The sequence below is a fragment of the Erithacus rubecula genome (assembly GCF_903797595.1).
Source record: "Erithacus rubecula genome assembly, chromosome: 22".
NCBI lineage: Eukaryota > Metazoa > Chordata > Aves > Passeriformes > Muscicapidae > Erithacus > Erithacus rubecula.
In genome coordinates, this window is record NC_136674.1 from 1,261,313 (window position 1) to 1,522,056 (window position 260,744).

Sequence of the window (260,744 nt, forward strand, 5' to 3'; positions counted from 1 at the left end):
GGGTGTCCCCCTGGGGCTGGGGTCCCTGGCTGGGGGGCTCGCAGCCCTGGCACTGCAAGCCTGGGGTGGCTTTTATTGGGCACAGGCAGCGTAGGGAGAGATGGGGATGGGTTTTGAGTGGCAGCCTGTGGGATTCCCTCCGCAAGCATCTAAACCCCTCATTCCTCCTCACCTCCACTGAATGGGAAAAAGGCTCTTGACAACTCCAGTTGCTCATCCTGGGCAGTTTTTAACTACTCACACAACCTTCACTCTGCCAGGAGCTTTATATGTATTTGGTGTGGGACAGGGGATGCAAAGAGGGACAGCAGCAGCTCTCCTCTAAGGCAGACATGGTGTTGTGGTATTCTTCCCATAGGAACTGTGCATCTCTTGGAAAAGTTCTGAAGACTGTGTAGGGACAAAATGCTCCAAGTGGTGACCGGTGACACCCAGCGGTGCCTTTGTGGGTGATGGCTTCGGAAAGGTCAGGACTTCGGAAAGGTCTGATCCTTGTGGGTCGGGATATTCCCTGATTCCGTGAACCCACCTTCCAGCCCAGCCTGGCCGATGCCCGCCGGCTGTGCCGGGGTGAGCACGGCGCGGTGGGTCCGGGGCACATTCCCGAAGGGTGCGCCTGACCACGGGCCATTAGTTGTTCATTAGGGCTATTATCTTAATCATGGGTCTTCCCCTGCCCTGGGTCAGGGTGTGCCCAGGGTCACGAAGGTCTGCTGAGAGGGGTGCAGCCTTCTGCATCCATCCATCCATCCATCCATCCATCCATCCATCCATCCATCCATCCATCCATCCATCCATCCATCCATCCATCCCTCCATGTTTTTTGGGAGCAACAACTGCATCCAGGGTGGTCGGAGCGCAGAGTGACAGGCGCTGTGACCCACAGCCCAGCCGGAGGGAGCTGTGGAGGGGCTGCTTTGAGGGGCTGCCCTCCCCTCCTCACCTCCCTGCGGGCAGCAGGAACCCAGGGGAGGCAGAGAATGATCTCCTGGGGATAAATCCCGGCCCGGAGCCATCGGCTGCCTGGCGCTCGATGCGAGGTGACAGGCGGAGCAGAGATCCCCGAGCAGCCGCTGGGGCTGCGGCTCCTTAATAGGCGAGAACAAAACCCGAGCCTGGGTCACCACGTGGGGCTTCGGTGGCCGAATGTGGGTCAGAGGAGGAGGCAGGAATGTCACAGCTCCACAGGGATGTCCAGCACTGCCAGGCAGTCACAGCACGGCAGGGTTTGTTCGCTTTCCAGCGGCACAAGGAGCAGAAGGGGAGTGAATTCCAGCCCAAGCTCCCTGGGCAGGAGGATTTTGGCTGAGAGGCTCCCAGGATGTGGCCATTTCCAAATCCACAGGGTGCTCTGGTCCCTGGGGCCTGTGGGTGAAATGGGAAGTGTTTCCACAACCGGGTGTGTTGGGCTGTGTGGAGCCACACATGAGCCACAAGCTTAGTCAGCACTGGGGCAATCCCTGTGCCCTGCCCTGCGTGCCAGGATCCCTGCCTGCTCTGGCCACCCAGCTGCCTCATGGAGGAAGCTGCTGTCCCCCAAGCCCAGTTTCCCCTCTGACGGGCTCTAGAGGGTCAGGAGGAGCAGCTCTGTTTGTGTTTGTTACATTTGGGGTCCCCTTATTGCATTGACTGGCCCCTCATTAGGCAGAGGATGCAGGGATGCTGTGTAGTTCAGGGACCCCACAGCTGGGATGTGTGGCCTGGCCGTGGTTCCCCTGTTTCACCTCCCTGGGCAGCAGCCAGGAGGGAAGAGGCCCAGTGGGCTGGGGGCTACAGGAATTTGTGTGCCTGGTGCTGCTGATGGGCTCACTCCCAGCACACATCAGCTCCACTCACAGGGAGAACTATGAGATGTGCTTTGCCTGTGCTCCTGCGTGTGCTTTCTCCACAGTCACTAATAAATCCATGCTGGCTTTTCCTGGAAGGTCACTGAGCCAGTTTGCTGGGAGGCCAGAGATCACTATGGGGCCTCACCACATGGTTTGGATTTTTCCCCTTTCCCTTCTCACCGGGATGGCAGCTTGGGGTTTGTCCAACCACAGCTCAAAAGCTGCTGCTCCAGTGTGGTGTTTTCTCCCAAGGAGATGGTTTAGGTTTCACAGGCCCCTCCTGATGGGAATTTGAGCAGGCACTAGAACTAGGGCTCCTTATCAGCGTTATCTGCTCGAGGGGAGCAGGAGCCGGTGCTGGGGCGGCAGGAGCAGCCCCCGGGATCTGCTCCAGGCAGCCCCCCACCTCCCGGGCTGAGTCACCAGCGGGCCCAGCGCTTTGCTGCTGAGGTGACGGCAGCTGTGAGTCCCAAAAAAAGCCCCCAGCAATGATGCTTTAATGACAGGCGCTAACAGCCCCGGGAAGGCTCGTTCCGCGCATTCCTCAGCGCTGTGACTAAACCCGTGCCGGGCTGGAGCAGCGGCAGCGCCACCCCGGCCCTGGTGTCACCAATCCTGCAGGTCCCAGCACCCCAAAGTGCCCATCTCCCTCCTGGCTCTTGTTCCATATTTAATGTTCCATGTTCACCCGAGTCGTTAATCCAGGATCTGCATCCCCCAGCCACAGGCAGCAGCCCCCAAAGGCAACCCCAGCTGATCCAGGCACGGTTCCAGTGCTCCTCCACTGCCTCTGGGTGCAGGGAGGGCAGAAGAAAGGCCCTTTGGCTGTTTAATGCTAAAAGACAACAGGGGAAAACATTCCCAAGGTTTTAGAGCTTTACTGTGCCCTTTCCCTTGGCATTCCCAATTTCTAGACTTTAATCTTGAACACATAGTTTATTACTGCTGCTTTTCTTTAAATAGTAATATTTGCTAGGAAATGCAGTGGCTGCATCCCTCTGGCTGCTGCTGGGCCTTTATCTCCTCTCTCCTGGTGAGGAGCTGATGGATATAGATCCAGGCAGCTCTGTGACCTTTACAGTCTCACTCGAGTCCAGGGACGTGGATGTAAGATTGTTTCAAGTCATTTTGATTTTATTACCAACCAAAATACTTCACATTCAATGGCACCTCAGGTCCACAGGATAATTACTCTTGGGGAACAAACAACTCAAAGCCTTAGATAGGTATTGGTGCAGCTGTAGCTCAGTCAGGCTCTTCCATGAGATCCCCAAATTTGGGAACATCCAACACTTGACCTGCTTTGGCTCCTGGGTTTCCTGTGAGACATTATTCCAGCATTACACCTTAGCAGGAAACTCTGACAATTTACTGTTCAATAAACACAAGGTGCATCTGCAGAGAACCATCTTCATCCTCCAGCTGATTGCCAAATCCAAATCCAGTTTGGTGCTGAAGCTCACAGATCAGCAGATGTGCTGGGGGCTGTGCCTGAGCAGTTCCTTGTGGCACCTCCTCAGGCTGAGGGAATAAAACCCCACAAACAGGAGCTTCGTGCTCTTCACTCCTTTTTTGTGGGAGAACATCAGGGTCCTGAGAACCTTTTTATTCCAAAAGCTGCAGTGGCTGTAGCCTGCAGCCTTGCCAATGAGCATGAGGCTGAATCTGAGGATTATAAATAACCTGACACCCCCAAACCACGGGGGGAGCAGCTGAAGCTCCTTGGTTTGTGCAGAGCCCTCCTGCTGGGATATGTGCTAATACCACATAAAAGTAACACCTGTTGAGGAGCTTCCCTGCCATGTCCTCTCCCATCCTTTATCACAATTAACTTAAAAAGACTGGACCACTGCAAGCTCTATTTTTACACCCTCAGACACGTGCTGTCGCCTCTGAAAGCTGCTGCTGATTTAGGAAGGAACACAAAGAGGGAGGAAATGCATTTCTGTCCCCTGTACTGCACAAAGTGTGACTCTGTCCTCATTCTGTGCCACATCAGCAGAAGAGTACCGTGGTGCTCTCTGCAGTCACAGGAGGTGTGAGCAATGAATGCCCATTCACGTTTCAGAGCAGCTTATATGGCACATGATCCTTCCCAGGAATCCTGACAACAGCAGAGTCAAAAGGAGCCCAGACAAATGTCAGCATTCATACAATTTAACAAAGCTCCCTCCTTGTTTTTACAAAAAAAAAAAAAAAAAGAAAAGAAAAAAAAACCCAACAACCAAAAAAAAAAAAAAAAGCCCCAAAAGGGTTTAAACAAAAGGAAATGTCCTTCATTCAACACTGGTAAAATCTTTCAGTGCTGTCAAAGCAACTTCAAAGCTTCTCCACATCTGCCTGCTCCAGCCAAGCACTGCTGCCTGTCCTCAGGCCTTTGTGATGTACCCTTCTCTGATCAGGAAGTCATAGATTTTCCTGGTTTTGTTCACATCAATCTTGATGAGGGCTCGAGCCTGAGCCAGTCTCAGGCCTCCCTGTTTGTTGCACTCATTCACTAAAGCAGCTTTATATTCCAAATAGGCTCCAGGGACCAGCCTCACCATCTGACAGAGCTGCAAGACAAAAGGTGAAGTTAATAAACACCAAGACTTGTCATGTTCTTCCATTCCCAGAGCCCTGCTGGGGGAGGAACACGGGGAATATTTTCCTGAGAACTCTTCCAGTGTTTCTTTGCACAGGGGAGGCACAGGGGAATGCCAGGAGCTGTTTGGATCCACAGGTAGGGAGGGGAGGAGCCTGCTGCATTCAGAACCATTCCTGGTGGAAAAATAAAGGAGGAGGATGAAAGCAAGCCCTGGGCTGGCAGGAGCACAGCTCTGAGTGTGTCCTGTGTGGGTGTTGCTCCTTCCAAAGGAGAAGCACACATGCCAGACTTGGAAGCAGCACTGGGCTGGCTGGCCAGGAGCCAGGGAGGGCATCTGGCTGCTAATCCCCTGCAGACTCAGGCTCCAATGCCTTCTACAAAAGCAGCTCTGCTGGGCCCCTCCAGGAGTCTGGCATGGGAGCTGTGCAGGGAAGGCATTCTGTGGTTGGAAGTTGGGTAAGGAATGGCTCTGCACAGCCCCTGAGCTGTTTGGCTGCACAGCTCCTGCTCAGCTCCCAAATTCCAGCTGCCTTCCAGGAGCTGCACAAACTGTCTGTCTCCTCCCTTTAATAAGGAAATGCTTCATGCTCATTCCTCACGGATAGGAAATTGCAGAATTCCTCAGACCTCAGACTTTCTGTCTCAGCTGACCAGGAAATCAGATTCCACACACACACAGACACTGATGCCCTGCCATTACTGCCATGCTGAATGGAGCCAGAAATGCCAGTTCCACACAGAGCAGTGAGCTGATTCCCAATGCTGCCAGCTGCAGCCAAGGGAAACACACTGAGGGCAGGCTGAGATACAGCTGTGCTTCCTGGGCACTGCAACCTGCCTGGGGCAGTCTAAGAACACCTCAGCACTTCTATTAATAAATAATAATCTCTTATTTCAACAGTTTTTCACTGAGTTAGAGGACAGGCCTGCACTGGGCTGAAAAACAAGCAGTGCTCATTAAGGAAAATGAACCCCTCTGCTCAGCCCAGCCTCACAGTGCAGGCAGGGAGATGCATGGTGTAACAGCACCAAAACCACCCTGGTGCTCTGCTCCTCTCTTTGCTAAATAAGCCACTTTGTGCTGTATGTGTAACCCAGGGAATTAAGAAGCCAACTGGAAAAGCTGAATGATTTCTGTGAGGAAGGAAGAGCAGTCAGGGCCTGTGAGTGAGGTGATATTCACAGCTCCCCAGCCGTGGTGTGGGCAGCCCTGTGCTGGGAGACACAGCTGACAGAGATGATCCTTGCATCCTTTCCTCACCTCCTTCTCCTTCTCGTTGAGTTTCTCAGTGCCTGGCAGGCCTGTGAGGTTCAGTGGTGGGGCACTCCGTCTGCCTGTGGAATGAGAAAGGAAATGCTGCAGAGCTGGAGCACTTTGGAGGTGGCTGCTGCTCCTGGGCTGTGTTAGGGAAGCAATTCAACCCAGCTGGAGCCAAGTGTTTACAGGCAGGGTTATTTAGGGCTTAGCATAAAGCTCTGCTGATGCCACAAAAGGTTTGGTTTTGCAATTTTAAGCACTGTGAATGTTGCATGAGACTTGTGAGCTGTTGATTTTTGGGAGGAACTGCAAGACAAAAGCTTTGTGTCAGACTGGCATCAGGCATGGCTCAGCTGGGCTGAGCCTCCTGACTATCCCAGCTGCAGGGAGGGTGTGCCAGGTGTGCTGAAAGCAGCACCTTGTAAGGATGCTGAGACTGTTTAGTGGTGTGATTAAGCAGCCAATTTCTCTCTGGCATTACTGATGACTTCATGAGGCAGAGTTTTCTTTAAATGCCTTTAAGTATGATGTAGGTATTGCAAGGCAAATGCACTTTGGGGATTTATTTTTGTGTCTCTTATGATAAACAGTTCTGAAGGAATATTTATCACAAGGTCATCTGGTATTTCCCACTTGCACTATTGTTTATAACTTTGCTGGACATTACCAGACACAGCCTAAACCTTCACAAGAGCTGTCTGCTTGCAGGTTGGGCTTTTTTTCCTAATAGTTTGTTGGTTTTTTTTGTAACTTGCAGAGCTCAGGACAAAGTTTGGGTTATTTATTCACATTGAAAAAAATCTCTCACCCCTGAGTTGTGGGCTGCATATTTAGCACTGTTAGAGATAAGAGTCTATCCCAAATTTGGCAAGGTGATGAGACCTTGGGCATTGTGCCATTGCTTGTCCCAAGGAGCCTGCCCTGCCCCTGGCACTGGGGAGTCTCTCTGTCCCCTGGGCATCTGCAGGAACAGCCAGGATCTGGCAGGGTGTGAGGAGCCTGAGCAGAGAGAGCTGAGGCACTGGGAGAAGCTGGAGTGTGAGTCTGTGGGAGGTGTAAAGGAAGTTATTTCCCAGCACTGCTCCCTCTCCCCATGGCATGGGGCGACTGTGCAGGGAGAAGACATGACAGAATTCAGTTTTACTCTTTTATAAACCCCAAAATACCACACACACACACAAACTACACTAAAGGAAACATATCAAGGCTGCAAAGTCAAGAGCTTAGAATCTGGAAGTGAAGCATTAATTTGCCCTCTTGTATATTCAGAGTGATGCAGCCTTTAATTAGAGCCACGTGGCAGCTCTTCCCCAGCATCCCTAGGCAGGATGTTTGCTTAATTAGCAACTCTATGGTATTTTGTTTGGGTTTTGTTCCACATGTGATGCTGCTTGTAAACACTGTGAGCTATCACAGCTCCACAGGCAACACAGTCCCCTTCATAGGACACTGGGTCCTTGACAAAAAAGGAAGTTCATCCCTCATTCCAGACCTTCAGTGGGAGACACTGTCCTCCCTTCTGATGTCCTGAGATACACAAAGCTGTTTTTTCTCCAAAATACCAGATCTCAGCAATCACCAAATAGGTTTAGAGCAGTCTGTAGTGCCCTGACTCACTGCTTGGGATCCTGACCCAAATTTCTGAGGCTCCTGGAAGAAATGAGGAAGAACATACAGACCCAGTGTCCACCTCTGAGAGGTTTGATTCAAGTGGTTTAACAGCATCCCCATAAAAATGGGTGTAGGGACAGAGCAAAGCCATTTTCCCTGGCAACATTTAACACCCCTGCAGTAAAACTTTATCCCAGTCTCAGTCACCCCATGACCTCAACAAATGGGATGGGAATTTATTTAAGTCTTGCTCATGAGGACCTTGACTGACCCCTGAATTTGTCCTTACTGGGCACTGAAAGAAGATGGGGTCCTGGTCCTAATCTGTGTGAAAAGTCTTTTGTTTCCTGCCTTGCTAATGTAGCTTTAGGATGGGTTTTGACCTCTAGTCAGAAAAATGTAGAAATTCAGCAAAAAATCCTGCAGGATATGTGAGTGGAATGACTTGCAGATTGATGGAATGTTGATTTAAGCAGTGCTTAACCATGAGGATTGAGGACTGACACCTGGGCACTCAAGAAAAAGAGTCAGAAAAAGCTGTTACAGATATTACTGGTTTTTAGCAGACACAATCTAACACTCACCTGTAGTTGAAGGAACTGGTACCGTGGGAGTTAGGCCAGAATCACTGAAAAGAAAGGAAATTTTCAAATTGCCTTCATGTTTTTAAAGAATAACTGCATGTGTTGGCCCTGAAAGAGCTTCTTCCACAACTTGTAGTAATTATACAATTCAACTTGCATAACCCAAGCCCTGACTAGGAGTCAACAGGATTTATAAATATTTAGTGTTCCCACATTGAAAAAAATATCTGAAACCTGTTTAAAAAACCCAACAAAGAAATGTGGAGGGGCACAATTAAAATCCAGTGGAGACTGAGTGGGGAAATTCCAAACCATCCCCTGCACACAGGATGCACTTCCTTTACATTGCAGCTTGCTCCTTAAATCCAAGTGCTCGTGCAGGGTGATGACACATTAATAATGCTGCTACATCTAAAATAATCTGAAATATTTCAGGCATCAGCTGTGCCCTCATTAATATCCATAAAGAGCTCATTTCCCTCCGTGACTTTATGAACAGCAGTTCAGTTCCTGAAATATAAATTTGGGAAAACTGAGGGGTTTGAGTCCCTCCTTTGCCTGCACTCAACCAGCACTACTGCTGTCACTTTTCTACCCTTCTCAATTTTGCAGGCTGTTCCTACTTTGATAAACTGGGAATGGATTTGTTACTGCCAGAGAGGAAAACGTGTTTGCTGCACACTGAACCACAGAATCCCAGCAAGGTTTGGGTTTGGTTGGAAGGGTTGGCTGATGGAAAGCTCATCGTGTCCCACGGGCAGGGCCATGTTTCCCTGCTCCAAAGGCCATCCAGGCTGGCAGAGGGCACTGCCAGGTGTGGCAGGGTTCCCTGGCAGGTGGGGCAGGGCTCCCTGGCAGGTGGGGCAGGGTTCTCTGGCAGGTGTGGCAGGGTTCCCTGGCAGGTGGGGCAGGGTTCCCTGGCAGGTGGGGCAGGGCTCCCTGGCAGGTGGGGCAGGGTTCTCTGGCAGGTGGGGCAGTGCTCCCTGCCAGGTGGGGCAGGGTTCCCTGGCAGGTGGGGCAGGGCTCCCTGGCAGGTGGGGCAGGGTTCCCTGGCAGGTGGGGCAGGGTTCCCTGGCAGGTGGGGCAGGGTTCTCTGGCAGGTGTGGCAGTGCTCTCTGGCAGGTGTGGCAGTGCTCTCTGGCAGGTGGGGCAGTGCTCTCTGGCAGGTGGGGCAGTGCTCCCTGGCAGCTGGGGCAGTGCTCTCTGGCAGGTGGGGCAGTGCTCCCTGGCAGGTGTGGCAGTGCTCTCTGGCAGGTGGGGCAGTGCTCCCTGGCAGGGTGGGCAGTGCTCTCTGGCAGGTGGGGCAGTGCTCCCTGGCAGCTTGGGCAGTGCTCTCTGGCAGGTGGGGCAGTGCTCCCTGGCAGGTGTGGCAGTGCTCTCTGCCAGGTGGGGCAGTGCTCTCTGGCAGCTGGGGCAGTGCTCTCTGGCAGGTGGGGCAGTGCTCCCTGGCAGCTGGGGCAGTGCTCTCTGGCAGGTGGGGCAGTGCTCCCTGGCAGGTGGGGCAGTGCTCTCTGGCAGGTGGGGCAGTGCTCCCTGGCAGCTGGGGCAGTGCTCTCTGGCAGGTGGGGCAGTGCTCCCTGGCAGGTGTGGCAGTGCTCTCTGCCAGGTGGGGCAGTGCTCTCTGGCAGCTGGGGCAGTGCTCTCTGGCAGGTGGGGCAGTGCTCCCTGGCAGGTGTGGCAGTGCTCTCTGGCAGGTGGGGCAGTGCTCCCTGGCAGATGGGGCAGGGTTCTCTGGCAGCTGGGGCAGGGTTCTCTGGCAGATGGGGCAGGGTTCTCTGGCAGATGGGGCAGGGCTCCCTGGCAGCTGGGGCAGTGCTCCCTGGCAGGTGGGGCAGTGCTCTCTGGCAGCTGGGGCAGGGTTCCCTGGCAGGTGGGGCAGTGCTCCCTGGCAGCTGGGGCAGTGCTCCCTGGCAGGTGGGGCAGTGCTCTCTGGCAGGTGGGGCAGTGCTCCCTGGCAGGTGGGGCAGTGCTCTCTGGCAGGTGGGGCAGGGTTCTCTGGCAGGTGGGGCAGTGCTCCCTGGCAGGTGGGGCAGGGTTCTCTGGCAGGTGGGGCAGTGCTCCCTGGCAGGTGGGGCAGGGTTCTCTGGCAGCTGGGGCAGGGTTCTCTGGCAGGTGGGGCAGGGTTCCCTGGCAGCTGGGGCAGGGTTCTCTGGCAGATGGGGCAGGGTTCTCTGGCAGATGGGGCAGTGCTCCCTGGCAGGTGGGGCAGGGTTCTCTGGCAGGTGGGGCAGTGCTCTCTGGCAGATGGGGCAGTGCTCCCTGGCAGGTGGGGCAGGGTTCTCTGGCAGGTGTGGCAGTGCTCTCTGGCAGGTGGGGCAGTGCTCTCTGGCAGGTGGGGCAGGGTTCTCTGGCAGGTGGGGCAGTGCTCCCTGGCAGGTGGGGCAGTGCTCCCTGGCAGGTGGGGCAGGGTTCCCTGGCAGGTGGGGCAGTGCTCTCTGGCAGATGGGGCAGTGCTCTCTGGCAGGTGGGGCAGGGCTCCCTGGCAGCTGGGGCAGGGTTCTCTGGCAGGTGGGGCAGTGCTCTCTGGCAGATGGGGCAGTGCTCTCTGGCAGGTGGGGCAGGGCTCCCTGGCAGCTGGGGCAGTGCTCCCTGGCAGCTGGGGCAGTGCTCCCTGGCAGGTGGGGCAGGGTTCCCTGGCAGGTGGGGCAGTGCTCTCTGGCAGATGGGGCAGTGCTCTCTGGCAGGTGGGGCAGTGCTCTCTGGCAGGTGGGGCAGTGCTCCCTGGCAGGTGGGGCAGGGTTCCCTGGCAGCTGGGGCAGTGCTCCCTGGCAGCTGGGGCAGTGCTCACATGTCTGCCTGGCGGCTCAGCCACTGCTGGCAGGCACTGCTGTCCTGGATGTACTGCAGCACCTCCGACAGCATCGTGCGCTTCAGCCGCTCCTCGTCACGGCTCTTCTTCAGCTGGTCGTAGGTCCTGGCACCTGTGGCACACACACACACCCTGCCCTCACCACACAGCCCACACTGCCTCTTCCCTGCTTCAGGAAATACTGGGAAGATCTCTGCCTCTGGCCCAACCTCTGCTGGGCTCCCTCTTGGCACCACAAGGGATTAGATCCCACCCTGCACCCTTCCCCCTGTTAATTTCAGGGCAAAAATGAACAAAAAAAAAGGCTCCCATGATGTAATTCCAGGATAAAAGAGGCCATTTCATTGATGTGGAGGTCTTAGGCCTCTCTCCAGATATCACATGTGTGACAGGCAGTGAAAGTATCCCAAGATAAAGCCCTGAGACCACTGTGCCATGACATCAATCATTTTATAATGAAGCTTTTACAAAGTGGTGCCCAGTGTTGAGCTGTGTTAGACACTGTGATCTCTGAGCTGATGGCTCCAATCATCTCCAAACCAGCCCGCTGGACTGTGCATCATTGCTGAAGCCTTGCTCAGTCCCAGAGCCTCCCTGACTAAGTGTCTTTTATTCAACACATCCTGAATGTTGTAAAATCATCCTTCCCTTCCTTGATGGATGGCAATGGGCTGAATAATGCATCAGGTACTTACTGCAGAAATTGGTGATTCCTGCTGCTCTGTATTCCTGGAGTCTCTTTATCTCCCTGCGCAGCTCAAATTCCACTGTTGGACCCCACGAGGTGGCAGGAGGGCAAACCAAGAAAACAAAAGTGGGTCAGTGGGGTGGACTGGGAATGTGGCTCTCTGTTATTTGCCAGGTCAGTTCTGAACACACAACCACAGCCAGGCTTAACCTCCCTCCACAAGACCTCAATCTCTCTGTGTCCCCAAGCTCCTTGGTCACAGATTTCAGCTGCTTTCTGGCATTTGTGTACTCAGAAAAAGCATTTCTCTTCATGCTTTGATAGTCCCTTTGCCATACCTAGACAAGGCAAATAATAATCATGTGGGATTTCTGGAAGCATTTCAACAGGTCTGAGGAACAACTCCAGCCAGGCTCCTTATGCATCCAATATTCTCTTGGAACTATGATTTTCCTAGCTGGACTTTCCAAAATTTTTCCTTGCAGACAATTTTTTTCCTGCAGTCAGTAAGATGAAATTATGAAATGTTTCTTTTGCTCAGAGATATTTCCTGTCTGCTGCTTTCATCAGCTGCCTTCCAGCACTGCTCAGTTTTACAGGCAGCAAGTTTCCTTGTCCATTTATTTCCTGCTGCTGCTCAGGAGACCTGTGCAGTGCCTGTACCTGACTGTCAGGTTCACCTGAGGATCTGCAGCCACTACAACAACAAAACCAGGTTCCAGGAGCAGCACTCCCATGTGGGACTCATGATTTTGCAGGGTCATGCTTTTGGAATTTCACACAGGGTGTCCTGAAAACACGGGCACAGCTGCGTAAATGCTTTGTTTCTTTCTAATGAGCAACAACTCTCCCAGTTTAAGGCACAGAATGGAGCAGGATGTGGTGACTGGGACTGGAATCTGCCTAAATGCAGGCTGTGGGATGATTCAGGGATGGAACAATGCCTCTCCCCTAAGGTAAGGACATAATGACCACTGCACTATGTAATTATGTGACATATAATAGTTTAACGTGTGCCTTTCAAAGAATTCAGCTTGCTGCCAGCTCCCAATCTCTCCACACAGCCATAACATAGGGATTTTATTCTTCCCCTGATACAGAGTCCCAGTAAATAAACAGTGGTCTTTAGATAAAAAAATATTACCTTCAACACGTGACCTGCATGTTCAGTCAGCCGTGAACTCAAACAAAGAGCTCGGACACAGTTTAGTGGAAAAAACCCACTCAACATATCAAACCACAAATGGGCTTGTTTTCCTGAGGTAGTGAGATGGGGAGGAGGAGGAAAAGCAGCTCCTGCCCTGCAGGAGAGGGATCATTCAGGACAGGCAGGGGGGCAGGCAGGCAGTGAGCAGGGCTGCACTCACACGCGTGGCTCTCGATGAACTTGTCGTGCTCCAGCGGGCCCAGGATCCGCGCGAACCTCCTCATGCTGTCGTAGAGCTCCTGCACCTCCCTGGGGTAACGCCTCTCCAGCACTGCAGGGACAGGAGGCACTCAGCAGCACTGCTGGGCCACACACAGCCCCTAAACATCCTGAAACACACACATCCTGGCCCTTCTGCTGTCACCAGCACAAACTGCTGCGTAAAAAGCAGCAAGAATTACAGCCCTTAAATCCTGAAGGCATTAAGGGTGATATCGAAATGTTGTTCAGTCATTTCTCAGAGTGAGGTGCACTGGGTTTCACCTTCCCCCTCTTCCCTACTCAGCAGAGCCCAAAATGCTTCTGAAGAGCAATTTTGAGGTGATAACTAAAACACTGAGCTGGGAGCAGTTAGAACCAGACAGCTGGAAACAGCTGGGGCAGGAAATCTGCTGGAATTTAGAACATCTGAATATGTTCCAATATGAACAAACCACACTGGTGACCTGGAAATGGTGAATGTGTGAAGTTGTGCCACTTTGAAGTGAAGCAGTTACACCTGATACTCACTCTGAAATTTTCTGAGGTTATCAGGCCATGATCTCTTATAATTCTGGAAATGAAAGAAAATTATATTAATAAAGGTCATTACTCCTGCACTGCCTCAAAAACACAAAGGCTTCAGAAGAAACTTTGATTTAGACCATCAGAGGAGCCTAAAACTAAACATGAATGAAATTTCCATAAGCCCTGGGCTGACTGGAATGGAAACATGAAGCAGTGTGTCTTTAATCAGGGTAAATTTTGGACAGTGGTGTGCATTAGCCCTGAACACAAAGGGAGCTGCAATCACTTTAAAGGTTGGAAATTGCTTCTTTAGGCACAGATTTCACATCTACAGCATCTTATAACTTGTCCTTCCAAAATCAGAGCTAATGAATGTCTCATGAACATGATTTCCAGCTTCAGAGAGAGACAAACATCCCTCTGCTAAAGCACAGGGTAGGGCTGCACTGTAAATGCCACTGGGAACAGGAGAAAGGGCATTTTTCCATGGCAGCTTGGGTTTAAAGAGGTGATGGAGGTAACTCTGGTTTGAACAGCTCCTGATGGGATCAGGGCAAGGAGCAGAGGGAAAAGCAGGTGCCTGATAAATCCCTCTGGCACCAGTGTGAGCAGTGCCACGTGCTCATTGCTCTGTGGTGACTCCATTTGGCAAACAAGATACCACAGAGCTGGGCTGTCAAGGTCAGGTCTGAACTTGCTCTATAAAATCCATTACATTTCCTCTGCTGGGCACAAAACCTTCCTGTCCCGTGCACAGTCACCTTTCTGAGAGTGACATCAGCACTTCTGTGTCATTTTCCAGATTTTTGTCCCATCCTGCTGTTGGAACTTCACAAAACCTGACACTGATGAAAGCACAAGAGTTCTGTAGCATTTTCCTTCAGTATGACAAGACTGATCATCATGGAAATGACACCACATAAATACTTTTTATTTATGAATTATAAAGAACCAGGTCAATCCTTCCTGTCACTCAGCAGAACTGTGTAGTTTTATGAGAAGGACTGGAGCAGACTCACTTCAAATCACTAATTCTTCCAGCAGGGAGTCATCCAGCAAGACATAATTTTAAATATTGAACAAAGTATTTCAAAGTTATAATAAAACTTAATTTAATTAATAGATTGAGTCATTCTAGAATGCTGACAAATGAGCTGGATAAATTATTCAAGCCCACGTCAGCAGTAGAGTTATCTTCAGTGTGGAAAACTAACTTAGGGACCACTAGGATTTAAAAATAATGATGCAAATATTTCTGGGGAAAAAAGTGGGGGTCCAGCAATCAGTCACAGTCTGTCAGGAATTTTTTTTTCCTGAAGCAGGAATCCAATGATGTGTAATCCATAAACAGTGCAAAGGGCAGGAAAAAACAGAGTTACTGCTTCAAAACTCACTTTTTCCGTCTCTGTCTTTCCTTTAACCTGGAATGATAGATATCAACTACTGCAATCTTCAGAGCTGCAAAACACAAAGATTAAAGAATCCATAAGCAATCACTGCAGGAGGCTGAATTTCAAGCTTTTATGTTCACATTAGGCTGAAATGGTCACTTCTTTGCTGGTTTAAAAATCCTGAGGCAATTTCACAGGAGCATCAAGTCATTAGAGACAAAGCTGCAGTTCTTGCTACCTGGGGAAGGTTTCTTTTGCTTCCTCCTGCCAAATTCATCACTGGAAATACACTCATGTAAACATGAACCTGGGCACATCCTGAGAACTCTCCTCTTCCTTCTTGGGACTGTTTTGCTATCAGCATTTATTTGTTCATTCATTCACACAATTGCCAAATATTCCTTCTCCTGAGAAAGACTGCAGGATCTGAGGTGTCACCTTTGGCAAAGGTCTCTTTACCCAGAACCAAGAACTCCAAAAAGCAGACACAGTTCTGACAAAGCAGCCTTTGCTACAGTTGTTAAAAACATCTGGAAGATTCCAGCTTGTTACCTTTCAAACTTATCTGTCTGCCAGGAGAACAAAGAATAGTTCGGACAATGTGAAGAAGCCCAGGAAAAGATCCATGCTCATTAGAAATCACATCCTTCCCAAAAATCAAACCTGTCTGCAGCCTGCCTGAGCCACTCTCAGAGCCTGCAGCTCCTTTTCCCTGCAGGCCATTAGCTTAATAAACTTTTTTGGGGTAAATTCTTGAAAGACAAGATAAAGAGACACCTATCACCTTCCATTCCTCACTCTGTTAGATAATACACAAATTCTAGGTCATTAAGTGACTGTAGAGGTGGCTGATTTTTAGTGATTTTTAAAAAAAAATTATGTTAAGAATTTCCATGTGCTTTTGGAAGGAAGAGACTCAAGGCTTGGCAGTGGTTTACAGGCTGTGGACACAAAAAATCAGTTTTTGGAACAAGGGGAGCTGGGGTGGCCCAAGGGGGACAGAGCCCAGGATCCATTTCCTCTCTTAGTTACACAAAAAACTGATAGTGGCAGTTTATTGATTCTACTCTCAGATTAATAATTAATAATGGAATTAAAAAGTGTGGTTATGTGTCTATTTTAAATATGTATGGAAGTGTAAACACCAGGAAGCCCCAGCCCCTGGGAATTCATCCCTGCATCCCTCTGGGTAATCAAATTTCATACAAACAGGGACAGCTGAAGCCCAAAGGCTGTGGGGATTTGCTCAGGATCCCAAGGAAAAAAACCTTTCAGTTTGTCCCAAATTGATCTGACATCCCTCTAAGAGTAGAGGCTTCTGTAAGGGGAGGGTGTGCTGCAATATTTCCTACTTATTTTTTCCAAATTTCTTGCATTTTCCAGCATCATTGTGTATTTTCACAGCCAGGGATTCAAGTTTCCTATTTAAGAACAAGCAGAGATGGCAAATTCCCTTTGTGCTAAATGTGGGGATGAGAAATTGGGAATGCAGCAAGTTAAACATGAATGAAATCCATTAGGAAGGGGTTGGAATGGTGCCAATTTACAGAAAATATTTTTGTAGTTTTGAAACCCTCTGCAAGCTCAGCCAACTTGTTATTTTCTGGGTTTGTGTGGGGCAGAACTTAATAAGTACATGCAGAAACTGCACTGGAGAACCTCTATAATATCACAAGTAATTATGCACCTCTAACCATGGAGTTTTCATGCTTTCACCTGAGTGCACAGATTCTAAAGAAATGATGATCAGCTGGGGAGAGGAAGGAACAAATGAAGAGAGGAAAAAAAGGAGCTTCTTCTTCCAGTGAAATTAGTATTTGGTGCCACAAGCCCTTTTGGAGGGACTTTTGTTTTTACCAGCCATATTCACCCAGGAGCAGGCCATTAGCAAATCTGGAATGCATGAATAACTCTGACTACTACACAGCTCCACATGGAATGAGAGGGAGATGCTGGGGAATGAGAATGATCTGCCTGTGCTTTCCCCATGGATTCTGCTGGGAGGCAGTTGTTTTGTGCTGCTAATGGCGATAATCCAAGCTCAGGGTGTCCACTTCTGGGCTCTGATAAAGCTCAGCTCACTGCACTCTGAAGGCCCCACTGATAGGCAACAATTCAAGGCTCCTTCCTCCATTCAAATAAAAGAAAAAACAACAACCCAATATTTTGGTTTCTCCAGAGTGTGTCCAAACCAGTTTCTTTGCTTTCATTTCCTCTTCAGCCTCACTTGGTGTGCAGGAACTTTGCAGAGCACTAATGAGTGAGAGCTTTGTTCCATGGGAGCAAACCTGCCTTGGCAGGCCAGGCCCAGATAATGGGAAGAATGCAAATGAATCCCAGTAAACAGCCTGTGGGACCAGTGTGTGCTGGGCTGGGGACAAACTGAAGGGCTGCAGTCCAAATTCACCCAGCCTGGAGGAAAGCAGGAGCTGTGGCAAACAGTTATCTGCCTTTGGAGCATGGCAGGAACCTCCACAGCACAATAACACCATGTTCTGCCAGGAAGGACACGACTGCCTTGCAGCTTAAAATCAAATTTCCCTGCCAGTTGCAGCCTATTTCCACTCACTTCTAAATCTGTGGTTTCAGCAATTACTTTGCAGTGTTAGAAGTGAAAAATCATTTACATGAGAAGGGGGGAAAAAAAAGCTGGGAAAAAGATAATTACCACGTTCTAATCAGCCTGATGAAAACTTGTAGTTCATGAAATATTCAAGCACTGTGGGCTGAATTAGGGTTGTAACTGGTTGGTGCTTTTGATCTGTCCATTATGTTTTTGTGTAACTGCAATATATATTTGCATGCTCTTACTGTACTGCCAGCACTGAACAAAAGAGAACAATTCCAGGATTTAATTGAAATGTGAGAGATTTCATACAAATTCTGGCCATCTCACTAATACCAAGAATTGACTGGGTGATGTCTGTGACCTCCTGTGAGGTGGGGAGAGCAGACACAGGTTCTGTTTCCCTCATAAAAGCTGCCTGGGAGTCTCCCCACCTTGTATTAAATTGCATTTTCTTGTGGGAACACCAAGAATTTGCTTTGAGTGAAACAGGGAAATCTAACAGGTAAAATACATGAAATAAAACTATAAATATAAAACCATATAAAAGATATAATACATCAGAAAACAGAGATCAAGCAACTCAGTTCTAGAACTTCTTAAAAAATAATTTTTACAAAATATTACAAAAAGCAATGAGGGAGAAAGGGAACAAGGGGAATTCCACTCCAATGGAAGCACAAATATTCCTGTGGGATGTGCAGCACTGAGCACAGGAGAAGGAAAGAGAGACCACAGAAATTAGAATTTTTGGTATTAAATTGCAGGAGTGAAAGATCTCATTCCAAACTCTTTAGAAAAGAATTCCTTCTCTCTCCAAGATGCCTCATGTGAAAGGGAAAAGCTGGCAGGACCCTGGCACTTCATTTTTGGCAAAGTTTTCTCTCTCACGTGGGCAGCTCTGGGACAGCTGTGGGAAGGCAGATGCCAGAGTTCCTGGGCTAGGAAATCCAAAATGCAGCTGGTCACACTCCAGCACCTCTGCCAAGCAGTTTGCACACAGCACATGCCTGACATCTCTGCCCAAACACTGACAACTGAAGGATGGAGCAGAGAACAGCCAATGAAATTATCAGGCAAAAAGATTGGACAGAAGGGGGGGAAGTATTTTCTCACACAACATAAAATTCAATTGTGAACTCCTAATTTGATTGTGGAAGTCCCTGTTGCAGGATGTGCAGGAGCACAAGCAGATCCAGCTCCAGCAGGAGTTAGCAGAGCTCCTGGAGGACAGGACCTGGCAGGAGAGACCTCAAATGGCAGAGCTGTGCCAGGGAGGAAGGCAGGAGTGAGGGCAGAGCTGCAAAACCTGCCTGACTGAACATCATCTATCAATTAACAGGCAGAAGAAGAGATTATTCTGCTTTTTTCAGTTCACCAGGACCCAGAATGGGATGAAACAGCAGAGCTGCCATGAGGAATCCCTGCCATGGCCTCAAGGCAGTGCCCCTCTCTATAAATGCTGAAAGGGGAGAGGCTGACAGACCCTTCCCTGAGCCAGGGGAGTTTGCATTCCTAAAGCTCCTGCATACACTGCTCAGCTCCCAACTGGTTTCTTAACTTTGCCAAGACTGTCTGTATGTAACAGGATTTGTCTGTCTCCAAGGGATGCAAAGGCTTTAGCTCAGAACTGCCTGACACAGATGGCAGAATTCTGAGGCATAAACACAGGACTTTGAAACCCTGTGTGTACTTACAACCATGGGGAAAAGCAGGATCTTCTCCTCTCTCTGATTAAAATGTCACCTCAGTAATTCCTGTTATTTCATGTTATTAAGGCAGCCATGTTCACAGAAACTCAGAGGAGGAACTGGGCTCATCTTCACAAAAGAAGAAAGTCACACACAGCTGATGCTACTCTAACTCAGGGCATGTTGAACATATGAAATATCACACAGCTTTAAGTGCAACAATTCCAATGTGTTTCACATAAACTACCCACCTCCTTGCTGCCTGCATTAATACCTACCCTGACAGATTTAATGCATTAAAACCCAAACATTAAACCCCATACATTAAAAGTGTATGTTCCCTTTTAAAGTGTGTGGAGAAAGAGACCCAATGAAAATCTGCTCAGGCATCTGAAACAGTTTTCAGACTGGGTACAAAAATATGGCACTTACCATGCAAAATGTCTGAATCATCTTCTACAAAATCAATATCTCTCAAATCCCACTCAGCATAGTTGTCAAACTCCTGTTCAGAGGGGATTAATACATTGTCACTAACCAGCACTAAAATATTGGCCTCAGGTTTCAGAACATGCACAAGGACTGGGAACAGAGAGATTTACTCAGACACAAATGTACAAGGCTCCAACCCTGAGCAACAAACAGCACAGGGGAGCTTTACCTGGGGAAAATGTGTGTAAATGCACCCCCATGGCTGCAGCTGCAGCAGGATGCTGTGACAGGACAGTGGAATCAATCAGGTCATGACTCCTGACTGTGATGGAGATCAGTCCCAGAGTGTCCTGAGCTGGAAAGGATTCACAAAGGTCACCAAGCCCAGCTCCTGGCCTGGCTCAGGACACCCCCAGGTGTCCCCACTGTGTGCCTGGGAGCCTTGGCTGTGATTGTTGGGTGCTGATTCTGCTCAGAGGTACAAAACCAAGCCCCAGTATGGCTGCACTCATTCCCCCAAGGACAGGAGCAGGAACTGGGCAGGGAGAGCAGTGCAGGTGTCCCCAGTGCTGTCTGGAGCAGGGCTGTGTCACCTCAGGCAGGTGACAGTGCTGGAGCTGATCCTCTGGCAGAGCAGCCAATGCCAGCACTCAGCAGGGCCACCCCCAGCTGGCCAGAGGGACAGCTGGACATTTGGACATCTGGTGGCAGCAGCAGCTCCTGCAGCCTCGGTGCCTCCCCTGCTCTGCAGGCCACCAGCGCCACCTCTGGCAGCAAAATCTTAATTAATCCAGAGCTTTAATCAACTGTCTCAGCTAGGAAGGGATCAGAGCCCCTGCTCCTCGTGGGATAACCTTAAATTAAACCACAGGATTGAAAGCATCCCTCAGTCCTGTGCCCTCCTGAGATGGTTTTAAATGAAGAGCAAAGACAGGTGGGGCAAACGGGGAGTGTGAGCTGAGCTTGCACCCAGCAGCAAATTTAAAATAATGGGAGAGTCATTCTTACCTCAACAAAGTCAGCTCTGGCTGGCATGTACCCTGCCATGTCCCTGGAGAGCAGGGAGTCAAAGGTGGGCCTTGGGGGATCATCAGCAGCTGAAAAAAAAACAAAGGTTTTCACTAGTTAAGCAGGGCTTGGGATCTTTTTATAAGGATCTGTAAATAAGTGTTTATTTTTGCAGGAAAAGTGGGAATAATTAGCTGAAGAAAAATACCCTGATTGGGCTTTTATCCAGTGTTATAGTCAGAATAGACAGAGTTCATCCAGAGAAAAAATGGAACAATCTGAGATCTTCGTAGTATTCTCAGGAGGTCAAACACAATTCAAGGTAATAAACAAGTAATAAAATGTAAACTTTACATTTTGGAGCTCAGCATCCCCCTCTAAACCTCTGCAGATCCCTGGGGGCTCAGCATGCAGGTTCTTTTAGTTAATAGCAACAGGAGTGCTAAATCTGCCTTCTTCTGGGGGCCATTGACAGAGCTGCAATTAAAGGCAGAGAACTCCCAGTTTTTACAGCCCTTCCCAGCTGAGGAGCTTGGTGTTTTACAGACAATAATAGTCTGAGGCTCACCATGCACTTGTGCAGGAGCTGAGCACTGTGTCCCACAGCACAGACAAAGCAGGCTGAGGCACTGAGAGCTTGTCTTGGCTCAGGGCACATAAAAATATCAATAACAGCCAGGGACAGAACCAAAATTGCCCAGTTCCTACTGTTTAGCTCTAACCACTCTAGTGGGAAATGTAAACCTCCAGCCAGACAGCAACTGCCTCACCCAGAGAGGCTGGGGAGCTCTGGAATGAACAGCTGCCAGACTGGGGGAATGCTAAAGATGTGAAATGCAAGGAAAACTGAGAATTTGTTAACTTGCTGCAGATTTTTTTAACAGGCAGCTTTCAAGAGAGAGGTGTGAAATCAGCATAGTGCAAAGGAGTGATTTTGTGACAAATTACACCAGCAGTGAGGCCTGGGACACAGTGTGTACACAGGGATGTGCACATGATCAGAGGCAATGCTTGCAGGCTGAAATCCTCCTGAGCTCCCTTTGCTGTGCAGGCTGGGCAGGGTGAGAACCACACTGCTATCTGTCTCAGGAAGGAGTTTTGGGGTGAACTGTAATCCAATAAACCAGCCAGATTTCTGTGTGCTCTGGCTGTGGAGGAACTTCTGCTTTTGAGACCCTGATGTTTGTGTCAGACCTTGGTGCTTCCTGCCTTTCCCCATGGAACTGGCAGCCTTGTCTATCTGACACACCCTGCAATGAATCCAGTGTGAGCAGAACCCTGCTCCTGACATTCTCCAAGCCAGTTATCAGAACAGGTTATCCCTTTGGGAATGAAAGCAATCAGGATGTGTGCTGCCTGTCCTTCTCAGAGCTGCTGATTCCAGCCCTGGCAGGGCAGGGATACTCACACTGGAAGGGAATGGCTGTCTCCTGGTGCTGAGCCTCCTCTGCCTGCTTCAGGTTCAGCAGGGTGGAGGCAAACAGGGGGTTGTTGATGAAATGTTTCATGTAGTGCTTCTCACACTCCTCCTTGGATTTGGTGCACATCTGGTTGGCCACGTCCTGCCTGGAGTGGGGAGAGGGGGAGGCTTCATGTCAGCAACACAGAAATGTTGGGGGTTTTTAAAAATTTCTCCAGTGGGGAAAGATAATTTTGGACAGATTGTTTGTGTGCCTGTGATGGTGTCTGAACTCATGTTCTCAGCACCAACACACATGTTTGTGCCAGGGATCATTTTTGGGTGCCCATGAACAATAAAATTCACTGTTTTCATATGGGAAAGTCTCTGGCTGATGGAAGGTACCACATCTAACAGGACTGAAATTAAGTGATGTTATTTGAGAGCTTTTTCCACATTTTACTGACTCCAGGTAAGGGTAAATAACCAGTTACCAATCTTACTTACTTACTTACAAGGTGCACCTAAGAACTCTCAGTTCTGCTTCTGTGAATTCTGGGGTTCTGTACTTTTAACACAACTATTTTTAATAAAGGAGAAGACAGGTAACTCATGAAAACAGGATCTGATACTCCAGCCTTCCACTCTGGCTGCTGAATTAGTGTCTCACTCACAATGAGTCATTGAACAGCCAATGTGCACTGATAAATTCAACATTGAGATCCAGGGAAAAGGAAGGAAAAACTGCCCATCATTGACTGAAATTGGCTGAACCCTGAATTCTCACCAGTTCCCAAAGCCACAGTCCATCACAGCTTCCAGGAGAGACATTTCCTCCTGAGCTGTCCAGTTGGGATCCAGGACAGGGAAGTCAGATGTCTGGAGAAGGAAAAAGCAGAACAAACTGTGACCCTCTGATCCAACCCACCTCAGAAAAGGCAAAGAAGTTCTGAACCATGAGGTGATACAGAAGATAATTCTGGTAGTTTGAAACTTCCACAAAACCTGATTGATTAATTACTGGTTTACTTAGGGCACTGGGCCATCAACCACAGCAAACACTGGTACATGTTGTGTCTCCCAATTGTAATTCCACAATGTTATACTATGAAACACAGTAAAATTACTGGAGATTTAAGAACTATGAATTTTGAGGAAGGAGAAGCAAGCCTAGAGAAACAGAAGTCATTGCACTTGGTTCAAGGACTGTGAGTCTAGTGAGGTGCATTGTGCTATCCAGGCACAACAAAAAGATGCAGCTGTAAAGGACTCCACTACTCCATCCTGTTCCAGGTGGATATTTTTCTTTTTAAAATAGTTTTAAACCTCTGAATCAAAGACTTGCATCACTTAACCTTTCAATGTAATATGAGTAAGCAAGGCTCCCTGACTCCTGGGAAGCTGTGAGAGCCCAGGACTGAGCAGGTGTTATCCAAAAGGAATATTTACCATTATCTCATAAGTGTGATCACTTTGATGCTTCTTGTACTCAAATCCTCGGGTGAAACACTGCAGAACAGAAGATCAGAATAGAGTTACTTCTGCCCTGAAAAGCTTTTCACTGTTCCCTTTTTTAACCTTCCTTCTTTGACACCTGCCCACGTGTCAATCCCTCACCCCCCAAACCCTGTTTGTGATTTCCCTGTCCCAGAGCAAACACATGTGCTGGTGCATGTGTGGAGGGAGCAGTTATCAATGTGTCCTGGACAGCCTGGAGCTGTCCCAGAGCAGTGAGAGGCTCTCACCTGCAGGCACAGCAGGAAGGGAGGGGGTCCACACTCAGCACATTTCACATAGGGCTCTGTCAGGTACGAGGAGCAGCCTCGGCACGGGGGTTTGTCAAAAGGGTCACCTGGAAAACAAAAAGGAATCTGTCCTGTGACACAAGCACAGCATTGCTTTGGCAGCCCCTAAATTCAGCTGTGCCCAGCCCCAGCAGTCCATGGTGCTTGTGGGTCCAGCTCAGGATGTTTGTGATTATGTGGGTTGTAAGTGAACTCAACTGTGCAACAAAATAAATAATACTGCCAGGTAATAATGGCTTCAAATTTAAAGAGAGCAGGGTTAGATTGGAGTATTGGGATGCAATCCTTCCCTGTGAGGGTGGGGAGGCACAGGGTGCCCAGAGAAGCTGTGGCTGCCCCTGGATCCCTGGCAGTGTCCAAAGCCAGGCTGGAGCACAGTGGAAGGTGTCCCTGGCCCTGGCAGGGCATGCAATGGGATGGCCTTTAAGGTTTCTTCCAACCCAAACAAGTCTGGTATTCTATGATTCTGGTTTTTTCCCAGAAAATGGATTTGAACCAACTCAATTATAAGTAGAGAGAAATAAAACAAAACTCACACTGAATCATTTGTGTGACCACTAAGCCACATCCCCAAAGTGCCACATTCACACATTTTTTTGAACACTTTCAGGGATGGTGCCTCCAAAATCCCACTGCTGCAAGAAATCCTGGTAGCATGCAGGTTTTTCCTGCCAGATGTGGGAGCTGCATTCTCTGATGGCACTTACTGCTGAAGGAGGCCAGGCGCTCCATCCTCCCCTGCTCCTTGCAGTAAAACTCCCCAGAGCCTTGTCCTTGTCCCAAACTGGGAATCCCAAAGGGAATCCTCTCCCTGCAGCCACCTCCTCCCCAGCCCTGGTGGGTGTGATCCTCCCAGGAGTCCTGAGCAGGAAGCAGAAGGGCTGGCAGCAGCTGGCAGACCCACTGCACACAGACCTGAGTCTGATCTCTGGCTGTGGGGAGAAATCAAACAGGGGCTGTGACCCCAAAGTGAGGATTCAATGGGGTGTGCTGAGCAGAGACTTGTGAGCAGCTCTTGTGCAGGGAGTGCTCTGCACTCCCCATATCCCATTCCCTACATCCCACTCCTCAATCTCCATTCCCCATAGCCCAATCCCCTGTATCCCAATTTCCATTCCCCATTCCCCATATCCCACCACCTCATCCCAATCCCTTCTCCCCACTTCCCAATTCCCACTCCCTCATACCTCAATCCCCACTCTCCATATCCCAGTTGCCATTCCCCATATCCCACCCCCCATATCCCAGTTCCTGCTCCCCCATATCCCATTCTATATATCCCAATTCCCATTCCTATTTCCAGTTCTTGTCCCGCATATCCCAGTTCCTATTCCCCAATTACCACTCCCCATATCCTAGTCCCCACCTCACCATATCCTAGTTCCCACTCCCAAAATCCCCACTGCCCAATCCCATTCCCATTCTCATCCTAATTCCATTCCCACTCCCCAATCCCATATCCTAGATTCCATATCTCATATCCATATCCCATTACCCCATACCCCATACCCCATATCCCATATCCCATAACCCATACCCCAATCCCATACCCTATTACCCCATATCCCATATCCCATATCCCATAACCCCATATCCCATACCCCATACCCCCATATCCCATATCCATACCCATACCCCATATCCCATACCCCATATCCCAATCCCATATCCCAATCCCATATCCCATATCCCATATCCCATATCCCATACCCCATATCCCATATCCCACATCCCAATGCCATATCCCATATCCCATATCCCATACCCCATATCCCAATCCCATACCCCATATCCCAATCCCATATCCCATATCCCAATCCCATATCCCAATCCCATATCCCATATCCCATATCCCATACCCCATATCCCAATCCCATACCCCATATCCCAATCCCATATCCCATATCCCATATCCCATATCCCATATCCCAATCCCATATCCCATATCCCAATCCCATATCCCATATCCCAATCCCATATCCCATATCCCATATCCCATATCCCATATCCCAATCCCATATCCCATATCCCAATCCCCTCTCCACCCCTGTTCCTCTCTCTCCCAGGCCCCGCCCCCGCCAGGCCCCGACCCCCCCCGGGTCCCGCCGCGGCCCGCGAGGCTCCGTGAGGGGCGCGCGCGCTCCCGTTGCCCCCGCGCCCCGCTCCGCCCGCGCCCCGCTCTCCGCGCTGCCCCCGCCGCGGCCCGGCCCCGCCGGGAGCTCCGGGGGTGCGGGTGGCTGCGGGTGGCTGCGGGTGGCTGCGGGTGGCTGCGGGTGGGTGCTATGGGTGCCAGGGTCGCCTCTCACCTCGCTCGGGGCGGCGGGTCGGGCCCGCGCGCGCCCCGCCGTGCGCACGCGCCGGGGAGAACCGCGCGCCCCCTGGCGGGCCGGGTGCGCGCCGCAGCGCCCGCCCCGCCCCTCGCTGCCCCGCCCCGCCCCTCACGGCCCCGCCCCTCGCTGCCCCGCCCCGCCCTCACGGCCCTGAGGGCTCCGCGCCCGGCCGGGGGTCCCGGGGGGGTCCCGGGGGGGTCCCGGGGCTGTCCCGCTGTCACACGGGGCAGCCGCAGCGGTACCGGCCGTGTGCCAGCCGGGTGTGCTGAGGGGGAGAGCTCTCGCCGGTGCCAGAGCCCCTCTGACCGCCCCGCAGTCACCGGAGCCGCTTTCCCCCGGCTCCTGGCCTTCAGGGGCTCCTGCCAGCTCCTGAGGGGGCAGGGGATGGTTTTCATGGGGAATGGGCTCTCCAGTGCCGTCTCCCTTGGCCCTTGGAGCAGGTACGAGAGGAACTGGCCATGTGGGGAATTAGAACAACGAGAGACAATGCCGGAGTGGTTTGGGTGGGAAGGAGCCTTAAGGATCATCACACACCCTGCTGTGGACAGGGCACACCTTCCACTGCTCCAGGTTGTCCAGCCTGGCCTTGGACACTTCCAGGGGTGTGGGACCTGCTCCAGAGCCTCCTCACCCTCACAGGGCAGAATTCCTTCCAAATATTCCATCTAACCCTGCCCTCTGGCAGTCTGAAGCCATTCCTCCTTGTCCATCTCTTACTAACAAGATTAAAAATATTGGCAGTTATTTCCTTTTCCTTTTGCCCAGGCTGCCAGCGCATGTGAAAAATGATGGGAAAAAAGTAAGAATTTGGGAGAGGCAAAGTCTGGAATGTCAATGAAATATTTATTGCTTCTGCTAACAGGTTTTTCCTGCATCTGGAATTAGGACTCTGGGTGGTTAATGGAAGGAATCAGCATATGGGAATATTCTCAGCAGCTGGTTCCTGCTGTTCCCAGGAAAGGTGATGCATCTGCAAGGTAAAAATGCTGTCCTGGAGCCTACAGCTTTCTGTGGACTTTAGATGTTTCACTGTTGAGGGTCTTCTTGTTATACCTCTAGCATGGGAATGAAAAAACACTCTTGAGGAACATTAAAAGTACCTTACAGGTTTTTCAGAGTGTTATTTTAGTGTCACAGCATCTCCTGGCTGACCTGAGCTGAAGCCACAGAGCCCTGATGGCTCCTGGAGGGAGCAGTGACAGGAAAATCTTTTTTTTTTCTGAAGTCCCAGGCAGATCCACGTGGCTACTTTGGAATGAATTAAGTGCTCACACACTGCTACTCAGAGATTTTAATGTATGGGGTAATTTTCATTTGCTGTTTGACATTATTTGCTGATAATTTCTGCTTCCCTGTGCTCACCTGCAGCCCCCAGGTGAAACACAAGAGTTTTGGGGTAGCAAACCCAGAGGCCACACACACAGAGAAATCAGTGGCAGCATTGTCAGGCCTCTCCCTGCAGGTGAATCACAGAGTCCTGCTGCGATTTCTCCAGCGTTGGGAGGAGTTTTTTGTGGCGTCGTTGTTTTCTGCCACGGACACACGGTGGCGATGGAAATCACCTTTTCCTCCAGAGCTTCGGGCTTTGCAGTGCTCAGTAACCACACGTGGGTGCCCCGAGCATGGAAAGATGAAATATTTCTGTTCAATCCCAAATAACTGCTGACATTTCAAGTGGCCGAGACCCCAGAGAATCCACAAAACTTTCTGATAAGCACTGATATTATTCAAATTAAGATGTTTATGTTTAAAACGAGAGCAAAGGGAGCCTCGAGGGCTGGTGTTTTGCTTTGAAAAGTGATCTGACCTTTCTGTTCCTTGGCTGCCAGGGCGTGAGTGGTGCCAGGCTGGCAGTGTCACCGACCCCCTCACCCGGGTTGATCTGTCCTGTGTTTGCCCTGGGGGTGTCATCAGAGCCTGGTCAGGAGAGGTGGAACCAGCCCTTGGCGTCACAAAAGGTAAAAACATTTCCTCTGTATTATTTGGAGTTTATTTATTAAGGCTAAACTTCCTTTTTTATGTTGTTGTTTTTTGGTTTTTGTTTTTTTTTTTTTTTGAGAAAAGAGAGTGGCATGAGTTTGCAGTGCACATGCTTGGAAGTTGTGGAATGAGAGTAAATAACTGTGTCCAGTTTTGGAGCAGGACAGGAAAAGGGTGTGCATTTACCACCCCTCCTCCAAAGCAGACTGTGGTTGTGATTCAAAAATTTTAAAATTTTGCAAACTGTTGGAAAATATGTCTGAACCCTGTGAAACAATTAAAACACTGATTACTCCTGCCCTGACTTGAATCCCAGAATCATTTAGGTTGGAAAAGACCTCCCAGATCATCGAGTCCAACCTGGAATAAGGATCAACCCTCACTTTCCTCCAGTTGATTGTTCCAAGTGATTCCTCAGCCTCTCCTCACACACCTTCTCCTCCAGACCCTTCACCATCTTTACAGCCCCCCAAAAAAGCTCCTCCAAATCCTGGATTTTTCAGATAGATGTGTCTAACTTGCTCTTTTCCACGTGTTCATGCCTCTCTTTGCCCTTGAGAGGAAGAGTTGCTGCAGGATTTCAGTGTATGAAGCAATCCCTCCCCCAGCAGTGTTTGGACAGTGTTTGTACCTGGATGGATGCTGGGCTGGGCAGACAGGCAGAGTGCAGGTGCAGGTTTTAGCAGGCCTGGAGCTCTGGGAACAGCAGCCAGGATGAACTCAGCACCTGTCGTAATCTCCTGGTTTTGTAAGTTCTGTATATAGTTATTATCAGTGATTTGGGACCAGCCCCTCAAGCACTCCCCCTCATTTCTACAGGAGTTGGGATTTGGCACTGGAGATGATTAACTGACACCAAAAAACTTCTCTTTAGCTCTTTCATGAAATACTTGATTAGAGGAAGATTCTTTATGTAAAAGACACATCTATATCTATGCAATTATGGCTACAGAGGTATAAGTAAAAGTGTCCATGCCCAAATTTCCCAGATCTAGACCAAGTGGATCTGAGAATAGGATCTGTTCCCCCAATAATTTTATTAACTACAAAGCCCCAAATTGTATTTTCTGTGTGGACAATTCTAGCCTGCAGTGGGCACCATCCCACCACGTGCTCCCAGGTCAGTGTTGTTTCCTGCAGAGTCTCACACCTTCTAACCACTGCCTTGGGGGAAATTATCTGTAGTTTGGAACAGGGGCAGCTCACTGTCCCCACTTCTGTGCAGATCCTTGGGACACCTCCAGCAGGACCAGCCTGCACAGGTCACCAGATCCAGCAGCACCAGGATTTAAACTTGTGTTACACGTTCCACTTGAACTTCAGCAACCCTGTAACGCTGCAGAGTTTTATTTGAACACAAAATGTGAAAAAAAGGAATAAGGGTAGTTCTTTAAGCCATTGTCCATGGACAGAACAAGCAGCTGAAGGTCAAAGACAAGCAGGAGAGGCACTGGCAGTGCCTGGCCCAGCCTCGCCGTGTCCTCAGCACCTGTTATCAGCTCTGTCCTCCCTGCCCGTGCCAAGCAGGGCCAGGGCAGCGTCCCCGAGCCCTGCGGGGACCTCGTGACAGGGATCGGGCTGGGGTCTCTGCCCCCGCACACGGGAGTCCCCTGCTCACACCTCCCTGCTGCAGGGGGGACATGGCACAGCACAGGCAGAGACCATTCTGGAATATCTCCAGTGAGGTCACTCCACATCCTGCCTGGTCTCACCACCACCTGCGCAGGAACTGTTCAAGGTGTGTGCATCAATTCTTGCTTGTTTTCTCCTGTGCTGTTGCTGGGCACACTGACAAGGACCTGCCCAGCCTGGCAGTCGCACCATGGACAGCGATGGGCATTGACGAAGTCCGTTCGCTCGCCTCTTGTGGCGCTGAGCAGGCCCAGCTCTCTCGGCCTTCCCTCCCAGGAGCGATGCTCCGGGGGTCGCGGGTTCGAGCCCGGCCTCGGCCCCGCCCGGCTCTCAGACCACGGGCATCGCCTCACGGGTCCCGCCCCCAGCGCGCCCCCCCATTGGTCACGCCCCCCGCGGCGGCGCGGGCGGCAGCCAATGGGAGCGGCGCGGGGCGGGGCGCTGGCGGGGCGGGGCGCGCGCGGGCTGACCCGAGGTAACCCCGATCACACCACCGGGGGGCGGGCCCGGGGCGGGGCCGCGCGGGGCGGGGCGGGGCCGGGGCGGGGCCGCGCGGGGAGCGCCAGGCCGGGGGCCCGCGGCGCCTCCGCTGCACCGGCACCGTGAGGTGAGGGCGGGGCCGCGCCGAGGGGCGCGCCGGGAGCGCGCGGGGCAGCGCGGGGGGCTCGCGGCAGCGGCGGGGCCGGGCTGGGCGGGGCCGTGCCGCGCCGCGGGAGATGGCCGGGCCATGCCGTGCCGGGCGGGCGGGACCTGGCCGGGCGCCGCGCCGGCGGGAGGTGACCGGGCCGTGCCGTGCCGGTGGGAGATGGCGGCGTGCCGAGCCGAGCAGCGCTGGGCCGAGCTGAGCCGGGCACGGGCGGGGGTCTCCCGGCCCGGAGCCGCCGCCCGGTTCCCTCCCTGTTCCCTCCCGGTACCACGCGCTCCGTCCTGCCCAGCGCGGGCCGTGCCGCCCCCGGTCCCATCGCTCGCGTGGCCTCGCCGGTCACCCCGGACCCTGAAACAAACGGCACGTGGGCGGCGGCGAGTCCGGCACCGAGCACCCCGGGGGCTGGAGCACCGGGACGTCCCTTCTCCATCTCATCCTCCTGCTGGCCCTGGCGGGATTTCAGGATCCTGGGCATCGGTTTGCGTCTGGTTCTGCCCAGGGGCTGAGAGCAGCTCTGAGATGCTCAAAACCAGTGAAGTTTTAAAAGCAGATTGACAGAGGGAACCAAATTGTTGTTATTGCTCCAGCCTTCTCCTAAATGTTCTTGAAAAAGTTTAAAATGAGAGGTACTGCGTTAGAAAGTATCCAAAGCGTGTGTGGAGTCTGTTCCAGTTTAGCAGGCAGGAAATATTCAGCAAACTGTTTAAGTGATGCCAAAATCTGTCAAAGACAGTGGGATTCACACAGTCTCGAGTGTTTTAGCAAACTGGGATAGCTGTAAATACAGGCTCTTATTCTGGTCTCTATAGAGGTTTTGGCTGGATAATAGGAAGCAGCTCTTCCCCTGGAGGGTGCTGGGCACTCCCCAGAGGCTGCCAGAGCTCCAGGAGGGTTTGGACACCATGGATGCTCAGGGTGGGATTGTTGGGGAGTCTGTGCAGGGCTGGGAGTTGGACTGGATAATCCTTGTGTGTCCCTTCCAACTCAGAACTTTCCATGATTCTGTGATTCTACGTCCACAGGTGGAAAGTTCTAGGTAGTTGTTTTTCTCCTAATATCCAGCCTAACCCTGCCCTGGCCCAGCTCCAGTCCTTCCTTCGGGTCCCGTCCCTGTCACAGGGAGCAGAGCTCAGAGCTGCAGCCCCCGGTGAGTGTCCCCTGAGCCCCTCCAGACCCTTCCCCATCCTCTGCACACTCTCCATCCCCTCTGGCTCTTTCCCTGGAGCCCGGGCCTCCCTCAGCAGTGTGCCGTGCAGCTGCTGAGGAGCCGTTCCTGCGAGTGCCAGGCTGCTTTGGGCGGCAGTGGAGCAATGCCCAATGATGAACCGGGGGCAGGCTCAGCTGGGGCCGCCTCAGCTGCCCTGGGGGGTTAAAACAGCACGGCCAGGGAGCCACCGAGGCTCTTCAGAGCTGGGGACCCTCTGCTGCAGGAGCCATCCCTTCTCCCGACCTGGAACTCCCCCCCCAGCCCTGCTATAGGTGAGCATGCTGCTGATTTTTCTGTGGCTGGGAGAAGCGACTCTGTTTGCATTTGGTTTTAGATTTTTTGCTCTGTTGTTTTCTGTGTTTCTCCAGGTAGAGCACAAATCCACCTCGTCACTTTAAAGTGATTCACGTTGATCAGTGATGCCACAGCTCCCTGGGCTTTAATCAGGAGACATTTGAATACAGCTAGTTTTATTAATTTCCTTTTTGTATGCCTTATCAGTATGGTAGAAGTGTTTCTCTGGTCCTTTGAAAGAGCCCACTGAAATACTGATGCTCTCTTCAGTTGTGGATTTGTCTTCAGAATGGGATGGTTTAAAGGAAAATAGGAAACTTTAATTTCCACCTGTCATTGCCCAAGTTTCATGCCTGGGCGTATTTTACAATATTGAAAGTGATTTTAAAGTGAAGCTGTTATAAAACTTCTGAAGTCTGGTATTCTTACAAGTACATTTCAGTGTCATGCCAGAGATGTGACTAATAGTAGCAGCAGAACTGTGGAGGAGTGGAGTGGGGCTTGTTTCACCTCAGGTTTGACCAGACCTGGCACTTTCTGAGTTTGGGTTGCAGTTTTCATTGCTGGTAGCACGGACACGATCTGGGTGTTCAATTCCTGAACACCTGTAGAGCTGGAGCTGATTTCCCTGGGACAAGGGAGCACAGCAAGGCTCAGTCTGTGCAGATCCAGCTGTGCCTAAATGTGTTTCTGCATCTGAGCAGGCTCAGTGCTGTTACCTGTTCTTACATCATCACAGGATTGAGCTCTCAATCTTCATTCTTCCATAAACTGCAGGTTTTTCTCAGTCTCTGCAGAAGTTACCTGTTGGACAGGCTGTTGGCACCTGCAGAAGGGATTGTAGGGCCTGAGGATCTGCATAATTTTGGATAATTGTAGGGTCTAATTCAGCATTATTGAGACAAACAGTGTGTGTGCAGTGTTTGTGGCACACAGATTTATCTTGGTGCTCAGCTGAATTCAAGGTGCTTGTGTAAAAATGGAACTGTGGCAGTTGCATTTCAGAGACACAATATGCAGAAGTGCATAAATATACCCTTTTATTTGTAAATATGTGATACACTCCTTTATTTGTAGATATATATAACACACCCCTTTACTTGTATACATGTAACATACCTCTGTGTTTGTATATATAAAATATACTTCCATATGTGTATAGATAATGCAAGTGTATTTATAAACTATATCTCTATATGTGTATAGGTAACATAAGTATATTTTTTGTATATGTAATACATCTCTATATGTAATTCATCTCTCTAGTTACATATATAGAAAATTTACCTTTATATTTCTATGTATGTAATATACCAGTGGACAGTGAACAGCCTTGTGCTTTGCATTCACAGCACTGAATCCAGAGGCTTCAGTGAGGAGATCTTTGAGAAAAGTTCTGTGTAATTTAGCCCCAGACAATGCTGAAATTAATTCAAATATGAACGAGGACTCTCGGTGTGCTGAGAACAAGCCAAGCTTATCACTCCAGCACAAAGCTGATTGCACAACCCCAGCAGAACTCCTGGCTCTGGGACTGGGCTCCCAGGGCTTGGAAGTGCCTTGGGAAATGGACCTGAGTGGGGTTTCATGGATAATAACTGAATTTTTTGGAGCTGAGTTGGACAGACAAGGTGTTGCAGTGAAGTTGTGTGAGCATGGCAGAGCCTGGCCTTGGGTGGATGGTTTCTCATGGAATATTGAGTGCAACATTTCACTTCCTGTTCCTTTCCTTAAAAAAAAAAATCCTTGAAACTTGCTTATTAATGTAATAGTTATTGAAATTAGAAAAGGTTTTTCTTCAATGAAGTAAGGTTGAAGTTAGTTTGGCTGCATCCCAACCTCTTTGGTGCTGGTGATTGTGCCAACAGTAAATCTGTCTGGATGAAAATCTTTAGGAGTGATCTGATGCCAGGATAAATACCCACATAAATACTCTCTGCATCTTTGTATGCACAAACAAAATGGGATTTGTGCTGTCTGAGCAGCTCAGGTAAAGAAATCTCCCTGCATGGTTTGACTTGCACATCACAGGTGGACAGGGAAACTTTGTGGTCATGCCCCCCCTTCTTCTTGTCTCTTCCCCCTAAAAGAGGGTTTTTTAATGCTTTTAATATCCATGTCAGACAGATATTTGTGGCTTTTCAGTTACAAAATGGTTAATGATGCCTCTGTCAAATGAAGTGCCTGTGGCCCCAGGGCAACTGGAGTTTGTGGGAGGAGTGATGTCAACACAGGATTTGATCTAAATAATTCAGCCAAGTACATTCATGGCAAAAGTGCATGAGCCAGTTGGATGAGTTTTTAGTTCTCAGTTACTGAGGGAAAGCAGAGTGTGATGTTTAGGGATTGCTCTGGCTATGAATGCTTGTCTGAGCCCTCATTAAAGGTCCCATCATGTCCCATTTGTGTGGCACCACGGGCCAGGTTTTTGGAGAGCTGATTGTGCTCCATCCTTGTGCTCAGCATAACGTGGCTGTGATTAGCAGGGCTGAGGAGGTTCTCACTGGGATTGACTCCTTGGGATTCAGCTGGGAACTGCCACCAGCTGCAGAAGGTGACAGGGAAGGTTTGATAGGAGCAGATAGTGCTGGCACAACCCGTTGTTCCTTTTAGAAACAAAACTGGCAGGTCTCTTAGAAGATTCCAGAAGGATGGACCAGCAGGAGGTGCCACAGTTGGACTTGGGCACTGCAGGTTTAGCTCCTGGGTTAATCTGTACCTGGAGCAAGCAAGGCAGTCCCTGTGGTGTCCCTGTGGTTTTTTCAGGATGGTTTTGATGCTATAAACAGGAAAACACACATGGAATATGCTTCATTTTAACCCTAGTGTTTACTTCCTAATTCTTTTCTTTTCCAGTTCGTTTTGGAAGTGGCTCACTGCTCAGTTTGCACGGATATCCAGAGGTCAGTGCATTCCTCATTTCCTAATGATGTGTTTCCACATGTGTAGTTGTCATGTAAGTGCAGCAAAGTCAGGCAGAGCAGGGGGTATCAAATGTTTATTCCCCTTTGTGCTCTGGGGTGTTCCTTTGTTTTCCACATCTCTCATGGCTCTTTCTCAGTTGAAATTATTTTTTTTTATTTTTAAGAAAATGCTTGAATTCCCTGCTGGAATAGTGTAACAGACCCATCCCTGGAAATGTCCAAGGCCAGAAGCAGCCTGGACTGGTGGAGGGTGTCCCTGCCCATAGCAGGGCATGGGATGAGATGAGATTTGAGCTCCCTTCCGACCCAAACCAGTCAGGGATTCTCTGATCCTGTGATTTGTGATACTCTATAGGTTTAGGGTCTGGTGTGTGGGGTTTTTTTGGTGTTTTTTTTTTCCTTTAAATGACTCCTGCACCTTTGTCTGAGGTGGGAAGTTCTGCAGCTTGTGAATCTCAGAATCTTTGTGCAAACAGAGAAATCAGTGCTTAGTGCAGAACTGTGTTTGATCCCAGACTCAGCATTCATCTCCAACCTTTTAACATTACCTTTCCCATCAGTGAACCTTGCCTTGCCCTCCTCTTTGTCCTCCAAGAGCAGCTATTCACCTCAGGTTTGATTTCCCCCTTTCTTTTTCCCCTCCCAGTGTTGAGGGGCCAGTTTTGGGGAGCCATGGAGGAATCCTCTGAAGCCAGCAAAGGCGCGGACGCGAGCGCTCACTCGCGCTTCATCATCGGCTCCGTGTCGGAGGACAACTCCGAGGATGAGACCAGCTCCCTGGTGAAGATTGATCTGCTGGAGGAGAAGGAGAGGTCTCTGTCACCTGCTTCTGTCTGCTCTGATTCCCTCTCAGACCTGGGGCTTCCAAACACTCAGGATGGCCCAGCCAGCCATATGAGGTATGGATAATTCTTTACCCTGTCAATTCCGAAGGTTCAGCTTTATACCCGTGTTTGGCTTCAAATGCTCCAGCATTCTGTTTTTAAATGTCCTCTTGTATGTTTATCTGTGTCAAATCCTTCCATTTTCCTTTGGTTTTAGTGAAATACTTGTGCCTAAGCTCCTTAAGCACCTTGGCTGTCTTCTCCTGGCTTTCAGAAAATGGAAATGTCTTCACTGAGATATTTAAAGTTTTTGCTTGTGTGTGGTTTTTTTTGGGCCCTCTTTGTTGAGAGCAAGAACAATATTTGCTTATTTTGTCTTCACATGGAATTTGTTGCTTTAAATATAGCCAAAGAATTGCCAGTGGGTAGGATCATTCCATACTGGATTTTTTTGGTTTGGATAGGGAAAATTGTGGTGGTTATAGTAAAGCCTGGAGTCCTGCAATGTGGTAATAAACCAAGATTTAATGTGGTCACTGCTGCCTGAGCTCAGGGTTGGTCTCAGGGCTGCCCCACTCCTGATTCTTTGTGAAGGAGCCATGACCTGGAATTTTGAGCTCATGGTGATGGTGTTTCCTTGTCCAAAGGCCCCTTTGTTTTTAGGTGTTGCTGATTTGCATTCCTGTTGGATTTCCCTGTTGTTCTCTGAGCACTTTCCATGTACAGATCAGTTTCTCAGTGCTTGGTCAGTCTTGCTTCACTCTCCCACGTATCCTTCATTTGTTTGCCATGTTCCAGGAGATCTGCTCTTTCTGCCTGAGCCATCCCATTCCAGGAACACCCAGAACAGTGTGAATCCCACTCCAGTTTTTACTGGACAATCCCTCACTGCCTTCTCTTTGTTGTTTTTGAAGGAATGCTTGATTCTAGAAAGCTTTACTGACCATTGGTAGATATTTACACAACCAGCTAATCCTTATTCTCATGTTTTACTGGTTTCTTTGCTTGTGCAAGTTAAGGAATTGTAATCTCTGCTGGTTTTTAGTGGTTCCCTTCAGGGAGAAGCCTCTGGGAACACAGAGTCCCAGGATGGAGCAGGAGGGGGACATTGGTGTGTGCTTGACAGAGCTTGGTGCTCAGGCTGGGCACCTTCAGCCAGCTGCCACTTGCACAACTGATGCAAAACCTTAAAGCAAATTTACAGAGGGTTACCTTTCCACAGCCTGCCAGTTGCAATGATTTGGCAGCACAAAAGGTGATTTTGAAGCAGGAAACTGTGACTATAGATATCTTAGGAGCAGAAGGAATTGGATGAGCACCTAACCACAAGTGTGCAAATGGACAATCTCAGAGCAGGAAGCTCCCAGGACAGTGCCTGGCAGCAGAGCCTCAGTGCAATAGGAGTGCAACCTTGGGCACCTCTGTTGTAACCTGCTTACTTTGGCAGTCCCTTTGGGGAGCTCTTGACTTTTGAGTTAAATTGGAGAGAAATGCCAATTCAAATAAAAAAAGTTACAGCATTATGGGCTGTTTTTCTAAGATAAACTCAGATGAGCTGAAATACTTTTCAGGATGGTTGTCCTTTTCATCAGGACATTTCTAAATCATGTTTACAGATGGAGAAACTGAGACAAAGACAACAGCAAAGACAAGTTCAACAACTTGCCTGGAGTCACTCTGTGACAATCAGTTAATGGAACAGAGGTGCTCTTGCTTCCAGCTTCCTTTTGGTGATCACACTTTACAAAGTGATAAAGGTAAATTCATAGGTGGTTCTGTACACTTTGACACAAGGTGCAGGTCCAAGGGAGCATATCTCTTGGAAGAAGCTGACAAAAGAACTTTGCATTTGCTGGTGATTTTCCCACAAGATTAAATTAGAGATGGCTCATGTGTGAGGTGAGGAGGGGCTTTGCTGCAGAGCAGTTCTCAGGGAACTTTTAATTGTGATTAAAATGTAGGATTTACTCAGCTGCCAGAGGGTTTGTGAGGGATCTTGTGAAGTGTTCTTGCTGTTGCTAAAGACTCTTGGTGGGACAGGTTGTGCACTGGGGGCTCTCCTGCCCCTGGAGATCCATGGAGCTCTGCAGGGCTGAGAGAGCCACACTGAGAATGAACTTTAAATTGCAGCCCCTCCAATTGGTGTGTGGGGACAGTAACCACCCAGCCTGAGTGTTCAGAGGGTCTTTGTTGCACGTTGCACCTTTAAATAGTAAATCCAAGCCTGCCATTTTTTCCCCTTTTTTCTGCCTGTGTTGTCTCTGAGTTTGAAAGTTTCCATCAACATTTCCAGCCAGTCCTGCTGGGATACAGTTCTCCTTGGAGTGAGCTGTTACAGAGTTGCTATGCTCTTTTTTGAAGTTTTAGTGGCAGATTAAATAACCCCTCCATAAATGCCTCTTGGAAAGTACTTTGAGCCCCTCTGTTTTGTTTAATAAACTGTTGTTGATTATTGCTAAATTTAATTTCTAGCTTCTGAGATGGTATCTTGTATCAAATTCTTGTTTAAAATAGAACAAAACCTGGATGTCTTCTGGTATTTGCACATCAGGGCTCTGATTTCATAAGCAGTGACATGGGTGCACAGAGTCACCTGACAATCCACTTGTATCAGCTGAAAGCCAAATTTTTGGATGGGGTTCAGCTCTTACCTCATATGAAGCCCACAGAATTTAGCTCATTGCTCCTAACCCTGGTTGGACTTCTCAGTGTATTGTCTCAATAAATTGTGGAGATGCTTAAGCAGAACTAATCATCTGCTAAAGGAAATTTGGACAAATGCCTCAATTTTAGCCTGGACAGTAGTGGTTGAGCGTGCCCAGCCTGGCACTGGGACAGGGTGCCTGCCTAGAAACCAACCCTGGAGTGACTGCACAGAGTCCTGGATGTAATGAAAGATCCTTTTGAGCTTCATCTGAATCTAAAAAAATTCCTTTCCAGCCCAGCAGTTTGTGGTTGGGAGGCTGCACTGTGGATGCTGTGAGGTTGTTGCTGCTGCTGTGGTTTTTGTACAAATGTGCTGGGGGCTCTGTGGGGCTGCTGCTGCCTCTGGAGCTGCTCCACCAAGGATTTCTCTGCTGCATGGAGTCCCTGCTGCTGCAGGGTCCTGCTGTGGGGTCTGATCCCCCTCTGGCTCTGCCTGTGCTGGAGGTTCTGTCTAGGGTGACCTGTGTGGAAGGAACAACCTCCTCTATCCCAGCCTGGCCTTGGACACTTCCAGGGATGGAGCAGCCACAGCTTCTGTGCCAAACCCTCACCACCCTCACAGGGAAGAATTTCTGCCTAATTTCTAATCTTAACCTGCCCTCATTCAGCTTAAGGCCATGAACTTCATTCACCAGGAGTGGAAAGTTGATTTCCTCCTCTCTCTTTTGAAGGAAAAGGAGGTGGTTGGACTCGTGGCTGTGCCTGGTTGTACTGATAACGTGGGAATTACAGCTTTCCTTCCCTGAACACACACACTGTGTACCTCTGCATGCCTCCCTGAAGTTGTATACTTATTTTGGTGTTATTTTACACTCTTTAACCTCAGTTAACAGAGGAAATGTCCCTTCTAAAGTCAGTCATTTGTTGGGAGATTTTGCAGATCCCCTGGCTGAGATAGCACAGTGTGACAGCATCTCCCACGTGCTCCCTTACCTGATCCTTCTAACTGGAAGATAACAAATCTCTTACTTTGGGTAAATCTCATGTGAGACTCTCCCACCTGCCCCCTAAGTCTGGTTTTAAAAGGTCCATTCTCATGTTCCTGCAGATCAGATCTGTTCAGCACCTGAACTTTGCCAAAGAGCACAGGGAGGGCTCCCTGCCAGGGACTCCAATTCCACTCCACTGTCTGGTGCAGAACTATCCTGTGCTGTTGTTGTTGTTCACTTTTATCTTGGTGCCAGGGCTTGACCTGGAGAGTGTTGGGCTGTTTGCTGCTCCAGGAACATGTGGGATTTTACCATGAGGATGTAAAAGTAAAGCTCTTTTGGTACTTTGTAGGTTTAGGAACTGAGTGTGGATATTAATTGGATTTAAACATGACTGTTTATTTGGATTGATGTTTGGATTCAGTGGATATTTTGAGTGTCAGGGTGTTGCTTTTGGACTTGCAAGGAAGCTCAGTGATTTGGGCTGTGTGTCCTGGGAATGGTCCAGTTCCCAATGCATCTGGCATGGCAGATAAGCAGCCAGGTGTGTGGTTAGGAAAAGGAACTTCTGGCAAACTATTGGCACCTGGCAATTTGGAAGGAATTGCCAGCTTGTACCCATCTGGGCTCTGTAAAAATTCCAGCTTTAGGCTAAAGACCTGCCTGGACTGATGCTGGCACTCTGTCTTAGTGTGGAAAGGAAGTTATTTACCAGGCAGTGCAGAGAGGCCTGGCTTTGTTCTGTGCTGCATCCTTTATTTAATTTCCTGAAATCCTGAAGGCTCAATTCATTGTCAGAGCTGAGTCAAGTTGCATTTGTTTGACCTCTGGGTGAAGCCCTGGTTTTGACAGTGTCTGTGTTTGAGCCAGTTCTGGCACTTTGAAGCATGGGCAGAGCTGTCTTGGCCAGAGTGCAGATTGCTGCCTGCAGTGCCTGTGGCCTGAGGCACAGGGAACCATTTATTCCAGCTGTGCAATTCTGCATCCCTTGCTGGGCTGCATTTCTGCTGGCTCCTTCCCTCTGCCTTCCTGTGAAATGGGATGCAAGGGCAGAGCTAAAACTGGAGCAGATCTTAGGGAGGCTTCAGCTGCCTGAGTCTTATCACCCAGATGGAATATGTGTTCTCATCATATTTACAAAAGCACAGAGCCCAAAGGATGGGGAGAGCTGCCCTTTCCACCCCTTCCCAGAGGGAAACAATCTCCAGTCCTTTCTCTGGGAGGCTCTGTGTGTGTGTGTGTGCTGCAGTCTGCTCCAGGCTGCCTTCCTCACGAGGCAGCTCATGCATCCCTGCTCTGGAACACACAGAACATCACCCTGGCATGTGGCAGTGCTGGGACCAGTGCTGGCTCCTGGCTGGGATGTGCCTCAGGTACGTGTCCCTAAGCAATGGCTTTTCCTTGGAGGCTGCAGGAGAGCAGCAGCTGCTCCTTTGTCTGAGGAGGGGGTGGATTCTGGGGGGTAGCAGGGTTTGGGGAGCACTGTGTGCAGGAAATCAGCTCTGTGCAGCCTTTGTGTGCTGAATGGGCAGCCCTGGATCAGTGGCACCTCCTTGTGCAGCTTGTTTTTGTAGGGATGCTGCAGCAAACCGTGGCCATTGATTTCTCAGCAGTGAATTCAGCTAGCAGTGTATTTTTAACCAATGCTGGAGCTGCTCCTCTGGGTGTGCTCCTCCAGCAGCAAATCGTGGCCATTTCTCTGCCAGCAGTGGATTCAGCTGCTGGAAGGCACAGGGAATGTTTCTAACAGTGCCACATTAAGCTCTGTGTAGATTTGTTTCCTTGCAGCTACAACAGGCAGAGCCTGTTTGGATTGGGGACTGCAGGTGGGATTTTTGGGAATGAATTAAATGGAGAATTTGTGGGGTACCTGATGACTGGGCAGCTTGAGATGCTTTTCCAAGAGGAGTAAAGGCTGGCAAGTGAAAGGCTTTGAGTTCTGGGGGAGATCCATCATGTTGGGGGGTTCCTGTTGGTTAAACTCTGCTCTCTCAGGTCCCTTGGCTCTGGTGAGGTTTGTGTGCAGACTGAGCTGCTCCACAGCACAGTGTCCCTGTTCTGCTGCTCCCTGGATGTGCCTGGAACAGCACATGGCACTGCTGCTGCCCCTCACTGTGCCACCATGTCACTGTGTCACCTCTCCTGGCCTCAGCCCCCAGGCCCTGAGGGGAGGTTACTCCTGTCACCAGGTTAATGTGCATTTTGGTATTCTCTCCCCCAGATCAAAGCTGTGCTGCCTGGCTCTCCACCAGGACAGATCCAAATATCCCCAAATTAAAATTTACCAGCTGCTGTGTCTAGTTCCAGTTCAGGTTTTACCATCAAGGCACTGCTACAGTCACTGCCCTTCCTTATCCTGCCTCTACCTCCAAATTTGCAATTTATGTCTTTGTGTGTGCAGGGCCAGGAGTTGCACTCTGATGATCCTCCCTTCCATCTCAGGATATTCCAAGATTGTGGCACTGATTAAACATTCTTCCTTCCTCCAGTGATGTTACTGGACCTTGGCATGCTGTAACACTTTGCTTGTGAGGATATTTATTCTTCCAGTATTCTTCCACATGAGAGTAGACCTTTTTTAAACCAGCTTGTGAGGATATTTGTTCTGCAGTGCTTCCAGCACATGGAGGCACCTCATCTCCATCTTATAGGTGGGAAACAGGCACAGAAAACTGAAGTGATGTGTCCAGGGTCTCCCAGCTCCCAGTTTGATCTGCCAGCTCTGTCCCACTGGAAACGCTGTCCCTGTCCCCTCCCACCCCTCCTGAAAAGCCCACATTAAATCCTACAAGTGGGCAGCATTCCTGGGGTGGCAGAGCCCAGGCTGGGCTGTCTCTCCTGGAGCAGAATCCCTGTGGGTGCTGGTGGAGGATGAGGGGAGCTGTGCTGCCATTCCCAGTGTGCCCAGTTTGCCCAGTTTGGGAGCTGTCCCGGCTCGGAGCAGCCGCGTTGGAGCTCATTACGTAACCTGTGGCTGTTGTGTGCCTGTGCTGCTCAGCTGAGTGACAGAGGGAGGGAGGGAAGGAGGGAGGGAGGGAGGGAGGGAGGGAGGGAGGGAGGGAGAGGGAGGCTGGTCCCCTCTGCTGCGTCACTGCCAGGGTGACACGGCCTGGGGGGAGCCAGGACAAAGGTTGGGAGATCTGGAGCAGCCAGAGCAGGGAGGTGTCGCTGCTTGCAGCAGAAACAGCAGGAGGCTCTTTGCAGCTTCTCCTTCAGCTGCAGAGCTGGCAAATGCAAGAGCTGCAGCTGCAGAGAGGAGCCGTGAGCAAGCCTGAAATCCCTTGATTGCTGCCCCCAGCCAGCATGGAGGATTCTGCAGAGCAGAGTCAGGAGATGAGGTACCACATGCTGCAAAGGTAAGAATCCCACATCTGCCTGTGTCCCCTGCTGGGCTCTGTGCTGGAGATGCTCACTGAGCTTTTGGTGTTTGTTTTATCCTCTGGGAGCTCTCTGTGCATGCAGCCCATGACAAAGATGCCAGGGTGCAGCTCAGCTGGGGGATCAGGGTTGTTCAACTTGGAGGTTCTGCACAACTTCTATCCCCTGTGAGCTCTGAAGGATTAAAAAATATTTTGAAAATTCCTCCATCACAAAACATGGCAGTTGTGAGCAGGTGATTAATAGGGATGACAATCACTAACTCAGCATTTATTCTGTTTTGTTTAGAGTTCTGTGCTTCCTTCCTGTTGAACTTCTACCTCATCTTATCCTGCAAAAAAAAAAGGAAAACACAAAACCAAACCCAACTCTTCTGTTTTGATTACAATGTGCAGCCTGTGATTACTGATAAAGAAATTTAATATTCTTGGCATGCTCACCAATCAAGCTGTAGTTGTTTATGTCCACGTGTTTGTTGCATCCTGGAGGATGAACCTCAGCCTCTATTGACATTTTGCCTGTAGAGTATCTTTGTGTGTAGTAATTTCTTGGTGGGACAGTTCATATTTACACATGTTCACAGATTCTCACCTTGAGATTTTTATCTCTTCTTATTTTAAACCTGTAGTGCATGAACCTCTCTCACTCCTTGGACTGTGTTCGTTTCTTGCCAGGAAGACTCTGACCCCCTAAGTGCACAGATTTAGTAGAAATTCCACCTTAATACACATTTTCTCTCTCTCTTGCCTGTTGGCTCCTGCCCTTGTATTCCCAGGCTGAGTTCACAGGAGTGTCAGACTTTTGCTACCAGGGAGACATTCTAAGTTTGGTGACAATGTCTGGAAGTGCAGCTGCCTGGGAGAAGGGAAAGTATGAGGGAATGAACCTGTGCACACAGAGTGCTTTGCCTTTCCCTGGCTGGCAGCTTCTGCTCTACTCTGAGATAAGATACTCTGCAATTGGTGTGACCCAGCACAGCCATTTCTGTGTCCCAGACTGTCACTGGGAGTGACAGGGGTGGTGTTGCTGTGCTCCTGGGGAGGTGTTGAGGAGGGTCTCAGGGTGCAGCTCCTGGGCTCCCTGCCTTTGCTGGCTGTGAAGAGGAAATCTGTAGACCTGCCTTGGCTTCTCCTGGTGTTGTTCTTCCCTTTGTGCCCTCTCCCAGCAGTTCCAGTTGCTCTTTGCTGCATCCCATCCCATTCTCAGTGGAATTACTCAATGGAGCAACCCTTCAGCAGCTGATTAGGCCAGAGGTTCCATCCAGAGCACAGATCTGCCCAGCACCAACCCCTTGGTGCTCTCAGTTCTTCCCAAAGCTCTGATCTGAGCTTCCCAATCTTTATTCCTGCAGAAGGGTTCTGTGATGCTGCCAGAGGCAGGGCAAGGGTTTCCTTGTGTTCCTGGGAAGGAAAAGCACAGTAAAAACAAGTAAACTGTGGAGTGAGCAGAGAGGTGAAGCTTCAGTGCCTGTGGAATAAACAGTGTCTCATTAATTCCCAGTCCTCACTCAGTGTGAGGAGCAGCTCTGTGCTTTTCTCTGGAATTTCCTCTCACAGACTCAGCTTTGTAAACTTTAGCAAATCAAGAAATGGGTGATGCATCCCTGAGTTGTTGCTGTGGAAGCTGAAGCAGAAGGAGGGGAAGTGGCTGTGCCATTGCCACACAGAAGGGCTGTGGCAGGGCACGGGGTTGGTCTTGGCAGGCACAAAATTGGCTTTCTGTGTTTGTAGTAGGAGTAACGTGATTAATTTATCCTCTGGCTCTCAGAGCTTTTCAGGAAGGTATTAAAGACTGGGCAGTGGAAAACTCTTGGAGAATGATTTCCATAGCCAGTCTGAGTCTGTCATTTGCACCTGGAGATAAATTAGCTGTGCTTCCCAGGAGGATTTCCTTACAGAATCTGATCTTTGCAGCTTGTTTTGCCAAATCACTGTTGTTTCCAGTTTTCTCTAGATGGATTGAAAGCAATCTGGTGGAACTTTGTTGTTCTGTGTTAGGCAACAACACACAGCAAACATAATGTTACCTATTTATATTTTGGCATAGCTGTAATTCTTCCAGATAACCTGAAACTTTTGCTGGGAAATAACTGAAAAGTAATTTAAAATTAGTCATCCCTGTAAAACTGAGGACCAGGCCATGAGGGTCTGGAGGCAAGGAGAGATTTTGCCTGTCTGATTGGTGAATGTGATCCAAGAGAACTTTCACATCATTCACACACTATTTTTTGCTGGTGTCCAGCTGCTCTGAGGTTGGTTGTGTCTGCCCCTGTTTCCTCAGGCCCAGCATGTCTGGTTTGCACCTTGTCAAGCAAGGCCGGGACAGGAAGAAGGTGGATGTGCAGCGAGATTTCACCGTGGCTTCTCCAGCAGAATTTGTTACTCGTTTTGGAGGGAATAAAGTCATTGAAAAGGTAACTCCCTACCCTTTTTGGCATATTTCAGCTCCTCTCTGAAGCTCTGACTTGTCTCTCTCTAAGGCTGTATGTTGCAGGTATAAAATTACTAATATTTCTGAGCTTGGAAGTTGTGCTTCTGCCTGGAATCATTGTGTTTCCTTATTCTGTATGATAAGCTAAAATAATGAGATGTTTGTTTAACATAATAAGAAAAAAATAGTAAGTCAGAGCACCTCTGCTGATACAGAAGAATTCATAGATAAAACAAAAGTAGACTAGATAGACACTATAAAATGTATTTAAAAATGCATGATAATTTGATTTGAGTCCTTCTATTCTTTAATCCAACCAAGGCATAACACACAGAAATTTTATGATGAAACAAGAGCTGCTCTCTGAATTGACAGATGGGCCACGAGCTGGGTGCTGGCTAAGGAAACTGCACAGCCCCAAACTGGGCAAAGAGTCTGCAGGGGAAAAAAACTCCTTTCATGATTGTTAATGGTTTTGTGCTATTTAGACTCTATTTCATCCCAGCTTCTAATGCACCCAGGTCCTGATAGCAAATAATGGCATTGCAGCAGTGAAGTGCATGAGGTCCATCCGGCGCTGGTCCTACGAGATGTTCAGGAATGAGAGGGCCATCAGGTTTGTGGTCATGGTCACTCCTGAGGACCTGAAAGCCAATGCAGGTGAGCTGGGGAGCTGGGGGAGGGCCACAGCCTTGTGGGGAGGCAGGGGGTGGGATGTCCCTCTGATCTGTCAGGGTGGGATGTCCCCCTGATCTCTTGGGGTGGGATGTTCTGGAGCAGGTTGGTGTTTCCTAGAGAGTCAGCTCAGGGAGCTGGGAGGGCTCAGCCTGGGGAAAAGGAGAATTTTAGAGCAAGTCATGTTGTTAGATTTGCAGCCTAAATGGGAGCTCCTCTGTTTGCAGAGTACATTAAAATGGCAGATCACTACGTGCCCGTCCCAGGAGGACCCAACAACAACAACTATGCAAACGTGGAGCTCATCCTTGATATTGCCAAGAGGATTCCAGTGCAGGTGAGAAGTGCCACAGGCCCTGAGCAATCTGCTCTCCTTCAGTGAGGAGTTGTGCCTGGGGAGCAAAGCAGGACAGAGAAACTGGAATTCTAAATTAGCACCCAAAGGCAACCCATGTGACAGTGCAGTGGCTATCCCAGTGTGAATATCTGCAGGAGAGGGAGGTTTGCAGCCTTGCACTTCCCTACACCATGCTCCTCCTCAGCTGGTTGCTTGCACTTGTCTGTGAGGTGAAAGTCATCCTTTAAATTCAGCACACTCTGTAGCTCAGCTCTGGCTCCTGGGTGTTCTGAGGCTTTTTTCCATGAGGAAAAGAAAGACTTGAAGTGTTTGCATGTGTCTGTCTCTGCTTACTTGGTTGTTTTATTCAAATAAAGAGCAAATTGTTTCTTTCCTCCTGCAGGCTGTGTGGGCTGGCTGGGGCCATGCATCAGAGAACCCCAAACTGCCAGAACTTCTCCACAAAAACGGGATTGCTTTCATGGGTGAGGAGATGGACTGCTCATCTGATGTGTTTGAACTGGGGAGGTTTAGGGGGATAGAAAATCCTGAGTCCAAGAGAGAGCCATGAGGAGTGGGCTGCAGTGCAAGATGGATGATCTGTTCTTTACAGTAGTTCTTATATGGAAGAAGGGGAAAGTTTTCCAAAATAGCCTTTAATGTTGAGATGAAAAATCAAAAAAGATTCCTGTTAAATCAGATTGTCCCTGTTCTCATTTTAAAGAAGGCTCAGTTTTATGGGAAGAATGGAGTTGTTCCTAAATCAGACTTCTGGACATTTCCCTAATGTCTGACACCCCTTGTGTCTGTCTCATGCATTGCTTTTGCTCTTTGCAGGTCCTCCCAGCCAAGCCATGTGGGCCTTAGGAGATAAAATTGCTTCTTCCATCGTGGCTCAGACTGCTGGAATTCCAACTCTTCCTTGGAGTGGCAGTGGTAAGAAGGAAATTTTCCTGTGTTTGTCAGGATCATCCTGATGTTTTTGTTCCTTCAATGTGTCTAATTTTTAAGAAGCTCCATGATCAAAAGTGTGTTCCAGGAGATTTTCCATGTATTCAGAGTTTCCCATTTGTGCTGTTTGCCCAGCACACCAGTGAGATGCCTTGGAAGCAATGACTTTAGGGATGGAATGAGCCTGGAGATGGTGGGAGAAGCTGGCAGTGTGCAGAGGAGGGATGAGGAAACATGGAAGAAGTTTCCTGGAGTTCAGCTGATGCTCACAGGCTCACCTGGTACACCAGGGCTTGGAGACACCTGCTCTAATGGAAGCTGTCCCTGCCCATGGCAGGGGTTTGGAGCAAGCTGATTTTTATAGTCTCTTCCAACCCAAACCATCCCATAATTCTGTGTAGTTTTGGAGCCCATACTCTGCTTCCATGGAAGTTCCTGTGCAGTTTCAAAACACTGTAAATAACAGCCTACTTCTCACAGATCAGTGGATGAGGATAGAATGGATTGGATACAAACTCTTGCACCCCAGAAATCAGAAATGTCTGTTTACATTCTGCACACTCCTTTTCTAAGAGCTCCCAGCCTGATTCCTCAGGCTGCTGTGGCTGTCCCTTGTGTCACCCACCTCCTGCAGCTGCCTTTACCCAGCCTGGCAGCAGGAGGAGCTCAGAGGGTGCTGTTTGTGTCCCAGGCCTTCGAGTGGACTGGCAGGAGAACGACCTGCAGAAGCGCATCCTGAACGTGCCGCAGGAGCTCTACGAGAAGGGCTACGTGAAGGACGCGGATGATGGCCTCAGGGTGGGTCTGGGGGGCTCACACAGCTCACCAAAACTGGCCTGGAGCCTCCTCATGGCACCACAAACTGCAGCCCCAGAGCTGGCTCTTGGGAGCTGATCATTCACAAACCTTGGGTCTGGACAGCTGGGTGAGGATTGGCAGGGAGAGCGAAATGCGGGACCGAGGTTGAATTAAAAGCTGTCACCTAATTTTTGTTCAGTGCAGGAAGAAGGTGTTTTTAGGAAAAACCCACAACCACACACTTGATTTCATCTTTGGAGTTTCTCCTTGAGGAAGAGTTTTAGAATGAGAGATATTCCTGGCATAATATAGGATTTGGAGTTTTCCTTTGTGAAGAGCAGAGGTGGAGTGTGTGATTTTCCATGTTACCCAGCCTCTGTATTATACAGAAGCTTTTCTGTGAATTTGTAAATTTAATGGCATTGAAGCACTAACAAAAGATTTTGTGGTCACTTGGAGAGGTCAGAATTCTCTGTAATCACAAAATCCCTGCTGATTTTTCTAGCTACAGGCACTCTCTTCAATGGGATATTTGTTTCTATCCCATTAGTTGCTAAATAGTCAAGATATCGAAGCCTGGATGTAAATCAATAGGGAAATAATGATTTTTTCACTGGATTCTGCTGCCTTTTTGTACTCACCCTGTTGTTCTGTCCATCTTGCCAGGCTGCTGAGGAGGTTGGCTACCCTGTCATGATCAAGGCTTCTGAAGGAGGAGGAGGAAAAGGAATCAGGAAAGTGAACAATGCAGATGACTTCCCCAATCTGTTCAGACAGGTGACTTTCCCCACTGCACTGTGGTCTTGTTCTAAATGTTCAGGCTGGCTGTGAGACCTCAGCACTGAAGCTCCATCTTAACCAAGATGTTCTGCCTGTTCCTTCTGTCCCTGCTGTAGGTTCAAACTGAAGTGCCAGGCTCTCCCATCTTTGTGATGAGGCTGGCCAAGCAGTCCAGGCACCTGGAGGTGCAGATCCTGGCAGACCAGTATGGCAATGCCATCTCCCTCTTTGGCCGGGACTGCTCCGTGCAGCGCCGGCACCAGAAAATCATCGAGGAGGCTCCAGCCTCTATTGCAACCTCAACAGTGTTTGAGCACATGGAACAGGTGAGAGTGGCTCTGCAGCCTCCCCTGCCCTGGCCAGGCTCCAGAAACAAGCAGGACTTTGTATTTTTAGTTTATGTCAGAGTTTTGTGTTGTTGAATGTTTTAAAGGAGCAGTAGAGGGTTGTGTGTGTCTTGAGCTGCTTCCTGTGATTTCCACACTAAATCCCACCAGCAGCTCCTTTCAAAGATATATGCCCCCCAAAAGGGAGAGAAATGTGTTTTAAATGTGTGTTACCATAATAAAAGCAGGAGTTGCAGGAGTTGCCTAATGTTGGGTGTTGCAAATCTTTGCTTTAAACTCTGCCTTCTGTAAATTGTAGATGAAACAAGTTGGAAATCAAAACTCCTGTGCCACAGGCTTTTCTCTGAGCAGGTCCTGTGCCTGTTACAAGTTTTGGGGTGTTTCAGAGTGCCAGCAACAGTCTGAAGTGGGTGTGGTGGATGAAGAGAGAGAGCACAGGTAACTGGCAGTGCAATATTCTCTTTTCCTGTGTCCCAGTGTGCAGTGAAGCTTGCCAAAATGGTGGGGTACGTGAGTGCAGGCACTGTGGAGTACCTGTACAGCCAGGATGGCAGCTTCTACTTCCTGGAGCTGAACCCACGGCTGCAGGTGGAGCATCCCTGCACAGAGATGGTGGCAGATGTCAACCTGCCAGCAGCACAGCTCCAGGTGAGCACAGCAAATTGGCTTTCTCATCTTTCAGCAAGTTCAGCAGTTGTTTGAAGTTCCCCAAAGCCATGAGGGGATTCCTCAGAGATCCTGTAGAGAGCAGCTGTCAATATGCTGTGGCTTGTCAGTTGCTTGTGTATCCCCCCAAGCTCCTGGCCCCCAATTTTCCAGCTGTGGGTGGATGCCACAGTCCCCTCACACCTCATTAAGGCTCTTTGTGATTTTATACTTCTTTTTTGAGCTGTATCTGTAATAAAGACCCAACTAATGAATGGGGCAGGTGAAATTTTTTTCCATAAGGATGCAGCCAGCAGCTGGTTCTGCAGGTTAATCTCCCCACAGTTTATAATTGCAAAATTCCAGTTTCCTATAACCAATTAGGGCCCTTCTGTCTCACTGGAACCTCAGTATATTTTTAACAGGCCTAATGCCTGCCCATCCTCAGCTGACCTGGCACTGTCAGCTTTCCCTGGAGCCTTTTAATCAGTCAATGGAAAATACTGGCTGAAGGGCTTAAGGTGGATATTACACTGAGCTGAGTTGTCTTGGGGACTGTCAATGTTTGACTCTGTGAGGAGAGAAGCAGTGGAGGGGTTTTTTTATCATTTTTTTGTTCCTCCTTAGATTGCCATGGGGATCCCCCTCCACAGGATCAAGGACATCAGGATGATGTATGGAGTTTCTCCCTGGGGAGACACAACCATTGATTTTGAGAACTCAGCCCACGTCCCCAGTCCCCGTGGCCACGTCATCGCTGCCCGGATCACCAGTGAGAATCCTGATGAGGTGAGGCTTCAACTTCTGTGCTTGGTGCTCCCTGTGGGCTTTACAGGGCCAGTCCTGCTGCTGCTGCAACTTTTGGCAGCAAATACAAAAGATTCTTACCTCACTTGTACTCAGGTTAGACACAGCCTGAACTTGTTACACCGTGCTGCAGCACAAGGAGGTGTTCTCAGAGCCTCCAGGGCCCTAATTCTGGATTATTCACCTTTTCTTTAGGGCCTAGAGCAGTGTCTGTCTGTCTTTGCAGGGGTTTAAGCCCAGTTCTGGCACAGTTCAGGAGCTGAATTTCCGGAGCAATAAGAATGTCTGGGGCTATTTCAGTGTGGCTGCTGCAGGAGGGCTCCATGAATTTGCTGATTCCCAGTTTGGTCACTGCTTCTCCTGGGGAGAGAACCGTGAAGAAGCCATCTCGTAAGTCAGGAACGTGGGAGAGCCTGGGAATTGCTTGGGTTTGTCCCCTTTGATCCAAAGTGCCATGGGAAAACAAGGCTCCTCACTTCTAGGAGTTTCCAGAGAAATCTCCCTGTCTTTATTTTGTTCTCCATGTCATGGTCAGGTGTCTCATCCTGTCTTGCTTTACAATTCCACTATATTGCACCTACATTTCTACACTTCTTGCTAGATTTTCTTTCTTTTTCTTCCTTTCTGTTTCATCCCTGCCTTGTATACCTGCTGCTGGGCTGTGACACAGCTACCCAAGTGTGGAAGTCCCTCTTTAAAGCTTCTAACAGGAAAAACATTGCTAACCTGACTTACCAATGCTTCAGGATGGTTTGTGAGCCACAGAGTGTCCTCTGTGGTGTGGGGTTTTAAAGACCTGTCTGACCTGTTATCCATGTTTTTCATCCAAAGCCTTTCCAGTTCCACTCTGGGTGGGGTGGACACCACATCTGTCTGTCTGTCTGTCTGTTGTATGCCCCTGACATGTGGTAGGGCTCTGGGTGATGCTAACAGGGGGAACTCCTGATCCCACTGAGCTGCTCTTCACACCAGCAGCAGGGAAATCAACATTCTCCAATTCCTAAACATTCCTGGAGGATCCTGCTCCAGTGCCTGTTCTCTTCTGCTCTGACCTTTTCTGCCTGGAGCTGCCAACTTACCTGCTACCATTAGGATGGTACAGATAACAGGGCTTCTTTCCCCTTTCAGAAACATGGTGGTGGCTCTGAAGGAGCTGTCCATCCGAGGGGACTTCAGGACCACTGTGGAATACTTGATCAAGCTGCTGGAGACAGAGAGCTTCCAGCAGAACCGCATCGACACGGGCTGGCTGGACCGGCTCATCGCCGAGAAAGTGCAGGTGCAGCTCTTCCCCTTGTGCAGCACACTTGGGAATGAGCAGGGGTGCTGCCTGCTGCTGTGAAAGGGTTTAGGAGTGGTGAATGGCCACTTGATAAAGAAACATTTTGAGTGGCATTGCTTCTTACATATATTGAAATCCTAGGTCGACCCTGTAGGGGAAAGTGGGTCTTAGAGCTGTCCAGAAAAGCATTGAGACCAGTGTTATGTTTGGGGTCTGGGATAGGTGACAGTGGAAGTGTTGTTGGAACCTTGAGATTTGATCCAGGCAGAAGAAAACGTAGTTTTAAGGAGTTACAGAAATAATTGCTTCCATAATAATGTAGAGTTCACATGGCTGCTGCACTGACTTGATTTTGAAGAGAGTTGTCCATGAACCAAAAATAGAGCTAAGACTGCTGATTCTTCTGGCTGGGTGTTGAGATTGGGCTGGAGCTGGAGGAGGTGTGACTGTGTCTGTCCCTTTTTTAGGCTGAGAGGCCTGACACCATGCTGGGGGTGGTGTGTGGGGCTCTGCACGTGGCTGACGTCAGCTTCCGAAACAGCGTCTCCAACTTCCTGCACTCCCTGGAGAGGTAAAAGTGCAAGCTGCTCTCTAGTAATTACTCCTGGTGCACTAGTTCTGTTCAAGGAATGCTCTGGGCTTGTTATCTGCTGTTCCCTGACCTCAGGGAGCTCTTTATCTACTGAGAAAACTAGCAGGTATCTGCATCTCCTCAAAATATCCCCTGCTATCTGCACAGATTGCTTTGGTTTCCAGCAGGAGCTCCAGTAAATGGCTCAGAAACAATGGAGCTCTATCTCTGTGTGCTGCTAGGACAGCATCTGGGGGTCTTGAATCACCCAGAAGTGAATGGAAAGGAGAGCAAAGCTGGCCTGTGTGGCTGGAGGGACTTTGACTTGGTCAAACTGGTTAGTGTCTCTCTTAAAAAGAGACTCTATAACAGCCTATCCCATCTCTCTGCTAGTGTTTCCTAAAGCCTTGCACGCATCTCTGAAGCTCTTTAGACCCTTGGTAGTCATTTGGTGGCTTGTGAAGGATCAGTTTTGTTTTGTACTTGCCTTTGCAGGGGCCAAGTCCTCCCTGCTCACACCCTGCTCAACACGGTGGACGTGGAGCTCATCTACGAGGGCCGGAAGTACGTGCTGAAGGTACATGTGGGACCCCCCAGAGCTGCCCTGGCCTCATCCTTGCACACATCTCTGCAGGCAGCTCTACCTCAGCAGGGCTTATTTTCTCTGCTTTAGTGAGTGAAGAAATCAGCATGGCCTTCTTTTCAATAACACCCCTCCATTGCAGTGTCTCTGTAAACATTTCAGCCTCTTGCTCTGAGTAGGATGAAAACTGCTTTGTTACAGGCAAAGCCTACTACAGGTTGACCAAAACTTCCAGCTGATTTTTCTGACCATGTAGGTCCCTCTGTTGGGGTTTTGACACACCATTGTGACAGAACTGGCAGCAATTTTTCCCTGAGGTGTTGCTTTTTTGCTGCATGCAAAGCCCCATGTTGCAAAAACAAACATAAGAAAGTTAGGAAATATTAGACTTAAGGTTGCCTGTGTAATCTTCATTAGCTTCCTTGGGCAAATTTGTGCTGGTGGAGTTTTTAATGACAAGACCATAGGCTGGTTTTTGCAGCAGTGAGAATTCTGCACCTCTGCACCTCCCTGGGTTTATCTTTGATGAGGAACAGAGGCATTGAGCAGCAGCTGAAGTGTTCTTTAAAGGATTTACCCAGCTTCAAATAGGAGCTCTGAGGCAGAGACTGGGCTAGGATCCCTCTCTCCAGGGAGAGCACTTGTTGCTTTCCTTGTGGGACAATCTGGTTTTTTTCCCCCTGAATTATCTCCTCCATTGTGCAGTTTTAGTGCATGACTGTGACCTGTGACTTGTGAATAGATGAGGGTGAGAAGATGGTCTGTGATTGCACAATCAAACCTCAACCATCAGTGCAAAAGTGTGAGAGGATTAAATCAGCATTCATGGGCAGCACAAGTTCTGGCATCTCTTGGCTGCTGTGTCACAGAATCCCACACTGATTGGGGTTGGCCATTGTAAAGTGTCTCTCTGTCTTTCTTGTGGGCTCCCTTCAGGGCCTGGAAGGCCACAGTTAAATCACCCCAGAATTTCTCTTCTGCAGGCAGAACAATCCCAATTCTCCCAGCCTTTCCTTATAGGAGAAGTGCTCCATCCCTCTGAGCAGCTTCCTTGCTTACCTTTGTAACTCCAATTTTATTACACGACATCAAACACCTCCGTTCCTCTTCATTAATTCCCACTTAGCAAGCTGTGTTGTGGCAACTGAAACACCCAATGCTGTGTTCAATTCACTGGACAATTCCCTCCCTTGTGGGTTTGCAGGTGACCAGGCAGTCTCCCAATTCCTACGTGGTGATCATGAACAGCTCCTGTGTGGAGGTCGACGTGCATCGCCTGAGCGACGGGGGGCTGCTCCTCTCCTATGATGGCAGCAGCTACACCACCTACATGAAAGAAGAAGTGGACAGGTAGAACCTGTGCAGCTTCATGTTTAGCATTTGCACAGCCCAAATGAGGTGTGTTTGTAAGTTCATGCTTCCCAAAGATCAGCTGGCAATGGAATTCTCTCCTGGAAAGGGTTTGCTAGGTGTACGGTGGGTGAGTTTTAAGACAACAGATCTTGGCTACTGTTAGCTGGCTGTGCACCACAAAGAAAACCCCAGAACCTGAAAACCTTTAAAATTCTTGAAATTCCACAGCTGCTTTAGAAATAAAGACAAGTTTCAGTGCTTCCCCTCAAAATTCCCTGCAAGGATCATAGCAGTGAGGGCAGTAAAGGGTATCCCCAGGTCTGGAATGTGAACTCTGCCCCCTCTGCTGTGTTACCTTCTGGGAAAAGTAATGGATCAGCTCAGGAGCACAAAGAATTTGGGTAACTTTCTGGATTTGACCCTCCACCTCTGAGCTGGTTGAGGCGTTTTCCCTTAGTTTTATTTCCAAGTAGAACAGGGAAAGGGAGACTGGATTTTCCCTCTCCCATGCCTTCCCCAAGGAACTGTGTTGCCCTGATGTGTCCTGTCCTTGCCCAGGTACCGCATCACCATTGGGAACAAGACCTGTGTGTTTGAGAAGGAGAACGATCCCTCCATCCTGCGCTCACCTTCTGCTGGCAAGCTGATCCAGTATGTGGTGGAGGATGGGGGACACGTGTTTGCAGGCCAGTGCTTTGCAGAAATTGAGGTAAAAGTCTCAAGGAATTGGTTTGGCTGCCCAGGAAAAAGCTCAGGGGGAGGGATGTTGGATGCTTTGGGACTAGGAGTATTTAATTTACAAATTTTAACCTGAACTACAGCAGGAATTACCAGTGAGAGTGATGGGGTGGGGAAGAAATTACTTAGCAGATGAAATTTGAGTGTTAATCACTCAGATTTATCACACCAAGTGATAAAATTTCTCAGCAGTGAAACCATGGTTTTACCTTCCTGAGATTCCAAGGGAAGGTGAGATCCACGTGTTACCCAGCTGTGGTGAAGGCTTCTCCTGGTAGTACTGACACAGACTCAGACTTACAGGCCAGGATGAAGTAACAAACTTCATCCTGGTTAGCTGATCATTTATCAGCTCAATCCCAGGAGTTAATAAGTGTCACTCCTCCCTTCTCCCTGGGAAGTTACTTAACTCTTACCGAGGAGGAGGATGAGCAATTTCTGCGTCACAGTGAGGAAAGCACAAGGGGTTGTGTAGGAGTGTGTGGCTCAAAACAGATTTGAGGGAGGGGAAGGTGTGTGATGACAGAGGGGCAATTAAACCAGTTGGGGACAATGTGTAGGAGAAAAATATCAAGACAGAGATCCAGCTATTTTATGTAAGTGCTTTTGCACTGCAACAGGTCATGGCTAAGAAGGCACCACCCACACAATCCCTGTGGCTCCCAGTGGTGTTGAGCAGAGCAGGGGTACAAGCAAACTGGCTCCCCCATACCCAACCCTTCTGCTCCAAAGCAGCAGCTCTTGATCTAAGGAAGCATTTCTGTCTGAGAGCTCTACAAAGTGATCCTGGTTCCCTCTGCTTGAAGTGAAGGTGTGGCTGTAGCCTTTGAGAGGAGCCTTTGGATTGCAGCAGAAAATTGTCTGCTTTGTTCACTGTGCTGAGTGTGGGACCTTCCTGAGTCCCCTGTTGGCTCAGGCAGTGGGAGCAGTGACATCCCTGCGTTCCTGCTGTGCTCTTTTGTGGCCAATTCTTTTTTCTCTCATTCCCTTTAGTGTCTGGGTTTTGTTCCCAACATCTGTGCTTGTAAGTTTTGGGAGCACCTGAATGCCAGAGGTGCTCATGCAGGTCTGTCTGTAGTGGGACAATGCCTGCTGGCTCCCAAAACTAGAACCATTTTGGGGCACATGGAGCTGAGTGTGTAACCTGTTTTCCTTGCTACAGGTGATGAAAATGGTGATGACAATAACAGCAGGAGAATCAGGCTGCATCCACTATGTCAAACGGCCAGGGGCAGTCCTGGATCCAGGCTGTGTGATTGCCAAGCTCCAGCTGGATGATCCCAGCAGGGTTCAGCAGGTGAGGAGTTGCAGCAGGCACAGATTTTGTGGGGTTTTCGTGTGGGAGTGATGTCCAGAGTGGTACAAATGGTGCAGTGAACCAGTTTCCTATTTGTACTGGAATTATTACTTCACTGTTCATTTGTCTCAGATGAGGATTGGGACTGAGATTTTTCTCTCTCTCTGATTCAGGCTAACCTTACCTACCATTCCTGCTCTCTGCTTACCTGAGTACTTGTTGTGGGGCTGTGTCTCTCAACCCATTTCCCACTCTTGCAAATTAAACCTTGGCTGCAGCTGAGGGTGGCTAGCTGTTGCCCATGGCTGGAGCCCCCAGGGGCTCAGTGGGGCTGTTGCCCATGGCTGGTGCCCCCAGGGGCTCAGTGAGGCTCTTGCCCATGGCTGGTGCCCCCAGGGGCTCAGTGAGGCTGTTGCCCCCAGGGGCTCAGTGAGGCTCTTGCCCATGGCTGGTGCCCCCAGGGGCTCAGTGAGGCTGTTGCCCCCAGGGGCTCAGTGGGGCTGTTGTCCATGGCTGGTGCCCCCAGGGGCTCAGTGAGGCTGTTGCCCCCAGGGGCTCAGTGGGGCTGTTGCCCATGGCTGGTGCCCCCAGGGGCTCAGTGGGGCTGTTGCCCATGGCTGTTGCCCCCAGGGGCTCAGTGGGGATGGTGCCCCCAGGGGCTCAGTGAGGCTGTTGCCCCCAGGGGCTCAGTGAGGCTGTTGCCCCCAGGGGCTCAGTGAGGCTGGTGCCCCCAGGGGCTCAGTGAGGCTCTTGCCCATGGCTGGTGCCCCCAGGGGCTCAGTGAGGCTCTTGCCCATGGCTGGTGCCCCCAGGGGCTCAGTGGGGCTGTTGCCCATGTCTGGAGCCCCCAGTGAGGCTGTTGTTGTTGCAGGCTGAGCTGCACACAGGAGCCCTGCCCCAGATCCAGAGCACAGCTCTGCGGGGTGAGAAGCTCCACCGCATCTTCCACTACGTGCTGGACAACCTGGTCAATGTGATGAATGGCTACTGCCTGCCAGAGCCCTTCTTCAGCAGCAAGGTACTGGGGGCTTCTCCTTCCAGAGCCAGAGCACAATGTTCTTGCAGCTCAGGGAAGGGTTGGGCAATTTTTCTGCCACCGGGCAGCACCTGTTACATGGGTTGGACATTGTGTCTCTCCTTTTTCCCCTTTTTGTTGTTTGTTCTCTTCTTCACTCTTGCCTTCACACTGCCTTGTCTCTCTCCAGGTGAAGGGCTGGGTTGAGAGATTAATGAAGACCCTGAGGGATCCATCTCTGCCCCTGCTGGAACTGCAGGACATTATGACCAGTGTTTCTGGAAGGATACCACCCAATGTGGAGAAGTCCATCAAGAAGGAGATGGCCCAGTATGCCAGCAACATCACCTCAGTCCTCTGCCAGTTTCCCAGCCAACAGGTGACCAACCACACTTCATGAAGGGATAAAAATTGATTTGTGCTGGGGCAGAGAGAGAGAAAGTTCCTCTAAATGACATGGAGGGTAATTGAACCTGGAAGGTGTGTTTGAACATGGGGTCCTCATGGTGAGAGGAACTTGCCTGTGTCACTTCAAGGCTTGTCTCTTTACCTGTGCTGAAGAGTGTGTGTTCCCTGCTCACTATAGCTTTAACCAGGCACTTTGGAAACACTTCAGTCTTATCAGTGGCCCTGTGAGCATATATTTGCTTTCTGCATGGTTTGTAGTGCCAGTGCAACCTCAAAAAAAGAGTGATTGCAGCCCAGGGAGGCCTGGTAGGGTAGGGAGGTGCTGGAAGCTGATTTCTCCATGTATGATACAGTGCAGTGATTTTTGTTCTTGGACTTCCTTTGCTGGAGTCTGCTGAGGCTCTGGTGTGTCTCTGCTGCTTGTCCTGTGCTTTTTTTCCCATGTGCTTTTCCCTTTCAGATTGCCAACATCCTGGACAGCCACGCGGCCACGCTGAACCGCAAATCAGAGCGCGAGGTTTTCTTCATGAACACGCAGAGCATCGTGCAGCTGGTGCAGAGGTCAGCCTTTGCCAGGGGTGTCCTGCACAGCAGCAGCTCCCCCAGCAGGCAGGGCAGGGCTGTGTGTGTGCTCAGCTCACTCAGGGCTGGGTTTGGGGTGTCTGTGCCTCTGCAGGTACCGCAGTGGCATCCGGGGCCACATGAAGGCCGTGGTGATGGATCTGCTCCGGCAGTACCTGAAGGTGGAGACTCAGTTCCAGCACGGTCAGTTCCTGGGCACATCAAGGATTTCATTTCTGAAAGAGTCATGTTTAGTCCTGGAAAGGCCATGTGGGCCCTTTGGAGGAGGTTTGCCCTCATTTCTGCTGTGGGTGAGGTGCACAGGGTTGTTTTTAAGGCTCTACAGTCAGATCCTGGGTTTTGTGCAGGAGATTCTGTCCCCAAAGCTCAGCTGAAGCTGAGGTGAAGTCAATGCCTTGCACTGCTCTATCCAGGCACAAGATGGCAATGAAGCCCTGGCTGATTCTGAGGCTGGGGCTCTTACAGGTAGTTCAGATTCCACTCTTTTGTCCTGCTCCATTACCTGCCCTGGCCTAATGGTACTGCAGATTCATTTCCACTTCAATTTGCTGGCAGCTGAGGATGGTGCAAGGCTTTTTGCTGTTATTTCATTTTGGTTGTCATTTGAATGAAAGTCTGAGCTCCCTATTCCTTTCTCAGTATTGCTCACAGAGGAGGCATTTGGTGTTGGAGCTGTTTATTAAGAGTGGGATGTTAAAATTAAAGTTTGCAGTAGGTAATGGTGGGAATGATTCCTTCCCAAATTGATTGTGTGGACCACAGGGAAACACAGAATGGCCTGGGCTGGAAGGGACTTTAAAGCACATCTCATTCCACCCCTGCCATGAGCAGGGACATGTTCCACTATCCCAGGCTGCTCCCAGCCCTGTCCAGCCTGGCCTTGGACACTTCAGGGATCCAGGGGCAGCCACAGCTGCTCTGGACATCCTGTGCCACAGCCTCCCCACCCTCACAGGAGGAATTTTTTTCTAATACCCAACCTAACCCTGCTCCCTGTCAGTGTGAGGCCATTCCCCCTTGTCCTGTCACTCTGCTCCTTGTAAATAATCTCTCTCCATCTTCCTTCAGCTCTCTTCAAGGAGATTCTCAAAAAATACACCTAGAAAAATAAAGACACATCTAATAACTTGTAATCCTTTGCACAGAGGTGTGAAGACTGGAAAAGAAATGTGCATTTCTGCCTGCAGGTCACTATGACAAGTGTGTCTTCACCCTTCGTGAGGAGAACAAGAGTGACATGAATGCAGTGCTGAACTACATCTTCTCCCATGCCCAGGTCACCAAGAAGAACCTGCTGGTTACAATGCTCATTGTAAGTGTCTGCTGCTTTCTCTCTCTCTTTTTCTCTTTCTCTTTCTCTCTCCTTTTATTTTACAAGCATCATGTGGTCTGTTACTGCCAAAAATACATCCAAAGTAGCCATCCACGAAATAACTCTCCAAAGCAAAAGAAGTGTCATAATTTTCCTAGACTGAGGCTGAGTTTCTTAAATTCTCATTTGTAAGATGGAAGGATGCTGGCATTCTTTCTTCCTGCCTCTCCCTTTTCCCCTTTCTCTTTCCCCCTTTCCCTTTTTGGTGTGTGCTGTGATTGTAAGTAACGCTTGCCTTAAGAATCTCATTATTTGAACACGGAGCCATATTTCCTCTGAGAATTCTGGAGTAGCTTTGAGCTGGGGCTGTTCATTTCTCAAGTAATCACGCTGGCGTGATGGAGAGAGAAAATGGCAGCTGTTCACAGCTCAGGCCTTCAATTTTCTTCAGAGTCCAGTCACTCAAGTGTGTAATTACACGGGGGTGCTGGTGAGGCGTTAGCCCTTGTCAGGGAGCTGGGCTGAGGCTTTGCTGCTGCCTTTGCCAATCAGAGCAGCCAGAGCCAGCACCTGCCTTTGGGTTCTTGTTGTTGTCATCCTGATTATTCCTTGCTAAAATGGGACTGGAACTTTTGCTCTGGTTTGTCACCTGCAGTGGGCTGTGCCTCGCTGGCTCTTGGTGTTGGCTGTGCCAGGGGAGTGTGGGGAGACCTCAGAGAGCCTCCCTTGTCCCTTCTTCTTGGGCCATTCTTGCCACCATCACTGCCATCAGTTCTGCTCAAGAAAAGGCAACACCCCAGGCTGCCAGAACTTGAAACACCAGGAGACCATGGTGGAAAAGCCTCCCCTGGTTATCTGAGTGCCATGGTGCTGCCTCATGGGGACACAGGGATTTCTCCTCTGGAGTGGGAACAGGGCACAGGGATTTCTCCTCTGGAGTGGGAACAGGAGCTCCAACATGCCTATGGTCACCCTTGGCACAGCTGGGCTCCCAGGCACTCCATGAACCATCATCACTCCTCTCCCTTCCAGCTCATGGCTCTTCACGTCCCTGTGACACTTTTGCTGTCACCACAGTGGCAGCTGTGGTGTTTTAGGGTGCCAAGCTGTTTGTGTGGGGTGGGGTAAGGGCAGCCTCTCTGTCTGTGTGGCTGTTATTGATGTGTCCCAGGAACCCATTATTAACCAGGGGCTCTGAGGATGGCTTTAGTAATGGTGTTATGCTGCCATCACTCACCTTTTTTAGCCAGCAGGCACTGAAGGCAGGGTGGGAACTGCTTCATCCTTCATACATCTGTTGAAATATGGTGTGATTTGTTGTTGTATGTTCATTTTCTGTGCTTAACTTATGCACATCCTGACCTGAGCAGGATGGAGTAGCTGCTGGCATGGCAGGTCCCATGTCCTATCAGATTTCTGTTCCCTGGAGCAGCAACATAACAACAGCCAGGAATTTGTGTTTCAAATCCTGCAGCTCTTGAATTACCCACTGTGAATCCCCACAGTGTCCTGGAGTAGATCAATGCACAGACCTTTCTTTGGGGTCAATCACACTCGTGTTTGGTGGCCCAGGACTGGTCAGGAGGGGACAGCAGTGTGCTCAGTTAGGAGCTCAGATGTTTTCTCAGTGGTTTAGTGTGGTCTGTCTCCCTGGGAGATCTGTGTCATCATTCCTAGAGGTGCATCAGGCCTGAGTGAGGTTGGAGAGGAATAGATCAACAGCAGTGTGAGGAAAGAGCTGTTGAGCTCTGGAATCTCATGGAGTGTGAGCTGTTGTGTAATTATTCACTCAATGGGACTTTTGTATTGTTTGGCTTTGGTTTTTACTTTATTTTCTTTGGCAGCTTTGTCAATCCCACCTGCTCCACAGAGGTTTCCCCTTATCCTTTCCTATTTCTTGGATCTTCAGATGGCCTATTCTGGTCTGTAAAAGTTTAAGATCTTAAACTTTTAGGCAGCAGCTCTTTCCCATGGCAAATCCCTGTTTCATCTCACATTTCCCTCTATGATTAATTTATCAAGACAAGCTGTTAAGTGCTGTGTGGAAGAATCATGTTAGAGGCTCCTAGAAGGTTTCCAGCTTTGGGGTGGGAGGGAGGAGGCTCACAAGAAGTGTTGAAGACTCTGGGATTATTCATGGGAATTGAAACTATTTTTGGAAGAAAGTTTTTACTGTTGGCATTTTTTTGAATGGAGGAATTCAGAAGAGTTTTGTAGCAGCATTAACACTGGAAGTTCATGCTCTTCAGTTCTCTTGTTTTATCCAGCCAATTCAGGCAGTAAGGTAAGCTTGTGGATTTCCTCAGATCCAGGATTCTCTGGTTAGAAAAAATTTTATGGAGTCAGTCCTGTAATGTGGCAGGAAATACAGTACATTATTCATGGGTTTAGTTAGCTTTGCTTAGCCTTGTCACAGGAATGACAGATCTTTTTTCTGGTGCTGGCTGAAGCTGCACAAAGCTTGGGTGGTTTGTGGTTGTGGAGTTGTGGGGACTTCTGAGGTTTGAGGTGTTTTTTAAGTGGATGACAGGAGGTTCTCTGGCAGTGTAACTCTGGTCACCCTTCATGGGGAAGGTTTGCTGTCCTCTACATGCTCCACAAGGTGTCTGGCTACAATTTAACCTCTTTGAATTTTTCATTGGTGCTAGGAGAAACTTCTGGTACAAACCTGAAACTGGGTAATGGGAAGAGGTTTTCTGAGTCTCTCTGACAAATCAGCATTTCTCACGTGTTTGGGTGCTGAAACATATGCCACAAGTAGGAGAATGGGAGATGGTGCCTGTCCATTCTTTCACCTTTTATTTATATGTGTAAAATTGTTGAGTTCTGCATATTTGTGTCCTTGTCAGCACAGAATTCCAGGATAATTTAGGTCAGGATAATTTAGGTCAGGACTTGTGGGGATGCTGTGGTCCAGCCCTGAGTGTGTGTTCATATTCCAGTTCAGACTCCTCTGGGGGAGCACAGATGATGTTTTCCCTGTGTGCTAAGCTTCTCCTGCTCTCTCTGTTGCCAGGACCAGCTGTGTGGCCGTGACCCCACCCTGACAGATGAGCTGATCAACATCCTGACAGAGCTGACCCAGCTCAGCAAGACGACCAACGCCAAGGTGGCCCTGCGAGCGCGGCAGGTGAGCCATCCCTGCCCGGGCTGCCCTGCTGCAGCTCAGCCTCTGGGAGATCCACACCTCCTGCTGTTTATTCTGATCTCTGTGCAAATGGGCAGAGTGGATCACTGTCAGCAGCACTTGGACACTGCAGCTAATTAGCAGTGATTAACTGGTGAAGATTGTGGTGCATTCCCAATCACGGTAATATTGAAATTTAACGTGCATTCCTTTGTCCATGCTCCTCCAAAAAGTTTTGTCTGGCTGACACAGGAGTAGCCCATGGTTTGTGTGATGGAGGAAGTGGAAATGCATGGTTACTGTGGTTTTTGGTGGTTTTGTCATCTGCAAATCTGACCAGCACAGGCTGCCTGGATTGTGTAGGAATAACATGGACAGGCTCTCCAGGTTCCTCAGCTGCCTTGCAGTTATGGATCCATGTGTGCAGAGAACAGGGATTTGCACAAGAACCAGATGTTCTTTGCAGCTGCTAAGGAATTACCACAAAGAATTGTGCTGGCCTTTTGCAGAGTTTCTTCCATCTTTGAGCAGCACTATGTCTATTTTGTTTTAACCTGGAAATAACTGGAAAAACTCTTGATACTGTGAATTCCAAGAGTCTGCTGCAGAACTAATGTCACACAGGCACCCAGATATTGTTGTGAGCTTCCCCTCCAGCAGTTCAGTTTAACCCTCCCTCTGTTGCCAGGAAGGGGTCAGAGGGTGCAGTGTTTTCCTGATAACGCTGACCCTGGAATCTCATCGCTCCTCTCACTGCACAGTCCCTGTCTCCAGCCTAAAGCAGGAAAGCTCACACTTAGGAGGGTCTCTCCTTTCATTTCAAAGCTTGACTATTGAAGATGAGCAGGGTGTTTGAAGCTGCTCAGTGACCTTCTGTTTCCTTCAGGATTGTGTTTGTGTCCTTGAGCCGTTCCGCTATTGAACCTCCCTGCATCAGCTGGGGATGGTGCTGCAGCCCTTGTGTTGCTCTTCCACTTCATTTTCCCTGCAAGCTGCTTTCATTTCCTACCTCTGCATCCTTCATGTTGGGCATTTAATGCCTGGCCCTGGTGTGTGTTGCCTGCCCTGCCCAGGAGCAGAGTGTGGCTGCAGCATGGGGCTCCCCACTGCTGCTCCCTGCCAGCTCTGCTTCCCAATTAACAGCTGGGCAGGCAATCCCCAGCACCAGCAGCTCTGCCCTGCTGAATCACATGCACTGATGGAACTTGATTGAAGCTGTTCCCTTTCTCCATGGGGAATTGCCAATAATACAAACAGAGCAGCCACACAAATGAGGCCGGGGAAGGGAGAGGCTTTGCAGCATCATGGGACAATCTGGCTGCCTCTTCAGGGATGGAGCAGGCTGCTGCTGCCTGCAGGTGACAGCCCCCTGCTGCTTGCTCTGACACTGCCTGTGTTTCCCCAGGTTCTCATTGCTTCCCACCTGCCCTCCTACGAGCTGCGCCACAACCAGGTGGAGTCCATCTTCCTGTCGGCCATCGACATGTACGGCCACCAGTTCTGCATTGAGAACCTGCAGGTACCACCAGCCTCCCCTCCCTGGCCCCCTGCTTCCTTCTCACTGACCTGCATGTCCCAAACCCCTCGTGGCTTTCAGGTGTGTTGTTGTGTGTCCAGCTTTGCCCTGGTTTTTGTTTTTGTCCCTGTGCTGAGGTGGGAATCGCCTCGTGCCAGTTCTGCACCTTCATCAGGAACAGCAGAGGAGAGGGGCTGGTTCCTCCCTCTGCTCACCAGACACGAGGAAAAGGTGTGGAGCTGTGCCAGGGGAAGCTCAGATTGAGCAGGTTCTTCTTTCACAGGGCACTAAACAGGCTCCCCAGGGAATGGGCACAGCCCCAAGGCCACAGAGCTCCAGGAGCTCCTCTCCTGTGGTTTTAGTTGTAGTCCTGTGAGGAGCAGGGAATTTGGCTTAGTAATCCCTTCCAACTTCAGCTTTTCTATGGTTTAATGTAAAAAAGTCATAATCCTTGATGAACAACAGGAAAAGCTTAGAAATCAGATCTAGCCAGGCTTGATTTGGGGTTTTTCCTTTGTTGCCTGATTTTGGTTGCGAGGCAGAGTTCTCTTTTAAACCTCTGCTTGATGTGATCTCTCCTAGAAACTCATTTTATCCGAGACATCCATCTTTGATGTGCTTCCCAACTTCTTCTACCACAGTAACCAGGTGGTAAGAATGGCAGCTTTGGAGGTGAGTTTATTCCCATTGAAACAAACAAACAAAAATCAGTATTTTTAATTTTCCTGTGGATTTGATTTATTTTGAGCACTGTCACCCTGCAATATCCAAGAGATCTGTAGGTTATGTGGGACTGGGCATGCTCAGAATCTGGTGAGGTCCCTGTGGTGTTGTTCCCTCAGCCCTGATGCAGTTTCTGTGCCCCAGGTCTATGTTCGGAGAGCCTACATTGCCTATGAGCTGAACAGTGTCCAGCACCGCCAGCTGAAGGACAACACCTGCGTGGTGGAGTTCCAGTTCATGCTGCCCACCTCCCATCCCAACAGGTCAGACCTCCTGCCTCTGCAGCTGCAGCTTGGGGAGGGGCTCATCCTGAAAAAAATAGAGAACTGGGGCTAGGACTGGTAGAGAAAAGGGGTTTGTTTAAGCCTGATATAATTTTACATGTATTTTCTGGATTTTAAATTCAGCTCGGGTAGTAAATTATCTTTAGAATGTCAGTTCTAGCTGAATGCTGAGCCTTCTAAAAGGTACAATTCCAGAATAATCAGTTAATGGGAATTTTAATACAGAACAGTCCAACAGTCTCTGTCCCCTTCCTGCCAGCCCTTTCTGACTTTCTGTGGCTCTTCTCCTCCCTGGCTTTGCTGGATAAGGTGACATCTTTTGTAGCACACCATTTATTCTGGAGCAGACCAAGATCAGAGTTTTATACAAAACACTGGAATTGACACACTTTGATTTTCAGTTTTGCATTTCTTGTGACTACAACCAAAAGCATCAACTCTTGCTGCCCTCCTCCTGGAGGAGTTCATTGTGAAAAACCAAAACCTGATTATCAGAACTTCCATGAGCATTGCATCAGGGTGGTTTGGGGTGGGAAGCTCATCTCCTTCCAGCCCCTGCCAGGGGCAGGGAGCTGCACTGGACCAGGTTGTTTCTGTGGCCTGTTTCCCCAGGAGGGGTCTGAGCTGTCCCTGCCTGTCCCTGCTGCTCTGGGCTCGCAGTGAGTCCCTGCAGCCACCGGGGGCCACTGTTGGTCTGTGCCGGCCTTTCCTCCCTCCTTTGTTTCCAAACATCTTTTCCCTGATTCTGTTTTTGGTGGGGTCTGGTCTCGCTTCATTGAGAATCCATCAGCACCTTTTATGAAATGGTTTTCAGGGTCTGGTTTGCTGGAAATGAATGGCTGTCCCCAGCCAGCCCCCAAACCACTCCTGCTACAAATGGGACACGTGTTTGGGCTCATCTGTTCCCTGCATTGCTAGAATATTTGTAAATAATTGCATACTATTTTTAGTACCCCTTTTTAATGCTCTCTTCTCCCCTTTATTATTCCTCCATTGCTTCTCTGCTGGCCTCACTTGCCTTTGTTGCTCAGGGATTTTTGGCCTGCCAGTGCTGGCCACTGCTCTGCTGTGTGCACAGGCTTAATCAGACAAGGTCAGTGGAAAGGAGGGATGTTCCCTGCTGGCCTGAAATCCCCTCTCCCCTTAGCCAGGGACAGTGTTGTGAGCTCAGTTCTGCTCCTCAGGCTGCTGGCTGGTGGAAAAAGCAAGTTCAGCCCTGCAGGGGCAGCTTCAGCTCCTTGGAGGTGCCAGTGATGGATTTGGCTCCTGGTGCTTGGGGCAGCTTCCTGCTCTCCCTCTGGGGTGCCTGGAGGGTGCCACAGGGTTTAAGGAGCTCTGAAGCCACATCTGGTGTTAAACCCAGGAAATTTCAAAACTCTGGCATTGTCCTGCTTCAGTCTTCTTTGTTGTTCTTGGTCTATGTTCATCATGTGCTTTTCTGTATCTTTTGTAGCACAAATTCTTAAGCTGAAAAGCTAAAAATACATTCCAAGGGCAAACCCCAAAAGCCAAAATATCCCAAAATGTCCCTGGAGGCTCTGCAGGGCTGGTGACCCAGGAGCAGATGCCAGAGAGCCCTTAGGGGAGCTTTCCCTTTGGGAGCTGCTGGTAGATGATGCCACACATTTTCCACCACTGCCTCAGGTATTTTTAAACCCTGGTCCCTTTACGTCTGTGAACCTTTGAGAGCCCAAGCAAATATTCATGTAGAGAAAACAGCAAACTGATAATGGTTTAAATTCTAATTAGGTTTTTAAATTTCTATTTAAATTCTTTATTATTGGTATTTAAGCCTGCTCTGCCTTTACTTAATTGTGGCAGAAACAATCCCAGTCACTCCTCCTGAGCTGCCTGATCACAGCTCAGGCTCAGACTTTGTGTTTTTGGCCATGGAAAGATTGCCATCAGCTGCCCACAGGGAAGCAGAGAGGACAGAAAAGCTGTTAAATCTGCTGACAAAGTCACAGAAGTGCAACCTGCTCCTGGTGGGTTTTGTGGGCAGAAACTGCTTGGGGAATTATTTGTTTAAATTAACAGAAAACATCCTAATGTGAGAATCCCCACTGAAGGGAAAGTCATTGGGAGAAAAAATTAGCTTCTAATGGGAATCACAGAGGGTTTGATGGATCCATCAGCATTCCCTGTGCCCAGTGCAGGGCAGATGAGGAGTGCAGTGTCACCATCTGGCAGCAAAGGCAGCTGGGGACCCTCCCTGAGCAGAAAGCCAGGCTGGGGGCATGGATCCAAGGGGATCTCTGGGATGTGCCCAGGGGGCTGCAGAGCCCCTGCCTGGGGATGGCTGGAGCTGGGGAGAGGAGCTGGAGGAGGCAGTGAGCCCTGCTCTGGGCTCAGTATTGACTGCTGCTCACACAGTTCAGCTGCCTTTGTCAGCATGGCAGCCCAGGTGACACACACTGAAAGGCCTTTCTGAGGTGCTCAGGGAACAGGCCTTGCCTAATCTTAGCTGAAAATCTTCTGTTCAAAGAAACATTGTGTGTTGAGGAGAGGGAATTATAGTGCTTTTTCAACAAAAGTGTTTCTTTCTAATCCCCTCTCCTCTCCTGCTTTCCAGCAGCCTTTCTCATGTCTGAAGCTGTGAGGTTTAAATTAAACTGGGACATTGTCTGCTGTAGCCAGCTCTTGGAGCCTGCTGCTGCCCTGCTCCTCCCAGAGCATCCCCTTCTCTCCAGCTCCCCCAGCCAGGCTGTTCAGCTGCTTCATGATCCCCCTTCCCCAGGAACAGATGTGCTGGAGGATCAGGAGGGGAGAACTGAGATAAATGTGCTCCCACAAAACAGATCCCTGTTTTCCCCAGAGCTGGATGTGCCCCCTGGAGCAGATGCTGAGGCAGGTGCTGACAAGGAGACTTGGAGGTGCTCTGCTCTCCTGATTTTGGGATGTGGCAGGGATAGCCCAGGGCTCTGCCTTCTGCTCTGTTGAGTCCCAGAGGAAAGTGAAATACAACCCAGGCTGGTTTTGGTCCCTGCTGCCTCAGCCATCCCTTCCAGCCCCTCTGAGCTGAGCCCACCCCTTCCCTCTGCCCCAGGGAGCACCCCCAGCTGCCACACTCAGCCTTGGCCTGTCCTGAGGGATCCTGGCTCAGGGTTCCTCCTTCATTGGAAGCTGAAGGTGAGCAAGGCTTTAGCACTGCAGATGGAGTTCTGAAAATGAGCCTGCTTAGCTTTAAGGCAGCTGTGGGGACTGGACAAAGGAGAGGTTTGATAGCAGCACACCCTGGGTGCCTCTGGAGCCAGGAATGCACCCTCAACACACATAGATGCAGAGGGAAATGCCTTGTCTGGCTTGAATTCATTCCTGGGGCTGCATCCTGTTTGCCATGGTGCTTCCAAGGGTGGGATTCAAGCCTAGGCATGAGTTGCTCTCATTTTATCAAGACCATCAAACCATAGGATGGCCTGGGGTGGAAGGACCTTAAAGCTCATCTTGTTCCACCTGCTGCATGGAACTTCCCAATTGAGCCCATCCAAGGGTGTTCCCATCAGCATAAATGTCCCAACTATCTTGTGCTTGGTTTTCCTCCTCTCTCTGTGCTTGTGGATGTTTGTTCTTGCCCCACCTTGGACTTTGGTGTTGCTGATTTCAAGGCCTCAGAGTGGTGCATCATCTCCCCTTTGCTGTCTCCTGTTGTTTTATCATCTATGGGATATTCTGCTTGTTCCTTTTTGCCAGCCTCTTCCTTAGCTCACAGCTAGGAGCCATTTGGAAGGCTGAAAACCAGCTGAAATATCCCTGGTCCCAAACAGGGTATTTTTTAAGAACCCCACACTCACATTTAGAGCAGCATGCAGAGGTTTTTTCCCTGTTATCACTTTACAACAATCTGCTCATAAAATGTGAATTTCTGACAAAATGAAAGCATTTTCTAGACTAGTTGCATCAGTCTTTGGATGCCAGGAGTGACCCAGCTGTGCTGCTGTGGGCTCTGACCCCACCTGGAGCCCCAAAGGAATAACTCCTGGGCTGTCAGGTAGCCTGAGGTCCCCCCCTTGTTGTGAGAGTGGTTTGAAGGGGGAGGGAGGAGGGGAAAATGATTCCAGGACACCTGTAAATCCCTGCAGCTCCTTGCTGAGGTTTGATGTTAATTAGGCAGCAGGCAGCAGTAATGTGCTGCTGTTCCCTTGGCTTGCCTGCCTCAGAAAGGGCAAAATCTTCCAGCAGAGCAGAGAAGGGGCTGTGGAAGGGGCAGCAAACTGAATGGAACAGTGATAATTTTATGCAAATTGGACTTCTGTAGCAGATTCAGCTTGGCTGAATCACAGAGGGAGCAGAAGAATAAGGGAAGAAAGAGGGAGAGGAAAAACCCAATCAGAATGTATGGTTTGAGGCATGTTTCACAGCCTTCTGCTTAGATTCTTCTACAGAAATGAAGAAACATAAGAGGAATGGCACTGGTCAGAGCCAGTGGAATTGCTCTTTCTCCTGTGGTACTGCTGTTAATAACTACAAGTGGGTTATTGAGCCAACCTCTGCTGATTCTGCTTTGCTGCCTCATTTCCAAAGCTTTGCCCTGTGCTGGCACTCACTCACAGCTGCAGCTTTGCACAGCCTTGGTGTGGGAAGAGCTCCTGTTCCCACAGAAAGAGGGAAAGAAAAGCAGGAGGGGGTGAGGGGAACTGAATTCAGAGTCCCCAGGAGGTGCAGGAGCAATGGGCACAGAGCTGATCCATGCTGGGATCAGTTCCTGGTCAGGAAGGGCCATTCTGGGAGCTGAGGAGGGGTCAGAGGAGGGGTCAGAGGAGGGCTGGGGCTGCTGTGGAGGGCAGGGTGTGAGGCTGTGGGTGCCAGCACTGCCCCATGGCTGTGCCTGTGTCACCCCTGGTGCTGCCAGGGGCCCTGACCAGAACCAGGGATGGTTTGGGCTGGAAAGAACCTTCAAGATCTTATTAGGGAAGGCAGGGACACCTGCCCCATCCAACCTGGAGCATTTCCAGGGATCCTGGGGCAGCCAGAGCTGCTCTGGGCACCCTGTACCAGGGTCTCCCCTCCCTCAGAGGGAGGAATTTCTCCCTGACATCCCATTTGAACCTGCTCTCTCTGTTTCCATCCACTCCTCCTTGTTTCCCTCCTTGCTGCTCCTGCCTGAGCCTCTCCAGCTCTGTGTGGAGTGGCAGGAGAAGCTCCCAGAGCTCAGCACCAGGGTGCCCTTCTTGAGGCTGAACTGAACATTTGTTGTGCTGTTTTTTTGTCCCTCTCTGTTCTGAAAGCCTTCCAGGGATGGCTACAGGAGTGTTCCTGCTGGGGGTAGGAACTGCCAGTCCTCTCCAGACTATTTTTTCCAACTGAAGTAGATCACATGCAGCTTTCCCACTCTTTGCCAAGCTCACAAAATAGTCCCAACCCCCTGAGGGCTTGTTCTGTCCTGACCACAAGCTCTGCAGCACAGGGGCTGTCCCCACCATCCCCCCAAAAATGAAATACTTGTGTTACTTACACCATAACATACATGTTTTTAGGTATTTTTTTCCCCATATGGTTTAAGGATATTATGGGAATTTTTTGTGCCCCCAGTAATGCACCCAACACATCATCTCTGCTGTGACCAACCCAGTTTGGGACAGAGCAGGGCAGGCAGGCTGGGCAGTGTCACCATGGAGCACACTGGTCATTGAACACTGAGACTCTGTGCTCAGTAACTTGGGGTCTTGCCTATGGTCTGGGATGTCAAAAAAATGTGTTTTGATCTCCTGAAGGGAAGGGGGGTGAATGTCCACTCACATGTTCCTCAAAGCTCTCCTCTCCATCTTTTAATTCTTGCTCATCCCTTTGCACAATCCTCCTGTGTGCAAGGACTTGTTAAAAAAATTTAATCTGTGCTATTTTGCATGTCAGATCCCAGCAATGTTTGCATCTTGCATGGAGAACTCTCCTGGCTGTTCCAGCAGTGGGCTGGGCTGTGCTGCTGTGAAAATGTGCCCCTCACTCCTCTCTGCCCTGTGTGCATCACCAAGCCCTGGGCTGCATGCAAATATGGGGAGAGCTGAGTTGATATTATAATAGAATTAGTAAAGTTTTCCTCAAATTAGCCTTAAGTTTGTTCTTTTTTAGCCTTAAATTTGTTCTTTTTAGCCTTAAGGTTGTTCTTTTCAGTGAGTGCTGGAAATGCAGAGTGTTCCCTGGTGCTGTGTGTGCTCTGTTCCTGCATGGTGGGAGCCTGTGCGTGGGCTGCTGCTCAGCCTGGAGCTTTGGCACTGAGGATTTGGCTTCTTTTCCTCAACCTGTTGCAATTTTCCTGTGTGAGATGGTGATTTTTTTTATTTTCTTTTTTGCATCTCTGCTGTTTGCTGCTCTGTCAGGGAGTGCAAGCTGCCCTCTGGTCTTGCTTGGTGTGTGCAAAGGGGGCAGCAATGGGAGGTGAGCAGGTGTTCTGGGATATTCCAGTTTTCCTCTGCCCCTGGCAGGTGAAGGCAGGTGCTGGGAGCTCTCCCAAATTTGGGAGAGTCAGTTGTAAAGGTGTTGCTGATTGTGTGCATCAGTTTGATGATGGTTCTTTCACTAACCAGTCTGTGACTAACTGTGGTTGTTTGATTACAGAGGGAACATCCCCACACTGAACAGGTATGGTACTCCTCATCTTCTCAAATTTCAAAAGCCACACTAGAAAGAAATAGCCTAATCCTGAATGTTTTAACATGTTTTGTTGTAGTGCCCTTCTCTTTACTTGGGAAACTCCCAACCATAACTCTTTTACCTTCCCTTTTCCTCTCACTTTGTCTAAAACATGTTTTCAGCTTTTCTTTAGGAAAAAACAAAATAAAATCTTTGCATGCAACAAAATTTGCTGGGTGACTCAGCTCATCTGCAGTGTGTTACACAGCAAGGTGCTGTCCTAGGGTCTTTTTTGGATTTCCAGGGTGTCACAGTGATCCAAGGCAGTTCCTCCCAGCCCAGCTTAGAATTTGTCAGGGCTGTTTCACCTCCCTCACACCATAGATGGATCTACATCTCAAACAGCTGACAGCATGTTTTGTTGTGGTTTGGATGCTAATTTTTCCTCCTGTGTCTCAGTTGAAAAGTATTTCTTGTTTTAAATAATACATGAAAAATGTCTCCTGTCTTTTTGTTCAGTTCCTGTTCTGTGATAGTTTTTGTATTAGTTGTAAGAAATGTACACCAAGGCATGTCCTGAAAAATTCCTCTTTCAAAACCTGAATACCTATTATTTATTACTGCTTACAAGCCTATTTAGGGAAAAATAGTAAAAATGGGCTTGGAAGTCTCACGGCTCTTAATCAGAGATAAATTGAGGAAACAGAGAGTGACTTTAAGCATGGAGAGCTATTAATCACACTGATGATACTTTAGACTTGTTAACACTGTACTCAGGGCTGGATCACAGTGGCTTTGGTGTGTGGGAAGGAGGAAATCTCAGCAAAGCTGGGAGGGGCTGTGGCAGGAGTGCTCAGCCACAGTGGCTGCTCCTGCTTTCCCCACTGAGCTGAGCACCTTGGACTTCACAGCTCTGAGGCACTCTGAGTGGTGGGGAATCAATTCCCTGACCTTCTTCCCCATCTCCTCCTGCTGTGGCAGCACTTGGGAGGAGCAAAATTAATGTGTCCCCAAGTGCAGGGAGAGTGAGTGAGGAGAATGTGGTCCCTGGGCCAGCTCCCTGCTTGTGTCTCTGCAGAAGTGTCACCACATCACAGGCAGCTCTTGAAATAACTCTGGATGAAGATGAGTCTGTCATACAGCTCAGAAATTGGTGATAATTACTGCAGAGAAGCCAAACCCCAGCTGTGGTCACCAGAGAAAGGTCCAAGCTAGTTGTGTGCTTTTTGCTCACTATGTGAGAAGATTCCTCTGCTAGTCTTGACCATGGCATTTTGTGTCTTTAAAAAAACATAAAAATCACAGGTTCAGTTAGGTTAGAAAAGACCTTCAAGACCATGGAGTCCAACCTGTGACTGATCCCCACCTTGTCAACCAGCCCAGAGCACTGAGTGCCACCTCCAGTTGTTTGTTGAACAGAAAGGGTAGGAATATGAGTGTAAGACTCAGTAAAGAATATTGAAATCACTGTACCACACTGCATTTGAGGAGTGCAAATTACAATATGATCAGAAAAATCATGGAATCAATAAGATAATACAGCATGGTGTGCTTCAACCTAATTTGTAAAAATGTACTGAATCCTTCAAGTGTCAAATCTTAAAATTGCTGCTGTTTGAATCACGTTCCACCCACAAAGCAAAACATAAAGACAGGAAGAAAAATAAGTTTGGCTTTGCATAGCCAGAATTCTCCTGTCATCTCAAGAAATACCTGTTTTAAGGGGTTATTGCATTGTTTGCCAACTCTGAGTGCTGCTGTCACTGGGCAGCATCCAGGTAAGGGTGGCACCAGAGGCAGGGCAGGGGAATCCAGCGGGGATTGCACAGCCACACTCCAGCTGTGCCCAAACCTGCTCCCAGTGCTGTCCCCTGGCCCTGCTGACTGTGCTCTCATTCCTTGCTGTTCAGAATGTCCTTCTCTTCCAACCTCAACCACTATGGGATGGTGCACGTGGCCAGTGTCAGCGATGTGCTGCTGGACAATTCCTTCACGCCCCCGTGCCAGAGGATGGGGGGCATGGTCTCCTTCCGCACCTTCGAGGACTTTGTCAGGTGTGTGGGGCTTCTTTCTGTGGCCACCTGCCCACCTGGGCCCCCACAGAGCTGGGGGAAAGCTTTGCCAGCTCTAGAGCTGGGGTTAGGCTGGTTCTGAGTGTGTTTCCCTGTTTGGATCCCTCTGTGTGTGTCCCCTTTGCAGTCAGGGATCAGCATCCCGGGTTCCTGCTGCTTGGAGATCATTTGGGAACGTGCTGATGTCTCCTGATGCTCTGGGATGGGTGTGTGTGGGGGGGGTTATTTGTGCTTCCAACCTTTTGGGAAAGGCAAACCCCAAACAGAGCCCTCAGCCTGCACCCAGAGTCTCTGACAAATGTAGGACAATCCAGACTGGTTTGAGGAATTACCCCCACATCTTTGAGGGAAGGAGAAGGACCCTTTCCTGCCAGCACTGCTGGGTTCAGTGCTGGCTGTGCTGGCAGTGCTCTGGTGGTGACAGCCCCTTCCTGCTGCATTCCAGGATCTTTGATGAAGTCATGGGATGCTTCTGCGACTCTCCCCCGCAGAGCCCCACGTTCCCCGAGGCCGGCCACGCTTCCCTCTATGATGAAGACAAGGTAGGGTGGGTTTTTTTCTGGAAGGTGCTCTCAGGCTGGCAGCAGGCTGAGGCTGGCTGCCCCTCCCCAGCTGCACTTAGCTTTGTGTCTTTATGGCTGTGATTTGCTTGCCTGTTCCACAGCGGGTGACTCGGCGTAGGCGGCCGCTTTCCAGCTCTGTTCTCAAACTATGGCTCAGCCTCTTGCTCTCCATGTAAATTTAGTTTATGGCTTTTAGCATCAGCAGAATTCCTGGATCCACAGCAGCATAACAGAGTTTAAAGCCACCATTAAGTCTCCAGACCCTCTCTCTGCACAGGATGTTGAACTGCATCTTCAGCCCTCTTTGTCCTGTGTCTGACTCGCCGTGTTTCCTGTCTTACACCCTTCACAGTCACCTTAAACCCTGATTCTTCCCTCTGCTCCACCTCTTGGAACTGTTTTTGGGAGGAAAAGCTGGTGGAGCTGCTGAGTTTTTGCAGTGCTGTGGAGAACAGGTGCAGAGGAGGCAGGTGGTCCCTAATCCATAGGGATAGAAGTGCATTTCCCTCAGGACACAGGAGTGGGAAGCTCTGCTGGAATACAGCCTGTGTCCAGAACAGGGCTTTGTTTTCCACCCATCCACTGATCCTGATGGGTGTAAGCACTGTAGCCTTTTCCAGAATATTATTGTCAACCTTAATATCCTCAGATCCCTCTCTTTACGTCCCCTCACCTCACCAAGGTCATTTCCTGTCCAGACTCACTTTTTCCTAGTTAATCACAGGCTCCTGGAGACTGAATCTGTAATTTCTTGGAACCCTAATGGAACTGATGTTTCCACATTATTCTGTGTTGTTGTGGATATGAAAACTCATATTGCTTTGCCCCTACACTTTGATTAATTTAATTACTTTCCTTGATGCAAAATCCTGTAAGGAGAGGGCACAGGGTCAAGGCCTATCTCATCCTCAGACTTGGATTCTCCAAAGGAGGCTCCTGTTTGATGTTTGTGGACATTGACTTCTGTGAAATTGCAGATTTATGAGGCTCTTTGCTCAAGGATTTCCCTCCAGAGTTTTCCCTGGTGGGGTCACTTCCCCCAGAGCATCTCTGCTTTAAGGCTGGGTTTAGTGAGCCTGTAGTGAGGGCTGGCAGGTGTTAAATGACTGATGATTCCCCATGGGGGATGTTCCCTTGTCCTGCAGAGTGCCCGGGAGGAGCCCATCCACATCCTCAACGTGGCCATCAAAACCGACAGCGACGTGGACGACGACAGCCTGGCTGCCATGTTCAGGGAGTTCACCCAGAGCAAGGTGAGGCCCTGCTCCCTCTGCTCCCCTCTGCCTCTCTGGCCTTCTGCAGGATGGGGAAAGTCTCTGTGTTCCCAGGTTTGGGGGGTTTTGTTTGATTTCAGAACAGCTACATCCTTGATTTGTCCCATCTAAAGCATTCCCATTGCTTTGGCTGGATGGAGCTGAACCTTCCTGAAGCTACCAGGTCTTTGTTTCTCCTTTTAATCTATCAAGTCAGGACTTCTTCCCTTGAATTTTTGGTGGGATGAAAAACTTGGAAGGTTTTAAACACATCAGGTCCATCCACATACTTTGAAAAGTGTTCTGTCCCTTTGCCTGGTGATAACGTTGTTGCATGAGCAACAGAACATGTCAAATGACATTAAGATGTCCTGTATTTGTGAATCACCATAGTCTTAATGCAATTAAAATTTATTGCCCTTGTTAGCATGCTGGAGCATCATCCTTATACAATATTTCTGGCATGAGGAGCAATTATTTGGCATGTTCTGTTGCCCCTTCCCAAGTGTGGGAGACACTTCAGAGTCCCAGGTGTGAGTGCTGGGACAGCCTGAGTTGGGAAAAGCCTCCTTGTGTCCATTCTGGTCTCTGCCTGCACCTGCTTTTCTGGTGTGAAGAATTCCACCAGCTTGTGGAGCTGAATATCCCAGCAGGAGCTGGAATTCCTGATGCTGCACTGGTTTGGGGAGCACTGAAAGGGCTCCACAACTTCTCAGTGTGGGAGGTGGGAACATATCCTGCAAAAATCAGGGATTCCAAAGTGGGACTGACATCTACATGTCTTCAGTAGCTTCCTGTCCCTTTAAACAAGGAAAACAATCAAATCTAAGAATTAAAACTACTTCTGCTTTTCATCTGCTTGATCATGCTCCAGGCGTTTTATGGGAGGGGAGAAAAGCAAAGAAATAAAATATATCTATAAATAAAAAAAAAATCCAAAACCACATTAAACTATCAAATAGGTTGATCCAAATTGTCCAAATAATCTTCTAGTCCCAGCATGTTGTGTGTGGTTTTTTTAATAGAAATTAGGATCATATACTTGTAAATGACTTGTGGAGGAGATTGAGGCAGTCAGTGGAAATGGAGTTTCTCCAGGTGCTGATGGCTAATCACTCTGTAATAGCTGTGGCCTTGCTGGGAGACCCACATTATTACCATGTAATCAGAATCCTGTTGCTCTGCTGTTATTGTCTGCCACTTGTGGAATTTTAAAAGCAATAACAATTTTTGCTTTTTAAATCATGGCATTATTAAAGTTATTTTCTTCCTCTTGCCATGAATATAGTCACTGCTGCTCATTTCCAAAGGGCTTAACCTTAGTAAAACATCACAGGCTGTGCAGAGAGGGGCTGGTTTGTTCCTGCTTGAGCTGAGTTGTTGTTCCTTTTTGTGTTCTTTGCTTTTAAATTGGAAGAGGAGAGCAGGAAGGAGAAAAGTTTGAAAAAATAGGACAATTATGAGACCTTAGCACTTCAGAGGATCAGTGGTGTGGCAAATTTTGATGGCAGAGAGGGGGCTGAGGGAACACGAGGGAGAAGCAGCCAGAATGGATATTCAAATATATCTGTTTGAAAAAAAAAAAATAACTGACATCTGACTTGTATCACCTTAGCAATGGGGAATCTTGGAATCTCAGGATGGTTTGGGTTGGAAGGGACCTTCCTGACATCCCATCTGACCATTGTCCATCTGATTCTTGTCATGTTCCTCTCTGCCCATGCAAAAAGTGTCTCTCCCTTCTACTTTAAAGTACTGGGAGGTCACAGTGAGACCCCCCCAAACCTTCTCCAGGCTGAGCCTGGATCTGTGCTCTGGAGCTTACTGTGCCAAAAGCAAGTGTGAGCTACATTCTTCCATGGGTTACCTCCTCTAAAACTCATTTTCCATCATTTCCCATGACCTTACCACATCTCCACCATTCTCCCTTCAAAAACAATCTTGGCAAATGACCAAGGGTATTTCCTACAAGATTTGGGTGTGACTTTGCTGCACTCCTGCTTGGCCAGGCTGAGCTGGAATTCTCTGTTCCTGGGGTTTAGTTATTCACCTGCTCAGGTGGAAGGGATTTGGGGATTTATGCTGCACTAGGGAAGCTGAAGGGAAGCAGGAGCTCAGAAGGATGTGCAGAGCTTTTTCACTTCACAGAGGATTTCAGATCTCAGTCTGTTCTTTCCCTGCCAGTGCAATCAGCTGTTTCCACCCTTGTTTTTGCAGAAATCAGTGCTGATTGAACATGGCATTCGGAGGCTGACTTTCCTTGTGGCACAAAAGGTATTTCTACATCTCTCCTGATGCTCAGGACTCCTTGGTTTCTAGCTCATGATACCATTGGCATCTGACATGTTTTTTCTTCAAATTAAATGCTGTATTTAGTTCTCTCTTTGCTGTTTTTGTCCTCTAAAACTTGAGATGGTTTTCATGAATTCGCTTAAGAAAATTAATTTACAATTGTAAACAATCTTGATGCCTCTTGTATTCTTGAATTAATTAATTTTTGATTTTAATCCTAATTGCTAGCTGTCTTCTGCTTTTGTTTTTTTCTTCCTATGTGTGTATGTTTCGTTTGTAAGGACTTCAGGAAACAGGTCAACTATGAGGTGGATCAGAGATTCCATGTAAGTAAAAAGGGCCTGGAGCACGGTGCCATTCCTGAGTGAGGCCAGGAGACACTCAGGGGGCTCTGGGCTTCCCATTTGGATCTCATTCCATGCCCACACTGAACTGTTGGAGTGTTTATTTGGACACCTGGCTGCAAACCCACTCTGGGCATTCAGAGGGGCCACTGAGCCTCTGAGTCTCCCTCGTTACCTGGCTGAGCTCAGGAAGCCACTCTGAGCAAAATCTCCTTGTGTTGTCTTCTGTTCTCAAGTGCAATTATCAGTGAAATCTTATTTCCTAGCTAGTCTGGTGATTTCTTTTGGCTTCTTACTGATTTTAAAATAACTTAGAGCAGTCGCTGAAGGGACTTGTTAAATTTTGCAGAGTGGTTTTGTGGTGTGGGAAATGTTGGATGCTCTTACTGCTGAGAATTACTTCTCTCCCCAGGGCCTGGGCATCAGTGAGGCCTGGCTAGGTGGAAATATAAGGCATAAACCAGATTTTTAGCTCCTGGGTATCTACTTCTCAATTCTGGAAGTTGTCAGAAGCCCTTCAAGTGCAAGAAATTCACCCTGTGCTGGTCTAGAAAAGGGAAAACAAGTTCACAAAGCAGCAGAAATAGTGTTGGAACCTCTGTGGGAGTCACCACGTGGGAATTGTTGCTCCCAGTGCAGGCACAGAAGTGTCAGCCCATGGCTTAGGAATCTGGATTTTGTGGAGAGATTTTTTGGGAAATTTAGCAAGAAAATCTAGGCTTTAGGTTTGAAAAAAGGAAGTTTTAGAGAACAGAACGGGTGTTGGGGGGATGAAAAATCAGAGTTGCTGAGTAAATGCTGTGGGATGTGTCAGAGGTCAGGAAGGAGGCACAGAACAGAAGGAACCAGCCCCAAGCTCTCCCTGGATCCTCAGTTTGGTGTCAGCTGGCTGCAAAGTTTGAGGAGCACCTCTGGGAGCTGCTCTGTCAGTCTTTATTACTGCCTGCTCTCCCAGCCCCTTCATTACTGGACCAACTATTAACTTAGCCAGGGCCTGGGCTTGGGTTTGTTTTTGTTTTAATTACAGTCTATATAATTAGTTCCCAGCATGTTGAGGTAATAGAGAGTTGCTCCAGCAAGCTTCCAATTTCCTCATCTCATTAGGTTTTTAACGTGATTATTAGTATAATAATCAACTCTGATGATTTCTGGTGTAGCTTCTTGCATTCTGCAGTTTGCAGGGTGTCTTGATTGGCTAATTTAGGCAAATTATTTTGATTGTCTTGATGATGGTTGGTTGATTAGAACACAGCAGGGGTATAATTCTTCTGCCTAGGAAATGGAGCACTCTTTTGGATTTTGGTACCAGGGCACTGAGGATTTTTTTGTGTGTGTGCACATCTAATGATGATATTTGCCCAGCACACCAGTGAGGTGCCTTGGAAGCAATTCCATTAGTGGTGGAATGAGGCTGGAGATGGTGGGAGAAGCTGGCAGCATGCAGAGGAGAGCAGGTAGGAGGGGTTGGGAGAAGTCAGGAATCATGGAAGAGGCTCACAGACAATGGAAATATTGAATTTTTAGGCAGCATTTCTTGTACCACTGTTTATTTTGGAAGACAAAACACAAGTTGTTTTGCTCAGCTGAGAGTCACCAAGTGATGTTTGGGGTTTTTTTTACCTAGGAGGGAAGGAAAATGACTGACCAGAACAGTATTTCCAGCCTTAAAATCTGTGTTGCTCAGTGGTGGCTTGCACAGTGTCACTGGTTGTCACACTCCCTCCAGCTGGGCTTGTTCATCTCTCATGGATAATGGAATGTGAGCCAGAAATTCAGTGGCCCCAGGTCAGGTTCCCTGTGTTTTGCTTAGTAAGACAGTCCTGGCAAGTTGTGTGTGTCCCTCCAGGTCACCTTCAGCACAGGCAGCAATGTTCTCATGTGGTGCAAAGCTCTGCCCAGTGAAAGTGCAGTTCCAGAGCAGGGCATGGATTTGCCTGGATGGAACTGGAGGCACAGGATGCTGTCTAAGATTTGTACAATATTTCAAAAAACTCTCAAGGCTCTGCCAGGGTTTTATCTCTGCAACAGAAAACCCGAGAAACTGAGTGGTGTGTGTGGGATTTTTGTAATTTTTTACTGTTCCACAGAGAAGAATAAAGTTATTTGATTCCAACTCCCAGTTTTCCTTGGGAGGAGAGTATTTCTGGCAGTAATGGTGTGAAGAGAGCTCTAGAATAAAATCATTGTTCTGTGTACATCTGCATCCATAACAGAGTGTTCATATCACTCCAGACATTTCCACAGGAATCTTAATCATAACAGAACTAGAAAAAGTTTCCCACTTCTGTGTTGTTATCTGTTAATAACTGGCAGTAATAATCTCAAGCCAATCAAGTATCCTCTTTTGCATTAGTGAGGGCAGGTTTAAGCTTCCTCTGCTGTCTGGAAGGGGACTTGATTTTCCCCCCACCTTTGTGATGTTAAAAAAGTAGCTGGGAACAACTTGTGTCACCTCCTGTGCTGTGGGGCTGCCCCAGGAGTGGCCTGAGAGCACTCTGGGGACATCAGTGCTTGCTTTGGGAGGGCTGACACTGTTGTTTTTATTTTCAAACAGAGGGAATTCCCAAAGTTCTTCACCTTCCGTGCCCGGGATAAGGTGAGTTGGATATTCTTAATACTTTTCTTCAAGTGGTTGCTTTAATTTTCTTTCACAACTCAGAATCAGGACAAAACTTTCTGGTTCTATGGAAAAGAAGGTTTTTTGAGGGGGTTGAACTTGAGAACTTGCTGTTCTGCAATTTGTGTTATGCTCTCAGTGCTTCAACAATTTCACAGCTCCCAGTGACTCCCAGCTAGAAAAGTCTGGGTTGGATTTGTTTGAATTTTTAGTGTTTGAGTTAAATATGAAATTTCATTAGTGTCTCACCTTTGCAATGCACTCTTCCCCACCCTCTGCTGTGTCCATGGGCCCTGCAGTTTGAGGAGGACAGGATTTACAGGCACCTGGAGCCAGCCCTGGCCTTCCAGCTGGAGCTGAACCGCATGAGGAACTTCGACCTCACAGCCATCCCCTGTGCCAACCACAAAATGCACCTGTACCTGGGGGCTGCCAAGGTGGAGGTGGGCACAGAGGTCACAGACTACAGGTTCTTCGTCAGGGCCATCATCAGGCACTCAGACCTGGTGACCAAGGTGAGTTTGTCCCTTTCCATGATGCTGGAAGGAGTTAAAGGAATGAAGTAGGGATTTGTTAAAAGGCTTTCAAAGGATTCACCTTGGGCAGTGCAAAAGCACAACTGCAGTTCCATCTAATATCCTGGGTCACAAGTTTTCACATTTTTATAAGTTTTGATCCATTTCCATATTGGGGTTAATTGCCCAATTCCAGCTGCAGGTTCTGCAGTCCCATCCTCCTAGATTCTCTCCTCAATTTGCTGCTGTTTGCACTTTTTGGGGCTGAAGCTGCAGCAGTGTCCTTGGTTCTGGGGCTGGAAAAGGATTGTTTTGTGTGACTGAGCTGTGAGAACTTGCTGACACTTTATATGAAGTTCAGGGTCACACACTAAGGCAGTACAGAATCTGGAAAAAATGAAAGCTAAAACTTAAGGTATCATCCAAGGTGCTGAGTGAAACCCAGGGTCATCCTGGGGAGCTGCAGGATCCAAAACTGACAATTCCCAGGATGGAGGGCTGGGGGCTGTGCCCTGTCCTTGCTCTTTGAAATCCTGGTATCCCTGTGCTCCAGGGAGGTTTTTCAGGGGCTCAAGAAGAGAGTCATAAGTCCTTAGATCTTGAGGCAGCAGTGGCTTGTCCTGTCTGGTTTCAGATTTGCTCTGAGCTAAAGGAGAGCACGGGGCAGCCAGGTGTGGGATGCAGGCACTGGGAACACTGGGGGTGGATCTGCTGCAGGGCTGTTCTCTCCACCAAACCCTCCTGCATTCTCAGGCAGTGATTTGGGAGTAAAAAGCCCCTTCTCTGTTGGCAGGAAGCCTCCTTTGAGTACCTGCAGAACGAGGGGGAGCGTTTGCTGCTGGAGGCCATGGACGAGCTGGAGGTCGCCTTCAACAACACCAACGTGCGCACGGACTGCAACCACATCTTCCTCAACTTCGTGCCCACTGTCATCATGGACCCCTCCAAGGTGGGAGCTCCTGCCCAGACCAGCCTGCTGCTCCTTCCAGGCTTCTCCTAAGAGCAGTGTTAGTCACAGAGCCACAGGATCATGGAATGGTTTGGTTAAAGTTCATCCTGTTCCAACCCCGACACCTTCCACTGCCCCAGGTTGATCCAAGCTTGGCCTTGGACACTTCCAGAGAAGGAACAGCCTTTTCCAGGGCCTCCCCACCCTCCCAGGCAGGAATTTCTTCCCAATATCCCATCCAGCCCTGCCCTCTGGCAGTCTAAAGCTGGTTGGTTGTGCAGCTCAACTCCTCTGTGTAAACTGAGGGACAATTATTAGAAATGTGTTTTGTGTTTGAAACTAAACCTATTTTTTCATTGTGTGTTTGAGGTAAACACTTTTAATAAGGAAGCAGATGTAAATGCTCTTCTGTTTGTTACAAAATTCAGATTCCATCCAAATAATACATGAGCTAAATTAGGAACTTAAAAAGAATCTGTAAATTCAGCTACAGAAGTGCCTCATTTTCAATCTCTGATACAAAACCACAGAGATGAATGTTATAAATAAATGAACATTAAGCTTTGTAGATGCACAGATGAAAGTGTTCAGTCATAAAGGATGTTTGTGGCAGGCAGAATCACCACAAAGCAAGTCCCAAGTCCTGGCTGAATCTATCTGGAAATCAGCATTCAGTTCATGGGTACCCAAAGATGAGAGCTGACCTTTCCTGAGGAGAACAGCTGAAAGTTTAAAAAGATGGATTGGGTATCAAAGTAACTCTCTTGCTTGCTGACTTTTAAATCATGATTAAAAATTGGTGGCTTAAATCCCTTTTGAATGAACCTTTCCTGGTGTGTCCAGAGCTGTTGGTTCCCAGGAAGTTCAGAAGAAGCTGGGATCTTCACCCCTTGAAGTTGGGCTGCCCTCAGATCCAAACCATGAGTTTTCCTTGAGCTGCTGTGCAAAAGAGACTTTTTTGGGAAAAATGTTTAACCCAGCCTATAAATTGCCTTCTTTTAATATGCACTTTGCCCACAGTGGTATTTTATAAAGTTTAATAGAAGAGCAGAAGGCCCAGCTCCAAGTGGTAATTGCTTTGTTGATTTAAAGCTCCATGCAGGCAGTGAAATGTGATTATTGTGCATGCAAGGGCTACAGAACTGCTTGCCAAGGATTTGGCTCCCCTGAATTCTGTAGTTCCCAGGTGTGAGTGGTGCTGTGCAGGGGAGGCAGGGGGTCCCTGTGCTGGGGAAGGTGGGTGTGGTGGTTGAGGTCTTTTTCAACTTAACCATTCTGTGGTTCTGTGTGCCATGAGGAGACAGGGACGTGGATGGAGGGAACAGGGATGTGAATCCAGCACTGTCCCACTACATCAGTAGTCCCCAGGAGCAGTTCCTGCCTGTCTCAAGGTTTAGGATGAGGTCACCAAGGTGATGTAACTGCACTGGCCCATGTGCTGGTGTGTGATGCTTGTTCATCACCTTGGAGCAGTGGGATGGGAGGACAGAGCAGCGATAGATCCAGGAATGGTTTGGCTGGGAAAGGACCTTCCAGCCCGTGTCCCCAGGCTCAGGCAGGGCTGTGTCCCCAGGCAGGGCTGTGTCCCCAGGCAGGGCTGTGTCCCCAGGCTCAGGCAGGGCTGTGTCCCCAGGCAGGGCTGTGTCCCCAGCCCCAGGCAGGGCTGTGTCCCCGGGCAGGGCTGTGTCCCCAGGCAGGGCTGTGTCCCCAGGCTCAGGCAGGGCTGTCCCCAGGCAGGGCTGTGTCCCCAGGCTCAGGCAGGGCTGTCCCCAGGCAGGGCTGTGTCCCCAGGCTCAGGCAGGGCTGTCCCCAGGCAGGGCTGTGTCCCCAGGCAGGGTGCTGAGGCAGGCTGTGTTTCAGATCGAGGAGTCGGTGCGCTCCATGGTGATGCGCTATGGCAGCCGCCTCTGGAAGCTGCGGGTGCTGCAGGCTGAGCTGAAGATCAACATCCGCCTGACCCCCACGGGCAGGGCCATCCCCATCCGCCTCTTCCTCACCAACGAGTCGGGCTATTACCTGGACATCAGCCTCTACAAGGAGGTGACAGACTCCAGGACAGGACAGGTACAGAGCTGGGGCTGGTGGGGGCGTTGGGAAGGGATACTGACATCTGGTGGGTTGTTGGAAAAGATAACGATTTCCACATCTCTGGATATATTCAGGTCTTTGAATGTAGAATCTGAAATAGAAATAATAGCAACTTCTGATGTAGAAAACAATTGCTGAGCCGGTCTTGCTGGGTAACTAAGAAGGCAAAGGGTAAAATGAGTGAAAAGAGGTTTTTATGACTCAAAGCAAAGGATAAAACCACCTCAAACAAAAGATGTTTTTACCAAACAGAAGGATTTTCACAGGCAAACAAGAAAGCCAATGTTGCAAGTGGAAAGAAAGATCTCAGAATTTTCCACTGAAAGAAAACTGAAAAACAACTTCTGGCTGACTTTTGTGCTTGGAAAATAGTACCATGAATATGGTAATGTTAGTGGTTATTATAGGCTCTAGGTAATAGTAAAGGTATTGATGGGTTGTCATGTTATTAAGATGCTCTACAATGAAAAGTATTTCATGCATTGTGACCAGAGCTAGAGTGGCTTCAGACAAACCCACAGCTGTGGCTGACAGGCTGTGGGCTGGGCTCTGTCACCCAGGACCCCTGAATTGCTGAATCATCTGGATACAATAATCAGCATTTTAAAGAGCAGCCTGAAGCCCCTGTTTAGGCTCTTACTGTAGGTTGTGGTGGCTCAGGTAATCTCAGAGTATTTTGGGTTTAAAGCCCATCCCATTCCTGCCCTGCCATGGGCTGGACACTTCCACTAGAGCATCTTGTTTCCAGCCTTGTAATACATTGTAATGCAGCACAACATTGCCATTCAACTTAGCCAGAGGAAGGGGAGTGTAAAGGTAAGCTGACAGCAGCAGATGTGAAAATGTGATCAGTTAAGTCAGTCTGATTGTTTTGTACAATCATTTGGGCAGCTGTTTTCCCAAAGAGTTTTCATCAGAGTGCTCAGTAAAGTATAGAAAAGGAATCACTGCTGATGCTCATCCTGTAGGTTGTAATAAAAAATATTATTAATTATACATTTTCCTGAGTAGATAGGAGAAAATCTGTGAATGTGTCCTTTAAATTCTAAAGATATAAAGAATAAGCTGGGTAGGAGGATGTAAAATTATGGAAGGTGCTTTTATATCATTTTTATGAAGTGTAATGGGCTTCTTTGTAATGGTTGTGGCTGGTGTGGTATTTCTGTTTTCCATGGTGCAGGAGCAGTGTGGTTAACTGAAATACCTACATATGCTAAAATCCATGGAGCATGGGATGCATGGAAAATATTTAAATAGAGAAATGTTTACATCTCCCTGTGTAATCATCTCTCTGCCAGGCAGGAGAAGCAGCAAAATAAATCACTTGGGCACTGTGAATGTAGAACACAAAGTGCTGAGTCACCTTTCTCCCCCTTTTTCCATTTAATTTTTCCAGTGAGCTGCTGGCTGTGGAGTCCATCCAGCTCTGAGATCCCAGCACAGATAGTGTCAGTGTGTTTTACCTCACTCCTGCCTTTGAGGGGAGATGAGGAAAGAAAAGAACATTTTAATAACCTCCAGCAGCTCAGCTTAACCCTTGAGTTGGGTCAGTCACTTGTGAAGGTCACAAGTGAACTCTGAACTGATGAGCTTCAGTATTGAAAACTTGGGGAATGGGCTCATGTGGGGCTGTGTGAACTTAAAATTAAATTTAATTTGTTTTCCAGAATATTAAACCAGGTTCTAGTAAAACAATATACTGATGTTTTTAGGAAACTTCCCCCTCATGCTGGAGGTTTATAGGGTGAGTTCAGATTTGTGGATTTTCCCCTGTATTTTCAGAGGGGTCTTCTAAACTTAGAGAAATCTTTTAAAAAATTCAGATATTACTGATGTGCTGGGTACTTTCATGACTTCTGAAGAATGGTGAATTTGATTCTGAATGCTGATCTCTGGTTTCTCAGTAGTGGTGATGCTCAGCACAGACTTCTCCAGTTGCCTACAGAGCTTTCCAAAGATTTAAGGAGAATTTCCACGTGCAGATCCTGACAGATCCCCAGACAGGCATTGTCACACTCACTCATTACCCTGAACAAATGCATCTCCCATTAAAGGAGCTGCCTCCCAAGTTAATGTTTGTGCAGGCTGGAGAGAGCATAAACTGCTGGTTTTATCTAAAAATAAAACCAGGCTTTACAGAATTTTGTGTAATTCTCCAATTAGCTCAGTTCTGTTAACCACATCCTGACCAGGTGTGTCCCTGTTAAGCAGCATTTGGGCCATTTAAGGTGTTTTTGTCCCATTTTAATCTCCTATTTCTCCATTGAAAAGCTTCCCTTCCAAACCCTGCCTGCCTGGAATATATAGTGCCATGAAGCACAGCACTTGGTAATTCATGTTGCTACTCTGGGAAAATCTTTTAAACTTACAATATCAAAACTTCAAGCCCAGTGACATATGCAAGTCCTGACCCAGCTGGCAGCTCCTGCTCCATAAATAACTGAGTTCTGCTGGTTGCTCCCAGCTCCCACCATCCATGGCACAGCCAGGGGCTCAGGGGAGCTGCTCTCAGCCTGGGTTTGTGCTGGGGTGTGCCTCTGTGTCCCAGGGGTGCTCTCTGTGTCCCAGGGGTGCTCTGTGTGTCCCAGGGATGCTCTGGGTGTGGCTCTGTGTGTCCCAGGGGTGCTCTGTGTGTCCCAGGTATGCTCTGGGTGTGGCTCTGTGTGTCCCAGGGATGCTCTGTGTGTCCCAGGGGTGCTCTGTGTGTCCCAGGTGTGCTCTGGGTGTGGCTCTGTGTGTCCCAGGTATGCTCTGGGTGTGGCTCTGGGTGTCCCAGGGGTGCTCTGGGTGTCCCAGGGGTGCTCTGTGTGTCCCAGGGGTGCTCTGGGTGTGGCTCTGGGTGTCCCAGGGATGCTCTGTGTGTCCCAGGGGTGCTCTGTGTGTCCCAGGGGTGCTCTGTGTGTCCCAGGGATGCTCTGGGTGTGTCCCTGTCTCCTCAGGGATGCAGCTGTCAGTGCTGGATGCTGGGGTTGTGCAGGGAGGTGTCTCCAAGGGGTACCAAGGTGTGGTGGAGCACGGGGTGCCTCAGCATGAGCAGCCTTGCAGAAGGCAGGAGCAGCCTGGGGGTTTTTGGTAAGAGCTGGACCAGCTCAGGTGCAGAAGTGTGGATTAAGCAGGGCTTGGCTGTGGTTTGTCCTGCAGATCATGTTCCAGGCCTATGGAGATAAGCAGGGACCACTCCATGGGATGCTGATCAACACTCCCTACGTGACCAAAGACCTGCTGCAGTCCAAGAGGTTCCAGGCACAGACTTTAGGGACATCATATGTCTATGACATTCCTGAGATGTTCAGGCAGGTGAGTGCTCTTTGAGCTCTTCTTGTTCTTTTTGCTATTCTGATTGTAGGGGAGCCAGGGGCCTGGAGTGGCTGCCAGGGATTATCAACTATAGATTGAATCTACTTTGAATGAAATTAGGATAAAGTGCTGCTGGAATTTAATTAATGAGTCAAGCAGCAGAAGCTGAAACATAAACCATCTCCCCTTTCTTCTTGCCATTTCTTTGTTTTCCCACCTTCTCATCTGCCCTCCCTAGATGGTGTTTCTAGTTTGCTGGGTTCTATCCTGAACCACCTCATTCAAATTTCACTTGGGGGAAACTTTCATGAATCAAATCCCAGAGCAGGTGATATCCCTGAAATACTGTCAGGAGGGAGATTTCAGGGTGTCCTGTTGGGAATAATCCCAAACTCTTGGGAATACCCACTGGGATGGATTGAACACAAACACCTGCAGGTGACATTCTTAAAGAGAATTTCTCTTCTAGTCTTTGATCAAGATGTGGAATTCCAAGAACAAGCTGGGAGTAGTCCCAAACTCTGTTGGGAATAGTCCCAGATTCTGTTGAGAATAATCCCAAACTCTGTTGGGAATACCATACTGGGGTGGATTGAACACAAACACCTGCAGGTGACATTGCTAAGGAGGGTTTCTCTTGCAGTCCCTGATCAAGCTCTGGAATTCCATGAATGAGCTGGTAATAATCCCAAATTCTCTTAGGAATATCATACTGGGGCGGATTGAACACAAACACCTGCAGGTGACATTCTTAAAGAGAATTTCTCTTCCAGTCTTTGATCAAGCTGTGGAATTGCATGAACAAGCTGGGAATAATCCCAGATTCTGTTGGGAATAGTCCCAGATTCTGTTGAGAATAATCCCAAACTCTTTTGGGAATACCACACTGGGTTGGATTGAACACAAAAACACCTGCAGGTGACATTATTAAGGAGAGTTTCTCTTGCAGTCCCTGATCAAGCTGTGGAATTCCATGAATGACCACGCCTTCCTGCCGCCGGCGCCGCTGCCCTCGGACATCCTGACCTACACTGAGCTGGTGCTGGATGACCAGGGCCAGCTGGTGCACATGAACAGGCTGCCAGGGGGAAATGAGGCAAGTGCCACTCCTTTCCATGCTGCTCCTCCCTCCTTGCCCCCCTCCAGGGTTGGGTTTGGATGATGGGAATGAAAATTTTCCAGCCAGGCACAAAATCTATTCGCTCAGCTTCTCGCAGAGGAAATCTCACTGGTGAAAATGAGGGTTTTTTTTTGTTTCATTAAAAATTAATACCTTCCCTACAATGGGTATTTTAACTTCCATAGTAAATTATGGTTCCATTTCAAACCTGTGCCTATGCTGGGCTTCATAATTAAAAAATGCTCATTCAGCTGTTCCAGGTAACTGGGGTTTGTATTTGAGCAAAATGTGTTTTACAAGACTAAACAGAAATATTTTCATTTGCTAAAAAAAAAAAAAACCCAACCCAAAGCACAAAAGAATTTATTTTATACTTCCATTTCCATCTTCCCCACGTATTGTATCAAGGTGTGTGGAACCTCCCCCTCTGGAGCAGGATTTACTCCAGAGTTACAAGGAGCTGGTGCTGGGAATGGCAGAGCCACTCCTGCAGCTCGAGCAGGAAGAGGCTTTGCTGTTGTGATGGGGTTTTGCTGGGATGCCTTCCCATTAGCAAGGCAAAAATTGCAGCTTTGGGATGACTGCAGAGTAAAGAGAACCACTGGAAGATGTGGTGGTTATTTTTGTGGGAATTAGTAAATGACTGTTCTGAAGTAATTTGAATTTGAACAATTCTAAGTGATGGAATAATTTATTTTTTCATGGTGGTGTTGAACCATATTTTCCTAAGTACCCAGCTTCAGCTTTGCAGAGACTGTTCCAAACCATCAGGGCAAGGAAACAGGAGTTTTCCTCACCATTTCCTACATGGATCTTTTCAGGGGAAGGTTTGGAACAGGATTTTTGCAAATTGCCCTGATGGTGACTGTGGCTTTGCTGCTGCCTTATCTTCTGCTGGACTTGAGGAGAAGTGTTTAAACTGGTGTAATTAAAGCTGGAATGAGCTATTCCCTGCACTGGCAGTGCAGGCTGAGGCTGCTGGGAGCCTGGTGCCATCATCTTTCTCTCTTTGCCTGCTCTCACTCAGCCTTTGAGTGGATGGTGGCTGGGGAAATAGCAAAGTCCCTCAGGGACATCTCTCTGTTCTTGCTGAAATTACAAGCACAGAGCTGCCTGGGCATGAACATGTAGTGTTTACTCTGCCAGTATGAATACAAATAGTCTTATTATAAGAGATTCTGTACCCAAAGACCACCAAAAAAAAAAAAAATTAGGAGATTTTTTTTTTAACCCTTGGTAGACTTCAGTCTGTAAAGAAATTACGTGGTTGTTGTGGTGTGTGGAGTGTTGGTATTTAAATTAATCTGATCTGATGTGATCTATCAAATGTCTTCTTGCCCAGAGGGGCTGTAGAGGTTGTGGGTTCCCTTGGAAGTGTCCAAGGCCAGGTTGGATGGGCTTGGAGCAGCCTGGGACAGTGGGAGTGTCCCTGCCCTAGCTGCTTCCAGTGAGCTGAGTGACAGGTGAAATAGGAACTTCTCAGGTAATTGTAAGATTTTTGTTATTATTTTTCTTTCTTGCCAGCAAAAAAAAGGGGCTGATTCTCTGAATTCAAAGTCTTTGGAGGGATTGCCCACTGTGTTTTTTAGTGAAGAGTAAAATCTCTTGGGAATTGTTTGGTGGTGTTGTTGTGGTATGTGAATGTTGTTGTTGTTGTTGGGCACATTTAGGTTCCTGTTCTCCTTGTTTTGGACCAGAGCTCAGAGCCATTCCCACCCTTCCAGTGGGAGCCCCAGCACTGGGGCTTGGCCTTCCTGACAGTTCCATTTCCTCCTGTGGAAAAGGGTCAAGCCACTCTTGCTCTTACAGCATTCAGCTGAGCTGAGTGCCCTGAGTGTTGGAGCTGATGGCAGGAGTTGAGAAACCAGCATAAAACGCAGATTTGTGGGCAGAGTGTTCAGCCAGAGCTGCAATTCCTGCTCTGACACAGGGCAGGAGCTCCAGGCTGGGGTTCCCCCTGTCCTCACAGAGGGTGCAAGCAGCAATTTGGGCAAAAATCTGTGTTTTCAGGAAAATCTTGATGTCCCAAGGCTTCTCTCAACCCAAGAGGTTTTTCTCTGTGTGATTCATGACCCCTCCCCTTGCCCACCACCCACTGCAGTAATTAGCTCTTTGCTGTGGTCTCAACAAAGAAGCCAAGGAATTAATGGACTGTGAAAATACAAGTTGCTCTTTATTCCTAGGCTGCTCTGGTTGCTCCAGAGCAGAGGGTCCCAGTCCTTGTGCTGCTGGCCCTGCCCTTGGGCACAGCACCATCACTCAGGGTGATTTCCCAGCCCCTGACCATCCACCTCTTTTTCCACTTGGTCACAGAATCCCAGACTGGGATTGGAAGGACCTTAAACCTCATCCTGTTCCACCCCTGCTGTGGGCTGTGCTAAAATGGGGAAATCTCTGAAAGAGTCAGGAATTGGGTGAGCACAGAGCAGTTCAGGAGTGTGTCCACCCCTGTTTAATCACCGTGCTGGAGACAAAACCTGGAGCACAGTGACACCCCTGCAAAGCCCAGGGCTTTGTTCCCAAGATTAGCATATTAGCAGAAATCTCAGTGTGAAAAGGTAATTCCCTCAGCCCCTTGCAGAAGTCAATGTATTCCTTGTCAGTCCTGAGCCAGGCATTTGGATGCTTTTCTATAGCACTTTATGTATTTTGACTACAATTTCCCCTGATCCTCTGGCACCAGGAGAGCACCAGCTGCTGATAAGACCCAACTAATCTTCAAGGACAAGGAGAAAGTGGTGTAAGGAGGGCCTGCAGCAACACCCCACATCCCCCTTCATCCTTCTCCTTGTGCCCATGAAAAATGTGTCATTTTCCCCACTGGCACTAGATGTCACAGTTTTTCCTCCTCAGTAGCACGAGCATCAGAAATAATCCACAATCACTGCTGTTTGCTGGAGCTTTGGCTGCAGCACCTTTCCTGGGTAGCTGGGAAGGTTTGGCCAGGGGAAATTCAGGATGGCAGAGGGTTCCTGGAATGCTGCTCTGGTGGCTTTCCACATTGCCAGAGGCAGAAAGGTGTAGCTAATGCATTTTATACAAGCACAGCTTAATCGTTGAGCTGCATGTTCTGCTTTGTCACCCCCTGTTCCTGCATTTTATGGCAGGCACAGGGAATTAAAACAGCAGTGAGAGCTGCAGACTTCTTGGAGGGTTTTAAAATGCCCAAATCCAAGCCTTCCAGGAACAGAGATGGAAGAGCTTTATAATGGAGAGTTTTATTCTCTGTTCTCATAGAGATGTTTGAACAGGTGGATGCTGTGGACAGGAATGTTCTTGCCCACAGGAAAGCTCCTGGTGAAGGGTGTCTTTTGCTCTCTGTGATGTGTCTGTATCCATCTGTAACTTCAGCAGGAATTTCTCCATGGAAAGGGTGGTGAGGGACTGGAAGGGGCTGCCCAGGGAGGTGCTGGAGGTGCCCAAGGAATGACTGGATGTGACACTCTGCTCTGGGTGGCAAGGTGGGGTTGGCTCACAGGTTGGACTTTATGATCTTGGAGGTCTTTCCCAACCTGGGTGGTTCTGGGATTCTGGGACACCTTTCCCTGAGTCCCTGGCACCTTTCTCAGGCTGGAGCTGCTCCCTCCCATCACTCAGCTCGTGCCAGTGTGCTTGGCTGGGCTGCCACACCACGCTTGGGCTGCTGAGGGACACCTTTCCCAGAGCCAAGAAGGAATCCTGGCTTTTGGCACTCCACCCTTGTCAAGGCACAGAGCTGGAATGCCTCTGTGTGCACTCTGTCCTTTTCCTGGTTCATGCTCCAGATAGAAATTGGAAAACTCTGCACAGTGTGAGTGCAGAGAGTTGCTCTTCTAGATCTGAAGTTCCAGGCAACAGATTCAAATGATGAAATGCCAAAATTGCTGCATGTGCACCAAATAAATACCCACGTTCAGCTTTGCAAATATGGATGTAAATGGATGAAATGAAGCCTGGTCTCAACACCATCCTGTACTGAGGGCAGTGGAATAAACCAACACTGATCTCTTCTCTCTTGTGCACAGTGACAGGACCCAAGGGAACAGCTGGAGCTGTGCCAGGGGAGGGTTTAGGTTGGATATCAGGAAAAGGTTCTTCCCCCAGAGGGTGGTGGAGCACTGGACAGGCTCCCCAGGGAATGGGCACAGCTGCCAGAGCTCCAGGAGTGTTTGGACAATGCTCAGGGATGCTCAGGGTGGGGTTTTTGAGGTGTCTGTGCAGTGCTGTTGAGTTGGATTGGGTGATCCCTTCCAGCTCAGGATATTCTGTGTTTCTGTTGGCTGTGCTTCTCCAGGAATTGCAGAATCTGCCAGAAAGAGCCTGCAGAGCTCCCTCTCCCCAGCAGCAGCTGCCCTGGCATTGGCTCCCCCTGCTCAGAGCCTGGATCAGCTCCTTCCCTGTTCCCCTTGTGCCTGTTGTCAACAGCTCTGGCTGCCACTGGCAGTCAATTTGGAACTGCATCAGCGTGTGTATTACTGTTCCCATCGATAGTGCAATTAATGTTGAAGTCAATTTTGGTGTTAATTTTAGGCCATGATTAGTGTTGACACTGGGTGTCAAACGAGCGCCGTTCGTCAGCGCGCCCGTTCCAGCCTCTCAGTGCTTCCATTAAGGCCAGCATGGAGTGGGAGAAGGTGTGTGTAAAATTACACATCTGAAACTTGGGTGTCATCTCCTGTGTCGTGCAATTCTGCAGGGCTGGGGCTGTTCAGGGAGCAAATGACAGCTGAGCGCTGAATCCTAATCACAGTTTGGAGCATCAGAAATAATGATCACTTCTGATCGGGGCTTGTGAATTATTCATCCCCTTTGATTTTTTCACGTGCTGCCCACTGATACTTTTCAAACCAAATGTGTTCCTACAGGAGAATAATGGTCCCACTTCTTATGGAAATACCGTGGCACAAATCATTTTGCCAACATAAAAACAGTTAAATAAGACGGTTCCTGCTTTTATTTTTTCCTCCGCCTCTTCTTCACCCCTGGGTGTGCTGGGAATGGAGCTGTGGCAGAAGCAGCACTTCCAAACTGTGCTGCCTCTTCAAAAGAGCCTGCTCACCATCACCTGTGTTGCCTGCCAGTGCTCTTAGTGATTAGCTCAGCCTGGTTAATTAACCTGGGAACTCTCCGGTTTTTGGAGTGCTGCCGTTAACTTAAAAATCTCATTATTCCTTTTTTTTTTTTTTTTTCTGGGATAGAAAGCCATTCTCCACTGCCCATAAATCTCAACCAAACCTAGCAAATTCACAGCAAAAAAAATTCCTTACTTGTGCAGATCCCTGTGGTTTAATTTTATTACTGGATAAATGGCACAAAACATGTGATGAACTGGGGGGGCAAAAGACACCCAAGTTAATCGAGGTGCATTTCTAATTTTCCTTTTCTTAAGCTGTATGGAACTGCTCCATATTTTTCAACTGTAAACTATTTTCAGGAGTTTGTGCCCTGGCTTAAATTGTTTTCTGTTCTACTGGTGAACACTGGCAAAAGGGACTTTACTGGTGTAGAGGACACACAATCTTAGGTTAGGAAACTATTCCAGCACTCCTGTTACAATCTGAATTTTCTGAATAAGAAATGCCTTAAATTGGCTTGTTTCCTGTGCTGTCAAAAATCATTAATCTGTTGACAGTGAGGAAAATCTCTTCCATCCTGGTGGATGGGATGGACTGTGTGACCAGTCTGGGACTCCCTGGTCCCTTGGCTCTGGCTGATGGGATCAGTGTGGCTGTAAGGAAACAACTTGGAGGGATTTTTGTTCCCTTCTTTGAAGCAGCTGCAGCATCCCTCTGTTCCAAACCCTGCAGGTGGATGCTGAGGTGGAATTGTAAGTCTGCAAATATTCAGAGGCAAACAGATTATTCCCTTTCAACTTTGTCAGTGTAGGAGTGGAGGAATCCAAGGAGAAGGTGAACTGAAACACTCTGTTAACTTGCAATCTCAGCTCTTGGAAGGGGAGGTGTAAGGAAGGATCTGCCAGTAGCTGGCTGTAATATTTTTGGATTGCTGCCTGCTTTACTTCCAATGACCCTTTGATTAATTCCTCTGCCTCTTTATTTTTTTTAATGAGCCTATTATGGCATATCTTATTGCAGATGCTGATTGGATCTGGGCTGTGTATTGTGCCATTTGGATGTGGATTAAATGGCACAGATCTATCTGCTGCCTCTCCCCCTCCTGCTTTAGTTCATCATGCTCAGAATTCCGAGGCTCCACAATGAGAGTCTCAGCCCTGCTGATTGCAGAGGATGTGCAATTGGCTTGAGGAATGTGTACTCAGAGCTTATGATCCTTGGGCAAGCAGGGACTGGGTGATGCATGTGGCTTTCAAGGGACACTGCTGTTCCCATCTGTTAATGGCATTCTGAGCTGGCTGGCTCCTGGAGTGCTGCCTGAGGGATGGGGCAGCCAGGGGAGGAGATGGGCCAGGAGACATCATCCCCTGGTTTTTGGAAAAGAGAAACATGCAGCAAAAAGAGTTGCTTACCCAGGCAGGTTTGGGATGGAGCTGCTGTAAAATTGGGGAAGGGAAAAGGGAAGAGAAGAAGAAATGAATGGAGGGATGGGGGGAGTTTTGAGATAGCAATGAAATAAAAAGTGTTTAAAATGAGGGTTGGGTGAGGGTGTGGGATGATAGCTGGGAAGGAGGAGCAGGTGAGCAGGAATCCTGTGCAGCAGCACATCCCACCTGGGAGCACAGGGAATGCACAGCTCCCTGCCAGAGGGAGGGCAGAATGTGTTGGACTGAGCAGGGAGAGGGAAAAACCAGTGTAAGTGTCCTGGTGGGGTGGGAGCAGAGGAGAACGTGCTCCAGGGAATGTGGGAAGGATCTGTGCTGTGCCCTGGCAGAGCCCATCAGAGCTGCTGTTACCCAAATTCCCCAGGAAAACAGCCAAGCCCAAGAGAATCCAATAGAACTGATCCCTGTGTCACTCCCTTCCTTCACCCCCTGAAGACACAACATGAATTCTGTGCTGCTTTGCAGGTTGGCATGGTGGCCTGGAAGATGACCCTGAAGACACCAGAGTACCCAGAGGGCAGGGATATCATAGTGATTGGCAATGACATCACCTACAAGATTGGCTCCTTTGGGCCCCAGGAGGATGTGCTGTTCCTCAGGGCCTCCGAGCTGGCCCGGGCTCAGGGCATCCCCAGGATCTACGTGGCTGCCAACAGCGGGGCCAGGATCGGGCTGGCCGAGGAGATCCGCCACATGTTCCACGTGGCCTGGGAGGACCCAGACAACCCCTACAAGGTGAGGCCAGCAGGAGCTGCAGCACTGCAGCAGCCCACAGCTGTCTTGTTTTGACACCTGCTCTTCTAATAGAGATGAGAGTAAATTTCTCTGAGTGCCACATCCAAAATTCTGCTTGGTGTCGGATCTGGAATACTGGGAACGTCCAAGACTAAGCTAGTGCTAAATACTGCACCATTCCCAGCTTTCACTGGCCTCAGCTGCATCTCCACTGTTGAGAGAATATTCCTATCACTCAATGGAATTTAATTCTGCCCCTGTGAAAATTTGTTTTTGGAAGGGGTTACAGGGCATCAGGAAAGGATTACAGGTGGGATTGGGATCAATGAACTGTTTTTCCCTGCAGGGATACAAATACTTGTACCTGACTCCTCAAGACTATAAGAAAGTCAGTGCCCTGAACTCTGTCCACTGTGAACACGTGGAGGAAAATGGAGAGTCCAGGTAGGAATGAAGAGCTTTCTGTTCATCCTTGGCTGATGCATGGCATGTCCTGAACTGGGGCATTCCTTGGGGTCAGGGGAGGCATGGAAGGAGGAATGAAGGAAAGGTGAGAGCCTTGCTGTAATCCTTGTTTTTCTTTTTCCTTTTGTCTGCATTCCCTTCCTTTCTTGCCCTTTTTCTTACAATCAGCCTGCTCCTCACATCCTGTGGGAATGACAGGACACTTCTCCTGTCCCTTGGCACTTCCCCTTGCAGTGCTGCTGCTGTGGGATTGTTCCCTGGTGCTGCAGGATGGGCCCTGCACAGCTCCTGCCTGGGCTTTATGCACATTTCTCCTTGGAGCCTTAATGATATTTAGTCACTTTTCATTTTCTTTGTAGCAAACTGATTCAGCAAATCAGTGGACCTTGTGACTCAAAGGCTGTGTGTGTCTCCCTCAGGTACAAGATAACAGATATTATCGGCAAGGAGGACGGGCTTGGAGTAGAGAACCTCAGAGGATCTGGCATGATTGCTGGAGAATCATCTTTAGCCTATGATAGTGTTATCACCATCAGCTTGGTAATCCCCCACTGCCTTCTATTCTTCAAATGCATTGTCTGTTTCAGCTAAAAATCCTGTGATGATATCCCAGCCATCCTTCTGGGATCAGCCCTGTGGCTGATGGAAATGGGCTCCTGTAGGATTTGAGCAATTCTCCTGGCACAGTGCAGGGCTGGTCCCTTCCACACTCAATTTAAAACACTTCAAGCATTTGGCCTCATATTTGCTCAGTCTGAACGTTGCTGCTTTTTTGTTTTTACAAATAAAACACATTAATGTTCACACCCTGTGCTTTACAAAGTAACAGATTCTGGAATTTTCCAGTGGGAGTAGATTTTATGGCCTTGTACTACAAACACACGTGGTTTTATCTCAATGTTTGACTCAATAGGTTGAGACTGTGTGGAGAGACAGAAATCAATTGGTTTTTTTCTCCCTTTTCCCCTTCCTTTTTCCTTTTTTCCTTTCCCCAGGTGACGTGTCGGGCAATCGGCATCGGCGCCTACATCGTGCGGCTGGGCCAGAGAACCATCCAGGTGGAGAACTCCCACATCATCCTGACAGGCTGTGGGGCCCTCAACAAGGTCAGTCCTGGGATGTCAGACCTCATACCTGGGGCTTGTCCTGGAATGCTTTGGGTTGGAAGGATGTTGAAGCAGCTTTTAGCAGAAATTGTGGCCATGGATTAAATACCAGGAGTACCCAGGTGGTATCTTCTGCCACCCACTGGGTGCTGTGAGGGCTGTTTTCCCAGTGTCTGGAAGTTCCTGCTCCAAAATATCTGAAGAATCAACTGAGTTTCCAGTCACCCCCAGCCCTGTGTTAGTTCTGGGGAGCACTGACCCTGAGGAGCTTGCATGCTGATTTTCCAGGCTGGCAATGAGATTTCCTGCTGCAAATCTTGGCTGTGGGGTCAGCAGGAATAACTGGGGCTGTTACAAAGATAACTTACAGCTTCACTACTAAAGTGGCTCTTTTTTTTTTTTTTTTTCCCCCACTCCAGAGGCAGATTTTGTCCCTTGCTGCCCCAAGCCCATTAATCCCACAGGCTGCAGCTCCTTGCCTGGTGCAGACACAGCTCCCAGCCCTCTCTGCTCCCATCCCTGTCCCTGAGCCTTTGTTTCCCTGGAGTTGGGGCTGTGTGCTGTGAGTGCCCTTCCCCATTGAGCAGCTTTGTTCTCAGGCACTCTCAGCACCTGGGGTGCCTGTGCTCCATGGCAAGCTGTGTTTCCAGGAGTGCCTGCCTGACAATGGGAGATAAAGGAAAACAGGCTCTTGTTGAATTATTCCCCTGAATAAAGGGGGCTCTGCAGAAAATGAAGCATTGATCCTATCAACTCCAGGCTGCAGCACCCTCAGTTAGATCTCTTACACACATCACACACACCTGCATCAATGGGAGGAAAAGAGGCATTTGAAGATCCAGCCTTTAAAGAGGAATTGAGTCAGTTTAGTGCTTGCTGGAGTGCAGTGAGTTGCCTGGTTCCAGCTGTCACTTGCTGGGGATCCTGCAGAGTTTCCCAGATGGCAGGGCCAGGCTGTTCAGTTCTCCCCCTCTTCCCAGGTTCAGCTGCACTCCCTGCCTCTGGAGTCAGTGCCTGTTTTCACAGGACTGGATTAATCTCACTAAATTTTAGGCACTTAAAAATTAAGCATATGGGCAGAATTAAGCACCTGACATGTGTCAGCAGGCACAGGCAGAAGGAGCTGCTTTCTGGTGGGATTTATCCCATCCTGAGAATCCTGTGTGTCCTTTTCCCTCCACTCTGCTCTGTTGAGATGTTTGTGTCAGCTCTGAACCTCTACCTGCCTAAAGGTGAGGGAAGAACCTGTTGTGTCCTATCCAGCACTCCCAGCAAAAACCAGCAATATTCACCTGCCCTTGAGCAGTGGGAGCCTGGGATTCCCCCCACTCCTGGGTGTGTGTGATGTGTTTGTTGCTTCCTGTGATCCTCAGTCCCTGCAGGGCTTCTTGAAGGCATCTAGCTGCAGTTGTGTCCCAGAAGTGTTTGAAGTAGGGAACTGATGTCCAGGGAATGTCCAAGCTCAGTCTGGCTGCTCCTCTGGAGGATCTGAAACAAGCAGTGAATGCTGATCCATTGGCATCCTCCTGTCATGGAGTGACTTCAGACTCACCCTGAAACCATTAAACCCTTGTCCCTGGGGTTTAGAGGCCACTTTGGATTTTTTGGGGCCAGAGATCATGTCAGTGATCAGGGGCCAGTTCTGCAGAGTGTCCTTGCAGGGGTGCAGAGGCTGTTTGGGTGTGGGATGTGATGTGTTCCTGCTCCATCCCAGGAGTGAGGCTGGGAAGGGAAACCTGTTGTATCTGTTCTGTGTGGGGTGAGTCAGGCTGGGTGCTGCTCATTCCCTTGGAGGAGCTGGGCTGGCAGGGGCTTCAGGAGAGAGAGAGATGATGCAGAAACAAAGGGGAATCATGAAGACTTCAGCTTTTCCCAGTTAGACATCTGGGACAGGTTTCCCATTGCTGACTTTCACATACTTGTGTTCCTAGAGGATGCAGGACAAAGCAGCCACTTCTTGTGTCTGCAAACACATCCTCAAAATGTCTCCTCTCTGCCAGCAGAACGTGCAGCACAAAACTGTTTCTGCAGCAGTGGAGACAATTGGGCTCTCAGAGAGCAGGCAGGGCTTTCTGGGAAGTTGTTTAATTTTATTTTTTTTTTTTCCCTGTGAAATGCTGGATTCTTTCTAATTTACAAAGGGAGCAGGAGGGAATGGTGACAAACATTCTGTGCAGCCAGAGCCATTGCTGGTCTTGTTCATGATCATTATGTAGAAGCAGCCTGAGGGTTTAGGTGTAGAGGGAAAGGTCCAGCTGCCAGAGCCAGAGGGTGACCTCTAACTCAGATGATGAGCTCAAGGTCAGTGTCATTGCAGCTGCAGCTCCTGGTGGGCTCTGGGCTTGGCTCCTCACTCCCTGCCAGTGAGCAGAGGCACATCCTGGGGAGACAGCAGGGTTAAAGCATCCTGCAGCCCCATTCCTGGCAGGGGATGCACCAGGGCTGGGCAGGGTTTCCCTGAGCTGCTGCTGGAGCTGCCTTTGTCTGTTCTGGGCAGGCAGAGGTGCTCTGGGGCCCTGCCAGCACAGGGGACAGGGGGCTGTGTTTCTGCTGCCCCCCTTTTGTCTCCCCAGTGCATTTCAGCAGGGGGTGGAGAGGTGCAAATGCCATTTCCTTGCAGTGGGTGAGCGTGTGCCGCTGACCCCCCTGCAAATTGAAATAATGATAATGCTCGTCTCCTGACTGCATCAAAGTATCAGCACATCAAAAGCCAGGAGGCATGAAATGCAAATGATAAAGTGAAAGCAGATGGATTGTGCATGATCGCCTGATGCCCAATGAATTTTAAAAGATGCTGGTTCACATGGGGAGAGGGGCTGAAATAAACACGTTATCCCTGCAATTTTTTTCTTTTTTTCTCTCCCTTTTTTTTTTTTTTTTTTTTTTTTTGTTCTTGCTGCTCACTCCTGACAATATTTTTTCACACTCCAGCAAGCAGCCACTCCATCTCCCTCCCTCCCTTCCCTCTCTTTCTCTCCCTCTCTCTCTGTGCCTGTCTCTACCTCACACACGTCTCGGGTCATGTCGCCGCAGCTCCGGTGGAAATAATAAGATATAAACCACGAGGTTGTTATTTGCATAGAAATAGCATGGAGCCCCAGGCAGCATGGGAGAAGGACACAGAGATCATTTGTCTAAAATTTTAATGAAAACTTTTGCTGAGGCAGAGATTTTTATTTTTTTTTAAACTTCCCCTGCCTCCCCCTTTTTTCTACCCCCAAACCTTCCTCCTCCTCCCTTCCCTCGTCACAGCTGAGCAGGGGGTGGTTTCAGATGTGACATGCTGTGCCCTGCACCAGCACCTTCATTCCATGGGTTTTCTTGCTGATGGAGGTAAGACCAAAGAGCCTGCCATTCCCAATTCCTGCAGTGCTTCCAGGGCTAAGTTCCATTTCAGTCCTCCCAAGGATGTTCCAGACTCTGCTGCTGACCTATTTTTAATCAGTTTGCTCCTCCCTTGTCTTTTGTGTTTAAAAGAAATCCCATCTTGGAGATTGTTGTTTTAATGGAAACAAATAGTGGCTTTCAGTCCCATTTTCCCTGCAGGTCTGTGTTCTAGGCTTTTCCTAAAGGAAACCAGGTTCAGCTGGGACTTTCAGGAGCTGCTCCAAGCAGCATTCCCATCAGTTTATGTAGATGTTCAGCCAGACTCTCAGTTTGTTTTTTGATGGTGATGAAGAGCTGCCCCAAAGCTGTCATCCCTTCTGCAGGTGACAGAATTCTGACCAGCACTGGTTTGTTTCCCTCCTGCTTTAGCTTTATTTTCCCCCAAACTCTCTGGTCTTGACTTGCCTGAATCATCAGCTCCTGTGCTCCCCCATGGTTTGCTCAGAGCATCCAAGAGTCCCAAGGGTGAGCTGGACAAACCCCACCTGCCAGGAGTCTGCAGGGAAGATGAGGGGTCAGAAAGTAAAACCTGAAATATTCAAAGCACAGTTCAGCACTTTGGGCTTCATTTCCCTGCCTGGTTGTAGGGTGGCATTTTTGACCAGAATGGGTGAAAAAAAAAAAAAAAAAAAAAAGAAATGTTGTTTGGTCTTGTTGGATAGAGAATATCTTTGTATTTTTGATTCAGTGCTGAATTGTGCTGCAGAATCTTTTGGATGCTCTGGGATTCACATAACAGGATGAGACAATAGGTCAGGGCTGCTCAGGGAGCTGTGCCCATGTGAGAGAGGTCTGGGCAGCTCTGAGGCTCCCTGGAGGAGCCCAGGGAGGAACAGGAGGCTCCCACAGGCTGGGCAGTGATTGCCAACAGTACTATTTACCCTTCAATTCCACAATCTGCAAAAATAAATAAAAGCCCTGTGAGCCTGATGCTGTTTGGGGTTTGTACTGTGGAAAGCTCTTTTTTTTTTGTGTGTGTGTGATTCAAGGCAGGGATAGCTCAGTATCTGCTCAAGATGACTCCAGTCTTGGGATTAGATCAAAGCAATCATGTGAGAGCAATCATGTGGGTTAGAACAGCAAGTGCCAGCCCTGTCATTCAGAGAAGCATTATAATTATTAATGCATGATATGAATCTCTCTGTAGTGGCACAGCAGGACTGTTGGGAAGATCTGTTGGGTGCAGGGTGCTGGGGAATGCTAAGCAAGGAGGGCTGGGAAGTGTCAACCTGAAATCAACACCCAGCAGCACCAAGTGCTGGTTCCTGGGGTGGAGGTTGGAGCTGCCCAAGGTTATCCCAGTCTTGGGAAGCAGGACAGGACACAGCTCTGCAGTGGGCTGCTGGGCTCAGGGTGGGTTCTCCAGCTCCCAGAGGTGCCCAGATCCACCACCAGGCCTGTGGGGCTGTTGGAGGTGTCCCTGCTGTGGCTCAGAGCCAGCAGAGCCAGGCTCATCCACAGCTCTGGCTGCTGCAGGGGTGGCACTGCTGGTGGCACACAGGTCCTTGCTCTGTGTGGAGCAGGCAGGATGGATGCCTGAACTCAGTGCAGATAAACAACCACCACCCTCTGTTGCTGCATTTTGGTTTTAATTGCCTTTCTTTAAGTGGTGATATTTGTGTATTGTTCCCATTAGAGACAATTTACATTCCAGCCCTGCCATTATCAGTCCCTTGGTGTTTGCTTAGGGAAGAAAGTCTAATAGATTCCTGTTGACTTTTTTTATTCTCCCTCCTTCTATCATTTTTAATACAGATCTTGCTCAGTTTATCTGTGTGTGGGTGGGGGCTCTCTGTGTTTAATTCTGCTAAACAGGAGTTTACTCATGGCTCATATTCTACCTGTCCAAATCTCTTGTTGTCCCAGCTCCTGGAATCCTGCAGGGGATGGAGCATTAACTCTGCTCCCTGATGTTCCACAGCAGCTGAACTTTTCAAACATATCCCAGAATTATTGGTCCTCACCATCCCTCTTGGGATGTGCCCAGGAGAACATTGGGGTGACCAGCCTGGTGTCTTTTCCATAGAAATTCCCTGTGATTCTGAGCACATGGTGGGAATTATAGGAACAGCACTGGAGAATTGCAGCATTTCTTATGACTAAAGCTAAACTCACACTGGAAAGTGAACAGAGTTTCACTGTCCTGGTCAAGAGGTCCCTGCACTGCAGCCCTGGGGTCTCTGAGTAACCTCTGGGGTGCAGAAGGTGACAAAGGAAATGACCAAGATCTTTAGGCTGGAGACAACCATTAATATTGTTTATGGGGTTCATATCCAGATGAGGGAACCCCTGGCTGAGACAGGTGAGATTTATGGATGTTGGCACCATGTAGAATAGGGGCTGTAATTTTAGTTTGCAAAGTGTATTGAGTCCTTTTGATTTACCACTGACTGAGGGAGTGACCTTGAGCAAAACACAGGCAGGGAGAGGAGAGAGGGGCACGAGGGTTTTGACAAGACATTTTTCATTTGGAAATGCCACTTCACTGCAACTGGAGCTCTTCAGGAAAAAGTATCAGTATGGATGAGCTTCCTCTCTGGAATTTTTTGGGTAGAACGAAAAGTTGTTTGGTTTTTATTTCCAAATTGATTTTCTTTTTAATATGTACAACAAATATTTTAAAGGTCATTTGAAGCCTGTCTGATCTCTAGTTTGTAGTTCAGCTCTCAAGATTATTAAACTTGATTTTTCTGCTGCAAGCCAGAAATTTTCCAAAATCTTCCTCAATAACTGCAAGGTGGAAAATCCTTTTTTTTTTCCCACCTTCCCACCAAAAATGTGTGGTGCTGCAAACAGAGGATCTGTGGTGTGTGTGCCCAGCTCTCTGTGTCTCTGAGGAGTGTTGGGATCTCCAGGATCCTTGTGCACCTGGCTGCACCTTGCCCTGCTCCCTGCAGGTGAAGTAAAATTGCTTTTTTTTTTTTTTTTTTTTTTTGCCCCTTCCCCCTCTGATCTCACCAAATGAGAGCAGGGAAAGGCTCCAGCAGCAGGACCTGCCTGTGGATTTGCAGTCAGGAGCCATCCCCAATAACCATCAGGCTGTCAGCTCCCCACCTCCCCCCAGCTCCCACCTCCCCCATCACTCACCAAGGGGAAAAAAGAGCCAGAGCTGCAGCTTGAAATATATCATGCAATAGTGTATCATGAATTTCTTGTGAATCACATTGGAGAAGCAGGTTTATTTATTTCCAAGACTCTAAATCAATACAAAGTAGGTCTCTTAGTTCTGAAGCTGGGATGGAGTGGGAAAAAATGAGCCCATTGTACTCTTAAAACTTTGGGGAAAGGAGATGACAGCTATATAATTCCATTTACCAGGCACTAGGGGCTTTAATGTGAAGGTGACAGGGAGCTCTTTGTGCATTTAGAGCACCATATCTTCTAAATAAAAGATCTGTAGACTTGATAGTGGAGTATAGCTCTGCCTTTAATAATCTCCAAGCATTAGACTGAGCCAATCTGTTCCCAAGTCAGAAGGGTCCCCCACTGAATGCTCGTAAATTAGGAGTGCAGGAGCTGCCTGGATGCAGGGATTAGGGATGCAGGGAGGGCAGGGAGGAGCTGGCTGTGCTCCCATGGCCAGGCACAGGGGCTCTGCACTCAGGAAGGGCTCTGTGCTCTTCCCTCTTGCTGCTTTTCCCCCCTTCACACATGATCCATGTGGGGGAAGAGCTGGAAATGAGCACTGAGCTCTGTTGAGGCTTGACTGCCCATAATAGCAGTCAGGTCTGAAGTTCCTGCATTGTGTTCCTACATTTTTTCTGATGAGACATTCATTCCCATCATTTCTGCCTGTTTATGAAAAATAGGCTATTTATAGGATGTGCATATGCCTCTTCTGCTTCGTGTTTCTGGCAGACAGTATGAATTGTGGGATGGGAATTGCAATTATTGAAATTATTTGGGTAAAAATCTGGCACTTATATTTGATATAAACACATGATATGCTTGGAATAATAACAGCACTTATGTAACATAATGATTCCCATTCAAGCCCTCCAAGCTGTCATGTTTTCAGATCTTTCATCCTGGGTGAAACAGATGAGCCACCCCAGCCCAGCTTTGCAGGGAAAGTCCCAACTCTGCAGCAGCTCAGGCTGTGAGAGGAGAAAGCAGCTGCTCAGCATGGGTTGGAGTGCTGGAAAATTAATAACATGCACATGATGGGCCTGTGAAGCTGTTGAGGACCATCCTTTAGAGGCTGTTAGAATCCTGGCTCTGCTTGGGATTGCCAGAAGATCCTCTGAAATAACAAGAAATGTGGATTCCTAGTGGGGTTTTGGAAGATCAGATGAACTCAGTGCTGGCAACTGTGCCCAAGTATTTTGGAATGTTTTAGAAATCTTCTCTGAGGTAAGAAATGACAGGACAGGAGGAAGAAGCTCTGCCAGGGGAGGTTCAGGCTGGAAAGGAGGAAGAATTCCTTCATGGGAAGAATTTAAGGTCCTTTCTCACCCAGACCCTTCAGGGATCCTCCTGACCCCCCTGGGTGCCCAGTGCCAGTCTGGGGATGGAGCAGCTCAGGTGGGGCTGCTTCAGAGCTCTCCTGTCCCCTCTCACCTGGGCACATCCAGCTCATCCAAATCCCAGACCAAACTCTCCCCAGAGCAGCTTTTCCTGCAGCTGGGCACCCTCTGCCCCTGGCTCCATCCTGCTCTGGCTCTCCCTCTGCCCCAGGCTCTGCTGCAAGGGCTGGAGCACTTGGAGAAGGAGCTGTGTGTTTATCTTGATCTCCAAAAAGGGATTTAAGGCTGAGAGCTGTGGTATATTAGGCTGTTTCATTGCCTGTCAGCAGTGCTAAACCTGAGCTGTCTGCAGTGTCTCCAGATAAGCAGGAGCAGGAGCCCATTTTGCATCTACATGAGTTTGCATCACTTCAGAGAGGGGAGTTTAAATCCTCTTTATTTTTATTTTCCCCCCTGGGAAGTGTTTATCTAGGCTTGTGGCCTGGGCTTTTCTTATCCTTGAACCTAAATCTGTGCTACTGTCTTCTCTACCATGGCTTTGCTTGTTGTTAGAGGAGGAGGAGGAGGTGTTTGAGCTCAGAAGGGAGACCCAGGAACATCCCTGTGCTAAAACACTCCCTGAATTCTGTGTTTGGGGGTTGATTTTGTAACATCAGTGCCTTCTTTCTTCTGTACATAAACCTTGGCTGGCATCTGGCAGCTCCTCTGTGCCCAGAAGGAGCTGTGCTGGGTGTTTGGGGGAGGCCAGGCTGTTTGTGTGCATTTCAGGGGGTTTTTAAGATCCAAATGAAGCAGGTGTGTAATGTCCTCTGTCTGTTAGAAAGACTCAACCCATAAAAATAACAAACGGCGTGTATTTGCAGGAATGTCAAAGTTATGAGTTTATTTTGTAATGATGTGCTCCTGCCTTCATGAGGTAAACTGGCCGTGGCAGAGGTGTTATTAGTAATATGGAGTCAGTGGAGCAGAAAGGCAAGTGACCGAGAGATCAGTGTATCAGTCAGGGAGAGGGCAAATGGGAAGAGACAGCAGGAGAATGAGAAAAGAGCTGCTGTGCCCAGGCTCAGATTAGAGATGGAGCTGTGCAAGAGAATGAGGAGCCCCAGCCTCTCAGAGGAGCTGCTGGGCCTTTGTCTGGGCTTGTTTTTTTTTGGTTTTTTTTTTTTTCCCAGTACTACATTTAAATGTATCCACCCTACAGTTTTCTTGGAGCAGTTTGGGATTAGTGAGCTGAGCTGGGCTCAGCACTCCAGAGCTTTGGTCCCACTGCTGCTAGGGGAGGGCAGGTGGGAGAGCTGCCTCAGTTTCCCCTCTGATATCATTGCCCTTGGGGATTGTAGAATCCAGAATGGTTTGGGCTGAGAGAAACCTTAAAGATCCAATTCTACCTCCTGCCTCCTTCCCCTATCCCAGATTGTTCCAGTCCCATCCAGCCTGGCCTTGGGCACTCCCAGGGCTCCAGGGGCTGCTCTAGGCACCCCGTGCCCACCCTCCCAGGGAACAATTCCTGCCCAATATCCCACCCAGCCCTGCCCTCTGTTCACTGGGGTCACTGTTCAGCAGCTCTTCCCTGCACACAGGGCTTGGGAGGCTGTGTTTGCTCCATCCTCCTCATTTCCAAGTGCTCCTGATGTCCTGCAGGGCTGGTGTTGTGTCCCTGCTCAGCCAGCACCTCCTGCTCACATCCCAGCCCTGATGGCTCTCCCATTTTTCTTTCCCCAGGTGCTTGGACGGGAAGTTTACACCTCCAACAACCAGCTGGGAGGGATCCAGATCATGCACAACAACGGGGTGACACATGACACTGTCTGTGATGACTTTGAGGGAGTCTACACCATCCTGCAGTGGCTTTCCTACATGCCAAAGGTAACTGGGCCTGCAGAGGAGCCACTGTGTGCTTTGCTTGCAGGTTTTTTGGGAAAGGGAGCTCTCACTTCCTTCAATATTTTCCTTTTTCCCTTAGAATATCCACAGCCCTGTGCCCATGCTGAAATCCAAGGATCCCATAGACAGAACCATTGACTTTGTTCCCACCAAGACCCCCTACGACCCTCGCTGGATGCTGGCTGGACGCCCCAACCCAAGTATGGCCAGGGGATGCAGCAACTCCTCTTGTTTCAGAGCTGTCTGCAACCCAAAGATATTTCAGATTCTGTGAAATAATTACTTCCAAGCCATTTAGATATAATATATAAATAGTTATATATTAGTATATTCACCTATAATAATAGTTATAGGCAATATCTAAAAATAGCATGTAAATCCTGAGTGCTCAAGAACACCATACTTGTATAGATGATATATTTACTTAGAATAGTTACCTTTATGGATTTTTTTTTTTAATGATTTAGGGAAAAGTCCATCCACAGGGAGTCTGCATGTTAAAGGAATCCCAATATTCCTGCAGATCTTGGGGAGTTGTGTTGGCACCTCTGGGGTTGTGCAGCCTTGTGTAGTTACAAGCTGCAAACTGGGTGACCATTACTCCTGCTGTTATTAATGAGTTTGGGGGGCTAAAATGAGATTTGTGATAAACTAAGTTTTCTGCTTTTGGATAATATTTTTTCATCATCTCTCAAGCCATTCATCCAGCTGTCCGGGCGCCGCAATCGCCGCCTTCCAAATCGAGTGACTTCAGATTTTAATTTAGTGGAAGCGTTAAGGAAAGCAGATGATTCCCTGTGATAAGTTAAAGCAGATATCTCCTAGGTGAAAAGTTAAAGCCATTTATTAGAGGAGATATTGCTGTGATATTCTTCAAACTGACGCCCGACACGAGGCCAGAATCTAAACGATCAGCTTTGGGCTCGCGATAAAGAGATAATTCTGAAATGGATGGTCACATTTTACAGTGGGGCCACAGAGGCAAGGAATGTAGAACACAGTAATTACAAGTTTGGGCTTGATAAAACACTCTCCATCCTGTTTAAGTCAGCAGAGGTTAGCCTGCTTGGATCTCCACTTTTTAATTGGTTTTGGACTTGGGTTTGCAGGAGCTGAGGTGCTTGTTCAGAGAAAAGAGTTCCTGTGCCAGGGGGTGAAGCTTGGAGGGATTTGGGCTTTTGGGGGGATTTTTTTGTGGGTTGTTTTTATGCAGAGTTTCCCAAAACCCCAGTGCAAAGCAGGTGTCCTCAGAGAGGGGTGATTTCTGTGACTGGCTCTAAAATCTCATTAGAATTTTTGTATTTATTTCCTGGGTTTCTTCAGCATTCCTTCTTTCAAGGAAAGATTAGGCAGGATCAAGAGAAGAATATGAGATAAGTTTTAAAATAGAAATTGATGTGTTGAAAACCATCTTTAATGACTTTACTGCCTTTTGACAAATGTTTGTAGTGCTGAAAAAAGCAGAGTTATTTATTTAAAGCACGGGAAGTCCCTCTGCTCTCCGAACCCCATCGTTTAACAATAAATGATGCTTTTGCTGATGAATTGCTGTCTTTATGCAGACTAGGAAATGAAATAAGACATGATGGCTGAAGGCAGACAAATGCTCAGCTGTCTAATGCTGCCTTGTATTGTCATCTATTTAAAATTAAATAAATAAAAAGGCAGTGCCATGTTCTCCAGTTGGCATTTTTAAGCAAGTTGGAGTTGCTGCTTTGATATTCTGTTTTCTTTCTTCCCTCTCTCCTTCCTCCTTTGATATTTCCTTTTTTTCCCTTCCTTTTAGATCAGAAAGGGCAGTGGCTGAGTGGGTTCTTTGACCATGGCTCATTCATGGAGATCATGCAGCCCTGGGCACAGACAGTCGTGGTGGGGAGAGCAAGGTAAGTTCTTCAATTGCAGAAATCAAGTTTGGGTTCTGCTTTGCATTTCCCTAGAACACAACATTCCTGTGATTATTTCTTTCTCTTTCTATGTGTATATATATCTATTTAATAGAAAGAGTTGGAAAGAAAGGGATGAGATGACCTTTAAGGTCCCTTCTGACCCATTCCATGGCTCTGTAATTCTGTAATTTAAAGGCTTCCAGGCTAAGCAGTGCCAGGGGTAGAAATCAATGATTTGGCAAAGCCAGAAGCTCTCTGTCCATGCTCAGCTTCACTTGCAGTTCTTTTCTTCTGACAAATTCCAAGTGGCTTTGGACTCACACAGCAGGGATATATAACACAAATGAAACAGACTCCTTTCAAAAGCAGTGGCACTTTGAAAAAAACAAATATGAATGTATTCTTCTGGGATTGTTACTGTAAGTGCTGCCAAAACTCATCTCTTGTATGTATGTTTGGAATATGTGTGCTGTTGGCTGTAAATTGTCTTTTATTATTCTATGGCAACTTGTCCAGGGACACACTATAAAACAAGATGTAGCATCTTCATGTGCTAGCCTGATAAAATTTATATGAAGTATTATGGAAAACAGAAGTTGTTTTGAGCTGTTTTCAAGTTCAATAAATAACTGTAATACTTGGATAAAGATGTTCTTTATTAGGTCACATGGGCCCTAATACAGAAGTTATAAGTTACCGATTTAGGACGGCTCCTGCAATTACAGGGTTCCAGCAGACCCTTCATCACAGGCAATGGGAATATTTCCAGCCCCTCAGTGCTCAGGGGCCCTGTCTCTTCCCTGCCTGTTCCTGTGTCATCAGCTTGGGGTGGCTGGGAGGGACAGGGGGCTCTGCTGGGACTGTCCTGGCAGCGTGGCTTCGATGGCTTTGTGTGCAGGAGAGCCTGGATCCCCTGACAGGCAGAGCTGGGCATCCTCCCTGTCCCTGCACCCTGCCCATCCCTGTCCCTGTGTCCCTGCACCCTGCCCATCCCTGTGTCCCTGTCCCTGCTCAACCCTGTCCCTGTGTCCCTGCACCCTGCCCATCCCTGTCCCTGTGTCCCTGTCCCTGCTCAACCCTGTCCCTGTGTCCCTGCACCCTGCCCATCCCTGTCCCTGTGTCCCTGCACCCTGCCCATCCCTGTGTCCCTGTCCCTGCTCAACCCTGTCCCTGTGTCCCTGCACCCTCCCCATCCCTGTGTCCCTGCACCCTCCCCATCCCTGTGTCCCTGCACCCTGCCCATCCCTGTCCCTGTCCCTGCTCAACCCTGTCCCTGTGTCCCTGCACCCTGCCCATCCCTGTCCCTGTCCCTGCCCATCCCTGTCCCTGCCCATCCCTGTGTCCCTGTCCCTGCCTATCCCTGTCCCTGTCCCTGCTCAACCCTGTCCCTGTGTCCTTGCACCCTGCCCATCTCTGTTCCTCTGTCCCTGCACCCTGCCCATCCCTGTCCCTGCACCCTGCCCATCCCTGTCCCTGTGTCCCTGTCCCTGCCCATCCCTGTGTCCCTGTCCCTGCCCATCCCTGTCCCTGTGTCCCTGCACCCTGCCCATCCCTGTGTCCCTGTCCCTGCCCATCCCTGTCCCTGTGTCCCTGCACCCTGCCCATCCCTGTGTCCCTGTCCCTGCCCATCCCTGTGTCCCTGTCCCTGCCCATCCCTGTCCCTGTGTCCCTGCACCCTGCCCATCCCTGTGTCCCTGTCCCTGCCCATCCCTGTCCCTGTGTCCCTGCACCCTGCCCATCCCTGTGTCCCTGTCCCTGCCCATCCCTGTGTCCCTGTCCCTGCCCATCCCTGTGCCCCTGCCCATCCCTATCCCTGCTCACCTTGCAGCAGCAGATCTGGGGGAAACCCAGCAAATGGTTAAAATCTCTCTAAAATTCTGGAATTCTGATTTTTCATTGTCAAGGCCATCAGTACCAAAATCTGGGCGATGGCAGGCAAAAGGTGGATTTGCTGTTCAAAATCTAGGTTGTGTTTATTCTGTTCAATTTTTAGAGAGGAATGTGCTCATTTTTGGAATAGATTTTGCTTTGAGAGCTGTGACCTCTCTGGAGCTCTCCAGCCTCAGCTCTGCTAAAGGCCACAGGGCTGCTGCTGTTCTTTGTCTCTCCTGGCTGTTGGGATGTGCAGGAGTAGGAATTTTCTGTGTCTCACCTGTTTGCAGGCTGGGAGGAATACCTGTAGGAGTGGTTGCTGTGGAAACAAGGACAGTGGAGCTCAGCATTCCTGCTGATCCTGCAAACCTGGACTCGGAGGCCAAGGTGGGTGGGTTGTCTGCTGCTGTCCCTGCTTGGCCCCTCCCATGTCCCATGTCCCTGTCCAGGGGGATTCCTTCCTTTCCCCAAGGTGCAGCCATTCCTGCAGAGCTGGGGCTGCTGTGCCCATTCCTGTGTGACACATCCCCAGCCTCCCTTGGGATTGGCAGGAATCACTTCCCTGCTTCTTGCTGTGACTGGAGTGTTCCATGACCTTCCTGCTCTGACATTTTGCTGTTCCCCTGCCTGATTTCACAGCCCTGGCTCTGCTTCATCTCTTCATGTCCTTTCTTTCTCCTCTCCATGTCCTTTTCTTTCTCTTCTCCTTCCCCTCCTTGCAGCATCACAGTGTCAGGCTGCCCATACTCTCTTTTCTTAGCTGAATTAATGGGAATGCTGCAAAAGGATTGTCCCAGTTTTTCCATGGCCAAGCAGATCCCTCACATTGCACATTCCTCATTCTTTATCCCACAGCTCCTGATGATTTCTCTGTGTTTTAACTCTCACATTAATGAACTCCAAGGCCTGACAGTGAATTTTTCTTCCCACCAGATAATCCAGCAGGCTGGGCAGGTGTGGTTCCCTGACTCTGCCTTCAAAACAGCCCAGGCAATCAAGGACTTCAACAGAGAAGGGCTGCCCCTGATGGTCTTTGCAAACTGGAGAGGCTTCTCTGGGGGGATGAAAGGTAAGCAGCACTTTGGAGCTCTGTCTTGGCTGCTCAGGGCACCACAGAGTGCTGCTTGAAATGTTGTGAAGTGCCAAGGATGTGAGATTGATACTATAAAATTGGAAGTAAAAGATTAGATCAGGGCCTCTCAGCTGTGTGAGAGAAGTCCCAGAGGCTGCTGGGCTCTGCTGCCTCCTCAGCAAACCCTTGGAGTTTGCAGATGCAAAGGTGGGAGGTGGCAAAAGGGAGCAAAATTCTTCCCTCTGGAAAATACCTGCTCCATGTGCTGCTGCTGCACTCCCTGCATGACTTGCTTTCCCAGCCACACAACTCGCTGGGAAGTTGTTTTTGTAATTTTAGCTTATTTATTTACTTTATTTCATCCTTAAAATGTCAACTCTGGTCTTGCTGGGTTCCTCAGAAATGGAGTTTTAGCTTTGGAGTTGGGTGGAACAGGCAGCACCAGGATGTTAATATTTATTTTGCATATCCCAAGTTATTCCAGGCAGGAGGAGGAGGAGGAGGAGGAAGGACAGAGCCATTGCAGTTTGCTCCTTGCATTTTCCAGCCTCCTGCTTGCTGCTGGGGTCTCCTGACACTCTCAGTGTCCCTTGGGGAGTTGTTTGCAGTTTTGGTTTCAGTGCTGGCTGGGGATTATGCAGGGAGGGAAAATAAACAATTATGCCACCCCTCAGTGCACACAAACACACTGCCAGGAGCCGACTGCACTGTGGGTAAAATGACTCCAAAATTGTGTGTAATGAGTAGGAAAAGATTAGAGACAGCTCTTGCTATGCTGAAAATTGACATTAGTGAAGGGGGAGGGAAGAAAAAAAAAAAAAAAGAGGGAAAAAATTAAACCCCCTCTTTCCTAGTCAGCCTGGGAGGTCTGATTCCTGCTGTAAATAAATAAATAACGCCCTGAATAAAGGCAGCTCCTGGTGGTGCCTTCCCCAACGAGCCAGAAGGCTCCTGAGCATAATGCAAAATTAAATTATGAAAAACTGGCTGGAATATTCCAATGGAGCAGCCATTTGGCAGGGGGTGGTTTGGGAGAAGCAGCAGTGACCCACGACGGGGAGACATCAGGCGTGAAATTCCCTGGAAATGAGCACTGGGGTCCTGGGCTCTGCAGGGAGGGCTGAGCACATGCAAATCCCCTGACACCCACCCTGCTCCCCACGGGGCGTCCTGGGCTCTGCTTCTCCTTTTTGCCCTGGACAGATTATGAGTAACAATAAAAAATGACCAGATAATTCAGTGGAGTGCAGAGGGGGGTGCTGGTGCTGGGGTGTGATGGATTTGTGGGGTGTCTTTGGTGTCCTGGGGTGGCTTCTGTTTGTGTTGGGTATTGAGTTCTGCAGCTTTAACACTGGTTCCAAGAGTGAAGAGGGAGCCAAGAGGTGCAGAGTTTATTTTTTTGTTTGTTTAGTTTATTATAAATTTGCCCTAAACCAGGAGCACTTGTCTGCAGCTCCCATCTGATGTTCCAGCCAGGCTGGTGGGATCTGCTGCAGAGGGGCAGGGGGGGCTCTGAGTGCCAGGATTTACACCCCCCCAGGGGGATGGGGACAGGCTCTGTGTCCCTGTGGGGTGGGCACTGGGCTCTGTGTGCCCACATTAGGCTGAGGTTTAAATTAACACAGGAATTTTGGCCTGGAGCTGCCTTTGGTAGTGGCAGTCAGGGAGGAGAATGCTCCTCAGCAGTTTCCAGCCCCAGCAGCTTCTCTGACCTTGATTGTGCAAAGGAAGCCAGCACTTGGTTTTATTGAATACCAAATATTTGGGTTTAATCAGTTATTTCATCAGGATCCCAGTTAGTGCTGCACTGCAGGTCCCTGCCCTGTGCAGAACCAGCAGGGTGAGCTTCCTCCTCCTAGAGCTGATCCCAAAAAATCCACAGGCACAGAAATCCTTCCCTGACCACCTGGGGAATAAAATCCTTTCCTGGTGACACCTGGGAAACCTGAGGGAGGTTTGGAGAAAGCACCAAATTCCCCCAATTTCTCTGCTCCTGTTCAAACAATTAGTGCTGCTCTTCTCTGCACTTCACCTGAGTAAAATATACACCCGTGGCAGGAGTGAGAAATGGATTGCTAATTACACAATTATTTTATTATGTAGCACTAGTAAAAAATGTCTAGTAAAGAATTAATTCAGTTAAAATAATTTGAATCAAGCAATTATTTTCTTAACACTAGAATTAGCTGAAAGTACTTCAAGTGGTTTATTACTAGCACTACATAATAAAATAATTGTATAATTAGTAATAAATTTGTCACCCCTTTTGAGTCTTTTTCTTTGCTCAGGACAAAGGGAAGGGTTGGAGTTTTGTTTGTTTCTCAGTCTTCACTGTCTCTTCTGGGATTTATGTTTATTCCCAATTAGAGGAAATAAATTGTTCTTCCTTTTGTCAGCATTTGATACCTCTTAAATAATATGAAATTCCTTTTCTTGAGTGTTTGGGCAATGACCTTGGAAATGAAATTGAGAGATCCTATCAGTACCTAATATATATTTAGATATATTTGTTTGTGTATATATATTTAAAATATAAAGGAGTGTAGTTTCCTAAGGAGTTAATTGCTTAATTATGTTAATGCTTGACACTAAAATGAGGGTTAAATGACAAAGGGACCTTGGCTGGTGTTTCTTTCTTCCCCAGAAATGAAGCTTTTCTCAAGGGATAGAAGGATTTTAGATGAATAAAAGTGTCTCAGTGTCTCAGACAGTTCCTGTTGCTGCAGGTGTGAGGTTCATTAATGCAGCTCCTTAATTTTCTCTGCACTGATATTTTAATGACCACAGAAAAAAAAAAAAAAAAAAGAGGCAAACTGGGAGGGTCCAAGCAAAAACCCCAAATGATGAAGGGGGTTGGAGGAGAGATGAGGGATGGATTCCTGTGGTGGCTGAGGACAAACCCCACTGAAAATCCAGCTGCTGGTTGTGAGCCTGAAGGGTGCAGACATTCTGCAGGGAGGTACAAAGAGTGGTGACATGAAATTAATGGGAAGGAAGGGGAACTTTGGCTGAGTTCTGAGGGAAATCTCATCTGCTTGGCTCTGGAAATGCCCCTAAAGAAGTGGATGTATTGTTTGGGGTTTCTAAATGGGAGCTTTCAAAAGCACTGTGGAAGAGAGACCTGTGTGAACAAAGAGGTGGGCTAGATGAGCCTAATGACTGTTTTTCATTCCTTGTATTTTGATTTAATACTTCTAGATATAATTATATGTAACAAAATATATATATATATATTCAAGAGTTGTAATTTCCATTACAAACTGTATCCATTAGAAACTATATCATCTCATAGAAATTCTTCTGCCTTCCCTTTTTCTCTTTTATTTAAATCACCTTTGGGGCTGATATTTTCAATGTACTGTCTTTACACAGTGGAGTTTGTCTTATTAATTTTGAGCAAAATGCCTTAAACAAATTTTAATGGAGGAAGAGCTGAGTGCTGTTCCCCATCCCTCCCCACACACATTTTTATGAAGATCTGGAAAAGCTCTGCTGCCCTTAGGTGCATTTTATTCACATTACATGAGTTGTGGGAGAGGTCTGGGTTAGTAAGTCTGAAATTGGGCAGTACAGATGTACCCAGCCTGATTTCCCAAACTGGGGGAATGCTGGGAATTCAGGGATGGATCATCCCCAGGGCTCCTGGTGTGAACTGAGGACCTGGCACAGATGTGGTTCCATGGAAAGTCTCCAGACTGGGTTTCCAGAGAGGAGTTTCCATGTCTGGGCTGATGTGGGAGCATCCTGCAGGCTGGAGAGGGACTTTTCCCTGGGGCATGGAGTGATAGGCAGGGCATTCTGGAGGAGAGGAGATTCAGATGGGATATCAGGAGGAAATTCCTGCCCATGAGGCTGCTGAGACCCTGGAAATGTCCAGGCTTGGGGCAGTGATGAGCTGGGACTCCAGGCTGACATCTGTGTGTCCTTCCCAGCCACTTGACCATTTTTCTGTCCCTCCCCAGCCACGTGTGACATATCTACCCATGTCCCCAGCCGTGCCTGACCCCTCTGTGTCCCCAGCCATGCCTGACCTCTCTGTGTCCCCCAGACATGTACGACCAGGTGCTGAAGTTCGGCGCGTACATCGTGGACGGGCTGCGCGAGTACCGGCAGCCGGTGCTGATCTACATCCCGCCGCAGGGCGAGCTGCGCGGCGGCTCCTGGGTGGTCATCGACCCCACCATCAACCCCCGCCACATGGAGATGTATGCAGACAGGGACAGCAGGTACAGCACAGCCCCCTGGCATGACACTGCCTGCAGCTCCCTGGCACCTCTCTGCCTTCAAAACCCTCCCTTTGTTTCGTCCACCTCTGTGAGAGTTACTGCCGGGGATGGACGTCAGGGCAAACTGTATTCTGGTCTTGAAGTTTGTGGTTTATTGTTAGGGTGTGGGTACACAGGGTCCTGCTAAGAGCTGCTCAGAGCAGGACAGAGAGTATGAGAGGGATAGACAGAGAGAATAAGAGAAATTTCCCATTTACAATACAGTAAGTCTCCTTCTATGTTGAATATTCTAACTACCACTAACCAATCTACTACAAGATACGCATTTCCTAATATTTGCATGCATCCTATAGGAATTGCTGTATTACCATGTTTTATTGCTTTCTTATCTCTAAACCTTACCTCTAAACCTTTCCTGCCACGCTTGGAACAAGATGTCTGCTGGCTCTTCGGTATTTGTGGCATTTGGCATTACCTAAACATAGGAAGAGGCCTCAAACCTTCACTTTGTTGCTCTCAGCCCCACAGTCAAAAACTGCTGTCATTTCTATTTCACTTATGGTTTCCAAATCTTTCACTAAGCACTTATATTTCCAAGGTTTTCCTATTTCCTCATCCCAACATCCCTCTCCATTCCCTTTCCACGCTCTTCCCAGCTGGTGCTGAACCCTTCAGCTTTGTGTCTGATGCAAGGTCAGGTGCAAGAAGTGCCTTTGTGTTCTGCTTTGCAGAGGAGGGATCCTGGAGCCCGAGGGGACGGTGGAGATCCGGTTCCGCAGGAAGGACCTGGTGAAGACCATGCGCAGGGTGGACCCCGTGTACATCAGCCTGGCCGAGCGCCTGGGTAAGAGAGGCAGCAGCTTCTCCTTGGAGTGCAGAGTGTCAACCCCCCTCCCTCCAAATTAGTGTCATAAGGGGCTCTCAGGCAAAGATAGGGGAATAGGAATAACAGTTCTTTGCTAGGGAAATTAAAATAGAAATGCAGTGTTACAAAGAAAAATCCCAAACACTGCCAGAGTCAGAATCCAAGCTGACACAGTCAGTCAGTCAGGGTGGTGGCACAGTCCCATTCCATGGTGCTGCATCCTCCTGCAGGGGCAGATGTGGTTCAGCTGGAGCAGTGCTCCTGGAGAAGGTGCAGTTTCCTCTGAAGGTCCAGGGATGATGTGGAAGGGTCTGGTTTCCTCTGGAATCCAGTGGAAAGAAGGTGCCTTGCTGTCCAAAAGTAGGAAAGGCTTGGCTCCTCCCCTGGCTGGAGCATGTCCCAGTGGGATGATGGAATTTTATCAGTCATGCACTGGGACTCAATGGCCATGAACAGGAGATATCTCCTGTAGGGAGGATGGGCTGTGAGAAGATAAAGATGATTGCCCAGCTGGTTTAAAGATGGCCCATTAGCAGATAATATGAGCCAGGAGATCAGGGTCACTGCCCCACCCAGTTTGTAACAATGACCCATTAACAGGATATATCTCCCACAGGGATAACAGTCACTGCCACACCCAGTTTTAAACAATGACCCATTAACAGGAGATCTCCTGGAGAGAGGATGGGCTGTGGAAAGATAAAGATGATTGCCCCAGCTGGTTTAAAGATGCCCATTAGCAGATAATGTGTGCCAGGAGATCAGGGTCACTGCTACACCCAGTTTGTAATAATGGCCCATTAACAGGAGATATCTCCCACAGGGATAAGAATCACTGCCAAACCCAGTTTTAAACAATGACCCATTAACAGGAGATGTCTCCTGGAGGGAGGATGGGCTGAGGGAAGATAAAAATAATTGCCCCAGATGGTTTAAAGATGGCCCATTAGCAGGTAATATGTACCATTGAAATAAGGAATCACTTCAACAGATGGTGACAGAATACACATTTCTGGCCACATCCTGTATTGCAACCCAAGATGAAGGGTAAGGATTTGACAGGAAGGTCTCACACATCTGTATGTGTAAAAGAAAGATCTTTGAATGTAGAATCTGAAGAAGGTATAGAGATGATAGCAAGTTTTGATGTAGAGGAAAAGAATTGCTGAGTGAGTTTTATTAGCTGACTAAGAAGGCAAAGAGCAAGTGAGTTGGAAGGGGCTTTTATGACTTAGAGCAAAGGATAAACCCACCTCAAACAAAAGATGCTTTTTACCAAGCAAAAAGATTTTCACAGACAAACAAAAACGCCGCGTTGCAAGTAGAGAAAAGATCTCAGAATTTTCCACTGCAAGAAAACTGCAAAACAACTTCTGGCTTAAACTGTAACCTACTAACTTTTTGTCATTGGAAAATCATATCATGAATATGGTGATGTTAGTGGTTGTGATAGGCTCTAGGTAATAGTAAAGGTGTTGATTGGTTGTCATGTTTTAAAATGCTGTGTGATTAAAAGTATTTAATGCACTGTGACCAGAGCTAGAGGAAGCTTTCAGACAAACCCACAGTGGGACACCCTCACAGGGCACCTGGGGCACCCCTCAGCCATTGATCAGAGTCATTTCCATTTTAATTTACTGCTCTCTGCCTTGGGAAGAAAAGCAGATGAGCCCACTGCAGGTGTGTACATGTGAGGTGACACTCATACCCTGGGTGTGGAACACAATGGGGTTTTGAGTTGGTTTCTCTTTTTTATTGTATTTTATTGACTGGTTCTCACAACTGACCCTCACTGCAGATGCCTGGGTGTGATTTTCAGCTCAGCAATTGCTCAGCTCACTGAAGATTTGTGGGCCAAACGTTTCACATAACAAAGGGTTTGATCAAAGACATTTTGGGCTGCTGGACTGTCACTGAGTGTTGGTAGTTTGCAGTGATGATATCCATGATCTCCTCAGTTCCAAGGGAATGAGGAATGTTGTCCATGTCTCTGTGAACAGGGGCTGTGCAGAGCTCAGTGCTGGCACAGCCAGGGTTGTGCTGTTACCACTCTGAGTGATCCCAGTGCCTGCTGTACACTCACCATCCCAAAATACAGAGTGTTCAGCAAAATGCATTTAATATCAGATATGTTCTCTCTCAGGGGAATAGGCTCTTTAAATAGTTCTTTACTGGCTCTTACTATAAGAGTATAATCTTACAGAGCCTCCTTTTACCTCCAAAATTGACTACATTTCAGTGGAGGGAGAAGCATGCCATGTGGGTATGGCTTGAATTTATAAAGCCTTTTGGGATCCTTCAGGAGGAAAAGTGTTCTGCAAATGACTGATAAATCCTGGCTATTGCTGCAGTTACATTTTATTATTTGGCTTTTTTAAAAATTTATGGCAGGACAACAATTTATATACAAAACAACCCTCCTGATATGCCTTGGGAAGAGAATTATAACAGGTGAAGGGTGAGGGGGTGCCCTGGGATAGTGGAAGGTGTCCCTGCCCGTGGAATGAAATGATCTCTGAAGTCCTTTTCAACTTAAACCATTCTATTATTCTGTGTCTTAAATCCCAGTTTTAAAGTTTGGCCTCTGTCAGCCTTGACAGTGTCCCTTTAGGAGCAAAGGGACAGTGACTACTCTAAATGATGGGAACCCAAAAAAACCTCTCTGGAGGTGTTCAGTGGAGTTCCTCAGGCAGGCAGGACCCCCAGCCCCCCTCTCATGGGTGTCTGTCAGCCAGGGAGGTGCAGGACACCCTCAAACCCTGTGGAACACTGGAAAAAAAAAAAAACCCACAAGAGGAAATATGGGTTAGAATTTTCTGCCAACAGCCTCAAAAACCCAGAGCCAGGAGAGGAGGCAGGAGCCTGGTCGGGTTTTTTTCCCCCCTCTTCCTCTACAGGGTAATTACTCCCAGCAAACTCCATAGACTTTAATTAAAATGACTGCAACACAAGAGCAAGTCACTTACAACTGTACACAGGGAGAGCTCTAAAAGCTTCAGTCACTGATAAGCATCTCCCTGAGATGGATCGTAATTGCTCCAGCATCGGCTGATCATTGCTGTTGTTTTGCCACTAATTCCACACCAGAGCAGGAAAGCCAAGATTGCAGGACACACTGAATTGCATAATTTTTTTCCCTTTTCCCCCTTTTTTTTTTTTTTTTTTTTTTTTGCTGGTTTTCTTTCTGGCCAATTTAAAATTTGTCAAAGTCGGTCTTCTTCTGGATCACTGCCCTTTGATATTTGGCGCACTCCATTTGCCACAAACAAGCCGCAGGGCCGCAGTTCATGCTGACTCCAGCAGAAGCAGAGAAAGCTCCATTTATCTTACACTGCCTGCTGAATTCTTACTCATTAGCTGGGGGTTCACTGCCTCTCTTTAACCCCTGAGTGGCTGCCATCCCTCTGGGGATGCAGCACAGGGTGATGCTGTCCCACCAGCCCACACCAGGGCTGGACGTGGCAGCCAGGGGTGGGAGAGCAGGGGGGGCTGGCAGATATTGAATCATTTGACATAAATCTGTTCATTATCAATTCTCCAACACCATTGCTGCAGTGTTGATTAGCCCTGTGGTTTATTAAAGTGTCACTCAGGAGAGTTGGGCTGTTCCAGCAAAGGGCAGGGGGAGAGAGGGTGGCCCTGCCCCTGCCCCAGAGCACATTCCCACCTGGAATTGGGGCAGCAGGGAGCACTCAGGAATGGGGGAATGGTGCAGCCTGCAAGCTTTGGGCCAGGGTTTAAACTCCAGAGATTCCATTGTATTTGTTTATTGCAATTAGATCAAAACATGGAGGGAAAATAAGCCTCATCCAACTTGTGTGCCTTGTGCCAGAGGTGCAGGGAAAAGGTGCAGAAATGGGGTGGGATGTGAGTGAGAGGAGTGGCAGAATGGCTCCAGTTACAGCAGCACTGGTTATTGCAATTCCATGTTTCTTGTAGGAAAAAGGCAGCATCCAGTCATCACTGATGGGTGGTGATAGTGGGAATGTGCTCCTCACTGATCCTGGGAGCTGTGTTGGAATGCACCTCCAATTTCATTTATTTCATTTCCTTCATTTATTTCATTTCCTAGGGCAGCCAGTCTGTGCTGCTGAGGCTTGGTTCACACCCCACTTGGCTAAAGAACATCCAAAATTCTCTTTAAATTTAGAAATAACCAGTGAACACTCAAGTGTTCATCACTCAGCTCCACTTCAGCACAGCAGTTCTTCTCTGAAAAGAAACATTTTGAGGTGCAGGACCAGAACTGACCCCCACTGCCAGTTTTTCAAGAAAACCTGGGAGAAACACAACTCTTGATTCCATCTCTCATGGGGTGCTGGATAAACACGGGTTTGTAACTTTGTTCTTTGTAGCTGTGTGCAGCTTCAGTGTGCAGGTGCTGCTGCATTTAAATTGGTGTTAATTCACCACCACAGGGCTCCAGGAGCAAATCCTGCTTTTTCTCAGCTCCCCTGTGGCACTTGGCACCTGGGATATCCTCCCAGGAGGGCTGGGGGCAGGAATTGTTTGGAATTATGTCCCTGCCACACTCGACCTGTTTGGAAATGGGAAGGGCCAGGGTGGAATCTCAGGATTCTGCACAAGGATATTTGCAGCCTGTGCCACGAGCATGTGTGACCTTCACTGGCTGTTCAAGCTGCACCTTTCTGACATAAATCCTGCTGAATATTTAGTGAAGCAATTACAGCCTGTCTCATTTAAAGAAACAAGAGACAATCCAAAAATGCCTGTGTCTCCAGGGACGTGAGTGGCTCCCTGTGACCTTCCCTCTCCCCTCTGGAGCTGCTGGGCAGCCTGGACACCTTTGCTGCCTTGGCTGAATTTCATGGAATCCCAGGGTGGGTGGGATTAGAAGGAACCAAAAAGCTCATCAGGGACATGTTCCATTATCCCAGGCTGCTCCCAGCCCTGTCCAGCCTGGCCTTGGACATTCCAGGGATGCAGGGGCAGCCTGGGCACCTGTGCCAGCTCTGCCACCCTCACAGGAGAGAAAAAAATTCTGTCTGGCAACTTTTGCTCAAGGCAGAAGAAGAGAAGGTGAGATTCAGGTGAGAGGCTGTTGCTGCAGGGGTGGAAATGAGGTGGGACCCCAAAGCAGCATCTTTTCAACTTGGTTAAGGCAGTTTTGCTACTGATTGAAAAAGAAAAGAGTGCAGAGCCAAGAGGTGTTGGGTGTTCCCTGCCAGCTGGAGGTACTGGAACAGAATTAAGATGTTTTCCTGGCTCTTCCCACCCTGGCACTCCTGGAGCCACAGTCCCAGAGGCTGCAGGGGAAGCTGCAGTCCAAGACAGAAGTGACATTTGTGGCACTCAGGAGCTGCCCTGTGCTCCTGCCAGCTCAGGAAGGTCACACAGGTTCCTGGTGTTCCCAGCTGTGTGTGCCAGGCTCTCTCCTCATGGACTGGGGCTGTCTCTGCTCCTTTTGTTTCCCTATTGATCAGCAGCCAATCCATACCTACAGGTCTATAATGTTCCTATGATTTAAACTTTAACAGTTTCATTAACTGTCAAGTACCTCTGGAGCAAAGGAATCCCATATTTTAACTCCCCTCTCCTTGCCAGCATAAGATTTGTGGAAGGAGACTTCTTTTTTTTTTTTTTTTTTTTTTTTTTCCTTGAAAAAATAAATAAATAAAGCCCAGGCTTTCTGAAAAACCCTGAGGCCTCAAGATCTGACTAGGAAAGAAAGAAAACCATTCCAAGATATTTAATTGTACAGGGGGCTTACAGGATTGATCGAGAGCTTAGCTTTTTACAATAGTCCAGTGAATAAGAAATGCTCCTGACAAACGATCGATGATGGGATAATCACTCTTCATCCCCCCTCCTCATTGTTACCTCCTTTCTTCCAGGAGAACAGGGTTCAGAAGTCAAAAATCTTTATAGACGCTGCTTTTAAATTAAGCAGAAAATAGACATTGACATATTTGTTAATCTCACCTAAATCATTACTGGGCCTGGCTGGGTGGACTCGGTGGCCAGGGCTGGAATTCTCCAGCAGGGCTGCCTGAAGTGCTTGTGTTGCCATTGGAACCTGGGAGTTCAGTGTGGATAAATATAGATAATTTTTTATTCTGAAGGTTATAAGGGGAGCTTCTCTTAATTAAAACCTTCTTACTCACATCTGAAGGGTTAGGTAACATTTATATTGGTAGGAAAAAAACAATTCTTTCCCTGGGAAGGATCTTTGTGTGGAGGGGTCTGTGCCTTGGAAAAATCCAAATGTTGGGGTGTGTGAGCTCAGAGCCCTGGGGAGCTCTTCCCTTTGGAGCAGTCCTGGATTGTCTGAATGTGGGAATGAGCTGCAGCATCCTGCAGGTGCTGTGGGGTGCTGCCCCAGGATGCTGCCTCAGCTTCCAGCTGTGCTTCAGAGCCTTCAGAGAGCAGATTCAGATCTGATCCTCATGCTCAGGAGCCTGGGCTGCAATTCCCTTGCATGAATTATCTGCTCCCCTCCTGTGAGCCCAGTGAATTCCAGCCTTGGGTTCTGCACTGGGTGAATTTGGCCCCTCTTGGGGCTGCTGTAAAGATTGAGCCCAGTGGCTTAAGCTGGGTTTGTTGGCTTGAGGGTGGTGTGCCATGGCTGGTGTTTCCTGCTAAATGAACACACTGGGACATTATTGTTGGGACATTATTCTCTTTTAGGAGTAAGTCCCATAAATGTCAATTGATGGTTTAGATCGTTGGCATTTAAATGGAACAGAGTTTCCATGGTGAAAACACCCTCAGAGCTCTTGCCTGAGTCTCTGTGGCACAAAACCTGGGCTGGACACACACAGATGTGCTGGGCACTGATGCTCTGGGGTCTGTCCTTTGGCTTTTTTAAATCCCTCTGGGAATGGGGGCTCAGCAGTGCCCTGGGCAGCTGTGCCAGGGGCAAATTGTCCTTTCCAGGGGGGAATTACCCCTTCCAGGGGGGAATTATCCTTTCCAGGGGGGAATTGTCCTTTCCAGGGGGGAATTGCCCTTTCCAGGGAGGAATTGTCCTTTCCAGGGGGGAATTTCCCTTTCCAGGGGGGAATTACCCCTTCCAGGGGGGAATTGTCCTTTCCCTGGGGGAATTACCCCTTCCAGGGGGGAATTGCCCTTTCCAGGGGGGAATAGCCCTTTCCAGGGGGGAATTACCCCTTCCAGGGGGGAATTGCCTTTTCCATGGGGGAATTGTCCTTTCCATGGGGGGACTGCCCTTTCCAGGGGGGAATTGCCCTTTCCATGGGGGAATTGCCCTTTCCATGGGGGAATTGCCCCTTCCAGGGGGGAATTATCCTTTCCAGGGGGGAATTACCCCTTCCAGGGGGGAATTGCCCTTTCCAGGGGGGAATAGCCCTTTCCAGGGGGGAATTACCCCTTCCAGGGGGGAATTGCCTTTTCCATGGGGGAATTGTCCTTTCCATGGGGGAACTGCCCTTTCCAGGGGGGAATTGCCCTTTCCATGGGGGAATTGCCCTTTCCATGGGGGAATTGCCCCTTCCAGGGGGGAATTGCCCCTTCCAGGGAGGAATTGTCCTTTCCAGGGAGGAATTGTCCTTTCCATGGGGGAATAGCCCTTTCCATGGGGGAATTGTCCCTTCCAGGGGGGAACTGCCCCTTCCAGGGGGGAATTCTCTGCAGCCCTGAGTTTCCCCAGGCCCTGAGCTGTTTGTGCTTTCAGGCACCCCCGAGCTGAGCCCAGCTGAGAGGAAGGAGCTGGAGGCCAAGCTGAAGGAGAGGGAGGAGTTCCTGCTGCCCATGTACCAGCAGGTGGCCATGCAGTTTGCTGACCTGCACGACACCCCTGGCAGGATGCAGGAGAAAGGAGCCATCACTGTGAGTGTCCCTGCCCTGGGGTCCCTGCTCTGAGCTGGGACAGCCCCCCTGGCATCCCCATCCTGTGCCAGGCTGTGGGAATAGAACTGTCAGAAAAGATACACAACTGTGAGATCATGGAGAGCTGCAGCAGTGCTGAGGGTGCAAGGACAAGAAACACAAGGGCTGTGAGCTGTGTAGAGACAGACCTCAGGAAAATATGTCAAGCAAGAGAGTAGAAATTAAGTTAATAATGAAGATTTACCCATTGTTTTAATTACAGCAGGCATTGTTCAAAGCAAAATGTGTAGCTTTGTTGGCCTGAGCAAATGCTTGTCAGCTTTTAATATTCTGCTGTTGGCTGGAAAGTTGTTAGAAAACTTTGGAACAAAGAGAACTTTGCTGCTGTGAAGCAGCTGAAGCTGTTGCAGCTCCCTTGCTTGGCTCTGGAAAATGAGACTGATGGAAAAAAGCCTCGAGACAGCTGCTCCAGCAGTCCCCTCCCATTTCTTGTGTACATAAAAATATACACATGTAAATATATAAATAGACATGTAAATACATAAATAGACATGTAAATATATAAGTATACACATGTAAATATATAAATAGATATGTAAGTATGTAAGTATACACATGTAAATATATAAGTATATACATGTAAATATATAAGTATATACAAGTAAATATCTAAATATACACATGTAAATATATAAGTATATACATGTGAATATCTGAATGTACATATGAATATCTGAATATACATATAAATATATAAGTATACACAAGTAAATATCTAACTATACACATGTAAATATATAAGTATATACATGTAAATATATAAGTATATACAAGTAAATATCTAAATATACACATGTAAATATATAAGTATATACATGTGAATATCTGAATGTACATATGAATATCTGAATATACATATAAATATATAAGTATACACAAGTAAATATCTAACTATACACATGTAAATATATAAGTATATACATGTAAATATATAAGTATATACAAGTAAATATCTAAATATACACAGGTAAATATATAAGTATATACATGTGAATATCTGAATATACATGTGAATATTTGAATATACATGTGAATATTTGAATGTACATGTGAATATCTGAATATACATATAAATATATAAGTATATACAAGTAAATATCTAAATATACACATGTAAATATATAAGTATATACAAGTAAATATGTGAATGTACATGTGAATATGTGAATGTACATGTGAATATGTGAATGTACATGTGAGTATAAGAGAAAGCAGAAGCAGCCCAGGGGAGGCAGCAGCAGGACAGGAGGAGCCCAGGCCGTGTCCCTGTGTGTGTCTGTGTCCCTCACTGTGTCCCCCCTGCTGTCCCTGCAGGATGTGCTGGAGTGGAAAAGCTCCAGGACGTTTTTCTACTGGCGGCTGCGGCGGCTGCTGCTGGAAGAGGCCGTGAAGAGCAAAATCCACGGGGCCAACCCCGAGCTGACGGACGGGCAGAGCCAGGCCATGCTGCGCCGCTGGTTCGTGGAGGCCGAGGGCACTGTCAAGGTGGGGCTGGGATCTGCCAGGACCTGCAGGGGGCTCTGCCAGGACCTGCAGGGGGCTCTGCCAGGACCTGCAGGGGGCTGGGCTGGGATCTGCCAGGACCTGCAGGGGGCTCTGCCAGGACCTGCAGGGGGCTGGGCTGGGATCTGCCAGGACCTGCAGGGGGCTCTGCCAGGACCTGCAGGGGGCTGGGCTGGGCTCTGCCAGGACCTGCAGGGGGCTGGGATCTGCCAGGACCTGCAGGGGGCTCTGCCAGGACCTGCAGGGGGCTGGGCTCTGCCAGGACCTGCAGGGGGGCTCTGCCAGGACCTGCAGGGGGATCTGCCAGGACCTGCAGGGGGCTCTGCCAGGACCTGCAGGGGGCTGGGCTGGGCTCTGCCAGGACCTGCAGGGGGCTGGGGCTGGGCTGGGCTCTGCCCTGCCAGGACCCAGGGTGGGGCTGGGGCTGGGGCTGCACCCCTGCCCTGCCAGGACCCAGGGTGGGCTCTGATCCCAGCCCTGCCCTGCTGCCCCAGGGCTGCACCTTCCCTTCCACCCTGTGGGATGGAGCACAGACCTGGGCATTGCTCAATCTGCAGCTCTGCAGCTGCTCTTGGTTTTGTCACAAGCCTTCAATCTCAGTATTTTATTCCATTCTATTTTATTTTATTCTATTTTATTCTATTCTATTTTATTTTATTCTAATCTATTTTTATTCTATTTTATTTTATTTTTATTCCATTTTATTTTATTCCATTCTATTCCATTCCATTCCATTCCAGTCCATTCCATTCCAGTCTAGTCTCGTCTATTCTAGTCTAGTCTATTCTATTTCTATTGTATCTAATTTTGTTTATTTTACTTAATTTTAGGTATTTATTTTTTTTTATTTTACTTTGTTACTATGTTATTTAATTTTCTTTATTTATATTTCATTTTATTTGTTACTTTATTTTACATTATTTTGTTTATGTTACTTTATTTTATTTTACTTTATTTTACTCTCATTTCTTTTAATTTATTTATTTTGCTTGATTTTTTCTTTAATTCTATTCTATTTCATTGTTTTATTTTTGAATTCTGTTTTTATTTTTGTTTTTTTTTTTTGTCATTCCATTTTTAAATTCCCCAAACCCCAGGGGTTCCAGGGAATGGGGGAATGTTCTCTGGAGGGCAGCAGCCTTTCCAAGGTAGAGCCTGAGCTCTCCAAAAGCAGCCAGCTCGTTAGCTAATACATTACACCAATCAAGGAGAGTTATCTTAAGCCACAATTAATCTGCTCCCTGGCATATGTTGATAGGGAAGCATCATGCTGTTTCTTAATTAAAAGCAAACGGATTAAAAATGATTAATAAGAGTATTAAATATTCTCCTAAACTAAAAGCTTTGGGATTCTTGGGTAAATGGAGCTTTGCTCAGGTCTGGGGCTGGGCTTTCCCCCCTTCCTGGAACCTTCCTTTGTATGCAGGGAGTGTTTGTGCATGGCAGGGAGCAAAACCAGACCAGAAAAATCAGAATAAGGAGAAAAAACAATGAAAGAAGCAAAATCCTGAAGTGACATCAGCGGGCTGAGACAAGCAGAGACATGGTGTGAAAGGAAATCAAATAATCCTGGGGTTTCTGCAGAGTGCCAGGGCTGGGTGGGCTCTGAACCAAAATTCCTCCCAGCTGTGGCTGCCCCTGGATCCTGGGAGTGACCTGGGACAGGGGGAGGTGTCACCTCTGCAGGTCCTGGCAGGAGGGGACAGGGACAGGGGACAGGGACAGCAGGAGAGGGGGCAGGCTCAGGGTGGATTCTGGGGAAATTCCTTCCTGGAAAGGGAAATTCCTGTCTGGAAAGGGAAATTCCTGTCTGGAAAGGGAAATTCCTTCCTGGAAAGGGAAATTCCTGCCTGGAAATGGAAATTCCTGCCTGGAAAGGGAAATTCCTGCCTGGAAAGGGAAATTCCTGCCTGCAATTGGAAATTCCTGTCTGGAAATGGAAATTCCTTCCTGGAAAGGGAAATTCCTGCCTGCAATTGGAAATTCCTGTCTGGAAATGGAAATTCCTGCCTGGAAAGGGAAATTCCTGTCTGGAAATGGAAATTCCTGTCTGGAAAGGGAAATTCCTGTCTGAAAATGGAAATTCCTGTCTGGAAAGGGAAATTCCTGTCTGGAAAGGGAAATTCCTGTCTGGAAATGGAAATTCCTACCTGGAAATGGAAATTCCTGCCTGGAGAGGGAAATTCCTGCCTGCAATTGGAAATTCCTGTCTGTAAATGGAAATTCCTGTCTGGAAATGGAAATTCCTGTCTGGAAAGGGAAATTCCTGCCTGGAATTCCCAGCCCTGGCACAGCTGCCCGGGCAGTGCTGCCCCATCCCTGCAGGGGTTTCAGAGCTGGGGGAGGTGGCACTTGGGGACATGGCAGTGCTGGCCCGGGCACTGATGAGCAGGTTTGTGCAGCCTTGGTGACTCTGTCAGTCCCAGGTTCTGTGTGCCAGAGGTGAGGCAGGCTCTGGCTGCTCCGGGGGTGTCACCACGGTGCCACCAGGGTGTCACCGCCCCCAGCTCATTGTCATTCTGCCTTTGACTCGGTTAGTGATAACAGAGAAGGATAGTGCACCTTTAAATGAGGAGCTTTGTGTTTAATTACCCAAATAAAATGACATAAATATGAATGAGTGCTAATGGCAGTACTTGCTTTTCCGGAAACCATTAACAAAACGATTCTTAAATGATTTGTAAAGAAAATGAGAGGAGAGGAGAGAAGGCTGTTAGGGGCTCACACACTCCTGAGTTATTACACAGCCAACTATCTAGCAAATATCAGGTGAAATGATCTTGTGAAAGGCACAAAGGGGGTTGTGGCTGAGGGTTCCAGACACCCTGAGCTGTGCCCAAGGAGCTGCTTTGGCTCCCAGGATTGCTGGGGACAGCTCAGGGCAGGCTGGAGCTGATGGGGACTCAGGTCCCCTGGGGATTTTAGCACTGGGAGAGTCCCCAGAGCAGCTGCAGCTCAGCTCAGCCACATTCCACCAGAATTTGGGCAGGGAAACTGGGATTTACGTGGGGCAGCTCCTGGGGTGGATGCAGCTCCTTGGTCCTTCCATCCCATTTATGGCAGGATGCAGAAGAAATAAATCATCTCTGAGCCTTGCTGGCTGTCAGGGTGTGTGGGATGCAGATGTGTGACCCACACAGGGCAGGGCTGCAGGCTGAGCTGTGGTTTTGGCAGGCTTACCTGTGGGACAGCAACAAGGACCTGGTGGAGTGGCTGGAGAAGCAGCTGACGGAGGAGGAGGGCGTGCGCTCGGTGGTGGAGGAGAACATCAAATACATCTCCAGGGACTACGTGCTGAAGCAGATCCGGGGGTGAGTGCAGGAGGGGCTGGACGGGGGGTGGCCCCAGAGGATTCCAGTGCCACCAGCAGCGTCCTGAGGGTCCCGGCTGCTCCCAGGGCTGTTCACTCAGCCCCCATCCCACCCCCTGGAATTCTGCTGGGAGCTGCCTCGCTCACCTCTGTCCCCTCTGCAGCCTGGTCCAGGCCAATCCCGAGGTCGCCATGGATTCCATCGTGCACATGACCCAGCACATCTCCCCGACGCAGCGAGCCGAGGTGGTTCGGATCCTCTCCACAATGGACTCGCCCAATTCCACGTAAAGGAGCCGCCCTCGGTCTGCTCGGCCCCGCCCGGAGCCTCCGGGCGCCGCTGCTGTGACAGTTTTATCTCTTCTAATCAGGCTGAGCAGAGCCGGGTGCTCTGGCCGGGACACGAGGGAAATGTATAAACACAAGCGCCTGCGGAACTGAGTCCCCTCCTGTACCTTATTTATTGCCCAGAGCGGGGCTGGGTGCTCCGGTACCGAGAGGCCTTGGCAGGCAGGGCCCTGCAGGGACACCCTGTGCTTGTAGGGACACCCTGTCCTTATAGGGACACCCCTGTCCTTTCCAGGGATACCCCTATTCTTATAGGGACACCCTGTCCTTTGCAGGGACAACCCTGTCCTTGCAGGAACACCCTGTCCTTGTAGGGACACCCCTGTCCTTGTAGGGACACCCCTGTCCTTTTAAGGACACCCCTGTCCTTTGCAGGGACACCCCTGTCCTTGTAGGGACACCCTGTCCTTTTAGGGACACCCTGTCCTTGTAGGGACACCCCTGTCCTTATAGGGACACCCCTGTCCTTTACAGAGACACCCCTGTCCTTGTAGGGACACCCCTGTCCTTATAGGGACATCCCTGTCCTTTTAAGGACACCCTGTCCTTGTAGGGACACCCCTGTCCTGCAGAGACACCCCTGTCCTTGTAGGGACACCCTGTCCTTTTAGGGACACCCTGTCCTTGTAGGGACACCCCTGTCCTGCAGAGACACCCCTGTCCTTATAGGGACACCCCTGTCCTTGTAGGGACACCCTGTCCTTTTAGGGACACCCCTGTCCTTTACAGGGACACCCCTGTCCTTGTAGGGACACCCCTGTCCTGCAGAGACACCCTGCCCTCCTCTCCTGCCCCGTGCTGACAAGTGCCAATGTCCCCTTGTCCCCTCTCCAGCCCCTGGCTCTGTCAGTGGTGATTTCTGTGTCACCCTCTGTCAGTGGTGATTTGATTTGTGTGTCCCACGTCTGTCCTGTCTTGTAGAGCAAAACCAGCCTTGAGCTGCTGTGGCTGGGCTGTCCCTGTGCCCCCAGGAGGCTCCCCAGGGCTGGGAAGGGTTTTGGGGCAGGATTTTGGGGGCTGAACCCCCCCTTGTTTGCCTTTGTGCCCAGTTCCCTTAGAACAGGCTGTGAACTGTGTGAAAGGCCCTTCTGGGAGGAGGGACAAGAGACCAAAGTGCAGCTGCTCAGCATTTGTGCTCTCCCTTCCCTGATGTTTGCAGGGATGAAGGATGGGGATGCACACCTGCTGTGGATCCTTGGTGGATCCTTGGTGGAAGTGCTCATCCCTGTCCTTGGGCAGCAGGAGGCAGCTGAGGTGAGGAAGGACAGAGCCAAAACCCCAGTGGGGCTGGAAGTGCAGGAGGAGATGTCAGTCTGAGACCTGAGGAGAGCTTTTCCCCATCACCCTGCCCTCCCCAGAGCTGCCTCTGCTTGGCTGGGGAGGGGCCACTCTCACCTGGCAATGGGAAAAAATGGGTTTGGTGTCTCATTGCCATGGTCAGGAATTATGGGGTGCCAGGTAAGTGCAGCTGCCCAGGTCCCCAACTCCTTTCTACACGTTTTTTATGTAACAAAAGCTCAGGGGAGCTGCAGTGCTGGAGGGAAGCACAGCCCCCTCCTCTCCACAGCTCTGGGCAGTCCCGGGCTCACCAATGATGGTCTGGGAAGAATTTCAGATTTTACAGCCCCTCCTTTACAGCAGAAGGGCTGTTTGGATGAGGGAATTCATCAATGAAGCTGCCAGTGCCTCTCACCTCCCCTTGTTTCCTCCTGAAGTGCAATGCAGCCCTTCTGCCTGTGCTGCCAGGCTGGAGGTGCAGCCCAGGGTCACTGCTCCCTGCCCAGCAGAGCTTGGCCCCTGCAGGACTTGCTTTTTCTTAATAGTTAAGAACCCTAAGTTGATTTCAGAGATTTTTTTTTTTCCACTAGAGCCCCCTGAACAAGCCCCAAAGATGCTTTTGCTTATGCCAGGGTGGGCTGCAGCAGGACACACAGACAGAGAATGTGTCAGCCAGGCAGGACTGGGACTTGTGGGGCTCCCCCCTGTCCCCAGGGTCCCTTTCCCAGGTGCACTGAAGTGTCCCCACTGTGCCACAGCCCCCTGCAGAGCAGCCCCCCCATTTCAGTGTTACAGCACCAGCTCCACCTGGGCTGAAACAGCTCCAGAATCTCTGCTGGGTGACTTTGGGGTCTGGGCTGTGGGGCCTGTGGCAGCAGCACCTGTGATGTCCCCAGGGTGTCCCCAGGGGTGTGGGGGGGACACTGGCTGGGGGAACCCCCTGGGTACCAACGGTTCTTGCTGGTGCTGAAGTTTTTCACTTACCTCAATTTCTTTTAATAAAAAGAATGAATTACAGCTCTGGTGGCTGTCAGTGGAATCTGTCACCCCTGCCCTGGATGTGCTGAGCTCTGCCTGAGGCCAGCACAGGGTCCCCTCAGGTCACTTGTGCCCCATCCCAGGTCCCCACTGCCCCCAGGTGTCTCCAAGCCTGAGGGTGCCCACTCCCCATCCCCATCCTCCAGGAATTATTTCTTGTCACCTTTAACATCACAGTGAATGGGACAAACAGGGAAACCCCCCCCAAACTGCAGGGAATTTTGGGATCCTCTTCCCAGGGCTGTTCTGGGGGCAGGGATGGTTGGGCTGGGAGATCCTGGAGACTTTTCCAGCTCTGGGCAGTAGGAGCCTGCAGGGAAGGGCCCACCAGGCCTTGGGCTAAGGGATGTCCCTGGGAGCTGATCCACAAACACCCTTTGGGGCTTCCACACCAAAGCTGAGATTTAAATTAGCCACAACAACTCCAGCAGTTCATTTTTCACAAATCAGAGTCCTGACAGTTAAAATCTGGGGGGTGCTGAGGGGACAGACCCTACTGAACTCCAGCATCACATTTAAAACTCTTTAGCCTAAAATATCTCCACATTAAAATGCCAAGAAAAGACATAGCAAAGCTGTAAGCTCTCCAAAGCCCAAGATCAAAGTGCCATCATCTTTTAATGTAAACCTTTTGTTGCATCAACAGTCTTAAGAGGGATGAGAGACATCAAAATAAAAACTGAGACAAACTGGGGCTTTGTAGCTGTTTTTTGTTTTAGTCTCTTCTCTCACTTTGGGCCATGAAATAGGTCAGCTCCATTACTGATCAGCCTTCCCACAAATATTTAAAACAAATTGAATTGCACACCCAATACCCATCACAATTACAGCAGGCACAATAACTAAATTAGCAATTCAACAAAATAATTGGAAATGCGATTCTCTCCATTCCAGAGCCTCCCCCGGGGCTCTGGCCGATCTATGGGGGGAAAACTCTGCTTTACTAATTCTGCAGCTAATTAGAGACACACTTGTAAATGAAGTTGTTTGTCTGAAAGTTGAAATTCTTGGCGGTGGCAGGGTGGGGGGAGAGGATTAACACAACCCTGTGTCCCTCCCTCTGAGCCCCCGGTCCCCAAAACACCTCTGAGTGTTTTGCTAAGGTGTAGTGCCCATTTGTGGAGGTACTAATTAGCAGCTGTATCATGAATTAATAAAGAATTAATATTCTGGAGAGGGGGGGTGGAGGATCTCACTTGCTGTTAATTGGCAGCATTAGGAAAACTTGGTGGAGATGAGGCTGGTTGTTCCTGTGTGTCCATGGACACTCAGCTGTGCCTGTCCTGCCACCATCACAGAGCTGGTGTGACACTGGGGACACAGGGGGGACACAGGGGACACAGGGGACACAGGGGGGACACAGAGGGGACACAGAGGGGACACAGGGGGGACACAGAGGGGACACAGGGGAACATAGAGGGGACACGGGGGACACAGAGGGGACACAGGGGGGACACGGGGGATACAGAGGGGACACAGAGGGGACACAGGGGACACAGGGGGGACACAGGGAGGACACAGGGGACACAGGGGGGACACAGAGGGGACACAGGGGACACAGGGGGGATACACAGGGGACACAGGGGGGACACAGGGGGGACACAGAGGGGACAGAGGGGACACAGAGGGGACACAGGGGGGACACAGGGGGGACACAGGGGGGACACAGGGGGGACATAGAGGGGACACAGGGGACACAGGGGGGACACAGAGGGGACACAGGGGACACAGGGGGGATACAGAGGGGACACAGGGGGGACACAGGGGGGACACAGGGGGGACACAGGGGACACAGGGGGGACACAGGGGGGACACAGGGGACACAGGGGACACGGGGGACACAGAGGGGACACAGGGGACACAGAGGACACAGGGGGGACACAGGGGACACAGGGGACACGGGGGACACAGAGGGGACACAGGGGACACAGAGGACACAGGGGGGACACAGGGGGGACACAGAGGGGACACAGGGGACACAGAGGGGACACAGGGGGGACACAGGGGGGACACAGAGGGGACACAGGGGACACAGAGGGGACACAGGGGGGACACAGAGGGGACACAGGGGACACAGAGGGGACACAGGGGACACAGGGGGGACACAGAGGGGACACAGAGGGGACACAGAGGGGACACAGGGGGGACACAGAGGGGACACAGGGGGGACACAGGGGGGACACAGCCCCCTGTCCCTGCTGTCCCAGGCTCTGCCAGGGCCCCTCAGCGTTTCTCCCGGGGGATTTCTGCATTTCCCTGCCCCTCCAGGCACCTTCTGCTGCCCTTGCTGTAGGTCAGAGCTGTCCCCGTGTCCCCCGGCCCAGGTGGTGGCAGGGGTGGGGACAGCAGCGCCTGCTCAAACACTGATAAGTGAATTCAAAAGCCGTGCTTAGCTCGGCTCGGGCTCTTATCTCCTCCAACAATACCGGCGAGGAGTTATCACATTTAAAGTGGTTCCTATTACCCTTTTAACATCACAGCCGGGAAGGGAACGGGAAAGAAAAAAACCCCGAGAGCTGCAGAGGACACAGGAGAGACAGGGGAGGGGTGGCAGAGCCCCAGCACCCCAAAATCACAGCCCAGAGCTCTGGGGGTCAGAGAATCTCCCAGGGGACCCTGCCTGTGCTGGGGACAGGATTTCCCTCGGGAATTGTCACCCCAAGGGATGGGGAGCAGCCTGAGCTGAGCCAAACCAGGGCTGCTCACCTGGCACAGGTGACAAAAATCAGCTTTTCCCTGCTCCCCAGGGCTCCTGGCTGTGCTGGGGCTGTGCTGGGTGGGGGGGTTCATTGAAATCCCATCAGTGCATCCCAAAATCTGGGTGCTGTTCTGCCTGGATCAGAGAGCTGGGGAGGCAGGGAAGGAGCAGAGATGGACTCACCCCTGAAGCTCTGTTCCACCAAAGCCTCCCCTGGTCCTTGCTCTGCTTTCTGGGGAACCCTGGGGCCCCTCCTGCACCATCACACCGGGACAAGCAGCTCACAAACCTTTTAATGGAGAGCCCAAACCCCAGGTGGGATGGATCAGTGACACCAGAGAAACCCCAATTTTGATCAAGGCAGCTCCCAAATTCCCTCCTGGGATTTTACAAACCCCTCAGTCCTGTCACAGCAGTGCAAGAGCTGAGTGTGCAGGCTCCAGGATTTTCCTGCAGCAGCACCTGGCACATCCCTGTGTCAGGGGCAGCAAAGGTCCTGTGAGTGTTCAGCAGCCAGGATGTGAACTGGGAGCTCTGGAGCCTGGCCAGGAGCACCTTTCCTCTGTTTTAAGGCCATGTTAATTATGGAAATGACATTTAAATCCTCCTGACTGGTGAAAAATGAAGCCACACACTCCCAATGTGCAGCCAAGCACCAGAACAGGGCAATGACCCCCCCCAGCCCCCAAATCTCTAAGGTTTTAACAAAAAAACCCATGGGGGACCCAGCTGCAGGGGGCTGGGTTGTTTCCCTCCCCCCACACTGTGCCCAGGCTGCACAATCAAGGTCAGGAATTTTCAGGGAATATTTAAAAATGGATTGTCTTTGGCAGGAAGCATTCCAGGCTGGACAGGGCTCACTCTCCCCTCTGATTTAGCAGAGTTTGCTGCTCCTTCTGGATTTCAGGGACAAACCAGAGGCTGGCTCAGCTGAGGGCAGAAGCAGCTGGGAGAGCACCAGGAGCTGAATCCAGATCCTAATTCTGCTCTGGTTCTTCTCCATTTGTGACTTTTCCAAACAGTGACCGATAAAGCTCCGTCCTGGGGGAAAAAGGTGCAAAAGTTACTGTGCAAGGTCAAAAATGGAAACAAAAAGCTGCACAAAACCTCCCCTCCTTCAGCAGGAAAGGCCTTGTGCAATTAAAAATAATTTCAAGAATCTTTATTAATAAATAGAGGCAGAGGGGGGGATGTGTGTGAGCCCAATCCCAGGCAGGACAGAAATAGGGAAATATTCCAGAGTGGTTGGATTGGATCTCCAGAGAATGAGGGGATCTGTAAGTTTGCCCTTTACAGAAAGGCTCTTCAAGTAAGAAAACAAGATTGGATATTTTAATAGGATGTACAGGGCTGTGAGGAGGATTCAATCACACTGCCAACGTGGGGCTGTAATTTGGTTTTCATACATTTTCTTGGACAGTACTTGAAAAAACAATGAAAATGACCCAGCAACAAGATTGCAATTAATATCCCATGTGCAGCAATTCTGATAACAGGAGCAAATTTCCCTTAAAAAAAAAAAAAAAAAAGAAAGAAAGAAAGAAAAAAGTGGGCTGATGTTATTATCTTTAATTTTAGAGGATGTGAGCTGGGGAAAGGAGGGATCCTTGCAATGCCAGGAATTTCTGGGCATGGAGGGAAAAGCAGGGCAAGAGCTGGATTTTCTCCAAGTGCAGCTCCTAAATCCTCTTGGAGGGGAGGGTTGGGTACACAGATGGATTTTCCCCTCCAAGCACAACAATATTTGGGTTTGAGCCAAATGTTTTTGGGCTTGTACACTGCCAGCCTCCAAAGGAGGAATTCCATGTTCAGCAGGGATGGCACAAAAACTTCCCCAGGAGCTGAAGGGATGAAATCTCTGGCAGCAGAGCAGGATGGACAAAGTTCTGGACAAAGCCCCAAACTTCCTCAAAACCCTTCCCAGAGGATTTGGGGAAATCCAGAGGGGTCTTGCTGCCCCCTCCAGGCTCTCTGGGCCCTTCTCCCTTTCACTTTCATTTGTTTTTTCCATCCCCAGGAACGTGGGGCAGCTCAAACCCATTTGGGGGAAATGTGCAAAGCTCCTGTGTCTGCCTGAGGGGCAGCTGAACCCCAAAAGTGCTGCCCTGCAGAAACCCCAAAAGTGCTGCCCTGCAGAAACCCCAAATTGCTGCTCTGCAGAAACCCCAAATTGCTGCTCTGCAGAACCCCAAAAATGCTGATCTGCAGAAACCCCAAAAGTGCTGCCCTGCAGAAACCCCAAAAGTGCTGCCCTGCAGAAACCCCAAAAGTGCTGCCCTGCAGAAACCCCAAAATTCTGCTCTGCAGAAACCCCAAAAATGCTGATCAGCAGAAACCCCAAAAATTCTGCTCTGCAGAAACCCCAAAAATGCTGCTTTGCAGAAACCCCAAAATTCTGCTCTGCAGAAACCCCAAAAATTCTGCTCTGCAGAACCCCAAATTGCTGCTCTGCAGAAACCCCAAAAATGCAGCTCTGCAGAAACCCCAAAAATTCTGCTCTGCAGAAACCCCAAAAATGCTGCCCTGCAGAAACCCCAAAATGCTGCTCTGCAGCCCTTCCCACTGAGGGAGAACCCAGGAGAATTCTGTGGATTTTTGGCTTTCTTTCTGGGGGTTTGATGCTCTCCTGTGGGTGCAGCAGTTCAGGGATTGATGCTGAATTTGCTCCAATCCCACAGATTTTAAATAAAAAGCCATTTTTCAAGCAAGCAGGGCCCAGGGAGATTCCCCCCAGGAATGGCACTGGCAAAAGGAGTGGGGTGAAGCCAAACCCCAGTGGATTTGTCTGGATTTTGACAGCAGGGACAAGAGAAGGAGAGAAATCAGCACCCCCAAAACAGGGCAAATATTTCACCCTGAAAATCAAATATAAACCAACCCAACCCTTTTTTTCCCCCCCCTCTCCTCATCAGCCAGGCTCCCTCTCCTTCCTCAGCAGGATTTAACCATGCAGAGAGTAAAACTCATCAATCCTCCAGGTTTAACCTTGTCTGTGTTTCAATTCACCAGGGTAAGTGCAGATTTTAATACTTTCAGCCCCCTTAAGGCTATGCATAATGAACTTGGATTTTGGTTAAAAAAATATAAAAATTTCTCTCCTCCACCCACAGATATTAAAGATCAGACTTGAGCCAGTGGGCTGAAACTGCCAGAGCTACCTGGAGCTGGGGGAAAGGTGACTTTAGCACAAGGTCTGGGCTGAGGAAAAGCCTGGGCAGGTAATTAAAACAATTAAAACAATTAAAACAACTCCCAGGTACAGCCAGAGCAGGTCCATACAGGGTCTTCCCTGAATTCAAATTTAACTCACCCTTTATTGCAACCCACAAAAGCAAGTAATGAGCACTAACATTTTTATTTCTTTTAAACTGTCATTTAGGCTGTAGAGGGGATAATTACCTATTTCCACTGTAGTAAGGTTTTATCACCCTTAGTGAGGCATTTTCTAATTTAATATTTTTACTGTATTATCATAAAACCCTGTTTCTGGAAAAAATGATCAGGAAGCACAGAGCCATTTGCCATCAAACATGTGTGTGTGAGTACCTTGGCTTAATTATTGATGCATCTCCTGCAGAGGGAATGGCACCTGGACACTGCTGCTTCCAGGTCAACAAGTTTTGAATTTAAAAATGAAATAAAAGCCAGAGCTGGGGTGCTGAGTGGTTCTTCCCCCTCCAAACCCCAGGTTTTGTTGCTACAGATATTTTCCAGGCACACCAGAGAGGAAGGAGTGCCCTGGATGGATATTAATAGCTGCAGCACATTTTATAAATGTCTGTGAAGAATCAAAACAGGAATCACAAGAAGTCCCCTGGATCCCCAGGAATCTCCTCTGCCAAACCTGGCAGTGCTGGGCTGTTCTGTGCAATTACAGACATGTTATTTCCTTTTTTTTTTTTTAAATATAGTTCTGTAAACTAGTAGAAGAACAATATTCAGTGGGAAAATTCAGTTTATAGGGGGTGGGTTTTTTTATTAAAATAGAAACAGTGCTCCAGTCACTGCTGTGCTCTTTAGTAAAAATACCCTCCAAGCAATTTCTCTGCCTTTTCCCAAGTACCTTTTACTTCTTCTTTTCCCCAAAAACAGGAGATAATTTAGAATATGCCACAAGCAGTACTGAAATGAGTAAATCCCCCATTCCTGCTGCCATCCTCCACTGGGAACTATGAATTTTTAATTCCCAAAAACTGGAAAAGAAGATGGAACACAAACACCTGTGGATGATGGAAAGTGATGGTTTCCTTGGAAAACTTTCTGTGGGTGCCAGGCTCAGCTGCTCAGGGTGCCCCAATTTGGGGGTTCAAGCCCCGGATGGATCATCCACTGAAGAATTGGACTTGATGATCCATGTGGGTCTCTCCCAGCCTGGAATTTTCTGTGAAATGTTTTGTCCAGTGGTGTGAAATTCAGATTAAAGTGCCCAGCAAGCACAGCAGGTACCAGGAAGACAAAACAAAGCTGAAGCCTTAAATTTCTCAATAAAAATGAGTATTTATCTTAAAAAACAAAGTGAGAGTAACAGGAATTCCAGGTGTGCATGCCACACCTCCCAGCACACATTCCCAGCTGGGATCACTGGGATCCAGGGGCTGTGGGGCTGCTGCAGCCCCAGGAGTGGCAAAATTCTCCAAATTCTGGCCATAAATCCCTGGCCAGAGGGCCCTGGAGGCTCCCAAAGGGCTCCTGCCATTCCCTCCCTCCCTCCCCAGGTCCTTGCTGCCCCTGCAGATGCTTTTACCCCACAGCTTTAAATTACTGCAGGTGATTTGTGGCCTCTGGCTTGTCCCCTGAGAGCAGCCACAGGTTGATAAGTATTTCAGAAAGTTGGTTGTGCCCTGAACAAAGGCTCAGTGCACATCTGGAGGGGCTGGGTGAGGAGAGGGGACAGCAGAGATGGGGCTCAAGGCCCTGTCCCTGCCACAATTCCAACACCCCCCTCCAGCAGCACCCAGCCCTGAGCTGGGGACACACACCCAGAGCTTCTCTCATCCTGCTTTTGCTGCCAGCCCCATTTTCACAGGAGCTGGTGCAGCTCAAAGCACAGAAGATGCAGAGGGGATGTGCAGACACCCCCAGGCTGCTCCTGGTGTCCCAGCTCTGATCTCAGGCTGGGCTGGGATGCTTTGAGCAGGGCAGGCTCTGGGTGCTGCTGGGAACCATTCTGTGTGCTCCTCATACTCTGAGGACAATTTCCCTCTTTCACAGCTTGCCTGTTTTGTAACAGATTTGATGCAGGAGAAGACAAATTGTCTCACCAAGGAAAAACGACAAATCATCTCACAGCCCTTAACAGGTTATTTTTTTTTTTTTTCCCTTTAAGAAGGAAATTTCCATACCAGAGGCTCCTGTCTCCTTGCCAGGGATGTCACACATCAGCTCTGGGACACAATGATTCCAGCCCAGTGCCAGCAGCTGGGTCAGAGCCCTCCAACAGCCCTGGGGCTGCCTGCCTCTCCAGGGGCTCACCAGCCTGGGCTTTTCAAATAAAACAAAATCAGGCACAAAGAGAAGAAGTTCCAAGGCCAGTTTGGACATTGGGACAGTGGGATGGGATGGCACTGGATGGGATTTAAGTTCTCTCCCAGGCAAACCAGCCTGGGGTGCCTCAGGATCAATCTAAGCAGGTTTAGATTCACAGGATATCATTTTCCCCTCCATGCTCCTGCTCCTCCCTTTGTTCCCCAAAGCAGGACATCCTCTTCTCCAGGCTGAGCCTGAACAAACTTGGAGGCATTTTCCTGGTTCAGTTCTTCCAGCAGGAACTGCTTTTCTCCCTCCCAGGAGTTCTGTGGTGCTGAACACCCTGGATTGACAATCACCAAGCCCAAATTCCTCCATTAATCTGCTCTCATGGTGTTTTAATACCCCAAGTACGAAGTGAGCCACGTTAAAGGCTGCTATCTCACCAACCTTTTTTTTTTTAATATTTTTTTATTAAACTCTTATGTCATATAAGTAAATTAATCTTTTAATACCAGGATTTCCTGCTATGTACCCCCCTCTGCTTAGAGCAAGACACTCAGTGACAAAGCTGAAGGGAGAATGCTGAAGGGAGAATGCACAGGGCCTGGCTGGCTGCAAGGGGAAGGCTCCAACCCAAACCTGGCTGGATAATCTGGGGGGTGATTCTGGCTGAGTTCCTGAGCCAGGGATTCATGTCCTGCTCCTGGATTGACCCCCAGCCCAGCCTGGTGCCACTGCTGGTTTGACAGTCCCACCAGAGCCATCTCCCTCCCTGGCTGGGCTCATAGAGGATGCAAATTCCTCCTCCTAATGAGGATCCATTTGTTGGGGCATAAACCAACCTATACAAACCAGGATCTATTTCCCCACCTTCCCCAGCTGTAAATCCCCATCTGGAATTGCAGTGTGTCCCTTGTGCCCTGCCTGCCTCTCCTGGGTGCCTGTTTAATGATGATCTATGGGTGCCCTTCCCTGGGGGTGGGGAGGGGTCACACTGTGACACCTCTACAGCAAATTACAAACCATGTCAATCCCAGCTAATGCAAAGCTGTAATCCTCTTTAACAAGAGATCAAATCAGTGCCATGAGTTATGTTCATTCTGTAATCTGATAAGAAATAGAGTGAGCCTCTAATAAAAGAGTAATGAGAGCCCTTAATGATGCTGTTAAAAGGTAGTGCCAGTTAAAATACTGCTGTTGTTCCAGCTGATTAGATCACTGTTGCATATTTGCACAATCTTGTTTCACCTGTCAGAATAACCTGAGGTGTCTTGGGAGATAAAGGTGTTAGGACCAAACATCTGTGTCCTCAGAGGATGTCTCTCCCTGCAAGTCACTGTCCTCCAGAGTGAAATTAGGATGTTCACCAGACTTGGCAGGGTCTGTGCCCAGTCTCTGCTCCCCTCCCAGGGGCAGATCTGAGGGTTTGTGTGTCACAGCTGAGACACACACAGAGGACAAACCCCAAAAACACACCCAGCTCTTCCAGGAATACAGACTTCACCTGGGCTGGCAACTGGATCCATCCCAGCACTGCCCACAGCCTGCAGGTGTCCAGGGACAATCCAGGGACAATCTGAGCCTCAGCTTGCCCATGAATAAACACACACATGTACCTGGCACAGCAGCTCTCTGCAGCTCACCTCCTACAAGAGCCTTTGGGGGCAATGACTGCACAGAAGGTCTGGGCTCAGCCTCAGCTCCTGTGGGACATCTTTAGGAACTCCCTGAGCTCTTTCCTGGAGGATCACTGGACTGTGGGGATGGGGCTGTCACCTCTCTCTGCCCATCTCCCAAAGCAGAGCCTGCTCCCAGCTCTGCTCTACTGAAGGATGTCATGTCCTGATGAGGGGAAAACCCATTTTGAGGCAAGTCCAAGAATGATGCCACCCTCCAACCCAGGAGAAACCACAACCAACCCTGTCCTGGCCCAGGCAGCTCCTCCCTGCTCTGCACAGCCCCCAGAGCACTGCCAGCTTTGCCTTTGGGCTCCTTGTCCCATTCTCACAGCAATGACCTTGGACTGATCAGAAAAACCTTGGCCCAAGAGGACAATAAATGTGTTAGTCTATAAACACAGACCCCAAGGTAACCATAAAAATCACTTCCCAGTGTGTGTTTTAAAATACTACCAGAGAGGGGTTAAAAAGGAGGAGGGCTGGAGGCCACCAGTGCCCCACACATGACAACATAAAACATGTGAGCACGAGGTTAAAGAGCCCTGCCCATGCCTGGAAAATGGGCCAGGGGAAAATGAATTGCCTCCAGCAATGCTCTCATCCCCCCCAGCAGCAGCAGTGAGGCAGAAAGTGGCAGGGATGTTGACAAAGGCAGTTATTGACTCTTCCTGAATTGAGGCTGTAAGATCTGGAGTGATCCCCCTCTCCTGGCAGAGCTCAGGCTGCTGCTCCTCACAGGGATTTCCCTTCTCTGTTTGCACAGCCAAGGAAGAACCAGACCACAGCACCCCCACCTGCAGACACATATTTATTTATTTACTGGCATTTTCCTGCTGTCTTCCTGCCCCTGTGGCCACTGGCAGAACTCAGGGAAAGCTCTGCCAGCTGTTCCCACATCATTTTTTACCCAGCTCACTGGCACTGGGAAATCTCTTCCCCTACAGCACAGTGCCCTGTTGATCAGACATGTAGCAATTTTGGGGCCATGCTTTTCAAGTGCCTGACCAGATAAAAAACCAAATAAACTGGCTCAGAGCACAGTCAAATCTTTATGAAGTGTACATGTGCATTTTCAATCCAGCAATTCACACTTGCAAACAATAAAATTACCTGTTTCTGCCACAAAGGGAAGCTGTTATTGCTGCTTCCCTCTCCAGATTCTGTTTAACCCCCCTGCAGATGTTGAATTCCTCCTGCCCTGTGTAGCCCAGCTGTGAGCTCCTGGGGCTCATGCCAAGGCCAGGGGCTTTTTAAACACAGAGGTGAGCTGAGAGTGACTCTGATTTTCAAACACATGAGAGCAGCAGATCTCTTCATTTGGGGAGAGCTCAACCAAAACTCCAACAAAGGGGCTGATTTTCAGACACTCACTGCAGTATTTGGGATGTGCTTGGTGAATGGACACAACAGAAATTATGGTCAGAGGGAAATTTAAGCTAAATATTAGGACTGCATGGCTGCAGGAACAGCTTGGAGCCACCACATTTCTTTTTGTGCTGAGAGGATCCAAACAATACTGAAAAATCAGAGAGGCTGGGCTTTGCTCTTACTTGGAAAAAAAAAAAAGGAGAGAAAAAAAGCAGAGTGAAGGAACTGTGAGAAAGATGCACTGATGAAACAAAGAGCACAGGTTGTATGGACACAAACCTCTGATCCATAAGTCCCTGCAATCCCCCAAAAGGCAGCAGCAAAAGAGCAGCAGGTATTTGGTTTCCATTTCACAAACAGACAAATGACACCTCTCCCTCACAAAGCACAAACATGTTCCACAACCCAGGGGAAAGATGTTTCTCAAGCTTTCTCCATCCATTCACTGGAAAAATTATTCCACCTCCTTCCCACTAACAGCTCAGTTTTGGAGATTTGGGTTTAAAGAAGGAATATGGGTGGGTATGTGGGAGCTGTCTGGTAACTGTGCACAAAGCTTCACTGGTGTTTTCATCACTAATTACCACATTAAAACATTATAGTCTCCCAATAAAATTCTTTACTCTATTTAAATAGAGATAAACACAAGCAACATAAAAGTCTTGAGTGAATCTTGAGAGAACTATTTCAGTTATTAACTGAGCTAAGAAAATGCACATTTACCAGAATATAGGAGCTGCCATTTCTGTTAGAAGCTCTTTAAAGTTCTAATTGTACCTGAAGACTCCAGGTAGATCAACTCTGTATTTCCAAACTAATTCCACAAAACAGGGATATTTCAAAATGGGAGGAGCTTCAAGCAGGAATCAAAATGTAGGTGCTGAGATTTATGACAATTTCTCCTTTGTTGTCACAGTAATTAGAGAGTGAAAGCTCAGCCAGGCTGCCAGGACAGATGTGACCAAGACACCCAGGCTGTGATGCCAGTGACAAATGGGGAACTGATAAGAAGGACTGGAGAGGGTGACAGGCTGAAGAACAGGTCAATACCACGCTGTCATGGAGCCATTTGAGAAACATAATTAATCTCTCACTCACCTGGCATCATCATTCATGGTGCAGAGGTCAATAGGTGCCATGAAGCTCACCAGCTTGCTGTGGACGTGGAACCTGGGGAGAGCAGCACGTCAGGAACTGCTCAGGAGGAGCAAATCTGCCCCTGGCCAGAGCAGCTCCCACAGGAGAAGCAGGGATTTCCTGGGGATGGTCCCTAAGGAGCTGGAAATCCCCTCTCAGAACAGGAATAATCAGAGTTTGTTCCTAATATATGGGAATAATGAACTGAGAAACTGCAAATCCTTTTTCATCTCAGCTGAGGAGAGAACAACACCCATGACCTGTGAGCCCCAGACAGACAGACAGGCAGACAGACAGACAGACAGACAGCCCCTCCTGCCCAGCCCTCCCTCAGCTGCTGAAACCTGTGCCCAGTGCAGGCAGCAGGAGATCAGACCCCTCCTGCCCTGCTCTGTGCTCTGCAGGGCCCTGAAGGATGACAAAATCCCACTCTGGAGCCATTGCAGAGCTGGGAAATCCTACCCTGAGGAACCTGCCAAAGGAGCATGGAAAAACAAAGGAAGGAGACAGGAGATGGGATGGGACAGACTCTCATCACCAAGACATTGCTGCAAGCCCCACAGAGAGGATCTCCCTCCCATCTGCCACCCTGGGCCTGCAGGGATTTCATGGTTTGTATTCCAAGACCTGACATTAAATTTAACAGGGCACTGAGAACCTCTGCATGAGGTGGTTTTAAACCCTGTGCCCAAGGGCAGGGCACTCCAAACCCAGGCATTTGTGTGCTCTGCCTGCCTGCCCCAGCCTGAGGTGCTCCATCCAGGCTGCTGCTATTTTTAGAGCTTGACAAATAGCAGGATTCACGAGCACTTGCCCAGAATCACCTTTCCACTCTGTCACCTCTGCAGTCCCTTTTGTTTGCCTGTGCTCCCTGGGGGATGCTGAGCTCACAGCCAGGCTCAGAGGCTCCTCAGGCACAGCCTGGCACTCAGACACAGCCCTGCCACCAGCTGAGTGTCCACAGCTGCTGAAATCCCACTCTTGGAAAATCCCAGCCCAGCAGATGGAAAATATTTCACTTAAGGGACAGAAAGACACCCCAGGCTGCAGCAGCACAGATCAGAAAGCCCTGACATGTGAAAGGTGTGCAAACATTCCACAGCCACCTCCACCAGCTTTCTTAAGTTTGATTTTTGGATGAATTTATTTCCCCTCTTAATGCTCAAATTTCCCTCTGACTGCTTCTGGAAGCACCTGCAGATCCTGAGCCCCAACAATCAACCTGCACATTGCATCCAAACAAGCTGTGATGTTGAAGCTTTGCTAAAAAGGAAGAATTAAGGAAACTTGGTATTAAATACTTGGCTCTCCAGGATCTCAAAGTCATGATTTAAGGCAAATTCAAGAACTGCTGTCCCAATTTTAGAGAACAGAGAAGAACAGAGGGTCAGGGATCTGCCTGAGGTGCCAAGTCTCTCAGTGGAATCACCAACTATTTAAAAACACCCACTTGGGCTCTACTGGCCTATTCTGAAAAATGCAGAATTTTACCTGCATCTTAATCCCAAGCACAGACAATGAGACTTTATTTCATTATTTTCCCTGCAGGGTCAGTAGCAGAAAGAGGCAGAAAGAGGCACTAAGATGGAAGAGGCAGTGACTGGGGCAGAGCTGCTCTCCCAGCACTGCTGGAGGCACAGACTGCACACAGGGAGAGATCTGCCCATCATTCCTGGAGCTTTATGAGGCTGCCTCAGTTGTGTGATGTTGTCAGGAGTTTTGACTGAATCCTGAATATATCCAATTATGTGTGATGCTGACAGAAAAGAATATTGATAGTCAATAATTATAGGCTTTTCAGGCCAACAAAGTAGCTCTTCCCTCTTCCAATAAATTATCTTATGACATCTATCTTAAAAATTGCTATGCCAGGCCAGACCTAGACTGACTCCACTGACTTTCTATCAGATGCCATCTAAAGTCAGGATTTATAGTTTACTCACAAAGGATGGTTAATGTGGTGGATTTTTCAGGGAGCAGAGCAGCTTTTCAGCATCCTCCCTCCTCCACCACAAATCATGCTGATCCCAGGGAGGCTCAGGGAGCTGCTGTGCAAAGGGGAAGCACCTCCTGCTCTCCAGGCTGCTTCCCTTCCACTGAGCTCAACCCCAGTGAGTGATCCAGGAGGGAAATGATGCAGACATGAAGGAAGCTGTGGTGTCAGATACCAGCTGAGAGAGAGCTGACACTGAATTCCAGCTGGCACTCAGTGAGAAATAAAGATTTACCTGAGGTATTCTGCACATCTTCCTGCCCATGTCTCAGTCAGGAAATAGAAATTGCACAGGAGGGGTTTATTGGCTCTCTCTGGAAATTACAGCCCCAAATGGCTCAGGGATATGTGAGCACCTTCCTCTGGTGTTTCCTCAGACCTGCTGTTATTCCAGGCTCAGGAACACCACAATTCCCCACTGGCTGCCCCAGAGCAAGAAATGCCCTCAGAGCCAAAATCAACCAACACCCCCAGACCAGCTGGGGTAAAACACACCCAGACCTGTCACTGTTTTTTTTTTTTTTTGCAAAACCAGGACTTGTGTGTGCTGGCAGAAGGTGTCACCCACCTGATTCTCCTTCCTTTGCTGGCTTTTCTGTCCACTTTCTTCTTGATTTTGCTGCGTAGCTTCTGGATGGCCAACCACTGCCTGGGGAAAGCAGAACAGGAACCACTGAACACTCCCAGAAAAACTCTCTGATCCCCAGCTCTGTTAAAAGCTCCACTTCTCAACCAAAACTTCCTGAAGTTAAAGAAGTTTCCAGCAGGAAAAAACTTCTCTTGGTTATAAATATTTTTTTTTAACTGAAACGAGCGTCATCTCACCTGATTTATACAATGAAAACTCAGCATCAGGGAAAAAATCTAACAAATCCAATTACTGCAATCTTAATATAATCTTAATTACTGTAATCTATTTTATTGTAAAGTCAGATAAATGTACAATGCAATCACCACTTAAATGTAATTTTGTCTATATCGTGTTAAATCATAGTGAATAGCTTTCCATAATATTCCAGACGTACACAAAATAAATTTGACACACTGCACTAAAATCTGGGTGATATTTTATGAGGAGAAAAGTTGGTTCACCATCACAAAATTTCCTGATTCATTTTCTTCCCCTCCCTATAGACAAGCCCCCCAAAATTGTTTCAGGGAAGAGCTTTTCCAGCTTTCCTTGGCTTTGACACTTTTCTGAATTAGAGAAATTCTGTGGCTATTTCAATGTACACTGTTCATGAAGTGGCATTTGGATGATTCTTTACTTTCCAGCTCTAGAATTAAACAGAGAAATATGAGCTTCCCTGCATGGAATCATATTTTACTTCATGCAGGGAACATTCCCTGATATTGTTCTAATTGTACAGAATCTTTTCTTACAGGAGGGATACACAGGAATAACTGATGTCAGAAGGTTTATTCTTCTAAAGCAACACCAAAGCAGAGTTAACAAACAGACAAAGCCAAATTCCAGCAGTGGGCAGCCAGGATTTTTGACATTAGTGCTGCAGAGAGAGACAGAAATACCTGAACCAAACCTTTCCAATGGGGAAACATCTGCAGATATCACACACAACCAGCTGAAAATCAGGCTGGGTGATGTGATGCACAACAGGAGAGGATGAGCTTCCTGACCAATGCCAAATGCCTTTTTCCAGGCAACTCAGTGCTTTTCCCCCTGCAAGGAGCTGGAAGGGCCCAGCCCTGTGCTGGGCTGGCACAGCCACCCCCTGTCACCTCTCCATGGCCCCTCTCCCCTGCCCATGGCCCCCTCTCACCTGCCCATGGCCCCCTCTCCCCTGCCCATGGCCCCTCTCTCACCTGCCCATGGCCCCTCTCTCACCTGCCCATGGCCCCTCTCTCACCTGCCCATGGCCCCCCTCTCCCCTGCCCATGGCCCCTCTCTCACCTGTCCATGGCCCCTCTCCCCTGCCCATGGCCCCTCTCTCACCTGTCCATGGCCCCCTCTCCCCTGCCCATGGCCCCTCTCACCTGCCCATGGCCCCTCTCTCCCCTGCCCATGGCCCCTCTCTCACCTGTCCATGGCCCCCTCTCACCTGCCCATGGCCCCTCTCACCTGCCCATGGCCCCCTCTCTCCCCTGCCCATGGCCCCTCTCTCACCTGTCCATGGCCCCCTCTCCCCTGCCCATGGCCCCTCTCTCACCTGCCCATGGCCCCTCTCTCACCTGCCCATGGCCCCTCTCTCACCTGCCCATGGCCCCCCTGCCCCTGGCCCCTCTCTCACCTGCCCATGGCCCCTCTCTCACCTGCCCATGGCCCCCTCTCTCCCCTGCCCATGGCCCCTCTCTCACCTGCCCATGGCCCCCTCTCTCCCCTGCCCATGGCCCCTCTCTCCCCTGCCCATGGCCCCCTCTCTCCCCTGCCCATGGCCCCTCTCTCCCCTGCCCATGGCCCCTCTCTCCCCTGCCCATGGCCCCCTCTCTCACCTGCCCATGGCCCCCCTGCCCATGGCCCCCTCTCTCACCTGCCCATGGCCCCTCTCAGCTGCCCATGGCCCCCTCTCTCCCCTGCCCATGGCCCCTCTCACCTGCCCATGGCCCCTCTCAGCTGCCCATGGCCCCCTCTCTCCCCTGCCCATGGCCCCTCTCACCTGCCCATGGCCCCTCTCTCACCTGCCCATGGCCCCTCTCTCACCTGCCCATGGCCCCTCTCACCTGCCCATGGCCCCTCTCACCTGCCCATGCCCCCCCTGCCCATGCCCCCTCTCTCCCCTGCCCATGGCCCCTCTCACCTGCCCATGGCCCCTCTCTCACCTGCCCATGCCCCCCCTGCCCATGCCCCCTCTCTCACCTGCCCATGGCCCCTCTCTCACCTGCCCATGGCCCCTCTCTCACCTGCCCATGGCCCCCTCTCTCACCTGCCCATGGCCCCTCTCTCACCTGCCCATGGCCCCCCTGCCCATGGCCCCTCTCTCCCCTGCCCATGGCCCCTCTCTCACCTGCCCATGGCCCCCCTGCCCATGGCCCCTCTCTCCCCTGCCCATGGCCCCCTCTCTCACCTGCCCATGGCCCCCCTCTCACCTGCCCATGGCCCCCCTCTCTCACCTGCCCAATGGCCCCCTCTCTCATCGGCCCCCTCTCTCACCTGCCCATGGCCCCCTCTCTCACCTGCCCATGGCCCCCCTGTCCATGGCCCCTCTCTCACCTGCCCATGGCCCCTCTCTCACCTGCCCATGGCCCCCTCTCTCACCTGCCCATGGCCCCTCTCTCACCTGCCCATGGCCCCTCTCTCACCTGCCCATGGCCCCTCTCTCACCTGTCCATGGCCCCTCTCTCACCTGCCCATGGCCCCTCTCTCACCTGCCCATGGCCCCCCTGCCCCTGGCCCCTCTCTCACCTGCCCATGGCCCCTCTCTCCCCTGTCCATGGCCCCTCTCTCACCTGCCCCTGGCCCCTCTCTCACCTGCCCATGGCCTCTCTCACCTGCCCATGGCCACCTGGTCGTTGGGGTCCAGGGATGTCGTTTTCCGCTCGATCAGTTCTCGCAGGAGCTGCAGGAGACACAAGAAGCCCCTGGGAATGAGCACAGCTGCTGTGCAGCCACTCCCACAGCTGGGACAGCCCCACACTCCTGGGGAAGGGCAGGGGAACTGAAACAATTCCCCAAGAGCTTGGGCAGCCCAGAACAGCTCAGTAAAATCCTTTCTATAGCTGCAGCAGGGATGCTCAGGCAGCCTTTGCTATTCCTTTCCATGTGCTGAGGGCTGGGGTTTGTCCCCTTGCAGCCTCTGTGCATCCTTGGATGGTGCTGCAAACCCTGCTGTGCCTTGTGGCCAAAATATCAACACAAGGAACAGAAATAAACCCTCCAAAACTGAGGGAACAAACTGCTTTATGGACACCTGCATCCCACCAAGCAGTGAAGTTACTGCCTCAGCTCAGAAACACCTGGACCAGAATCCAGGCAATTCCAGGGTGCAGGATGCTTTTCCTCCACCCTGTACTTTCCTCTCCTTTGAGGTACACATCACATTATCAGAAAAAAAAAAAAAAAAAGAGTGATTCAAACACAATTAAAAACCTGCCACTACTTTTTTTTTTTTTTTTTCCTACTTATTTATTTTTGGAGATTATTACTGCAGCAATTAAATTTAGAAACTCCAGGAGCCAGACCACTGGTTTATTATCACTAGAAAACAGCAAGCTACTTTCTCTGCCCTGTTTATCTGATTGATTCCCAGCATCTTTCTGGCACACAATCTATCAGTTTATCTCTGCCACTTCATCACAGTCACTTCTGGCAGCTAAATACAAGATCCAAATCCAGTGTTACACAGACATACGACACAGTAAACCTGTGTAGCACTGCCACTCTGCAAACAGCTGCCCTCAAGGCTCAGCAGAAATGGGATCTTGCTTCCCAGTCAATATTCTGTCAAAAGCAAGGAGGGAGGGAGGCTTGGAGCAGCAGCCACAAGTGGTGCAGAGCTGAGAGAGGTTTGCTGTCCCCTCTGATCCTGCTCCTGCACAGGCACAGAGGAGCTGGGATGTCACATACACCCCCTGTGCTCCCAGGGAATCAGCAGCAGGATATCCCTGACAATCCACACTGAAACACCCCAAGATCTCAGAGCTGTGCCCACACTGGTGAGAACAGTGCACTGGGCAGGGCTGGATATTGGGAAGGAATTCCTGGCTGTGAGGTGGGGATGCCCTGGGAGAGTGGAAGGTGTCCCTGACTGTGATGGAACAAGATGAGCTTTAAGCTTCCTTCCAACCCAAACCATTCCACAATTCCAAGATGCATTTTTGGGGCAGGCTTCTAACCCTGAACCAGTTCTGGTGCTCCAGATGTTCTCCCAGTGCAGTGCCAGCTGTGGGACTGGGGGCACTGCCTGGGAGAGCAGAACAAGGCAAAGATGAGGGAGAAGTAAAACAAAATAATAAAAAAAGCAGGAGCAAGAGGGAAATTAGGAAATGGAAATAAAAGCTGTGAAGCATCTTGTTACATCTAAATATGTCTCCAAACTGGGGTTATAAATCATGCTAACAATGGTTACTAAAATAAAAGTGGATGTAGCCAGAGGCTACCACTGAAAAAGTCAGCCCAGGCCTGCCTGGCTGCCTTTGGTCTTTAAGGATTTGATTAGTTTTCTGCTTTCTGGTTCAGAGTCTTGCATCCAGCCCGTGCTCCAGAGCCAGCCAGGGCTTGGGATACAGAGTGAATGATAAATTCATTTACTGAATAAAGCAACACTGTTTTCCCAGCACAAGACTTAAACCACTTCCCAAATGGTAATATTTCATTAAGCCTGGCCATTCTGCTTAGAATTTATTAGTCAAAACAGAAAACTCTCATCAGAGCCCATATATTCCATTAGGAGTGATATATGGTGTCTCCCAATGTCTAATTATTAACTAGGAAGTGTGAGTAAATCACCATCAGCGTTAAGCCCTGATGTGTGAAGACAGAATTAGGCAATTCCAGCATCAAAAGGCTTTGATTTGAAACAGATCCTGTTTTGCTCTCCCTCCTTCACCTCTTCCCTGAACTTGCAGGATCTCACAAGTGCAGGGATGCCCAGCCCCATCGCAGAGCTCAGCTCCCAAAAGCTGTGCCCAGGAGGACAGACCTGGCAGCAGAGGGGAGCTGTCCATGCCAGCTGGCTGTTCCTGGGCAGGAATTGCTGCTGCAGAACCCAAACCCTGTCCTGACAGCCAAGCCAAGGGCCCTGCTGGCACCACTGAAGTGATTCCTCTGGAATTCCCTGCAGGAGCTCCCCAGTGCCAGCCAGGAGATGCACAGCAGGTGCAGGGGGCAGGACCAGAGGGGCTTGGAAATGGCACCAGGGTGATGTTCAAGGGCAACAGAGACTCACTGCTCACTTGAGAGGTCAATTTTCATTTCAGGGGTTAGGTCTCATTTTCATGCACTATCTATCAGTGCTTCTAATCCTACACTGACCTTTCTGATTTGCAGATCCCTAAGAATTTCCAGTTGAGACAAAGAGCTAAGGAGAGCTGAAATCAGCCTTGTGACAAAAGGCTCACTTGTCTTGGACCTTACAGAGCAAATCAAATTTTAAAAAAAAGTCCATCTATAGATCCCCTTTCAAGCTCCCACTCAGTAGCCATGTAACACTTGGATTTCTACCAACACCAGAGAAAATTTAAGTTTGCAGCTCAAACATTATTTTAAGCCCCCTTGAAATGCTTTTCAAAAACTTGATTTTGATATTTAATTAAATGCAAGCTGAAATCGCTGGACAGCCTCTTTTTAAAACCTGTTTTATTCAAATCCAAGTTTGTGTAAGATGCACAGATTTGCCTATTCTCAAAGAACCCATTAGGAGAAGCTCCAAATCAAGCTTTAAAATGTGTTATTAACCATCTACCCAGCCATTTGAAAGATACATGCCTGTGATAAGAGTATTGTATTGCCATTAACCTGTGGGATGGCTCGAGACATCTCTTATTCACACAAAACTCTAAATGCATCTCATTAAAGCCACAAGATCAGCTGTCCATATTAATCACTCACCAGTTTAATTAAGGTAAACCAGCTTGTCACCAAGCCAGGCTTCTCTATTCTTCACCATTATTGACTTTTAATGGTTCTCTGCATTGGTAACTCCCTGTTCATGGCATTATCAAATTTCTGGGACACTGTGGGCCCAGGAAGCTGCTGGGGACAGCAGGGGAAATTCAGCCCAGCAGTGAAGTTTCCCAGAGTCCCACAGTGGGGTTTAAGGATGCTGACCTTGGGGTAAATCCCAAATGGGGGGATGAGACCCCCTCCTGGAAGGTTTTGGAGTTTCCTTGGATGTTCCCCCTCCACTCTGGCTCCTCTCTGGTGCCCAGAGCCAGGGCTGCTGTCACAAAATGCACACCACCACCAAAACCAGGGGAGGAGGGAGCAGGAGAGCAGAGGAAAAAAGGGATTATGGATATTCCCAATTCTCCTTAGGCATACCTGCTGCCAGCAGTGATGAACATTTGTTCTGGGAAGAGCTGCTACCAGTGGAACACTCAGCATATGAACACTAACCTAATTCCTGTTGGAAATAAACCAATTTCCACTCTCTCCTTTACCAGAGGAGTATTTCAACCTAACAATAAAATCTCCACTGTAGCATGTCAGAGCAGCAGCTCCCTGGTAGCAGGCTGGAATTTTAAGTCTTAATGCTGCAATATCAGCTGTAATGAATTCTACGTAAATACGACTTCTAAAAATAAAAAGCCTTTTTCTTCCCTAAAAACCAACTATGGAGGAGAATTTAAAGGAACAGGAAATGGGCTCCAGCCTCTCACTGCTGCCTTCTGAAACATTTTAACTATTCCTACCCAAATAAAAATATTTCACTGCATTATTCAGCTCCAGCTTTCCATCACCATCCAATATGGGTCATCACAATAAAACAAGAATAGGAGAACAGGCAAAGTGGGATGAACAGGCAGAGAAGAGTTAAATCCTGAATCATCACAAAATTCCAACAGACCCACCTGCTGAATTCTACTGAATATTAAGACCTGGACAAGAGAATTGTTTTTCTAGAAGAAAAACCGATTAATTAAAGAGCTTTTTATTATAATCTATAATAAAGCAGTATAACTACTTGTTCTGTTGTCACCAACTTGTGCACATTCATCAAATCTGGTTCATTTTTACTTGCCTAATTTCACACTGACACATAGAGGAAGCTGCTGCTTTCCAGTGCTTTTCTTTATCTGAATGTTTACCTTTTAAGCAGCAAACTAACAACTATAAAATGTTATTTAGAAGAGTGCACAAGGAGAGGCTGGAGGTAATTCCAAAGGGAAGGAAGAGGCAGGTGCTGCAATGCAATCAGTGTTATGCACAGGGGTCAGAGGCTGTGAGCACCCTCAGCCTGTGCTGCTGATCACTCCAGGAGGAGCAGCTCCCTCCCAGGTTTTATTTCCATGCCCACATGCAATCACACACACACACAAAGCCCTGCTCAGCTGTGACCCAGGGGCAGCAGAGCCATTCAGGGCCCTGGCAGCTCCATTGTGCTGTGCTCTCCCCGCTCTCAATGCAATGTTCAGCTCCAGCTCTGTGCCCTGACAAATAAAGGAAAGCACTTTATGAATCCAATTTAATTGGGAGGTGACAGGAAACACAGAAAACAGAAAACACAGAAAACACAGAGCCATTTGCCTCAGCTTATCCCTGAGCTGGCCTCAGCTCCAACCTGTGCCAAACCCCACTGAGCATGGGACATGAACCAGTGTCCTAGTGTCCCCAGAACACTGGGGAGCTGCATGGATCCTCTCTGCCAGGAAACATTTTGGGGATGGAAGGGTGGAAAGGAGGGAGGGGAGGAGGGAGAGAGATCAGAAAAAGCCCAGCAAGAGAGGAAAATGGATGTGCAGCTGCCCGTGGGCTCAGCAGATGTCTGTGTGTGATGTACGAGGCCGGGAGAAGCTGCCAAGGGCTGGGAAGTGATTAAAGCCTCAGCACCATATTTCCAGCCCATGGGGTTCCCAAAGTGGCACCCATGCCTGCCTGTGCTGCCAGATGTTGCTGGCTGGTGCTGCCCCTGCAGCTGGAGCAGCAGGGAAGGCAATCTGGAGCTCTGCCTTGCAGAGGGGCCCCTGGCACCCATCCTTCACCTCTGGCCCAGCCTCAAACTGCTCCAATTTGCTGCCACTTCCCTCTTGGGAAATGGCCAAGATACAGTTGTGCCTGGCAGACCCATTTGTTTTACTCAGGTGATTCTCTTCCCTCAATGACCTCTATTAGTTTAAGTTTTAATTTAGATTAACCCCAGCACCCCAATTAACCAGTGAGGGGAGAAGCTAAGCTGGGCTTGCTCATATTTCTGCAACCACCATTTAACAGTTACAGTTATTAGAGGGAAAGATGGGGACACTCATCCATTGCTGCTTTCTTTGAAAAAATTTAACATTTCAGAAGAAGCATCTCCTCTGCACAGGTCCTTGGTCTGTCAATCTCAGCTGTTTCTCCACACCAGGAATTTGTTATACCAACTTCACTTCCATGTTCTTAGGCTCCAATTGCCCCCCAAAGCTGAGCTTCTGCACCATCTGGACCCCAAATTCCACCTCAACAGATCTGGCCCCTCCAATTCCTGCTGCCAACAGGACAGGTTCTCTTCCACCACCATTTGGCATCCTCACATGGCAGCAGCTCTCTCCTACTCCCCTAGCACCTTCCTGGCCACTCTAATAACTATTCAGATTAAAAACAATCTGTCTTTCCAGTGATACAATGGTATTTGTTTAGTCCTGAAGTTCAGGCTCTGTGTGGATCATCAAAGCAGGCAGAGCTTTGCACACACTGGGGATGGACTCACAGTGACATGTTCCTCAATATGTGACAGTTCCAGTTTTCACAAAGCTGGCACTGTCTTTATTAAATAAACTACAAGCACAGTGTTTCCGTGCACTGGGTGCAGATTCTTTGCTTCTAAGAATTTTGCAAATAAAAGGAACAACTGGCCTGGATCCAAGCTGGCCCAATTCCAAGAGAAGTGCTGGAGCAGCCCAGGAGCTCTCCCATTCAGCAGGTAAATGAGATGATTTAGGCAGAGACAAAAACAACTTTCAGTGCTCCTGAGGATCTCCTGGAACTGATTTTCCTAAGGGGGCTCTGCCCACAGAGAGGAACCAGAGTTTTTCCTCTGATTTTCCCCAGGGAGAACAACAGGCACAGCTCCTGCAGCCCTGACACACCCACAGAGCAAAAACTGAGAGCAGAGTGCCCTGAGAGACCTGCAGAGATTTTGGGTGCTAAAACAGGTAATTGAGTTTTACAGGTAAAGAGAAATGTGGAGCACAGAACCAACTGCATTTTCTCTGTAAGTGTTGAAACCCACCTGGAGCCATAATTCCAACATACATTTACCATCACCTACCTGGTGATAAAAGTCATCATCATCAAAGATCTCCTCATCTATATCCTTCAGGTGCCTGTTGGAATCTGAGGCAGGCAGGACTTCCTGGAAGCACCAAGGAAATAGTGAGAGCTCAGATCTGCACATTTCTGTCCCAAACTCCAGAGACAGCACATGCAGCAGCTTGTAAACACACTTGATATGAAGGAATGGGGAAAAACTCCCAACATAACCAGCTTTTAAAGACCAGGAATACATTTAAAGGCAAGGCAGAAATGCTGTCAATGCCAAAATAGATTTATGATGCCTTTACTGGGAAATAAATAGGACTGTGCAAAGTATTTCTGGCAAAGTACTACAGATATTTTTAATGTAATGGCAAAAATACATCTTGCAAGTCCAGTAATTCTACCTGATCTCTCAGAATTGAGTATTTATTCATTCTTAAATATGAAATTAATAAAGGGCCTACTACTAACATATTCTGTAGGTTATATGCAGTATGACTTCTAAAGGGACTTTCTGGGTTAAAGACTATGAACTGCAGAGTGAACACCAAGTTTTGCTGCAAGAATCAGATTTAGTGGTGGCACAGGAGGGGCACAATCCCAGCTCAAACCTTGTTTCCCCTGTCAGAACTGGGACAGGAGATAACGACAAAACTGGAATTTAGATGTTTTTGCTTAGCTGTTACACTGCAGGAACCAACATCCAGACACATCCTCCTCCCCAAAAAAAGCACAGCACCTGCTAAGGGTGATCTCTGTAACCTCCCCAGGACAATCAGAGAATTAACCCCTCCTTACCTGTGTGCCAGGCGGGATGATATAGAGAATTAACCCCTCCTTACCTGTGTGCCAGGCAGGATGATATAGAGAATTAACCCCTCCTTACCTGTGTGCCAGGCAGGATGATATAGAGAATTAACCCCTCCTTACCTGTGTGCCAGGCAGGATGATATAGAGAATTAACCCCTCCTTACCTGTGCGCCAGGCAGGATGATATAGAGAATTAACCCCTCCTTACCTGTGTGCCAGGCAGGATGATATAGAGAATTAACCCCTCCTCACCTGTGTGCCAGGCAGGATGAATCTGAGAATTAACCCTTCTTTACCTGTGTGTCAGGCAGGATGAATTAACCCCTCCTTACCTGTGTGCCAGGCAGGATGAGTCAGGATGACCCCTCACCTGTGTGCCAGGGAGAATGATATAGAGAATTACCCCCTCCTCACCTGTGTGTCAGGCAGGATGATATAAAGAATTAACCCCTCCTCACCTGTGTGCCAGGCAGGATGATATAGAGAATTAACCCCTCCTTACCTGTGTGCCAGGCAGGATGATATAGAGAATTAACCCCTCCTTACCTGTGTGCCAGGCAGGATGATATAGAGAATTAACCCCTCCTCACCTGTGTGCCAGGCAGGATGAATTAACCCCTCCTTACCTGTGTGCCAGGCAGGATGAATTAATCCCTCCTTACCTGTGTGCCAGGCGGGATGATATAGAGAATTAACCCCTCCTTACCTGTGTGCCAGGCAGGATGATATAGAGAATTAACCCCTCCTTACCTGTGTGTCAGGCAGGATGAATTAACCCCTCCTTACCTGTGTGCCAGGCAGGATGAGTCAGAATGACCCCTCACCTGTGTGCCAGGCAGGATGATATAGAGAATTACCCCCTCCTCACCTGTGTGCCAGGTGGGATGAGTCAGAATGACCTCTCACCTGTGTGCCAGGCAGGATGATATAGAGAATTACCCCCTCCTCACCTGTGTGCCAGGTGGGATGAGTCAGGATGACCCCTCACCTGTGTGCCAGGCAGGATGATATAGAGAATTACCCCCTCCTCACCTGTGTGCCAGGCGGGATGAGTCAGGATGACCCCTCACCTGTGTGCCAGGCAGGCTGATATAGAGAATTACCCCCTCCTCACCTGTGTGCCAGGCCCAGGCTCAGGCCCCAGGGCTGGCCCTGGCTGCTGCTCCTTGCCCAGCACAGTGTAGAGCGAGCGCCGGGTCTGCGTGCGGCGCAGCAGCCGCTCCCTGTCCAGCAGCACGTGCTCCATCTGCGCCAGCACCGAGCGCTCCAGGGCTCCAAACCCCTGCAGGCAGCAGCAGAGTCACAGCTCACACACAGCTCACACACAGCCCCTGCTCAGGGCACCAAGAAAAGGGGCTGGGGGATTCCTGGGAGCGTTTTTTATTTGTTTCTCCCTTCCCGACTCTCCAGGCAAGTTGACGCCTGGCTTAATAAAATGCCTTTGCTGTTCTGGTTCAGATTAACTTCCTGATGATGAATACCAACTCAGAGAGGTGAGGAGAGCCTGGATCTCTGGCTGGAATGATCACTCATTGTATTAAAGCCTACACTTCATGGAGGAGAGCCTCAGAGGGCCCCCACAAACAGCTCTTGCAGCAGCACGAGTGACATTTTCTGGAGATTATTTGCTGCTGGAGATTGGCTGTGATGGGATGTCTGGTTGAGAGAACACAGGAACTACACCAAGAGACACCTCACACCATCCCAGGCTGCTCCAAGCCCCTTCCAACCTGTTCTTGGACACCTGCAGGGATGGGGCAGGCACAGCTGCTCTGAGCACCCTGTGCCAGGGCCACCCCACACTCACAGGGAAGAATTTATTCCATGTGTCCAACCCAAATTTCCCCTTTTTCAGTCTGAACTTGTTCCCCAGACCCCTGCTCCATGAGAGCCACATCAAGCAGGCCTTGCCTTCCCCATTTTGCCAGTTGCCAGCTTTGTCCTGTCATGCCACTTCTGCATGGTGCTGTTCCTGTAGGTCCTGAAGTCCCTGTAGCGCTTGGCTATGAACTCAGGGTACTCCTCAAACTTCAGCTTCCTCTTGGGGAGCCTCCTCCTCTTCTCCTGAGCCTTCTCCACTGGCTCCTCATCACTGCTGCTCGGGATTTCATCCTCACTGCAACAAAACCACTCAGGATAAACACCCTGTGCCTCCCTCAGGCAATGTCTGAGTCCTTGGTGGCCCCTCCACCACCAGCCCACACCACACTGATAATTTTATTAAAAGCCCCATGGTCTAGTCCCTCCTCCACTATCAGAAATACTAGAAACCAGACTTCCCACAAGGCAGAAAGAATTCAAATAACAGTGTCTGTCATCCAGAAAGCAGCAACTGAGAGAGCAGCAGGGTGAGGGTGGTTCAGGAGGGCTGGGCTTTGTCCTGTTTGCTGGAGACAAAAGGTTCAGAAAGATCTTCTCTCTCTGTGCATTTACCTCTCAGTTTTTGCTTGCTTTCCATCCACCAGATGCCTCGTGCCTGGGTACTGATAAAGCAGCTCATCCTGAAGCTCCACCAGCACTTTCAGCAAGGCCTCCAGGGCTTTACAACCTGCAGAGCAAGAGACACAAATGACAAGATCTGATCTATGGGGAAAACTTTAAACCATGACCTGGTGAGTTTAATGAGAAGATTCTGATCAGAAAAGCAGAACTGCAGGCCCAGAGATCCTCAGGAAGAGAGAAAGGGAAGAAAAGATGGGGTGGAGGGGTGTAAATTGATCAAGACATGGTGTGTGAATGTGATTTTTCTTGGGATGAGCAGGGTGTTGACACATACAAATCCTGAAGGCAGATGTGGTGCAGCTGGTTCCCTGTATCCATGCCTGTTCCAATGGCTGTGGCTTCTCCAAGGACACACAGCTCCAGCTGACTGTGGGACAGGTTAACTGCCCATCTGCTCTTCAAAACAGTTCTTCTGTGGCAACCAACAAGCCTCCCTGCAGGACTCTCTGATAGAAAACAAGTGTCTGCCCAGGCCTACACAAACTGTCCCTCTGCACACCCAGCACAGGGTCAGCTCTGCCAGGTGAAACACCTGGCACACCCCTACCCAAAAACCTGAGCTGCACTCTGGCTGGCAGAGCAGGTGGGTTTGTGTGGAGAGCAGGAGCTGGGAGCTTCCCCAGAGCCTCCCCAACCTCCCTCTGCACGTGGCACAAAAAGAACAGGGAGAATCTTTCCCCACTCCATTTTTTTCTTCATTTCTGCTTTTCAGTAGGGGACACAGAGATCATGGGTAGAGTAAACAGCAAATCTTCCTCAGGCAGACAGAGGCAGAAATCAGCCCAGACACTCAGAGGTCTCAATCTCCACGTGTTCCCACTGTGATATTGCTCAGCTGTCACCACCTCCAGATAAATTATGGCCTGACCTCAGTAACAGCAATGTCAAGGAGAAGATGCTTTAAGATTTTTGTTGCAGATCAGCTGTTGGGCTCACCCTCCCTGAGCCCATGGCTCATTGTAGATACACTCTGACAACTGCTCTCTATAAACCTATTAACGGATTAGGTTTGCTGCACTTGTAAATCAGACGTGTGTGAGCATCAAAACAATTCCACCAGACAAACAGACAAAAGCCCAGAAAAATGCATTTGTTGTAGGTGTCTGCAGCTAAAGCATCACTTGCAGGAGCCAAGTGCCCCCACCCTTGCCTGAGTGCACAGCTTACACCAGCAAAATCCTTCCTGCTGCCTGCAACACAGCCAAATGTCCCCAGAGCTTCCCAAACTGTTTATTTTCTCCCTGCTGCCTCTCCTCCAGCAGCAGTGCTAATGCACCCCAGGCAGCTTTGATCCTGGCAATTACAACTGGAGTAGCACTCCAGCCCTTCTGGGGTATAGCAGGGCCATGTTGAGCAGGCAAAGAGATAAAGCCAGGCTCAAGCTGCCCCAGGCTCTGATACAGCCCCCAGCAGAAGTGGGGCTGGGGAGCAATTTTATTTGGAGTGAAGGGGCTGGAGAGGGCAGGGAAGACAATGACCATGTGATTATTGCAGGCAGTGGCTTCATCAGGAGCCTCTTCCAGCAGGGTGATTTCCCTGTTCCCAGCCCTTGGGTATTTAACAGCATTCCTGCATGGCATTCTCACCTCTACTGCTGGCTGCTTAACTGTGCTGTAAACTCAACTCCAGCAGCCAAGTGTCACCCTCCTCTGCTCTCCTCCCACCTAGCCCTGCCCTGTCCATCTCACATTTAATTCCACAAGGGGCTGTTTTCTTCCCAGCCTCCCCTTCATCTCCTCTTCACTCTGGAGCCCTTGTCTGCCATTACAGTGCCTGCTTTGGGCCAGAGTCTGGCCCCATTTGTGAATGAAGGCAGCACAAACCAAACTGTTCCATGGATGCAAACTGGGTCATTTTGAAAGGAGCCTGGACACTGACTGACCCTCCTACCCCAGCAGCATTTTTGTAATGCTGCCCCTTGTCTGGAACAAGAACACAACAAACGTGGTTGGAGTATAACTTCCAGCTCAGATGGGACTCAGAGTCAGTGATGAGACATCACCCTGGCAGAGTCACTTTTAAGAGTCCACAGAAGCCCCTTCATTCTGTGTCCAGGAGGGAAAAAGTTGTTCCAGCTGCAGCAGGCAGCAGATCAATCCACCCAGAAGGCTGGGAGCCAGCACCAGTAAATCAAAGTGTGCCTTTCTCTCAGCACTCCTCATGTCCTGGCTCTATCCAGCCCTGCAGCCAGGCTGGAAGTAGCCCTGGAGTGTTCAGCTCCACTCAGGGATAGCACTGCCATGGATCAAAGTGTCAGGAGACCCACCAGAGATGAAACCCATCCTGCTGCTCTCAAACCACACAAATCAATTCTGTCAGTGGACAAACCTGAGTGGGGGGAGCTGGCTGCAGGGACAGATCCCAGAGCTGCCAGGGGGGCTCCAGGCCCAGCATTCCCACAGCTGCCCACCCAGGAACAGCCCTGCACTCCTTTCCATGACCTCTAAAGATGGGGTCTCACTTCAGCCTCCCAAGCAGCCACATGCAGGGACACTGAATCCATGGAAAAACCTTCCTGGGATGTTCCAGCAGGAACCATCACCTGCCCAGCACACTGCTCCACTCCAGAGCCTGTGCCAGCACTGGAAATTAAGGACTTTTCCCCCTCAGGTAAATCTGAGGCTCTGGCATCACTGGAATATCACAGGCACACAATGCTTTCTGTTCTCCCTGCACCTCCACAGGCTGGGGAAGTGCTCACACAGAAAAGCTGGAGCAATGCTGGCACTGGCAGGAGGGATGCAGACAAAAGCTGAGCTGCACAATATTGGGAACATCCCCCTGCCTCCACAGAGAGCCCCCATGGAGCCCCCACATCCCCAACACACACCAAAAGGAGGAGAGGAACCCAAGCCTGATTGCAATGGCTGCACACAAGCAGAAGCACCTCCACCTGGCACACAGGTTTATCCCAGCACTGATGCAGAGGGGGAATGTTCCCTCCCTCCAGAGGCTGTGGGACAGGAGTTAAACTCCAGGTCAAAATGGCCCTTGAAGAGCTGGCCTGGGAACAATGCTCCCCACTCCCATCCAGCAGCCAGCCACTTGCACTCCTCATCCCCAGCAATTAATCCCCCACCAAACACGTTTGATTAAATCTTTTCAAGCAAATCCTTTGCTTTGCTTTTGTTAGTTCACTTCTTGTCAACATCTATTAAAATATGCCTTTAATTCTCCCACAATCTTAAAAAACACCGATTCCACTGTCTTCAACTTTAATCAACTGTATGGCCAGCATTTTTCATTTCATAATAATGTGCTGTTTGGAATTCAAGAGGCAGGCTCAACATCAATCATTCGGCAAGAATTTTTCCACTGCAATAAATATGCAAATGAGGAAAGCCAGTCAGTCGTATTTCAGGCCCGACTTGCTAGTGTTTTAAAAAAGACACAAATTTATTAATTGCCGTTGGCCAGCGGAATCCTATTACTTTGGGCATTGATTACAAAGCTGTGTGAGTGATTATTGTGCAACTCGCAGGCTATCCAGGCATGAGGAAAAATTATTAAAGCAAGGCAGAGATTATCAACTCAGAATAACAATAAGCCTTAACATTTTAGGCCTCTAACTTCTTCAACAAAGAATTACGCCGCAGCTCTGGTGGATGGGGAGTCTGGAGGCTGCCAGGGTTCCTTTTGGAGCTTGCTCTGCATTCCCAGCAGCAGGAAAAGCAGGGGAATTCCTCCAGGTGTCACATGCCAGACTTGGGGCTGTGCACTGAAGGTTGGATTTAATCCTCAGTGTGGAAGGAAGCTCAGGAGGAACAAGGTGGGGTTGGCAGGATCACAGCAGCTCCAGCCTGGCACCCCTGAGGGTCCCAATAAAAGAAATAAATGAAATAATTCTGTTGGTGAGACTCAGACAGGAGCTCCAGGAGCCAGCCCAGACTCAATGATAGGCTAAAGGTGATTTTTTACAGGTGGTGTGGTTCCCATTCCTCACAGACTTCAGCACAAAGCACTGGGAAATCTGTCCAAATTTAGGAAATGATGGAAGCAACACTCCTCTCATGCTTCCCAACACAGTGAGTTTGGGGAATTTTACCAAATGACAGTTTGCTGCTGACAGCAAAGCTCTGCTCCACACCCAGCCCAGTTTGCTGGTTCCATTGGAATGCAAATGATGCAAGAGCCTTTGCAGAGGGAAAATTGTCTTCCCTGGGCACAAAGGAGCCAGGGCTGCACCCCCCTCCCACAGCAGTGCTGCAGCTGACTCCCAAAGAGTTCCAGAACAGCCTCAATTTAGCCCTTTCACTCCAACATTACTGCATCTGACAGGGAGGACAACAGGATCAGACACAGATGAGTTTGCTAAAAGTAAAGGAAATAACTGGATTCAACAACAGAATAAAGGCTGGGTATTCAGGGGTTTATTAGAGGGGACTGGGGGAGGGGGAAAGCTGAGGAGAGAAAGAGAAACACTTCCATGAAGTTCATGCTCTGCTGGTTTGCCTCAACCATCATCTTTTGATATCAGCCCAAACCAGGGAGGGGATGGGGCTAGCAAAAAAAAATGAGATTTATAAAAACTGATGCTTTCCATTACTGGAGATGCAAAGAAGCTGACAGCACACATTCCTGATCTGCCAGCCTGGAGTCCCCAAATACATGGGCAAGGAGGAGAAGGGAAGAGGAAATGTGAAATTTCATATTTGTATCTGGATATTAAGGCCAGAAGGGAACATTAACCCATCCAGAGTGACCTCCCCACTTAATACCATTTATTACATTTATCAGGACAAGCCCTGAGTTTCCATCTCAAGGTACCCAGGTGCCAATTAATCCCAGTTAGCTGACATTTGCACACTTGTCTGGACACTTTCAAAGCCTTTGTTTCTCAGCATCTTGTTTGTGCAGTACACAGACTAACATGCACAAATATTTAGCTAAATTCAGTTTAATTAGCTATTAATCTTGAGAAACTCAGGTGTAGGCAAAGCTGTCTGAGTGTGGTGTAATCCCATGGGCTGGAGTTCAGCCAGGGACTGTCCCAGCATTTCCTGCACTAAAATTTAAGGCAGATTTCAAATAAACCTCAGACATCATCACTGAACAACACACATGGATATGGAGAGCACCTATAAAATCATTTTACCACACCCATACATGAGAAGGAGATGACAATTCTCAAAAATAACCACAAGCTAAAAGCCTTGGCATTCTGTGAGGGAGGGCAAGAGCTCAAAATTGCATGTTAAATAAAGGTTCTGCATTTCTCCACTCCTTCCCACTCAGAATTCCTGAACAAATCACAGAAATAAACCACAAAATACCTTCCAGGTACCTCCCCCAGCCCAAATTCTGCACATACTCAACACATCATGGACTTCATGACCCAATTTCACATTCACACAGAACAACAGAGCTCCAAAAGTGAGCCAGGGGTTTGTCTGAGCCTCTCCCCTCCCACTCTGGCACACACAGCACACCCAGAATGGCTCAGGGGTTGTTCATCCTCACTGAGCCCACTCCTAACCAAAAGCTCTCCATGGTATATTGCACAGAATTTAGAAAAAAAAAAAAAAAAAGGATCTGATTCATTCATTTCCTTCAGCTGAGAGAAGAGTCTTCATTAATGTCAACAGGCTTTGGCTCAGTCCCAAAAAGAGCTGAACAGATTCTCCATGAGATCAGAGAGGAGAGGTGAAATTTGGGGACACCTGCATCCACATCCATTTAAATCACATCCAACCCTGCAGGAACTGGCAGGGCTGATGCTTTTTGTATTCATAAAGTGTCCAGACTAATACAATTCAATTAAAATGAACTACCACTTTTAAGTGGGCTAGATCTGATCACAATAATTTACACTCAGGCTTGAAACCCAGTTCTGCTGTCACACATTTGTGCAGGCTCCCAGTAAAATCTTCAAAGCAAGAATATATTTAAGTCCATGATCTTGCCTAGCACCAATTAATCCTGTAACTGCTCTATGCCTCTGGAAACTGTGTAATCTGCCTGTGCCTTGGTTCCTCCCCCTCCCTGGGACACTCACCCTGCTCTGCATTAATGCATTCACATCTCCAGATGGAGGTGGGGATATACTGGAGTTCTAAAAGGGATCCAGGAATAAAGGTGAGAACAAAATTACCAGGGAGCTCTTGGCTGCTGAGTCCTGCAGGCTTCCCTTAAAAATCCCAAAGCTGTGTCAGTAAATCCCATTTCAGAGAGTTGTTCCCTGTCCAGGTGAGGGGCATGGCCAGGCACATCCTCTCTCCCCAAGGAAGTGGAACAGCTTCTCTGGCACCTACAGCAGACTGGATTTTATCCAAAATTAGTCCCTGCTTAATCAGTGTCTTCAACAAGAGCTATCTGGATCTTGTGGAGAATGTAAAAATATTATTTTAGAGACTGGGATTAAGAGAGCCTAACAAAAATCCTCATTAAAAAGACACTGAGAACAATAACCAGAGACTAAACAGAATCTTTCCCTCTCTCAAATGCCAAAAGATTGCAGAACCAATCCAGAAAAAAATGAAGATATTCAGTGAGAAGCACTCAGAGAGATCTAAATGTGCTGTTCAATCCCAAGGCACAGAATTTGCCATTTTTGATCTGATTCCCTTTATTACTGATCATAAACCCTGGTGAAACTTCACCACAGCTCTCCAAAGTGTAAATATGTTGATTATTTGTTGTCCCCACTTTTGTTCTCCACTGAGCAAATCCATCCCCACACACCCTGCATATCCATTTTTGCCAAACCCACTATTTCCTCCATTTCTTGAAATTATCTGCAGCTTCTGCTGAAAAACAGAAATTTTGGATTCTGCTATTTTCTCTTAATTCACTGATAGATGGATTAAAAAAAAAAAAATCCCACAAAAAAGCAGTGAGCAGTTTACATTTCAGGGATCTCCTGAATTGTTGTAAAAGGAAAGCACAGCCACTTGTCCCTTTAAAGTCCTGCAACTTCCAACAGTTTCTGACAAAAAAAAAAAACTTCCTCACCTGAGTTTCTGTACATTCTTAACTCATCTCACCAACTATGAAATGAAAATAACACAATCAGCTGTTTAAAAGCTGCAATTCCCAGCTCTTTTTGAAAAGTGTTAGTCACAGTAATGTTTCCAGTTTAGTATTTTTAACCAGAATTTGAAAGAAAAAGCTACAGGCCTGCAGTGAGAAGCTGAGGGCCTTTGAGGATGAAGAGATTTAATTCCTTGTTACCTCCTTGTCCCTCAATTATTTGTGAGTTTTTCTGTCACTCTATCAAAGATTTAACACAACAATCCCCAAACCCTGGAACTGTTTCATTCCTCACACTGGATGTGGCTCCACCAATGTTTATCCCACCTCTACTTTGGCTTTTCCTTGCCCTTGAGGTGATTTTTTGGAGACAATTTCAGGAGATCCCCTTGCAAGCTGCCAGCAGAGAGAAATGTGAGTGGCAGGCCTGCAATCTGTGCAGGCACAGCACAGAAACTTGCACCTTGCTCTCCTTTTCTATGTAAATAATGCAGGGATCCTGAGGGAACATGCCAGGGATTGGAATTTTTAATTAATGGGTCTCTTTAATGTGCAAATCAGGAGCAGATTGCAAATTCTGACTCGCATTGATTATGAAAAACATTAATTGAACGTGCAAGACCCCAAACAGAGGCAACATCTCAAGGCCTGGGCCAGGCTGGAAGATGAAGTGCAGGGGAATACAGATCTGTGCTGGGGAAAGTGCCCAGTGCAGGCTGGAATTGTGAGCTGGGAGGGTTGGTGTGAGCAGGGAATAAAACCCTGGATGTTTGTGCTGCTTTCAGAGCTCAGCCACTCTGATCTCAGCACTAAAAAACCATCCAGACATCCTCAGTGGGTGCAAAACAGCAATAAACATGAGCTCCACCACCACAGTTTGGTCTCTTATTTGTATGTAAAAAAAGGGTGACAGAAAAAAAAAAAAATCTGGAATATAATTAAAGATTTAAATAATAAAAAAAAAAGAGAAAAAAATAGGGAAATAAAAAGTAAGACAGCACAAACAAAGCAATGCTGTCTCTTTAAACAGAAATTCATCCTATATAAATTATGGCCATAAACTTTTCCTGCAGTGCAGCCTAATTAATTCTTGTTCTATACACAAAGGGAAATGCTGGGTGACAAATGGGTGTGAAGCCTGAAAGCTGCCAGGTCTGCAAAACATTTTCTACTTCAATTTATAAGCAATTTTGCAGTAAATCATCTACCAGAACCTGAGATCTCAGGAATCTAAGGTTGTCCAAGGCACGTTGTAACATTAAACAAAAAAAAATAATCATAAAAGATTTCAAAAATAATAAATTAAACACTTCAGGTTTTGTAACCTCTGATCTCAAAACCTGGAAAATGAGCATGACCTTGCCATTTTCACCCAGGTTTGGCTTTAAAACTGCAAATGGATAGAGAATTGCTGTCTACTCTTTAACACAATTACACTCCCAGCCTTTGGGAATACCAGCACCACAACAGGGTTGTCCTGAGTAGGAGATACCCAAGAGGAAAACACACAAAGGACATTTTCCAATTCAAAAAATTCAATCTTCCTCCGAGCACAGAGCAGAAGTTTCATGAGAAATTGAAAGATTTGGGAAAAATTACTGGAAATTCTCATGCAGAAGTTGTGAGAGCACTGGGAACCTCCTGACCTCAGAATCCTGCAGGTTTCCCCCAGTCTGGGATTTTGGCACTGAGTCTTTTATGCAACTGGAACACCAAATCATTCCCTCCTGTTCAAGGAGGATGATGAAAACGTGCCAGATTTATTTGGTGGGTTTGGACAGAAGTGCTGAGGGTTCCCTGCAAGGAGAGCATCATCAGGCCAAACCAGAGTCCATGTCATGATGATCCCAAAATCTGCCCAAGGCTGAAGCTCATCATGTACAAGTGTAGCAGCAGAATGTTCCTAAATTCAGTATTTCCCATCTGCCAGCCTGAGATATCCTCTGCTAACACTGCCCAGGTCACTCCAGCTTTATGTTCTGCCTTCAGATGAGCACAGGACACAAACCCAAGCTCTGAGGAACATCAGAGTGAACCCCCACAACTCCCCAGCCCAGATGATGAGGAGAAGGTGGGGAGGGATCATTCAGCAGTTCTGAGGAGTGGAGTTTCCCTCAGAGCTCTGCACAACTGAGGGATCAGCTCTGCAGCACTGGGGACATTACACTCCATGTGCTTGGGTCTATTTTGCTTATGGGAAATACCAAAATGTCAAGCATTGTTTCTGTTAAAGGTCTTTAATGATATTGCATCTTAGACCTGTAATGAAACATGGAGCTGGGGCAGTTTGTAATGCATCTCATTAAGGACATTAATAATGTGTGTTCCACTGAAAGGTCAGCTCAGCATTGGTGGGAGTTTGCCTTTTTGTCCTTAATCACTTCATTTAAAGCAGCAGAGCCAACTCTAAAGCAGAAGGCAGCTCACCTGTAACTGCAGGTAAGCTGACTGCCCTGTCCTGGGCAGGGCTGAGGCACAGGATCACAGCCAAAACTTGCTGCAGGGCCAAGATTCAGGGTCATGCCTGATGACCCAGATTCTCTCCCCTTGCATTCACCTCCAGGCCAGAAAAAAGATGTCCAAATATAAAAACTAAACAGACCCACACCACACTGAAGCCCAGTACTTTGCACTCACCAACTGGAACCTGCATGTTATGATTTCATATTGGAGAATCTACTACAGAGCTCATCATTAGCAGGGATCTCAGAATAAACAGATGAAGCAGCTCCATGCTGGGATTCATCTGCACAGAGCCTCCTTTGGGCTGCATTATCCTGCTTTGGGCAAACCTTGGCATTCACTGGCACAGCACAAAATTGGTACAAGGTGTGTCTGGACAAAGCATCCCAGCTCTGCACTGAACAGCAATAAATAATTGTTTATAAGAGTCTGAGCAAAGGAGAAAGATTGAAAGGCTCTTACAGTTGTCCACAGCGTTGTCAAAGTCCTTTCCCCCCTCCTTCCTGAACCTGGGGTAGGTGTCAGGCTGGGGCAGCCTGTTGGCTGTCATGAGCAGCTTCTGCATCTTGATCCTCCCTTCCATCAGCTGATCCCACAGGGCTTCACAACAAAAAGGAAATAAAAGCAAAAGTTAGCAAGGCAAAGCACTCCTGAAGAACCTGACAGCTCCCCTCTCCTCTGGGCTGCTCCACTCCTGCTCAGGGCAGTCCTGAGCAGCACAAAATGGGAGCCACAAGCTGTGGGCAAAGCAAAGCCCAGCTGCAACTCTGGGACTCACAGATCAAACACCCCTTTGCTTTACTGCTTCAAGGACAGCCTGCAAACAGAGGTTGGATAGTTTAACAGCTCAGACGGGAAGAAATGGCATTTTGGGAGTTACATTTTGGAAAGAAACAAAGTGATCACAGCAGGAAGCTCCCAAACCCAATGGTCCCATGAGGATACTCAGCACTGGTTTAGTTAAGCTGATGGATAAATGAACTTCACATCATGAGCTGTTACAGCAGCAGTGACACCAGATGTGGCAGAACATCTGCACACACACAGGGCTGCTGCAGAATGCACAAGCAGCACCTCCCCATGCTGAGGAGCTTCCCAGCATGGCTGCTTTCACACTGCCAGCAAACACACAGCAAACATGCACAAACCTAGCTGGTTCCTCACAGCTTTGCCCTTCTCCACTTCTGCACACTCCTGTCCTCTGGAGAAGGTCTGCACTCCCCCATCATCTTCGCTGTCTTTGGTTTCTTTTCCATCATCGTGGTTTTCATTCCCCAATTCCTCCTCCTCACTTCCTTCTTCCATGTCAGCATCATCCTCCTCCTCATCTTCATCCTCCCCTTCACTGCTCCCTGCATCATCCATCCCCTCTGTAAACTTCTCCAAGTCTGTGATACTCTGGAAGCTGAACTTTGGTGCCTTGGCCTGTTCAGGCTGCTCCTCCTCTTCACCATCCTCCAAATCATCCTCCTGCTCACTGCCAGCACTGTTGGGCTTCTCCCTGGCCTTAGTGCCAGCACTGTCCTCCTCTTCTGAGCCTTCAGTGTCACTGTACCAGTCATCTAATGCATCTTCAGCTAGTAAATGAGAGAAAAAGTTATTTACTTAGAAGAACAATTCATCAGCAACAGTTCAGTTTGAGCTATTTGATGTCCAACTTAATTGTGGCTGTTCCTTGCCCTGTAACAGGGCCCTGAGGTTGCTCAGTCATGTATTGACATCATGGTTTGCCAGCAAAAAGAGGAAAAAAAAAAGAGATTTCTTACCAGATCCTTCTTCAGACAGAGCATCTCCCCAGAGCTCTTCCTGCAAAGCTTTCCGGGACGTGGCTTTTCCACTGTACCTCTTATCAGCTTCCAGGAGAGAGGCTGAAGCTCTTTTCCTGATATTGCCAACAGGCAAAATGTCATCTGTGGTTTCATCCTCAAATCTGTCAATCACTTTAGCAACTGTAGCTGTGGGAGGAAAAAAAAAAAAAAAAAAAAAAAAAAGGGTGTCAGAAACTGAACTGAATTCCAGCTCTGTAACAACAGTGCATGCACAGGGAACAGGAACTTTGAAAAGCATGGGAAAGGCACATAAATCATTTCCTGCAAGGGGAAAGGCTCCTGCATGAAGCAGAACACAAACTAAGCCTATCCAAGCCCTCCCAAGGGTGCAGGAGGTCTCTGAGTTCAGCCCCTCGTGTGGAGGACTCTGCAAAGCTGCAATGCCTTCATTCACTTCATGCCTGCAGATTAAAAGAGGGAAACTCCAATTCAGATGCACTCTGGCCTCTTGCTGCACACACAATCCACATAAACACAAAAATTCACTGTGGTTATTGCCCTCCTTCTTCCCCATCTTCTCCAGGACAAGGAGCAGAGCAGTCCAGCCCAGAGAACACATCCCAAATCCTCCCTCCCTGCCTTCATTCATTGTAAGGCACCCCGTGCCAAATTACAGGGTCAGCACTGCTGGGGCAGTGGAGCAACTCAAATAATCACTGAGCGCTCCTAATGTGTGTCTGGAAAGGTTAAAGCCTCACTTGGAGTGTCTGTTAGAGGCAGAGGAGGACAAAACAGTCTCCTGCTCAGAACCAAAGCAGCAAAATGTGCCCTAAGTAGAGTCAATGCAGCCGGGAGAGGATGGCACGGTGCTGGGGACAAGGAGGGGCAGAGGCAGCTGCTTCAGTGATCTGCTGCAATCCTCAGAGCATGAAGCTGTGCCCAGGGCAGCTGTGGGTGCCCCTGGACCCCCAGTGCCAGGGCCAGGCTGGGGGAGGGTGGCACAGCCCGGACAGGGCAGGGGACATTGGGGTGGCACAGCCCGGACAGGGCCAGGCTGGGGGAGGGTGGCACAGCCCGGACAGGGCAGGTGACACTGGGGTGACACAGCCCGGACAGGGCAGGTGACACTGGGGTGGCACAGCCCGGACAGGGCAGGTGACACTGGGGTGGCACAGCTCGGACAGGGCAGGGGACACTGGGGTGGCACTGGCTGGGCTCTGAGGTCCCTTCCACCCCAAACCGGCATGGGCTCCTGCCAAATCTAGAACAAAATTATGGTTATTGAAACAGAAAAAGGCCCCTGCTGACCTCAGTGGTTTTTAAGACGTTTCTTACTGTTCTTGCCTGGAGAAAAGGACCAGGCTGAGCCCAAGCCAGGCCCGATCCCCGGAGAACGCGATCCTGGCCACATCTCCCATCCCACAGGCGGCTCGATCCCCGAGGCGAATCGAATCGCGGAGATAACCCCGATCCCGACACAGCCCCGACCCCTGAGATCCCCCGGGCCGGGGCACGGCACAGCCCGATCCCCCTCACGCCGCCACGTGCTGCCGCTCCGGCAGCGCCCGGGCCGCTCCCGCCGGCCCCTCCCACCCCCGGCGGCGCGGTGCCAACACCCCCCTGTCCCGGTTCTCCCGCACCTTCCTCCGCATCGTCCTCGGGGTCCCGCAGGCTGGGCCGGGGGTCCAGCAGCTCCTGCAGCTGCAGGGCTAAGGGCGCCGCCATCTTGGGGGAGCGCGCGGGAGCGCGGGGCGGGGCCGGGGCCGGGGCGGGGCCTCCGTGAGGGGAACGGGGCGGGGCCAGAACAGGGGCGGGGTCTCCGTGAGGGGAACGGGGCGGGGCCTCCGTGAGGGGAGCGCCCGGTCCCGTCGGGATCCAAGCGGGAATGAGCCCGGGATCCACCGGGAATAAACAGGGGTCACACGGGGAATGAACCCAAGGTCACACCGGGAATGAAGCCGAGATCCAACCGGGAATGAACCCGGGATCCGGCTGGGAATGAACCTGAGATCCAACCGGGAATGAAGGCGGGGTCACACCGGGATCCCACCGGGAACAATCCCGGGATCACACCGGGATCCAGCCCCGGCCCCTGCCCGCCGCCTCAGCCCCGTCTGTACCGGGCCATTCCCGGTGCTTGTGGCAATTTGGGTCTCGCCGTACGGGATAACGGCAGCGCAGCAGCAAAGTCCCGTTAATAATGCACAATATGACAACTACTGCTTTAAATCAACGTCGAGCTTTTTCAGCCTCTCCAGCTGTGCAGAACTGAATTAATTCTTTTCCCCGTCCTGTGTTAAATATTCCTCTGCTGGAGTTCCTCTCACAGCAGTGAGGAGCCAAACCTGGTTTCTCAGGCCTCGCACACAGACAGATCCTTACACCAGAGTTACACCTGAGTTACACCAGAGTTACACCTGAGTTACACCAGCCACAGGGAATTCAGGAATTTTGGCTCCTGGGGTCAAACTCTGGCCAAGGATCAGCAGCCAAGCGATGCAGCCGTGGCCTGCAGAGAGCATTAGCAGGGACATCTTCTCTGGGTTTGCCCCCTGAGCCTCTCCCGGCCCCTTGCTGTGCTTCTCAGTGGCCCCAAAACTCAAGAATTGCCTGAGATCGGGGAACAGCAGTGGGGGCTGGCACGGATTTGGTTCCAGCTCAGCCTCTCCCGCTGGAATTGCAGATGTAGGTCTGAGCTCGGATCTCGCAATGAGCCGAGGCTCCACATTTGGAGCTGGGATTTTCCCTGCGAAGGTTCCACAGCGCCCTGTGAACCTCAGCAGGTTGATTTTCATCCCTTCTTGTCCTCCTGCCCCTGAGGTGCCTTTAAACGCCGCAAAAGGCGCTGGGGGAGCGCGGCCGGGATGCAGCCGCATCCATCCCGCAGCACGGCTCATGCGGGCGCTTCTCCTACAGAGGGCAGAGGAATATCAGGAATTCCCATCGCCTCCAGCCGGGAGAAACCTGGCAGGCACCGAGAGGGAGCCTGGAAAAACCCAAACACCGCCCTCCCCTTCTCAGCCCCGCTGTGACCCTCCCGCCAGCCCGCCTGACTTTGGGGACCTTGGTGACATCACACAGCTCCATTTATGTCAAAAACAGTATTTACCGAAAACGCACATTTTCACTGCAAAACCTCCCCCAAACGGCGTAAAATCCAACTCAGTTTTGTAGTTTGTATTTATTTTATCACGGCGGGATGGATGGCTTTAATGCTCTGCATAATTAATGATGGGGGTTTGCCCCTGCTCCAGCAATCAGAAATGAAACACTAATTTTTTAAATGTATTTATTTATTTATTTACTAAGACACGGTTTGAAAAAACAGGAAACTTATAAACCAAGAGACATGCACGGTGTATCTTCCTGGGCTTTGCTTCCAGGTTTTCCTTTTTTTCCCTGCTTTGAGTCTGTGGGTATTTTGTTCGGAGAAGAAAGGGAGGAGCCTGGAGAAACAAATCTGTGGAAAGTCGAGTAGCAGGAACAAGTGTTTAATTTGCAGTGACTTGTGAGTAACTAACCTCTCACACAACCAAAGAACTAGTGCCAAGACTCCCCTGCATAACCGTGTTTTCAAACCTCTGCACTCTTAGAGTGAAAAAGGGATATTCTCTACCCTCACAAATAATGAATTGCCCTGTTAATGAAGGGAGAGAGGCTTTTAGTGATGGTTAAATAAAACAGAACCAGTAGAATTAATAAAAAATACAAGTGAGTTGCATTAGTCCTTTGGAGTAAAAAATGAGCTCCTTGAAGTCACAGCGTTTGTGATACTCAGGCCGCCGAGATCAGGATTTCACCCACTGAGACTAATGGGACAATTGCTCCATATAAATCCCAAAGGCAGCAATGCATTCAAACCCACGCTGCAAACTCAGGGCTCCTGGCAGAGCTCTCCTGTTCCTCCTCTGTGCCACATCCATCACTCACACCCGTGCAGAACAAAAAGTCTCTCAGGTGTGGGGCACCCCACACCGCCGGGTCACCCCAACCTCGCTCCCACAGCCACAGGACCTGTTAATTCACGATTTTTCAGGAGGAGACGCAGTCAATACAAAGCCACATCAAACAGCAACTGCAGCCTATGAAAGTCGGGGATTGGTAAAATATTTCACCCACAGAGTCGCCTTGGCCGCTGTTTATTCTCTCTCCTCTGCCTTTCACTTAGCAGGGTAATTAAATCAGACTCCGGGGCTGGGTTTTAATTTCTGGTTCACATGCCCTCCAACCATGCTGCCGTGCCTGGGACTCACAAGAGAGCAGGGGAATATTTGTACAAAAACTGCATCGATACATTTTCATTTAAGATGCTCGTGAAAAGCTTTTTATGCCTCACGGTCGGCTCAGAGAAACCCTTGGCCTATTTCAAAACTCCATCAACCTCACTGACATCATTTCTTTGCCATTTTCCCTCTTAATTTTACTGTTTCATCCACATGCCTGTTTGCTAAAATGGGAATAACACCCTACACACAGAGCAGATAAACAGAGGAACGTGCTGGGCTATAAAAAGAGCTCTGATTTCTTCCACTCAGTGTCTGCCATACCCGTGGAGCTGCCCAGCTTTTGGGAAATTATGGGATGAGAGGGAAGCTTTGGCAGGGAAAGGCTGGACCATCCTCCTGTGCTGTGCATTTACAGTTGTTAACATGAATCCATCTTTTAGAGCCATTCCTTCAGCAGAGCTGGGATGGAATTGCTGAGCCTCTCGGGCTCTTGGGCTGCAGGATCCCCTTCCCACAGCATTCCAGAATCCCAGGAATCACCCACCCTGGAGTCACCTCTGCTGCATTTAATTGAGTCACTTCATCAACAGTAAAATCTGACCCATATACAGAGGGCCTCGTGCTGGACAAAAATAGCCACGAGCTGGGGCTGGTCTTGCCAACGCTTGGGTGAGCAAATGTCCTTTTCCAAACTGACCTTTATCATTTCAGTCATGCTAGTTCAGTTAAAATTTCCTTTTTAATCCAGCAACACAATTTATCCATGAAAAGGAGAGAAAAAAGAAGTGGAAGAAACTGGGGAGAAGAAGGAAAGAACACAAGCAAACCCCATGCAGTAAAACAAATTACATAAAATTCAGATTATGTACATAAAAAACTCTCCTTATAAATATTTATTAGTATTTTTCTTCTGTGCTTTTATTTACTTGAGTACTTCTGCTGTTCCTAACCCATCCCTCATTCAAAAAACACAATTGTTTTAAAGATTTTATCAACCCTTAATGGTTTCTACATTGAAAAATAGAAGGAACAGAGTGTGTCTGAAAAGATGCACAGCCCAAAGATGCTTCCAGCAGATAAGAATTTTAAAGGCCACCCAAAGGCAATTTAAAAACTGGACAAAAACTGGTTTTAGAAGGAGCAAAATGTCTGATTTTCAAGCAAAGCAGACGTGTGCTGTCCTGTGCACAGCCCTGCCAGCACACAGACAGGCACAAGGGGAGTGTGTGAGCCTCTCCCATGGGCTTCACTCCCCAAAATTCCCCACAGCCCCTGGGAATTCCTCCCACTCTGGCTCTGGGGGATTTTCCAGCCCAGGTTCCAGCCTGTGCTGTGTCAGTTCTCTCACTGTCCAGGGACAGCAGGTTCAGGGATTTCCTCCTGAGCCAGTGGGACCCCAGCAGCCCCTGAGCAGGGGCAGGTTCCTCCCCACTTCTCACAATTCCCAAACTGTGAGCAGTGCCAAATGGCATGGAGGCACAGCTGTCCCTCAATTTGGTGACCTCCTGGAGCAGAGCCCAGCCACCCCCTTGTCCCCACAGTGGCACCAAGGGATGCTCCCACAACAAAACCACGAGATGCCAACGAAAACAACAACTGTGATCCCATGTGCCAACAGGAGCAGCCCTCAGGGACACCCTGAAAGCCCAGAACACACCCCAGCCATGGTTCCAACAGCCCCAGGGACAGGGATTAGAAATTTGGAGGCCACCTCACCACAAGGCCACATTTCCTCTCCAATTCCTGTTTTACAATTTTGTATTTAATGAGTGTACAACTCTCCAGCCACACCAAACTCCACTTTCTGAGCACGAGCCCACCCTCTGTTGCTAAACCACCATTCAACAAATAAACTCATAAAAATAAATTTTAATGGGCCCACTAATTTTATTTATATCTTCATTGGTGTTTTGCTGGCATGAGGAATGCTGAGCACTTCAGTGGCACAGCAGATACAAAGAAAGGACCTTCCCAAACCTGCTCCAGCACCACAATTCCTTGTTCCCAGCTCAGCAGCACAGAAGGATTTGTATCAATTGTTTGAACTTAGTAGATGTGAATTTATCTGTTAGGGGTAGGAACAGAAAGCGAGACTGCAAACGCTCCAATTTCATATTGTAAGAACATGCAAAGCTCAAAGACAGCACAGTTATTCAAAATAAAAATCCAGACTATTCCTGAGAGGACACTGAAGTATCTGCCACTTCCCAGGGTGGCAAAAGTATGTCAATCACCGCTGATATCTTAAAATTATATTTATCAATTTGTGTCCTGTACTCATTGCTCAGCACCTGGGTGCAGGCATTAAAATATTACAGATCAACTGTCTACAAATCATCATTTAAGCACATCCTTACTCCTGGGATACAGATCTTCCCAAATCCATTTCCATCCCCAAGCAAACAGATCCCAGCAGGGCCTGGAAGGAGGAGCCTCGGTGGGGACAGTGTGGGACATTTGGGCCAAAAGCAGAGGTTTGGCTGCTGGAAATTCATGGCATTTTACAGACCTTGATCCACCTGCAGAACCCCCCTTCCCCCAGAGCAGCTCCCCACGGGCAGTACTCACAGGATGAGCCCTTTTCCTGGGACTGCAGCACCTCTGACACGTGGCTGTGCACAGATCTTCAGCCTGAGCATCCCAGCTGGGTGAGGGGCCAGGGGGGCAGGGACAGCGACCCCCAGCTCCCCTGGGCTGGAGCACGGCCCCAGGGTCACATTAATGGCAGCAGGAGAGACCAGAAGAGAGAAGTTACTTCCCAAAGGCTCCTGGGGAGACCTTGCAGGGACACAGAGCCGGGCACGGCACGGCAGAGGCAGCACAGGAGACTGGGATCCCTCCAGGCCCTTCTCCCACACCCCTCCATCCATCCATCCATCCATCCATCCATCCATCCATCCATCCATCCATCCATCCCTCCATCCATCCATCCATCCATCCATCCATCCATCCATCCATCCATCCCTCCATCCATCCATCCATCCATCCATCCATCCATCCATCCATCCATCCATCATCCATCCATCCATCCGTCCGTCCGTCCGTCCGTCCGTCCATCCATCCCTCCCTCCATCCATCCATCCATCCATCCATCCATCCATCCATCCATCCATCCATCCATCCATCCATCCATCCATCCCTCCATCCATCCATCCCTCCATCCATCCATCCATCCATCCATCCATCCATCCATCCATCCATCCATCCATCCATCCCTCCATCCCTCCCTCCATCCCTCCATCCATCCCTCCATCCCTCCCTCCATCCATCCATCCCTCCATCCATCCATCCATCCCTCCATCCCTCCCTCCATCCATCCATCCCTCCATCCATCCATCCATCCATCCCTCCATCCATCCCTCCCTCCATCCCTCCATCCATCCATCCATCCATCCATCCATCCCTCCCTCCATCTCTCCCTCCTTCCATCCCTCCATCCCTCCCTCCATCCATCCCTCCCTCCATCCTCCCCGGGAGCGCTGCAGGAGTCAATGGAAATGCTCTTGTAAACAAGGACTTACAAGGAGCCAACGTGACAATGCTTTCAAAAGGAGTTTTGACTGTGCAATTGTTGCTGGATTAGGGGCTGCAGACTCAGGAGCTCGCTCTCAGGAGTGCAGAATTCCAATCTCCACGGGGCTGGGGCTCGGCCTCGCCCATGGGAACGGCTCCTGGGCTCCCCCAAACCCAGCAAAACCCCAAGGAAGCGATGGGAGCATCACAAAAAGACAAAATCTCCTTTTTACAACTTGAACTGAGCCTAACACTAGCCTAAACCCAGCCATGTCACTGCCTAAATAAACACAGAATAAACTGTACAAGGACTAAAAGAAAGACAGAGAGAAAAAGAAAGAAAGCTCTCAAAATTTCCTACAAAACAAACATATTTGGCGAAATCCTCATTTAAAATCATTGATTCAGCAATAAAGCAGCAGCCCAGCCCTGCAGCACAAACAGCAATATTTATCTTTCCCAGATAAGTAGAAGTTTGGAATAAATAAATCACCCATTCCTCCACTTATGTAAATGCAAACCAGAGCAACAAAACATGGCAATAGCACAAAAGACAAACAAATGAGTTAGACACAGAGTCCAGGAGTTTAAGAAGTCTCCCCTGTATTTAATAAAGCATGAATTATTTGTTTAGAAACACTAACAGATCCCTTGCAGATAGTTTTTTACCTTTATATTAATATTATATAAGACATTTTGTGTTTAAAGTGAACTATTGCTTCATCTAGGTGGCCCCTCTGCTGGTGAGCAAAACCAAAAATCACCACTGAAAATCACAAACTAGAAACTCAAAAGCATTTGGAGTTGGTTCTTTTCCCACCCCCAGTCCAAAGAGAGGCAGAGTGGAATCACTGGGAATGGGAAGTCTGGGCTTTGGAACAAAATTCTGAAATCAAAGAGGAGCCAGCCCAAGCCCCAGTGAGCTGTGGGGAAGGAGGAGAAGCAATCCCAGCCCATCCCTCTCCATGAACCCAGCAGAGGAACTTTCAAACCAGAGCCCAGCCTGGCCCTTTGTCCCTAACACAGCCCAAAGTCCTCTGGCACCAGCGGCACTTTTGATTTTGAAGAACTGAATATTCAGGAATCGGCCACGGCTGAGAATTAAAACAGGAAATCTGGCATTTTGCAAGGCTCAGGATTTTTTTTTTTTTGTTTCATTTTTCTTTGAGAGAATGAGGCTGTATCGAGGGCAAAGCAAAATATTCTCCCCCAAAATATTCTCCCCCAAAATATTCTGCCCTTCAGAGAACTTCAGAACCACCAAACGCCGTCAAAGCCTTGACTCTGCCTCATCTAAGAAAAAAGGATTTAAATTACTTCCAAGACATTGAGGTTATGCTGTGTCCAAACCATCCAATTAGGAGAAAAAAAATTATAAAATTACCTTTGGAGAATTAACTAAAACTGGATCAATTGCAAACCGAATCTTTGCAAGCGTTTTACATTTACAGCACGTTTTTGTTTATGCATAAAATCAGCATTTCGAACGTTCTCTCTTAGCACAGAACACGAATAACTGAAGACACTAAATAATTGGATTATTTCTGAATTTTAAAATTTAAAATGCAGTGGAACAGGGTATTTGGACTTCAACAACTGAGCCTGGAGAGGGAAAAAAAGGCTGGAGCTGCCTCTGGCCGCTGTCTGCATCGACAGCAGGGCTCAGACTCCCACCAGAGCCAAGGAGCTGCCCAGGATTAGCAGCAGAGTGGATCATTTCACTCAAGAGAATCAATTTCCAAAAATTGCTTAAAACATCAAATGAAACACAAGTTATCTAAACATCAGATTTTCTAATTTTATTAAAAACGCACAAATTTTATCCAACATGTTTTCTTTCATACAGTGAATGGTCTAATATGCACTGGAGGTCACACAAGCTTAGGTTCATTAGAACAATAAAAGACATATGAGAAATTTAATATATAAAGAAAAAAGTAGCAGCTGTTGACTGCATATTTGACCATAAAATTTAAATATTTTGGACTTTTATTTTAAAGACACAAAAATAAAACCTGTGTGGGTCTATATAAGTCATATTAACAATTCCATGAATGTTCAACAGGACTAAAAATTAGCAAAGATGTTTGTTTGTCTTTTTTTTTTTTTTTTTTCTTTTTAACCTTGTAACACTTTTTAAACACCTTCTTGGGTTGCTGGTGCAAAGCACCTTACAGTATTTGTGCTATATATTTACTTTATTTGGCAACTGTCTGGGTTTTGTGGGTTTTTTTTTTTTTCTTTGCCTTCTGTAAACAACACCTTTTACAAACTAGCACAGTGAACCACAAGCCCTGCAATCTGTTAGAACATCTACAGAAAAGAAAATGAACTATTTTGGTTGGCTGCTCAAAATCTTTTGCTTTTGAACAAGAGGTTTTTTCTAAAACAGGATTTATTAGTAAAACATTGAGCTCCTGAATTTAACATTAGACGTAAACAGTTGACTGCTTTTAGTTCAATAGAGTCTTTTTGTTTAGCTTTTCTCTCTCTGTGAAGGTAGAATACTTTTTGTTTGTTTGTTTGTTTTTTCAAGTCATTTTCGTTAGAGGTCTGGGTGGTGACCTTTGCTATGATGAGGAGGTTTTGTACGTGTAGCTTTGTGAAGGTAGAAGAGTTGGTGCTGAGGGCTTAACATTTAGTATTTGCTATTTTTGGAAAGGAAAAAAAAAAAAAAAAACAACCCAAACAAAAACGAACCGAAACAACCGAAACAAAACAGAAAAGAAAAAAAGAAAGGAAAAAGGAAAAGTTGTCCCACCTGATCGTCAGCAGGCTGAAATGGCTGAAGCTAAAAAGAGTTTCTTGTTGTCGAACTTTCTGAGAGACAAAAATGAACAAACAGATTCATAATGCCAGAACCATCCTTAACCAGGAACGCTATAGAGAGTTCTTGAAGCTTTTTTTTCCCCTTTTCTTTGACCTCTCCTTCATTCAATTATTTTTAATTTTTTTTTTTGTTTGTTTTTTTTTTAAACGAGAAGTTTCTAAGGATTGTGGCTCTTAGGATGACATCCAACAGGGTAATCAAACTTATGCCATCCTACGGAATGGCAGCACTTTTACTGTACAGCTTCCCCAGTTTCTTTGTCAATGGTACAAAAAAAGTCCCCTCGCTTGTTTGATACAACCATAACATGGAGATTGTCCTGGTCTAGAGCAAAGCTTGCCTTGGAGCGATTGGATTCAGTTCGTTCCCAAGGTAAAATTGTCTTAGGGCGGGAGAGATGTTATATGAATTCATTTCTGTACACCATAACAATAAGCAGACTAGATGATCATCACTTACTTAGACCCAGTTTGTTTTAAAGCTACCACACAGCTGCTTCGTTCATCTCTGGAGGGTGGGACAAGTGATTGCCGTAGTTAGCACCACCGTTGACGGATATCGACGAAAATGGGGGGCTGGGGCCAAAAACTTCCGCGGACATGGAGTGCAAGGACCCGGGCAGGTTGGGTTCGGGGCTGGGCGAGTCCCCCGGGGGGTGCGACATGATGTCGGTGAAGCGCTGAGCCTCACTCGAGGGGTGATGTCCGGGCAGGGGGTGGTCCATGGCCCCCAGCGGGGTCCCTGACGGCCCCGAGGAGGGCACGAACGGGAGATCCACGGGGGTCTGCGCTTGGGACGAAGGCGGTCCTTGCGGGAAGAAATCGTAATTGCTTCCAGGGCCGTAATACTCGCTCTGATAATCTGGGGGACAAAGAGAGACAGAGGGGATGTAACAGGCGGGCAGGTAGCGAGTGGGGCCGGCACGGGGCGGCGAGGCTGGAGGGGCTCGGGGTGTCACCCACGAACCCCAGGAGAAACGTGGGACCGGGCTGGCCGGGCTGAGGGACCCCGGGGAGCAGCGGGGACACCGACACAACGCGGCGCTCCCGAAAACACCGGGAGAACACCGGGAAAACACCGGGAGAACAACGGGATCCAACCCGGGCGCGGGGAGCACCGCGATGCGCGGCGGGGAACCGGGAGGGGCGGCCCCGCATCCCGGCAAGGCCAGAGGCAGCGGTACCCACCTCCGTAGAAGGAGAAGGGCCCGTTGGGGATGAGCTCGCCGGGCTCCAGCCGGTCCACGAGCGGCCGCATCCTGCGCGGGCTGCGGAAGAACGCGTGTCTCCGAGCGCCCAGCGCGCTCAGCTGCTTCATCCGCCGCTCCTTGGAGCGCCGGTTCTGGAACCAAACCTGCCAGGGCGGCGGGAGAGGCGCCGGTCACGGGAGCCGCGGGTCCCGCTCCCCCTTCTCCTCCATCCCCATCTGCATCCCCATCCCAAAAGCTGCGTTTTTCCTCTTTCCCGGTCGCTCTTGGCCGCTGCGCCCCGAGCCGCGCTCCAAGCGCGGCCGAACCCACGCGTGACGGCGGCCCCGCTCCCCACCGACTGCGGGTCAAGAATGATTGAGTTAATTCTTATTACTCTGACAAGATTACTGCTAATTACCCTCACACTGAGCCTCTCCAATCTAACCTCGTCTTTAATGGTCCTTTAACCCCCCATTACCCCAGCGCTGCGGGTTTATAAACCTTTTAATAATTCCAGCGCGTTGTCATTCTTATTTACCCATTAACCCCTCACATTTCTGGTTATTAATTCCGACACTGTTTGCGGCTTCTTTAGGACTTTTGAGTGTAAACCCGCGTCTCTGTCCCCTCCGACCGGCTGGGGATGGGGAACCGGGAAGCTCTGGGAAGCGCCGGGAAGCGCCGGGAAGCGCCGCGACACCTCGGCGATAACGATTTCCAAAGCCGGCGGGGCTTCCCCGGGCCCCGCAGTGCGGAGCGTGCCGGGCACCGGCCCCTCCTCGCCCCCGCACCCCCCGAGCCCTGCCCGGTGCCCGCGGGCGGCCGTACCTGGATGACCCGCATGTTGAGGCCGGTCTCCTGTGCCAGCTGCTCCCTGATGTGCCGGGTGGGTTTTGGGGTGGCCGCGAAGGCGGCTTTCAGAGTCTCTAGCTGTTTGGCTTTGATGGTGGTGCGGGGTCCCCGCCGTTTAGCCCCCAGGTTCTGGTCGTCGTTTTCGTTGCTGCCCGTTTCCTTGTCGGACACGTTGGCGCTTTCCGAGTCCTTGGCGTCGTCCTGGGAGGGGTCTTGAGAGTCGGGGGACAGGCTGGGGTCACTGCCGGTGGTGGCTGCGGGAGAACAAACCCGGGTCACGCTCAGCCGGGCGGGAAATACCGCGGCAGGAGCGGGGGAGAGGAAAAAAGGGCAAGAAAAAAAAAATGGGAAGACAAAAAGGAGAGGAAAAGAAGAGGACGGGAAAGTGAAGGGAGAAAAGAGATGAGGAAGAAGACAAGGGAGAGGAGAAGGGAGAAAGGAGGGAGAGGAGAAAGAAGAGATGAAAGAGGAGGAAGGAGAGGAGCATCTCATCCCGAGGAGCAACCGATCCTTGCCCTTATCGCCCCGGCCGCGCTCCCTCACCTGAATGCAGGCTGTTTTCTTTGGCAGTATTGCTGTTATTTAGGTAATCTTCTTTGCAGACAAACTTGTTCTCGTCTATGATGTAGAGCTCCTCGCCGGTGGAGAGTTGCTTGTTACACATCATACACGTAAAACAGTTCAAGTGGAACACTTTGCTCCGCGCCCTGCGGACCAGGTCGCTGGGGGAGATGCCCTGGGCACAGCCCGCGCACTTGGTCCCGAAACACCTGCGGAGAGAGGCCGGGCAGCGTCAGCGGACCGCGGGCCCCGAGAGCGGCCTCCGCAAAACGGGATTAAACCAAACACGGCACCCCTGCAGCGCGCTCTCTCTCCGCGATATTATAGCTTTTGAAAATAAAAATTCAAACTGCCTGGGCAGCGGGGCTGTGCTTGGAGTCGCGGGGTGCCGAGGCTGCACTGACCGGATCCCCGCGCCCCGACACCCGCGATAAGGATGCTCTGACAAGCAGCTCGCAGGAATTGTACACGTCCCGTGTGTCGGTACCGGAGGAGCCACCGGTGCGGGCAAGCCGGGCGCGGGGAGCCGGGGGAGCGGAGCGGGGCCGGAGGCCTCCCGTGCTCCGCGGAGCTCTGGGAAGCGGGACCGGAGCAGGGCTGGGCCCATTCCCGGTGAGGAGCAGTGGAGCTCCGAGCCGAGCCGGACCCCGTGCCTGGGGAGGAGCGGCGGCGGGGCTCGGGGCCGCGCTCCGCCGGGCCGGGCGCTGTACCCGGTGTGCGCCGGGGGCTCCGCGGCCACCCCGGGCCCAGGCCGGTCCTTGCCCTTATCGCCCGTCTGCGGCCCGGCGGGGCAGCGGCACCGGCACCGAGCCCGGGATTGATGCCGGGATGCGCGGGGAGAGCGGCGGCGAGCGAGCGCCAGTCCGCGCCTCCCTCTCCATCCATCCATCCATCCATCCATCCATCCATCCATCCATCCATCCATCCATCCATCCATCCATCCATGCACCGGCGAAGGGTCGCTACTCTCGGCCCGGCCTGGCTCCGCTGGACGGGATGAGCTGGGCCCGCGGAGCACCTGCACCGGGCTTGCCCCGCTGGGCGGCACCGGGAATGGCACCGGGAACGGCACCGGGAACGGCACCGTGGATAGCGCCAGGCTCCGGCCCGGGCAGCACCGGGAACGGCACCGGGAACGGTACCGGGAACGGCGCCGGGCTCCGGCCCGGGCAGCACCGAGAACAGCGCCGGGAACGGCACCGGGCAGCATCGGGAACAGCGCCGGGCTCCGCGCTCACGGCCCCCGGAGCCCCGGCGGGCTCAGCCCCGCTCCCCTCACCGGGCCCGCACCGTGCCCGTGCTCCCCGCACCGGGCCCGCCCGCAGCGCCCCGCCGGTCGATAGTTTGGAGAGAACTTTGGGCAACTCGAGCCCGGCCGGGGGACGCGGAGAGCGGCGGCAACAACGGGCCCGGGCCCGATCCCCGCCCGTCCCTCCCCGCGATCACCGAGGAACAGCCGCGGTTTGAGATGTTCGGTGTCACGGGCAGGGAAGAGGCGCTTGTGGTTCCCGCTGGCAAAGGGGGAAAACAATAAAAATAAGGGGAAAAAATGGAGGTGAAGAACGAATGGAGAGGAGCGGCGGGGGCAGGCGGAGGCCGGTACTCACCGAAAGAAGTCGTTTTTGCAGTAAAGCTTGCCTTCTCGCGAAAAGCATTTCTCTGTCAAATTGCATTTACATTCACAGCACTGAACACACTTCACATGCCAAGCCCTGTCCAGTACATTCAACAAAAACCGGTCCAAGATCGGCCTTTTGCAGCCTGCACAGTGAACCATTGTCTTTGGTTAGTTCTGAGGGGGGCAGCGGTTTCCCAGGTATCAAGGAAAAAAAAATAAAAACAACAATTCTTTTTTTCTTTTCTTTTTTCTTTTTTGTTCTTTTTTTTTTTTTTTCTTTTCAGAAAGACGACAACACCGGCGAAGGTTTGATTTTGTTTTGTTTTCTCTTTTTTTTCTTGTTTTTTGTGTATGTATGTATGTTTTAAAAGCCTTGGAGAATTGAAGGAGGAGAAAAAGAAAGGGAGGAAAAAGAAAAATCTTCGTTTGAGTGTCCTAGGAGGGGTACACAGGAGAACCCCCCACTGCCCAGCGCTTCGACACAGCCTCAGGATCCCGGCCGCTACCAACCACACGAATAATAATAATAATAATAATAATAATAATAATAGCAATAGTAATAATAATAGTAACAATAAAACAATAACTGCTATAAAGATCGGCGCTCAGAAAAATAAAAATTAAAAAATTCAAAATAAAATCGCCAAAAAGCGAGCGTGATGAGTTTTTCTAAGATCTGAGGTAGAGCAGTCAGGAGTCAAAGTGCTTTTCCCGATGAGAAATCAAAGGAGGAAAAAAATAATAACAATAATAATAATAATAATAATAATAAATAGCGAGCCGGGACATGGAGAGGCGGTGGCGGTCACACGGGCTGTGGCTGCTGCCGCGGCGACATCGCCCTGCGCGTCCTGCTGCGGGGATGGGGACACGCGGGGCCGGGGACACGCTCCGCCGCTCCTCGCTGCTCCGCCGCTCACTCTCCTTTTCTCTCTCTCTCTCTCTCTCTCTCTCTCTCCCTCGACGTCTCGGCGGCACCGTCCGTCCGTCCGTCAGTCCGTCCGTCCGTCCTACCTACCCCCGCGCACCGCTACCCGCGGCGGCCGCCCGTGTCCCCGGCGAGCGTGGCATGGCCCGGCGGAGCGCAGCGCGGGGCCCGGGGCGGGCGGGCCAGGCCAGGCCAGGCCGGGCGGAGGGCGCGGGGCAGAGGGGCGGCCCCGCCGTCCGGCCGCGCACGGGCTCTGCATGGTCCCGGCGCCGCCGCCGCCGCAGCCTTATGCACCGCGCGGGGACGTCACCGGCCGCCGCCGCCAATCGGCGCCCGCAGCGCCGCCCCCCCGCGCCCGCCGCGCCAGCGCCAGCGCCGGACGGGGCGTCCGCGCCCCTTTATAGAGCAGCCGGGGCAACGCCGCCGCCTCCGCCCGCCGGGCCGCCGAGCGACCGACAGACCGACCGACAGAGCGGCCGGGACACCGACTGACAGACAGACAGACCGACCGACAGAGCGGCCGGGACACCGACAGACAGACAGACAGACCGACCGGCCGGGACACCGACTGACAGACAGACAGACAGACCGACCGGCCGGGACACCGACTGACAGACAGACAGACCGACCGGCCGGGACACCGACAGACAGACAGACAGACAGATAGACCGGCCGGGACACCGACTGACAGACAGACAGACCGACAGACAGACTGACACACTGACTGGCCGGGGCACCGACCGACAGACACACCGACCGACCGGCCGGGACACCGACAGACAGACAGACAGACAGACCGACAGACAGACAGACTGACACACTGACTGGCCGGCCGGGACACCGACTGACAGACTGACAAACACACCGAGCGACCGGCACATCGACTGACAGACAGACCGACCGACACATCCATCAACACACCGACCGGCGGGCCGGCACAGGCTGACAGGCATACCGACCGACTGACAGACACACCGACTGATCAACCGGCCGACACATCGACCGAAACACCGACAGGCACACCGACTGACAGACACGCTGACTGACAGACCGACAGGCAGACACCGCCCGACAGACACAGCAATCAACCCACCGACAGACACACCGCCCGGCACACGGCCCGACAGACGGACAGACACAGAAACCAACCCACCGACAGACACATCGCCCGGCACACCGCCCGACAGACGGACAGACACAGAAAACAACCCACCGACAGACACACCGGCCGGCACACGGCCCGACAGACCGACAGACACAGAAAACAACCCACCGACAGACACATCGCCCGGCACACCGCCCGACAGACCGACAGACACGCCGCCGATGGCCCCGCCGACGGCCGGCCCGCCCGGAGCGGATGCAGCGGTAGGTGAGGGGGCACACGGCCCGCGGCAGGGGGATACGAGGGTCCGGCGGCCCCGCGGGGTCACGGAGCCGCCACACGGACCCGGCGCGGTCCCCGCCTCGCCGGGGAGCGGCGACAAACGAGATCCCGCAGCAGCGCGGGCTCCCCACGGCGAGCGGCGGGGCCCGGGGGCGCGGGGGGCAGGAGACCCCCGGGCCGGGGCCGCCTGTCCCGGGATGCTCCGGTGGGGAGGGGGCGGCGGGCCCGGGGTCACCCCAGGGCCGAGGGCACAGCGGAGGCTCCGGTAACTCGCGGCGGTTCCGTTACCGGCGCTCGCAGCTCACGTCCGGGGCCGAGGAGCACCGGCCACCGCGATGGACCTTCTTTAGTTCTTATTAATTTTTTGGTAAATAAAAATTAATTCGCTTTTACCTTCCAGGGGCCGGTCGGTACCGGGGCGGTGCGGAGGGACGAGATTTCTCTTTCCTTCGCGCTTTGCTGCCCGTCGGGAGCCGCCGCTCCGGGGAGGTGTCACCGCCTGGCCCCGGAGCCGCCCCTGTCCCTGTCCCTGTCCCTGTCCCAGCGGGCTGAGCCCGGTGGGAATGGGGAGGGGAACGGCGATGGAAGGGTCCGAGCGTGCCCGGGGGTCCGCACACACCGAGAGCCGGGGCTGGGCACGGGGGTGGGGAACCCGCAGCATCCCTCGCGCGTCCCCACCGCGTCTGTTTTCCCAATCCTTGAGGGGATTAAAAACAAAACAAAACAAAACAAAAACAAACAAAACTCCTAACAAACAACAACAAAAAAGAAAAAAACAACCAACAACAAACAAACAAACGGGGAAAGCATAAATTGGAAGTCAGAAAGAAAAAGGAAAGCAGCAAGTTCGCTCTGCGCGGGGATGCAGCGCCTGGTCGGGCCGGGAGAGGCGGTTCTAGGGCTGCCCTCGGGCCGGGAGAGGCGGTTCTAGGGCTGCCCTCGGGCTCAGACATTTCCCCGCAGCTCCTGCGGGTGCTGCAGACCCCGCGCTCTCTCTTCTCCCCGTCGGGGCGCGCACCGGGCGCTCCCCCCGCGCAGCTGTCGGTTCGCTCGGGGCCGCTGCGGGGATCAATGGGGCCGGGATCAATGGGGCCGGGATCAATGGGGCCGGGATCAATGGGGCCGGGCTCGCCCCGCCCGGTCCCGCACATGGGCGCTTCTCATGCGGGGACGGGCGGCCCGGGAAGGCGACAGCTGCGGGCTGAGCGCGGCCCCGCTGCCATGTGTCGGCGGGGATGAATGAGGGGAAGGAGATGAGCATCTCGTGTCCATCAAGCACCAGTTTTCACAGCGATTTTTTTTTTTCTCCTTTCTCAGGCGTTAGGAAAGCATCTGGTTGTCCCCCGTTCCCTGGGGGGCGCAGGCCGTGCCCAGCCCCTCCCCTGGGGTTGCGGGGTCCCGATGCGAACCCCCCAAAACCCCGCTGGGGGCAGGGGGCAGCACAGACCGAGGGGACAGTGGGGACAGCGGGGTGCCCCCTCTGCCTCACCCCCCAGCGGGGATCCCGACCCAGAGCAGGCGTTTGAGAGGCCAAAATGCCCGCGCCTGTCTCCAGCAGGATCCGAAAATCAAACCCCAGCACGGCCCGGCTGCCTCGGCCTCCTGCACCCCCGGGAGCCCGAGGGGAGGGGGGAAAGCCCCGAGGAAGCAGCAGCGTGTGCCGCCCCCTCGCAGGGCCGGGTGATGGAGATGGGGGGATTTTTTTGTTTTTTTGTATTTTGCAATTCGCCTGGGTAGAGGCCCCGAACCCCACTGGGATCCGGCCGGGATGTTCCAGAGCAACCGCGGCCGGCCTCAGTGCTGCTAAGGAGAAACATTAGGAGAGTAAAAAAGGAAAAAGAAAAAGAAAGAAAGAAGGAAAAAGAGGTAAATCAGAAGATGTTTTAAAAAGGGAAATTTAAAAACTTTTATAAAAAGGAAATTAAAAAGGGAAAATCAAAACTATAAAAAGAGAGAGTGTGAGTAAAATAGTGAAAGAGATCCAAATAAAGAGAGGGAAAATAAAATAGTTTGAAATAAGAAAAACGCCAAAGAAACTCAAATTCATTTTAAATCTAATACCGAAGAAATAAACCAAGACCCTTTCAGACGAGTTTAAATTTGCATTTTATGGGTGTCGTTCCCGTCTTTTTAGTTAAACATCACCCTGTTTCTCATCCCCTTTCTCCACCGCTGCGCTCAGTAATGGGATTTTTCTCTCTTTTACGGGGTTCCGGTGATGCACAACCCCTGATCCCCCTCGCCGGGCACCACCGCGGTTCGGAGCATCCCCGCATCCCCACCGAGCCACAACTTCCCTCCAGACGCTTTCCACCACATCCATCCCCCGACAGCATTAAGTTTTACCTCTTTCCCCATTTATTTTAAATTTTATTTTCTTTTTCCTCTCCTTTTTCCCCTCTCTCCGCAGCCGCGCGGGCTCGGGGAGGATGCCGGGCTCGCAGCCGGTGGCGGGGCGGGGGGAGCCTGAGCGCCCCAGGGGTCCGGGGGTCTCTCCGGGCGGTGTCTCGGAGCTGTGGGGGTACAGCCCGCAGAGAAAGTGGGGTCACACTCTCCCCCCGTCCCCAGCACCTTCCCCCGCAGAAAGACCGCCTCCGCCTGATTAAATATATATGCGGTTAATGCGCTGTCCAAATATTGAAGTTAAGGTGTAATTAAGCCTGTAGAACATCCCGCGCAATAAACCCCGTGGCTGGACAGGATCCATCTCCAGGTTTGTTTTAAAAGAGCTTGGGAGGGAAAAAAAAAGAAAGAAAAAATAAAAAAAAGAAGGGGAAGAAGAAGAAAAAGATCTTTAAATGACGTATTAGAAAGTCCCAGTTTATCCTGCCACACTCGGGTCGATGCTGAGGGCAAACACCGCACTGTCGCCCCCCGGCTCCGCTCGCCTTTCTCTTTTATTTCTTTTCTATTTATTTTCCTTTTTCCTTATTTATTTTCCTGCCCCCCTCCCCCGTGATTAGCCCTCCCGGGTTTCTTCCCACGTCGCTAAATGTTGTCGCTTACACTCCGAGCTCATGCATTGTTTATGGGAAATACGGTTAATAAATAATTACAAATCCGAGTGCGCGGCTCTGCCTCTGACTGACGGGAAAGTGTCCGGGAAGGGGCCGGGGGTGGGACAGCTGAGCGGGATCCTTCCCCCGCTAAAGGGCACATAAAAGGCGAATAAAAGAGAAAAGAAAGAAAAGTGGAGAGGCAGAGGGGGCGAGGGGGGGCTATAAAAAAAGAGGGTGAAGCGAACCCCCGGAGGATGCAGCGCTCCCGGCTCATCCATCTTCATTGTCTCCGTGTGTGCAAAAGCAACTCCGGTCTAAGGAAAAGCCACTATCAAAGCCATGGCTTTATTTTATATCCTATAGATCAGGAGGGAGGCAAAGCTTTATTTTCGCCCAGAGACAGATATTTTATTTCTCTCTTACGGTTTTATGTGTGAGAGATGTCAAAAAGGTAAAATAGATTGCTAATGCATAGGCAAAACGAAGCTGTTTTGGCATGCTCTGTGTCAGGAGGGCTCCCGGGGAGCGCGGGCTGGGGATTTAGGGCTGATGGGGGACTCGGGGGGATTCTGCTAAAACATCTCTCTCCATAAATCCAGCCGCATGGTCAGCGCGAGCGGCAGGAGGAATTTTAAAGGGGAAGAGTCGGAGCGCGGCGGAGCGGAGCGGGATCCCGGCGGGGTCCCGGGGGATCCCGGGGGGCGCAGCCGCCGCTCCCATCGCTTCTCCCGGCGGAGCTGGGCACCGACCCGAGCACAGAGCGCTCCCGGCCAACCACAACCTCCTGATTTTATTCCATTATTTCATTCTGCTTTTGGTTTGTTTTCTTTTTTTCTTTTTTTTTTTTTTTTTTTTTTTTCCCCAAAACAAGCACCCATCCCCCGACTATCGGTCCGACTCCCGGAGCTGCGGCTGATGAGCATCTGCCTCCCCGACCCCGGCAGCGGATCTACGCGGACCTTTTCCAAAGTTAAAATATATCTCCCCAAGCTGCAACAATTTTCATACTTTTTGACCTCGGGGATTTACTTAGCACGTTAAGTTCAAGGCTCAGAAGCCCAGGGCTATTACTCATTTAGGCACTCCCACCACCAACACTTTTCACCACATATTTTATCATTTGACTTCGCGGCTTAAATTCATGTTATGGCAAATAATGGATGGTAATACTTTCCCCCTTCCCCATGTTAATTGTCTTGTCTGACAGCCTCCGCATTTGAAGTGATTTAAAGCAAACAAGGGTGCAGCGAGAGCAGGAGACACAAAACCTCTGCGGGAGCCCCGCGGCTCCGGCGCTTCCCTCCGGGTCTGGGCTGGATCCCGAGCGCAGCAAATCCTCCCCGAAAGCATCGCCCAGCCCTCGCTGCGGTCACCGCGTCGCTTCTTCCCAGCGCCCCGCAGCCCCCGGGGGAACCCACCCCTGCCTCGGGCCCCTCCGGCTTCGCTGCCCAAAAATATTCCTTCCTTGGGGTGGCTGAAATGGGGAATCAGACCAGAGCGCTATTTGCAAACCGGGAAAAAAAGCAAGGTGTACTTGATTAGGAAATTAATTATTTCAGCACCCCCAGGATTATATTGTTTTTCTAAGTTCTGCGGGCCTGTGTGATTTACCAATTTCACAGTGGCTGAACTTCCCTGGCAGTGAGAGTCAATCTCCCTCCGTGACACGCAGGCGGCTCCTCGGCGGCGTCGGAGGGAAGGGGGAGCCCGGAGCTCTCCCTCTGCTCCTGCCACCGTGACCTCGGCCAAAATTCTTTGTTTCTGCTTTTTCTGAGAGCGGGCAGCGCCTTCCTTGCCAGCGGGAGCAGCTCCTCCTGCCGAGGAAGGAGCAGCCACCCGGCATCTCTGCCCTCCCGTGCCCGTGAGGAAAAGGGGCTGCAGCACCACACGTCCTTCTCAAGGAGCTGCAGAAGAGGATTCTCAGCGCAGAAGGGTTTTTGTCAGCAGCAGAATGTCAGATTTTGGTGCTGACATCACTGAAGTGATGGGAAAAATAGCTGAAATCCAAACAGGCAGGACTGTGACAGGAAAATGCAGATGCAGAGCTCGGTTCAGCATCACCTGGGCCAGGTACCAGAGCAGCAGATTCCCCTCACAAGTGACAGTGAGCCCAGAGCTCCTGGCTGTGTCTGTATCTGTCAGCTCAGTCCTTACTAATCCTCTATCTATAGATGCTGTCATTTGTTATGGTACTACATCATATCCTATTTATACAATTTTCTGTTTTAAAGGATCTGAGAGGCCGTGCAGGCTCTGGTCAGCCTGGCCCCCCTTCTCCCCTCACCAATCCTGGTTAGTGCAGCTGGAGCCCAGCAAAGTCCTGACTCCTGGGTGCCTCCACGCACACATTTTGAGCCTCTGTTTCCTTCTCCTCAGCCCTGAGTGATGCTCCAAGCGTGGCTGATGTGCACAGAGCTCCTCTCAACACCACAGTGGGATGTGGCAGGCACAGCCACCATCCCATCACCCCGAGGTGCATCAGTATGCTGTGTTCAGGATGGAATAAAAATAATCATTTTGGTCTAGAATGTGAAATTTTGTTAGCTCCAGCTAATTTTTCCAGGGGTTGAGCTCCATCCCCATGGGGATCCTGCTGTCCCCTGCTGTGCTGTGCCCAGGCCAGGCAGAGTCACACTACCAAGGGTCAACTCTCCATGCTCAGAAGCACTTTAAAAAACAAATATTATCCTAAAAAACCCCATCCCTGGCATTTTTGTGGCTGTTCACAGCGTGTCACTGAGTTTTGGGGCCCAGGAGCCCCGTGGCAGCCCAGCCCCCAGGGTGCTCCTTTCCTCTCTTTGAGCATCACCACGAAGGCACCAGAGATTTCCCCTGGCAAACAATCAAACCCCAAACCCTGGAGAGCAGATTCCCCAGGTCTCTTCCTCCTGCCTGTGAAATGTCACCATTTTCACTGAGAACAAGCTGCAGGATCTGGACTGTCTGTGCTGCTGGTGCTGCCTTCCCACGAGAAGGGAAACTTCAGGCTCAGAAACTGCGAGTCTGCAGAATTCCCTACCAATGTGGCTTTTCCAGTGGTTGAAATAAAATCTACATGGCTGCAATTAGTCAATATTTGCAAAGCCTCTAAGATTGCAGAATAAATGGCTGAGAGAAATTGGCATGGCTATTAGATAAATGCATTAATAACAATGGTGCTGGCTGCTGGGGACACGTTGCCCCTAATGATGTACAATTTATTTCCTTAAGGCTGTGCTAATAAACAAAACTAGTTTTTTAGAATCTGCTGTGTTTATTCCACATACTCCCTCAGATCAAATAAGTTTCTCTCAGCACAGCAGCATCTTCCTGCTCTGCCTCTCTGCAGTTCTTCATTAACTCCTGCTGTGCCCAGGTCAGGGACACACAGCCCTGCCCAAATATCAGCCCTGCTGCCCTTGGTCCCTTTGGGGCATCCCAAAAGGTGCCTTAAGCTCAGTGATGGGTGTTTGTCCCCATCCCATCCCATTTGTGGCAGTCCCTGATGGATCTGTGAGCCATGGACCACCTGCACACTCCCAAACACTCAGCAGAGTTTATTCCCTGCTATGATTTCTGTAAATCCAGAGAAGCTGCTCCAGGGCTCACAGAGATGTTTCCTTCCCTCTGCGCCTCTCCCAGCAGCAGCTCCAGGCTCTGGGCACGATCCCTGCTCTTCCCTCACAAAATCAACACCAAACCTTTCCTGCAACACCTGCAGGAGACTGGCCAGAGGAAAAGCAGCTGGAGGTGGGCACCAAAAAAGCAGCCAGAGCATTCAGGATTTTGTGGAAAGCCCTGCCTTGGGGGTGCCAGGGCTTGGTGCTCATCTGGACACACATTGTCCCCACCAGCTGCTGCTCAGCTGCTAAAATAATCCACAAGTGTCCAGAATTTAGGGAGAAAGAGGAAGGAAATAGTGGTTTTGTAATTCTAGAATTAACAGAAAATATCCTTTTCCCTGGGGATTCCCCAGTGCCAGGGAAGGGGGTGAAGCTGGGCCAGGCAGCTCCTCCCAGAGCCAGGGGAGGAAAGGGGAAATCACCTGCAATGTGAAAATTCACAATTTTCTTATTCCTGTGAGAATCAGGAAATCCACATTACCACTAGAGCTGGAAATGCACCTTTGCAGGTGAGTGCTCAGTGTGGGGTTTGCCCAGGTGAAGGGAAAAAATCCCAATAAAAAGAATAAAAATAACCTACAGCAGGAAACCACAAGAAAACTTCTCATCTTTCACTGCCCTGATGCCTTGCTGCTTTTTTGGTGCATTTAAAAAATCAACAAAATTCCTGAGTTAATATGAAAACAAAAAAAAAAAATTACAGTTGAAACAACTCTGAAATGGCCATACAACCAAATATATGCATTAGGTGTTAAACCTTCTATCAGAGAGCTCAGCTGGAATTTATTTTTTTTTTCATAAATCAGCAAAATATAATTAAATTGGTGATGGTAAAAAAAAAAAAAATAAAATAAAAAGAAGGGGAAAAAAAGACAGCTTGGTCCAAACCCTTATAAGGATATTTCAGCCATGCTGAGGTTCCTTTTCCATAAATGTTAAGCAGACATCTGTAAACATAATTGGAATTTACTGCACACGTGAATAACTGCATATCAATGAGCCTGCATGGTTGGGGTTTAGGAAGGGGCTGCAGGTGCCCCCCCCTTGCTGATAAGATTCTGGTGTTCCCAGCACATCCCAGCTCAATTCCAAATGTCAATTCTCTACATTTTATTTTATTTTTTTTAATAATTTTTTTTTGCCTGGCTGTTGCCTTGTTACATTTATCATAAAACCTCTGTAGATGAGACATCCTGAGGAATTTTGTGCTTCCCCAGGTTTGTTTACCAGGCTGATAGTTATTCTTTTGGAAAATGCAGAGTGGTATTGTCAGGCATTGCTTAATATTAATGATGGGGATTTGGGCATGGGAGAGAGCTGAATGAGCACGACTTCATTTCACCATTCCTCATTTTTTTCCCTCCCATTTTTCCTCCCTTCTTTTCCTTTCCTTTTCTTTCTCCTTTGTTATGGGAAATGCCATGTAAAGCATGGAGCCCTCTGGCCCTAAACCCACAGGAATCAGTGGCCAGATCCTGGTTTTTCAAATCAGAGCAAAACCTTCCAATTTCTGTGGTGCAGGACCAGCCCTTTAAGCACCCACTGAACTTTGTGCCCAGGGTTTGGGAATCCTGGTGAAGCCACAGTGAAATCTGTGCCTCTCCTCCTCAAGTCCTTCTCCACCCTCCTGGGGAAAAGTTGGGAATCCCCAGTGGGAGCAGCAGGAAGGACATCCCTGGTTTTTTAGTGAAAACAAAGAGCTGTGCCCATCCCCAGAGAAACCAGCTCAGCCTCGGGCTGGGAATTCACAGGGACAAACCCACCCAAAGCCACCATCACCAGCCGGGAGCTGGATTCCATCATCCCCCTGCTCAGGATGCTCCGGGGCTCTGCAGGACAGGAGCCAGAACCTGCGGAATTTTGGGGCTGGGAAGGAGCACGGGGCTCAGCAGAGAGGGGCAAAGCCAGGAGGAGAAATCCATCCCATCCCATCCCTGAGCGCGGCTCCACCCCAATCCCGGATTTCCCGAATCGCAGGGATGTCTCCGCGCTGGGGGAGGCGAGGGGGCGTTTTTGGGGCACAAACAGGGGCGGAGGTGCCCCGGGAGCCCCCGGGATGAGGGTGATGGATCCATTGTCACCCTTCAAAGGCGCAGTTGTTCACCATCCATCCCTCGGGGGGATTTGGGAACAGTCCGTGCCCGCCCCTCTCACCTTGACTGCGGGGAGGGTCCCGGGGGTCGCTCCCGGGATGGGATGGGGAGCGCTGACCCCAAATTCACCCTGCGAGAGCAGGAGGTGAGAGATGCGCCAGCCTGGCCCGGCGGGGCCGGCGACAAAGAGCCGCCGAATTTTGGGATGGAGAGGGTGACACTGGGGGTGGGAAGTGCAACAAACCCAGCCCGGCAGAGCCCACAGCACCATTTATAATTCTGGAAGTCGGTATCAATCATTTTGCAATTCAAAATTACCAACTAAGAGGTTTTTGTTACCTTTTTTTTTTCTTTTTCTTTTTCTTTTTTTTTTCTCCCCAATTTCTCCCAAATGCAGCTATTTGATTTTAGTGTCAAAGAGATTTTCTGTCTCTCTATTTCTCAAGTTGTTTTCACTTAAAAGAATAATAAAAAACAGAAGTCTTGGAGCAGCAGACAGAATAATAAGCAGACTCACTATTTAGTCACAGAATGACCCGAAATTTCTCCAAGGAAATGTATTTGCTGCTGAAAAACGCTGGAAAAAAATCTGTGTGAAAGTTTTTCCTTGACATTTTGTTGGTTTAAGGGAAACAGGAGAGCAATCTTTCCTCATCACTTTCATAGTTTGTTATTTTTCCTTCCCTCTTTCTACTCGTCCCCAAGAGTTTCCTCCTGGATGGGAATTGTAAGGAAAAAAAAAAAGGGGGATGAGCAAAGAGCTGAGACCCCCTGTGGGGCTGAACCAGACCCCCAAACCTGCCAGCTGCTTTTGTCTGGGTTTTCACTCCTTCCTGCCAGCCCAGCCTCGTGCCAAGGGGTCTGTCACATCCAAATCCACGGAATTATCTGTTACAATACTCCAATATTTATGACACAGATTTCTCCTGAGCTGCTTTGTAAATCATGGCAGAAATGATGGTCTTCCAGCTGAGAGCCACAATCCACCAACAGCAAGTCAGGGCTGCAATTTAAAATATATATTAGGAAGTCCTTAAGTGAACATTTTGCTTAAATTAGGAGATGGGCCATGATTCAAACAATAAGGGCTCTGCAAACAGAATTTCCCCAGCAAATCAGTCCTGGCTGCAGAGGAGGCTCCAGGAGGGCAAGGGAGCAATCCTGACCACCCAGGGCTATATAAAAATTAAATTTTTCACAGTTTTGGTTGTCTGCACTTCACCAAGAGACTCATCCTGGTGAGGTCCAGGGGATTGCAGCCTAATTCCAGTTCCAGGCAGAGCCCACCCAGCTTTTCCCAGCTCAGTTCTCACCCTGGATCACAACATTCCAGTATTTATGAAGCCTCTTTTCAATAATTATCACGCTGTTACATTGGTGAGTTTCCTGACAAGTTATTAAATCATAATTTCTAATTTAAATGCCAGCTTTTGGCGTGCATGCCTGCTCAGGATAAGCTCATTTTCATTTTTATTAAACATCACCTATTAAACACAAGGAGAATTTCCTTAGGAATAGCAGAAAACACCACAGGTGCCTTATTTCCCAGCTCGGGTGTGATGGTTTCAAATAATTCCCCAAACACACAGCCACAAGAAGGGAGTTGATCTGTGTTTAGGTGGGGCTGAAAAGAGATTTTTGTGGGTGAGCAGGAGCTGTTTGGCACCTTCCCCTGGGTTTAAATCCTTGAGAAACCCCCAGCTCTGCATCCTCCCACCTCCCAAAACACAGGGAACTCACAGAAACAGAGGGGCAGCTCAGGATTTCTGAGCCAGACACCAAAACTCTGGAGTTGCAGGGACATTCTGGAGGCTCCTGGCGTGGCAGTCACATCCCAGTGCTGCCTGATTTCTTGGCTTTCCAAGCAGATGGTCAATTAATTATGCTCGTTTGGTGTTGATGGTGCCTGGCCCTGGGCTCAGTGTCCCAACTGTGCCCCCCACTCCCAGGGATGGCTGGAGTGGCACTGCCAGCTCTGTCCCAGCCAGGGTCACCCTCCCCAGCCCCAAACCCCAGGGATTTGCAGATTGGGAACCCACACCAAGCCTGGCGTGAGGCACAAACTGTGCAAAACAGAGCCCAGGCAGCTGTTTTCTGCTGAAAACACCAAATAAAAGGGAAAGAATGATTCCAGTGCACGAGCCCTGTGTGAGAGGATATTCAGCAACATCCCAGTTCCCAGCTTGGCTCTCTCTCTGGATGGATTTTGTGTCCCTGCCACACTTTGGGACCGATGGGAAAAGGAATTCCCCATTTTCCCCCCCATGATTTCCATCTCCAGCCTGCACCATCCCTGTGATCAGACTGATGAGCTAAATAAATCATCCTTACCTGAAGATAATCCATTTATGCTTTTTAATTAAACACAATTATGACAATTTGTTCTGCCTCCTGCCAGGCTGCCTGGGCAGGAAACTTTTGTGGATGTTCTTCCCTGCAGGCCAAAAAAACCCAGCAGAGCAGAGCTGGAAGTGCCACTGTGGGTGATGGGGTTGGGATTGCCCAGCAGTGAGGGGAATTTGGGGTTGAGGTCCTGGGGGAGCTGAGGGACACTTTGGGGTTCTCCTGTGCCACTGGAGCACCTGTGGGGTCCCTCCTTTTAAAATTTAAATTTAGTTTAACCTCAGTTTTGGGGTTGCACATCCCCCTGCCCAACGCAAGGTGCAAACACAGGTGGGATTTGTGTCCCAGCCCCACAGGACAAGAAGCCACGTCCTGTTTGCTCTGCCAAGGGTTTTTATCCAGATCAACCCTCTGCCCCCGGAGTGAGAGGCAAAAGGAGCCCTAATGAGGGAGATAAATGGATTTTAGAGCCCTTGCAGGGTTGAAGAGCCCTTGCAGCCCCTCTGCCATTGCCTTGCTCAAGTTCAACTGGCACTGAGTGCAGCAGACTCTGTGCTGTTTGTTTTGGGTTCAATGGCATCTCATTTACACGTGTTAATTGCAACTAATTGGCACTAATTGGATGAACAGGAAACCCTCTGGGAGCACTCATACCTTTAATTTGTAGTAAATATCATTAATTAACATATGCTAATTAGAGCCAATTAACATTGATTAAGGGTTGCCAGCTACTTGGAAAGTACAACTATCCATGTTGTAGGAAGTCAGCACAAAATATGATGCAGGATGAGCCAGGAGGCAGCACCTGGAGCTCCCCTGGCTGCTCTGCACCCACCCCAGCCAGGACAGCCAGAGCAGCCTGGAACTGCTCAAAAATCACAAATGAGGCACTTTGAGATGTGCTTGGGCCAAAGGTTGGTGACCTTGGGGGTATTTTCCTTAAGGATTCTGCAGTTCTGTGAGCCCAAATGAGTTGGGAGACAGGAAAGGGAGGAGCACCAGAGTCACAGTGTGCAGCACTTCAAGGCAAAGACACCCCAGATATCTATCTATATATCTATATCTATATATCTATATTTATATCTATATCTGCATTTATGTATATTTTATTTATTTATTTATTTATTTATTTAATATATGCATACATACATATAATATATATATACAGATATATATAGATATATATATACAGACAGATCTATCTATCTATATATATATACATACACACACACACACACATATATATATATATATATATATATATATATATATATATATATATAAATTTTTTTTTTTTAAATATATATGGCTCACAGCCCCACTGCCAGCAGCTGCCCCCCCATCCCCCTGCAGACCCCCTGGGACATCACTGACCCTGCCAGGCCTCCAGGCAGTGCAGGTGGGGAAGGTGAGCACAGGGCCCTTCCTGCACAAGCCACTCTCTGCCAATTCAGCAGCAAACAGGAGCAGCCCAGCCCCTGAAAATGGCATTTCCCCAAGGAGCTGGTCCTTCACAGCCCTGCCTTGCCACCCAGGCACCTCCACAGCCCCCAGGTCAGGATGGAAATTTGGAATTTGTCTGCTCTGACAGTGAGGTGAGTGAGCTGGGGATGTGCTGAGCTGATCACAGGAGGATGAAGTTCAAACACCTCTTGTTCTCCTAAACCTTTTGCTCTGAAATTATCACTGACTTGTTTTATCTGCTGTTTACCATTTCACCATCTGATAAACAGCCCCTTATCAGTTTGTGTAGAAGCAGGAGAGGTGCAGTGCTTAATCCCAGCCAGCACCTGGAGGAGACTGGTCTGCTGGATCTGGTTCCCAATTTACATGTTTTAAAAGGATTAATTTTGGGGACACCACAGGGAGAAGATGTGCTGTGAATTCCCTGAGTTTGCTGCTTGTCTCCAGCAGGGTTTGTTGGCAGGAAGGGATTTTGTGGGGCCTTGTCCATGTGCTGTCCATTCCCTACAAACATCCCTGCACAGGGTGGGCACACACAATTAGCTCTGCCTCTAATTGCAAACCCAGCCTGTAATTGGAGGGCTACAATTAGAACACAGAATTTGAGGCCCCTTTCCAGCATTTTCACTATTTATAGCACAGACTGCCCAAGAGAGGGTAGAGGGTGGAAAAGGGATGGGGAAAGATGCTGCAGCCCAAATCCCATTATTTTGGGATGGTCCAAAAAAGTCAGCACCCATCCAGGAGCTGCAGAGCTTTGGGACCAGGCTCACCAAAATCCAAATCCCAAAAAGGGAGGGAGCAAACCCCTCCCTTTGTCCCCAAGGGACACCCCAGCACAACACCCAGGCAGGAACAGGATTTATGGTTGAGCTTTTTCCTCCAAGAGCTGTAAATTTTCCAAGACAGACACAGAGGGGAAGCACTGATGGAGCTGCATCCCCTCACCTTTTCTGGAATTCAGGAATGTTAAAATCCCTGTCCCCAGCCTGGACATGGAGCAGGACCAGCACAGAGCCCCTTGGGGATAAATCAGGACTGTCTAAAAATGGGCTGTGAAATTTCAGACAATGGCAATTGGGGGGCACATCTGGGAACCTGAAAATATTTTTAATTATTTTAATAAAAGAGGAGCATCACTGAGATATTCTAAAAGGAATCTGAAAGCTGATAGGCTAAAAATGGCAACAAAATACACACTCATACACACATATATATATAAATGAAAATTTAAATCTATGGACACATAAACTGCTCCTCTGTGAGGATGTGCTCCATAATCCAGTCCCAGCTCCCCCTGTAATCACAATGATCCCACGACCCAGGACTCCTAACCAGGGCTTTAAACTGTAGTTTACAGTATTTAGGAAGCATTGTCAATAATGTTTACAGTGAAATAATTACTGCAGTGATTTTAATTTATTTTCCTTAATGATAATCTTATCAAGCAATTAATTAAACCCAAATAAGGGACATGACATTGTTTGGTGGTTACACCCTGGTAAGCAAACAAGAGGAATAATCACATTTCCAGCAAGGCAGAGCAGAGCCAGGGAGGAGCTGGGGCACTGCTGCTGCTCCAGGTGTGTCATTCCAAGGGCTGGATGTTTTTGGGGTGCTGCCACCATCCCCATCCCCATCCCCATCCCCATCCCCATCCCAATCCCCTCCTCACCAGACACTGCTCAGCCTTGTAAACTCCCCTGGCACTCACTTGCCTGCAGCAAAAATATCTTTTTTACCCTTGGGACTGGCCAAAATGTCAAAAACTTCCCTCAAACACCCCCCAAATGTCACCTCAGCTCTGGCTCACTGTGATTTCTGACCCCTCACCAGGTGGGAGGTGATCAGATTTGTACCAGCAGGGTGGGAGAAATTCAGGAATATTTGACAATAATCCCGAGCGGCAAAAAAGAAACAAGTTGAGGAAATGACTTAAAAGCTGCAAATTCAACATCTCTTTTTGTTTTATGAGAGCCCCAGCATCCCTCTGCCCATCCAACCCCTTCAACAAACATTATGCACGGGATTTATTGCACATGGATCCTATTTCCTGGGGATTGCAGTGGGATATCTGTTCCTCCATCACTGAGCACTAAAGTGCATTGTTCTGACCCTTCCACTCCCTCCATTTGCCTAAGACTCCAACCACTTGATATTTTTCCAGTTCTGACATTTCAAACATGCAATGCCATATGTATTGCCACTTCCAGGTAATTATCACGTAAAATTAGGCTGGTCTTGTACATGAAACTAGCAATTAGCCAAGGATTGAAGGTCAAAGAGATCTCATTTATAGAGTCTCTAACAAAATGTTAAGTGTAAATGTGTGTCAGATGGTCCAGGATGCTGGATTATATGGGGTCATGACAACGGGGCTGAAGTGTCATCAGGCAGGGTGTAACCAGTCTGTTGGGCACAGCAGTACAATCTGGGACTTATCTCTGGCAGCCTGATCAGAACCTGAGCTAAATCTAGGACACGGCCTCAGAGGAGCTTCTGCAGGAGGCAGGAAAATGACTCGCAGCCCATTGTTTCCCTGGGAGGGCTCTGGAAGGAGCTGCTCCTCACTGCAGCCTGTGCAGGGGACAAATGCCAGCCCTGTCCCCAGGACGTGTCCCAGTTGGGGCAGGAGCTCACTGGTGTCACTGGGATGAGGGCAGGTGTGTCCCAGTTGGGGCAGGAGCTCACTGGTGTCACTGGGATGAGGGCAGGTGTGTCCCAGTTGGGACAGCACCTCACTGGTGTCACTGGGATGAGAGCAGGTGTGTCCCAGGCACAGCAGGAGCTCACTGGTGTCACTGGGATGAGGGCAGGTGTGTCCCAGTTGGGATAGCACCTCACTGGTGTCACTGGGATGAGAGCAGGTGTGTCCCAGTTGGGACAGCACCTCACTGGTGTCACTGGGATGAGGGCAGGTGTGTCCCAGCCCTGCCCAAGGAAGGGCAGCTGTGCCATGAGAAGGTGAGTCGAACATGCCAGGGCTGTGCCACACTCCCTGTTGGGCTCCATCCCAAATGGAAGCCATGGATGGATGGATGGATAGATGGATCCATGGACAGATGGCTCCATGGAAGGATGGATGGAGGGATGGATGGATCCATGGTAGGATGGGTCCATAGAAGGATGATGGATCCATGGACAGATGGATGGATGGATGGATGGATGGATGGATGGATGGATGGATGGATGGATGGATGGATGATGGATGGATGGATGGATGGATGGATGGATGGATGGATGGATGGATGGATGGATGATGGATGGATCCTCCCTGTGCCCACACACCATAACCAACAGTGCCACCACTCCCTTCCTTGGCTCCAGACCCCAACCCAGCCCTTCCAAAGCCACACCAAGCACATCCCCAACCCCCCCCACCCCTTCCCCCGTGCCAGCCCCATCTCCCCTCCCTCCCCTCCCGCAGCCCAGCTCGCAGCCACACTTAGCTAAATTATATAACCGCAAACAAAGTGTGACAGCTTTATTCCTAATTATCCCGCATTTAAAGGAACAAGATGAGCCTAATGAGTTAATAAAGTGGCTGCCTGTCAGAGCAGGGGCTGCTGTGCCCCGGCAGTCCCGCCCGGGCTCATGCATATGCAGGGCCGGTGCCCCGGGCCATGGCAAGGCGCAGGGAGCAGCTGCCCCCGACCCGCCGGCCTTGTACCCACTGAAGACTTGTGAGGAGCCAGCATTTTGTCTCAGCACACTTGACAAAACAAAGACAACTCACTCCTCTGGTTTCATGCCACATTTTTTATTCATAAACAAGCTGTTGGCTGTAAAGACATGATAAAACTCGAGCTCAGAGGAGGCTGGCGAACATTTGAATGCAAATCCTCAGCTGCTACAAATCCATCCTATTATTCAGCCGATTTCACCCCCCCCCTCTTCCCCATTTTTGTCTTATGCTAAGCTAGGCAGGATCCCAACCAGAGATATGTGATAAACTCTGGTCAATGCAAAGAAAGGCACTGGAATAAAAATGGAAAGGCTGGTGGGGAGAGGGGAGGCTCTGCAGGGCCAGGGGGAGGAACAAAGGCCACCCTGCTGCTGGGGGCTCCCCAAGGTTTAGCTCTACATGCACAGTTTTGCTGCTTGGGAGCTTTTCCCACCTTTTCCTGCCCTATCCAGGTAGTTTATTCCCAGAGGGGGTGAATGGGGAAAGCTTGGCCAGCAGAAGGGCAGGGAGGGCAGCCTGGCTGCTGCTCCAGTATGGAATAATCCTGGGCAGAACAAGCAGTGGGGGTGGAATGAGAGGAATTTTGGGGTCCCTTCCAACCCAAACCATTCTGTGGTTCCATGGAAAGCAGGAGCTTCCAGTCCCAAGCAACAGGAATACCCAGCTAAAAACAATATGGATTGCTTTAATGAATCAGGAAAGAAACAGGAATTTGGCATTTTCCATTTTCACCCCCAAACTTTCAGTGATGCTCACGAGTTACAGCACACACAGACCCCCACAAAGAGGACGAGGCTCTCTGACTGCAATTTTGGGCTGAGAAAATCAAGTTTCAGGTTAGTTGCAAGGCTGATGGTGAGTGGGGAAGAGCAAGGACACCACAGGGTGTCCAGGACCTCAGGCTGCAAATTAAACCCAGATCTGCCCCAAGAACCCGTCCCCACTGGTCTGAGCCCAGATGTTTCACCAAGCTCAGCTCTGGAGCTTAATCTGGCTTTTAGGCTGGACCTGTCCTGGCTCCTTGTAGACATTTGTGGAAGTTTTTTAACCCTGTTTTCTCAGTGAGCAGGGGCTGAGAGCTCCCCACCCCACAGACCCCACTGCTGTGAGAATGGTGCAGAAACAGCTCTGCCCTTGGCCATAACAGAGGGAATTTCCTCAGGGAGAAGGGAAAAAGTGGAGAAGAGGAGATACAGTTCAGAGAGATGAGTTTTGCATGATAATTGGGAAATAAAGAAACTAAAAGTTCGTGGGAATTCATTTGCATGAGAACACAAATGGGAAAAAAACAAAGACAGATTATTTCGTGCAGCCTCTATCTAATAAATTATTTGGAGAAGAAAATGCCCCAGAGGTCGAGATTGTGAGCAGGAGGGCTGGGGGTCACTTGGGGCTGTGGGTTTGCTGCTCTGGATCCTGACTGATAGAGATATTTGCATTTCTGGGGTAATTCTGCAGCAGGAGGAAATCTGCTATCAAAGCCTTCCAGGACACCCTGCATCCCCCACAGAAATCATTCAAGCCCATCCCTTTCCCTGCCTGCTAAATAAACAGGGCTGTGCTCCCACAAACACCAAAACACTGATTTTATTTCTGGTGGCACCCAGTGCAGGGTGGGCAGTGAGGGAAGAGGAAAATGCTGAACTGCAGCTGGAATCAGAGCCAGGCAAAGCACCCTCAGGAACCTGAGGGACCCACAAAAATCACCTTTCACTTTCTGAGACAAATTACGAGGCACAAATGTTGATTTTTATTAATGTGCTCGTTTTTAAGCATTCAGGCAGTTTCTGGTGAGGCTAAATTGCAGGATGGGCTGGCTGGGAATGGAACCCCCTGGGATGGGCACTGCTGGTCCCTCAGGAAGGTGAATTCCCCTCCTGCCAACCCTCCCTGTGCATGGACACCCTCCAAGCCTGGGGTTCTGCAGGAGCAAACCCTTCAGTGAAGGCAAAAACCCCATGGATGTGATCACTGGGGGAAAAGGCAGAGCAGGGTGTGAGTGGGGACAGCCTGGAAATGCTGAGAGAGGAAAGGAAAACACTGGTGGGTGTTTGTGGCAGCTCTGGCACAGCTGGGAGAGGCTCCAGGCAGGAAAGGTTTAGATGGGAGTTTAATCTTCAACCTGAGTTAAAGCACAGTGGGGCTCCCTGTGCTCCCTGCATGGAGTTTTTAGGGTTCTACAGGGTGGCCCCAGTGGTGTCTGCCTGGCTGGGAGAGGCTCCTGGGAGTGATGGGACCAGCCAGGAGGGAGGAAAGTGCTGGACCCATCCCAGTTGGGCCAGGCTTTGCTCCCTCCCCACTTTGGGCCAGGCTCAGCTCCTGGGATTGGATCAATGCAGGGCCCCTGCACTGGACAAGAGGAGAGACTTAATTCTAATCTGTATTGACTGCTCAGTGCTTTGGCTGCCAATTTGCATCATGGGCTTGTCTGCAGCAATGATGTGGGCCTGGCAGGTTCTCTCACAGTAATCCATAGCAGGGCCAGCATCTCCAGCACTCCTCCAGGCTCAGACACAAAACACACGTTTAACTGCTGCACAGATACTGCCTATTTATCCTCCTCCATCTCTGACTCCAAGCCCAAAAACACTTTCAGTGTTTGGCAGCAGAATTTCCATGAGTTCTTACCCTAAAATGTTTTGCCATGGCACTTCATGGAGCCCCAGCTCCACCTCCTGCCTCCTCCAGCACAGTTTACTGAATACCCACAGCTTTTGTTTCTTTAAAAGCTGAAAAATTGTGATTGAGAAAAAAAATCTGTGTATGTCTTTGGAGTTCTCCTTTTTCCCACTTTGATTTTTCCTCCATCTTTGTAGCAGCCCTGGCCACAGCATCCCCTCTGTTTGTGCCTGTCAAAAGGAGCCTGGCTTTTATGAATAGGTTTCTGCTCTTGGGTATTTAAAAATACAAAGCATTCAAAGGTGACTCTGAGGAGAAATGGCCACTTTCTTAGAGCATAAATAAATAAAACCCCACTTTGATGCCACCCCAGTGAGACTGGGGCAGCTGGAGGAGTGACAGCCAGGCCATGGCCACCCCTCCCAGCCACAACACAAATATGGATAATAATGTTTTCCCCAGCTACAGTTTTCCTACTCCAGCGTGGAGAAATGGCCTGCTCATCCAGCAACCGTAGAAAATCTCAATTTCCCACATAAAAATATTAGTGGCTGGCTTAAAATATTAACATGTGGATCGCTTTGCCCTCAGAAGCTGTGGGATCGGAGTTTAGCATCAGCAGTTAGACACAGATATGGAATTAAAAATGTAAGCAGAGGCTTTTCAGGCCTTATTATGGCAGCAGGGAGGCCCTGCAGGATGGGAGGGAGGGATTCTGACAATTCTCCCTGCACAGCCTTGGCTCAGGGGTGGTGACCCCACATCCTGCACTGGGATGGAGCAGGATGAGCCCTCCTGGGGCTGAGGGCTGGTGGTGAATTGTGCAGGGTCAGGGAAGGTGTGAGGCTGCACCCACCCCGTGCCACCCCACAGCCCTGCTGAGGCCTCTGGGGGCTGCTGCCATACAAATAATGAATGATTTCTGTGATATTAAACTGCTGGTATTGCACCAGCCCTGCACAAAACATCCCCCAAGAGGGCAGAGACCCCATTCCCTGAAGGTTTGCTTTCCCATGGACCTGCCAGTGCCAGCCTGGGGAAGTTGGGAGCAGCAGAGTTTGGCAGAAGGCTGGTGCTGGAAACAAAAAAACTGGCCTAAATTATTATTCCACCCATAGCCTTCACAAGGAAAATAGAAGCAGCAGATTGAGGCCTGTTTTCATATTTGATAGGGAAGCAGATAAATGGCAGGCAGCTTGCTCTGATAAGGCCTTGCTCTGGGCATAACCTCTCTCTCTGAAAGCCTCTTACTATGCATAGAGTCAGGCTATCTGTGCAGCTGCACCTTGACACAAATATATCTGCACCCAAGATGAACCAATTCCCCCAGAAATTACAGCACTGGGATTGCATCTGGGGAAGGGGCTGCAGCCACTGCTTGGCCACCTTCTTTTTTTTTTAGCTATACTTTTTTCCCCCAAGTAGCTTCCCAGACAAACATTTTTTCCCTTATTCTGCCTTCTCCCCCTGCACTGCTCTGTCCCCAGTGCCAGCCATGGGCAGGGAGGGAGGTGGGGATGCAGAGTTGGGGGTCTGCAGGGTGGGTGCCCCCATCCACCTCAGCAGGAAAAAGGGATTTAACCCTCCTGAGCAATCTCATGCCAGGAAATCACCCCCAAATATTCCTTATTTTGGGGGAGTAGCAGCTGAAATTCAAATTTGAATTTGAAATTACTAGTGTAAACCTGATGTTTTAAATATCAGTGTGCCCATCACTCCCCCTTGGGCATTGCTGCACATCCCAAACCCCCTGAGTGTGCCCAAACCTCTCCTTTTCCATGGGACTGGCTCTGAAGTGTTTTGGGAAATGGGCTCCAAAGGCATCAGGACCTGATTTCCAGTTGTGCCATGCAATTCCCTCTGGAATACCAGGACACCATTAATGTCCCTTTGGGAGCAGAACAAATGTCCTGGTGCATGTGAACCTGCAGTGGGCAAGGAGAGCTGGGCAGGGCTGAGGAACTCAAGGATCAGCAACTGCAAGGCAGGAAAAGATTTTCCCATCTGTGTGAGCAGAGAAGAAATTTTCTAGGGAGCCAGAGGAAACCAAAGGAATAGATATTTGGGAGAAAATTCACTCCCAACCCTGAATGGCACCAGCAATGTCCTTGCTACCTACACTGCTTTTTTATTTTTTATTTTTTTTTTTACCAGAAGGGACTGTAAATGGGTTTTCCAGCTGCACAACCACTCTAAAGACTTTATCCTAATGTTCTGTTTTGTGGTGACAAGAGTTCTATCATCATAAGAAGAACAAATCAGCAATTAGTCTGTGAGAGGCACAGTCACAGAGGTAGAACAGCCCCCAGCCAGAGGCACAGGGAATCCTTCCCAGTGAAAAGCCCCTGGGAGAGCTGGGACCTGGCCCTGCTGACATGATTGATGCTGGCACTGCAGAGAGGCACCACACCTCCCCAGAAAATTAAAAGCCTATTTGGTACGGTGCTAACAACACATCACATTGATAGTGTCTCATTAGCATCAGCACAGGGCCCTCATCTTCCCATTTGTATGGCATTAGGGGGAAAACCCCACAGGACAAGCACTTCTCCCCTCTTCTCCTCATCCCAGAACACACTTGGAAAACCAAAATGTGAAAAAACCCTTGTACCATTCCTTCTGTATCAGTATTACCAATATTATTATTAATATCATTATTATTATCATTCAGATTTAAGGATCACCTGAAAGCTGAGGTGCTGAGGGGCAGGACACTGCTCCCTGGAGCAGCTCTCACTCTCCAGAGCTGTTTCTTCTCCAGCCTGGCACAGGATGATGCCAATTTTATGGTTTTCAGGTTGTGCCAGCACTGAGCACTACATGCCCACAGCTCTCAGGGTTTGCCTCTCCAGGATGGGATGCAGAGTTCTCAGGGTTTGCATCTCCAGGATGAGATGTCCACAGCTCTCAGGGTTTGCATCCCCAGGATGATGTACAGCTCTCAGGGTTTGCCTCTCCAGGATGGGATGCACACAGCTCTCAGGGTTTGCATCCCCAGGATGGGATGCAGAGCTCTCAGGGTTTGCCTCTCCAGGATGGGATGCACAGCTCTCAGGGTTTGCATCTCCAGGATGATGCACAGCTCTCAGGGTTTGCATCCCCAGGATGGGATGCAGAGCTCTCAGGGTTTGCATCCCCAGGATGGGATGCAGAGCTCTCAGGGCTGTGGGGAGGGGGCAGAGCTGTCTGAGCACTGTGGCTGTTGAGGTGCAGCCGCTGCCAACTGGGAAGGGCCGTCGGTAGGAAAGTGAAATATTGGAGCTCGGGGGTTTCCCTGCCCCCACTGCTCCAAACTGGCATCTGTTCCGTGCTGGGCTGGAGCAGCAGATGCCTGCTTGCAGCTAATGACAGCACTAGTCTGTTAACAGATGCCACGAGTGTAGCAACAGCCTTTGTCTGAGCCAAGCACCAAGTGCTGCAAAGGCAGCGGGGCCAAGGCCTTTCCCTCCCCAGTCTGAGCTGGAGCTGCAGCCTCATCCTGCTCCTCCCAGTGCCAGAAGGGACACAGCTCCAGGCTGTGGGATGGAGGCAAAACCTGCCCACGGCTCCTGGAGTGATTCCCCAGCACCCTGCATCCCACAGCAGAGCTTTGCTGGGTGCTGGACCAGCTCTGCAGCCCCCCTTTTTCTCTGTCCCTGCCTGCTCCCCTCGGAGCTGCTGCAGGAGCTGCTGGCAGCCAGCCCTGCACAGGCAGGAGCGTGTGGGAGTCACAGCTGTGCCAGCTCTTCCCTGCTCCAGCTCTCCCCATCCCTCCCAGTGCATCCCAGCTCATCCCTCTGCCAGCACTGGTACATCCCAGCTCATCCCTCTGCCAGCACTGGACACATTTTTGGGTGTTTCCATGCCTGTCCTGATGGGGTGTCTGTGCTCAGGTGGCTGCTCTGCACAGATTCCAAAAAAAAAGCCAGAAATGCAGACCCAGTATCCAAACTGCTCTCTCTGGAGGTCTGGTGATGCTGACCCAGCATTGCCCAGGAGCAGCCCCTTGCACCCCCCCAGCCCTGCCAAGCCCCTTCCTCCCCTCCACACTCGTGTTTGCTTGGAGTTTTCACCCTGCCACACTGGACAAAACAGCAAAGAAACAAATGGAGAGAGTTTTTAACCGACACACAGAGCCTAAAGGATAATTAAATGACAAGACTTATCAGCCCCCATGGGGCATTCCCATTGTATAGCAGATTAAAAACTGTTTCCTTTCCAAAGCAAAAACAGTGTCTGCTCTACCTTGCACTGAATCTATTGGACAACTCAGCTGAAACAAGTTTCACGTTTTTTTTTAATGTGACCAGCTGATCCAATCCCCCCCGTTTGATTTCCCCAGATGGCAGGAGCAGCTGGAATGGAAAATCCTTCCCTGCCAGCACTGCAGCATCACCTGGCTGTCACCAGACCCATGTGCCCAGAGCTCTGCCCAGGCCAGGCAGGCAGGGAAGGCAGTGGTGTCAATGGGTCAAAATGCTTTGCTCTTCAGCCACCAAACCAATAAACCCCTCACATTCTCAGCAGTTAAACACCAGTTCGTGCTACAGCAGCTGCACACTCGTAGGTGCAAGCTGACAGTGAGGGGCTCATGCACCAGGAGGGAATTTGGCTCAGCGTTGTGTTGAACAAAGTTGGACTTTGAGAGAAGCCAAATTTCTTTCTGCTGGAAGTTTTTCTATCACATAACACTGAGTTTTTAAATACAAGGATCTGCTTCCTGCAGTGTACTTACACAAAGAAACCCAGACACGAGAGCAAAGAGCCCCTTCCCCACCAGACTGGGATGATTAAAGCAAAGAATTAAAGCAGTGATGATGTTTTCCACGGCATTTTGGCATGCCCAGCACAGAGGACGGAGCTGACGCTGGTACCCAGGCACGGCTTTGCCTCCCCCATATTCAATCAACTGTTTGCTCGGCCCTGGCTATAAATGTGCATTTAATTGGGCACCTCTGCTCCCTGTCCCCCCCTCCCCTGCTCCGAGGGCTGGCTGGATGCGGGGGGGAGCATCCCCCGGCTCACCCGTGCCCAGGCCGGGGTCCCCCCTCCCCTCTCGCCGTGTCCCACAAAGGAGAGGTCGCTGCCGTGTCAAGTGGGGTGTGGAGACCAGCTGAGGAGCCGCCGAGCTGAATTGTGCCAATTTGCGCAGCCAGCGCCCGCTGACAAAACTGGGGCTGGGGAGGCATGAGCCGGCATATGGTGCCTCACTCAAGGGCCTGTCATTCAGGGCAGGGCAGTGATGGCTCTCTCAGCTCCTTTATGGCCCCTCTGCCGCAGCCGGGGTGCGCAGGGCTGGGAGGGGGAGCTCCATCTGCACCCCGAGCCAGCCAGGCGTGCGGCTCCTCCTTCATCCCGCTCCCTCCTCCGCTGTTCGCGGCTCGTGTGTCTCTTTGGGCTCAATTTCATGCTGGTTAATTCCAAAAAAAAAACCACAACCAAACCTGGCTGCGCTTCCTGGTCCCTTCTCCCTCGCAGCTCATGGACATCCCTTCTCTCCCTCCAACCCACCAGGGCTTGTCCCTGTCCTCAAAGCTGCCCTTTTACAAGCAGAAAAGCTGTCGGTGTAAAAGAACTACGAAGAGCCACCACTTAAAGCGCCTTTCAGGAGCAGAAGGTTTTCAGCTCTCAAAGAAAGAGGGTTTTTGTTCTGGCTTTGATGTTTCTGGGGTCTGGGACTCTCCGCTCTTTTCTCCTCAATCCCGAGCAGGCAGATATAATCACCCTCCTCCTTGCCTGCCTCTATTCATCGGTGCATTTTAAATAAAGTACCAACACAATCCCCAGTTTGGGAACCGAGCTCAAATTAGTGCCTGCCCCGCTTTGGCTGGGGAGATTTAATCAGGTAGTTAAGCCCCCGTTTTATGAGAGGTTTCCAACGGGGTTTGGAAGCTGGTCAGGGCAGGGTGGGAGGAGGGGGACAGCTCTGGCTGAGTCCCCCTGCACACCCCAGCACCCCAAGCTGCTTATCTCCACCTGGGACCCTGTGGATGAAGGGATGTGACCTCCTCAGTGGCACACCATCCCATCCCATCCCATCCCATCCCATCCCATCCCATCCCATCCCATCCCATCCCATCCCATCCCATCCCATCCCATCCCATCCCATCCCATCCCATCCCATCCCATCCCATCCCATCCCATCCCATCCCATTCCATCCAACAGGGAGAAGGGACAGAGTCAGAACATTGTCAGGGAACTGCACGGGCCTGCTGCCCACAACTCCCACCCCACAATTCCCACCCCACAATTCCCACCCCACAATTCCCACCCCACAGCAGAAGATCCAGCCCAGCCCGCAGCATCCCCGCAGCTGCCGCAGCAGTTGGAGGTCCAGGGGACCCCGCCCTTGGGGACACCGTCTGTCGGCGCTCCGGGGACATTGTCTGCCACTCTCCAGCCCTTTCTGTGCCCTCGCTGCGATTCGGGCACAGCCTGCTCAGCCCTGCCCGCTCGGGGAGCATTCGGGGCCGGTTCCCCGCTGCTTCCCAGCCCGAGATGAACCGAGAGCCCGCTCCGGGTGAGCATCCCAGCCGTGTCCCAGCTCATCTCCACCGCCCCCCTGCCCATCCCCGGTTCCCCTGAAGTTGCTCAGAGCTGAATGGAAGCGGCTTTAATGTCAGAGGCAGATGGGCACCTCACAAAGGCCCCTCACCTCTCCAAGCTGGTCTGTCCCCATGCCTGATTAAATCCTAATACAGAAGTTAGAATTGATACAGTGGCTCTGGGGTGATTCAATTAGTGCAGCAGGCATGGAGAAAACAGCACAAAGAGATGTGGTAGTTAGAAAGTCATTTTCTTTTGATCATTATAGCATCTCACACGTGGAAGCAGAAAATTATAGGCTCATGCGTCTTTGCTTAATATCCTCTGGGGCCAGATTTGTCGTAACATTGAAGTTAGCTGTCAGAATTGACAAAATCATGTGGTGTTGATGAATTTACAGTGCTGCTCTTAAAAGCCGAAGCAGGATCCAGGAAATGTCTGCCAGACAAATGTATTCAAGTTGTATAAAATCACCTTTCCCTCCCTCCCCGCCCCCTGCCTTGGCTGCAATCCCTCCTGGCCTTTGTGGGCAGATGCTGGGCTGGGCTGGGAGCCAGCTGATTTTGGGCTGCCTGGCCCCATGTGCTGCCTTTCTGCTGGGGGTGCCACAGCCTGGGACACCTCCCAGAGCACCTGGACACCCAGCTCCAGCCCACAGGCACTGCTGGAAGTGCAGGAAAGCTTTTCAAAGCTCCTCAGACAAGTTTGGTGCTGGAGAGGGGCATCCAGGGGTCATCCAAGCTGTCACCACAGGGCAGGTGTGGCACAAAATGCAGCAGCCACAGTGACCACACACCTGGAGGGAGGAGCACAGCCCTGGCCAAGGATGCTCAGGACCTGCTGTGCTGCCTGTCCTGCTGGCTGCCAGGGGAGAAGCCTCTCCATGTCCCTGGAATTCTGCTCAGGGAGCTGAACCACTGCAGCAATCTGCCACTGCCCACCTAAGCCCTCCCACAGCAGCCACAATTCCTCAGATGCTGCCTGGGCTCTGCAAGTGAACCTCCACCAACATCTGGTCCCAAACCCTGTGGGAGCATCTCCCACAAAGAAACGAGCACTGCCCACCCCAAAAGCCTGGAGTTACTGGTGCTCTACACCCCAGCACACAACATCCCCCAGACACAGCAATATTCTCATTCCAGGATGAATTTTCCTGCCCCTGAGAGCTGGAAGGGCTCAAAGGTCCCTTTGCTCTTTTCCTGGAGGATTCTCCCTGCCAGGGGATGCCAGGAGCTCCTGGCACTCCCTGACTGAGCTGTACTTGTTGTTTTGCCCTGGCTGAAGCAGCTCCAATATTTCCCTGTATTTAACACAAACCCCACCTCAGCTGCTCTGCCCACACATCCACACACTGAGCATCCTGCTGGACAAATTCAGATGACAGATTTTTTTTTTTCCTTCTCTTTTTTATGAGAAGGGAGAAATATTCTGGCTCTGGAAAGATGGGAATGCTGTTTTCCCATGAAGGAAAAACCAAACCATGCCAAAGTGCAGGACCCAGCCACTGTCACTGCTGCAGCCAGTGCTGCTGGGTCCTGTCCTTCCCTTGGGAAGAGAATTCCTGCTGCTCCACCCTGGGAAAGGCATGTGCATGTCCTGCTGGCCTTCCCCTTTCATCTCTTTGTGTCCATCCTTCCTCTGCAGAGGGATATTCTCAGCCAAGTCCCACATGCTTGATTTGAATAATTTTTTAAAATATTTCTAATCAAGAGGTGAACTTGTGAGGGATTTTTATTTTTTTTTTTAAGGTTGCCATCCGTAAGAAAATGCTATTTCTAACCAACTTCTATGATTTTTGGGGAGTGAGTTTTATACAGTTTGTTCATCTTGAGGAATCTCTTTACCTTCTATTCTTCCATCTCTGTCTGGTCTTCAAGATATGCTAATCAGTGTGTAAGTATATCCTTTCAAATAATTATCATACATTATACTCTACTCATCTCTGTATAATTTCCTCATATGCATAATCGTATTTGACTTCCTTATGAATGTAAAAACCATCTTACCTTGGGCAAGTTAATCTTCATTGATTGAATATCAAATTCATTTGAATGTGTTAGCAAAGCCTTACCCCCTCCCTCCTAAAAAGGAGAAAATGGAAGAGAAATACACATTTCCTATCCTGCTGCTGGAGGATTTGTGTTTATTTGGTCTTAATTTCTCATTTTGCTCCCTAAGACCCTTTTTGCTGCCCCACTTCTCTCTCTGTTTCTTTAAATAAAAGTTACAAAGGAGAAAAGCCAAATAACAACAGCTCTTGCCTTATTTTCAGATGAAAAATGCCTCTTTCCCTGTGCTTCTGAGAAGAATAATTAACGAACCGCAGAACCCTGATAATAACTAACTTCAAAAGGGTGAAAAGCAAAGCCAAAAGTCCTCCAAATGAAACACAATCCCCTCAGGAAATGCCAGTGTGGGAAATTAGGCTTTCTCCTTACCACTGTTTGTGGGCTTTGATGGAAACAAACCTCAGGAACAGCCCCTGGCTGCTCCTCTGATGTCCCACGGCACAACCTGGGGATGGAGGAAACTGGGAATGACCCTGATTCTGCAATTAGAGCCTCCTGAAAACCCCCTTGGCAGGCCAGGAGAAAACCAGAGCTTGTCTGCCCAGGAGAGGGGTGAGTGGCATCCCCTGGTTTCAGCAGGGGGGGATTTTCACAGCTGGGCTTTCCTGCAGGAGAGCTCCTGCTCCAGGGGAATTGCCCTGCTGGTCACCTGCCAGTCCTCACTTCAGCATCTCAGCTGAGCAGTGAGTCCTTCAACCACCTCCCATGCAGAACAATGTTTAATAAACCTGAGTTTGTAAATCCTGATGGAGCCTCAGGGCAGGAATTGCAGAGAGAGCTGATGGAAGTGCCCCATTTCAGGCCAGGGAGAAGCTCCAACCCCAGTGCTCAGCTGCTGTCCTCAAATCCCAGTTTATAAACTGAGTTTAACATTTTTCAAAGTTTTGTTTTGCCTTAAAAAAAAAAAAAATAATAACAACAAAGCAAAAATTCATGAATGCCAATAACATCCAAATCTCCCCCAGATTGGGTTCCTCAGCTGGAGCAGGCACAGGTAAATCTAAGAGGTAAGAGAGTGGGAAGAGAGGGAAGTAAAAGAAGGAAGTAAGAATTTCCCCATTTACAACACAATAAATCTTCTCCTATGTTGGATATTCTAATTTTCTCTAACCAATCTTATACAAGATACAAATCCTGTAGCATTTACACACAGCCTATAAGAATCATTACATTAATATAATGTGTTATTCTTTAAACCCTAAAAACAACTCTTTGGACCCTTCTGCCAAGGGGTCTTCTCTGACTTTTGGACCATTGTTCTAACAAGAGGGGATTACTTTCCACCCTATTATCTCCTAGTTATTTAGCAGCTAAGGTTTGATATCTCAAAGATGGTTTCCATGTTCTCAGCATCCTTTCTGGGCAATCACATTTATCAGGTTTTCCTGATTCATCCTCCCCTGCTGGAGCCGGAACGCCGGGCACGGGGCCAGAGCCTGGGAAACCTGCACAAATGGGAGCCCTGCCCATGCCCAGCCTGGGCCAGCACCAGGCTATTTTCAGCTCTCTGGGTACCAGGAGGGAAAGGGGTGTTACCTAGTGGGAAAGGGGAAAGCTGTCCTGGGGATTGCTGGAGGAGATTATATTCTGATTAATCAAGTTAATGTGCTGTGCACTGTGATGGGGGTTTGATTCCTCTGGATTAGAATGGATTCCCTAATTCCCTACCAAACTTGTCTTTTTACCCTGTTTCTTTTTTTAATTTCTCTGCCTCAGTGAGGTATTTTGCTCTGTGTTTCTGGCCAGCACTCAGAGTGTTCCCAGCCTGGAGCAGCCTATGGAGCCCAGCAAATCTCAGGATGAGCAGGGTGTTGGGAGCCTGGAGCAAAGCCCTGAGGCCAACAAGATGAAGCTTCTGTGCTCCCCCAGGAGATGTCCTGGGAGAAAAGAGACATGAAATGGCAGGAAAGCTGGGCAAGGCTCCTGGCTGAGACATGGGGACAGCTGCTGATGTAATTTTTGGGTATTTTGCTCCCTTCACATCAATACTGAAGTGTCTGGGATGACAAACCCTTGCTGAGCAGGTCACAGCACAGATGGAGCACCCTGAGTGTGTTTAACCCTCAAAGCATCAGTGATTTCAAAGCATCATCCTGTTTTCTGTCCCAGCCCTCCACAGGGGAGCAGGAATTTTGGGTGGATGGCTGGGGTGGGCTTCTCTCCCTGAAATCCCTCCCCTGCCCTGTGTGGGCACACAGGGCACAGCCCAGGTGTGTGAGGTGTCCTGGGCAGGTGACCAGGGCTGCTGGGGACAGGGACCCCCTTTGCCACAGGGCTCATCCATCAGGGCCTGGCCAGCACCTTCCAGTGGGGATTGAATGGTGATGAGCAGCAGACCCCCTCCTGCTCTGGGTCACCCCTGGGGCTGGGCAGGGCCAGCTCCTTTCTGTGCACTTTCCCTGACCCCTGAACCCCAGGGCCAGCACTTTTATGGGGATGAGGCAGCACAGTCCCTGTAACCTGCCTCGGGGGCCCTGAAAAATTAGACTGAATCAAAGCAGAAAATGAGTTTTCATTTATCTTGTGATGATGCACGAGGTTACATGAAAGACAAATAGCTGCTTCTGACTCTTCCTTTATCATTGTCAGTGCAATTAATAGGCTGTGGCCTTCGTTACTGTGTTAGTACTAAAGAGACCACGGGCCCTGGGGGACGTTAATGAGAGCAGCAAAGCAGCACCAGCTCCTCCAACTCTGACATTTCTGCTCCTCAACCTGCTTCTGGTGACTCAGCCACACCAGCACAGCACTGACCTGGCCAGGGCTGAGCTGCCAGCCCAGCAGTGTCACTGTCACCAGGGCTTGGTGACAATGGATGGGTGGCAGGGAAGGGACAGGGAATGGGGATGGGGCTTCCCTGAGGACTGATGGCCTTTGGGAGCCACCCTGTGGTCCCCAGCTGGGTCAGTCTGGGGTTGGGTGTTCAAATTCTGGGGTGGTGGGAGCTCCCTGGGGTGGTGGGAGCTCACTGGGGTGCACAGGGGTCTATCCTGCCCTCTGCCTGGTGTTTGGGATGTGGGGCTGCACTGGGACCACTGGGAACCAGCAATCCCCCCTGGAGAGAGTCACAAAGGAAAATGTTGAGGTTCAATGTGCAGATTTTGCCTTCAAACTGAGACCCCAACACATTCGAAACCCTTTAGCAGAGACAAACTTGGCTGCATAATTAGGAGCTTAATTAAATCTACCTCAAATTTTCTGCAGACTTTCTGGGCTCGTGCTTACATTAATTCAGGGGTTTCCCATTCAAAGCTGACTCTGCCTTGCAACCTGCTTTTGACCCTCATCATTAATTTTTTTGGTGCTGAAACACTTCTGGAGGGTTTGGCATAGCCTATTCTTAAGTGATCGTGGCACTATTCTCTTTAATTGGTGCTTTTGGAGGTTAATTGGAAAAGAATCCACGACTGGCAAATCAAAATTAAGAGAATTGTGCAGGGTTTAAAGCTGTCATTGATGTGGGCAGATGGGATGGCTGTGACAGTGCTGTGCTCCCAGGTAGCTGCACATCCTCAGCTCTGCAATGAGCAATGAGGGGCCAGGCAGGGGCTGGGCCAGCCTGGGAAGATGCTGTGGGTATAAAGGCTCATTTTAATCTAAATGCAGTTAACATGCTCAGAGTCATTTGGGATAAATGGGATACTTAAGGACACATGATGGCTAATCTCTGCTATGACATTTGTGGAGGAGGAGGAGGAATAATTTAGACTGAGGGTATTGTGCTGCTCACCAGTTATCCCCTCTCTGCCATCACAATTGGAACTAATTGTCAGGAGGACTCTGGGCATGCTGGTGGCACCTCCTGGCCCAGGGTGCCCAGGCCCCTCACCTGTGCTCTCAGCTGCTCTGCAGAGCATCACTCACCCCATTTTTCAGACAGGGAGCTGAGGCAGAGCAGTGCAACAGAGCTGTGGGATGTCTCTGAGCTCAGGCTCACGGGGAATTTGCAGGGAAAAGAGCCAAAGGGGCAGGAAAGGCAGGAGAGAGCAGCTGGGACAGTCCCTGCTGCCCCCTGCCCTCCCAGGCACAGCCAGAGGTGTTTCCTGGGCTTGCACAAGGATTGCTTTTGTTTCTAAACTTACAGACATTCTTTACACATCCTTTTCTACACAGATTCTGAGCTTTGTATCTTTCACGCTGCCAAGGCTCTTTCAAACACCAACTTCTTGATCAGCATTGGAAAAACACAAATTATCAGCAGAGGCAAAAAAGCCAAAAGATTTTTCAGCTGATTTTCCAGGGTCTTTGTTCAACACAGGCTTGGCAGAGCCCCTGCTCTGGGTGCTGCTTCTCCCCAGCACCAGAGACAGATATTCAGATATTCAGATATTCAGATATTCAGATATTCAGTGTACAATCATTCAGGAGTTTGGGGACCCAGGAGGTGATGTGGGAGTGCCAGCCCTGTTCTTTCCCTGGTGCTGACCCCTCTGAACCTGGCAGCACTGCTCCCCTCAGCTCCATGGAGCTGGGATTTCGCCCCTAGATGGCTCTAGGATATAAGTTGTTCCAGGCTATGCTGAAGGATGATTTGCAAATCTCCCTTCCCTGGTTGTATCACAGCAGTACCTGAGGGTCTGGGTGTTCCCCCAGGTGTCCCTGTCCCAGGTCCTGCACAGCCTGTGCCCCTCAGGTGTGGTGTCCCTTGGTGTGTCACCCACCCTGGGCAGGGTGGCACGTGCTGGACACCACAGAAAAACCTGGACAGCACCTGTGTGGGGGAAAGCTGCTCTCCCAAATCCAGGACAAGCCTTGGTTGGGTTTCTGTGGATGCTCTCCCTGCTCTGATGTGCTGCTGCAAGTGGCAGGGCAGGATTGGGAATGAGGGATTAAAAACAATCACAGCTCTGCATCCCTTGGAGACAGGAGATGGATAAGGAAAAGTGACAGATCCTGGGCAAGGAGAGGAAAAGAGGCAAGTTAGGGAAAGCAGGAAGGCAATAGCTCTTCCCTCCTGTTCTGCTGAAGCTTTCTGCACCTACCAGTAATTAAAACACAAATGATCTGGCCAGGCTGCCCCTGCCCACAGAGACCCATCACCCATCCCCACCCCAGAGATGAAAAGTTTAACCACCTTTAATGGACAGGGGGGAAGCATTGCCATACACACTCCATCACATATTTATGATGCTTGGGAAAAGATCAATAGCAGCTATATGCAAGGGTCTATAAATTTAATGTAGCATGATCATTTAGTATCAGTTGTTTCTTAGATTAATAACACCAGGATGGGCTGCAGTCCTGAGACGTGATGGAGTAATGCTGATGGGGATGTGCAGCTCAGGAGCTGCCCCCACAGCCTTTGAGGGGTGATACCTCAGGCAGTGAGAGGCACTCACCTGCCCAGGTGTCTGTGCCAGCCTGGGTCCCCTGGCAGAGCTGGCAGCACCCACCAGCTCTGAGTGGCAGGGAGCTGCCATGAGGATGTCCCCAGCACAAATGTCCCAGTTTGGGGTGCAGCCCTCAAGCTGGGCACCTCCTCCTCCTCCAGCTGGCTGAAGGCAGGAGTGCTCAGCATCCCCTGCCTGTGCTGAGCTGCCCCTGCCTGCCTGCCCAGGGGCCAAGGACTGGCTCTTGGCAGTGACCACAATATGTTATGGTTCAGTGGAAGGACCTTAAACTTACAGACAAGGACAAGGCAGTAAAAGATGAAGCACCTGAACCCCCCATTTCCAGATTACTAGACCCCAGGTGTGTGCTAGGGAGCAGTTAAATTTCATCATTACCCTTTCTTCTATGGTATTTTTTATAGTCCTTTTTACTACTGGCACTAAAGGTGCCGGACGCATCCCAGGAGCTGAGAGGACATCACTCGTCAACCTGACTGCTTGCTGATATAAAAAATGACAAGTCCTGGCTTAATCTTTCTGATAACTGTGTTCTGCATGGCCCATCCATCTCCATGGAGGAGTTTTGGTGAAGCCGGAAGACAAGAACATCACAGCATTTAAGAATGAAAAATTAAGTGCCCTTTTTGAGCACAGCATGGAGCTTATTACTGCACAAGTGTTGGCCTGCTACTCCTCAGGTTGTGAGCATGTGCCTGCACTTGTCTGCAGAGGAGCTCCTGCTCTCAGCATTTAATAATTTGGCTGCAAGCAGGAAAACAGAAAAGAAAAATCAGAGACTGACCAACAGATTTGAATGACTGATAAATCCAGAGCACCCAGACAAATCCAGGGATACAGAGACACAACAACCCTGCTTGGATTTCCAAATCATCCTCCCCTTGAGAGAGTCTGACAAGTTTCCTAAAGCTACTGCTCCAGGAGTCAAGGGGAAATAAGAAAATTCAATAGATGTATAAAACCAGGAGTCACAGAGGAAAGTATTGAAAAACTGAGTCTCAAGAGCTTAAAGAAAATGCAGAAAGTCCCTAAAAATACTTTTCTAGCCTATTTTTTAAAAATTCTTTTACAGATTGGTCCTACTGAACTTTACCTGATGTGCCAGTTAGTTCCTGGGACCTGGGGCAAACAGCTGCCCCCATTCATCTCCTATTCCACTCGAAGGTTTTTAAACCTAAAGCCAATAGCCAGAGATGTGACTGTCTCAGAAATAAAGCTCTTTTCAGTCCTGTTCCCTGCTCAGCCCTGCCAGAGAGCAGGTGGAGATCCCAGCCCAGAGGCAGCACAGCAGCTCTGTCCTGGCCAGCTCCTCCAGCCCTCCACAGATGTTGCAGCTTGGTGTGAACTGGCAGCATGGCAAATTGTAATTTAATTAACTCCTAAGCATTCCTGTAATCCAGGCTGACAGGGCTCCCCCAGCCCTGTGCTTCAGGAGTCCTGTCTCCATTGTCCTTTTGGCAGGGCTGGGGGATTGTTTGAGGAGCCAAACCTGATTGAGTTGTCTTGGAAGGAGGGACCTCAGCCCAGGCTGCCACCACGCCTGGATGGCAACTCAGCCTGGCTTTGTCTGAGCCCTTTTGTTCATTTTAAAAACTGAGAACAGCCTGAGCCATGGGGATGAAAGCAGAAGGATGGACATGGAGAGGTCTCTGCTGGCACACACAGGCACCAACTGCAGGAAGCAGCTCCAGGGAGAGGGGAAGGAAAAGAACCTGTGGAATCTGTGTCTCCTCTGTGCCCAGGTGAAGAACAAATCATCCCCAGCCCCCAAACCCTGCCAGGTGAGCAGGGCCAGGGAGGTGCAGCTGCCACACCTCAGACACCACACAGGAATCCTGGCCTGGCTGGGTGGGCTCAGGGGGCCAGAATCCAAATTTTGGATCAGAATCCAAAGTGTCCCCAGCCCATTTCAGGCCCCTGATCATGAATTGTCCTCCTGGCTCATTGCAAAGGGTCCTTTGCATCCTCCTGCTCCAGCTGTGAGTGGCCCTTGGAGCCAGGTGGGGATGGGGAGAGGGCTGCCAGTGCTGGAACAATTCATGAGGGAGAGGTGGAAATTTTCCACTGAAACCTACTTTTCATGGAAAATTGGGTTTTCAACAAAATGAAAGCAAGTGCTTTTGCTTCTCCTGCTGTTTTGATTTTTTCATCAGAAAATTAAAGAGAAGAACACTGTCACAGTTTCTTTCCCAATTCTTTTTCCTTTTCAGTTTCTTTTGGCCAAAGGCTATGAAAGATATTTTGGGTCTCTCTCACATTTTTTCATTTTCAGCTTCCTGATGCAAACCTGGGATTCTCTGTGGGGAATTGAAACCCCTGCAAGCACTCCTTGTTTTCCTGCACCCCTCTGCTGCAGGACACCAACACAGTGCTGTCTTCACCCTCAGCACCATGCAGCTTTCCATGGGATTTATGTGGATTTGGAGATTCCTGAACCTCCTAGTCCTTCCACTGAAGATATCTGCCCCAATAGATGTCCCAGACATTATCTGCATTTCCTTCCCTGCTGTATTTTAGATCATGAACCCCCCCTGGCACCCCTTGCCCAGCACAGACACGCTGGGCTGTGATCACAGTGCCACATAAATAACAACACCACGTCTGGCACCTACAGCCCCCATGGAAAAGCAGCTCTGCTCCTTCCTCTGATGGAAAAGGAGCTTTTCTCTTTCCTCCACTGAAGACTGAAAGCAATTAATGCCACCCCAGCACCCTGGCACCCCTATGAGAAAGGGCACAGGCTCAGCCTGGGCAGACACAGCTCACAGAGCTCATCCAGGGCTCATCCATGGCAAATTCAATCTTATCAACATCTGAGCAGCAGGAGCTGATAATTGTACAATGTACAGGCCTTGTCTGAGTGCTTGAAGCATCCTCAATGAAAATTGCTGAATAAATTTTGCCAATTAAAACACCCAATTGCCTCCCTTCTACCTGCCACGAAAGAAAAGTTTCATTTATGAAATGCATTAATCGTTGGATCTCCAAAGCCCCATAAACCTGTGAGTCCTGCCTGGTGTATAATCTTCTAATCTCCTCCTCCTTAATCTGCTCACTATGGAAACCCCTGTCATTAGGAAACAAATGGCTTTGTGGGCTGCCTTATTATTTGCCAGGCAAGATGTAAAAGAGGGTGAAGCTGATTGGGGAGGACAGTATAAATTACTGTGGTGTTTACCTGGCTGGTGCAAAGGAGCTAAAGAGTGACTGGGAATAAAGCAGCAATCCTGTTATCAGGGAAAAGTTGAGAAGCCACAGGAAGGGGCTGTGTGTGCATGGTTATGGTGGCTGCCCCTTCCTCCAGGGGGTTTATCAGGTGAGGGATGTGTGTGCTCATCTCTTATCACATCTGGCTTCTGACAGAGGGCACTGCTGGCACTGCCACCCTCCCACAGCCCCAGCACTCACAGGGCTGGTGGCACAGCCTGGTCCCTGTCACTTGGGTGCAGCCACCCTGAATTCCAATCAGAGCCTGAGTCTGAGCTGGAACTGGCACAGTCAGAGTTTGCACAGAGCCCCTGCAACACCTCAGTGGCCAAAATGTGCCTTTCACTGGCCAAACCGTGTCCTTTACTGTCCCATGCCCAGCACAGCCCACAGCTGCCCCAGCCCAAACACCATTTAAAACCATCAGTGCTTTGGTTTCTGTCCTCAGGTCCTCTCTTTTTCCCATCACAGGGATCAGGTTTTTTCAGATAAAGATGAATTAGGAAGAAACACCAACTGGGCACTGTCCTGCCTCCAGCCCAACTAACAGTGAGGAGAAGAACAGTGAGCAGAGCAACTCCAGATAAAATGTGGCCTCTCCCTGAGCAAACCCCAGGGCTCAGCACCCAGCATGGATTTTTAATTTGGAGGATGAACCAAGTCTGAACAAGAAAAGGTTTTATGAAATGGAGGAGGGCAGCAGGGTGCAGTGGTGGAGAAGCCCTGGGTTTGGGCATGAGTGGGGGAGCTGGATGGGGTGAGAGCTCAGGAGGGAGCTGGACACTGCATTGGAGGTGGGAATTGCTGAACAGCTGCTTTTTCTGGAGCCATTCCCAGTGCTGACCTTCAGCTCAGCCAGCGTGGAATCCACTGCTGAAACCTCATCCATCAGCAGGAGGAGGCACAGGTGAGAGGGAACCAGGCAAAAAGGGAATGTGAAATAAGGAGGGAATTTGAAAAGCAGGGACCCCAATTCCAAACGTGCTGATGGTGCTGGGCTGTAATTAATAAGCACCAAATCTAACAGGGAGAGAGAGAGCACCTCATTAATCACAGCCCAAGGTGTCAGGATGCCAAACAGGAGCAGAACCTGGCAGGGAGTGGAAGGGTCCTCCAGAGCAGAGCCCTCTGGATCAGACAGGGACAAAACACAACTAAAACCCTTAAAATATCACCAACAAACTAAACACCATGAACAGCTCACAGCACAAAGTTCTGGAGGGTTTGTGCTTTCCTGTTTCAGTGCAGCCATCCTCCTCCTCCTCCCTCTGTCCCTCTCCATCCCAGTGTTTCAAATGCTCTTTCCTCTGAGGGTGTGTTCCCCTGGCTGAGTAATTTCCCTCCTGCACCCAACCTGGATGTCTTGGAATGCTTTGATTTCTTGTGCTGTTTGTCTGCTAGCATGGGATAATTTAAAGAACAAAAATGGATGGTTCATTTGGAGAGGACAGGAGAGGAGAGGCTCAGTTATAAAAAGGCTTAATTATTTAACTAAGCCTTCTGTGATAGAAAACTTGAGCAGACAATCTGCAGCAAACCCAGAATCTGGAAAATGGAAATAAATGAGAAGCCCAAGGCCTCCCTCTCCATGACACTGTTATCCAAACCCAGGAGAATGTTGGATGTGGCCCCTCATCCCATTATCACCACAGCACTGGGATGCACTGGGATGCACTGGGATGCACTGGGATGCACTGGGAAACTCATTTTGCACCCTGAGCAGCCTGGCCAGCACCAACACCTCCCTGCCTGACACCAAATCAGACACACACAAGGAAATTCCACCCTCTCCCATCTATCCACAGCAGCACTGCAGGAATGATCCTCTACAAATATAGATTCATAAACCCAAGAGCAACAACAACAACATATTAATGCCTCTAGTTGCTTATTCACAGTCAATGGTTATGTTTTCCTTCAAGCAAGCCATTAAACTTGTTAGCTCCTGGTTAGACACTAATTTTCTTTCCCAAAGAAGCAGTGTGTTAGGAATTATGTTAATGAAGTATAAATCAAATCCATCCTTAAGTCAAGAGGCTGATGCCATCTAAACATATCCTGTGTTTCAACAGCAATATAATTTCATAGGTGTAATCCATCAGCAGCCAGGCTGGTCAGCTAATTCATTAAAAATAGATAATTAATGTCCACTAATGACCTGCTGCCTTGGTTTTGTTGTTCTTGAGAAAGGCAAAGGAGAAAAACTGCACATTTTGAGGCGTTTTTAGGCAGCGTATTTTGAAGGAGGTGACTGTTGAACATTAATTTGCTATCAATCAAAGCAGTGCAGGTGGAATTATTTATCTGCTCACCTGATCATGCTGGAGAGCTGGGAGGGGAGGAGCAGCAGCAACAGGAGGCTGCTGGAGTCAATAACTGTGCTGGGAAATGAGGAATTCCCGGGATAACGGTGCCACTGCCTGGATATGAATGGTGCTCCCAACGTAAAATATGGAGATAACCAAGCAACAAATGGGTCATTTCTTGCAGCACTTCCCCAGCTGAGAGTGTCTGTGCAGCAGAACACCATCTGTTTGCTGTAACCTGGGCGATTTGGGGTATTTATGGGTGCTTGCCATTGTCCCAGGACATCTCTGGAGAGGATGGTTTGCTCTGAAGTGTTTCCTCCCTTGGAGTGTGAGAGAGATGAGAGGGCTGGTTATCAGTGGGGATGGGGCATCCATCAACTGGATGGTGGTGCTTTGGCCCAGGAAAGAGAATAGAAAAGGGGAAGAGAGAAAAGGAAAAGGGGAAAAGAAAAAAAAAAATCAAATCTATTGCTCATTCGAGCTCTCCATCATCCAAAAAATGCAAGACACAGAAGGTGCCTCGGCTATACCACACTGAGAAACATCAGCTCCTGCCTGTGACTGTGCCAGGCCCTCAGCCAAGAAATGTGTTGGCATATTCAGACCTGAGAAATCCCAAGGACTTCCAGCAAAGCGATGCTGGGGATGGATTTGGCCGACTTTGCAACCCCCGTTTGCGTGGGAAAAAAAATAAAGACAACCTCTCCCTTAAAAGCAATAATAATAATAATAAAAGAAACTGCAAAAGAGACAAAAGTTGTTCTTGAAAGCAGAAGAGGCAATAAGAGGATGGGATAGGCCAAATGGGCAAGGATGAATTCTGAAAGAATTTCAGCTGTAATTAAAGCGAGGGGGAGCAGAGAGGCACTGGGATGAGTTTTGTTCCCAGACCTGTAGGTCCCAGTGCTTTGGGAAAGCAGCCCTGCCTCCCACCTCCTCCTCATTATTATTATTTGTGCAGGGCTCTGTGCAGAGCAGCTCATAAGTCACCATGTTTATGATAAAGCAGAGCAGTTGTTTTTGGAGACAGGCGCTTTGGAGCGGCCCCGGGGGCTGTGCCGGGTGAGCTCTCCCCATTCCCTGCCAACCCTCCCCTCCCCTTCCTCCAGAGTGCCTGAAGGAAATTTATTGCAGCAGGAGACTGCTATGGGCAAATACTAATAAAATGCTGTTTTGCTGCAATTTGTTTAATTGGCCACAGAAGAGAAGCCTTGCATGTTAGATCCAGCTCCTGACACCTCCTGCCCAGTCCACAGATGTTCTCACCATGAAGTGCTCACATCTCCATGTTTATGGTGGGAGCAAACAAACCCCTACCATTAAATCTTTCCTATTGCAGCAGATCTGATTTGATTTAACATGCATATTTGCTGTGGCAGGCTGCTGGCAACCTCCCTGATTTATTCAGCTAAAGGTGCTACTTGACATCCCCTCCCCTGCTCGCCACCTTGCAGACACTCCTGCCCATCCCAATCCCAGAACAGGTCCAAGGGATGGGCAGCAAGGGGGGACTTGGACACACAGTGAACCACTGGGGGCCAAGGGGCCTCTTGGAGATCTTAATTCTTCATGGCAAATACAGATTTGATGGCATCAGCTCAGCCATGAGGATTGGGACTTGCTGCCTGCTCCAGGGGTGAGCTTGTGGAATTGTGACCCTTGGTTTGCAGGGAACTGTGGTTGCCACAGAGAATCCTGATCTGTATTTCCACAGAGCTTTGGGATCTCTGAGTGAAATTACTGATCAGAGTATTTTAGCAGTTATCTATTACTGAGGAGAAAAGGACTCCCCAAAAAATGAATCCACAGGTTTTTGCTGGGATGTGATTTGCATATCTCTGAAAGGGTCCATTCTAACTGGGATACCAAAGCAGGTCATCTGCTGGTTCCATATCAAGTTTTAGAAATCACAATATGTCTTTACTGGGTTTGAATTCAGAATATCTCATATTCAGAGATATGATTCCTGTTTCACCCCAGGTTTCCAGGGCAGTAGAAGATTTAAAGCAACAAAGGCAGCTGCCCAGCACCCCCAGCCTTTTTATGCTCATAGGGTTTGTATTAAGAAAACGAACTTAAACCAGCTATTCAGGAGATTTTTGGTGCTATAAATCCTTCCTTTCCCCCTGTTTTTATGGCAGGAACTGAGCCCATCCCCAGCCCCAGCTGAGCACATGGTGGCTGAGCCTCCTTCACTGTGATCTGGGTGAAAAAGGACACTCAGGCTGAGATGTCCTAAACAGTGATTTGAACACACTGAGAATATCACAGCTCCCCATGGATTCTCCCTGATACTCATTAAGTTTGCTCTTTGCTGCATATTTCAGAGATTTTAGGGGTGGGAGCTGTGATGGCTCTTCCTCTTGGACATCTGAAAGGACTTTTCCAGCCTTACTGATTCCATGAGGATTCTACTCATGAGCTCAAAGCTGGGCCATGGTTGTGCCCCTGGGATGGTGAGGGTGGAAACAAAGGTTTGAGCACGGATGGGATGGAAGCAGCTTTCAGCTCAGCTTCAGGTGAGCCCAGCTCTGACTGCAGGGAGAGAAGGCACAGGCAGGGACAGGATGGTGCTGGAAAAGCCTGGCTGGTTCTGAGCACTGGCAATGGATGGTGGGACCTGGATGGTGGCTGGGCAGCTCCCAACCCACATCTGTGGTCAGGGCAGGATGGAAAACCTCTCCTTCCACAGAGAGGGGCTCTCTGCAGCCCCAGCATCCTGGGTGTTTTCCCTCTCCAGGGCGAGCAGGGGCTCACCCTGCTGCTCCAGGTGAGGGGTCACCATTTGGAGATGCTGTGAGTCCAGGCAGGGAACAACAAACCCCAAACACGGCAGCAGAACCGAGTCCCAGGATGTGCAGGGACAAACCCCAAACACGGCAGCAGAACCGAGTCCCAGGGATGTGCAGGGACAAACCCCAAACACGGCAGCAGAACCGAGTCCCAGGGATGTGCAGGGACAAACCCCAAACACGGCAGCAGAACCGGATCCGGGGATGTGCAGGGACAAACCCCAAACACGGCAGCAGAACCGAGTCCGGGGATGTGCAGGGACAAACCCCAAACACGGCAGCAGAACCGAGTCCGGGGATGTGCAGGGACAAACCCCAAACACGGCAGCAGAACCGAGTCCCGGGATGTGCAGGGACAAACCCCAAACACGGCAGCAGAACCGAGTCCGGGGATGTGCAGGGACAAACCCCAAACACGGCAGCAGAACCGAGTCCGGGGATGTGCAGGGACAAACCCCAAACACGGCAGCAGAACCGAGTCCCGGGATGTGCAGGGACAAACCCCAAACACGGCAGCAGAACCGAGTCCCGGGATGTGCAGGGACAAACCCCAAACACGGCAGCAGAACCGAGTCCCGGGATGTGCAGGGACAAACCCCAAACACGGCAGCAGAACCGAGTCCCAGGATGTGCAGGGACAAACCCCAAACACGGCAGCAGAACCGAGTCCGGGGATGTGCAGGGACTGGCGGGGCAGTTCACACCTCCCGCCCAGGCTGGCACTTGCTGGGGACACAGCAGGGACAAAGCCGAGGCTGGAGCTGCCCGGGGTGATGCTCCAGCCCTGGGTACACAACAGCTCCTCCCGCAGAGACGATTTCCTCCCCAGCCCGGGCTGTTATCTCAAGGCAGAGAATGCCAACCATTATCCCCGGGACTATCAGATCAGCTGCTCCATTCTTTTATCTTCTCTTATTGAGGAGATTAAAACAGTGCCAAGCTGGGGGAAGCTCCCCGGAAGGCAGAGGTGCTGATTGCCACGGGAGGGGGAGGCTCTGCTAATTCTCACCGGATTTTTTTCTGTAAAATATACACAAGTGGGTCACTTTGTAATGTGTAAATAGTCAGGATGTCTCCAGTGCCAGCCGGGCAGTGCCAGACCACCACAGAGGTGTGCAATGGGCAGCACCTTTCTTTCCTGGGCAGTTTTCATCCATTCCTTCTGGGAATTCAGCAGACAAAGCCTCGTTGCTGGCTGGTTTTCCCTCCTCTCTCTTTTCCTTTCTCTTTCCCTCCTCTCTTTTTCCTGCCTCCCTCAGGACACAGCTTGTGCTCCAGTGGCACAGCCACTGATGCCCAGGCTGTGAGCCCCTGCTCCTGCTGCTTCATCTCCTCTTGCAAGGGAAAGATTCCCAAAGCTTCACTGCCTGCCTGAACCCCTGCAAGCTGCTTCAGTTGAATAAGTGGGGCAGCAAACCTCACATCAAGAAACTTTCAGAATTTTCCTGCCTCCAACGAGGCCACAAGTACTGGGACAGTGGGTTTGGCTCAGTGACTCCTGTGCTGCTGTCTGCCAGTCTGGGCCTGTCCCTCAGGTAGCTCAGAAAATGGGTTGAAGGAGCTTCTCAGGCCCTGAGCAATATTTCACAGCTCTTATTCCAGTCTCTGGAGTTCACTCAATTTACACTTACTGTGTCTTGCTCCTCCCTGCACTGCTTGTGGGAACCCCAGAGATGTTGCTCACCCTGAGGAATTGGTGACACTGGAGCAGCTGAAATTATTTGGGTTTGTTTTATGCAAAGAGAGGCTGCTGGAAGTGCAGGCAGCAGGATGGGGCAGTGCAAGGGATCCTGCCTGCAGTGCTGCCTGTGCTGGGAGATTGATGCCTGGGAAGTGCCAAAAGGGGATCCAACATCTGGGGGGGGGATTATGGACAAGGCATGGAGTGGCAAGACAAGGGAGAGTGGCTCAAAACAAAAAGGGTTTAGGTTGGATATTAGGAATAAATTCTTCTCTGTGAGGATGGTGAGGGAAGTTGTGGCTGCCCCTGGAGCCCTGGAAATGTCCCAGGCTGGATGAGGCTTGGAGCTGGTGGGAGGTGTCCCATGGCAGGGAGAGGGACAAGAGGAGTTTTTTAACCCAAATCATTCAGTGGTTGTGTGACCCCTCCCCTGGGAAGGGATGGAGCATCCTGCATCTTTTCAACCATCATTTCTTGGCACCTGTGCCCTGGGGCAGAGCTCCAGCAAAACTCAGGCTGGGCTGGAGGCCACAGAGCCAAACAGCCCCTGAGCAATTCCTGGAGGCACCAACCTGCACCAGCTTTGCAGGGTTAGGGGACAATTCCCAATTCCCAGGCACAGGGTCCCAGTGGGAGAGAACTCAGTGCTGCTCCAGGGAGAGGAACCCTCAGCACAGGGGCTTTGCTTGCTCCAGCTGGGGGGGCTGAGATGATGCAGGAGCCCCAAATTTATGGGGAGGGAGGATCCTGAGCCCCCAGCCCCAGCTCAGGAAAAAGCCCTTTCTTCCCTACCAGCACACGTAGGATCCTCTGCAGAGGTTTCCTGGGGTTACTGGTGTATTAAGTTAAGCTAACCAATTTACAATGCAAATGTTACATAGCTTACAAAGGGTAAATGAGTTGTATGTTGAAGGAGATAGGCTTTACCCAGACAAAAGTGGAACAGACCTGTGGCAAACTGCAATTAATGACCTGAACACATCTTCCAGAATGAAAAATTCATCGAGTCCTCTAAGGATATATAGCCCAAGCAGAAGAAATTATTCACCACCTTCTACATATCCAAAGTGTCACCAAGCCTATTTATCTGGCAAATAAAGTGCTTCCCTTCAGCCTTAATATTTCTGCTGCTGTATGGTCCAGAAGTTCTGAGATTTTTTTTTTTTGAGAGTAGATTTCACAAAGAAAGTGCAGTTTTAGGGAAGCTGAGAGTGGGTTGGTTGTTGGGAGGAGGAATGTGGAGGTAAAACAAAACTTTTAAAATCAAAGTGAAGGGTAGCAAGGGGTTTCTTTCAGGCACATCAGGATGGGAATTTGAGACCCCAACAGCTGCTGGTCACTGGCTAAAATCTCAACTGTGACATTGAGGGAGGCAATTCCCAGTCTGGCCACGTGCAAAGGGAGATAAAACCAAACTGTCCCATCAGAGGTGGCACTGGTGGTTTCATTAATGCATGAAAAGCACTTTTGTGGTCCCCAGGTGGGTTGGGAAGTGTTGTTATAAAACTGGGACTAGCTCTGAGATATTCTTCTCCTTGGCTGTGATGGGAATGAACAGAGTGACTGCTCAGCAGACCCTCTGTGGTTCAAGTGATCCTGTATTTGTGGTTTTCTGCCCCAGCACCTGGGGACAAACAAAGGGGAAAGAAACTATGGAAGCCAGAACTGATTTTAAAAAAACTATTCCTTTACCAAAAATATAAAATGTAAGTTTTTGCCCTGGGTTGGCAGCAGCTGGGAAGCCCTTGGGGAAGGAGGCAGAGCTGCTGCACAGCACAGGGAGCAGCCCAGGCAGGTGCCACAAACAAACCCATCCTGATTCTGCCATTTCCCTTTTCTGTGTGCCTGTGACCCCAAACCAGATCCCCAGCAGCCCTTTCCAGGATCCAGCCCTCTCCCTCAGCCCAGGTGTCTGTCCCAGGGGGTGAAGCATTTGAAGCATTCCCAGCTCACCTGAGCACCTTTCCCTGCTGTCATTCACAGGCTGGCACTGCCTCCCAAGGCTGGCACCCCAACCCCTGGGCAGTGGGATTTGGGGGCAGGATGCTGCCAGATCACTCCAGCTGCTGCTTCCCTTGATGGATTGGGGTGTGGAGAGCAGGGAACATCCCTGGCAGAGTAAGCAGCCCTGCCCTGCAGGCTCCTGTCTCCTGCCCTTCTGCTGCTGTTTGCTGAACAAAACCCACGCTGGAACTCCCAGCTAAACAGTTAAGCAGCACTCATCATGCCTAATTTACAAAAGAAGGGGCATATTTCAAAATATTTATTCTGCCTTTCCCAGTTGGATTGGCATAAGCATGTGGAAATCTTCGAGGAATCAAACAACTGTTAATCACCTCAAGCTATTCCAGGCTGAGTTTGCTGTGTAAGCTGCCGCCCTCTGTTTACACATAAGAGGCAATGACTCAAAGAATCCTATAGAGACGAGGCTTTTTTCCCTCCTTTTCAACGATAAGGTCTGGCCAAACAGCTTAAAGGGCCCAGCTATTTAGTATTGGAGCTGCACCTTCCCTCCTCCCTCCTGCCCTGTAATATCCACATTTGTATTCAGCTGGTGAGCGCCAGGGTGGAGGGGGAGGGAGAGGCTCTGGGGTTCACAGCCCACCCTCCTCGCCCTGCTGGCCCCAGGGCTGGCTCAGGCATGGCCCTGATGGTTTTGGGTGGGCAAGGACAGGGTTGGGCATTGCCAGTGGCTTGAGTAGCACCCCAGCCCATAAATTCTGAACCCACAGCAGAATCACCCACAGCAGAAGCACCAGCAGTGGGATTTCCAGACCCAGAGGAAGGAAGAAGCATCTCAGTGATTTGGACCTGATGGCCTTCCTTCCTTTTCAGGTGCTGTCACCCACCTCAGCCCCACACTGGTTCTGCTGACCCCAAACCCTTCAGCTCCACCCCAAAAATGAGCCTTGCCCCAGTAACACCAGTGCCACACTCAGTGTGGACAACAAACCCAAGATTCCCAAACCCAGCATCCCCAAATCCAGCATTCCCAAACCCAGCACCCACAAACCCAGCATGCCCAAACCCAGCACCCACAAACCCAGCACCCACAAACCCAGCATGCCCAAACCCAGCACCCACAAACCCAGCACCCCCAAACCCAGCATGCCCAAACCCAGCATTCCCAAACCCAGCACCCCCAAACCCAGCATCCCCAAACCCAGCATTCCCAAACCCAGCATTCCCAAACCCAGCACCCCCAAACCCAGCACCCCCAAACCCAGCATTCCCAAACCCAGCATCCCCAAACCCAGCATCCCCAAACCCAGCATTCCCAAACCCAGCATTCCTAAACCCAGCACCCCCAAACCCAGCACCCCCAAACCCAGCATCCCCAAACCCAGCATTCCCAAACCCAGCATCCCCAAACCCAGCATTCCCAAACTCAGCATTCCTAAACCCAGCATTCCCAAACCCAGCACCCCCAAACCCAGCACCCCCAAACCCAGCATTCCCAAACCCAGCATCCCCAAATCCATCACCCCCAAACTCATCACCCCAAACCAGCTGAGGGTTTTTGCAATCCCCCAAGCTCCAGGCTGTTCAGAAGCAAAGCAAACCCAGCAGTGCCCCACTCCCCTTCCCTTCCCTCCCCCTGCTGAGCATGCGCTGGGCTCTCCCTCCTGCCAGGGCACTGGAGCTGAATGCTGATGAGAAATTCTTGGTCCAACCCCAGGCACTCATTTTCAAGTAATTAACTTGGCACCACCACAGCACACGGCAGATCTGACTTTCCCAACCAGGAGATAACTGAATTAAAAGGCCAGGTGTGGGATTATTTATGGCCAAACTTGCTTCTTCCCCACCACCAGCTTTAAGTCAGGAATGATAATTTTATCTGGACTTTCTGTCTTCCTACCCAGCCTGGAGAATGACAGGTTTCTTTGTTGGGAGCACAGCACATGGGCAGGGATGGAGGATCCCAAGGATGCCCCATGCCTGAGTTGTTCCCACTGTAGGGGCAGTTTGGGGGGCACTTGAGGGGTTTTTACCATTCCTGCTCCTCAGACATGGTGTGCATGGCATCACCTTTTATCAATACATCTTATTGATATCTTCCTGAATGTGGAATCAGTGACATTCCTGCCTTTTCCCAAAACTTGGTGGCTCAGCTGGAGTCAGATCTCCTCTTTGCTGCCCCAAATCCCCCATAACTGTTCTCCTTCCTCCTCCCACACCAACCCTGATGTGGAGCTGCAAAGAGCTGTGAGAGGGGGAATGAGGATGGTTTGGGGGAAGGAGGATGACTGGGGGGAGGAGGATGGTTTGGGGGGAGGAGGATGGTTTGGGGGGAAGGAGGATGGTTTGGGGGAATGAGGATGGTTTGGGGGGAAGGAGGATGGTTTGGGGGAATGAGGATGATTGGGGGAATGAGGATGATTGGGGGAATGTCCCAGGGCTCCAGCAGCAGCCCTGAGGGGATGGGAGCTGCAGGAGCCACCCCTGCTCCCAGCACAGAGCAGAGCTGTGGAGGGAAAGCTGCTGAGCGCTGACATATGAGGATAATGAGTGTTGACATATGAAGATACAGCCAAACTGAAAGCTACATCCTATTTAGCTTTTAATTTGGATGCTCATAGAGTGGATTCTGAAGCTCTGTTTCATCACAGCTCCTAAAACAGATCTGACTTACAGGAAACAAGCTGATGTGAGGCTGCATTACTGATAGACCCTGAGCACAGAGTTTATTCCCCTGACAGCTTCCCTGTGAGATCCCAGGCTGGGCAGGAGTGCTCTGCCCTGGAACCACACTCCTTTTCTTCATGGAAACCTTGTCTAAGCCACTGGGAAACAGAGGGACACACCTGGCACCTGCTAGAGCATGGAAACCCCAGTGTCAAACCTCCTCTGGGTTTGACTGGGAACTTTGGGAACAGCTCTGGGTTCACTCTGGGGACTCTCTGAGCATCCCTCTGAGCAGAGATGGGATCCAGGGATGGGATCCAGAGATGGATCCCTCCGAGCAGAGATGGGATCCAGAGATGGGATCCAGAGATGGGATCCAGAGATGGATCCCTCTGAACAGAGATGGGATCCAGGGATGGAATCCAGAGATGGGATCCAGAGATGGATCCCTCTAAGCAGAGATGGGATCCAGGGATGGAATCCAGGGATGGAATCCAGGGATGGATCCCTCTGAGCAGAGATGGGATCCAGAGATGGGATCCAGACATGGATCCCTCTGAACAGAGATGGGATCCAGGGATGGGATCCAGAGATGGGATCCAGGGATGGATCCCTCTGAGCAGAGATGGGATCCAGAGATGGGATCCAGAGATGGGATCCAGGGATGGATCCCCCTAAGCAGAGATGGGAGCTGCTGTCTCTGCCTGGCACAGGAGGTGCCCCCTGCCCTCTTGACCTGCCCCAGGGTTTCTCTCCCACTTTTCCCCCAGCCAATCTTCCAGGCACTGAATACCTTGGGGAAGGGCAGCCGAAGGTTTGCTCCCTGCAGCTCCTGCAAATCGCATCCCAGATTCCCCCCGGGCAGAAACATCCGCCACAATAACACCACAACCAGGACAACAATCACACGTTACTATTTTCAGCTCTGCTTTTGCTTTCTTCTTTTTAAAAGTAATTCGTGACTCACAGCGCCCCTGTGATCCCCGGGTAATGGCCTGCCCTCTATGTAGAGTGGAATAGAGTTAGAATGAACGCTCCAGAAACCCTGACAGCCCGTTTAACAAGGTGTCTAACATCCCATTTCCTCTGCACTTCCTCTCTCCTTAATCCTTTTATGCGAAACTCACTCAGGAGTAAGCACGTGTGAAATTGAGGACTCTCTAATACACATTGCTCGACACAGGCTCGCTGGAATGGAGTGTCTCAGCCTTGTGCCGTCAAACAGAGCCGAGAGGGAGCCGACGTTAATCAAAGAGTCTTTCCCCGTGTCCGGAGCCAAAAAACAGCTCTGTGCTCTCCCAACAGCTCCATCTCCCCTCTCAGAGCAGCAGGGGGATGGAGAGGGGCAAAGGGCAGCTCTGGCAGCGGGTTTGGGGATTTGAAATAACATCAGTGGGCAGCACAAAGCAGCTCCAGGAGATCCCTGCGGCTTCCCAGGGCAGGAGCAGCAACCTGGGACAAAACACAGCTTGGGGGAGTCGTAGAGAGGGTAGGATCGAGCTTAGAGCAGCTCGGATCTGCCCAAACTTGAACTAGAGCTGCTGCAAGGATTGTTCCTGTGAGTTCTGAGCTCCGAGCAGCCTGGCTGAAAGGTTTGATGGCACCAGTGCTGTGATAATTCTGTGATAAATTCAGCAGCAGCACCATTCTGCAGTGGAAAAGCACAATTTTCCTCAGCAGCTTGGATTTCTCAGCAGAAAGTCCTTCCTTTACTAGAGCAGGGAAAGAACACCAAAAAGAAAATGGAAAGTCTTCCTGATAAACTCCCAGGAAATATTTCCAGTAGTTTTGTACATTTTTTAAATCACAAGCCAAATCCACCCATGAGCTGAGCAGTTCACTCCTGAACACGGGGTCCAGCTGGTACCAGGGGGATGATTTGCTGCAATTGCAGGCACACAGACCTGATCCAATGGGTCTATTATCCCCCCCCCCCCCCCCCCGTTATTGTGATTCTGTCCTAATTAGGATCTCACACCGACCAGATACACCAGAAGTCAATGACAACTTCATTTATCCAAGGGCTTCGGTCTAGGAAAGCTGTCTGGTGTTTTTAAGTCACCATCAAGTAGATATTGATCCGGGGAAGTCAGGAAATGATCCTTCATTTGTGTGCCTTAGCTGGAATTTGGGGTGCCCGCTGCTGCTCCCGGGGTGGGAGGGCTGAGCTGGGTCAGCAGTTTGCAGGGTGAGCAGTCAAAAACACCTTTTGTCCCTCTTGCTGTGCCCCAGAGACTTCCTGAGGGTTAAAACTCGTGGTAAATCAACAAACCTTGGGATCAATAAGGGTTGCAGGGGAGTGATTTGCATCGGTGCTCCCTGCTGCAAGAGGAGCCCGTGATGGATGCACGATATTGGGGAGCCAGAGAATCCCTCTAATTGCACGCTGGAATGCAGATTACCGAGCTGGAGATGATGAGCAGTGCTAAAGCCTCCAAATAAACCAGCAGACAATACCGAGCCCCCGGTGAATGAGATTTCCGTGTTATCAGCACCCGTGTAAACGATCGCGTCCCTCCGGATCAGCCCGCGGAGCGCCGGGCGGGGCGCCCGGCAGATAAGGCACTTTTAATCTGCACACATAATCAGCTGGAGGGAAAATATAAAATGCTAATAACAAATTGGAATTCAATCTGAAAGGGATGCAACAAACACCAGAATAATTTCCCCCTCTCTTCTTGCCTTTGGGGAAAACAAAAAAAAAAAGAACAAACCGTCCCCTGCTCCCGCTGCCCATCTCCAGCTGTTCCTCCGCTGAATTTTTGCTCCAAAATGCTCCATCACAACACTTTAGGGGGTGAAATCTTCCCATTAGGAGCTTGGCTCCCATTTTCCCTGCCCCATTCATCCAACTTTATGTTTGAAATGGATCAGTTTCCTGGTGACTGAACCCGGAGTGGATCTCCCCAGCCCTCGCTCGCTGGAACACTGTAACAGGTAAGTGCTACCATACATCATCTTAAAAGGTGGCTTATCTGGAGAGGAGGTGCAGGAAATATTGTGTGAGGGACTGTCTGCATCCCAGCTGCAACTGGATTCCATTTTTCCTTTTGAAATAGAGAACAGCAAATCTGTTGCTGATGCCTGAAAACACCACGGCACAGCCCACGACTGCCTTGGCAGAGAAGTGCCCAGGTGGAATCACTGCTGCTTGTCACCATTTCCCTGGCTCAGGAATGCACCCACACCACCACACCCCAAAGCTCCACTGCAGCACTGCCCGAGGCCAGGGGAGCTCTTTTCCCTATTCAAAGCAGCAGGGTGTAAAATGGAAAGGCAATTTTTCTTCCTAAGGGTGTGGATCCCCAGGGCTGTGCCTGCACGGCTGCATTGCTGAGGCCACTCACATCCCTGGGATGCAGGGCTGGGAGGCTGCACAGGGATCTGTGCCTGGCACAGCCTGTGCTGCTCCAGCTCCTGGCTGAGACCTTTGGCATGGGGTCAGGGTTTGGTGCCCATCCCTCAGCAGAGGGCCTGGCCCTTCCTCCTGGTCAAACCATCCATTGCTAGAGCCCAAGGAAATATATCTGAGCAGAACTGAGAGAGACCCCAGATATTTTACTCCATTTCTGCCTATCCCCCTCCTAAAGCAAGAGTCCTTCTGTCAGCTCCCAGCACAGCCACGACCCCAAAGAGCCCCAGCAGTGCATCTGAGTGAGCAGTGTCACTGCCTGTCCTGAGCTTCCAGAATCAACATCCCACCATGGCTAAGACACACCTGTGGGTGTTTTTCCTCTTTGCTGTACCCTGGAATTCCTCTTTCCATTGCCCAGCCCAGCTCCTCTGAGTCATTTAAAGCTCCTTCTTCCACATCCCCAGAAAGCCAAGGCTCTGTGGCACTACAGAAAATCCAGCATCAGCTCAGAGATTTGGGGTTAAGCCAGGGGCTGTGCAGCCTGTGGAAGCCCCAGTGACAGTGCATTTATTTCCTCCCCACGCTGCTGCTCAGGCAGGGCAGATTTCCTATTGCACACACGCACACACACGGCCAAACCTGCTGCACTGGGCAGGGAGATTATTGAACAAAAGTAAGTGATAAAAGCACGGGCCAAAAAGATGTGTTATAGTGTTTTCCTTTGAGGCAAAGACAAAGAAGACACTTTGCTGTTTGTTGTGCCAGAGAATCATCTCTGATTGTTTGTGTCACGGTGGCAGATAAGTGCAAAGGAGATAGATGTTCTGTCTCCCAGGCACAGTTCTCATCTGTATAGTATAAATTTATGCCTGCTGGTTGCAAAGCTGGTGATTCAGAGCCTGTGTGACTGTGATCTGAGCAGAGGAAGGCACAGCCTTCGATGTGCTTCACTGGTGCTGTCACTCAGCCCCTGGGCAGTGTCCCCTGGTGTTAGTGTCACCTGCTGCCAGCCTGGGCTCCTGGCTGCACCCAGGGCTGGCCCACCCTGCTCCAGCCAAGCTCACCCCAGTGGGCAATGGGGAGACACATCTTCCCTTCTTCCCTGTTTGAGATTCCTTAATCTTCCCATTCTCCAAACCCAAAGCATTTCCCTGCACAAACCAACCCCAGGCTGGAAAGGAGGGAATGGGTTGGGAGGTGGCTCTGAAATCCCATTCCCTCCTTCCCACAGCTCTTGGCCACTGCTTTTGGTTCTAGAGAGGGGTCTGAGAGCAGCAATGCTGCCCAGGCTGCATTTCTGTTTGGGTTTTAAGTGTTCACTGGGGCTCTATCAAGATAAATACATAATCAAAATAATGACATTCAAACTGAGCTGAAAGAGCATCTTGGCCTTGGTGTTCACTCACACACCCAACCCCAGTGAACAGCACTTCCAGGGTGTGCTGAGGCTGCCAAACCAGCCCTGCAGGGGTTAATGACAGCAGAGTTTCCTCACTGGCAGCACAGAGCTGGAGCTGACACATATTAGTGCACACACAATTAGCAAGGAGCAGATTTGAGCCCAGCTCTCTCCTACCCTTTTCAACCCCATCTCTGGGCTTTGCTTCATGGTGCAAAGGGAACCAGATCTTTGCTGCTCCTCAGTGTCCTTCTCCTCCCTCCCTCCAGCAGGGTGATGGACCCTATTCCTGCTGACACCACCCCTGCCCTCTCCTGCTGCTCAGTCCCTCTCACTCCACAGCCCAGAACCGTTCAGGCTGGAAAAGACCTCCAAGATCTGAGTCCAACCCATGAGCAGTCACCAGCTCATCCCCCAGAGCAGAGCACTGGGGGTCACTGTCCCACCAGAGCTGTGGGGTCCTGCTCAAGGACAGGGGACAGCCAGCCACAAACGGTGGAGAGGCAGAGACAGGCAGGAAACATGGACTGAAGATGTTTTGGAAACCAAAAGCAGCAGCATCAGCAAGATCTGCCTGCACTTCCCCCACCAAGGGAGGCTTCTGAGAGTCCTCCTCCCACACTGAGGCTGTGTGTGCTCTCAGGTGTGAAGAAGTTAAAAGAATCCCTGAGCCCTGCTCCTGCCTTGTCCTCCAGAGCTGAGAGTTTGTTTATTTGGGTCTGTAAACAACCCCAATTTCCCCCAGCTCCTGATTAGCTAATTTCATGCCCCTCTGACACCAGGCTGGTATCTCAGCCCATCTCCTCAGCCCCTTCCTGCAGCAATCACTCACACCCCCATCTCCCTCCCCTCTGCAGCAGCCTGGGGTGCCCAGCTCCGAGGGGATCCCAGAGGAAATGAGCTTTGCTCCCATCACTGGACAATCTGGAAGGCTGAGGGAAATGAGGGCTAAGCCCAGATGTTTAATTTCCCCTTGTGATGATCAAGGGACTTTACAATTTTTTTTTCTTCCTTTTGGTACCTCTGAAGTTGGAGGGAAAATAGCCAGAGCCAAAGACAAATGAGAAAGTTCACTGGAGGCTCTGGATTTCCCCACAAATCACCTTGGCCAGGAAAGGTTTTATTGCAGGAGTTTCTGGGTTAATCCAACACGGGAGCAGAAGTGCTACCAGCCTGAGAGGCACATTCCCTGCTGCAGTCAATGATTACCTGCCAGCCTGTATTCCTGAAATCAGAGCCCCACAACCCTGCATTCCCAGGGCACCCACCTTTCCCAGGAGTTTTATGAGCAGCAAACTTGAGAAGTGAACTCATGTTCCTCGTTTTGGGTCAGTAAATGTCAGCAAAGCCTTTCTCAACACAAGCATTCCCAGAGGAACAGAGATCCAGCAGTTTGCTGCAGGGCTCCTGTTGCCATCTCTGCATGAGGAGAAATCCTCCTAATTCTCATTTTCCTCAACAATTTGCTGCTGGACTCACAGAAAAATGGGGAGCCAGGGCAGGGCTCAACTCGTGCTCCATTCCAGCCTCTCTTGGGGTAACCTTTTCTTTAACTTTTCACTCCTGTTTTGCTCCTGTTGCTGTATGGCTGCCTGTGGGATGTGATGGATCCTGGCATCCCAGTGATGCTGCCAGGGAGATCTGGGAGAAGCCCAGGAAATTTCCCAAGCCACAATAAAATAAAATGGGGCACACACAAACCTGCACTTGCCAAGCCCCTCACAGAGAAGCAAAATATCAAAAATTACATTCTTTAGCAGGCCCCCAATTACAATTTGTAATTTCACTGGCTGTGCACTATTCCCAGCTCAGACAATGAGGACTGGGAGCCTTTGGAAGCCCAATTCAGACTTGAACATGCTGGTGGTGCTGGCAAATCTGTGCTGGGCAAGCCTAAATCTGGTGGGTGGGAATCTGGTAGAGCCTTGGATGGCAGACACGACTTTTGGGGAACTCTGCACCTCTCACCTGGCACTTGGAAAGGAGGGCTTGGCTCCTGTGTCATGCACATTGTCTTAGAAGATTGATTTTGCACCTGTAAAAGTGATCTACATTCTCCTTCCTCTCCTGGATGCCTTAGTCAAAAGAGAAAATGGATCTTTTAAAGATACATGTATCCATCACTATTATTTACATCCTAATATGCGTACGCAGCTCTGCTCCAACAAGGGAAATGTAAATCAGATGGACATCGTTCCCTGAATGCCCTAAAGAGCTCCATTCCCCTCAAATTAGAATAGAAAATGCTCTTTTAAAATGCACCTTTAATATGTAAAAGCTGCTGTATCCCGACTCTAAATAAACCAAACTTGAGCTACATGCCAAATATCTTAGATAAAGGACAGGTGAGATGGTAGTATCTGGCCAAGGAATCGGTCCTAAACAGCTATTTATATTAATGCAAAGAAGGTACAATGTTCTTCCTCTTGATATATGCTGCAGTGGGATATAGTTTTGTCCCACTAGTGAGAATAAAAACGTACAGTTCATGATAGGCAAAGTCACATGTGTGAGATAAAAAGCTCCAACTATAATATATGTCTTCACCACGTATTCTCTTCAGGATTTTCTTTAGATCTTGGGATGACAACAAGAAAACACTTACTCAAGGTTAGACACTGCTCTCTGGGCTTTTTAATAACCATTGCCTCTATCCTGGGGGATTGAGTCTGTGAAATAAGGCAAACTCCTCTGCGGCGCCCGGACACGATCCTCTGCGAGCCTTTGTTTCTGCTCGGTGTGCATGCCAATGAGCTGTGCCTGATCTGCCCGTCCCTGGGGGCTGCCCCGAGGGCAGGAGCTGAGCTCTGGGCTGCCTGCCCCACGACAGCGCCGCCAAACTCGGGCACAGCCACAAAAAACAGCGAGCAGGGGTGGGCTGGGGCAGCCAAGCACGGGGCTGCATCACTGCAATCCATCCCACCCATCCCATCCATCCCACCCATCCCACCTATCCATCCCACCTATCCCATCCATCCCACCTATCCCACCCATCCCATCCATCCCATCCATCCCACCCATCCATCCATCCCACCTATCCCACCCATCCCATCCATCCCATCCCACCCATCCATCCATCCCACCTATCCCATCCATCCCACCTATCCCATCCCATCCCACCTATCCATCCCACCCATCCCATCCATCCCACCTATCCCATCCATCCCACCTATCCCACCCATCCCATCCATCCCATCCCATCCCACCTATCCCACCCATCCCATCCATCCCATCTGTCCCATCCATCCCACCTCTCCCACCTCTCCCACCTATCCCATCCATCCATCCATCCATCCATCCATCCATCCATCCATCCATCCATCCATCCATCCATCCCACCTATCCCATCCATCCCACCTATCTCACCCATCCCATCCCACCTATCCCACCCATCCCATCCATCCCACCTATCCCATCTCTCCCATCCATCCCATCCACCCCAGGCTTTGTGCCATGCAAATCCAAAGGGTGCACACACAAGGAATAAAGCCAGAAGCTGGTCTCAGCCAAAAGTCAGTGTCACAGCCATGGAACTGGGGCCTCAGCCTGGTTGGATTTTTTGTTTTGTTTTTTGTTTTTGTTTTTTTCTGCTGGCCGTTCACACGCACAGTCTTGCCTGTTCACACAGTAAATTCACAGGGGCACGGGGAACATTTGATGTGCTGAAGTTTTCTCACACGATGCAGTTCTGCTCCCAAGGCAGCAGGCAGAAACAAACCCACCCCCAGAGCACAGAGCGCTGAGCACTGAGCACAGAGCATTGAGCACAGAGCACACTCCTCCTCCTCCTCCAGGCTGGCCAGGAGCAGCTGAGGGAAGAACTTTTTCCTCCCTGCCCCAGCTGGAGCCTGCACTCCCCCCATGGCCAGGAATTCACTGAAATGCAAACTGATTTTAGAAGGGGACTGTTGAGCTTCCCTCTTCCTGCACTTTGGGCATCCTTTGAGCATCACCTTATTCCTGACAATCCTGGTTTTCCATGCTGCAAACACTTCCCACTTTTCCCTCTCTTGCTGACAGCTGACAGAGCCCTCTGCCCAGCTGCTGCTTTATCCCACCAGGCACAGGGTTATAACATGCTCGGCTTGATATTTTTTCCAGCCCCAAAACAAAGCTTAATCAGGCAGTGAAAGCAGTGGTGAAATGAAGGATTCTGGGGATGGTTTCACTTCTGGGTTGCTGCTTTTTGACACATCCCCTGGTCCAGCAATAACACGTTCTCCACTTTGCATTAAGAAGGACATTAGCACAGAGGTTTTGCTGCCACCACAAGGGAAGGGCAGCACAGGATGCCTGAAGGGACAAAGGACAGTGCAGGAGGCAGCCAGGAGTCCTGGGATGGCCACAGGCTCTGGTGTCACTGCAGCTGGATGGAGACGAGCCAGAATTCAACTCATTTACTACAATCTCTGCTTATTATTACCACCACTAAACCCATTCTGTAATTCAACAGCATTAATTGGCTCAGATCCCCAGCGCTCGGGGGAACCAGCGGGCATGGTGAAAGCAACACCCGCCTGGAGCCTGCCAGAATTTTGGGATGCAGAAGTGGGACAGACCCACATCTGGGCAGGACAGACCCACAGCTGGGCAGGACAGAGATGCACATTGCTGGGCAGCTCTGCATCCAACCCTAAAATAATCCACAGACCAATGCAATAACCCCCAGGTGGGCTCAGACACTCAGCTGCACCCACCACAGCAGGGTCCTGTTATAACAACCCATGTCCAGGTATCATCCTGGTGACCCCTCAGCTGTGAATTCCAAGATATTTTGGAAGGAAAAACAATTTGCTCCCACTGTTTACTTCTTTCTGCTCTTGACCCCGCGAGAGAAACGTTTCCCCGCTGCCAGAGACGCTCTCATCAAGGAGGAGTAAATCACAGTAACAGGGAAATGAACCTTCCCCCGAAATGATTCCCGCTTATTTATTTATTTATCTGCCTTTTCGCACCAGTCTGCATCAAAGTGTGGGAATTGCGGTGCTGGCTGCCGGCTGCTGAGCAGCCCCGGGATCCGGGCGAGCATCCCTGAGCTCCGGGCGAGCATCCCCGGGATCAGGGCGAGCATCCCCGGGATCCGGGTGAGCATCCCGGGCTCCGGGCGAGCATCCCCGGGATCAGGGCGAGCATCCCCGGCTCCGGGCGAGCATCCCCGGGATCCGGGCGAGCATCCCTGAGCTCCGGGCGAGCATCCCCGAGCTCCGGGCGAGCATCCCCGGCTCCGGGCGAGCATCCCCGGGATCCGGGCGAGCATCCCCGGCTCTGGGAGAGGATCCCCGGGATCCGGGCGAGCATCCCCGGGATCCGGGCGAGCATCCCCGGCTCTGGGAGAGGATCCCCGGGATCCGGGCGAACATCCCCGAGCCCCGGGCGAGCATCCCCGGCTCTGGGCGAGCCTCCCGGGATCCGGGCGAGCATCCCCGGGATCCGGGCGAGCATCCCCGGGCTCTGGGTGATCATCCCCGGGATCCGGGCGAGCATCCCCGGGATCCGGGTGAGCATCCCGGGATCCGGGTGAGCATCCTCGGGCTCCGGGTGATCATCCCCGAGCCCCGGGCGAGCATCCCCGGCTCTGGGCGAGCATCCCGGGATCCGGGCAAGCATCCCCGGGATCCGGGTGATCATCCCCGTGCTCCAGGCGAGCATCCCCGGGCTCCGGGTGAGCATCCCCGGGATCCGGGCGAGCATCCCGGGCTCCGGGTGATCATCCCCGGGATCCGGGCGAACATCCCCGTGCTCCAGGCGAGCATCCCCGGCTCCGGGTGATCATCCCGGGCTCTGGGCGAACATCCCCGTGCTCCAGGCGAGCATCCCGGGATCCGGGCGAACATCCCCGGGATCCGGGCGAACATCCCCGGGATCCAGGCGAGCATCCCCGTTCCGCTCCGCTCCTTCCCCGCTCCCGGCGCCGGCGGGGCGGGCGCGGGGCAGCCGAGGCCGTTTCCCTTTAAATCTAACTCAGGTAATGAAAACGCACAAGAAAATAGTGCGGGTGCATCTGGGAGCAGTAGAAAACAGTTAGATCTTCATAGAGCCATAAAGAAGTAAACAGTAGGCTGCTATGAAGATCTATGGGACCCCGCAGTGCCATTGTCTTCAAAAGGAATTAAAAACAAATTGCTGAGGGCCAGCACATAATTTAGAGACTCACGGCAATTTTATGACTTGCTAATGTTCCTAATTACATGCCCGTGAAAGGCTTAATTAATTGGGGGATGTAGCAAAAAGTGGAGCCTGTGTTTGTTATCATGGTTCCACTGCATTGATTTTAGTGCCTATGGAGAATTTAGGGCCTCTTTATTTGCACAAAGAAAATGCAAGTCTCTCGAAAAAATGCACATTAAGATCAACCCCTCGCTGCTATCTAATATACTTTCCTCTACTTAACCAAAGTGCTTGTAATCATATTTTGTAAATGTTGGTGCCGTTAATTGCATTGTGAGAGAAAATAGGTTCCGCTCGACTGGTTGTGGAGAATTTTATAAAGTTCTTTTCCTGCTCCCAGTTCTGAGGAGTCGGAGAGAAACTCATCAGAAGTTGCTGTGGTGGGCAGGGAGTGCTGGGGCTCTGCTGCTGGGCTGGTGGCCACGGGCAGATCCTGCAGCCACTCGGGATTTCCTGAGTCACCCCCTGAGCCTCGGCCCCTTTCCCAAAGGAAAACAGCACAAATCAAGCTCAGCGTTTCTGCTAAGCTGTCTGCTACATTTTGGTTGCATTAAAAAACCCACAAGCTGCAAGTTTTAGCTGGATGTAAAATCTCACCAGCCACCAAAGCAGCAGCAACAAACTGCAGAGACAGTTCCAGCTCCAGCATCCCACAGGTGCAGGCGAAGAGAGGAATTTGGAACAGCAGTTTGGATTGGAATGATGCTCCTTAACAATCAACAACTGGATTTCCAGGGACCCTGCACAGCCTCTTGCTGCTTCCTCCTCCTCTCACCTGCACTTCTTGCAGCAGAATTGCAACGAGGAGGAGGGAATAAAAAATAAATAAATAATAATAAAATAAAAGGCAAAGCCAAGTTTGTGTGTTGCTCTTGAGAAAAGCAGACGTCTCTTGAAATATAGTTGCTGCTTTGACGATAAGACCTTTGACAGAAACATGAATGACATGAATACTTTGATCTCTAGTCTCAGAAGCTTCAACAGCAATTATGAGTCAAGAGGGGTGAATATGGGCAGCAGCTAAAGCAATGCCCCAGAGGGTGCTGATGCAGTAATTAGAGACAAACCCTGAGCATCTCTGCCTGCACAAACCAGGGAGGAGGTGGCCAGGGGGAAGCTTCATGAAAAAAAACCCCAACTCTTGTTCTTCTGAGAGACATAAAATCGACAAGACTTTATACATTTCAAAGCAAAGATCTTCAAAGACAGGTAAAATGCTAATTCTGCTAATGTAGGTTTTTATGTATATGCTCTGAAAAGGTAAAGCAAATTAATCACCAGCTTTACCCCCTAATATATATCTGTGTTACAAATATATTACAGCATGTCAGATCTGAGGAGATATATCTGAACAGCAGTGGTTAAAAGAGCATTTCCCTTTTCATGCTCTAATACAGTTATTTTGATCTTTCAGTCTTCATATTTTTTGTTCTCATCAAAGGAATGATGGTGCCAGAGATTAGGATGTTATTTATTTCCCTCTCACTGTCCTACCCATGTTAATCACTTTGAGTGTCAACAGCAGCAGCAGCAGCAGTGCCTGTGTGAGGGGCCTGTGCTGCCTGCCCACCCACACCAGGAAGCCTTGGGATCACCTCCAAAAAACCCTCTGAAATGATGGAAATGCTGTGCAAACAGAGCAGAGGGATGGTGGGGACACACAGCCCCATCCCCAACAGCTCAACTCCTGCATCCCTGACATGGTTGTGGAATAACCCACAAGCATTTCCAGAAGGAAATGCTGATGGATGTCAGAGTGGGGTTAGGCACCACCAGAAATCCCTGTTCTAAACCACACACAGCCTGGAGACCAGGGAAATGGGGAGGACAAACAGGGAAGGAGGAGATGGTGGCCAAGGAGGGGACACTGCCCAGTCCAGCCAGTGCCATGCTGGCCCTTCAGCCAGCTCCCAGTGGTTTGGGCAGGGGGCACTGGGGTTTGAGCACTGTCCTGGCTGAAGGCTGCCTCTCCCCAGAGGGGTTTGGTCTCAGGCTGAGGGTGAGTTTGGAACTTGCCCATGCAGTCTGGGCTGCAGGAGCTGCAGCAGCCATCCCCAGGCTGGGGAGAGCTGCCAGCTGGCCCTGCAGAGGACAGTGACTTCCAGCAGCTTCACCCAAACACAGCTTTAAAGGAGCCTGTGAGATCCCAGAGCTCAAACACCAAGTGAGGTAGCTGCTGGCTACTCCTGCAGGTAACCAGCAGGGATGAATGGATGAACTTGTTAAGAGGGAAGCTGGTGATAAGCAGGTATCTCCACAATAATTTGCAGAGATTAACAGAGCAGGTGCATAACTAATCCTTGAGAGACAAGGAGCAGGCAAAGACTGCAGGAGCTGATGTCTTTGAAACAGGTTAAACCAGTGACATTGCCCACCATCAGCATTGTGTTCCTTGCCTTTAAAATGCTGACACTTACAGGTTTGATGGTAACTAGACTGCATAGGGGCACCTTTGCTTTCACATCAGATCTGCTGACATGAACAAGAGTCGATTCAGATGGGCATCCAAACATTAAAGTCCTTCCCAATTTCCATAAAATGATTGGCAGGATGCCTACTGCTAGTGGCTGGTAGCACGGCTGATAAATGGCATCTTGATAAAAACTTTGGGCTGTTTTAAGAGAAAAAAAAAAAACAACACTCTCTTATTCTAATTCACTCAGCTCCTGACAGATGAGATGTCTCATCTCTAAAAATTAGATCCTGGTATCTTTGCTGTGTGTGGAGAAGGGAAGCAGCTTCCAGGGGCTGGGACAGCAGCTGGGTGTGCCCTGTGCCTCACCCCCTTCCTGGGCAGGCAGCTGACCCCACTGTGGGGCATCTCCCCTTCCCTGGCACTGAAAATGTACAGCTGGGGACTCAGCAGAAAGTGCCCAAAGAACAGCAAAGGTGATCCCTAGAAAAAGGAAAAGGGCTTTGCCTTCCCAGGTCTTGAACTACTGAAGCTTTCCACGGAGTCCTGCGGGTAAAATCTCGCTGGAGCAGCTGAATTCCAGGGTCATTTCTAAGACACAGAGACCCAAACGTGGAACCAGGTCCTTCCTGCAACTTAAAAGTGAACCTCACTCTGCCCCCACAACACCACAGACTTCATTTTCACAGGTAAAAGTCACCTGATTCTGTTGTGAAGCACCAAACAGTAACACAGAACATTCCAGGGACATTCCCTGCCCACACAAAGGAAACACCACGGACAAGGTCAGCCAAACCTCAAAGAATCCTTGGTGCTGCCACAGCAACCCCAGCCAGAACCAGCAGCAGAGCTCACTGAAACCAGCCTGTCATTTATGCAGCTGCTGCCCTCCCCTTCTCCTTCCTGCCTGTGTGCTGCCTCCAGATGTGCTGCCAGCTGTGCCAACACCAGCACTGAGATGAGCTCACACATCTGCCCATGTGGCAGGGCTGTGCCAGCCTGGCACCACCTCCAGCCCTCCCCACAGCACTGCCAGACCCCAGCCTGGCCCTGCACCCACCAAAACCAGCCCTGCCAGTCCATCCCCACGGCTCAGAGACACAGAACCCACCCTGAGGTGGGCACTGAGACCCCCAACATCCCAGCACAGCCTCCAGGCAGCCCAAGCAGAGCAGGGATGAGATCTGCTTCCACCACTTACCTTCTGGGAGCTCCCCAGGGCTCCTGGGTGTTGGAGTCAGTGAGTTTAGGGTGTCTCTGAATTCTTCAGAGAGAAATCAGAGTGCAGGGGTTGAATCAAAGCCTTTGGGTGGGTTGAAGTACATTGAGCCACTCACACTTAAAGTAGACATTTAAGTAGAAGTCAGTCAGTAAGTTTTAGGATGAGTTTTAATGCTTTTAGTGAATGAAAGGTTTCAAATTCCAGAGTAGCAGAATGAGTTCTAGTGAAAGTTGAACACACTGACACCTTCAGCAAGAGGCTCCAGACCCACAGCTGTGGACAGGACTTAGAACAGAGCTACAGTAAGAATATTGCTGACATCTTTCATATAGAACAAGACAGGTTGTATGAGTAGTTTATACATAACCTGGTGTGCTAAGAAACTGTAATTCTAACAGGTTAAGGAGTTGTGGTCTGAGTTTGCATCTCAGCTTGTTGGAAAAATCCTATATAAGAGTTTGTATTGGGAGAGTTGCTGCTTTTAGCCATTTGCTTATTGTTACTGCATTTGCCATTGCCTGTTGAGACTGATGTGCTTTGTAATAAGATGTGGTCTGTAATAAATAACCTTTTTAACTATTAGCTGCTTTGCTTATTTAAGATAACCCAACCAAGCAGGAGCCAAGAGCTCTGGAGGTCTGAGAACTCACATTTTGGTGCCCTGTGTGAGCATCCCTGAGGCCCCAGGCTCAAGGAGCCCCACAATCCCCAGCACAATAAACACAATTAAAAGCAGTGACATCCCTGCCTTGGCTCCTGTCATGGTCTGCTGGAAACCACTTGGAGAGTTTCAAACCTGCCCAGCCATCATGGGATGTGACATGGTGGAGAATTTACTGGGGAAACAAAAAAACCCCACAAGTGTGAAATGTGACTGTCGATAAAGTAATCCTCAGCAATCAGACAAAATTAATTGTGTGAACATCATTGATCAAACCTACTTAATACATTGGGTTTGTGGAAAGCTGGAATGTAATTTCATTACCAATCTGCTCCATCCTAATGAAATTTCTAATAACACTTTAATTTTGATTTCGGTTAAGGAGAGAATGATGGAAATTTTCTTTTGCTTCTCTTGTAAGGTTTTATTTTATTGGCTTTCTGCAATACTAGGGATACTAATTTTTTTTTTAATTTGACATTTTATTAGCAGGGGGCTTAATATAACAACACAGATAAAAAACAAAATTACAAAACAGACAAACCTTACAGAAACAGAATTGGTGTCAAACTTAAGGAGTCTAATTTTAAAGAAATTGATTTATTATATGAGTGGTGATTTGGTTTTTGGTTTTTTTTTTTTTTTTTTTTTTTTTTTTTTTTTTAAGTTCTAGCTGATTTTCTGACCCAAAGTGATTTAAATAATCCTGGTTGCTTTTCTGTGGAGTTCTCCCAGAACAATGCTGGCAGAGGCTTGTAATGGGTAGATTAAGGGTGAGCAGACCCACGTTGGGAGCAAGGCCCCCCCAATTTGGACACAAGCAAAACTTCCAAAGGCAGCACTGGGAGCTCCAGAGGTCAGGCACAGGAGGGAGCATCAGGCAGGTAACTGAGTGGGATGCTTGGGATTCACAAGGAAACCCCTGTGGGAGGTTCCCTGCCCATCCCAAAGGCAGAGAAAAGTGCCAATGTGACAAATTAAAATTGCTGGAGCTAAGGGTTCCAGGCAAGGCTGAGCATCCTCCTGCCTCCCTGCATTCAGTGCCAGGGGACAGTGGCACCCAAGGGCCACCCTGCCCTGTGCCAGGGAGGAGCTGGGCCAGGACAAGGCTCCTGCAGGCACAGCCTGGAAAACCCAACCAGGCTGCAGCATCTCCTGCTGCAAACACACTGCCCCTCCTGCAGCCCCTGTGAGAGGGCAGGCTCTGCTCCTGGCACACCTGGGCACTGCTGCTGGCTCCTCTGGGGTGGCAATCACCTGTCCTGGGCAGTGCAGGGATGCTCAGGTGCTCTCTGATGGCTCCCAGGTGTTTTGGGAGCGTTGAGCTGGGCTGTGCTGAGCAGACAAGGGAGCACAGAGCATGCATGCTTGCTGCAGGAAGGTGATGCTCTTTGACTGCTGAACTGGTGCCTGTCTCTGGTATTTCCATTTTCAGCAATCTGATGTGTTTTGGAGATTTATTCATGACTGGTGTAGTGAAAAATTGGAAAAAGGCTAGCAGGATAGCCATGGCCTGGAGATGCAGCAGCTGATTGAGGCTACAACTGAATTACTGTCAGAGGCATCATGCAAGGTTTACTCCAGCGAGGGGGAAGTTGAATCTTTATATTAATAAGTGAACATGAACTATCAGAGAGACTGGCATATGTCTGCTGCCAGGGAAGGAGCTGTCAGATCAAGGGGAAACTGGAGCAGACAAATGGAGAAGCTCCAGTGCCCCCTTCACCTGCTCACAGGTGTCTCAGCAGAGCAGCACAAAGCTCAGAACTGGCCAGGATTGAACCCCTGGGGGAAAGCAGACAGGGAATCTTGGCCACTCCTAAAACACAGGGGGAAATCCAGCCCCTTGTTTGAAATAAAACATGGTGATGGCACAAGGGATGTGTGCTGAAAATGCACATCCAGAAATCCTCAGGGAAACATTTCTAAGAGAAACTAAACCCAGGAAGCTCAAACCTATAGCAAGTGCTATAGAAATTATAATTTTTGTCCTGTTTCCAAAGACAAAAGGAAAATGCTGGTCACTGGCCTCCACAGCAGCCCTTTCCAAGCTGCCCCACAATTATTTCCACACCAAGAAACTCCCTCCCATCTTTCTTTCCACCTACTGGGTGTAAAAGGATGGGAGGAAATGTTCCCTTCCACAAGGTTGGTTCTCCCCAGACCTGAACGTTTGAGAAAATAAAGCAAATAACCAACTTTTAATCTGTCTTTTCACAAATTTAACCCATGCCAGGGCTCACTCCAGGCCTGCTCTGAGCCAGGCTCTGTTAAACTCAGTCTTGTGAGCTGCTCCAAGGGAAGCAGAGCCCAGGCTGGGAGGGATCCTGCACCAGAGCTCACACCCCTGCTGTGAGCAGATGAGATCCCCCCAATATTTTAGGGGTTTCCAATCTTTCTGCTTTCTCCACAGCACTTTGCTAATCATTAATGCCACTGCTGTCCTTGGCAAGGCACAGAAAAGGGACTTTCTCCCACCACAAAGGCAGGAGAGCTGATTTCCTAATAATTTATGGCTCCAACAAAGTTGCAGAGCAGCAACCAAGTATGCAGGAAAGGTTGGGGTGAAAAATTATTTACAAAGTGAATGCCCTGAAGACACTTGTACTGGACAACAATTACAGCACCTTAATTAACTGAAATTTAGTTCACCCGTCGACTGAGGCATGTCCAGGGCTGAAGTTATGCCACTGCTGCTGTCTATGACTGGTTAATGAATATAAATCAGATGGTTTATAGTTAGTGAACATGTAATAGGCTTGCAATGAGTTGAATTCCAATGCAAAATGCCCGGGGATAGGAACATGCCATCCATAAAATATAGATAAATAACAGATTTACATTTCTACAAGGAGAAAAACAAGGCTGGGCTCCAGTCTTGGTGTTCTCCCATCTTGGCAGAGCTGGGCTCTGGTTCCCCAGTGAGACTGGGATCAGCAAGGAGGAGTTGGAGTCTGATCACCCAAGGTGCAGCTCCTGAGAGGCCAAAACTCTCCTGTGTCCTTTTTTTCCTTGCCAGCCAGGCTCCCTGCCCTGCAGGTTTGTGCTGTGCCTGCTCAGAGCTCTTTGGGAGCAGCAGCACTGAAGGTGACCCCTGAAGAGCACCTGGTGCAGGTGCCAAAGGCAGCAGAGAGGGCAGTGCTGCCCTGCCTTGGCTCTGGGTCAGTGCTGGGCTCTTGCATGGCTCCTTCTGCATCAACCTCCCCTGACAGCAGCAGGAAGGAGATGAAGCTCCATCTCCAGAGAGAATTCAGGGAAAATAGAATGACAGCAATGCCCTGCCTCTCGTTGTGCAGTTAGTCCTGAGCACAGGTTGAAAATAAGCAAATCTCTCCAAGTTCTGTGAAAAATAACCTCAATTTTGTGCCAGGCATGGCCAAAGACCCTTCAGCTGGGTAAAGCTTAACCCAGGTTTAAACCAGAGGTGTGGTTCTAGGTCAGCTCAAGGATGGGGGGCTGCTGATCCTGGGCCTCTACCCCTCTCCTGGCAGGAAAAACTCCTCTGGCTCATTCTGTGCTGGAGTGCCCAGAGGATGCTGAGCCCCAAATCCCTCCCCAAGCTCTTGGGGAGTTGTTGGCACCAAGCCTGAGGTAGGAACAGCCATCAAAAAAAACCACCCAGTGTCAAAAAACCCCAGTGTCAGCTCTTTACACTTCCTTGCTGCAGAAGCAAGAAATTGTGGACTTTATTTATTGCACAAATTAGGTACAAGAAAATTATTTTCTTAATGTGAGACTTGATGAATGTTCTCAACTCTCCACCCTGCTAGGAAGAGGGGATTACAATGAAAATTATTTACAAAGCATGTGCTACCCTGCAGGGATATTTATTCAGGCAGGGGATGTTTCTGCAGATTTTGTTGACAAAGGCAAATCAAATTACATTTTTGTGAACATTACAATGAGCATCTTGGTTTGCTATGGACATCAGCTGGCTCCTGACTGAGCCTGGGAAGCAGCTCAGGCCCAGCACCCTCCAGGCACCTACAAAGGTGGTCATTTTTGGGAACAGATGGGAAAAGTGCACTGCAAGCTGTTCATGCTCTTCTAAATATTGACTGGGAGGTTTTTCTCCCTTTAAAATGGATATAAATTGTTATAAAAGCCACGCTCAGATTAAAGATGGTTAATGGCTCTGGGGGCAAGGGGAGCTCTCAGGAGGCTCAAAGCCCTGGCAGAGCAGCTCACCTGAGCCCTGCCTGCCCCAAAAACACCCAGCAGGTGTGTGAGCACAGAGCTGCAGGTGTGCATTGACACACAGAGCACATGGGCAATAAAAGCATTTTAAATCCATTTGTTGTTGCCTTAAAATGACTCCCCTCAGCCAGAGGACACAGAAGTGTATCCCTGGCAGAAGCTGCTGGAGCAGGAGTTCTTCACCTGCAGGATCAGGGCTGGGATTTTTCCTGAATTCCTGCATTAATATCACAATACAGCTTTTCAGTGGGGCTCAGGGCACAGCTCTCTGCCCACTCTGCAGGGTGGGAATGGTTTGGGAACAGCACAGGGAGACTCAGAACTTGGATTCTCACAGCAGGAAGAAATGGTTTGGAGCTGCTGGAAAATCCCCTCAGTGCAACATCACCAATCCTGCCTGATTAAACCTGTGGGTCTCACACTTGGTCTTCAATCAGGTCTCTGGGCAGTCCCAGCAGATTACAGCATCCCTGTGCTCAGCCATCATAATGACTTGTGAGTGATTAGCTTAACCAGCATTTCACCCAATTCAATTTCCATGGCTGGCCTATCTGTACCAGGGAAGACGTTCACATTAATTTTTACATAATTAAATCAGGAATGACCCTGGTGCCAATGAAATAAAACCTCACTTCTCCCTGGGCTTCAGTGCACTCACTCAGCTTTAACCCTCAGAGCACAAAGCTTGGCTGGAGGGGACAGATCTGGCTCCAGGTGCCCTGCCCAGGCTGAGTGACCCCAACACAGGACAGTCCTGCACCTCCCTTCACCTTTCATATTGGATTTTCTCAGCCTAAAGGAGCAGCACAGTGACCCACTGAGTGCTGTCTCATCTCCATGATTTCCAAGCAGCAGCTCCTCACTTCTACTGTCATTTTAATTGGTGGGTGAACATGATCTTTGTAGAGACAAAGCCTCATTCTCCTCTCCCAGTTTAAATCAATACTAACCTGAGGCTGCTTGGAAATATTTAATGAAAAACTATTTTGATAGAAAATTGGATTCTTGATGAGGCAAAATACTTGTTTTCTATGGAGAAGTTTCCATTTTTTGGAGAAGCCTGAACTTTTCCAGCTGTTCCTGGAAGGTCAGAGCTCAGCTGTCACCCTGGTGCATCCTTTGTCCTGGATAAAGGGTGAGCAGGGGAACAAGGGGATGAGTCCCACCCCAGGATCTCAGGGCTGGGGTGGGAGTCCTGTGGGAGTCACAACCTTCATGCTGTGACCTGTCTGTGACCAAACCCAGGGGCTGAGGGCACCTGGCATGTCCCACTCTGGGGCTGGAGCACAGAGCTCACCCCAAACCCTGAGCCCAGGCTCTGCCTGCACCTTCACCTTGGGGTGAAATTAGTGATGGCAAAAAAACACCTTACTCAGGTCTTGGCTAATGATTATCCCATTAAAGAATCAGCTGACTTAATATCATTTGGTGGTTTTATAAACCTCAGTGACAACAAGAGTGATGGGGCCTAAAGCCCTGACAGCTCAGCTGCCCAGAGAAGAGGGTACAGGAATCTGTTTTACTGCACTGTGAATTTCATGGCATTAAAACCCACAATAAAATAATCCTTGGGAAGGTGGGGAACCCCTGCCCTGGCTCAGGTGGGCTCAGAACAAAAGCCACTCACATGGAGCAGGTGGTGGGTACAATAATCCCATTTAACTAAAAAGGGGAAAAGGTGTGTGTGCTGCATTCCTGTGCTCACCCATCCCTGCATCAGTGCCAGCAAGAAAATACACAACCTCACAGCAAAAAACACCAGCTTAGAGGGAAAACACAATATCACAGCAAAAAACACAACCTCACAGCAAAAAACATCACCTTAGAGAACAAAACAACCTCACAGAGAAAACACAACTTTACAAAATGAAAAACAACCTTAAAGAGAAAACACAACCTCAGAGAACAAAACACAACCTCACAGGATAAAACACAACCTCAGAGAACAAAACAATCTCACAGAAAAAATACAACCTCACAGGATAAAACACAACTTTACAGAGAAAACACAACCTCACAGACAAAACACAACTTCACAGAATAAAATACAACTTCACAGACAAAGCAGAACCTCCCAGGACATTCAGGGAGCTCATGATGCTCAGGGAGATTTGGGGAGGGCTCGTGGCCTGTTCTGTTGTTTTAAAAGTGGCACCACACAGGTGAGCACTCTGCTTTATAAAAATATATATATAATTTAAAAATTTTTTTACAACTCTACCAGAAAAAAAAAAAATTAAGTAAATCAAATAAACCATTGGCCTAAGGCATCACTGCATCCCAACATTCTGTATTATGCATTTTAGAAGGGGAGGGGAAAAAAAAAAAGAAAGAAGCTTTGCTTTTCTCCCTCTTGCCTGGGTGTCATGAGCAAGAAATGAACAGCTGACCTGAGTTTGAATTTAGAGTGTTCATTAATAGGATATTATGCCATATGCTCAGCACACTGTCTTTTTTTTTTTTTTTAATGCAGCCGCCAATTTGAGAGAATTTCTAATTAGTAATGGTATAATGAGAGTATTCAGAGGCTAATGTGGTGGGTGGGGAAGAGAAATAGATCGCTTGGTGTGGACTGGAAATATTTCTGTTGGAATTCCTGGTGAAATAATGACCTGCTGTAAGAGGCTGAGATCTCTGACAAATGAAGGACGCTGGGGGAGGTTACAGGAGCTGCAGAGGGAGAATTTATCAGAGCAGGGGCAAAGGTGAGACAATTTGGGCTGCCCCAGCTCCATGCAGGGAATGGCTGGAGAGGGAAAAATATTTGAGCTGGATGGGAGGGAGCACAGAGAGAGGCCTGGCAGGGATGATGCTCAGTGGGTGATGAGGGGTGGCAGTGCCTGAATCTGGGGAGTTTTGACCCTCCCTGTGAGCCAGGGGTGATGGAGTCAGGGACAGCCCCAAATGCAGCCTGCAAGGTGGTTTTGCTCTGTTTTTTGGGGGGGTCACACCTTTTGCTGTCAATACTGTTACAGAAAATTTGGAATATTTTGGTAGGTGATTTGTGGGAACCTGTTGGTGTGAAGGGTTCAATGTATTTTGAATGAAATGAAGCTTTGAGGGTTGTGAGATGACACAGAGCCCTGTCTGAGGCTGCTTTACCCTGCAGGGTATGGGCAGGGGATAAACCTACAAAAACCAAAGGTCTGGAGGAGTCCATCCCCAAACCCCAGAGCATCCTTCAACCTGAACTCTGATTTTTACAGAACAGAAAAGGGACAGATTGTCAGTGGTTTGCAAATTGTCAGGCACCCTACTAAGAAAACATTGCACTTACAAACTGGAAAATAAAACATTTTCCCAGGTTTGGTCTGGTGTGGATATGGGAGCTGGTCTGCTCTGAGAGCACAAGCCCATTCCTCTGGTTTCAGAGGGAAATTCCAAGCAGTGACAAGGAAAATCTGCATGTTCCAAGCATAAAATAAAATAACACCAATAAAATGATTGTCTCTCTGTCCCAGGCAGCAGCAAGTCCCTGGTGAGGCAGAGGACAGGGATCCCACTCCAGCTCTGGGAATGCTGTGGCTGCTCCCTGCAGCCTCTGCTGGAACACATGCAGATTTCTCCAAATGAGCTGTCATTAATTTGCCTTTTGATTGGACCAATTAGATCCTCAACACTGTAGGAAATAATTTTTTACTGATGATTAAGCTGCAGACCAGGAGTTTCCCTCTCCTGTGGGATGGTTTTGTGGGGTTGCCATCTCCTCTCCAAGGAAGCCACTGAAGTTCTACAGCCATGGGATGTCCCCAGCACTTCCTCCTCTCCTTGTGACACCAGAGTGTCCAGGAGCAGGGAATGGAGCAGCCTGGGATGGGCAGGAAACCACAGAATTCCAGGATGCTTTGGGTGGGAAGGGACCTTAAAGCTCATCCAGTTCCAGCACCTTCCACTATTAGGTGCTCCAAACCCCATCCAGCCTGGCCTTGGACACTCCCAGGGTTGGAGAAGAATAATTTTTCCCTAACACTCAATCTAAGCCTGCTCTCTTCCAATTTAAAGCCATTCCCTCTTTCCTTTCTTTTCCCCAAACCAGGGACTGGCCCAGCTGCCAAGTGCTGGGGGATTGTGTAAACCCTGCTTGGAAAATTAAATATTCATAATGCTCATATTAGATTCTAGAGCACCTTTTAGGAAGAAATAAATGAGATTCGCTTTAAAAGAAGGGAAAAGGCACAGGGGCCATGTAGAACCAAGCCACAGCTTCATAAATAATATGTTTTTATGCCAACACTCAACAATTAAAAGGCTTAGGATTCGTTTTGGAGAATGAAGTGAGCTTGAAATCCATTCTCCTACCCTCTTCCACGTGCAGAGGAAAATTAATGCATTCACCCAATATATTTTTAGAAGGGATTTATTCCTTGCTCTCACTCCATTCTTATTTTCCCAGCTAATAGATGTGAGTGGTGAAGTGTAAGCAAGGTTTTTTCCCCTCCTTTAAAGTAAATCTCCGTGTTGTTGACAGCCATGGCCAAAGCTGGCAGGCCTGGAGGCTCTGCAGTCCCTCTGTCCTGAGCTGTCCCCCTGTCCCTGTGCCCTGAAGGTGAGCAGGGCAGTGGCACAGGGCAAACAGGACCCTGGCAGGGCTGGCACCTCCATCCCCACCCATCACAATATCCCCAGCCCTCGGGGAAGGGGAGGATGGAAGGGGCACAGGGACCCCCAAGCCCACCAGGAGCATCCCCCAGCTCATTTCACAGCCCATTAGCCAGAAATAAATATTAATATAATACGATATTATTCTGATGAAAGTGAAAAATGTGACTATAATAAGGCTCTGGTGCTGCACTTGGATTAATCCTCCTGTTAATTACCAGCAGCTCCTGTGGTCTGCTCGCCCTCAGGAGCTCCCTGAGCTCCAGGGAGAGCCCAAATTGACTCTGGGGTGAGTGAACCCTCTGGGAGCTGCTGCAGAAACAAGGAGCAGCCCCCAGCACCCTGAATCCAGGGGATGGAGCCCAGGGAATGCACACAGGGCTCTGCTCACTGCCCTGGGAAGTTCCTCCCATCAGTGTGGAACACACAATGTCAGGGCTTCAGCCATTTTTCATATTTCCTTCATTTTCTGCCTGAAAGCACTGTCCAAACTCAGCTGAACTTTCAAACGGGTTCTGTCATCTCAAAATTTTATTTTGGTGGCCAAACTGTGCATCCCAAGAATTCCCTCTCCCAAAACTATGGCTGTGCTACATCCTGACATCACCATGGAAAGAACCAGAATTGTCTGGAGCCACTGGAGCAGAGCATTCCAGGGAGGATTGCAGGGACACTGTGGAGCTGTGGTGTGATAAAAAATAATCCTCATCACAAAAACCAGCTGTGGGCACTGCAACAGTGCCATGGACACTGCACCAGTGCATGGACACTGCACCAGTGCCATGGGCACTGCACCAGTGCCATGGACACTGCAATCAGTGCCATGGACACTGCACCAGTGCATGGACACTGCACCAGTGCATGGACACTGCAATCAGTGCCATGGACACTGCACCAGTGCATGGACACTGCAATCAGTGCCATGGACACTGCACCAGTGCATGGACACTGCAATCAGTGCCATGGACACTGCAATCAGTGCCATGGACACTGCACCAGTGCATGGACACTGCACCAGTGCCATGGACACTGCACCAGTGCATGGACACTGCACCAGTGCATGGA

At 49.6% G+C, this 260,744-nt stretch overlaps 4 protein-coding genes and 2 long non-coding RNA genes across 11 annotated transcripts; 2 read left to right on the forward strand and 4 right to left on the reverse strand.

Annotated features, from left to right (window-relative positions):
• Window positions 1-4,017: 4,017 nt before the first annotated feature.
• On the reverse strand, window positions 4,018-25,957 carry TADA2A (transcriptional adaptor 2A). Its single transcript, XM_079325312.1, is given in 17 exon segments — window positions 4,018-4,384; window positions 5,678-5,751; window positions 7,870-7,913; window positions 10,658-10,790; window positions 11,374-11,445; window positions 12,734-12,844; window positions 13,303-13,323; window positions 13,326-13,345; window positions 14,694-14,757; window positions 19,380-19,452; window positions 20,388-20,476; window positions 21,796-21,953; window positions 22,574-22,665; window positions 23,236-23,295; window positions 23,532-23,638; window positions 24,299-24,523; window positions 25,898-25,957. Coding segments are annotated over 16 exon segments (1,329 nt in total). The 5' UTR covers window positions 24,324-24,523; window positions 25,898-25,957; the 3' UTR covers window positions 4,018-4,198.
• Window positions 25,958-26,193: 236 nt separating this feature from the next.
• On the forward strand, window positions 26,194-28,199 carry LOC306811529. Its single transcript, XR_013776686.1, has 4 exons — window positions 26,194-26,361; window positions 26,784-26,898; window positions 27,751-27,879; window positions 27,981-28,199. It is a non-coding gene; the product is annotated as an uncharacterized lncRNA (long non-coding RNA).
• A 1,862-nt stretch (window positions 28,200-30,061) lies between these two features.
• Window positions 30,062-130,369, forward strand: ACACA (acetyl-CoA carboxylase alpha). 6 transcript variants are annotated; one of them, XM_079325285.1, is made up of 56 exons: window positions 31,560-31,658; window positions 34,537-34,583; window positions 35,251-35,503; window positions 44,722-44,854; window positions 45,393-45,531; window positions 45,774-45,883; window positions 46,287-46,368; window positions 46,721-46,819; window positions 47,526-47,632; window positions 48,299-48,409; window positions 48,529-48,738; window positions 49,237-49,407; window positions 50,032-50,193; window positions 50,438-50,601; window positions 51,340-51,490; window positions 51,961-52,064; window positions 52,560-52,641; window positions 53,852-53,997; window positions 54,559-54,709; window positions 55,901-56,035; window positions 56,907-57,053; window positions 57,241-57,429; window positions 57,919-58,019; window positions 58,135-58,223; window positions 59,228-59,352; window positions 62,369-62,482; window positions 63,885-63,998; window positions 64,578-64,667; window positions 64,863-64,981; window positions 71,555-71,578; window positions 73,480-73,623; window positions 74,087-74,183; window positions 75,350-75,457; window positions 77,675-77,731; window positions 78,031-78,075; window positions 80,648-80,689; window positions 81,010-81,225; window positions 82,019-82,174; window positions 84,035-84,238; window positions 87,404-87,559; window positions 88,509-88,655; window positions 95,644-95,913; window positions 96,260-96,357; window positions 96,798-96,918; window positions 97,374-97,484; window positions 107,060-107,203; window positions 107,301-107,421; window positions 109,008-109,104; window positions 111,270-111,366; window positions 111,913-112,048; window positions 116,100-116,277; window positions 117,009-117,121; window positions 124,797-124,951; window positions 126,326-126,496; window positions 129,689-129,825; window positions 129,989-130,369. In XM_079325285.1, exons 3-56 carry the CDS (start codon window positions 35,277-35,279, stop codon window positions 130,113-130,115), a joined length of 7,044 nt encoding a protein of 2,347 aa, XP_079181411.1. In that variant the 5' UTR covers window positions 31,560-31,658; window positions 34,537-34,583; window positions 35,251-35,276; the 3' UTR covers window positions 130,116-130,369. The 6 variants fall into 6 exon arrangements, with proteins under 6 accessions (XP_079181407.1, XP_079181408.1, XP_079181411.1 ...); XM_079325286.1 differs by lacking the exons at window positions 31,560-31,658; window positions 34,537-34,583; window positions 35,251-35,503 and adding an exon at window positions 42,217-42,419; XM_079325282.1 differs by lacking the exons at window positions 31,560-31,658; window positions 95,644-95,913; window positions 96,260-96,357; ... (11 more) ...; window positions 129,689-129,825; window positions 129,989-130,369 and adding exons at window positions 30,075-30,140; window positions 31,202-31,326 and having other exon boundaries at window positions 88,509-88,736.
• Window positions 130,242-131,327, reverse strand: LOC306811530. The gene is made up of 3 exons (XR_013776687.1): window positions 130,790-131,327; window positions 130,414-130,574; window positions 130,242-130,374 (listed from the first exon to the last, which is right to left on the reverse strand). It is a non-coding gene; the product is annotated as an uncharacterized lncRNA (long non-coding RNA).
• Window positions 131,328-134,658: 3,331 nt separating this feature from the next.
• Window positions 134,659-172,948, reverse strand: AATF (apoptosis antagonizing transcription factor). Its single transcript, XM_079324958.1, has 12 exons — window positions 172,836-172,948; window positions 171,193-171,381; window positions 170,575-171,003; window positions 169,889-170,026; window positions 159,926-160,040; window positions 159,404-159,608; window positions 158,607-158,774; window positions 156,696-156,779; window positions 150,280-150,347; window positions 147,401-147,481; window positions 144,801-144,872; window positions 134,659-136,227 (listed from the first exon to the last, which is right to left on the reverse strand). The coding sequence occupies exons 1-12, from the start codon at window positions 172,918-172,920 to the stop codon at window positions 136,164-136,166; spliced, it is 1,698 nt and encodes a 565-aa protein (XP_079181084.1). The 5' UTR covers window positions 172,921-172,948; the 3' UTR covers window positions 134,659-136,163.
• A 7,759-nt stretch (window positions 172,949-180,707) lies between these two features.
• LHX1 (LIM homeobox 1) lies at window positions 180,708-186,922 on the reverse strand. The gene is made up of 5 exons (XM_079325069.1): window positions 185,974-186,922; window positions 184,349-184,575; window positions 183,782-184,059; window positions 182,952-183,117; window positions 180,708-182,625 (listed from the first exon to the last, which is right to left on the reverse strand). Exons 1-5 carry the CDS (start codon window positions 186,141-186,143, stop codon window positions 182,246-182,248), a joined length of 1,221 nt encoding a protein of 406 aa, XP_079181195.1. The 5' UTR covers window positions 186,144-186,922; the 3' UTR covers window positions 180,708-182,245.
• Between the last annotated feature and the right edge of the window lie 73,822 nt (window positions 186,923-260,744).

Coding starts and splice junctions, on each gene's coding strand:
- ACACA (XM_079325285.1), top strand. CDS start 35,277: ATGGAGGAATCCTCTGAAGCCAGCAAAGGCGCGGACGCGAGCGCTCAC. Junction 88,656..95,643: donor GGCTGCCAGGGGGAAATGAG/GCAAGTGCCACT, acceptor GCTGCTTTGCAG/GTTGGCATGGTGGCCTGGAA. Junction 129,826..129,988: donor GTGCTGAAGCAGATCCGGGG/GTGAGTGCAGGA, acceptor TCCCCTCTGCAG/CCTGGTCCAGGCCAATCCCG.
- AATF (XM_079324958.1), bottom strand. CDS start 172,920: ATGGCGGCGCCCTTAGCCCTGCAGCTGCAGGAGCTGCTGGACCCCCGG. Junction 171,382..172,835: donor CGAGGACGATGCGGAGGAAG/GTGCGGGAGAAC, acceptor TTCCTCCCACAG/CTACAGTTGCTAAAGTGATT. Junction 150,348..156,695: donor ATGATGACTTTTATCACCAG/GTAGGTGATGGT, acceptor TGTCTCCTGCAG/CTCCTGCGAGAACTGATCGA.
- LHX1 (XM_079325069.1), bottom strand. CDS start 186,143: ATGGTTCACTGTGCAGGCTGCAAAAGGCCGATCTTGGACCGGTTTTTG. Junction 184,576..185,973: donor TGCAAAAACGACTTCTTTCG/GTGAGTACCGGC, acceptor CTCTCTCCGCAG/GTGTTTCGGGACCAAGTGCG. Junction 182,626..182,951: donor GCCCTTCTCCTTCTACGGAG/GTGGGTACCGCT, acceptor TTTGTCCCCCAG/ATTATCAGAGCGAGTATTAC.